Source organism: Patiria miniata, unplaced genomic scaffold, assembly GCF_015706575.1.
Source record: "Patiria miniata isolate m_02_andy unplaced genomic scaffold, ASM1570657v1 HiC_scaffold_4, whole genome shotgun sequence".
Taxonomy (NCBI): domain Eukaryota; kingdom Metazoa; phylum Echinodermata; class Asteroidea; order Valvatida; family Asterinidae; genus Patiria; species Patiria miniata.
In genome coordinates this window covers 9,212,388-9,445,120 of record NW_024037071.1, presented here as the reverse complement: position 1 = coordinate 9,445,120, position 232,733 = coordinate 9,212,388, and the positions used below count along the sequence as shown (strand labels likewise).

The following is a 232,733-nucleotide window of genomic DNA, read 5'->3' as shown; positions in this document are numbered from 1 at the left end:
TTATCTTGGTAGTAAAGTTAGCCAAAACTAATAAGTGGAATGCTAAAGTTCCTTTGTTCTCAAACTACTTTAGAATATATCGGAGAAAGCATCGTGGATTTCCACCCCCTTAATGTCAACACCCCTCCCCCCCCCCTTCATATCACCCCCCCCCCCAACATCCCCGTTTCCTGACAGCTAGATCTGCCCCTGAAGAGAGAGATTTAGCCGTGCCGCCTATACATGTAGTTTGCTAACCACTAGTTGCCAAGAACCACGGGTGGCAAAAAGAAAGTTACAGGCAAGATTATTCCATCTTTGGCGACACGGCCCCGCGGACGGGGAGTGCAGCTCAGTGGGTTCTGCTTTGGGTATTAGCAGGCCAAAAGCCAGCAGAGGTGGGGTTTCATCCCGGCTCACGGCTTTGTTGTTAAGTCACTTAGTCAGTCCCACTGCACGCACGCAGACACCTGGCTGGCCGAGAACAGCAGAAACTCGCACCGGGGCTTTGGCTCGCTGGCCCCGCTAGCCGTTGCCTCCTCCCCGGCGGTGGAAGAAAGGGAGGTCATGAAAGTGTGGAGATGCCTACTTTTGACAGGTTACCACAGACCATCCGTGTGGCTGAATGGCTCGTGCCTGTTTACTTTACTTTGGTACGACAACCAGTGCAAGAAGCGCCTTTGGGGGTTCTCTTCCTTCTTGACCAGCAGTCGAGGGCGGGGTTATTGTACGGGCTTCTTGTCGCCTTGGCTGCAAGGTTTTTCTCCCGGTATACTTTTTCACGGCGAATAACGCGCGTTTATAGGCTTATGGTTGCAGACCGTCAGTAAATCAATTCCCACAGGCAACTTTGATAAATTCCCCACTTCCAAAAAGAAATATGAGGAAAATACCAACAATTTTCACTGATGATCAAGATATACATCAAATTAAAGCTTGATGTAGCCTCTTTTGCATTGTGTTCAATTTATCGGGCGTGTAATGGATGACTTCTTGGAGATTTGTTGTCCTCAAAATAATGATCACCCCCTATAAAAGCAGCTCTGATTTAGAGACGGGAACTTCCATTTTTACAAACCCTCAAGTGCAGGGGCTACAAAAGTCTCCATATTAAAAAGAGAAAACGTTACAGTACACAATCGTGATTTGGCCCACAAGGGCCTATTTACGGTGGCGGATCTAGAGGGGGCGGGGATTGCACCCCTCTCCTCTACCCCGTTCAGCCCAGGCCCGTCGTCAGCCCTGAGCATCGGGGGGGGGGGGGCATAGTACCAACTAGGGGGGGCCCACTACCATAAAAAAAATACAAAAATACATATGTTTGGCTTCTGCCGTGGGGGGGGGGGGGGGAATTGCTCGCCAAGGGGGCCCGGCCCCACCGCCCCCCCCCCCCCCTTCCCTTGGCGACGGGCCTGGTTCAGCCGCTGGTTAATTTATGATACTAGTCAAATGGGGTCAAAAATAATCAATGGAATGCTAAAGTTCATACATTTATTCTTAAATTGCCTTAGAATGCAGGAGAAAGTATCGTAGATTCAACTTCCCCGGGGGCATGTTCCCCGGCCGCCCTCACTCAGCCCCCTCCCCCTTCATATCAAACACCCCGACTATTTTTTGTCAAGGTTATCCGTCTAAAACTATGCATTGGGTTGAGATAATTGTATGATCCCACTTTGTTTTCTAGCCTGAAGGGGACATCGGTACACTCGGCGTTTATCTCAAATCATGCATATAGTAACGAACAAATCGAATACTTTCAGTTTAAAAAGATTTCATTGTTGTTGTACCTGTCCATATATCATTTTGTTCGAAACGCCGAGTGTCGAACACGTCATTTTTGTATCACTGTTGATGAAAAAGTGGCGGGTAATCTCGGCCAGAATTTTCCCAGGTAAGCGACGGGCAACTGACCGTCAAATCAGAAGAGAAATGACCCCTGAGTTCTGTTGTTCCACAACAACATCATCTAAGGCCGATACTTTCATGGCTTCCCTTTGGACGCAAAACTTTCGTTTTGGTCCGGCCCTTTGCACGCAATGTGTGCCAACAAAACCATTGACATCAAAAAGGATTAAACGTTCGAGTGCGCATTACCAAACTTATTTTTTCAACCTGTCACGGTCCGCAGTGGTAAAAGATTAATGGCAAAGCCCTTGATAAGGTATGTGGCAAGCACGGGCTCAAATTTCCTTTGCCAAACCAAAAATTCTCTTCCCACTCGAAATGTTAATTTTCTCGTCTTTTTTATTTCCCGAAAAAAATACCCCATGTTCCTGTTGAAAAATTATCCACGCGAACGTGTTTGATTGTCACGCTAGCGAGATTGGCAGATTGATATTTGTAGGCAATTAACACTTTATGTTGCAATTTTTCTTGATCTTCTATAGCTCAAATTTCTTCAATCTAATTATTTTAAGTCTACATTATATACTGTTTGTCTAAATGTCAGTGTTTTGAACAATAAGATAATTACATTTTTGTATTATTACTTCACGAACACATGCTTTGAAAGTTAATCCCTGTTTTTCTCATTTGATAGTATTTTTCGATGAGTATATGGATAATACTTCTGTTTTTCACAGCAAGACAATATAGGCGGGGGGAGGGGGTTGAGGGGGCGGGGCGCTGAAGAAGTTCGTCACATTTGGACACAATACTTGATCGTTTATATAATGTCTACTTTAATACTTTAACAATTTACCATTTCTCTCCCGTGTTTTATACGCGTGCCTATTTATTACATTTTTGTTTCAGAATACAATTAAAAGATCGAGAAGGGACTATTCAACAGTTCTAAGTGAAAGTGATAGTATCAGTCGAATTTAGCAGCAGTTTGCCAGAGTGTTTCATAGTGCTAAAAAAAAAACGGAGTGTTGGGAATGCGATTGTGGGCCCAAACCTTCGATCTATTCTTGTCCCTCTTTGAGGGGGGGGGGGGGGAGGGGGCACGCCAATTTGTTTGGGGACGCTTTACAAAGAAGCCCCGCCCTCTGAGAGAGGAAAAAAGAAAGTCGGCTTGGTTTGCAAACACATGTTTTGACAAGACGGAAAACATTGCGTGCTAAGGAAAATAGCCAGCGAGGGAATGGCAGTGTTCGCTATTGAAGCCGTTTGACTCTTCTCAAAACATTGTGATATTCTTTTTTTGTTCAGGGGTAACGCACGCGCGAAGTCCATAAGGAAGGGGTTGGGGGAGGGGTTGTTTGGCGTAGCACTAGTAAAAACCTGACAGCGCTAACCTTTGACGAGTTGTACACATCGTGTCCGTCTCAAGAATGTGCGTCGCCAGGATTTTTCTAGGGGGAGGGGGGGGGGGGGCAAAGCACATTTCCCCCCAAACCCTTGTACTTTCTCTAGCATAATTATTCTCAATTTATCATTTTTTCGAGGTTGCCCAATTGCCCACACCACCCCCATTGACACCCCTGCAGATGCCCATTTTGTTGAATGTTAATAGCAAATGTGACTTCTCACATCTTTTTTTTTTCTTTTCCGGGGGAGGGGGCAACCCCTTGCCCCCCCCCCCCCCCCCCCTCGCGACGCCCATGGTCTCAAGGCGGACAGAGCGTGTATGCTTACTGTTTAAATAGGTCGAGTTACTAAACCGGTTACTTCTCAGAACCTAATTAAGGCACAAACAAGATAGATCTCTACACGGTGTTAATACCGCATACCTTAACATCTACATAATTTTCACGTTACCAAAACAAATTACCGCCAGTTTTGACTCAACACTGCGATAATTCTGAGTCGCACGGACTGCGGAAAAGCTTTCATTCTTGTCGAAAAAGTATCGTAGAATGTTTCTTAAAAACTGGTGATTTCTCCAATTGAGAAAAGACCTCTGTGTAACCCTGTTGCTTGAAAGGGTATTCTGGAGGTCGCAGGTTCCAATCCCGTTCAACTCAGCTCTGTTTGTTGAACCTTGCATTTGGAATAGAGAGAATAGAGAGACTATTATTACAGTGACACATACATGTTTGGCTGCTTATTGCTATTAAAAAAAACCTAACCTACCTGTAGCCCCGTCTACTTAATAAGACTTTCAAAATTAATCTGGCATTGCATTGGAAAACCATAATAATTCATTATTCAATGTAAACGACTTATTAGGCCCTAAATACTTCCACTAATTAAAACCACCAGTTCTATTCATCGGCGCGCGACTGTTGCGATTTGTTGGCATTTATTTTTGCCGCCGGGCCCACTCGCCGTAAACACGTACGGTGCAGTCGTCCCCGGGAAAAAAAGCCGACCAATCCAGCCTTCGCACGCAACGGCCTTCTACTAAGCGCTTCGTCCCTAGCGTTCGTTCAACCCGTGTTGAGCCACTTTTGTGCACACGCATAAGTTGCTCCTAGTGATGTCAGGACAGGTATGGTTTGAAATTTAGACTCAATGAAACACCAACTCATTTGTTGTATTGCGCATGTCGTAGTTAAGACAGCGACAGGTGAGAGGGGGAGAGTGAGCGTCCATATGCGGTCAAAGGGACCGGATTTCATAGGAGTTAAAATTGCATATGACACCGGTATAGCTCCTATGCATCACCAGTGCTGTGAAACGTACATAAGGCAAAAAAAAAAGTCTCCGGTTTCTGGTATGGAGCTTGCTCCAAAAGTGGTGCGGCGACGCGGCTTTTTTTTTTTTTTTACCTGTTTTTTTTTTTTTTTTTAGGCTTCAAATGTCGGCTGATGACTGCAAATGGTGCCCGACTAAACTTAGTGCAAATATATGGGAGTCCAGAGAGGCCACATAAAGCTTATTCTCGATCATAACCCCATCTAAAAACACGTTAAAATTGTGCAGCAGCAGGATTCCAGTCAAACCAGTGAGTTTGGCGGTTTTGAGACATCATCTTGTATTGAAAAATTTTTTTTTTTGCATTTTGCCGACGCGCATGGCTACGGCGACGCGCGCGCATACCAGAAACCGGAGACTTTTTTTTTTGGCCTAAGCAAATCGTGTACCCAGACGCGATTCCAGAGTTTTTTTAGACGGTGGCCCACAATCAAAACGGGTGGGGGGGGGGGGGGGGTTGTAGGGCTGTCGTTGCCTTGGCGGGGGTAAAAGGCGCAGAGCCCCTTTTTATTCAAGGGGGCGAAGCCCTCTTGATACTGTCGGGTTGATTCGCCGGTATATATATTTTTTGTATCTTATCAAAAGCAGTTTCAATATTCATAACCACCCACATGCTGTGTGTTTCAACATATTAATACTGCCACTGTTTCAGAAAATAAAACAAAATGTGAGTCTATAGTCCAGCAATCTTCCACGTTCAAAAGTACAGAGAAACCAAGGGCTGCTTCTCACTCTACAAAATGTACAAAACATAATTCTTGAGACGCGCGCAGGATATCTGACCGACTTGTTCATTAGCCTTGCTCAAGTCCCATCACCTTGGCCCAAAAGTTTGAAAAACGATTTCCCCGTGTACGTAAGGCCAATGAATGGGTTAAATCCGGCTCACTATGTAGACCACGTGCATGAAAAACTCCCCCAAGTTCGTCTCATACAATAATCCCATTACGACTAGAATTTTGCCCACTCTAAGACCAGCTTTTAATACGAGGCTTGCCGTGTCTTGTTTCAATTTTACAAACAGTAAGGTTCATTGTGACCACTTGGAGCTCCTCTTCTTTTCCAATTTTGTGGGTTTCAACAATATCAAAATAACTTGTACATGCATTTTACAGTAACTTGCACGGATTCATGAACAAAACAACTTAAACAGACAACAATTAAAAACAAACGTCACTCCGTGATTGCCTTGAGTTTGTACTTGTAGCTGAAACAAACGCGAATCTCTCTCTGTTTTTGTGTCGTCACTGAGTTCTCCCCGAGTTCATCACCATTTTCCTGTACCCTGCCGCTAACCGCCATGCCATTTCGTCGTATACCAATATGCTTAATCGTGGCTCACTTCAACTTCCCCCAAGGGGGGGGGGGGGGGGGGGGGGGGGAGGGGGAGGGGGAGAGAGAGAGAATCTGTTGTACGAGCCACAGGTGATTCAAGTGAGTGCAGCGGTTTTCATTTCTGAAAAAGCTAATTTGTAGAAATTGCAGGTCCAAGTTGTTCATAAAGCGATTGATGTTACGCTCAGATACAAACCACTCCAATTATAGCCGGGGAGGAGGGGGGAGTCAGAATTGATCTCGGTTGTAGATTGCAGCATAGAGCAACGACCCTACGCTTTGTTGCTGAACAATTAGCACCAGTGTACCGACATTGCATTTGTGGAGTGTCATGGCCTAGCGGTTAAGATCACCGGACTCATGCTCTGGTGTTTCAGAGGCAACAGTGGCGTGGGTTCGAGCCCGGGCCCGGACACTTGTGCCCTTGAGCAAGGCACTTAACCATTATTGCTTCGTCCTTCGGATGGGACGTAAAGCCGTAGGTCCCGTGTGTTGTGTAATGCACGTTAAAGAACCCAGTAACACTTATCGCTAAGAGAAGGGGTTTGCCCCAGTGGCTGCAATATGCGCCGCAGCACCTTGTGGGTCTCATATTTCTCATATTGAGGGCCTGCATGGAAAGCAGTGCCCTGCACTGATCGGAGCTACCCTCACTAAAGATTACGTAAATAAAAAATAAATAAATAAAACATAAATTGCGGAACTATATTTTTTCGAATCAAGTTTGGTGCGTTGGACCAGTCAGTCACGATACCGACCATTATTATGCCACCTGACTAGGAGGGAATCTGATGTACGAGCCACATGTGCTTCAAGCGTGCATGCAGCGGTTTTCATTTCTCAAAAAGCTCATTTGTAAAAATTGCAGGTCCGAGTTGTTCATAAAGCGATTGGTGTTACGCTCCGATGCAAAACAATCCAATTATTCAAGCCGTGTGTGGACCCGTGGAAGGAGGAGGGGGAGAGAGAGGGGGGGGGGGGGGGAGTCGTTCGCGGTTGATGTAGATTGCAGGACAGAGCAAGTACCGTGCGCTTTGTTTCTGAACAATTAGCACCAGTATACCGATACTGCGGAACTAACCAACATGTCGGGGAGATGGGCTGTTGTGGTTTTCTTTGCAACAATCAGTGGTAAGCTTTTGTGAACAGAAATGTCTCTTTTATTTATTCATTAAAAAAAACATTTTGTGGCAAGTAAATCAGATGCACTTCTTTGGCAAAGGAGCTCTTTGCAGTAGCGTTAATTTCTGCTTTTGGTATTTTTATTTTTATTTGAGGGGGGAGGCTTGGGAATGTTTGTTGACTTTGCTTTGGTTTGTTTTATTTTGGTTTTTGGTTTCTCTTATTTTGGTTTGGGATTTTAGTTTGTGGTTTTCCATTTTTGGTTTGGCCGCTTTGCTGCTGATGTTGCTTCTGGTTTTTTTTTTAAGGTTTACAGTGTAATACATGACTTGTGTATGTATTTATTTTCTGCCAATATCCAAAGTTCTAGTATTCATGGACGGTGTGGAGGCCAAACCTAAGGTTTGCTATATTGGCCGTCTGCCAATGCCGGACTTGCAGAATCCGGACATTTACCAGTGGATCAAACATTTCAAGGACTTCGTAAGGGCACGATGTCCAAGGTCATGTGATGTTGTTGCAACAGGTAAGCCCATGTGATTCATTTTAGGGGTGAAAAGATGATTTCATGATGCATTATTGCGTATTGAGGTTTTGCATCCACGTGACCTTATCACGTGAGCGGTGAAAGATTCGCTTGATCGATTCCCTACAATACATGTACATTGCATTATGATTAATTGCATTGTCATTGTCATGTCTTGTCTTGTTTTGTTTGTCTTGTCTTGTCTTGTTTTGTTTTGTTTTGTTTTGTTTTGTTTTGTTTTGTTTTGTTGTTTTGTTTTGTTTTGTCTTGTCTTGTCTTGTCTTGTCTTGTCTTGTCTTGTCTTGTCTCTTGTCTTGTCTTGTCTTGTCTTGTCTCTTGTCTTGTCTTGACTTGTCTTGTTTTGTTTCATTTTGTTTAGTCTTATCCTGTCTTGTTTTGTTTCTTTGTTTGTTGGTTTGTTGGGTGTTTGTTTGTGGTTTTGCTGTTGTTGCTGTTGTTGTTGTTGTTGTTGTTGTTGTTGTTGTTGTTGTTGTTGTTGTTGTTGTTGTTGTAAGTTTTGTTTTGGTTTGTTTGTCTGTTTTCCCCAGTCTTGTATAATCTGCAGTTGTTAGGTTTTTACGCCAGCTATTCTTGCCTTTGAGAAAACTGTGGTCAGGGGAAAGAAAAAAAAGAGGCACGAAGTCATATTGTTGTTAATTTAATGCGTTGGGGGCATGTCCCTGCCCACCCTCGAAAAAATGATAAATCTGGAAAATGCTGGGAATTATAGGGATTTGGGGGAAACAATGTACTTTGTCCCCCTCTGGAAATAAATCCTGGCAATGCCCATGATCGGGACCGTCTGCATATAGGGTAAAAAAATGAATCTGATTCCAGTCTTTATTTTACTTTGACCCGAGGTGGTTGTCTGAATCCTCGTCGTTTGGGTTTAGAAGACGGTAGCATTCCGGATGAGCGCATTCGGTCATCAGATGATGGGGATCGGAGTCCGAGTGCTGCACACGGACGACTGAATGGTCCGTCGTATTGGAGACCACGCTTGTGAGTGTTAAAGTTGAGTGTTTAGTGTGACGTTGTTGCAGTAATGGATTCCGTGAACATAAGCCTACCACCTCACTCCGGCCTAGAGAGGGCAGGGAGAGAGATGGGGGAGACCACTGGGAGGGAATCAAACACATTATCGCCATGCAGCTTTTTTGTTTCTTTATAAAATGTGCTGTCTGCACAAGGGCGGATCCAGAACACAATTTTTTGGGGGGACCACAATTTTTTTTTGTGTCTCCCAAAAAGTGGGTCAAAAAATTACGGCGTGGGGTTCGGGGCCCGCTTAAGGGCCCCGAATTTCTTTTGGATTCTCGATGCTCTGTGGTGCGATCTGAGGCAATTTCTGACCACTTTAGCCAATGTTTTTTTTAGGAAAAGACGGTGGTGTACTCATTGCCTGCCTTTATTGCGACGTCGCATAAAAAAACCCAATTGGTTTCGGTTTTTTTTTTGGGGGGGGGGGGGGCATGGCCCCCTTTGCCCCCCCCCCCCGGATCCGCCCTTGTGTCTGCATAGAGCCAGAATTCTCTTGTTGGATTGTAGAATGATCTCACCATACAACCACCCGTTACCACTGTACAGGGAGTTGTGTACATTATACGAGCAGAAGCACAAACCCGTTTTTGTTTAATGACTGAACATCTTGTTCTTGCAGTCCTTATGGCAGTTGGATCGAGGTAGATCTGGTCCAAACTACCAGAGTGTCTGGCGTCATCACACAAGGTATTCAACTGCAGTTTAGTACATGGCTTGTGAGGGAGTTTAAGGTGTCATACAACCCTACACCTTTGTCATCTAGCTACGAGTACGTCAGGGATGACAACGGGGATATCACGGTATGTAACAACACCACTTAGTCAACAGTGCTGACTTTATTTCCAACCTCGTTTCCAGTAGTAAGCCCTGGATAGGAAACTTTCTTCCTGTATCCTAAATTCGATACCGCAATTGGCTAGTAATGGATTTATATCGTGTACTTGGTGTTGTTACTTCCAACGTTCAAAATGTGTTTTCACGATCATTGTAATTATATCTTTCCTTTCCAATTTGCTCGTATTAATATGAAATGTAATACTGCATATTTGCGGGACAAGATTGTAACATTTTAACTTCGAAAACAATCGTGTGTTCGTAACTCCGGCGCAACGGCGAATTGATTCTGTTTTTACCCCAAAGTCACGCACGATGCTAGCAACATGAGCAATGCTGCAAACCGGGGAAATATCAAACGGATATCACTCAGAAAGGATATTTAAACATGCATAGGCCTTCCCCGTGCTCTCCCAAAATCGATATTTGTTTTCCTCCCGACCGATTTTCTAATTTGCATGTTTTGTTGTGACGAAAAATTACTTTATCCCAATTTTGGGCGTATGCAACCCTCTGAAAAAAAATGGCGTTCATTTTGCGCACAAAATGAACCCGTCCTGCGAGAGCCAAATTATTGTCTGCCAGCCAATAATTCGAATTTTGTGAAGAAATAATTCAATAGGGCCCAACTAAACGTCGGTGGAATTTCTTTTCGTTCGATGTCTCATTCAAAAATGAATACATTTTATATTGCTAGGAAAATAGCAATTGGAAAAACAAATCTATTTTCGAGGTGAAACTGGAAACCAGCGCGGGAAATGCATCTCCCCCCCTAAAAAAAGGAGAAAATCACCCCATTATAGCACACTGCACACCCCTACTTTCTGGTTGCGTTTGTCAGGTGTTTGATGGCGGTGATATCCACCATGCTTCTACCCCACACACCAATTTCTTCAACCAGTCGGTCATGGCGTCTGTTGTCCGCATTGAGATACAGCGTTGGATCGTATCAGTCGGTTTCCGGTTCGAGGTGATTCAGTGCCCTCAGTGAACAACTATGTCGTGATGAAATTATGTAGATTTGTGTAAAACATTAGAACCAATCAATTTTCAAAATTTATTTTCATCACAACAGGTATTTCTCGAGTTATTGTGGCCACAACGAGTGTAATTATTTTGATCAACAATGAAAGTTGACTTCAGTTGGGATTGCATTTTTCGCACTTAACACACAACATTGTTTTGCGTATATTATTTCCATTGTTCGACAATTTCTCTTGACATTCAACAGGCGTGTGTTATATATCATGTCAAATTACCAAATGTAATTTCAGTTTGATGCATGAGGTATTTCTGGAGTTATTGTTTGGACAACAAAAATGTTGTATTTGTTTCATTTATTATATTTCCTGATGGAAGTTGACTTCAATTGGGATTGCATTTTTCACGCCTAAAACACTACATTGTGTTGCTTATATTATTTCTATTGTTCGGTGATTTGTCTTGACATTCAACAGGCTTGTGTTATATATCATGCCAAATCATCAAATGTAATTTCAGTGCGATACATGAGGTATTTCCAGAGTTATTGTTGGAAAACGAGTATCTTGCGATTAATTCGCCTTGTATTTTCGCGCTTAACACGCTTCATTGTTCTGATTATTATTTTAGGCCAAATAAAAAAAAACATGTTTAGCGTCCCCGTCCGCTTCCTTTTTGGAGGCCGCCTCCTTTATTTCTTTTTTTTTTAACACGAAAAAGTGATAAATTTTAAACAGTGACATCATTCTGGCCTCTTTGTCTGTTGCATCTAGCCCATAAGCTGGTATGTCATTCGTGAGTCCAAGTGGCGGCCATTTAATAAAAAATACTGGCGGCCATCTTGAAAAGGGCCCGGTCGGGCGGCCATCTTGGTACCATTTCTCTCGATATTCGACAGTGTGTTAGGAATCGTGGCAAATAACTAGATGAAATTTGAATTTGTTACGACGACTATTCCTCCGTCCTCGAGTTATCATCCGAAAACCCAGCACGATATTACATTCCATGAAAGTTGACTTTGATTCGGGTTGCGTTTTTCGCGCATAAAACACTACATTGTTTCGGTTAGATTTTTTTGTTAATTGACAACTTCTCCCAATTTTTAGGACAATTGTGTACACATCACACTAGATGAATAAAAAAAAATGCGATTCAATGTAAACAGTGTATATTACGGTATTGTCATGGAAACCAAGTGTGTTGTTATTGTGTGAAGTGAAAGTTGAAATAAATTCGCCTTGTATTTGTCGCGCTTAATACGCTACAATGTTTTGCTTATATTATTTTAATTATGCAATCATTTCTCTCGATATTCGAAACACTTCTGTTAGATATCATGGCCAATAACTAGGTGGAATTTCAATTTATTACAACGAGTGTTCCTTGAGTTATCGGCCGAAAGCCGAGTAGGCCTACAATGTTTTTTATTCCACGAATGTTGCATTTGATTCGGGTTGCGTTTTTTGCGCTTGAAACACTTCATTGTTTCGGTTATATTATTTTGTTACTTGACGACTTCTCCCAATTTTCAAGACAACTGTATTACACATCATTCTTAACTAATGTAATATTACGATTCGATGTAAGAAGTATTTTTTAAGTTATTGTCTGGAAACCAAGTATGTTGTTTTTGTATCATGAAAGTTGAAATAAATTCGCCTTGTATTTTTTGCGCTTAACACGCTACATTGGTTTGCTAATACCATTTTAATTATGCAATCATTTCTCTCGATATTCGAAAGACTTGTGTTAAACATCACGACCAATAATAGATGGAATTTCAAATTATTACAATGAGTATTCTTTGAGTTATCGGCCGAAAAACGAGTACGATATTTTCAATCCATGAAAGTTGACTTTGATTCGGGTTGCGTTTATCGGGCATGAAACACTACATTGTTTCGGTTCTATTATAGGCCTACTTGTTATTTGACCACGACTTCCAATTGTCAAGACAATTGTGTTACACATCATACTAAATGAAAACAAAACATTACGATTCAATGTAAGAGGTATTTTTTAGGTAATTGTCTCGAAACCAAGTGTGTTGTTTTTGTGTCATTACAGTTGAAAAAATCGCCTTGCATTTTTCGCGCTTAACACGCTATATTGTTTTGCTTATATAATTTTGCAATCATTTCCCTCGTTATTCGAAAGACTCGTGTTAGATATCATGGCTAATGACTGAATAGAATTCCAATTTATTCGGCTAGTATTCCTTGAGTTATCGGCCGAAAACCGAGTACAATGTTTTCAATCCATGAAAGTTGACTTTGATTCGGGTTGCGTTTTTCGCGCACGAAACACTACATTGTTTCGGTTCTATTATATTTGTTATTTAACGTTTTCTTCCAATTGTCAAGACAATTGTGTTTAATCGATTTGAGGCAAATGGAATTGAACCTTCAAATAATTTATCACCGCTGGACCGTTGACAAGGCTGGTTGGAAGGTTAGCAGTTCCAGGTCACTCATCTTGGTTAAAAATAAAAGGTTAACCCCTTTTATTTTTTTTCAATTTTGGCCAAAAAAATGAAATTCCTTGAAAGTTGCTGGAAAGATGCCTTAGGTAACCCTGAACACATTCCAAATCGATTTGGGAGCAGATGTGCCTTTGAAAAAGAAAACTTGGCAAATAATTGGGATAAAACAGTCAAAATTATTGTTTATTTACATATATTTCCTTCCAAAAATTGGATGATTTTACCGAAATCTGCCAAAATTTAGGTGTTTGAATATTGATCCATACTCCACACGTCTCCAAAGGAATTTCTGCGTTGTTTTGAGAAAAGTCAATTTTTGGCCAAATTTGGATAAAAATGTAAGGCTAAGGCCACAAAAAAAAGTCTCCGGTTTCTGGTATGGAGCTTGTCCAAAAAGTGGTGCGGCGACGCGGCTTTTTTTTTTTTTTTTTACCTGACTTTTTTGCTTCAAATGTCGACTGATGACTGCAAATGGTGCCCGACTAAACTTAGTGCAAATATATGGGAGTCCAGAGAGGCCACATAAAGCTTATTCTCGATCATAACCCCATCTAAAAACACGTTAAAATTGTGCAGCAGCAGGATTCCAGTCAAACCAGTGAGTTTGGCGGTTTTGAGACATCATCTTTCATTGAAAAAAAACCTTTTTCATTTTGCCGACGCGCATGGCTACGGCGACGCGCGCGCATACCAGAAACCGGAGACTTTTTTTTTTGGCCTAACCCCTTGTATTTTTTTTCAATTTTGGCAAAAAAATGAAATTCCTTGAAACTTATTTTATTAAAAATTATTTTTTATTTGAAGTATTTCCTTGCAAAAATTGGATGATTTTCACCGGTATTTGCCAAAATTGGGTGTTTGAATATTGATCCATGCTCCACGCGTCTCCTGAGGAATTTCTGCGTTGTTTGCAGAAAAGTCAGTTTTTGGCCAAATTTGGTTAAAATGTAAGGCTAACCCCTTGTATTTGTTTTCAATTTTGGCCCAAAAAATGAAATTCCTTGAAAGTTGCTGGAAAGACGCCTAAGGTAACCCTGAACACATTCCAATTCGATTTGGGAACAGATGTGCCTTTTAAAAAGAAAATTTGGCTAAAAATTGTGGTAAAACAGTCAACATTTTTGTTTATTTACATGTATTTCGCTTTAAAAATTGGATGATTTTTACTGAAATCTGCCAAACTTTGGGTGTTTGAATATTGATCCATGCTCCACACGTCTCCAGAGGAATTTCTGCGTTGTTTTGAGAAAAGTCAATTTTCGGCCAAATTTGGATAAAAATGTAAGGCTAACCCCTTGTATTTTTTTCAGTTTTGGCCAAAAAATGAAATTCCTTGAAACTTGCTGGAAAGATGCCTTAGGTAACCCTGAACACATTCCAATTCGATTTGGGAACAGATGTGCCTTTGAAAAAGAAAATGTGGCCGGAAATTGGGGTAAAAACAGTCAAGATTATTGTTTATTTACACGTATTTCCTTCCAATAATTGGATGATTTTTACCAATATCTGCCAAAATTTGGGTGTTTGAATATTGATCCATGCTCCACACGTCTCCAGAGGAATTTCTGCGTTGTTTTGAGAAAAGTGAATTTTTGGCCAAATTTGGATAAAAATGTAAGGCTAACCCCTTGTATTTTTTTCAATTTTGGCCAAAAAAATGAAGTTCCTTAACACTTGCTGGAAAGATGCCTTAGGTAACTCTGAACACATGGGAGCAGATGTGCCTTTTAAAAAGAAAATTTGGCCAAAAATTGGCGTAAAACAGTCAAAATTATGTTTTATTTGAAGTATTTCCTTCCAAAAATTGGATGATTTTTACCCAAATCTGCCAAAATTTGGGTGTTTGAATATTGATCCATGCTCCACACGTCTCCAGAGGAATTTCTGCGTTGTTTTGAGAAAAGTGAATTTTTGGCCAAATTTAAACCCCTTGTATTTTTTTCCAATTTTGGCCAAAATATTTAAATTCCTTGAAACCTGCTGGAAAGATGCCTAAGGTAACCCTGAACACATTCCTATTCGATTTGGGAACAAATGTGCCTTTGAAAAAGAGTCGCCCCTAGAGGTACTGATGACCACACAAACATACATACTTCTAGGGGCGAGTCGCCCCTAGAGGTACTGATGACCACACAAACATACATACTTCTAGGGGCGACTCGCCCCTAGAGGTACTGATGACCACACAAACATACTTCTAGGGGCGACTCGCCCCTAGAGGTACTGATGACCACACAAACATACATACTTCTAGGGGCGACTCGCCCCTAGAGGTACTGATGACCACACAAACATACATACTTCTAGGGGCGAGTCGCCCCTAGAGGTACTGATGACCACACAAACATACATACTTCTAGGGGCGACTCGCCCCTAGAGGTACTGATGACCACACAAACATACATACTTCTAGGGGCGACTCGCCCCTAGAGGTACTGATGACCACACAAACATACATACTTCTAGGGGCGACTCGCCCCTAGAGGTACTGATGACCACACAAACATACATACTTCTAGGGGCGACTCGCCCCTAGAGGTATATACCTCCAGGGCGACATTAGTGCAATAATGGTCGCCTCTCAAGGTACTGATGGCGACACAAACATGCATATGCGACAGCTTCATGGCGACCCTAAATCTTGTCCCTCTAAGGTATTCTGATAATAATGAAGTTAGACCATGGAATCGTACTGACAAAATAATAGACAATCGCACACTTGTCATCCCGTATTTTAAGAAATATTAAAACTCTTTTATTTGATCACTTTGTCCATACAACGGACACATTAAGCATAATATAATCATAAAAATTAGAACGTAACTTTATTCCCAAAGTTTTTGTCTTTCACACAAAGCGTAACTGATTGTACAGTGTCACCTTATTACACAACTTATTCGGATGATGGTTCGGCGACATAATATTATACTAAAAGACAAAGAAAGTGATATTTATATTCTATTCTGTACATTTTTTTTACAAACCCTTAAGCTGTATATAAACTATTATTTAAAATTTTGGCGGGACGGTTAAAAAAAGTTCGTGTCGGAATAGTTCATTCTCAAATGAAGGGTATTAATCAAAACGATCTTTTAGGTCGTTTCTTTCTCTAAGAATAAAAGCAACCCACTTAATGATCCATTCGTGGAGAACAATGGAAACTAATTACATAAAATGGTAACAGTATTTTTTTTTGTCAAATAATTAAGCCTCGTACGAAACAATCTTTATTATACGTGTAATGAAAATACACATCGGACGGAGTACAAAAGATACAATATTTTGCAATTCTTATAATTTCACAATATAGTCCCTGGTCGGTTCCAGGCTAACTTCTGATACGTCTACTTTTAACGTCACTGGCAGAAACAAAAACAAATAATTAAGGTTATTAAAAAAATAAAATAATACATCTTTCTTGGTGTTGGGCAGACCAAAAAGGGTTATTTTAAGCCAAAGTAAAAAGCCAATTATAATTTTTTTAAAAGGGTTCTTTTACAATGATACCATCAAATGTTTCGTTAGAGTATACTTCACTAAAACTTTTTAAAACCACGCCCGTGAAAACAACTGACGTTGCTGTTATCTTGGATATCATATACGGATTCTGTTATTAATTATTAACCAAGTTATTAGATAGCTTAGTTTAAGCAACCCAATCGATTTTCATCAGAATTATACATTTTGATTTTATACTTTTAATAATTAAATTTAATTGTACATTTACTACCATTCGTTTTGAAGGACTGAACATACTTTGTTTTACAGAGCTACAGCTCTGCAATGTTTTTCCATGCATATCCGTACACCTTTAAACTGTTCTAATGTTTTTGTCATTTAACAGTAAAATTTTCCAGTCAACATTTCATTGAAGCAAGTTTTCAATCCCTCGGTTCTAAGTAATGTGTAATCTGTCCCACGATCGTTTTACATTAAACGAATTTTATTTTAATAAAAATAAAATTCTTAAGGTTTTAATCAACACAACGTGCGTGTAGTCAAGATGCTAAAATGTCTACAGTTAAAATTTATTGAAAAAAAAAACATCAAGCGAGTGTTTAATTTGTGCAAGGCAAAACAAAATTAACTACAATTCACTCTTGTCAATCAATTAGTAGGCAAAGTCTAGACACGATGATGTCACAATGACGTCATCGGTTGGTATCCTGTTCCCATCACCATTTTCAATTCAAATACTCATGGTTTACGTTTAAAGATAAGTTTTAAAAAAACATATGCGTCATAAAAATACTCCATGCTACGTAATTAAAAAACGGCGTAAGCAATTTTACTATTTAATACACAATGCCGGTCAAATATTTCGAAGAACTAGCCTAATCGTTGAAAAGTTTGTCAGAGTTTAATAGCCAATTGGCCAAAGAGCAGACGATAAAAACTATTTAAAATATTGTTAGCATACTTCTAGTCTATTTGGGTAGAGGAAAAATATATATAAATACACATTCTTATTGCTTTTATTAGATTGTACAAACTTATTAATAATACGTTCACATTTATTATTTACATCTTCAATGAAATTGCCCTTTCACCTTTATTAGCAAATCGTTAACTATTCTGACAAACTTTCCGACGATCTGTTTCCTCGATAAAAAATTCTAACATTCTAATTCTATGGTTAGTATTCTACGAGTATTCCAATGAAGCGGTGCAAAAGGGTGTAACTCTGTATACCTCATCGAAGATGTGGACACAAATGAAGGGAAACGCGGGAGAAAATAAAGGAGAAAACCGCGAAAGGGTGCACTGTGATTTCGAAGTTTCAAAAATCGTGTGACAGTGTGGTACGAATTTTACGTCCTTCGAGAACAGACTAAAATCGAACAAATAGAACTTATTGACGTAAGTGTATAAGTCAAGTCATAGTTATTGACGTCTAGCTAGCAGAAAGCTGTCTTAATTTTGTTTGTGGATTTTGTTGATATTGACTGGAAACACCGCTTGGTTGGTAATTTGTCAAACACATTATTAGATGGCAAGCAAACATTCAAATATATCATGCCTGGTTCTTTTTTTCTATTTTTCGAGACGCAGACAGAAGGTCAGTTTTCGCAACATCACTGCTGCTTATTTTAGGATTAAATCAATTTTGTTCGCTGTTAGTATACGGTTATACGGTACCTCTCTTTCTAAAATAAAAAGTGTTGTTAGTGCTACCTATGAACTCGGCACAATAGCATTGGTATGCGTCGTCGATATACTTCATTAATAATTCACGTGGGAGAGAAGGGCCAGCTTATAGGGTTGCGTGCTGGGCATGCTGTGCGTGCTACCGTGCTGGGCTATACTCGCCGGCCGAAACGTACATGCACGCGCATGCGCAACGTGGACAACAGTATACACCCGCAAAATGGGGGCATGGTTCAAAAATTTCGCACATGCGCAGTTTTGCAAGGAGGTATACCCGGCACGGCAGCAAACTGAACACACGTTAGGGGTCGTCATATAGAAAACACTGCCATATGTAAAGGAAAATAATTGACGAGAAATAGTCTACAGTACATTCACCGCATGGGTGTGTGCAGTGCAGAGGGCTAGGGAAGCCATATTTTACAGTAAGATATATCGGAGATTAACCTCATATTTACAAAACTGATTTTAAAAAATCAAGAGTGTTAATCGGTACCTGAGACAGGGCACAGTACATTGTTTAAGTTCATCACACGTACAGAAACAGAAACATAATGATCGTTACAACGGAAACATGAGCCTGTATCTGTATACTGGCCGGGGACTTTTCCTTGCAGTATCTATAGAAATCTTCTGCAGACTGGCAGAAAACTTTAAAGTGGCGGTACAGAAAAAAAATATATATAAAAATAAGCAATCTTATAAAGCAAGCATTACCTTAATAATATATAGAATGGACGGAATTTACAGACTGCATCTTGAATAACATGCCCCCTCGCAACTGCTTTAACTGCAGAGTAACTCCCACTAATACTGTTCGTCGAAAAAAAAATCGGTAAATACAATTTTGACCCGTTTTTATTAGTTGTTTTTTTACATTCATATATCCTCCCATGTGACGGACTGGGCAGTGTATTCCTTCGATTGCACAATTCATTCCTAACTTGCGTGGTATGTAAACGCGCTTTGTGATGCGTTTTCCGTTCCTTTTCTTCGACCAACACATCAGCAAACTCTGTCAGGAAAACAGTCGTAGCCAGCTACCGATGCACACGCTACAAAGTTCACACTTGACATGTGCACACATTGTTAGAACTTGTACTTTGACTAAAAGAGGCCCCAGCTTACGCCACTTTAGCCGGGAAGATGTTGCCCAGAAACTTCGCCTAGAATAGGTCGTATTGAAAAGTTCTTCTTGAAAAAATGACAAGAGGAAAGGTCAAGCAGAAATGTCTACACGCGTAAAGAAGGCATTTTGCCAGCAACGCCAAGTACGCGCACATACCACGCAAGTGCAGTGGGCCACACCATACTGATACCATCCGGATGTTTGTATGTGTATTACCAGACGTCACAGATATTGTTCCAATGCTGGTTCCATTGCTGGGCCGGCCCCACTCTGTTGACCACCGTGTTGGCGCTGGGATTGTAGGTCTCGTTCTCCCAGAAGGTGTTCCCTTTGAAGAAGAAGACCTTGCGACTGTGGATGGAGTAGTAGGCCGCATCTATGTCACCAGGAAGCCCACCGCTAGAGTACCGGTAGGGGTAGGCCGAGCTGATGGTCATGGGGTAGTTGTTAAGACAACAGCCGTCTTCTTGCCTGTCGTAAGCATACACCTGTGACGCAAACAAAATGCACTTGAGTTGAAAGAGGTCGAGATGAAATAATTCTATGCCAGAAGTTGAAGTTGATGAAAAGGTCGAAAGCACACCCTTATCTTGGTTTTACCATCAACAAACAACAAAAATATTCTATGACTATAACCATGCCCATGCCCATAACCAAATCATAACCATAACCCCAGTAACCATAACCGCAACTGTAACCATAAGCATAACCATAGCAATAACAACAACAAAGGCATAACCATAACCATAACCATTACCATGGCCATAACCGTAAGCATACCCATAACCATCACCATCATCATAACCAAAACCACACCCGTAACTATATTCCTCACTATCACATCACCACAACCACAACCACAACTACATACATCGTAAACACCCCATCGTACTTGCCCATAGTTACTTGGACCTAACATGTCCTTTCATAGTCTTTCTACTTAGTATGTACTTTGGCAGTTAAACATGTGAGCTCGTCCTTTTTTTACCTGGTTTCCCTTGAAGAAGTAGACGTTGCTGTCCCTTTTGTCAAAGTAGGCCGTGTCGATGTTGTCCGGGATACGAGGGAAGCCGGTCTTGGCTGGCCAACCCTCGGAGATCAGCCGGCCGATGCTACCGTCAGAGTTGGTCATCACTGCACGGGTGGAGTGGTTGATCTGGTAGTATTTGTTACCTACAATAGAAGGACAATTTTGTAGATGGTTAACCAGCCTGCCACATTAACAATTGGTGGTTGATATTAACCGCATCGTGCGGATCTTACCCCTCCACAGTGAACAAGTAAGAGGGTCGAAGGGCATGCTTAGGTGAGTGGCTCACCCGAGTTGCTACAGTGGCATTGCCCCAGGGACAAATTTCATGGATCTCTTGAATTTAAAATAGTGCTGAGCAATATTATGCGTTCAGAAGAAATCAGAAAGAGAGCTAGTTCATACCACTGTTCATCTCTAGACATTATGGTTTGAAGCCTGTTTTATTTGGGCTTTACGAAATTCTATGCCGCATGCGCACCTCTATAAAAGTGCTCCTGGCTCTCGTGTGTGTTTAGGTCACAAACGATACTTTTACAGGATGTATCAAATAATGTAATTAAAATAAGTACATGTACATGTATGTTAAAACTTTGATAATGAGCACTGCATCTGAAAGGGTAATTGGCAAGCTTTTTAATGATATCTTACTTGCACCCCAGCAATCATAAAATGACTGAGCACCACTGACATCGAAACATAAGCGAAGAACCATCTTTCTCCAAGCAGACCAGCTTGGCAAATCATGGTTTACTCTCTGTCTTGAAATCTGTGGTTCTCAGTCACCATTGACTGCAGGCGTGAGGTATTAATGGAAAGCTGATAAACCCCCCTTTAAGAAACAACTGCACCGACAGTGGTCAAGTTCATAATTTTAACACACCTCTAGCTCATTATTATTGGATCGCCTATTTTTTGATTTACCATATGCCCAAGCACGTACCTTTAAAGAAATACAGATTGTCAACGGAGCTGCCTCTTGGCAGGATCTGGAGGGCGGCATCGATGTTGGTCGGCACGTTGGAGGCCCACATGTCGTGCACGGTCCGGGGGTCACCGATCTTGACCCGGTCGTTGGTGTTCTCGTAGACCCACAGCGCGTCGTCACGGAAGAAAAGGGAGTTGTACCTTTTCTTGTTGCCCACGGTGCGCACCCAGTCTAAGATGGTGTTAAATGAACCCGAACAAGTACCTGCGTGCAGATTGGAGGTTGAAGTTGAATACGGAATTTGTCTTGGCACGAACTAACCCAAGACTACTCCGAACTGATCTTTTGTTGACGGCTTAATGTCCTAAATAAAAAAGACTTTATTCACGAGTCGGCCATATTAAATTGAAATCGAGGTAAACTCACATAGGGATGTGCGTGAATTGGTTTTGTTTTGCTGAAAGAACGCACACCTTTTTTGTGATCCGTGGACAGAACTTTAAAACGGTAGTTGTGTTTAAATTTCCGTAACTTGAAAAGTACATTAGTGATTTGAATGATTCTTGTACTGAAAGAAAGATTCTGAATTGGGCTTTCATATCCTAGATTTTGAAAGTGCCACAAGCAGAACTTCACTAAAACAATAGTCCCGACATTTGGGTTTCGTTTTTTACTCACCCTCTATTGTCAGTAGTTTGTACTGTAAATTATGGATAGGTCGTCAATACGTTTTGTGTTTGAACGGAAAAGGAGACAAAATTATATTACTCTTTTATAATGTGATTCTGTCTAATTGCCTTTACCAAGTGATTAAACAAAACCTTATATTTTTTAAACTTGTATTACTCAACATGCCTTCCACCAGCTTTTTACAAAGATTCGAGGTACCTGTTTAATTAATACAAAACATTTAAAGCACACCGGTAATCGAACACATCCCAGGACGTTTATATCATTACTTTTCGTGCACTGTCTGACAACTATATATTTAAGACAACCATTTACAGGTACACAATTTGTATTATACAAATATAACTACATGTATTGTATTTGGTGTTTCCAGATACCGATCATGATCAATTCTCAACCTAGGTTTGACTGCACACATCCTGGTGCAGGCGGCAACGTTTCTAATTAAAAATGCTCGCTTAACATTTCAACTGTACGTGAAATAAAAATCCTGCTAAAGGTGGTAAAATCCCGTACTTACCGTGAATGGTTTGAGCGCTGGACAGGCTCTCACTGTCGATCGACACACGAAAGTTGGAGTCGGAGGAGTCGAAGGGCACATAGATCGGGTACATGATGGACTCGGTGGAGTCACTGTGGGACAGGCCCAGCACGTGGCCGATCTCATGTACCGCTACTTTGATCAGGTTCTTTCCTTGAAGCGAGTTGTAGGTCCACTGGACGTCGTCGTTGAAGTGAATAGCCTGGTGGGTGGCGGTCCGCGTGGTGCGCGCCAACTCGCCGGTGGCAAACTCAAAGGAGAAGTGACTACTCGTGACTGCAGAAAAAAGTTCGAGACAAGAAGTATACTTCGTTGAACGAGCTGCTTTGTTTTATGGTGGTACACTACACGCATCTATACGAACATTTTCTTTTCAGCTTGATGACTGGCTGCAAAGCCTTCCAGATATGCAAAATCTGACCATCAAAAGAGATGCTGTGCCTCATGCAGTGTTAAAATTATGTCCAACTGAACATAGCGTTCGAAATTTTTGCGTTTTGTTTGAATTATGTAACCTGCTTAAGTATTGTGTCGGGAATGACCTCTTTTAGATCGAGAAAGCGGCTTCATAAGCACATGGACCGCTACACGTAATTGTAATTAAGTAAGGTCTATGTTTTCTGTTGACTGGAACATCGTGCTACTTACGTGAATTCAAGAAGGTAATCTGTATATTAACTTGGAGGACGTCTCCGTTCGGCATCTCAACAAAAGTCACCGGTAGTACCTCAGCCCACCTGCGAAAAGCCTCGTTGAACTGGCTCCTCAACTCGTCCAACGAGAAAATCTGAGGCAAATAGTCGCTGTCGATCTTCCAGCTGATTTGCTGCTGAGAAGCAATGCCGGTACTACTGGTGTTGCTGCCAAAGTCATAGTAAGAGAGCCTCTTGGTCCGTACCTTCGCTTCCTGAACTGGGACGCCGCTGACACTCCTCTTGCTGCGAGCGAGATCAGATTTGCTTAAAAGTGGCGTCGTCGCTGTCGTGAGTGTCGTGGTGGCAGAAGCTGCACGGGTAGTCGTTGTCCCCAAGTCCTCGACCTTGGCTGTCACCAAGTCGGTGATAATTTCCGTCACGATTTCTGTTGTCTTATGGGTGCTTTTCACTTGATCGCTTCCAGATGCACCTGCTTCGCCGATGTTGGCCTTCGGTCGTAGTGTTTGCCGAAGCAAGTCGGACACGGAGATTGGTTCCGAGGACTTTGAGACCTGGCCGGTCAGCGTGCCCTGAGTCCTGGCTGCCACTTTGGCGACCGGTGAAGAAACCGTCGATCGCCCGCCGGTGACAGATGCCAGCGATTTGCTCCGGAGCGTCCCGCCCAGTGCTCCACTACCATTGCCGATGGTTGTCCTCGAGGTGCTGCTTTTACTGCCGGTAGCCACGTCCAGTTTTCCCTTTATGTCCAAGTTGGCTTGTGCCGACTTCGTCGGTGAAATCTTCGTCGGTACCGTCTTGGTGTCAAACTTGCTCGCGTAGTCGGGCACGCCACAGCGTGGCTGCTGCATGAAGCGCAGGGTCTCCTCGTCGATAGAACCCGTCACCGACAACTTGTACCTCCGCTGAAAATTTTCGATAGCCTGCTCGAACTTGGTCCGTTCCTCCTGGGCCAGTGTGCCGTTCTTGTCAACCGTCTTACTAAGTGCCTTCTCCGCGGACTCCACCGTGTCGGCGCTCTCGGTAGCACCGGGAGCCGGCGTGACAGACTTGATGTCCAGCCACGGTGTCTTGGATCGATCCGTGAACTCCCACTTGTCCTTAGATGGATTGTAGGTCGGCATGTAGCCATAATTCTGGAGAAATTTCTGCATTCAAAAAGCATATGCATATAAAGATCTGATTATAAAGAACTGAACAAAAGGACGTAATTTTCACCCACAAGCTACAAAAAGAACCCTTAAATTGGAGCACTTTTTTTTTTAAAGAAGGGGAAAATGTACAAAAAAATGAAGCGCAAACAATCCAAATAGCTCTAAATATGCAGCTCTTGCGCAACCAGCATTTGAAAAAAGGTTTATACAAAACATCAAACGAAATTATTAGCAAGTAAACGCAAGAGTCAGGTCTCGCACATTGTTTTGTCAATTTGTTACAGATTTGTGTTAAATAAAATTTAACATCAGTTAATGAAATATCAAATGCGATTAGGGCATGCACATCACGAACAATCGAACTTTCTTTCGATGGCTCTGTACAGGAAGCATTAATGTGTGTAATTCTGAACTATTTTTTTCGTCCAAAATATCATTGCCATAATGTCAGTTTGGTAACCGCATGTTTCTGCATGAATTTATCTGTGAGAGCAAACTAGCTTTCTCTAAGGAGCCAGCTATCCAACATGGCAGATGTACGACACTGTTGTGATTAGCGCTGCAATTCCATAAATCCGATCTACAAACGCATTTTCTGTGCGATACTAATAAGGCAACTGTTGGATGAGCATTTGGGTATTTTGCACGCACGTGTCCAAGTTTACAATGAAGTGCCAGCCCCGGAAAGGGAGCAATATGTCGCCAGGTGAACGGTATGTGTATAATGTTTGGGAAATGATTACAAACGTGTACTTGGTGGCAGTTTGTGTTTACACGCGTTGTGTGATGGGCAGCTGAATAAAGGACCGTGAAGTCAGGCAGCGTGTTGGGCAAACATTGACGGGAGAAACCCCTTCCGGTCTTTGATTTGGTCGATTCAAGGAGACGTCTTGCCTTGTTGGCTCATTGTCCGAGGTTTTCCCTTCAATGACAGCGAGGGTAAAGCCCTAGTCGAGGGCGATTGTGAACAACTGGACCACAAGCTGAACCGTGATTAGGGGAGTCATTATCGAGAGCTAACCAAGCGTTGGGGGACCTATAGCAACATAAGTTTTCTTCTTCACTTGTCAATCTTGGGTAGGCCTATGCAGTCTTTGGAGGTGAACTCGGCGCTGAATGATTCTTGCTTCGCGCTAAACTCGTGCATGCACACATCTAAACTGAGCACTACCAGTGTTCATTCCTGAGTCTGACGAAATTTTGTGTGCAAAGATCAACAAATCATGGGTCTGTATTGTCGTGAAAAAAATTCTCAATATTAACCAACTTTGCGGGCACGCAAATAACTTGCATCCCATGAAAACACGTGTAGACGCAAGATCTCAACCGTTGAAATGTGGAGTGCAAATCACATATCAATTTGCGCTCTGATCATAATTATTGCCATTAACATCACTGACACCAGAGGCACAACAACAATGAAGTTGGTGTCGATGACAATTAAGTAGTTTCAACGACATTTTTATGAAAACAATTGTAGTTTTTTAAACTGTCTATGTAAACGATTTCAGAAAGGTGAATATTAACGTTAATTGCATTTTACAAACAAAACTAAAAATGGAATAATTGTACATCTGTGTGCGTGAAAAAAGGTGCAACTGTCACGTGATAGTTGAAAACAAAGACTTAGTTAAAGGGTCTCAATCTTTCTTTTTTTCACCCAGAAACAAGGATTTTTTTTTAACCATCATGCTATGAGCACACCCGAGTTTAACATCGATGTATATAGTTTTAAGCAAATGCACTCATACCTTGACATCGAGGTCTTGGACGGATGCCGTTGGCAGACTGCTCTGTAACTCCGTGGCTTCGTCGGGTTCCAGGAGTTCCGTGGCCGGGGAAGACGCTGCGATAGACGGCGGCTCGGCCGAGGAAGAAGCCGCTCGCACTGTGGGCGGCGCGGGCGTAGATGGTACGGGCGTAGATGGTACGGACGTAGATGGTACGGACGTAGATGGTACCGGCGTTGAAGGCACTTGGGTAGAAGGTACCGGCGTAGACGGTAGCTGCGTTGACGGTACCGGCGTAGACGATACCGACTTCGACGGTACCGGCGAAGAAGGTACCGGCGTAGAAGGTACCGACGTAGAGGGTAGCCGCGTTGACGGTACCGGCGTAGAAGGTAGCGACGTTGACGGTACTGGTGTGGACCTCGCCAAACCGAAACAGCCCAGCAACACCAACACCGTACAGACGGCCGGAACTTTACTCCTCCTGCTCTCGTGCATGCTTGCCGATATCAAATGCTTTGGGACTCTTGGTGATGTTAGCAAACAACTTAGTTATTCCCCAAACAAGGAGTACAGCTGACGTGATGATTCAATTTACCTTCACACAAAAAAACGCACCGAAGTTGGTATGATACTTTGCAGTAGTTGATACGGTAACGGTGAAGCAGTGAAAGACGACTAAAATGAGGTGCAAATTCTCATCAACCAAAAAACGTTCTTTGATTCTTCAAATGGCCACTTCAGAATTTCTCGAAGAGGTGTCCTCACCTACAGTCAATTTCGAAAGACCAACTGTTGGGTATCCTTTACTATCTTCCCTGTTACCTCCTCCACCGAGACGATGATCTCTTAACTGGGTACTTCTTTTTCTCAGTCTGAGGATGTCTCTGGGTCTCTTCTCGTTTCTAAGCGTATCACTTGATCCTGCAGAGGAGATGTAAGGGGAATGAAATTCTTGATCAGTCACCTAGCTCTCTCCTACTTTGCATTCGTCGGGGTTTTTAAAAAAAGTTAGCGCACGCACAAACAATCCTCAAACAGTAATCTGTTATTGATTCACTCGAATAGAGACCGTGCAGTTGCGAGCTACGCGAAAGAACTGCACTCGAGGAGTTGACTTCGGATTCTGAACCAAAACAGAGAATGGCAGTGTGTATATACCAAGGGCACTCGAGACATTCCCCTCCAAAGCTTATCGCGCTATTCACCCGGGATTTTTTTTCGCAAACTGACCCATCAGCGCAGTGTTGGCCCGGGCATAGCGTGACGTTTGAGAAAAGATGGTAATTATCTCGTGAATGACACACCGCGAAACGAGGGACACGTGGGAAACGCCTCCGAGAACAAGATGATTGGTCTGAGCATGCGCAGAGGATCCTAAGACCAGCTTCAGGTGAAATCAGGTGGCGATCGGTGCGGCCTCGGCCGATCCAAAACAGAAAGTGAGTGATTTCAGGTAGCGTGAATGAGTCGGCAAATTAAAAACGCCACAGGGGGACACAAACGGGGCTAAAAAGAACTCAAGACACGAGAATCATCGCGTGAGTGCAAACACAAATAAAAATAAATAAACACTTGGCTAATTAGCGGCCAAATTATTAATGACCGATGACAGGGCCGTAGATTGAAGCACGAAATCTCGGGAGGGAACGCCGGATACTGTAGGACAGAGAAAGGCATTGGCACCGTTGAAGCCCTAAAGACGCTTTTACCGGTGGAAAGGGAGTACAGCTTCTGTGTCTGATCTTTCTTTCAAAGGGGGCATAGGATGGCAGTATGATGGGCATGTCAATCATAAGGACACCCACTGGCTAGTATTCGGTGTTTTTATATACGGCTCCTGAATACAAGTCAGTTAAAATCAGCTTGACCAGGCCATAGAGGAGGCACTATACCAAACTGTAACGGCAGGTCATGCCTTTTTGACGGCACTAAAAATAGTCAGGATATACGAAGCCGCTACCATGATCCAAAAGATTACATCCACAAATACAACAACACACTTATTATTAATATAATTAAGATAAACATTTGTAGCAACACTTTAAATCAAAAACCCAACGTGGGTAAATTTACGTTATCGAATTTTTTTTTGTGGTGTTGAAATTTACTCTCAACATTCAATTTGTATGTCTTGTTCCAACCAAAAACCCCTTTCCCATATTTGTTGGACGTCTGCAACTCTCTGGAAAAAAAATAGTGTTTTTGTTTTGTTTTTGGCGTACAAACGTTCGCTTTGCGATGAGACTGGCTTCCAGTCCGAGTAATATCTATATTGATTTTGGGGCGGGAACCAGCCTACCCCACGAGAACGTAATTATTGTCTGGCAGCCAATAACTCGAAATTGAAAAAAAATAATAATTAAATAACTAAACATGGGCCCACTTTTTTGCGGTGGATGTCTCATTCAAACGAGAAAAACCTTTGTATTACCAGAAAATTAGCAAGTTAGAAGAGGAATATGTTTTTTCTTTTACTGAACTTAGCATGGGGAACGCATCTTTAAAGAAAACGACGACAGAAAAATAACTCTTGCAATTTCGTCCAGACTACACAAACTACGTGCTACTTGTCGTTAAGGGCAAAAGCATTTAAGCTTGTTGGTTGCAAGGGCAAAAGCATTTAAGCGTGTTGGTTGCCATTCACGGAATAGAAAACAGAAATCAGATATTTCAATATTTTTATAAGGTGACGAAAGGATAACTTTAACATACTTATACACACATAAAGTACTTTTTTAATTGATTCTTTGGCTACTAGTGTTCAATAGGTATTTCGAAATAGACAAAATATAACGTTAAGCCTGATCAAGTACACTCAAGTTGTACTTCTCTTGCGCAAGACACCAATAAAATGAACACGTGCAAGGAAGCCCAGAAAATGTTGGACGACGGAATGTCACCGGTCATGAGGAAACTATGTTAAAGCAGATTAACACACAACAAACAGCATTCATTTTTTACTCCCTTCGCAACGCAATGTTTTGGTGGGATAAAATCAAACAAATTGAAGCGTCCTCCATTGATACAAAAAATGACATCATCGTCACACTATCTCTGTGGAGATCTGCTGAGTAATTTTAGCCATGGCGATTTGTGACCTACATTTTATAAAAAGGCCTCCCCCAAATGACATCATCGTCACACTATCTCTGTGGAGATCTGCTGAGTAATTTTAGCCATGGCGATTGGTGACCTACATTCTACAAAAAGGCCTCCCCAGTTGTGTTTCCTCTGTTTACGCCAGTTCAACAAACAAGACATCTGTTACGACAATGTCTTCTTAATGTTGTTTCGAAACAATTTACCTCTGTACGCCTAATGCCATCACTGTTGCACAGCCGGAATAAACTTTTTCAAACAATATTTAGGTTGGTTTAAACTACGTTCAGTCAATAATTTGGTGTGTGTGGATTTTAAGGTTGACAAAAAGGTGGTTATGGGTGGAAATGCTATGACCTCTTCAAAGTTTTGAAATTCCAGACGTATCATATAATGAGCGCCAACTTCAAATACACTCCACGTGACGTATCCAAGTAAATCACTTCTCTATTTTCCCCCTCCATGGTCACACATGCCAATGTTGGTTGTTACAGCCATCCCAAGTATGCTAAGTCGCAACGCAAGCACTCGGATCGGACTAATATATCGTCACAAGTTCCGTCCCACAATACACAGTTTGTCAACAAGTCAATCCACAAAGGTGGCCAAACAGTGTGCCGGGCCATATAACAGTCCCCCGTCCCCCGTTGTTTGCTCGACTTAGAGCAAGACAGGTACATATTTGGGGGGTTTACTGCAAATAGAGAAGGGGATATTATTTGAGTGAGTCCAGGCATATATAGATATGACACAGGTGGTATTTAGAGGGCCGTGCCAGCGCGTGCCGTAAAAACAAGATACAACCGGAACTGGTCCACTCGAACTGACCCTCGACATTCTTTGGACTGTTTTGTATGATGATATCCTCGCATAATCTCAGATTCTCTAACTGTCACTGTCTGAAAGTGGGTTCATCCATCCCACGCGGCCTTGGTTACAAATATCCTATTTTTGCCATGCATGTTTGTTATTTTTTGCAACTGCTGTCATACTTGTAGCGCATGCTTTCTATATCTGCAAAAGGGCCCGTTTACGCATCTATCGAATCCCATATTCGTCCTGTAGGGATGGATTGAGGCGGGGAGTTCTAACATGGGCAACAGGCGTTGGCTGGGCTACGGAGTCACTGGTCTGAAACGCGATCGATTATTCACACTAACTCGTTAACACCACCAACACCCTGATGGCCCGATTTAGCTCACAGCTCGCAGTACTGACACAAAATTGTTGTTTAACTGTGAACAATCCTCGATGTATCATTTTGTCTGGTCAGAATTTTGAATGGCCATGGATGCGAATGGCTTCGAGTTTTTTTTTTAACTTGATATTTCTGTGCAAGCGGGGAAATTATCGACACTTGATTATAGCCGCGCATGTGTTTTTCACATTGGTGACGATCTCACCGTTGCAATCTACGCTTCAACTAAAATGAACATGTAAAAAAAAAAAACATCTTGGGAGTTGGGAGACGCTTGCATGTACATCATGTGACGTGGCAAAATACGAAAGAGTGTTCCGTGAAGAACCATCATGAGGTGTTCTTGTTGAAAAAATAATTTCACACAGAGTCCGCAAACCTTTCCCAAGTTACCAGTTTAAATCTGATTGAAATTAACATTTGGTTATGTTCGGTCTGAGGCTGTTCTCCATCATAAAATGTTATTCACCCCCCAAAAAGGAAATGTCATTTTCTGTCTAACTCCAAGAAATAGCGGGTGTGTAAGCTCACGGACCGAACTCTTTGCCTACCGAACACCCGGCTCTAGCTTTTACCTATACTTGTACTTTAGCAGGGTTGCGTGACAAGGGTCCAGATCCTTGCCTCACCTCGATTAATAATTCAGAGCTAAGCCCCCAAGACGCCAATGCGATGGGCTTTGAAGGGCCGGCAAAATATCGACTCATTTGGGGCCTCTAATCATCTAAATACACACAAGCCCAAAAGGATTAGACAAAAAACCTAAATTCCACCAAAACAATGAGACAAAAGGGTAAACTTCGAAATCTGACGAGGGTGACGCACAATTTGCAAGGAGTGACGTTTTCGAGAAATTAATGGCATGGAATATTATTCGAATTCTTTAAAATATGCATCGTCACCATATAGGTCATTGTAAACTATTGATCTGTACGCTTCCCTAGTTACCAAATTCGAAATCGAATGCAAGGACATACTACATTGCGCCTGAGTGATAGCTAGATTAACGTGCCCGATCACATTCTATAGCAATTAGGGGAACCGGTAGCGGGGATGCGGCTACAGTTTTGGTTACAAAGTTTTTGCGGCAAAACAAACACGCTGGTGCTTTTGTCAAGGCAACAATGCCACGTTTTCTTGATGTTGCCCGACCCTCAGTTCGTCTCAAGCTCCCCGGAAAATCGCGAGGTCCTTGCCAGCGCGAGTACCGGACACAAAAGCCAATCAACCGACGGAAGCCGGGCACAAAAAGCCCCCGGTTCGTTATTGCTTTGGACTCGCAAGAGGGCCTATACGTTGTGTCGGACCATTTTGCGTAGTCACTACCTAGCTAAATGGATTAGGAACATAAACATCGGTGATTGTTTTGAAATAATTTCTGCCACATTACAGATTAAGGACACCCGTACCAAAACAATCAGCTATACAACGAAATTATTTGCCCATAAAATAGGAAAAATGTGGTTCTTCTGCATCATTCAGCTTCACAAACTAAGAGACGTGTTTGATTTCAAATTGTTTTATTTCCATTGAGAACCGTCGGTGCTTCCATCAACAAATCACCCTTTGGCTACGTATCCAATACGATTACATAATAATCTTTTTTATGAAATCAGTTCAAGCGTAATCATGAGAAAACTTACCACAACTATTTCCCCGAAAGGCCTTTCGTCGTAAAGAAAAATATTACGGAGTGAGTTAGCTAGCAGAAATGACAAGAGAGAAGTTGGTACGTCAACTACGGAGCGGCACGGGAGCATGAGAGACGTTCACTTGGCTCAAGACTCCAGCAAGTAGTGTGCGTGCAAAGGTCTCGTGTTTGAGATTTTAAGCCCCAAAAGAGATCGATCTTACGCCACAAAGCTAAAACATCGACGCATGCTCCAACAAAGGGGATTAGAGCTGCTTTTTCCCCTTGCATTGACGTTCGTTAGTTAAAATTGCACACAACAGTTCGCCCTATGCCACAGGCCCTTATTATAGACTTGTTCCATTGGACATCGCGAGAGGACTGTCAAGATTAAACTTTCATTTTGTGTTTGGTGTTTATTTCCATCCGCTACTTATTCGCTAAGATGTGATTGCCAAATCAAATACCGGCGGCCTGTGTCAATATTGAACTTTCGCATTAAATCTAGAAAATTGTCCGGTAACCAAAATAGTAACTTTTTGTTTGCATGACAGTCATAACTCTATTGGGAAACTTGTAAGGGTTTTCAGAAGAATGTCGTCGGGATCCAGAGTTGGTATGGTGGTTGGGCATGGCCGTATCGTTTGAGGCCCGAGAATTACTTACCGAATCCGATCACAACAACAACTTTCCCGCCCAGACCAAACAACTTCGGCGACCCGCAGATTTTCTTTTTGGGTCATTCCACAAATATTTGTGGTCAGAAAGGTAGCGGCTTGAAAACAGAAACCGAACAATGGCGAGGCTGCTTTGAGATCGATGTTTCGCCTATCTGGCTACTGTGATACGCAATCGCAGGCAGGCTGCAGCCCAGTAAATAGGCCACAGATCCGTCCGCCGAGCTCATGAATCAAAGTTAAACATTCAAATTATTCTATATTAGAGAGTTCTGAGAGCCATTGAATTAGGGGAGTGAAGACATATTGGCACTGTACCTCTATAGCCTGGACTTGGGGCTTCCAATTCTGAGCATTTCGGATGCAATTGGATCCGAAAGTGGCGCTATTTCGGCCATGTTATGGAGGGATCCTTTTTCAAAATGGCTACTTTTCCAGTTGGAAAATATCATTCGTTTTAGGGGTGGTCTTCTTTGGCTGAGAATTTCTCAAAAAGTCATCGGTCAACCCACCAAAAATTGAGAGGAAAATGAAAGACGATGTTGATCATCATTTTTCTGTGCAGCCTGAACACTTGTGAGAGTTTGAGGGGTTTTTTTAAAAAGAAATTTGAAGAATGGGGATTTATCATTGGTGTCTATGTGACTTATTGACTGGGCAGCACCCCGCAAAGCAAGACTGTTAGCGGTACACAGTCATGTTGCGAGAATGTTTCATTTGGTTCTTCATAACCTTTTCCAAGGCTGTCAAGTCTTGTGGTAAGGATCTCGCAATCAAAGTGGGTCAACATGAGAAGTTGTTCAACACACTTCGCATGGTGACGACTGGAGCCTACAATTAACCAGTGATTTTGCGGTTACACCAAAATGTCAAGTGACTATCTCTTGGGTGCAAAAGGCAAACTTTAACCACACAACTTTGTGTAGACCTACACCTTCTTACACGTATATACGTCTATTAACACCAACCTAAAAATGGTCATCAATTTGGTGCTTTAATTCGCAGTGTAACATTTCGCATTGAGTGTCTAAGTGAGCAAGCACTTACCGTAATCACCTCTCAATAATTTTAACCAAGACCTGCTAAGTATCGGGAAGAGGATTTAGCCCCCTTTCCACAGGATCAAGCCAGTCGGTAATCGCATTGGAAGGGGATTATCCTAATCGTTTCTAATTGCTGGGCAGACATGTTCTTAAGGCCGACTCATAAACAGCTAAAATGACACGTTCATGCCAGTTTTTTGGCACTCTTGGCGAGTGGCCTTTTCTGAAGCTGACATCTGATGTGAAAGAAATTAAGATTGTCCGAAAATAGACTGGCGAAACATATATGCGTCGTTATCAATGAAAGAAAACAGGCACAAGCTCAAATACAATACAATAAGCAGCTGCATAGCCTGATCTCCAAGTTTGAGAAACCGTAAACATGCTGTGTTTAGAGTACATAAAGTACCACATGTGACGATTACTATTCCCGCATGTTCCGACGAAATGTAGATTTCATCTAATTACCCAATTAAATGGAGAACAGTCGAACTTGCGCCCACATGATTAAAGCTATAATCAGCTGGATGGAAGATCGATTTTTTTCAGTCAAATAATATGACAACACTTTGGCAACGAGTGTGTCGAGATCTCTGTTAACTGTGAAACTCTCGAACTCTCGTAACACTCGCTATAAATAACTTCGAACTCTCGTAACTCTCGCTATAAATAACTTCTATCTCGTGACGTATATTGGTCACATTGGAAGAGAAGAAAGAGCCTTCATTCTAATTTAGAAATCGATGCTATATTTTAATCCATCATTCTTGTCTCACGTGACACTTCTTGCACCCTCAATTCACTGGAGGACAAAAGGGATTGGATCCTACTTAAAAAAAGAAAGGGAAAAAAAAGAACAATCGTTGAGGCCGAACAGTTTTACTCGACAATTGGGTCAGATATAACAATTACACTTTTGAGAATGACATCTAGCCATAAGCATGAACACAATTGATGAACAAATTGTTGCAAATGTTCATGATAATTTTATGTTCAGTTAATACTATAGACCAAGTATACTCGACGAGAGCACAACTAACAAAATAGCAAACGCGAAATTTAAATCGCAACGAAGCAGACATCACAATCTTTATTTTCGTTTTTCTCTTTCGGTTTTGTCAAACTTTTTTTTTTGCAAGATGGTGTCTGCATCAATTAATTTTGGCATGACAAGTTTTGTTGGGTCACTTATCCTTGATGTTACCTTGACGACTGTTTTTTTCTTTTATCGTTGGACATTATACAAGGACAACGACATCGACAAGTCTACTTTTCAATGCCCCATACAGAAACAAGCCCGAAATACACTGCGCTAGACGATACTGGTATGTAAGCTATGCCTATATAACTGACTTTATTGACAATTTCAAAAGAGGCAAATATTGTTAAATACCCGAATACGACAGTTGACGATTGTGGATTATTTTGTTAGAAGACAGTAGACGAGATGAAAAGGTTTATTTAGCGAGTCAAGCGTGCGTTTCTCCTTTCACGGAATGTTAACGGCACGGTCACAAGAACTGCGCGGTGCGGATCTCTCCACTATAGCAAGCAGGAGGTCGTGGGTTCCAGTCCAACCCGAGTAATCAAATGAATTCTTCTTTTTTGTCGCAAACTCTCGGGCAACACTGAATGTACAGTGCTCGTAAAATAACGTCGTTAAAGGGCAAAACCCAATTTTAAAGCACACTGTCTTTTGTTGCCATTGAAGCATGCAGATATCACCGTATCGTTCTTTGGTAAGAACGAGACATCAATAATGACAGTCGTAATGTATCTCTTGTTTTCTCGGTGGATCGCTCTATTTTTATTGAATGATTTAAACCGTGACTCGATTAAAATCCCGACCCAAGTTCTGCAGCGCTTTCATGATTAACGCGACGGCAGAGCCTGCTATGAGGATACAACACAGAGTTAAATTTGGGGAGTTTAAAGGAGGTTCTTCGTACCCACTGACCGTCGGCACGTTTTAACTTGTCCGTTTCGTTGTTACGTCGTATAGGTCCGTGCCCGGTCTGTTGGTCGTGATTGTTGTCTATCTGTCCGTCTGTCCATCATCTTTATCGCGAGCTACGTATGTGTGTACAGTGCGCAGCCGTTCATCCACTCCGGTGGGCTAGGAACATGGCGCCTCATTATACCGGCTTGGGTAAGCCCTTTACATCATGTGACAATGAATTAAGGTCAGTGCCCATCTTCGACATACCATATCGAGTTTCCACCACCAACTGCCAAAAAAACTTTCCCCATAACTCTTTCCCCCATACCCAAGGTCTTGTTGTGAATGTATCAATGCCAACTCAAGCTAAGTTATGATAGAATTTTTCTTCCGATTATTTTTTTTCTGCATTACTTTATTCTTCCTCTAGGGTGCTGACTGACTTGCACGATGCTGCACCCGCTAGGCCACAGCTGCACACAGCAGCGACGCGCTCCTTGGAATTTGATACACACGAAGATATTATTTAAGCATCTCTCGATTTTTGAGGTCAAAATGAGACCAGAGATCACTGAGTTATCTGGAGGATTAAGAAGCAGGGCAGAAGCCGTGAATCCCTCCCAATGAAAATACAAGAACGAGGGCGGGATCGATATCGATTGGCCAGGGGGAGTGGATTAACCTTTGACCTTTTGAGTTGAAGAATAAACAACAACTTAGCCTCCAAACTACATGTGGTGCGATATGGTACTTTTTAAGAAGCGCACGGGTTTTGGGCAACTTTAGTAGAATTAGGATTAAAGCAACAAATAGTTCTCATTTCAGGGTAGAAAATTCAATATGACCCGCATGTTCTATATTGCTTGAATTCGAAGGTTTTCATTATAACACATGAATCTTTGGGGCGATTAAAAAAAATTACAAAAATAAAGATTTGTTGGGAATTGTGTGGAGTTATATCGACTTTAAATGCTTTCTGGATAGTGTAGAGCTGTGATTCTCGCTTCTATGCAAGACAAAATATGGATCACTTTTTCCAATGAACCCTAGTTACCAACAACTCGTATAATAAATGTACATCTTGCGTCGATGGAATTAACTAATAGTTCAATGACTACGATTATGGTTGTTGAAAAGTTACATGTACATGTAATAGGCCTATAGGTTTTCCGGGTATTTAAAATATTTTTCTCTCCAACTCTAACATTCAATTTCGTCCGAGAAAAATTTCACACGCTTTTAACAAAACCAATTCAGTCATTTACCGTTCGCTCATTGTTTGAATTTGCTTGAACTGAATTTGAAATTGTCTGACAAAAGACGATATTAAACATTGGAAGTGCACTAAATCGATGTTGATGGACGAATTTGAATATTTGAAACGGTGAATTCGAATGATAAAAGGTTTACAATAGCCGGGAAAACCTATCATACACCAGCTTTTCCTATTATATTTACATTTTTAAGTTATTATTTAATTCTTTTGTTAACACTTCTACACGCGTCCTTATATATTAGTCTGCAATAAGTTGGGACTTGGGAGCGACGCATTATTAAAGTATTATCAAGCGCCACGCCCATTATTAAGCATTTAATGAAAACAGCACCACCTTAACACCAGATGGCCATTTCCTAATCGATCCTCTTATAAGAAAATTATCGACGCCGATGCTCAACACTGTGGAGATTAAAATGGAACACTTTCAGGATTACGAGACCTATGTAGGTCCAGTAAAAGTACTGTATTATCCACAGCAAAGAAAAGGCAAACGCTGGTGCGTTTATGTTGGCCAGCGGAAATAGCGCCTACGATGGTGCTTCCGCACAACCTTTGAAATCACTGAGTAGGCCCTATCAACTACGCAGACCCTTATTATTTATATATTTTCTGGTAATGAAACCAAGGATTCTTCAAAAGCACCCTTGGCACTGTAACTCACAAGCCTGAAGAAACCTGTAGAGAGAAGACAATGAGAAGACATGACAGCTTTATAGAGGTGGGAGGAAAACCCTAGAAAGATATTCTGGGGAAAACCAACGGAATCAGGTGTAGGGACTGAAAACCCAATCCACATGTGGACCAGGGCAGGAATCGAACCTGGGCCACAGAGGTGGAAGACGGGGAAAGAACCGCTACGCTAGCCTGACTCCACTTGAAGTGTTATCCAATTGATTCAATACATCATACGGTGCTCTATTAAGATATTTTTGTTTCAGTTTGCGGATGCCTAGCCCGTTCGCACATACCCCCTATAGGCTCCAAATTTCAACTGCACTCTTAAACGTTCCTGGTCGGATTGACCCAAAATCCGGGTTCGATTGTGCCTGGCACTAAGCAGGGTCAAAATTGATACTTTTCCAGGTCAAATTCGACACTTATCTGACACATTTTCCAGGTCATTTTGACCTGGAAACCTTGGCAAAAGTGTCATTTTTACCCGGAAATGTGTCAATTTTTACCCTGATTAGTGTCAGGCACAATTACCAGAAACCTTTTAGAGTGTGTCTAATTTTAAAATAGAAAAAAAATACATTAACTTGAGCGCAAACATAAACTCAACTTTTCTGAAGTCAAATGACGACTTTGGAGGGACACCATTAATTTACTATAGGAGCAGGATTGTTCTGTTTCCCTGTTGGATATAATTATACTTTTATAGTGTATATACGGATCGTTCGTACGTTTCTGGAAAGTTAAAACGGATCTCTAATACTTGTAGGGTTACACAACCATTTTCAATGGAAATAACAAAGCAGGCCTCCCTGGTACACTCAGAAATTACGTCACATTGCGTGTGAAGTCTATGGCCCAGGGTCTAATTTTGTAATGCTACATTTGCCAAAACTTTCAATTAACGTCGACCGAAAGGAAAACTTTGGATATGATAGCTCCTTTGATCGGTTGAACAAACTCCACTCTGGCGATGCCGGCTTCATTATAAAAGGACCACTCATTAACGGTGGCTGGTCACCAAAATACAGTCTCAGTTCAGTGTGGGCCAACAATACGGCACCTGGATTCGTGCGGGCGATTTACCGGTCATCAGCCGCCGGACACCACGCATGAATAAGTGGGCCCAAGTCGGGGAGTGAATTGTGTTTGCCAGTCGTCCCTTTACAAAAACGCTAATCAGACTGGTTCAGCACGGAGGCCGGACCTATTAGACGGGGAAAAAAAACCGAAAAGTGGGGACATGTCTATGGGCCCCTATAACACTTTAGTTTGATCATTCGGCATGAGGTTAACATTGCGTTGAAACAAATACAGAACCGGTCACGGGATTTATTTCTTTGGCAGGCACCCCACCCCCCTCCACCCCCGTAGTTTTGCCACTGATTGTTGGGAAGAAACGGGTCCGAGCCCCCAGGTGCCCGTTTAAAATTGGAATTGCACAAACACAACATATCGGTTGCCTTCAGTGCCCCCTTGAAAAAAATGGCGCACCCCTGGTGCACCCCAGGTGCCCCCTAGAAGTTTAACCCTATAGTTACGCCGCTGCCAACCATATTTAAATATCCATTTGGCTCGATGATTCCAATGCACGTTAATGCAAAGCAACTATATAAAGCCATTTCCTTGCTTCACGCATAAACTTAGAAAAATGGTTACATATTTTGTTTTACATTCAAATTCCAAACTTCGGCTAAATACTGTTTCTTATACATCCGCAAGCCATCGATCTGTTGTGACTCAAAAGCACGGGTGGTCTTGTACTCATTTAACGAGTTAATGGGGATGTAGGTCTTAACCAAAAGATGGCCCAGCTCCTCGTCAAGAGAAGCCCCGCAAGAGAACGGTTACTCGCCCGCTGAAATTGCTCTCTCGCACGCGGACCCAGACCGTTCGATTCGGATGTTATTTACACGAGAGATCGAGCACTGCCTGAAAATGACCCTCCCTGTACCAACACTATTTACGGGGATGGCCATCTCTGCATGACTTTGGCCCTTTGTATAATTATAGTAAGCACTCTCTTTTACACGCAGTGCCCTGTCAGCCCGAAGCGAGGCAGTCCTTTTCTATAGTCTTAATCTGACTTGTCACGCTATAACTCTTCCAATGTCACACCTACGCCCATAAAATGTGACACAACAAACCTTGAATTTACGTATTGCCGGGGAAAATCCTTGCAATTTGGTTCACCAACAAAAGTTTGTATTTTGGTAACATGTAACCACGGATTAACTTCTCTCATTTTTGATACATGTTTAGGAGGCTAGGCCTTTTGTCTGGAAAGATTGTCAGTTTTCATTATCATTTAGAGCTGCCAGCTCGTGAGAAGAACTTGGCTAAAAGAACACGGGGCATCGAGGCTGCCCCAACCGAAAGACCAATACAATTATTGACAGAAACCTCGCGTGCAAGAAGATTAGATGGGCCCAGTCATGCAACACATATGCTTGGGACTCGCTCAATTCCGTCTCCCTGCCGGCCATCGCGTTTCAACAATTCCAGCGCATTAGGCCAATTGTTGAAACAAGAACTGCGCCGTGTTTGGCGAGCTTAGTGAATCGCTGCAATTAAGTTGAGGTCTCTTGCCGGTCCGCGAAATTAGAGAGCCGGAGTTAATCGTTGGGTAAACAGTGCCACTTTATATACATGTACATAAGTTTCTTCCCTTCTTTTCTAAAAAAAGAAAGAAAGAGAGAAAAAAAGAAGTAGCCAGGGCATGAGCCCGTCAAGGGAATCGACCGTGAAACACACCCGAGAGACCGGGGGAAAGATTGGAAATTACCGGTGGGACAGAGGAGCATTACACGCCCCTGAGCGGAGTTTGGCCCATTGTGGCCACGGAGACTTGGCGGTGCCAGGCCGGGGGCGCCCGTGTATAGGAATCCGTAAGGATTGCATCACACTTCGAGAGTATAGGGATTGAGGGAGGTACTACGTGTACAAAAAAAAAACATGTCCTACTTTTCATCCTAAGTCACTATGTTGTTTACCAATGGAATTAAACCAAAATTTCAGATCATGTTAACAAGGCATGACACATTTTATGGAGCGAGTTTCATCAGCTTTGTGCAAGAGGGTGAGATTTAAACTCCATACGAATAAAATACTCATTTTCAGAATCTGCCACTTTCGACTTGGCGTTCTCCAATGTCGATATGCAGCGCTGGAGACGGTGGCGGAAGGCGAGTGCTGCGGCCGAAAGCTTATGCGAAATCAGGATCACTCCTGATGTCATTGCACGCCTCCTCGATCGTTTGGCCCAACACACGGTCGAGGAGGTGTGCAATGACATCTGGAGTGATCCTGCATTCGTTCAGAAGCTTTCGGCGTTTAAATCTCACCCCCTTGCACAAAGCAGATGAAACTCGCTCTATAAAATGTGTCATCCCTTGTTTTATATGATCTGAAATAAAAGGAGTATAGGACATGCTTTTGTTTTAGTATGTCCATGTCGTGATTACCTAAATAGTAGTCGTACAGGCTTAAAGTTTACTCAAGGTAAAAATTCGAGACTCATAACCCCCTTACATGAAGAGAAATATTAACGACAGAGACAATTCAGATTAGGCATTTACCATCCAACTTGTGGAGGATAATAGAAAGAGCAAGGAGACTGATTTGAATCGCTGCCATTATAACGGTCCGGCCTACCCGACCTCAGTGGCGCGCTCAAACGGAAGGGGGGGGGGTTCAAGTGAGATGGGGTCCAGTCAACCCCCCAGCCCACCCCTACCTTTCGAATTTACCACGGACAGTCGGCTACTGAAGTCCCAAAAGTCAAATCCTGACTGCGCTACTACGTGCCAATATTTCAATAACGGAAGAGGGTAAATAGTGTGGTACAAGGCTTTTTTTCTATCTGTACAATTATACCCTATAGTCATTTCTAAATTCCGATATTTGCGGATTATCTGCAACTTTCGTCTTCGTAATTCACATGAACCTGCGTAAATGCTTGCACTCAGAAAGTGATTATTAATATTATTATGTAGCCTATACACACAATATTGACAACCATGTTACTGCATATTATTTGGGGGAAATTATAATAAAGACTTTGGAGGGAAATAAATGACCATTTCAGATTCGCGGTAATTTTCTCATTGCCCATGTCACGCCAAATGTTTGCTGTACTGATCAGGTCAGACATATTCACGGAGTAACGGAGTATATCGAGTGATGTTTCACGTTTTGTTTATTGTGGACAGCAGAGGGCAGCATTCATGGAACCAGCAGGAGCTAGGCAGTGATCATTGTCAGATGTAGGCCGACCTATGCTCTAGTTAAATGATGCCCAAGACCATTCAAATGAATGTTTTGGCATTTATTTTTATATTAAAAGACGAAAAAGCCTGGGTTTTTTTTTACTTTCGATTTCACTAAATTTCCAGTCCTTTGCAAATTTATCCGAAACGGATATACACCAAGGGCAACTCAAGAATTCTGTAAAAAAAAAACTAAAAAACGCACAAAGGTATTATTGAAAACCAGGGTGCGCCAGAATTCACGGTCACCCGCATCAACCTCTAAGCCCGTGACCGACTTTCATGAACTTGAACTTAACCCAAAAAATTAATTTTCAAATAAAAAAATAAATCAATGAATGAAAAAAAATACGGGTGTTGATATCCCACTGAAGACAATCGTGATTGTTATTGAGCTCGATAGGCCACGAAGTGAACATTCCAGCTCTCTTTACTCAAATTTTAATCCGGTGGATTATTATTTACTTCTCTTTTTTTTAATGGCAAAATATGTCATGACGACCCCATTTCCCCGGCGTGGCTTAAGACCGCGGATTTCCTCTGGTTTTACGGGGCCTGACCCACATACTCAACCTCTGGTCCAAATTTCAAAGGCCTTCGCGATTTCTGTTTTCTTGAGGAGCGACAAGCTAACACTCCAAACTTCCCCCAAATTGTTGAGGAGGAATTTGTGGTTTTAAAAAGTGGATCAACATGACTTAAATCAAGGGTTCTGACGTGTTATTTTCAAGTTTCGTTTTGCCATTTTCAAGGGTGTTTTGGTGCCTTTTTGGTTTTTATGCTAATGCGAATTGCCATACTCATGAGCAAAAGTGTGATGCCATTTCAGGCAGAAACGTGAATGTTACATCTATTTCAGCACCCGCAAAAGTTGCCAGAATTTTGGATATATTGCTGGTGTAAATGTTCCTTTCTTTGATGATTCGTTGTTGTGTCAGCACATGGCAGTGTGCCAATGAGCAAATTTTCCTCGCAAATGTTTTCAATGAGTACACTTTTGGGTTCACAATATGAACAGAAAACGCCTAAACTGAACGCAGTCTTCCTGAAATGACATCGCAGCAACAGCGCCCTCAGTTGTCTGGAAAAGCATGGACAATTTGTTAATGTTTAAAGAAGTGCATGCACTTTTCAACAAAATTAACCACATAGGAATGTCATAATAGCTTTCATACATTTAAGAGGAGTAGAAAGTTGCAACAAGTGTGTTCGTAAAAAAAATTCACCACAAGCTTAACGCAATTGATTTTTCAGTATATAGCGGGAGCAACCACCCCAACCCCTAACAAAAATTGCAACCTACAAAAAAAACTTCAAATATTTTCAAATGCACACGGCAAATTGTAAGTATAACCGCAGAAGTATTAGAAATGAAAGGATGTAAAGCACTTCTTATTATATTTGCTAAGAGTCTGTTTGTGTATATAGGCTTTAGCCCGTGTTAAAGTGAGCTACCGGTATGTGATCCATGATGAAAGACGGGCTATAGCGGGAAGCAATGCCATATCTAAGCCGCCGATGACAGACCGCCAAGTTCACCCTGATCCCTGTTTATTGCTCGCAGCGCACTTTGGGTAAATCCCGCGGGAAAATTCTCTTATAGAAGTTTTTGGGTTTTTGTGTGTAAATTTATGACTATTCGTATGAAAAGATAACAGAGACTGGGAACCTGTATGATATCTGCTCCGGAAAATTTGCCATAATATTTTATAAATTTTTTAAGGGTTGGTACAGGGAATAGCTGAGACAATTTTCTTACATCTCTTAAAGAATAGGAAAGAATACAAAGTTAGTTACATATTGGATCATTAATGTATACGTAGCCTTTGCGAGGGCCATCATCTGCGACTGTATCTGGGATAGTATGGGGCTTCTTTCCGACAGTGTTGTAATTAATTCATCACAAGTCAATCACAAGTCGTCACAAGTCATCGAAAGTCAATCACAAGCCAATCACGAGTTTGCTCTTCATGATATTTTGTCCGCTTCCCGTGATAATAACACCACTCAAAATCCAAAAAAGAATGCTCAACACCTAATCTATTGAAGCTTCAGCTCAGTGGATACAGTTTTCGACAAAACAGTGATAAACCATGTCCAACCTTTTGATGACGAAACACGATTTCGTCAACAGAACTCTTCATTCCACAAAGCAGTCAATTTACTGACAGGTCGAAATCACCCATATATATCTTTCTTAATTTCTTCTAAATGGCAGCAAGCCAGACGGAATAATGTCACGGGGTGTTTAGTACCAGTACAATGATTAATCCTTGAGGTCTTTTTGATAATAATGCGGTAGTTTTGGGATATTATGCAAATTATCATTCAATGCCTTTAAAGTTAACCAGTTGATAATGTGGGGTTTCCAAAACCTCGGTTTTGTTCCGGCAGTGGCTCTCATCCCAACTCGATGGAAAGGACAAAAACTGTAACACACGGACCTGAATTGAGCCTGGGTCCCCGAAGTCAGGGGTACTTCCTTGGTTTCGAAAACTCGCTTAAGTTTGGCAGGCGATGAGAGAATGCAGAAACCCCACGGGTCCGGTTTGTCACGAGAGGGCTTTATCGCCTAATACGCACGCCACCAGGGACCAGGGGAATCACAACTCGCCCTGTTGATGAGTGCCGACACATTATATACAAGAGACCCTGACAGAAGGGCTGGGGTACACGATGATAGATCATTGAGGGGGAATCATTGAGATCACTGAGGAGGAAGGGATGAAACGAAAACATCGTAAAATGAAACAGCAGCAAACAAAATGGAAACTGTAATGAATATTGTTTGGCATGTCATTATGTCCTATAGACCTCATGGGTAGCGGCCATCGTGCTGAGAAAGTATTTAAATATAAATGATGTGTCATCTCACTAGTGCTGAACATCATACCTGTAGTTACAGGTAATAGCCTATTATTGGTTTGTAAAAAAAAAGTTAAATTTGATTTTGAGTCTGTTTCGTGGTTACTTTAAGGGTCCACGTAACAGTTGTTACAGCTGAAACTTGTCCTCGCTTTTACGAAGTTAACCATTATTTAATGTGCTTGTCCTACTTGAGTACATCGTGTAAATGGGGACGTTGATGAGAATCCCTCTTCTTTGATCAAGAACGTGTAAACATATTGAGGACGTCACCAATGATGAATTTGTATTCTAAAAAAATTACAGCTGCCTGCTGCCAAAAATAGTCTGAGGATGAGGCGTTCACCAACGTCTGATACATCCTAACATGCACATTTTATGCGACCCCGCGCGCCGGCCAATCGGAGTCGAATTTAGAAATTATGACGTTATTTCGATCAGAAATGTTGACTTAAAGCTGTTAATTGGTCAATTTGGCTGCTGGCAATGTTTTCGTAATACAACAACGGATAACCAAAGACCCGATAGAAGACGCCCGCTGAATGGTTAGAATCTCGAGGTCAAGACGCAGTCTTGTTTTGCATAATTAATCGCCGAATCTGCGCAAATATCATGGGGATATGGACTACCAAAATGTATATAATTATAAACACCAGAGAGCTTACGATGGGACTCTTCGGTTGACACCACAATACAAACAAGGCTGTGTTTGTGCTATAGGGAATTTATCTCTTTTTTAAGTACGTAGTTAAGTATCTGCTACTTTTGTAGCATTTTTTTTTCCAAATTACCCCAAATCTTATAACAACGTGATGAAGTTTGAACTCAGCGGCTACTATAGTAAAGACAGTTTGAGAAAACAGTAGAAACGTATACGCACAATTCTTAGGGGAATTCCGTAGCTATAACGCACAGAAAAAGGTATACCCGCGGGCATACTTTTTAAAACCAGCTTTATAATGATTGTTTTCTTCAGAATGACACCATTTCAGGCGGAATAATTTAAAGATTGTTTTATACCGTCCCTATCTTCACTTTGGGTAAGGTTTTTCTCACCGTCGGTAGGTCTGCATGTTTCCGGGTAACTATTCAACGTGTTCGTACGTGCCTTTAATGCCGATGTTTCAACTCATGTTGTGAAAAACCTCGGTATCAAGTCAACGGAGAACGTGATTTACTCACATAGAGCATTATTGCGTCGCCTGATGATGAAAAGTGCGCTCAGTAATTTGTCTGCTTCACACGCACGTACGCTTCTTCCGTATTCGCTTGTCACCACGGGTATACGTCACCACAATATTTACCGGACCTTCCGAGTAGTGAAAAGTTCTTGAGTCATAGCTGTCACCAAAACGGCGTGGTGTGGCACGGATATAATATACACAAGCAATGTTTTTTTTTCTGCGACCCAGTTATCTCTTAGGGTTCACTGTGTTAACCGACACTTGATTTACTCCGTTGCTGCTTTTACCTCCTTTTAGAACCCATAATTTCTGCAACCAAAATAAAGGAAGTTAGTTTTTTATACAACCCCCCCCCCCAAAAAAAAAACACCCAAAAAATTGACTCTGTCCGGTTTCAGGGTTAGCTTCAGCTTCAATTTCTTTTTAGGTCCGTTTATTTGGGAGTTTCTCCTTTTAATATAGGTCCTCTTTCTGCTAGATGCTGGAGAATCGCATTTGTTAATGCGAAGATGGTTGTGTACGGAAGTGCATTCGGTTATTTTAATCAGTCAATTTATCTGGCAACTGAAGACAGAATCGAATGGAAACAAAACCGTTCTTTCAACACAGGGTCATACAGACAGTTATCGGGGGCGCATTAACAAGCCCAACGGATCCCTAGTCTGGTTCCCTGGCCCGAGGATCACCTGACGTCTCTTAATAGATCAAAGAGAACAGATTCGTCAGAATGCTAAAATTAACCAGACCAAAATATGCATATTGGATAGGCCTATGCATATTATGGTGACGTACCCGCGGTGACAAGCGAATACGGAAGAAGCGTGCGTGTGAAGCAGACAAGTTACCAGTTGATCCAAACCTTTTTGAAACAACTTAACAGATCCAAAAAGCATTTGAATAGAGCATGCGCAGTCGAAGTACTTACTCACGTGAGCGAAATGGTCCAATAGAAATCGCATATAACTTGGTATCCATGTTTTTGGACGAAGCTCTTGCTGCAGTGTTCGACATAACATGAGTCTCGATAGCAAACAAAATGGCTTGCTTCTCGTTATAGTTCGTACTCCCAAATTCAATGACGATTTTTTTTTAGCTCTTCAAAAGAATTACTGCCACGCGATGTGTTATTGGGTGTACAAAACGCCCTCAACGGTCCATGCACAAGTTATAGGTGGCGCCGTTTAGAATTACAATTTACCCAAACAAATCTAACCTGCAAAGTTATCAACAACAAATACAATTTGAAAATTGCAAAAACCGCAATGAAATACTCTAAAGGCTCCTCTGGTAAAACGATGATTAACAGTGATCCATCAAACATGAATTGTTTCTTTTTTTTGGTCAAACAGTTACGAGCGCGCTAAAGGTAATTAATAGTCCTGATAATAAATAATGTTTTCCCGCGTAATTTGCAACTTGTTGTCGACTTATTATAAACACAGAACAGGCGAGGAGGTCGGGGTGAACTTAAGGGATGATGCCGGAGAAATTTCCGAGTCACGTCACGCAAGAGGCCTGTTTACGAATGTAGACGTCAGATGCCCTGTAAGCATGTCTGTACTCAGGGGCTGTAAGCCTCGGGATTTGATGTGGCAGCTCCCCTAATACTCAGGGTCAATTGGTTTGGCCCGTCAGATGTGTACTAGCTGATAAATCCACCGTTGAAAAGCTGTTCATTTCTTTTAAACAATTTCGCATCACTAGATTTTGTTCTTCCTTTTTTTTAATCTTAAATCATTGATCTATCCGATTTCGTTTTATTTAAGAGTCTTTCTTTCTAAAGAAATCTTGCGCATTTGTTTTCTAATTTGCATGCAATTTTTGTTTTAGTTTACGACCTTTTAATTTGATGTCATTTCCGTTTATAGAGAAAGGGTTTTTCGAAAAAAATCAATAGCTGAGAAAACTAACCACTGCTTATACAGACGTTCAACCGGTTTGAATGAGAGCGACAGTGCGGCACTGTCACGACTACAGTTTTTTTTAAAAGACACAAATCGTCAATTTCAACTATCGTCAACCGAGGACAATACGCTCAATTCGCAATCGACAACTGAGGGTAAAGTGTGCAGTTTTGGGATATTTTATCACAAATAATGGTAGATAAGTACAGGTATTGGAAGAAACGAAGTTGCTTAAGGTTCGTCAGGATAGCAGTTTTGTCCAACACAATTCTTACACTGAATCTCACCGAAAACTGTTTTCTGTTATGGCTAACAACATGATAATCGATTTTTTTTGGCCGAAAGCAGCTACATGTATTTATCCCAAGTTCGACGTCATTGTCATTATCAATTAAACTGGACGCCTGAAAAACCCCTTGTTGACAAAAATACCATGAACTTTATAGAACTAAATATATGCACCTAATGAATTTCAAACATGGATGTCAAGAATCCTTCATTTCCAAGTTAAAATGAATAGGCCACTTATTATACTGATCGAAAACGAGTCGAAAGTGGAAAATGTCATCTCAAAATAAACAGATTCTTACAATAATATTAAGCACAAGTTAAATATAACTAAGTCAATATTTCCCCAAACCAAATGTTTCACATTCAACAAATTACAAATATTATCAAAGTCGAGTAAATACAGTTAAATGTGCATGAAATAGTACAAACATACCTTGGTATGACTGTGATTCAAATGAAGAACTCCATCACATCTTCATCCCAAGGTGCCAGTTGATCGTTTCCTCTATTACTCGTCAAACCGTCCAACCACAATCTGGTCGATTCTCTTCAAACGGGCGCGTATAAATACTAAGCGGGGCTGACGTCGCCGGCTGTCGGGGCACGACCACGCACCTGTGGGCTGACGGGGGCGCCGCGGATGCTGGGCATCTTCACCTGTCTGGCGAAAAGAGAGACACCCAAAAAATTGTGACTTTCAAGAAGTCTGCTTGTAAACAGCTGAGGATCAGTCTCGGCAAGTACTTTAAGCTCATTGATGATCGGGACTAGGCCTAACCCTCGCCCGAAGGAGCCTGGAATATACAGCTATAGCCCCGGGGGCCACGTCAACTAAATACCAAAATCTAAAGCTTGTTGAGAGAAAAAAATAAGGGAGAGGTAGATTGGGAGAAGAAAAAAAAATTATATCCTTATCAATCTGGATTGGAGACTACGAGTGGCACCTTGCTAGCTTGGGCCAGGCCGCTCCCTTCATGCCTCCACGCACGATAAGCCGAGCAGTGGACATACCCCAGGCTAGATATTATATCACAAAGTGTATACAAAGTTCAGCGTGACAGGTCAAGAAGTGAGATGTTGGACGGCCGAGTCGGAAGTCCACTGACGGATGGGGCTCATTACCTTCTTTTTTTCCCGGTGAATTCCAGCTTTGAGAGCGCTGACAGAAAGACGCGAGGAAAATATCCCGCTGCAAGTGCAAAGCACGCTATATCCGTGCACACGACAACAATGAAGACATGCGGGGGGGGGGATTTAAAGGGGCGCATTATTTTCAAAATTCACGACACTGCACTCATCCCGTAAGGCCAGAGCGGAATTTCCCACTGCGCATGCGCACACCAAGATCTGACATATTTTTGCAAACCAATTAAGGATTTATCAAAGTGCACAGACACTGTACGGAAGCCTTAAGCAACCTGTTAGGAGAAGATGAAGAAGACAAGTTCAGCGTTAGAGGTGGGAGGAAATCCCCGGAAGGACAGTCCGTTGAAAAACCACAGAATCAAGTAGGGACTGAAAACGCAATCCGCATGTCGTGGATTCGAACCCAGGTCATTTGCAGAGGTAGTCTAAGGAATATCCAAGGGGCTAAGATGTGCCAGCATATTCGGCGATTAAAACCCTTCTGTTGTCTGAACAGTCACAGAGAATAAAAAAAATCAATACTCTTCCCTGCCATGCCTTTTACACAGGCTAGTCATCAACAGTCAGTTCGTATTTCAAGCAAGCACTACTCTGTGACTAGTCAAGTTCAGTCAACAGACAAAAGCAGACAAGTGGTAGGCACAGCTGGCTTATCAGTCTCCTACGGTCAAAGCATAGCTGTGTAAAGTTACGTAAACAGTCACAGCCTGTCAATCCTGCTTTAGGTATCCTAGACACTCTTAACTGTTGAAAACGGTCACTTGATTGATTTTGACTGAAAGACAACTTGGCCCAGAATGTATGTTTGCATAGGAGGGATTTATGCAAAACAAGACTGCGTCTTGACCGCGAGATTCTGACCATTCGGGTATTCCGTAAATTTCTGATCGAAATGACGACACGTACAGTCTCTAAAGACCATCCCGATTGGCTGGCGCGCGGGGTCGCATAAAATGTACATGCTATCAAACGTTCGACCCGTGGCTCTGCCCACGTGAATGTCTGATCCTCAGACTAATATAGAGGTGGAGGGTAAAAGAAAGTACCACTCTGCCAACCTGGCTTGGTTTGCATACCAATACGTCAGAATCCTGTTCGACTTCTTTTTCTTCAATCGTCCGTCCTAAACAAGACTAAGAAGCTTGCATCACAATGTTCTTTTCTGAAAGCTTTGATCTGGAACGTTCCACGCAAAATTTCGCCGAGTGTGAGACCTACAACTTGAAGACCCACAGCACTTTACACTGACGAGAATTGACAACCGCAGTGATTAAAAAACTGCACTGCCCTTTGATCTCTGATGGACATAATTTGGAATCAAACCTGACAACATCATATGTCAGTGTTGTCGTCAAGTAAGACAAGCACAAGCCAGAGAATCCAACCAGATTACAGCTCCTGTCTGCGTCTGGGTTTCCTCAAGCTCAATGGTCCTGTAGTCACAAAAGAACCTCACCAACGAAACCCGTCGCGAAGCGCTACCACAAGCTTCGGTTAAGACACCTCCAGAAAAAGAGAGAAATGTCTCAATTTTCTTGAAAGAAACCACAATCAAAGGCGTGGCAGACCAGTTTATTAATCTCTGACATTTTTGGGCTATGGCAAAGTCTCCCAATTTTGATTTCGCCTCAAAGGTTCTCCCTGTTGTAAAAATATGCGCTGTCAGGACACGTGTGTTGAGTGTCATTCTCTTCCACACACTACAAGAATGTAGGTGGGTGCGGTGCACCAAGAAAGGGAGTTGGCCTGTGCTTGTCACTTGTCAGTTGTGCTTGCCATATATGTTCGCATGATGTCATCAACTACGGAGCTATTAAATAGCTAATAGTTTTACGCATCAACATGTCACTTCGAATTTCGAAATAGTTTCACAAATAACTTTGGCAAAAAAATTGCAAAAAAAAAACACGTGCAATATCAGTGACGTCAATTTACGCCATTGTAAAGCTTGGTCTTCTAAAACTTTCCCTGGCCGTCTTCAATCTAAAATTGTCCATTAACCTTTTCCTTTGCACCTTAGCGCAACAAACAACATGGATTGTTAATGTATGGACGTCACCGCTGTACCGTGTGAACTTAAAGCTCCCGTGTCGGAAACAACATACTTGCCACCGTGTTTTTGACACACGCCCACGCGGGCGTTCGCCTCGTAAACGCCGTCCATCCTCAGCCAGGTTTTCCCGCTGACGATGCTAGCTATAAAGACGCGAAAACCTTCTGACAAGATCGTAGCTGCTTAATTATAGTAAACATTCAACAGGCCTATCTGTCTATTACGGTATGTTTATTATTCCAATCCACGGGTCCTGGCTATATACGTGTACCGTCCCCCCAAAAAGAGAAGAAAAACAGAATTCCCACGTTTCCCTCCGTGCACTTGACGAGATATCAAAATAAACGTGAGATATTTGGAGAATTTACGTTATTTGCGATCATGGTCACTGGCCACACAGCCATGCGGCACGTAACTTATACAGCTCTCATCAAACTGCGGGGACTCGTAAATAACTGCAAGCTTTGTTTAAGTTTGCTCAGGTACGAATGAATCATCGCGCTATCTCTCACGCCATAACCTGTGACGTTGCTTTTGTGATCGCAGGTTTTTACAGGTGAATAAAATGTCAAATTCTGGCGTAAATTGTTCCCAGAATCCTGGCCGAAGTTGCTCAAGTCTGAAGGAAAAACAAACACCAAGTGACTTACTGAAAAAAACGTTAATATCACGACTAAAGCTGTTGAATTTGACTAAATTTACTTACATTATAACATACAGTCATTTTAGGGTCAAAATTGCCTTTCCATTCTTTACAACTTTGGCGTAATAATATTGCTTAGGCCGGGCCACAGTTAGTTTGAGGATCACACATTCACGTGGGTAATACCATTGTTGAACGTCTTATGCGACCGTGCGTGAATGGAAAAATCATCGCTTCGCATAATACGAGGTATGGGATAATACGAGGATTTGTTGATAGTCTACTTGAGCTCGTATATAACAGTGTTCGACTGTATAACTCTTCCTACAATTTAATCCCAAAGCTAATAAGGGCGCTTCCTCTTGAAGCGCTATAGCAGGCTTCTAGCAAAGTGCGTTTACACTTAATTAAAATTCAACGAGTATGATTGCAATATTTTTTTTAAAGTTTCATTTAAATGGTATGCCTCTTCCAGTACTAACACTTCTTATGTGATGCTCAGTATCGGATGGCTCGGCGACTGACCCAGCTAGTTTATTCCACTTATTTAGATTCGCCAACTTTGATGACGAAACAATTAACTGAAGATTGTCGCGATAGTACGAGTAGAGAAATGCAACAGTGTTGAACATTTCGGTAGAAAACTTTTAAGAACTGCATGTTGTACAAGGCCAGGCAAAGTCTTTTGCGCATGCTCTAAAAAGCGCAGCAGTTGGAAACTAAGATGAGCAGGTAGATCCCTTGAATGTATACAATGCAGGACTGCTGGCGAGTTTATCACTGTCCTGTGCCCTGAAAAAAAGTTCGGGCGAGGACCGTAATGGGTGACATGTGACGTAATTTACGCCTGCGCACTAATAGCAACGTGCGATCGCCTCTTGTCGAAATGCTGGTAAAAGTCATCACGAACTGGAACCGGGTCTAAATAGTCGACTAGAGCAGTCCAATCATCCTGCGTTCGAAGGAAGCTAGTCGAACTATTATTTAACTATATACAGTTCGCGCCCAAGCCTGCCCTACTGTCCACAGCGAACCACGTGGCAAATCAATCTGCGCGCCAAAAAAGAACAAGATAAATCCTGCAGCCAGATTCACACCGGAACGGCATGGGAGCGTGCCGGTGACTCGAACAAAAACAAACGGGGAGAGGTCCGCGGGGACCTCGGCCGACGAGTGACGGGCGTGATGATAGACATTGGAGTTGACATGACGGACAGCAGAGGGCGCGACTGGTAACGCTCGAGACATACTATTGGTGGAGTGGGAGGGGCTTCGAAGACAGCAAGCATGCATGTCACCGACGGTACGAATTTGTCGAAGCATTTGCAGTGACGGCAACAGGCATGGTCGTAATAGCAAAAGTTGGAAACAACATGGGGCAATATAATTCCCTGTTCAAAACTATATACACTTATACAGATTTATCGGAGTGCGCAGGTCAGGTATTTATCGAATTGCATTCTGGGACAGTTTGCGCTAACGACGAAGGACTTCGTAAGGCACAACCTGTCCCATAATGCATAGTAACACATACCTTCATCGCACATTTCCGGTCTGGCGGCTCTCACGGCTGTTTCAAAATGGGATGCGTTTGAATGATTCACCGAGACATGCGCCATCATGGGATCCGTTTTTTATGGGTACAAACTTCAGATCACCCTGTAGTGCTACATTCTTGTCATTCATAAGCAACACGCTCAATGGTTCAGTTCCCAATATATCTTTCAAGAAAGTCGTCAAACCTTCCGCTTAAGCGCTCTTTCCGATTATGGGATCTTTATCACAATCCCAGCGCCTTACCGTGCCGACTTGAAAAGGCTGAACCCGGGCCATGTATGCATCAATCTTACTATAAGTGCATCGAACCCGGAGTGCGTTGATGGAACTACATGTACATGCAGTTGCAGTTATCAACGTGCCGTCATGCTGGGACCGACTCGTTGTCTGAACAAGGCTATATTCTTCCATTTTAGAGATACAAGAAACATAAAGAGTCTGTAAACTACGCAGCCTACCTCTGATCCAGGTCAGAGTCAACCCTGCATCCAGGTGAGATTTGACCCGCCAATGCTCTGGGTTAAAAAAGAACAACTTTTTCGAGTCAAATTGAAACTTTTCCGGGTCAAACGACCCGAAAAAGTTAGTGAGAGAATGTCATTTTGACCCGGACAAGACATCGTCGGGTCAACTCGACCTAGATTTCGGTTGGAATCAGACCCAGAATCCGATCTTGTAAACGCGTGTAAAAATCGTAAAAAGTTAAAAAGGCCTGGAGTTACGCTCCCATGCAGCTAAATCTTTCGCAAAGAAAAGTTTCCTCTAACGAGGGGTGAAGGATTGAAACATCGGCCCCTCGAAATTTTAGGGTTCGAAAATTTGGCAGTCAGTTGCTGAGATGTTACTGAGACAAACAAAGTATTAGTGTTTGTGGTGTGACTGCGCACATTTTCCGAGAGACACATCGCATGAAGAAGTGTGCTTCCTATCTGTCTTGGTATTTCGTTTCCGGGCTATCGCGATAGTTCAAGTCCATCGGGTTCATGTCACACCCTTTGGTATTCCGGTCATTATTATCACCAACAAAATTACCCGACCCTGGAAAAGATATGCGAGTAAGCAGAACGGTTCTCATTTTCGATGATAAAAGGTCGATAACGTAAAAACAATTTTCCTTTGCTATATTTATAATTGTCCAAAGAATGCGAGCCTACATTTCTGAAATAGCATTTGTTAGACGGGCCTCTAATTCGAGAAGTGTGCATGTTTGTGGGAAATAAAGATAAATCCTGGTGTATTGTTTTGTTCAGTCAGTTCAGTTTTAAACCGTTATTTTTGTCATCTATCACTGCCAACACTCAAAATATAACAAATAAAATAAACCAAAAAAAACACACTTTTAAAAATCTCGGGTCAAATCGGGGTCAGTTTTGACCCGATAATTTCCCGGAGTCAAACTGGCACTTCTGTTGTGAGACACTTGTCTTGGCCATTTTGACCAGGAAAAGTGTCGTTTGACACGAGCAACTGTCATTTTGAGACAGAAGTGTGTCAGGTCAAATCGGACCCAGATTCAGGGAAAGTACGTTTAATGCAAATAAAGCATGGCGTATCTTGGGGTTTATTCTTATAGCTGCAGATGTGCAATGATGATGTTCTTTCGGCAATTTATTTAGGCCTTTATAAAGCCCCAGACAAGTAACACTATGCTCGATGGAAAATTTTGCTTGATAATACAGCGGAGTTTGTTTAATAATGCCTAATTCTAAAAGTTGTGTTATAAGCGATTCGGATCATAATACGCGAAGGCAATATCATTTTTGAAAAATAAAAATGCTATTATGTTTTCGAAGTGGAAAAACATTGCAGAGGGAAATGCTCAAACTAATACTGAGCATAGCAGAAAACGTTTTGAACCATGACCGGGTGAAGTGAATTGCATTCATTAAGCTGCATGTCAAATCCAAGAAGCTGGGGTATAATAATAATCATCAATAAATATTATAAAAAACCTTGAAAAGCTTTAAAGGATTCCTCGTTAATTCGAAGAAACTGTTCAATAATGTTGCCAAAAGCAGTCACTCAAAAGGCTGCATTTTATTTTTGAAAGGCATAAAAGTATTAGTGCTTTCTGTATAAATGCTTGTACGAAAACGTTAATGTGCTCATTGGGCTACACAGAACCAAAAGAAAACCATAGTCACAGCTATAAGCGTGGTGCCGAGTGTGGCGAGTCAAAATTAGTCGACTTAATAATGAGGGATTTTTTTCACCCTGGCGAGACTTTTCCAGAAAAATGGGAAGTCACTTCGTCACTTCCCGGAATTAGGGCGGTTCCCTTTGGGCTTAGGCTACTTCTAAACCGGGAAAACACATTTCCTAAACAGAAGAGAAATTCATGTAGCAATTCAATGTCTTACTAGGCAATGGAGAATGGACTATACAAAGCACCGCGGAAGAGAGGAACATTTGAAGACAAATTTAAATTCTCAGAGTTTAACGCAAACAAAATTAAGACGTAAGTGAAAGGCAAGTGTACAACAACTAACTTTCACGTTGAGGTTTTTGTTTTGTTTTTATAAAAAAGAGCGAGTCTTCCCTTCATGTATAGACCTTATGCGTTAAGGCAGAGTCAGAGGACAATGGTTTTGTAAACCTTTTGTGCGTTCAGCGTTAATAGATTCAAATAATTGCTCTGAGACACCCACAACGAGGTCTATTTTAAGTCCAGAAAAAAGCTCTTCAAATTTTGAACAGGTTGGTTCGAAACCGCTCCCACTGAGAATCCCAAATCTTTGTTTCCCCCTTGACAACTGTTGCAAGGTGGAAGTTTCGAGAGGTACAATCGGGTAAGAAAAGAATCACGTGTGCCACGTCCATTTTAAAAGATACCCCCTCCCATTTGCCTCTTTAAGGTCCACCCATCCACTCGCCCATTGACCCAGCACTAAAGCGATCCGAACTAAAGCTCTGACAGGTTTGACCGTTCCTTCCTCCATGGTTTGACAGGCAGTGTAAATATGTCATGCGTGAAAGAACTAGCGCAATCTCCAGCCAGGTAAACCCATATCGTCCATGCTTATAGAAAACCTGAACCTTGAAGAAATTGATTATACCTGTTCCCCATGGCATATTCAACTCAATTCAATGATTATGCAAAAGTCAAACAATATCAGTATTTCTCGTACTTCTTCAATGAACAATCGACAACACCAGATTCATTGTCACATAAAAATTAAACGCTTTGAATAAAAAAGCAATGCCCAATGCAATACGTATAAAAAGATTATACTCACCCTTTTGTAGAATGTTGATGTCTAGGCCTAACTAATCAGCACATTCGTAGAGGAGATATCATCCAAAAGAAACAATAAAGTTTAGTCCAAGCTTCTCAAACGACGAATTAACGAAAGAAGTCCGAAGAAATCACCGTGTACCTCCCGAAGTCATAATGAGCAAGAAGCGGAAACGCTGAGCCTTTTTATACCCATGCCCCTGCCCGGCCGAAAGCGTAACTGCGGGAAGCGGCACACGCCTAGTTACCCGCGATTGTCACTCACACGTCAAAGAAAGACCCGTCAAAACACCTCACTAGACACTATGGGCCCTGGCTGGCTAAAGGCACACGCAACATCACCCATCGTTGTGTAGGCGTTAAACATTCCGGGTTTTATCGGAGGATTCGGTAAACAGTAAGTTACATCCGGCTTGGAAGTGATTTAACCATTGAACTTGAGGGCTTCTATTCTTCGTAGTAGTAAGCTATCAGCAGAGAGAGTGATTGGTGGTCGGGTATTGGTGGGCAACCACTGCTGCCCAGTGGGTAGGAATACACGCTATTATAATCTTCCCTGGAGCCGCGGGTACCAGCGGCTGTTGGTAGGAAGTGACACGTGATGGCTGGCATGATTGGCAGACTGACGGGTACAGTGCTGTGGGTGGCGTGAACGCGGGACGTCTCGCAAAGCTGTCAATAAACAGCTTGCTGAGAGAAGAGTATAGACGTCATCGGGACCAAAAAATAAGATCGTCAGAATGAACATGATTCTTAACCACCACTCAAATCTTGCATTAGAAGAGGTCTCATAGACGTTGCAGCACTTTACTTTCCATCTGTGATTGATGTAACGGCGATATTGAACTTGATAACATTAAACGGCCGACATACGCAATGTGTAGAAGTATACACAAATGTCCAAACTGTTATCGTTAACACTTCAAGTCCAAACCACTCTCACACACACCAAAAAAAATATGCGAAGAACGGGTCTCAAGATTTCATCCTTATACCGAACGGTGTGCTTAAAACCTCTACATCAAGTCTTTTACTGACGCGTATTATGAAGCAATGTCCACCTCCCCCGCGGGTTTGATATGACAGCGGCCCAACCCGTGTTTTTCAAGCCCTAAGTACTCGATCAACGGGAGTTCCTACGGTTCCTTGTCACTCGTCTGGCACGGAGCCCATTGAGTGCTGTACGGAGAATGGAAGGCCTAGGCCTGGCCAGGTCTTTTCAGTATCCGTGGAGCCGAAGGCAGTAAACACAATTAGTAAACTCTCCAAAAATAAGTGACTTAAGGAAAATGTTAAAGTATAATTACCAGTTTTAATTCCCCAAGTTGTACTAGTTTATAATATAGAAAATTCATTATATTTTCAATAATTAAAGTGAAACCGAGGATTTTTCAAAATCGCTGGCGGCACTGTAGCTCACAGTGACGAAGAAACAATTGTGAAGAGAAGACAATGTACCAGGCTGACTGCCCTACTAACCGACTCCACTGAAATATAATTTTTTTCGCGCTAGGACCAACTTTAATTTACTTGCCTTGTTTATACTTAAAAAATATATCTAACCATTATCTTTTGCCAAAAAACAAATTCTACTAGAAATGCACTGGACAAAATTAATTGAAATGAAAAATGCTTCAAAATATCCGATACATCTTCTCTTGAAGAGTTCATCAAATCTGTATTTCTACAGCTGATATTTTCATATATATCTTCTTGAAAGATTAAAGATTCCACTTTACTTTCGCCGACAAAAAAAATTAAAAGTCTGCAATTTTGTTTCACCGACTCTGAAGCTGCAATGTGCCGATGTTATACCGCCCCAGCTGATCTCATGTTGCGCTTTGTTTACCCCGTTTACCAGCATGAGGTTCGGCAACGCTAGTTTAACAACTCCATCAAACGACTCATAATTATCACCCAATGTGCCAGTGGAATTAGCGAGCCGACACGGGGGGGGGGGGGTCGATGGAGGGTGGGGGTAATTAAACAAGAAGGAGACGAGGCTGTTGAGTTGGCGTTACTTGACGTTAATGGCTTCAGGCTGTCAATCATATTGATAGACCATGCATTCCGCGAACGTTTATGGCTAATTTTATGGAGGATTTTGCCAAGTCGGGGCTTTGTTCAGATTCCGGCTTCCTCTCTTTCTATGGAATTATTCCGAAGCTTTTGATCTCAAGCCAAGTGGAGACAACCAGACAATCTAGACTTTGGCTTTAGAAAGAGGATATTTTTGAAGCAGAATATTGAGCTAAAGTCTCCGAATAAAATATCCGAATAAAACAAGATAATGAACTGATTAATGTTATAATTTTCTTATGCATATATGACAATGGAACATTTTATTACCGTGACAACTAAGAACATTCATTCAGCTGAGGCTTGCGAATGTAAGGTGTCGTTTAATTGGTCTAGAAACAAGGAAACGATTATGAATGAAATCGATTATAGGAAAACGGGAATTCGATAACGAGAAATCGATAGACCAAATTTACTCGTCAAACTAAGCGAAGCTCAACATGGAACTTCAACAAAATCGAAAGCAAAGAAACACATTACGAGAACTGGATCTTGCTCTGCGCATAGGGCCTACAGCTAAATGATTTTTGAAATTTTATTTTCGGTTTCGGAGATTAGTATTATGTTATAGCAATTATTATGAGCCGTGTTAAAAAAGAAATCTCCCTGTGCGGTGCAACCGCGTGTTTGTACGGTGTTAACCCTGACTTAAACTTGGCCGAGTTTGGCTCCACAATTGCGCACGTCCCTCGTGACAGCCCCGGTGGCCCCGCGGGCAGTTTGCACTAGCAAAGCCCCCGACGACAGGCGAATTATATATGCGAACATTTTAATCAAAACCAAATCTAGAAATTTGTTTGATAGGGTAATCCTGGGACACCTTCAGCTATTGATTTTGTAAAGCATACTGTTTATAAAAAAAAAACGACTCCGTTTTCTTTCTCCTTACCAAATTCAAGCAGAGGGTTTTTTTTGAATGAGTTTGACAGGAAAGCGAGGGGCGGGGTCTGTTGTCAAATGATAGGGAGGGGTGTTCAGATATCGAAGATGTTGTAAGTCCATTTGGATTGATTCTACCTATTTTACTGACCATTTTCGACCATTTTTTAAAACCACCTTCAAATTCAATGATTGTTGTTTTCTTCCAAACGATACCATATATCAGGCGGAATAATGTTACAGGGTAATTACAGTGCCAGTCCTTTCTTCACTTTGAGCAAGATATTCGGGTACTTACCAACGGTTCCCGTGCGCCTTTAAGTTGACACTTTTACAGGCCTACATAAATGTTTAATAGTCCCATGAATAACAAGACCCAAGAAGACTCCACAAACCCTCTTACACGTGTAATGACTAGTTAGACATTTTGATATTTAACACCCCCCAAAAAACACACCAGTTGTTTGATCTAAAATCAAAATATTCCCAAGGTTCAAGAATAGTTTGACCTGCATGTGTTTTATAGCTCCACAGTTTGACTTAAAATCCGACTGTCCAAATATCAGTTTCCTAACTGTATAACTTGAATACATTTTATACAACTTGATATTACTCGAATCTACATAAGCTTGTTTGCGATACATGGGCAAAATTGCTCAGCATCAATCCAATGCACAGAAACATCAATCAAAGAACCATCAACAGAAATGATGGAGGGTTTCATACGACGGTTTGGCCTTGCAGGACCAATTATAAACATGTTAGTAAGGCCCCTGTAAAAACTTTTCCTGAGGGGATTTTCTGTGGTGAGACACGATGTGTGGGTTCTCAAGGGTACCTAGCCGGTATACCGACCACAAACACGGTAGAGGGTCCACCAACGTAGCGCGACGAAGGAGACCGGTTTCTGGGGAAAACGCTCGGGCAGGGCCCTTCAGCTAGCGGAGACGAGGAAGGGTCACACACGGTCATCGGGAAACAGAAAACTGACAGAATTCAATACAGATGAAATTATGTAGGATTTTTGGCCCACCGGAGAAGCAATAAGAACAGGCTAAGTTCTCTTAATTGTACATTTCTGAGTTAACAACACAAGGCAGGCTTGGTATAGAGCTGGATCCAAAGCGCACAAAAAAAGGTTCACAATCGATTCAGAATGGCTATTCACTGGATATCTTTTAATGCATCTGGTCTCTACAAGATGGGCCGGTTTTGCTAATTCATTGACATGTCGGGGTAATCATATAGGATGACACTGCCCGGCTTACAAGTGACAGACAGTCAGTCAGTGAGTCAGTCAGTGAAACAGGTGCAATGAGGACATCAGGTTTGCCCTCTGGGACCAGTGAAAAGTAATGCACTGGTTATGTTATTGACCAAGGATTTCAGTGATGCATGGAAGCAGCAGCGAAGTGAAGGGCAGCGAAAGCATAGAAGTGCAAGAAAGCCTTCGGAGTTTGCAACTGGAATCCAAATCCACATGGCGGACATGGCGGCCTAGATGGGATTCGAACCCCGGCCATAGTAAAAGGGTGAGAAAAATACAAACTGTGCCAACCTGACCCAAATCTCATCCATCACACGTTTACCGGTACCACCGAAAGCAGGACAGTTTCATGGACATCGAAATGTTGGTGTACCGCGATTATCGAAACGAAGCATGGATGACGCCACATTAAAGCATCATTTACCAGTTTTCGGTTTTCAACGATATCTGCTCGATCGTTTTTGAAATTGAAATCTGATTCCAGCTCGACGCCTCCATCAGGCTTTGCTCTTGTCTTAGTTGCGCCTCATCACTATGCACATACCATATATACCTTCCTCCATAGCACGCGTAACATCATGATACTCGTTTTAGGGAGAAAACAACAAAATTTTATACATGTGAAATAATAATTACATGTATAAGTTGACCGTTAGGTGTCTGAAATTGACGCAGTTTCAACATGATCTGTACATTATATACTTGTTGTATGCACTGCCAACTGAACTTCAGTTACAGGAACAGCTACTTGATGTACAAACGCAATATACACACCTTATTCACGAAGAAGCCATTTTGATCGTGTTCCCCGAATGTATTTTATAAATTGTAAACTGTTGAATGGGATGGTGCCAGACTATTTATGCGTTTCAAGCCTCACTTTCATTTTTGTTGAAATGTTGCTTAAATATTAGGGTATGTTTAATCACAAATTGTAAATTATTCATCAGGGCAGACTTGTATTAATTTGTAATTTACTTTACTTCATTGCTTTCATTTCTATTCGCAAACTCCAATTAAAGTCATCTTACTCCGAATAAAGACATCTTACTATCATGCAGTAAAATAGACATGAAGTCACCCAAGCAAACTGTTTTCTTATCGCAGATGAGCGCAATTAGAAGGAATAATACCACTGCGGACATAATTAAACCACCAATTACTAGTGTGATCTAAACTAAATACAAATCACTGATATACATAAACTAAGAAATAATCATGACGGCGACGAAAACAAATGTTTATCTCATGGGGTAATACACACGACGTCTCACACACAATGTTTTCACTGGTCCCGAGTAGAGGGTCATCCTAGTGTCCTCTTCGTATCTATCACACTGACTGACTGACTGACTGACTGACTGTCACTTGTGAGTCGAGCAGTGCTATCATATAGGATTACCCCGTAACGTCAATAAACGGGCTAAATCCGGCCCATTGTGTAGACAAGATGCATGAAAAAAACTTCCAGTCAATGGCCATTCTGAATCAGTTAAATAGATGTGTGTGGGATCAGACCAGGTTTGCTGGACTTGCATAATTATCTTTTTTTTTATATATATCGAATCAATCGATACATGCGCAATTGGAAGAATAACACAAATTGCTGTTATAAAAAAGAAACTAGTTAGTTTGATACAATCCTCGAATTACTGAGAAGAAACCCCAAACATTTGACGTAAAGAGAACACCTCAGACATTATCATGGAAGCGACGAAAATTATGTTGATGTGGCAGAATAACTAAGAAGATGTTTTTGTTCCGAAGTTGGCCCTGTAATGGGCGCAGCAAGACACGACCCATTTTTCTCCCAGTTCAAAATACCCGAGGCCCGGTGACGGTGTACCAACAACCAGTCGACAGAGGACAAAGTTAGGCTTTGGATCCTGTTTACTCCCAAAATTGTACCCCGTGGCAAATAAAAACTTCCCCTCTGTAAATACGTGCACAGTTTGAAAGGACATCGAACGGAAAATCACTACTGCCAAAGTGTTTTCAATTTAAAAATGGATTTAAATGATGGATGAGTTCCCAACCTTAATGTATTTATGCCTCCACCCGAATTCTGAACAGGCAAATTGGATAGAAATCTGGAAGAGAAAATAAATCGCTCCTTGAAAAGGGATATTAAGTCGTAATCATGGGGCGACATTTTAGAACTTGACTTTTGTATTGTATGGCTGCAGCATTCTTGAATTTCTTCGGACTTGTCAATATGAAAAGCTTGCTGAATATGAATTGCCTTGGATTGACTTTGAAGTCACCGATGACACAATATTGCCAAAAATGTCGCAATGTGAAAAATACACTCATTGTGGCACTTGGTAATTACGAAAGTGTACACTTCAAGTACCGGGTCAGAGTTGACCAGGAACTTAGGGGCATACTTGATCTAAAATGACCTCTTTCTAGGCCATACAGACACTTCTCCGGATCATTTTCCGGGGTTATTTGACTCAGAAACCTTTGCAAATGGACATACATTTTGACACAGAAAAGTGTCATTGTTTGACCTGAAAAGTATCGGGTCAAATCATTCCCAGATTCTGTGTCAAATCTGACCCGGTGTCAAATGAAAATCGGACTCCTGTGAAATGTGGACTCCTTTACCCTATTATTGGTTAAACCCTCTCACGTGACCGGTCACTCTCCTGTTGTATTCACTTAGGCATGCGCAATACTACAAATGAGTCCGTATTTCATAGAGGCCTATATTCACGCTACACCGGGACTTTTATGTGTTACTTTCAAAACCAATCCACAGATAAGCAGTTCCATAACACTTGAGTGTCAAAATAAAGAAACCTAGTAAAAATGATTCATTGTAAGTCACATTTGAATGTCTGATCAATATGCCGGATGTATACTGGACAGATCGACCAATTATGCTAAACGTGACTTTTTCATGATCTAAAAAAGACAGATAGGCCTACGTGTTAGAAATGAGTTAAGGTACAGCGGTTGTTCATTCTCGCCAACAGTAGAAACACCCTTAAATGGTGGAGCAGTGGCATGAGTAACAGTGTTTCGGTTTTACGTCTTTGAACTTGAAAATTCTCCGGACTTTAAAAACAAAATTAGCCCCAGGAGTCCAGCCAATATTTCTTATGGCCAACAGGCTTAAAGTTACAGATAAACACACACTGCACGTACAATCCTGTAGAGAAATTATCAGGAATAGGAGGGGGAAGAATGAGAGAAAAGTCCACAACATTATCTCGTTAGGATTAGATTGTGGAGAATTCACCAACAACACTGGTCGAGTTACACTCGGCGCGGTACTACCATCGGCTAGGGTTGCACGCGGCCGAGAGACGACCAGCGGTGGCTGATAGGATGCGACAGAAATGGGGCACAAGTGGACCGCCGAAGTCACATCAACCTAGATCTGTGGCGGTTGGTCGTTTTATTCCCCTCCCGCCTGGCATCTGGGAGCCCGGGCAGCTCGTCAGCGGAGCGAGGGGGCGGCATTGGCGGGGACGTATTCGGGTCGAGGAATTGGGCTAGGCCAGCAAGGGGTCCCGGAGTGGTCCGAGTTAGCAACTCGGCGGGAAGGTGGACTACGATTTCAAGACAAACAGATCGGATGAAACCGAAATCCTGCTCCTCGTGTGCACGCTATTAGAAGACGATATAGCTCGCGTGCTGATGCCAGAAAATTGTATCGACCACCGCTATAAGAAATCTTGAAGGAACAATATTGGGAAGGGTTGACGTGCTGGAATTCAGCGCCCGGCCTTCCGACCAAAGAATCTTGGCAGTTATGAAATTGTTACAAGAGTGTCTATGCAAGAACTACATGATAAATCAGAAATTCTGAGTCAGCAAAACCTGAAACTGATGATGAAATACTGAGGGAATCGCAAATGACGAACCTATTCGTCTCTTCAATTATCATTTTCCAAGTCGGGGTATTCTCTACAAATTCACTGCAAATTGACTGTTCCTCTGCAAAATGTGGACAGGAAGGCTTCATTGTTGTCCGGTTGTTTCAAAATGCTATATCTATTAAATGCTCGGGTCACCATGTGGACATACAATGTGTTTTGTGCATACGGCCATGATGTCCCAGATTCGACCCGATTCAAATCTGGGTTTAGACCATGGTTAGACTAGGCATGATACTTTTCTGGGTCAAACATTTCGAGTCCGATTGAAACCGTGTTCTGGGTCGAAGTGACATTTTAGTCACGTAGAAATGACACTTTTCTGTCAACTGGTCCGGAAAAGTAACTCAGGAAAATGTCATTTTGACCCAGAAAGGTGTCCGGTATCTGGGTCGAAGTTTGACCCAACTTCACCCTGTGATATCTATACAGTGTGTACATTGATTGGACAGGTGTTTCGCTGATAAAGGTACCACACAGAATTAAAACATCGCAGTTTTTGTAAAGTATGTATCACTTTTTGGTATTTCAAACACTGGGAACACTATACCTTATTCACCAGGAAGCCATTTTCGATCGTGTTCCCTGAATCTATTTTACCAATTGTAAACTGTTGAATGGGGGGTTGCCAGACTATTTTATGATTGGTGTGCGCTCCAAGCCTCACTTTTTAAGTTAATGTGACTTAAAACAATAGGGTATTTTTTAAATTATTCTTCAGAACAGAATGGTATTATTTTGTGATTAACATTATTTAATTGCTTTCATTTCTACTCGCAAATTCCAAAAACGGAAGACTTTACCTCGCTTTCAATTTAATATGGCCGACTTGTGAATAAAGTCCATAGGGCCCAAATTGAATCACATGCATTTTAGATCACGTGTGCATTTATAAGAATAGAGATTGTGTCGGTTCAATAAACTACAACATCAACTATACGTTTCATTTAGCTCTGGAAAACGTGATGTGAGTTTAAGCAGAAGCTACGCCGAGTTTATTGATATGACAACTTTTCGAAAAGAAATAATGACCCAACGCGTGGCAGCAATGTGGTAGGAAACACATCAGAGGTCGAGTGAGGCCTATAAGAGTATCAGGTCCTTACATGCTTACGAAACTCTGCAACAAAAATTGGTTTTGGTCAACTGTTGTTATTGGCCGCCAACTGAGAGGAACCGACGGATGAAATGCAAGAAATAGGCCACATTAGTTACAAGGGGCAACCCGTGCGACGTTTTTTTCTCTTTTGCATCACGCTGCACCATGTCGGTAATAGCATGCCAAGACCTAGATCCAACACCCAGCACACGCTGGGGGGCGTCCTCGTTCTATTCCTCCGAACTAATCACATTGGCCTCGCGGGATGACCCAAGTAAACTATACCATCACTGTTGCTTCTTTTTTTTGGATTGGTGTACTTGATATCTCCTGACGACGGTATCCGTTTTATACAAGGGAGTGGGGTGGGAATGGAAGGGATTTTGTTTTTGGTACAGAAAAGAATGCTTGAAGCTGCTGTCTGTGATGTGCTTATGTAATTTAATATTTAAACGATATAAAATGACCCCCCCCCTAAAAAAGGAAGGAAAAGGGAAACTATGTTTCGATAAAATCCACTATTTGCCAACTTGGAAATCGTGAAACCAAACCAAGTTCTGGCATAAACGCATCCAATCAATCAAAAACATATTATACCTCAATAAAAAAAAATGCAATAAAAAAGGTTGTTGCCCGAAATTCCATTGCCTTCGGCGTCAAATTTTTAAAAGGTGTCTTTTATCATTCGCTAGACCAAGCCTAGCCAGAAAAAAAATACTTTTAAGTTTTAAAAACAGTCCTATTACAGAAAAGAAAAGAGATGTTTTGGTAAACTTTTGATGCACCTGGCAAGAAACACGCAAAGGCACATGCACCTGGCCCGCACGGTTACCAATTTCTAGTTTTGTGTCTGACCCATTTATGTTTTTGCACGTAGGCCCTATTGTGCAGCACATATCAACAACCAAGAAAGACACGCAAAGTCTCAACCCCTTTTTTCACATTTGCTTGCGATTGCTCATTTGCCGCTGGCGGCAGCATGATAATACATGGATCTTGAATTATTCACAATACGGCGTGGTAGCAAAATGCTCTTCACTATTTGTTGACGTCGGGGGACCAAGCTTCCCGGCCCTTTGACCCCGTTAATATTGACCATTGAGCTAGGCACTAGAAGTTGTCACGCAAGGCCCGAGAAAAGCTCACGAGGTGAGAGAAAGGCAAAAAAAATGCAGGTATTTTATGGAAAGACCAACGCCCAATGGAACACTCTACCATTTCACGTTGTTTCTTTGCCGGTACTGAAAGTAGTATTGAATTCATAGTATTGAAAGTGTAGAGAAGCCAATGAACGCCAACCCTTTATTTTCTGTTTAGGAAAAGGGGGAACTTTGAAAATCGTCGAAAATTTAATGGTGCAAGAAATAGCTATGAGAACACATATTATGGAGCTTCATAATTCATATTGTTCTTATTGAGACGTGAACATTCTAGTGGCCGAGAATTTAAACATATTATTGGAATTCATAGTATTGAAAGTGTAGGGAAGTCCAGTGAACGACGACCCTTTATTTTCTGTTTAGGAAAAAAAACCTCGCCCGTTTAGCAAACTAACTTTGGGTCCCATAAGGGGTGGTTAGGGTAGCTATAGACCTCCAAACCTCTCGGCTGACAAAAAGTGTATTATTTTCCTAAACTGGAGAAAATAACGTCGCCACTCAATATAGCAAATCTTGATTCACGGTCTTTGGTCTTTGAAGGGCAAAACCTACTTTGGTCTTTGGTCTCTTTACGCGTTGACTACAACTTATCATCCACCCTCTTAACATCCCCAGCCATCCCTTTGGATCCTCCACTGTTCTTAATTCAAGTCTTCGTGCCTACTTTTCCCCCAAAAGGCTGAGTTACATTGAGACCACGACGAACTTTCAGCCAAATTCAAGGGGTATAGGGAGAAATGAAATGAAATAGTGAGCCCCGTTATTTCCTGTTGGAGAGGTGGACGGACACTGTCACAGATCGTCAAAGGAAGACAATACAATGTCTCCAAAAAGTTTGATTTGAGTATATGTCGACTGAAGTGGTATGGGCACATTTTACGATCATCAGGACTTGCTAAGACGATCCTGCAAGGCACTGTACAAGGAGGAAGAAAGAAAGGCAGACAAAGAAAGAGGTGGGAGGACAACATCTCGGAGTGGACAGGCCGGACGCTGAGTGACTCCCTGCGAATGTCTAAGGATCGAGATTGATGGAAGAAGCCTGTTGTTAAGTCTTCAAGGGGTGCCCGCACGGTCAGAAGACTACAGGATGGGTAACAGGTAACATGTATCTCTACTTATGTACCCGTAGTTTGTCAGCCAATTTTTGTTGTTTGTCCAGTAGCGGATGGGGGGGGGGGGGGGGGGGGTTGCAACCCCCCCCCCCCCTTTTCCTAAATTCATTCTCAAATTGCCTTAGTGGAGGAGGGGACATGCCAACCATATACAAGTAGCACGCCTTCACTCAACTCCCCCCCCCCCCCTCCGTCTCCATGTGTTTCCTGAAAGCTACAGATCCAACCCCGTTTTTCGTCCCTCTTTCACCAGGTTGAGTGATATTTCGGCTTCAGATGCCAAGTCAACGTGGTGCAGGTCTCAAACTTTTCTCTCGCAATCGCAATTCTTTGAAACCTGGTTCTAAACACGTACCTTTTCCTGACATGCCATTTTGCAATAAATAGCAGGTCTCTTTATCATGTATTCACACAATCGGCCATTCACCTGCGCAGGTATTGAAGTCGGTATACAGACGTGTTTTTGTGCGTGTCCGACAAACCGTGAAACGTTAAAACGTTTGTTTCCCCCACACTCTGGCGAGGCAAACACTGGCAACGCCAATAAGTCAAACACGAGCGTGTGTAGAGGTTACAAGTTTAGACAGCCCATGTCATAATGCAGACACGCTTGCATTTGGTGCGCTGAACTGAATGGGGACTTCATGACTGTGTGTTGCGTTACACCACCTGAGCAAGACTGTACCCGTGGACTGCCGAGTCGAGGTGGACCCGTCAGAGGACAATAACCTGGCCTTTCGTGTCCAGCAAGAACGAGAAAGTGTCTCCACTTTTCGGCAAAGATAGTCAACTGGGCAGCCACCCCTATATCTAAATCGTTATATCCTGGTCAATTAGGCATAGAGGTGGCATTGAATTTGCCCTAAAAATTTAAAGGCACGTTTGGGAACATTGGTAAAATTACCCGGAAACAGACCTATCTCGATTTAGTGAGAAAAATCTTGTTCGAATCGAAGATAGGGATGGCACCAATACCTCGAGAAATCCTTCCGCCTGAAAGGGTATCGTTTAGAATAAAACAATTATTGATGGTGGTTTTAAAAAGTGTGCCTGCTGGCACACATTTTTACGAGCGTTAGGAAAAATGGAAATGATACTACGTACCTTTTAAATACGATTTATTCAACTAAGGAAAGTTTCACCAACATCGTGCTCACGCATGATGAATTCTTAATGAATCCTTACCATTACATTTAGGATTTTTTTCCCTATCTTTCCAAAGCATTTGCTTAAATGGAGCGCCAGAGATTTTCCCCGCATGCCAAAACCTTCAGTATGATGAAAACTCCAACCCCCCCCCCCCCCCCCCCGCTTACGCACAAATTACAGGACCATATGCAAAATAAGAAAATCAACTTACCATTAACACAATTCATCGTTGATCATCAGCAAAACTCTTCTGATTAAAAATACCAAATGTGATATGGACGTAGGCCTCCTTTATTTCACGCCGGCCAAGTTCCGACTAAAAAAGGTTAGATACCAAACAGATTCGGCCGCTGATATGTCCAGTTGATTGATGCAGAGATCATATACATCAATTAGCAACAAAGTTACAAGCGAGGCTTCGAACTATCAATGAAGTTCACAAGCGGACGACCAACTCGTGCAACATCCATCAACTTTTTGTGACGTTTCAAATTGCAATGATGTTACGGGGATACCAACCAAACAGTCAAACATGATGGTCACTTCGCATCCACGCCACACAAGTCGTTGCCCGTCGCGTCGTGATCGAAGGCCGTCTTGTGTTGTGCGGCCTCTTTTCACAAATTCGGCGAGCTAGTGGTGTGTACGTACACGTCAAAAGACACCCTGTTTTCTGAATTAACCACCTGTGCTTCTAAATAGTCACTGCGCGGCTTCCAAACACCTGTACCCCTGTGGGTCGGCCTTACGTGTCTAGAATCACACGGAGAATATTGCTGTTGTCTGAGTAGGCCGGGTTACTCCAAACAGAATCAAGATGATCGCCGTACATAAAGTTCACTGTCACCGATGCATGACTCTGGAGAAATCTACCAATAGCGTCTCTGTTGACTTTCCCTTCACGTACAGTGCTCTATCGATATTCCATTTCCAAACTTTGTATTTCGCGGAAATGATTCCTTCTGAATCGTACATCTGATCTTGTCGATGTGGTATCATGTCACCCGGACTAAGTGCGCAGTATTGTACGAGGATATTTTCCACGATATCTCACACTCGTCATGAAGAGTAATACATCCATGTGCAATAAAAAAGTGTCTTTACCATCAACCACTTTCTCTTTTCGTCCTGTAACGTTATACGGTTGTATTTTCGCCGAAATACATTCAAACACGTCCACAGGTTTCCGGCCTCCATCAAAAGCTACACTAGCTATTTGGGATTTGCAACTCTTTAGGGGCGGCTTTTTGTGTATACATTCCAAGTCAACTCAAAACCACACTTTTTACCTCGGAACAAAAAGCTTACAACTGGCAAACTTCGTGGTTTTTGTCAACACAATGAAAGGCTCTTTGGATAGCAGGGAGTGCACAATAGCGGCCAAAATATTATGCTGCCCCGACACGACACAGTACCGAGGCGATGGCGGTGGTGATGTTTGGTGCGATTTGAGTTGTATTGTAACCTTCTAGGCCACAGCAGCAAAGGTACCGCTGTTTCGCAGTATTTTTAATACAAAACCAGGTCCTAAAAATACTTGGTTATTTGGGCCTTGTCTAAAGCCCATTACAAATGTATGCAAATTTTTTGAGGTGGGCGGATCCAAGATTTTCTAAAAGGGGTGGCTGGAATATCGAAGACTCGGATTTTCCAAAAGGGGGATTGGGTAGATAAGGTGTTTCAGTCACGCAGAGACCAAATCCCTCAAGAAATTTGCAACATAATAATGAAATTATTCAAGAAACTTAAGGAAATATGAAATGTCTCCTTATGTAAATAATTAACATTGGTCAGTCGAGGAAGGGTGGTCAGCCATCCCAACCACCACCTGGGATCCGCCCTTGGGTGGGTGGGTGGGTGGGGGCTTGTTTTGAAGATGCACATTCGTGTTTTGCAGTGACTGGTATATTTCATGATCACAGAAAAGTGAGAAAGGTGTTATCAATAAAGCAACTTCCCAACACGACCCCTCCCTCCCCTACCATGGTCTACAACGAAAGGGATGGACAACTGATAACCGGGGGAGGAGGGGGAGGGGGAGGTGTGGCGCGAGGAGGGGGTTTCAGGTTGGTGCATCGGTTGGCTTTCCTCACCTTGCACCTCCAATGACCCGAGTTCACATCCAACCCAGACCTACATGTGGATTGGGGTTCGCAGTCTAAACTCGATTTTTTTGGCTACTACACTGTACATGGCTTTTTAATTCCATCTTTTTTCTTGTATTAACCATGCATATACTCCACTCTATAATAAAAGGCAAGGCAGTGAGATACATGTAGCTGTAAGCCTATCAATTAAACATGGTACAATAATAATTTGAAGCAAATAATACTAGATATTGGCAGACATAACAAATAACACAGTCCTTCATTCACCCATCCAATAAGTACATGTACCAGTATTCCAACGACATCCCCGAATTTCTTTTTTGACAGTTTGTAACTTTGCAACAAACCAACAGTGGCATTGATTGAACTCCCCTTTTTCAATTCCTTGAATGAGAAGCAAGTTCAACAGTCAGAAGTACTGATGTTGCTGTGGAGGTGAAGTGAACTTTCCGCATTGACTGTGAAACTTTATTACCATATAGCTGTTTCCACTGCACGGTCCACTGACCACCAACAGAAGAACCGCCAAATGATAGGGCCTAAGCGCGGTAGGCGAGCGCTACATGCCGAGAGCAGTTCTGTCAAATTTTCGTGGTGAAGTCACAGGAGTACATTGTAGTTTTCGTACTTGATAACGAGTGGGAAAATGGTGTATGGGCAGTTCAACGCTTAAGTGAATATGGCTGAAAAGAGGAACATTTATGAAATCTTCAGAACTACAAGCATCACAACCCCGAACGTGGTATCTAATTAAAGGGGACGACAAGACCTCTCATTTGAGCGGTGTGCCAGTGAGATTGAATATGGTAATGTGAAGAAAAAAAAACCCAAAACACACCACACTTTTTGGGCTATAGTTATGGATTTTAGGTAGTAATTTTGGCCTCATGTTTTTACATGTAAAATGCAAGTGTTATGGTGATTTTTGTTTTGTTTTAAGGCAGACAGAAAGGTTCATATTCTATGACAGAAGAGCTGGAAGGTCTATTCTTCGAAGCAAATCAGGTACATAAATGGGAAACTTTAGGGTGCATTAAAAAATAAAAAAAATAAAATTCAGAGAAGGGATAAAAACCAGAAAATGAGTAAATTTAATGTAACAATCAAATTTGAATGTCAATTTCAGTTGTCAAATGAACATATAGCAATTGAGATACATTTACATATGTATAGTAATATTTGCGGAATTCAGACCAAAAAATAACATAAATGTGGCCTTTTATGTGAAATCACTCTTTCCCTACCTCTTTTGGAAATTTTAATTTCCCCCCCAAAACAATGACATACCAGCTACAATTTCATTGCAACAATACTAAGCTTCATAGGTTTGTTTATTTAGTGTCTTTAATAAAATAAGAAAAACATCAAAATTTGGGTCAGATTGTTGATTTTTTTGTTCATATGCAAGATGCATCCCCTTTTAATGAAAAAGTTGTGACACAAACAAAAGTTTAAGATTTGACATGTAAATATTATCCACCCCCGTTCACTATACTGGATGGAAACAAAACCACACCAAGATTGCCCTTTACAGCATTTGGGTGAGCTGTCAAAATGGCAAAAAGAAAACTGACATTATCTGAATCAGTTTTTTTTTGCACAAAGCCCCCACTTTTTAATGTCATGGCCCCGCCCATAAAAGGGTCAGAAAAAATGGCATGAAGTGCTTTTAAACTTGATTCTGAGAGTTTGAAAGATTGTACCCAAAAATGCATATGGAGCCCCCGAAGCACACTGACTAATCTACTGATTCCATTTGTGCTAGGGCTGCAGGTGTTGATAATCAACTGACTACAGGGACTACAATTTACAGTAATACTTTTACAATTGTAGCTCATTATTTCAGTATAATATTACTTAATATCTCTTCCTACAGTCTTATAAAAGGCCTGATATCTGCAGTCGTGCCAACACCACAACTACAGGGCACAGATGCATGTTCAGCAACTTGACAGTGACTACAATTTACGGTAATACTTTTACAATTGTAGCTCATTATTTCAGTATAATATTACTTAATATCTCTTCCTACAGTCTTATAAAAGGCCTGATATCTGCAGTCGTGCCAACACCACAACTACAGGGCACAGATGCATGTTCAGCGACTTGAATCTGAAATGGCTGTATACGTGTAAGTTCTGACTGTTCAGTCAAGAAGTAGTACACACTGCGAGGCACCAATATTCTTTTTGTAGTAACAGTTGGGCAAAACAGTTATACCGGTTCTGTCCTAAAAAAAACAACGTTCTGGAAGAACTTGATACACTGAGACTTCTCCACGGATCAGGTCTTTGAAGAGCATCTAGAAGCGTCTTGTCTTGGTCATGACACCTTGTCTCTCAGTTCGAGAATGGTCTTCAGCAGTGTCTCTGGGTTTGGCTTTGTCGCCGTTGCTGCCACTGTGTACCCCTGCTCCTCCATTGCTGCAGTTGTTGTCGGACCGATAGATATGAACTGTAACGGCAGATAAACAGAATAAGAATCAATATTAAAGATTGGTTTGTAAACTCTCACCATCCCAGATCAGTAGCAGATCTAGAGGCAGCACTGTTGCCAGCTCCGGGCATTAGTTGGGGGGGGGGGGGGACACAGTACAAACTAGGGGGCGCACCACAAGAAAAAAAACACTCATAATTTTTATGCTTATGATTTTTTGCCGATGGGGGGGGGGGGGGGGGGTGGTAGTTGCTCGTCAGGGGGGCCTGGGCCCCCCTTGGAGACGGACCTGTCTAATGCTATGAAACAAGTAAAATGGGGCCAACAAATAAATGCAATGCTAAAATTCCTAAAATTCCTTTCAAATTGCCTTAGAATGAACCAGAAAGCATCATAGATTTCAAAATTTCCCGGGAGCAAGACCCAGGACACCCCTTTGGCATGCCTTCACTCACCCCCCCTTCATATCACCCCCCCCTTCATATCCAGATCGGCCCCTGCAGATCCTTCAGGTATATTCAGTTTTTCCATAAACTGTCCAGAATCTGTGAAAGATCCCTGACTGTAATGCAACCAAATACATGGTACATGTAGCACATTCTTTGAAATCTCACTTTTAAGGGGAAAACAGGCGTAGAAGCTGATTCCTTCAAATGTTAACAGTAATGTCTATCCAGTTACCAATGACCATACGTGAATTGACTTGTGATCTACATGTATATGTGACTAGACTTGTGGTGAACTTATCAACACTGCTGCCTCCAGAGCCTGGCTGAAGTTTTTTTTGGGCTGGAACTGTAGTATACTTCTCATTTAAGACTCCATTCTCAAGCCTATAACTTGGGGCCCAACACTCTCACAAATCCATTAACTTGTCCCTTACAAATTGAACACTGATTGCATGGTGATAACTCATGATGAAAGGGGTCGGGGCTGGGTAAGGCACGAGATTTAAAGCATAAAAAAAAGGCAACTTTGAAAAGTCAAAAACTCTTTTGAGCTTTGCTTGAGGTCTCGTGCGCCTGACACGAACAGAGCCTCTATTGAAGTGTGAGCCAGTGGCACTTTTTAGAAGTGATTAACCGTAAGCATCTAACAGTTGTATCCCAGTCACTGAATAGGAGGATTTATACACTAGCAATGAATATATTTTGGTTGGTAATCAATCTATTGCGTAGAAAAAATAAAACTCTTACATATCTGAGTGGCGAAAAGGGTTAGATTTACGGAAAGCAAATTTCATTCAAATGTCCAGATGAATCGCCATCATTATAAATTACAGTCACTGGGGCATGGGTAGGCTTGTTATTAGCACACACACATCTATACACAATGACAATATAATTGACAAAGGGTAGTTGAGAACCACTGCTATTTTGTGGGTACAAATCATGATAATTGCATTCCAACGAAATGACAGTACCAAACAAGTAAAGCTCATCAAAAGAGGTCCTTTTTTTAGCTTTGTCAGAACCAGGGCGGGGTGAAGTTTGGCACTTATAGGGAGGTCATCACGCCCCACAGAATATTTGCCAGGATTTGGTCCGGCCCGGGGCGCCCCAAATATTTGGACGGATAATCTCTTAATGAAATGCCGAGTCAAAGTGGAGGTAAGCGGCAAGCAGCTTTGGAGCGCAGTAACCTGCACAGTCTATTTTCTTGTATGCTTTCGGTTCTGGCGCTTGTGTGGAATCAGAGAAGTATTTCCAATACTAGTGGAGAGTGCTTCTTGCTTTAGCGAGGAGTTATGCACAGGGTCGGGGCTAGAGAGAATCCTCTAAAAACTCGGCATTCTCTTCCGATTGTTTTGTTACGAATTCCTTTGCGTGTCGACTCCAAATACAAAATATGGACCACAAAAAGTTTGCGACATGTACCCTAAGGTAAAACAGGTGATATGGAGAGGCCTTTACAACCCAGCCTCACCGAAACCCTCGCATATGCACGCTATTATTGCTAACGAACAAATGACTACAAGAATGCCCTCTCTTTTGATGGGTATTCTGTGCGGCCTTAGGATATGTTTCGTTCCAAGCAAACACCTTATTTTATTGGAAATACTCACGCCACCTTTAATTGTTGGGTGGCTTAGGCCTACACTGCCACGCAAAAGGAATACAAAAATGAATAATCACCCCTTGCCTTTTTTTCGATTCAAGAATTCCACCCATTCTGCACGTGCCACCCGACACCTTGCTCGAACACTGGCTGAATTCGCCACCGATTGTCGGCTAATCTTTTCAACCGGCAAAGTTCATTGACTAGATTACTGGCGAACAAATTTCCCTCTTCACAAAAGTGGGTAAGACGATACGCCGAGTTGCGTGCCAGCAAATGTGCAAACTTGAATGAAAAACACGGGTTTAAGTTCCGGGAGAATAAAAGCAGGCCCTGTGCGCTTCACAGGGGTGAAAAGTTAACTCCAACATTCACCATTCACAACTTTGGGCTGGCGGTTACAGCAGATTCACTTGGAGGGAATAAGTAAACCTGTGATCACCCTGTTATACTTCTAAATTGTACATCTGTACAGATGTACCATTCCTGTGAAATTGTATAGATTTGTTACACAGAACTTACATCTATGCAAATTTTAGTTCATTTCAATTAGTTTACCATTCAAATGTACAAATAATGTCATACATGGAAGTCATTGTACATGTAACTACACTGTACTTCTTCCATACACATGAATTATCTCATATGACATGTATCTCTTTAAGCTTGTTTAAAACAAAACCATACAAGTAATCAACACAAGGTACTCAAATAGTTCCGACTGTATTTGTGATGGTACATGTACATGTACATGTACATGAATAAGTACCCAACCACAACACTGTTTTACACTGCACTGGCTACTCGATTTTTTCCCAATACAATTTCTTTGCTAAAAATTGTGGTTAGTTTGAACCAAAAAAAGCTAATAAAGATTTTGGAAAATGGGGGTGGGTGAAGTTTTTGAGAGAAAAACAAGAGAAGAAAATATCAAAGAAAAAGAAAAAAAACCTCCCACTTTAATTTTGGCCTTGAATTTGTACCAAATGGGCAAAAAAAATGAGTAAACTACAATGCAATTGTATTAATAAAACAACTTCTGGCATATCAAACCAGCTACTTCTTCGATCAGCAAAGAGTGTAAGTAAGCCTAGGTCACTGTCCTTCAATCACTAGGTCACTATCCTTCAAATGTTAAGTGTCCAGATGTATTTCTCTGTTTTATTATTTGCTTAATCTCTTGTTTAAGTAGTTGGGATCTGTGTTTAGCAAAACCTGGAGAAAAGGGTGTGTCAAATGGGCACTCCTTTTCAATGAAATGGAGGTATCGTACTTGCCATACTTGGATCACTCAAAAGTGAGTTATGACTGGGTGATTGTTGAATGTCTAGACATTCACTTCAAAGGGTACATTTCAAGGAAACATACAACTTTAGCTACCCCCTGATCATAAACACATAACAAAAAAAAGGAAAGAGTGGACTTTTCCCACTTAAAATACATAAGCTGTAAGCAAATCAGCACCAGGAAGGGGGAGGGAGAGGGGCACAATGCGCACCCTCTCTGCCCTTAGAAGACCAAAAAACCTTATCCTGATGGGGTTAACCCCACCCCATCCCCTTCAACTGAACACAGCAACACAGGAGTGAAACTTGGGCCCATAATATCCAATGCCTATTTATTTATGTATGCATGCTTCATACAATCTATAGAAATTGGTTCATGTTTTGTACATCTCCCCCCCCCCCTTATTTCATATAGAATCACCTATGGTCATACCACAACAGCCAGTTATAAACAGCATACACTATAACCAGGGCAAAGTGCAAAGTTGGGATTAAGAATAAAACAACTTTGAATTGAAATGTTACTTAATTGTTCTGTATGCAGGCTTTGCTAGAATAAAAGGAATCTTATATGTGATGGGATCAAGCTAAATGACTCGTTTGTCGGGAACTTTCATTTGGAGATTCAGGCCAAAGTAGGGCCACTTCATCACATCACTTCATCACATCTCTTGGTGTACCGACTTCTATAATTTTTGAACTAAAGATGGTATCAGCATGCAGTTTTCACAGCAGTAATGCTGAGATTGTGCTCTTCTTAAATCTGTAAAAAAAAATTGACCAGGGTCGACAGACGACTCATTTAGTTTGATCCCATCACATATGTTTTCAAATTCTGCATTGAAAATACAACTCCGATAACAGTTTGCCTTTTCTAAAAGCTTTGTTTACTTTTGCAATTGAAGTGAATGGAATTCCAAGAGATCATAAAATGCTTGGGGAGTGTATACAAGAACTGGCGGGAAAAGTATCGCATGCCAAAGATCATAATAAAAGATGAGACGCTTACATGCAAAGGCCATCCTGGGTCGCAGGGAATATTGACATCAAATTAAGGAGTGTGTATTCATGCCACAGCCCCGCTGAATGACTTATGGGAGGAACTACACACAACACGACACTCTTAGGAGGTTAACCACTTGCCGCTCGTATTATTTTTAGCAGAAAAACACCATTTTTGAATATGAGAAGATAATATTAAAGTCAAACACCACAAATACTGACTCTTGAGAGTCATTTGCACAATACAGGCACGCAACTGGGAATTTAGAAAAAACGAGGAGATTCCAAACAACACAAGACTTTGTACAGTGTTTTTCAATTTGTAATGGCATTCATGAGAAGTAAAAAACGAGGAAATCAGCGGATCCGAGGAAAAGTTGCATGCTTGACAATATGTGTACGATACTTCTCACCATAACTTCATACCAGTATTCTACAATACTCTGAGGCCCCGCCCCGTTTATTTGTACACAAAATTAAAGCCCTTCTTCAGAGGGTTTCAAGATACCCAAAATCGGAATAAAAGTAGTTTTTTTTGTTAAAACAAAACATACAAATTGAAAAAATCATTAGGAGAAAAAAATCCATGTTTGAAGAGCATGGGTATGCATCTCACTAATTTTTTACAATTATTCAAATGTTTGGCAACATGGCCAGCCATAGTTTGCTAAACTTCAGTTCAGAAAACTACAACTGTCCTTTAGCAAGAGTACACCATGTACATTGCTCGAATACATTATTTGGGCTGAACGCCATTTCTCAAGATTTTGCTGGTGTTAAATTCATCTTCTAAGGAGAAAACACGGAGAAATTTTTTTACCCTCCTCCCATGCACAATTTTCCGCATACTTAGGATTGATGGGCCGGCTGAATGACAAGCATTTCAATCGCCCCCTTGCATGGGACCGTTTAGTTTGCCTGACACCGTCAGGCGATTATTACAACCCCGTAAAACGAGCACCTGTGTTTACCAAGCTACCGCAGGTGTGCTAGTCAACTGCGGCCATCATTAACCATTAATACATCAATGCCAAACTACGGCAGCAGTACCAGGCAATGACGAAGAGCTAATACCTGCCTAGCTCGGTATGGACTCCCGGCGATTGCCACTTGGGCCAAAACCACAATGTCGTCAAAATTCTTCGCATTCAGGTATAAAAAAGAAACAGTGTGCAAAAACTGACCTCTACATGTACATGTGCAGGATTTAAGAGCAATATAAAATATGTAAATTACATGTGGAAAATCGAGCTTAAAGATTATTACTGCATTTTGTTGTCTCATTTTTTTTGCAGGAAAACTTGGACTATTTGTAGCCTAGCATGAATACGATTTGAAACTTTGCATGGCGGTAGTGTAAACTAGTGGGGGAAGTGAGGGTGGAATAATCTCTTTTGAGAAGATGTGTGGATCTTTTCAGAAGTTTGTGCATTGCAAAGTGGTTCTCAGGACCGGTTCTTTTCAGAACCACACATCTTCTCAAAAGAGATTCTTCCACGTGGTGTTACCGCAAAACCCTCACTTGTTTAGCCTAGCATGGTTCACAAGTTAACTACATGTGGAGGATTTGTGGTGATATACTAGAAATATCTCTCCTGAGTTGATGAAAAAGGGGGGGGGGGGGGCTCTGAGGAGAACTGGCGCGTGATCAACTTGACGTTTCGATCAGTAGGCTCTGATCATCTTTTAAACAAAAAATCTTGCCACTATACCGGTAGCTCCCTTTCACTGGTTCCTTCAGCACAAAATATCTCTCACTCAACTTGTGCACTATGTCTGCATGCTAGCAACCAATACGATGGGTATCAATAGCCAAAATAAAAATGGATTTCCAGACACAGCTTTGATAACACAGGCCAGTTTCGTACAGTTGCTCAACAAAGACATCTGCTTCAGTACAGTGCAGAGCCTATAACCGCATCCAAAATATGTATGCCGCTATGGCTTGGAGTTACATGTACATGCCTATGGAAGAGAGAGAAGCCTTCTGGCCGTAGCCAAGTACTTCGGACACAGCCTATATACCTCATCGTTTCATGGAGTCAGTTTCATACAGTTGAAAGCTAAGCATGTGATATTTACTGGTCCTTTAGCAATATGCACAAGTTACATGCACCTGGAAATGCCATGCTTTTGTACATGTACATTCCATACTGGTTCTCAGACTTTTGCAATACCTGGCACTAATTTTTTTCTGGCTAAGTTGATCCTTTAAGTTTGGATATATAGTTCTGGATAAAACGGTGCCCCATATTTAAAGGTACCGGATATACAACATTTGCAAACATCAAAAAACAAAACTACCAGAAATACAACAAATGAACCTTACTTGACTGTAAATAATAGTCTCAAGCATCCTGTAAAATTATGGCATCATGGCACCTTGTGTGCTGTCATTTTTAAGAAAAGTAGAATTTTGGTATAAAAAAAAGTCAGTTTCTTTCCAACGATGGCTGGCTGACCATCGTTGGAAAGAAACTGACTTTTTTTTCAAATTCTGCCCCCAATTTACCAAATTTAGTCAGTCCACATTTTGTTTGCAAGCGGTTAAACATCCATGAAGGAGTGCAAGCCAGCTAGTCTGGTTCCCTGACCTGACAATTCCCCAACGTCTACTATTACAATTTTTTTTTTTTTAAATGGCTCCTTTTCGTCTCAAGTAAGGTCAGGGAACCAGACTACAAGGACAGCATTTTTTTCTTGGTTTTTCCAGCATCTATGAACACAAAACTTCTACGCAGGTCAATGTACCAACATCTGCTATCAAATACTAACCCCCAAATCCATCCATTTCTGAAAATTACAGCACAAGCAAATGTTGTATACATGTACCAGGTGTTACCTTTAAAACTCACCTGTATTCTTATTTCAGAACTGAAAAAAGGGGGCAAAATGTTTATTATTTATTTATTTATTAGATAATTTCTCAGGCAAAATGCAAGACAATGTTGTTATCGCTGCGCTCCCAAGTTTAGCATTGACCTTTTTTTTTAACAGTTGTGACATTATTTCGAGTATATTTTGTAGCTAGGTGATGATTATAAGTCTGGGTACACCTTTTTTTCCTTCTTTGCTTGTGTCAAGGACTTTTGCCAAGGCTTGGCAATAATCTCACCCAGGGACTGAGTGATGGAGGCAGTTTAGCCAAAATAAGCAAACCGTTTCTTATTGTTGTTGTCAGCGTTCAATTTATGGCCTTCAATTAACAGTTTGGGCCTCATTAATTCATAGTTTATGAATTCCAGCCAAGGGGAAAGCCTGAATTCCCGTAACGGGCTTGTACAGGTGTGTGCTGTTTGTAAACATCCAGGGTCGCTTTGGAGATAAACGAGTCTGCTTCTAACCAGCAGGTGACCTCAGCTGCGATCTCGGTTGGAGAATGTCAGGAAACAAAATTCCAAAGAACGGATTGATCGGCCTGGGCGTAAAAGCTTTTTTAATGTACATGTAGTTATAGCTATGTTTTCTGTTTTTCTTTTTGCAGCAAGCTGGACACATCTCCCATTTCCATGGTACTTTCTACAAGTAACTCCCACCTGACAGACATTCATTGAGGGGGAGTGTGGCCTAGTGGTTAGGGTTTGTGGCTCACGATCAGGGGGTCAGGGGTTCGAATCCAGCTGCTGGCCATATGTTGTGTCCTTGGGCAAGCCACTTCATCCCCACTTGCCTCTCTCCACCCAGGAGTATAAATGGGTACCGGCATTAGCTGGGGAGTTTGGAACTTGCTAGATTAAGCCTAACCTTACCAAATCCTCTAAAATCCTCCTTGAGTAAGTGGTAGACTTTGATGGACTGAGGCTATATGGCAAAACTGTGTGGCTCATTTTGAAGGATGCACTGTGTCAAGGTCTTGGGCTGGACCTTGTATTGTAATGCTCGGCCGTGCAAAAATTTAACCCTACATCATACTTGAAATCCTGCACACTACTCCAGGATGTCACTGGCTCGATCTACCTCAACATATTGACGGTGATTGCTCGAGGATTTTGCAGGACTGAGGCAGTGGTCACCCCTCCAAGGACCACATTCAAGAAATACTGGATGATTTTGGAGGATTGAGGCTGTATGCAATTTTTACATGGAGGCAGCTGGAGGATTTTGCAGGATTGAGACTGCATCCTATCAAAAAATGCCTAAGGAATTTGATTCCCTTTTGGACAACACAAACAGAGAATGAACATTTAGGTTCGTAGACTTGAAGCAAACTGATTTCATAAAATATCTACAAAAGATAGAATGGTGATTGTCCCTTGGAAATACTTCCTCCAACCACTCAGGTGAAAGTACTGTGCAGACGAAGAACTGGGAAGTTTTTTCAAGACCAGTAGTATGAGAAAAATCCCATTCATCTGCAACCACCCTCCAACACCAAAATATAAAGAAAAAAACAATCCTGTCAGTTTTGACACTCATGTAATTTTTTTTTCAACTACCGAATTCCCGGCGCAAATCATTTCCTCAACATGGTCCCCTGACACCAGGGGATAAATATTTACCTTCCTACAATCAATTCTGCCCCGCAAGAAAATATGGAGGCTAAAAAACCCACCGGCCGGACAAGGGGATGTCAGGAGTTAAGTAAACTAGCAAGGACTGGGCATAAACAGGGCCCCAGAGATTAAGGGCTGTGTTGACGGGCTGGAGTGCAATTCACATTTGTCAGGTTTTTTTGTATGTATTTGTGGCTTATTGTGGGGCGATCTCTCGCCATGTTTGCACATCTTGAGGTTTTTTGACGCGGCGACAAATATGGCCAGTGCCCAGGCAAAACATTTGTGTCAATGCACAGATGTGACTTCCAGCTTCTTAACTGAATGATAATAATGACATTTGTATGATTAACACTTATAATTTATTTCACATTTTTACCCCCATCATCAGCAGGCATATATTTTTTTCTGGAATGAACATCAAATACCTAGGTGCCATCCATTGGAAGAGTTTAGTTCCAAAATACGATATAGCCTTTGGAAAAAAAGTTACACGGTTAGGAAAACTTATGGAAAAGATAAAAGAAAAATAAATTTGGGGCTAATCGTCCTTACTCACAGCGTAAACTGAATTGGGAAGGACGCAGTTACAACGTGGACGAGCCGCAGGCATGTAGAACATTAACAGTATTCCCCTTATTGTATTCTTAATTAATATAATAAATAATAATGTTTGTTATGTATTAAATATGCACCCATTCCATGACAGCACATCACTGAAGTATCGCTTGCATGCCATTATATATGTCCGTACATATCCATCAAAAGCGTCAATCAGTGGGGGACCCCACTTTTTAAAGTGGGGGGATATCATATCGTTTGTACCCCCCCCCCCCACTTTTTTGTTCCCGCATAAAATTGTAGCCTACTATAAGATTCTACAGCTCAGAATAGCTGATTCAATGACTCTAAACACGAAAATGATGTTTAAAAGATGATCTTTTGCTCAAAAAATTTCCTCAGATCGCACCACAGAGCGTCTAGAATCCAAAATTTTTCTGGGCCCTTAAGCGGGCACCGAACCCCACGCCGTTAGGGCTTCGCGCTCACATTAATACTCATCAAGGTTTGTCCCCTCCGCTTTTGAGAAGCGATTGACAACCTTTGATATCCATGAACTCGTGACTCGAACTCAGACTCAAAGCAAAGGACTCGAGACTCAGTCTTGGACTCGGCCTAAGCGACTCGAGACTCCGACTCAACCCAAGTGACTCGACTACAACACTGCTATGATATCGGTGCAATTGAACAATGAGAGACTTACTCTGATGTCGGCAGTATTCAGTCTCTTGAGGACATCAGCTGAAAAGCTGACACCAGAAGGACTGAAGAAGACAATGGCATTGGGTACAGCCTGTGGACGATGAACAAAAATGAAGTCAGTAAAGATTGGGAATACTCACACTAAAAATGCACAATATAGCTTCCGAATATCATATTATTTTACTCCAGTGAACAATTTGTTGTGGCGTGAAAAATATCTGTGAGATAAATAGATTTGTACGGAATATTATATTAGCAAAGACCTGATAATCTGTGAGATAAATAGCGTTATACCGAAATATTCGAATATTTGATCATCAAACAAATATCCCAACAGAATTTTTTTATACAAATATTGACAAAATCGATCGATGATGAAAAACGTCTAAGTTGTGTGGTTTTATTGTTTGTCAAATGCCACACTTTTGTTGAAAGCCATTATCGCGTATGATTTGAGAGCGTCCATGAGGAATATTAGCTCAAATTTCTTCTTTAAAATCAGTCAAATATCAGCCACTGCTACCTGTTCTTTGTATTATTTTAGTCAGCTTTGGTCAATTTTTGACAAGCGCAGGTGCCCGCTATTAAAATCCCTATTGGCTGCCAGTTCTGGCTGGAGCATGCTTACCTTGATCAGTGCATTTCGAAATTGAACATTCAAATATTCAATTACATGTAAGTCCAAGTTGTAATAAGCGAATGCTAACTTATAAAAAAAAAATGCACAGCATAAATTATTCCGTCCCCCAAGAAAAAATTAGAAACTCCAAAATCAAACAATTTTCTTTTGTAGCTAAAGCAATCCAACAAGAAAAGCAGTCCAAATTAATATAAAATAGAGTATTGATAAAAAGTATTACTAAACATACCGTTTCAAAGTATCTTTCCACATTGCCTTCCAATGTTGGACTGCTTATCGTCTGATACACAGTGTCCACCTCATAGCTGATACCTGTAATGCAAAGAGCAAGCCAGAGGATAGTCTCAAAATGATTTCATTTAGTACGGCAAATTGGGGATGGGATTGTTCATTTGAAGATAAAAGCATGGAAGTTGGCACACAATCAGAGTACTTCATGACTATGAGAAAGATATTTGGCTGTGGCGCCATTGCAGATTTGTCCTTTGAAAAAATATAGGTAGAATAACAAGCAATGGCAGCCATTTTTAAAATTGTGAAAATTTTTGTTATTCTACCGGTACCTATATTTTTGCAAAGTTCAAATCTGCGATGGCCTTATAGCTAAAATGTTTCTCTTGGGCATGTTTCTTACTGTGTGCCAACTTTCATGCTTTTATCCTCAAATAAGCAATTCTATTATATTTTGCACCAATCTGCCTAACTATTTGCCAAACTAAAGATGAATTCTTTGCTTAACTCACACTCAGTCAAAGTACTCTTTGCCAAACCAAATCAATAAATACAATGCACAATAAAATGGTGCTTGCAGTTGTGCAAGCACCATGTTCCTTTTCACCATGTTCCTGTTACGCTCACAAATCATAGCTATGGAGAGTCAAGTGCATTTCAAACTATTTTCTAACAAAACTGGAAATGTTTCTGAGTCCAAGATTCATGTCTTTTCAACATTTCTGCAAAGACTGACCTTCATTCAGATAATATATGGTGAAAAAAGCGGCATTCTTTCCAAAAACGTGGACCCCAAATTTATAGAATGACCTCTAAAAGTATGAACCTGAAATGCTGCAGAAATACGGGCGATTCACAATAGTGCACCTCCAAGAGTTTGCAACGCGTTGGCCAATCACTATGCGCGAAATCAGTCGACCTTTTCCAAACGCGCATTGGGTCGACAGATTTTGCGCATTGTGATTGGCCAACGCGTTGCAAACTCTTGGAGGCGCACTATTGTGAATCGCCCGTATTGCCAAATACCTGCTTGATTCAGGCCCTTTGTGAGTTCTTCTCTCGCCAGTTCCCCACGAGGTATAAGCAGAGGCTTGCTACCTGGAGTTATACCTGAAAAAAATAATTACAATATCTTGATACATGATTAATTGATTCTGTATTACCCGGTACACACATTCAGAAATTCAGTGACTTTAATTTAATATCCTGAACAATGCTTTCAGAACACAGGAAAATACAATGTGAATCAAAGTAAATGTAAAGAAGACATATGGATGTAGACCTAATTTTGTATGGGTGAAGGCCCAATTTTTTTTAAAGGAAATTTGGAAATTTCCCTAATAGTTATATAAATACGACAATGTAAAATAATGCAAAGGTACATGTATACCAAATGGTTTTTGAAATAAAAAAGTAATGGTTTCTTCCTTTTTTTTTTTTTACATACCTTGCTTCCCATGTTTAGCAACTGCACTACATTGTATTGGTGTTTATTCACTGAAAATCCATAAAAACCATTGAGTGCTCGGGCAGTGTTGGCGCTGACAGGGAGGTAATAGGCACGGCAGTCAAGGGTACTACAGTGACTAATGAGTTTGCCAAGTAATACCAAATGTAGCTAAAAATAAGAATTCATTGTACCTTCTTTGATGACTTTGACTAGATTGACGGCGCTACCAGCATCCTCACCCAATGCAGTCAACCCTAAATCTCTGGCAGCTGAAGCAGTGGCCGTCCCCACGGTGTAAGTGGGTAGAGCTGCCCAATCCTTCTGTAATGTTCTCTGCCATTCTGCACACACAATAGAAATAATAATTAAATGTACATAGGATCACTTGCTTTTTGTGCAATTTGTTTTCATTTGAAGCAACAAATTGCTAAAAATCGTAAGTAGGGTGCACATCAACTAACCCATTGAATTTCAAGTCAGTGGATACTACACATTTTTAGTAAACAGAGAAAATGTTTTGGGTTTGTTACTGAATTCCGTTGCTAACACACGCAAAAAGTGTGCCACTTTCAAGATTAGTTTGCTCCCAAACAATACCATTTCAGGCGGAATAATTTCACAGATTGTTTAATACCAGTCCTTTCTTTAGTTTGTGCAAGGTTTCTGTCATTAATTCAGTAGGTACTTTCCGGGTAATTGTGAATGATCCTACATGGCATTAATTAGTGTGAGCATTACACAGTTCAAATATCCATGGTTTTGCTCATAGGACAACAGCATTATTATCCCTGATTACTGGGTGCTTAAAAAAAGAGAGAGAAAAAAAAGCTTCCCAGGGTGTGTACATGTATATCATCTTGGTTCTTGTATTTCAGCCCAAACTATTGAATCAAAGGCATTAACCATCCCCACCTTCATGGTGAAGTTTTGCCAGAAAAATATTGCAAAATCTCCTAGATGCAAACATACACACTGTGCAAAGTTGTCCTTTAGGAATCCAAATCAGTCAAGTGACTGTTTTTATCAGTTAAAAACTCCTACCCTACATAAAGCAGGATTGACTGGCTGTGACTGTTTATGTAACTTGATACAGCTATGCTTTGACTGTCCGCCGGTGATTGATAAGCCAGCTGTGCCTACCACTTGCCTGATTTTGTCTGTTGAGTGTTGACTGAATTTGAGTGGTCACAGTGCTTGCTTGAAATATGATCTGACTGTTAGTGACTAGCCTGTGTAAAATGCATGGCAGGGAAAGAGGATTGATTTTTTGACTGTCTGTGACTGTTCAGACAGCAGGAGGGTTACTATTTCACTTAATCCGTCTACATTCAGCAACATCGAACTGCAAGCCATTATTGTCAGGAACATTTCTGAACCCTCCAATATCCACTACCGAACAGAAATCCAAGATCACATTCTTTTCAGTACTGCGTTCTTTTTGTTTGAGTACAAGTGGCTCGCTTCTATATCCAAAATCATTCACAATCTTCTGGGTTTATCTAAAATATCTTCATAAAATTACCACAAGAGTTGGTGGTTCACCTTCAAGGCTAGAGAACCGACTGACACATTTCTCCACCGCCTGGACAGTTCTGGCACTGGAGAACACAAGCCCAGAATACTTCTCTGGATGGGTGATGTGAGCGTAGAGCTCTTCAAGGTTGAGGAAGTCAAAGCTGAGAGGTGAGATGGACGTGGCATCTATGCCTCCTTCTGCAAATATCTAGAAATTTGAACATAAAATATGAATACTGAAGTTGAACAAAGAAATTGACCGGTGCGGGGGTCGAACCAACGAACAATTTACCATGTCCCTACCAACAGAGGTATAAACAAGATACTAGATAAGATCTTGTGATATGGATACATCAAATAAAACCCATGGGAAACCAAACCTTATAAATTTGAGCATGAGCTGACACAAGCAGGAGTCGAACCACTGAACTCTAGAATGCTGTATTGGTGCTCTGGCAATGCAAACCACCTTACAATTTTGTAAAGCTGCCTCCAGCTACACCAAATAAATCCCAAAAGAAAGTTCCGGACGTCTATAAATTGCTCCATATTGTCTGAGGCAAAGTGAGGGAACCAGACTACAAGAACAACATTATTTTCCTGGTTTTTCCAAGCATCTGTGAACGCACAACTTGAAACATGTCAGTGTAACAATATTTGCTATAAAATACTAACCCCCAAATCCATTTCTAACAATTACACCAAAAGCAAATGTTGTATACTACCTTTAATTTAATGTAAGCTACTAACATACTTTTTGCTCTGTAAATTGTCTTTGAGTGTTGTTAGTGTTCCATTGTTTTGCTAACTGCCCCTTGAACTTGTCCTCATGTGCTACACGTGTAAACAAAAATTCACAAGTATCTTCTACTTTTACATATCATTTTTTTACAAATCAAAAATGAATTTCAAGAACCTTGGTTAGTGTTTTTTTCACTGCAACTTAACAAGTACTTTTGACAGCCCAGAAATCTTCCTCATGTTTGCACACCTGGCTAGTAAATTAAAAAAAAAAAAAAACGGATAAAACCCCAAATATCGAGCTCTGCCGAAGATGAATAGCCAAACCTCGGAGCCAATCAATCAAACTGCTTATTTGTTTGACCTATTAAATTAACCTGATTTAAACACAAACATAAATCCAAGTAAATAAGCAGCTTGACGAATGCTTGTTAAATAAACTCGGCAAATTTATGCCTCCGCTGGAAGAGGGCTGGTGAAATACATGTATCCAATGGTAATTTATCATCCAAATTCCGCTCGCAGTCGCACAAGAGAAGAAAAAAAAAAGTCACTTAAATCCGTCACGGTAAATTACTCTTACACAAGAGACCCTCATGGGTGACCTACTTCACAGCAAAGCACTGATTTTCATTCATGGTGACTTTCTACTGGAATGCCTCACCAAGTCCCCCCCCCCCCTTCCGTGTGGTAAAACCAACACAGATCGGAAACGCTCTATTTATATACAAAAAATAAAAAACACCAGAAGATCTCGGAGCACTTAGAAGAAATAGTTACTGGCCTGAAGCCCACGCACCGGATATGCACTCCTTCATCTGGTGTAGCCAATAAATATATTTATCTTCACCTGAGGATGGATGGCATGTGCAACGTCTTCCGTGACATGCACGTGACCTACTTCTTGCCTACAGCTCTACATAGAAACTTGGAGCTATTTATTCAACTCTGCGCACTATCTGGAATGGCCAGTTAAAGCTGCCGTCTGGCCATGTTCAGTTTTGCTTTGACTGGACGTATAATTTTGGAACATTGGTTAGAGAGTGATTTTTTTTCTGTGTTTTTTTCCCTGTAAAACTGTGCCTGCGATGCAGGTACCTGAATAAGAACATAGAGCTTTGCTTAAAGTGTGTTGTTTTTTTCATCCAATGTTTCATTCGAGGTAAATAACTTTTGTATTTGCTACAAAAAAATAGTTATTTATAAAAATAATCCATTCTTTTCAGGGTAAAACTTGAAAAAAAAGCATGGACAGTACATGTATGAAACAAAAAAGGACTTCCTTAGAAACTTTTCTCAAAAATAAATGTGTGTAAGGCAACCTTATCTAGAATTTTCTTTTTGAATTTTAGAGCATTTTCTAGAATTTTACTTGAGGGCAATTCCACACCAAAGTGGACATGACACCAAAAAATTCAAATACATGTGACTTAAACAAATTTGGCATCAAATGAAAGCTAGAAGTCTATATTTTCAAGATTTGAAGTTGGAATTTTATTTTTTATACATTTCAGTACCAAAAAATAGGATTATGTAATAATCCTGTTTTAATCCTAAAAATAGGATTAATAGTGATATGAAAGTATTCTACCAAAACACACACAAAAATATGTACTAATGCCATCAGTTTCTGTCATGAGAAAGTATTGGTCTTGAAAAACCGACTAAAACTTGTTTTTAACATTTTGCGTAATTTGCTTCGCTTCAGTGACTTCAAATATTTCAGCCTTCGAAAATGTCCTTCCGTTACCGAAAATATACATATTTTTAATTTATTTTTAAAACTTGCAGTATGAATGCATTGAAAGTTATTGTGCAAAGCAAGTTTAGGTAGGCCTTCAATATGACATTATAACTGACACTGCTTTTCTTCTCGTTTTTTAATTACAATTAATTAAATCACATCCTTCCGTTACCAAATTGGTAACGGAAGGACGGTAACGGAAGGACAAACCGTATTTTTATCAAATGTTACGACATTTGCGCTCATGTTTGAAAAATGAAAATCACTGCAAATACGTGCATGTATAATGAGCATTGAAAGGACATTCATGTGACCAACCTTCACAAAAGCGGGATAAGCAGGGCAAGGTGTTTATTACAAAGGAAGGCACAGGCATGTACAACATGTACAATGTACATGTACATATATGCTGATGTACCAGTACTTGTACATGTATGGAGTTGTTGCAGAAAATCAAATCATAAAGTTGCTGCCATCAGCATTCATGGACAATAGAGAAAGATACGAATTCTGTGAAGCCATTCCAGAAGCAAATTAAGTCAAAAATGAGATGGCAGAAAGTACCGGTACTTTGGGGCACTTTCATTCAATTTACATGTGTAAGACATGTGAGGTGCAATCTTTGACAAATTATGCCCAAGTTAACAATTTCAGTTTGGATGTTTAAAAATTAATTGTTACTACTCTAAATCATTGTAATTTGATTTCAAACATTGATTTTACAGTTCAATTAAAAGCAACACCTAACTGAAGCCATCAGTTCTACCGGTAGATGTTTTTACCTTAAATGTACATGTAGGCTGGTCGGCCCCCCCCCCCCACCCTTTAGGTAAACCACTGAACCTACCGGTATTATTATTAAAAGTTGTTAGTGAACATGTAACCAATATACTCAAGAGTTGAAATACTGTGTATTTAAACTTTTAAGGATTGAGGTGATGGGTTTGAAGTCCATTTCTGTAGTTGTCTTGTGTTCGTGAATTATGTGTTTTGGGTTGTTTTCGTTTTTCTTTTGTTATCATTAATTAGCAGGCTTCTATCTTTATCTCAATAGTTTCTTGGGTATAATTATTTATGCCAGGTCTGCATATTGTTGATTTCACATTCAGTTATACATTTCAGTAATTTGTTTCACTTGTATAATTAGTGTAAATTCACATTTTGTTCATGCTGTAATTGAGTAAACCTTTTGTCCTTCCGTTACCGTCCTTCCGTTACCAAATCATAATCTGCTTAAAACGTTGTAATTATATTACCGAAACACTTAAAGTCAAATGAAAGGCGGTATAGTATAGATAAAGCTTCAGGGATTCCATTTCTTACCTTTAAAATATAATTGCCCCATAAAATTCACAGAGTTTACGCAAAACGCGAGTAAGTTGAAAAACCCTTGTCCGTTTTACCGTCCTTCCGTTACCGACCTCATTAATATTCATTATTCAAAAACGGGAGGCATTCTTTCCCCCTCAAAAGTGTGGAAAATGAAAGTAGCATTATAGCAATACAATTGTGACATTTGTTTGCTGTAACTATGAACAGTGTCTGTGATACACACATTTGAAATTTTGTTTAATGAGTGAAAACGTCCTTCCGTTACCGTGGAATTGCCCTTGAGTAAGGGCTAAACTGGGTGAAAGAGTTTTGTATAGACTGCACATTTTGTTTATAATGTGGAAAACATAATTTTTTTATAAAACCAAAATCCAAAGCTTTGTTTTTAAAAAGGTTTAAAAAACCAAAACAACCCCCCCCCCAAAAAAAAACGGGGGGCAAAGGACCTGCAATAATAGTCCCTCAATTAAGAAAAAGTCAATAGATGTCATCTTCAAATGAATGTGGAGCATACCAGACCAAGACAAGCTCAACTAGCACTGCCCTTAAATTCATTACAGAAATGACACAAATGCCCCCAAGAATTAGTCTTCATCAGCTTACATCAAGTAATTGAGTGTTCTATTTAAATATCACCTGCAGCCAGCCAAATATTTCAGAGTGGTGTCAACAATATTTTTAGCTAGAAAATGCATGCCCTACGGGATTCATAAATTTTTCATACTTTGAACTGGACAAGGAGGTCTTGTTATATATAATCTTTTATTTCAAGATGTAACTTAACGAAGGAACAACGTACAAAGAATGGAAGGTTTGCAGTAACAACCATGTGAATAATATCTCTTTTGAGTTGTGTGGTTTTGAGAACCAGTTGTGTTTTTACTCGACGTTACCAACAATGTGCTCGGTTCGTCATCGGGAAACTGCTGGACTCTTGCTAGTGTAGTTGTTTAAGTAGTGGATGCTTGGAACAATGTAAGAACATGGCCAAACGCACTAGGTCTCCTTTATGAGATTAAACCGATGCTCATAGTGTGTTCTGATACAAATCATTTTAAAGGTGTTGGATTGATTTTTCTTATAAACCAATTCAGAATACCATAGAAACACTACGAAACTACTGTGTGAAAGATTTATGAAATAACTATTTAGAAACTTGCTGAAAGCTTCCCTGCAAGCTCGCAACAAGCTAACAGCAAGCTTGCAGGGCAAGCATGTCAGCTAGATTTCTGGCAAGCCCACATGTACCAATGAGCTTGCAAGCTTGCTGCGAGCCTTAGATTTCATAAATGTTCATAAGAACTTTTAAATAATAGATTTTGATGGATTTGTGAAGTGAATAAAGATCCTAAGGGTGTTAGGTTAATCCTAGGTGATATTAGATTTTCAGAATTCTGCAACAGCATAATCAGTGATGAATCTACGAGAGGGTGTAGGAGGTTTACACCCCAACACCCCCCCTACACCAGGTGGGAAAACAAAAAATAATCCATAAAGTCTGTAAAATATGCCCCAGAATGCAAGCATGGCACAAGTTGGCAACAAGCATGCTTGTAAACAACATCAATGGGACTTCATATTCAGGAGATGCGAATCAGACCTAACGCAATTTTAGACTTCAGTCACTCATCACAGGGTTGAAGCTTGATTAACCCCAACTCCCTAGGCCTTTTTGCTAGGATGTAGCCTCAATCCTGCAAAATCCTCCAACTGGCCTCATGGAAAAATAGCATATAGCCTCAATCCTGCAAATTCCTCCATTATTTCTTGAATATGGCCCATGGAGGGATGACCACTGCCTGAATCCTGCAAAATCCTCCGGCTATGTCTGTCAATAGGCTGAGGCAGAGGCAGTGACATCCTGGAGCAGTGCGGAGGATGTCAAGTATAATCAAGGACTAAATTTATGCACGGCTGAGCATAAACAACACAAGGTCCAGCCCAAGACCTTGACACAGTGCGTACTCCGAAATCAGCAACCCACTTTTGCCATTATACATGTACAAAAATGTAACCTCAATCTTGCAAATTCCTCCAATTTGCAAAAAGGATTTTGGAGGATTCAGGGCGGTTAGGGTTAAAAAGGCAGAGAATCTGAAGGGAAAAGTCAACATGAAATTGTATCTTTTGAAAGTAAGTGAACAGTTGTAGTGATGGCCCAGACTGGTAGCTCACATTAATAATGACAGCTCTAGGCAGCTGGGCTTTACAGCATGCCTAAAAAAAATGTAGCAGTCAAACAACATTCTTTTCTGAGGAAACTAAATCATTTTGGGGGGTAAAAAAAAAAAAAAAAAAATTACCATAAATGATGTGTTTCTTACCCATGACAGGATTTTTGTTCTGTGTGATTCGGACTTTGATTCGAAGCTTGTAAAGACTGTCAAAATCTGTTTGGGCCACTTTTCAGATTATCTGGTATCTAATGAAAGGCATTCACCTTCTCGGTATGTGAATGCCTTTCATTAGATACCAGATAATCTGAAAAGTGGCCCAACTTGAAATTCAAGTCCTTTCATTTTAATGAACTGTATCTCTGCACTGGGTGTCCAAATGAGATGGGATAAAGACCATTGTGTACTATATCTTCAAACTCTATAGACAAGTTTTGCAAAAAGGGAGTGCTAGTATTTTTTAATATTTATGGATTGACTGCTACATTTTTATTGGCACACGCCGTACACTATTAAAATGTTGAACAGCAACGGATGTGCAAAGTTCTGTCATTCCGATGGAACATCGGGGCTAGGTAACAAAGCGCCCTCTATTGTGGTTACACCTCTATGTTCCAACACCCCTATGTTCCGACACCCCTATGTTCCAACACCCCTATGTTCCGACTGCCCATATTCCTATTCCTAACCCTAACCCTAACCGGGAGTAACACAATCTTGTGTGCGGGTTGTCGGAACATAGGGGTGTCGGAACATAGGGGTGTTGGAACATAGAGCAGTCGCCCTCTATTGTTCCCCACAGATAGCTTACCTGTTGATATGGGTCATGCTCATTGTCTTCTCTGGGAGCTCGTAACAGCAAAACTCTTCTTATCAAGTCCATTATATTAGGTCTATTTCAGAAAAAAAAAACCAATAGCATAACTTTCTTTGGCTAAATGTAAACTTGCACAAAACAGTGGACAGGTTCCTCTGTGATACTCAGGAATAGACATGTTGGGCAGTTGTGTAGTTACGGGCCCCTTTCCTATAATTTACGCCTGTTCTAGACGCTGAGCTACTGCCATGTGCGGAACTCAGTTGATTTGACTTTTTGAATTCGGCATAGCGATGGCACGGTAATAGCACAGCGATAGCACGGCTTTTAGAACCATTTGGCTTGGGGAATTGAGTTCGGCATGGCAACGCCCTCTAGGGTGACACCGACAGGGCTGCCGACTATCGCCATTACGAATGGCAGTGGCATGGCACTGTTCTAAACACCATGTCATTGCCGCGTAAAAGTCAACTCAATTCGAAGTTGGGGCAAAAGACACAGAGAGTGAAATTGGCGCAAATATTACAAAATCAGGCCTACATTAGACTGGAAATGGGAACCAGTTCACGGTTATTGTTAACACAATTTTAACACAAGTTCGATTATTTACAAGATGGCAAGAAACTTTGTTGCTTTGAAAAGTACTACGCACAACAATCTAGATTTGGAAAAGAATGTTGCATCCTGACGTCACTTCAGCAGTTGTGTACAAAGTCTATGGAGAGTCAAGAAAAGAAGTAATTTTTCCTAACAAAATTGGAAATGTTTCTTAGTCCTAGATTCATTTCTTTTCAACATTTTTGCAATGACTGATCTTAACTGAGATGAAATATAAAGAAAAAAGTGGCGTCCGTCTGCACAATTTTTTCCAAAAGGATATGTAATGAATGTATACCGCCTTACCGGTAATAATCTCTGTTAATAATTTATACCGCCCTCTATTGATGGAATAAAATGGGCCAAGTGCACAGCATGATCTTGGGAAATAATTTTGCAACCTGACGTCACTTCAGTGGTTGTGTACAAATTCTATGGAGAGTCAAGAAAATTGTCTAAATATTCCTAACAAAATTGGAAATGTTTCTCACACTCACAGTCCCAGATTCATGTCTTATCATCATTTTTGCAATGACTTAAAAAAAAAAAAGATGATTGAGATGACATATGAAGAAAAAAGTGGCGTCAGGTTGCAACATTTTGCCCAAAAAATTAACTACATGTACATCACTTATTTGATAAACAAAACCACGCACACATCTCCCCTCCGTCCTCCCTTCTTGACCACTTCCGGTTTTGCACATAGTATCCAACTGTTCCAGCCAGCTGACTGCAATAACATCGACACGCAACAGCCGTCGTTCGATGTTGGGAGCTTTCACAATAATTGTTTTTCCCATGCAGTGACAAAGTAATCTAAACTATTTTCATGCAATAGATATATTTTCCAAATTAAATTCATATTAATTGTTTTATAATCATAGTTCAAATTGAAGAAATGGGCGTATATTACTTGAACTTTGTAATACATTTTAGAAAGCTATCTGAACGAGCCTGTGAAAATTCAACATGGCGACTTACAGTAAGAAAAGGCGTGTTGAAGGAAATCTGGATGAAAAAGAAGAGATTCCTGATAAAAAAGAGGACAGCGACTCAAGTTTAGATGATGACGAAGAAGGATATGAAGATGATTCACCTCATGAGGAAATAAATGAGGTGATTAAATGTTTTTCTTATTACTTTTGCACGAAGAAACGAATGATTTGCCCAGATTCCGGACAGGTTCACTTTATCGGCGATCGTGCTGGTTTCGTGCTGCTGTAGTGTGTAGCAGCTGGGGTCCTACTATTACTAAAATGCGTTCTTTTTTCTGTTAATAGTTTTCAACTTCTCTGTACTTTTATGTGTTTAATCGATTCCTTATTTTTTATATGTCGATTTCATGTTCTTCTTTTGTAATTAAATTAGTGTTTTTGGAGGATTTTGTTTTAAAAGGGAAGTCCTAAGTAAAGACCAACCAAGATTAAGAACCATTCAGAATGATAGTCTGGTTCCAGCAGCCAAAAATCCTGATGTTGAAAACTATTGGGTTGGGGAACCAGACAACAGACACCACTTGGCCTGTACTAATACTATATATTCAGCACATTACAAATTCAAACAAACCACCAGTTTAAAAGTTAGCTGTTCTCCTGTATGGATGTACTATGTGACATATCTGGTGAATGTGGACTCAAAATTAAACCTTTTATTAACTTTTTGACATTCGCTTGGATGACAAACAAGCAATGCAGTTTATGCACAAACTTATGGGGGCAGTGAACTGGTCAAACTTTTCAGTTTCAGTTTTTCTTAAGTCTTTTTCAAAAATTACTTGATCATCAGAACTTCACCTAATTAATGCACAGAAAATTTGTAAATAAAATTCTTTTGTTTGGTAAACTTTATATTAGGAAAAAAGTAGAAATTGTTCTCGAAATGTTTGTCAAGGTACCAGTCATCAGGCCCTGAGGAATGATTGTGATTGGAAAGAGCTTATATACAATGTAATCTTTGTTCTCGTTGGCCAATATTGGGAGGAACACAGTTGAGACATGAAACTGGTATCTAAAAAGGATTCCCCAAAAGTGTCTTCATTCTGATAAGCTTTATAATTATATTGTGATTCTTAATATAAGTATATTTCAAATTACCGATGCAGTAATGTGTGAACAGATGATTACTTAAAGGGAATGTACATCATTGGCTTTTGCTGTAATTTTCGGAAATGAACTATTTGAGGGGTTAGTATAATAGATCAAATATTGTTACACTGACATTTTTGAAGTTTTGTGTTCGAAAAGGTTGGAAAAACCAAGAAAAACAAAAATGTTCAAGTAGTCTGGTTCCCTGACTCCACAAAAGATAAAATGGATCAATTTATAGATGATGGAAAATTGCAAGGCAAGGGAACCAGTCTTAGCTGGCCTGCACCCGTTCATGAACATGTAACCAATAGCAAACAAAATTTGGACTGAAAAAAAAAGGTAAATTTGGAGCAGTGGTTGAAAAATAGTTAGGTTTTTCCAACGCTGGTCGGCCGACCACCGTTGGAAATGTATACAAAAATACCATTTTCTCGAAAATGACTTCACACCAGGTGCCATAATTTTACAAGATGCTTCAGACAGTCCTTTACCAACATCCTAGTAAGGTATTTCGTAAAAACTTGGTAGTTTTATTTTTCAATGTTTGCAAATGTTGTATATTCCCTTTAACTCTGGATATAGTTTGGAGGAACAAATGAAAGTTTTAACCAGTTCACAGGCCCAGGCCATAGGTTTGTGCACAAGTTGTCTGGTTTAATTTGTTTTTCATTCATGCCCAAGGTGCACTTCAATTTCAAAATGGTTTGTTAACCAAAGTGTGTGAGAAATCTGCACCCAATTTGATAAAACTCATCTTAAAGGGAATATACATCATTTGCTTTTGCTGTAATTTTCAGAAATGGATGGAATTGGGGGGTTGGAAATATATAGCAAATATAGTTACACTGACTTTTTTTGAGGTTTTGGGTTCGAAAATGCTATAAAAACCAAGAAAAACAATCATTTTCCTGTAGTCTGGTTCCCTGACTCCATATAAGAAGAAACAGAGCAGTTTACATACATTGGGGAATTGTAAGGTCAGGGAACCAGTCTAGCTGGCTTGTACCCGTTCATAGGTGTGTAATCGATTGCAAACAAGTGCGATGGTCAATTGGGGCCAGTATTTGAAAAAAATCCAGTTTTTTCCAACGCTGGTCGGCCGACCAGCGTTGGAAATTGATACAAAAATACCACTTTTCTTGAAAATGACAGTATACCAGGTGCCATGATTTTACAGGATGCTTTACACTGTCATTCACTAACACTCCAGCAAGGTATTTCAAAATGATTTGGTAGTTTTATTTTTTGATGTTTGCAAATGTTGTATTTTCCCTTTAACTTACAATGTTTGTTTTTTGTCTTATTTGTTCTATTTCCATACAGGAGGTTCAGGTTGAGTTTGAAGCTCTGCCACCACAGGATGATGACTTCCACGGGATTAAAATATTACTACAACAGGTAACATTAATCACGTAACTGGCATCATGCAGTTTGACATCTTGTTTAATTAACCCTCCTGTTGTTCTCGTTCAGTCACAGACAGTCAAAAAGTTCTTCAACTTCCCCTGCCAATCATTTTGTATACAGACTAGTAAAAAAAACAGTCAGATCACATTTGTGTAAACACTAGTGTCACTGTCCAATTCCGTCGACAGACAAAAGAGGTACCTGGTAGGTACAGCTGGTATATCAATTACCTCCTGTCAAACTGAGCATTTGCTGTATCAAATTCACAAGGGATTTCTTAACTGTTAAACCCAGTCACTTGATTGATTTTGACTGGCTGAATTTTTCAGACAGAGAGGGAGGGTTATGTGTGAAATCCAGTCAATTCCAGTCTTGAGAAAAGAATCCTCTAGATATTTTTTTTCCATTCGCAGCTTTTTTTGAAGAGCAAAGTCAATATTTCAGAGCTGTCCAACCTGGTCTTGTCGCAGAATCACGTGGGAAGTGTCTTAAAGGTACGTACTGAGCTCATGAAAACCAGATATTCTGATACTAGGAATGGCTTTTGTAGACAAAGATGAACACTCAATATCTAATTTAAACTCATGTGAAGGTCCTATGAGAAAAGTTCCAACGTAAGACAAATATTTTAAACATCTTTAATTTACACTGATACACAGTTACATTTCAAATTGAAGCTGCAGTAACTTTGTCAGTATCACCTGTGATTTCTCAAAATTACAGCATGGCACCATCTTTCTTTTTATTTGTTTGTTTTTTGTTTTTAATTCCTATTTCTTCTAATTTCTTTGGTTGAGCACAAAATATTAATTGACCTAAGACCTAATGAGGTCACGCTTTGTTTACTTGTGCGCTTTCCTATGATCTCATAGTGAAGCACACATGTAAACAAATGGTGATGTCATTAGGTCTGAGGTCAATTTATCTGCTGCTGATCAATCACCTTATATTTTGTGTTTTGTGTTTTTGTTAAAATGACACTTTAATTACAGCAAAGTGAAGCTCAGCTGGCAGAAGAAAGCGATTCCAGTGACGATGATGACAATGAGGACCATGTATATGGTATCATTACGGTTATCAACATCTCTGACAAGAGGGTAAATCTTTTATTCATAAATACCTGAGACAGTTAACCTATCCCTATTGGTCAAGAGCCCATCATGTGGGTGGTTTTAAACTTCCATTTAAAGCTACAGTCCATCATTTGTAATTTGTGCATTTTGTTCGTTTGAAGCAACAAAAGAGTTCAAAATCTAATGAAGGATACTGAGCAACTAACCTGATGAAGTTTCAGCTAAGCTTCAGCTGTACATTCCGAGAAAAACAGCATTCTAAGATCTCAATTTCAAATCAAAAGTTACTGAATCATGTTTTGAATTGTTTTGAATTGCAGCTATACGCGATGTCGCGCACTGATCCGACGAATTACAACAACCGCGCGCGCGTGTGCGTCGTTCCAATACTTGTGCGCGCTGCGCTGAATAACAAAACGAACTACTAATTTAAATTTTCCTACGGTGCTTCTTAAGAATCACTGTTGGAAATGCCTTCTTTCGTTGATTATTTCAAAATGACAGCTTCCCAGAAAGAATAATTTCACAGGGAGTTTAGTTCCCTTACTATCTTTCAACCAAGTTTGTTTTTCAACAATAATTACGCCAGTTACTTTTCGGATGGCTGCAAATGATGGACTATAGCTTTAAACACTGCTCATTGTTTAAACAGCAATGTTTAAAACTAGTCACGAGCACCTGTGCTCTGCGCCACATGCATGCAGTATGTACCAGGGGCTCTGCCGGCTTGAGAGCCACTGATTTGTTTTCAATACAAGGAGATGTCGAGCACACTGCAATGCACCGCACGCACCATTGAAAAGTCCCGAACATGGAGTAAAATGGCAGAACAAAACTTGTGGGAAGTTTGTCAACTTTTCAACTGTTTATGGTTTTTGACCGATAAGGTCTTTATGAATGAGGTTCCGTCGGCTTTGCCTCCGGAACTAGCATGACCAGCTAGTCAACTTCCAATTGACCTATCGCGGTAGACTTGCGTTAGAATCGCGTCAACGCAGTTTGTGAAATATTGTCCAATTACATGATATACAAATGGACGCGGAACGTGATACATCTGAGACAAACAAAACTTAGCGTACACAAATTCCATAGGGTTGTCTAAGGGGCGTGGCTAACTCGCAAACGGCGATAGGTCAGTACTGAGGGGAGCTAAAATGGACTATTTTGCAGACAAATAGACCACAAGCAGTGTTGGGTTTACAGACCCAAACTATGAGCCAGTGGCCCCTTTCCCTGCCCGAATGGAATTGATTAGGTAAAATAAAATTCGTCTTTACAACAACTATCAAATATTGTTGATGTTTCCTTTTCAAAAGAATGAAAGCTGCATAAAAGACGTACAGAGCCTTCTAGAGGAGAAGTGTTCCAAGTGCGCACCGGCTGCAGACCAGGAGCAATTTGTGCGGACCCTCAACGATCCTACGCACAGTGTGGGACTGATGCTCAACGAGAGATTTGTCAACATTCCGCCCCAGTTGGCGCCTCCCTTGCACAAAAGCCTGCAGTAAGTCTCCGTTGACTTTTGGTATCGCACAATGTTGTATTTTACAAGTGCATTAAGGCGACCTGGAAAGCAAACTTGTAAACAGAGTATTCTCACAGCATGGCCAACCTTTCCGTCAATACTCTTTGGCAGTTCTTGGAGTGTACTGTGGTTCACCCCCAAAGTACAGTGGCAGATATTGGAGGGCTGTGCAAAAAACATGGGCCAGTCACTTTTTTAAAACACTGAAGTGAATTGGAGATCAGGGAAGAGCAGGGGTTAAAAGACGATAGTTATAAATTAACTGGTGTTTTCACAAACCCATCCCCCTCAACAACAACAAAATTTAACAGAAATGGCCTATGGAAGAGGTTTAGAGTATAAGATACTTACTGTTACTTGAATAGCATGCGCATAAACATACACAGTAGAACACAGGTTTAGTCCACACTGCTGTTTCCTACAATTTTGCTACAGTGGACATACCCATTAGGTCCCAAATTATATTGCCATATTCGTTGATAACATTAAATACTGGAAGTCAGGTTTATTCATTTTTATTTTAATGGAAGATGTTCATCATACATAGTGTTACCTACACTCGTTCATTACTCCACACTTCTGTATTCTTTGTCTACATGATAACCTAATAGATTGTTGTACAACTATGGTTTTGGAACTCAAAATTGGTCAAAATGGCACTTCTTAACTTGTCATTTGAATTAAACAGTGAGACGTTTTCACCTAAACACTTACCAGTATTTTCATGTATTATATTCCCAGGAAAGACCTGCAGCTGGCATCCAGGAAGAATCCCAAGTTCAAATTTGACTACTTCCTTCTCATCTGCAAGAGCTACAGGGAAGACGGCAACAGTCAGCCGGCCAAGAGCAAAAAGAAGAAGAAAACGGGGGGCAACACCGTGCCCGAGAATGAGCTGCTGTTTTCTAATGCTGAAGATGAATATTTCCACAAGGTAAGGTGTAAAATTACCTTTATAGGATACCCATTAAACTGCATGTACATGTATCCTTAGTTCAAGGTTCAAATGATATATCCCCTCGTAAGCCTGTAAAACCTAAAACTTTCCCTGTCTAGGGGTAAGCGACATGTTTTATGTCCTACCCCATAGACATATTTGCTAAGAGCCATCGTTAATTCTCAAATTCGGTAAACCAATTGCTCATACTTTGTACCTCAGTTTCAAAAGGAGGGTTAATATCCAACTTAATAGATATAAAGAGTCAGAATGCAACAGGCATACCGTCCATGTGAACTCTGACACAGGTTCAACTCAGTTTAAATGCTTTCAAATATTACAACTTACAAGGAGCCATTTAATTGTTTTAAAGTTGAACAAAGACATTGACTGTAGCACAGTTTAAACTGCGACCTCCGGATTGCCGTTCCGGTGCTCTACCAACTGAGCTATCCAGCCCTATGTTGGCGGTTCCCTATTCTTATTTTAAAGGTAAACAAAGAAATTGACTGGAGCAGGGCTTTACCCTGTAGCGCCCCTTGAACAAAGGCATTGAAAAAATGGGGAAACCGCGAACATACGTCTTGCTCGCTCAGTTGGTAGAGCACCAGAACGGCAATCCCGAGGTCACAGGTTCAAATCCCACTCCAGTCAATTTCTGCGTATAAACTTTAAAATCAATTTATATGCTCATGCACACAGAGATGCAGTATATTTCACCTGTATGCCCACTTGAGAACTAGGCAAATAAGACTACAGGTATAACATGTTTGTTCTCTTTTTTATCTTCTCCAGGCTGCCCTGCTGTCCTTTGAGTACCCAGTCTCGGCGGAGAGCGACTCGGCCCTTGGAGGGACCTGGTCCTTTGACGACATCGAGTACAAAACCTACAGGACTGTCATGATTGTTCCTGCATCCAACATGCCGGACATCCTCTCCCAGATTGAGGAAAATCTATCAGTATGAGGCCCTTTCCACTTGCAAAAAACCCTATCATGCTTGAAATTCATATATGAATGCCAGAATTATGAAAAATACGCAAGGAATCTCCCCGCTTTCTTCAAATTCCACAATGTGTAGGAAACCAATGACATTATTGTTTGTAATTGTACAATAGTAGCTGGGCTTAATCCTGCAAAATCCATCGAGTTTTGCTGCATTATTGATGATTAAGGGATGTGTTTAAAACTGGCAAAGAATATATTTATTCCCATTCATCAGTACTTTTCGGTCAAACAGTCAAAAATTTACAATTTTTTCAACGATTTTGTTCAACAGTTTTGCCTCCTGTTTTGTGAATACCTCTCTGGCCATGTCTATGGTTTGTGCCTCGCACGCTTAGTGCTATAAATCTCCTTTTATGAAGATCGGGACACATACTGCACGACGTGGTGCAGGAATTAAGTGTTATCAGCTCTGTGACAGGCTCTTGACCAATAGGAATGTTTAGGTTTTTAGGAATATTGATTAAAACCTGAATTGATGATGAAACATCTAAATGGCCTTGCACTTCAATGAATTATCTAAAGGGCCTTGCCGTCTTCAATCCCCGGGTTGGACCTGGGTCCAACACAGACATTTCAGGAACCCCTTTCACACTAGCAAGAGGCCAACACGGCTTCTGCATGTGTTTGGTGACCGGTGCTCTACACGGTAAAAGCCTAAATCTGGTCGGGACCAGGGTCGGGACCAGGGTCGGGACCAGGGTCGGGACCAGGGTCGGGACCAGGGTCGGGACCAGGGTCGGGACCAGGGTCGGGACCAGGGTCGGGACCAGGGTCGGGACCAGGGTCGGGACCAGGGTCGGGACCAGGGTCGGGACCAGGGTCGGGACCAGGGTCGGGACCAGGGTCGGGACCAGGGTCGGGACCAGGGTCGGGACCAGGGTCGGGACCAGGGTCGGGACCAGGGTCGGGACCAGGGTCGGGACCAGGGTCGGGACCAGGGTCGGGACCAGGGTCGGGACCAGGGTCGGGACCAGGGTCGGGACCAGGGTCGGGACCAGGGTTGGGACCAGGGTTGAGAGGTTCTACCCGGGAGAAAATGTAAAATCTACAGCCGACCCATTGTAAGTGTGAATGGTATGCCTTGCCTACCTGTGTTCCACATATGGTGAACCCGTGTTGATGTCAACACAGGGAGACAATATTTGTGTAAAGGCCTTAATGCTTGTCACTAAACATGCACATTAGTGTACACCATTACATAATTCATTGCATTTTGCTCTGTATAATATGTTTACACGGCATTGTAACATTTTATAGTGTGGAAATGGCAACATGGAAATAAATGTTTCTACTACAGTGAACATGAACATTAACATTTATTGTTCAAAACCTGCCAAGTATACAAAAGCTTTTGAATGAACTTTGTTCAAGTCTCTTTACATATGCTACGTACCCTGCAATTCTTAAATTGGCGGGTGATTATAGGAAACGGATATCGGAAACATAGAACTCACCAAAGTAATACCATACATACATCAAAGTGGACAACTTTCACTGTTAAACTACATGTGTATCTGGTTTATTTTACCAAGACAACAGAAAGGAACACGTTATTTAAAGTATGTACAATAACGACAATAGAAAGCAAACTATTGCGTTTTTTTTTATTTTCAAGCTGGGGACAAAAAAACAAACACTTCTTGCAATTCTAATGAAAGGACACAATTCCAAGCTTGAAAATCATTCTCACCAACATGTACATTGTATCATGTTTACAAATGTAAGCGGAGGCTTGGGTTGGAAAAATACCCCGTTTTAGCCTTCATCAAACTAACGCAGAGTTGTAAATTCACCAAGAATGTTGCAACAACAAGCAGCCGTCTACGTACATTTTAACCTTTCGCCTCTTTTTTTTTTTTTTTTTTTTAAATAACTAAGAATTATACATTGGTTTGTCTTTTGGTTACAAAACACAAAAAAAGTTTCTTTTTCTTGAATATATGTACTACTACATTGTACTGAATTCAATATTCTTAAATACCCTCCCAAACACAAATGACACTGACTCGAAGACCCTCAAAAAATGCATTCGTATTTACAAAGACATTTTTTTATATAAAAGAGACAACAATTGGTCAACTTGTTTGTCTGCATAATTATATAACTTTCTTACACAAGCAAAACACAGAACTGCTGAAATGTATGTTAAGTTAAACAAGGTACAACTTGTATTTTAGTCAGAGTATATATGACAAGCATGATTTTTAACACCAACTGTAGTTACTGTGAAAAGTTCAATAAACTTGTGAATTATTCAGCAAGGGACCAAGTAGTCGGCAACTGTGACCATGATGAACCTGAGAAAGCATTTCTCGTAACATTCTGCAGTTTCAGCCTTGGTGCGTATTATGCATTAAAGGCAGAGAGGACAATTTGCAGCTATCCACAAAGTAACCGACCAAATTATTGTTCAAAAGCTTACTTGGTTTAAAGATAGTAATGACACTAAAATCCCTGTTAAATTATTCCTTGTGGCATGATGTCACTTTGAAGAAAACATACAAGGTCATTTCCAAAGATGTGTCATGTGACACATTTTTGAAAGTTTTTTGGTAGTTCACGACAAATCTGTGAATGGGTGCAGCGTTGACACGACACACACACGCGCTCAGTTACTATTATTTGTCGATTCAGTGTGTGACATCACATAACTACAATCGCCTGAAAGAGAACCATATCCCGAATGCTAATTTCGGGACTGTTTCACGAGAGGGCGCAATTCAAAATATGACTTGGCAACTTTTGAATTGAAATCGCGATCCAGAATATCATGTTTTCTCAAAATACACAGAGCTAAAACTTCATCAGGTTAGTTGTAAAGCACCCGCCCTTAGATTTTGAGTACTTTTGTTGCTTCAAGTGAAACAAATACACAAATTCCAGAAAAAAAACCAACCGGACTATAAACCTGTACTGAATTGAGCGGTGCGTTTCAAACATAAAAGAGTACGCCTATAGGAATATTTTATCAGCTGAAATTTAACAGTTGAATTATAAATAGACAGTATAGTTTACAGAACTGTTTGCATTCAGTTCATTTTGTTGTGCGAAACAGCTGTCTAGTCATACAAAACCAATAAAAACACTTTAAACATATTTGGAGTACACATTTCTTTCTCCACGACTGTCTTAAAATGTGAGCTGCTTTGTGAAAAAGAGCCAAGGTGTTTCTGAGATAATGAAAACACTAATATTGATGGGATATTTTTGGTTTACTTTGTAAAAACAGCTTTTTTCTTTAACTTGCTTATGACGTACCTTACATGTGTGCTACTATTTCAATTGTCAGATTCAAGAAGTTCATTCGTTTGTCAGGACGCTAAAGAAGGAGGGTAACATGCATCGGATCTTAGTAAGGAATTTGGGGTCACCTGGATTGTTTTCTGCAATAGGAATATTCCAAACTTTCAGGGAAAGCAAATGTATCAAGCATTCACACCTGAAGAAGCAAACGTCAAACTTCTGTCAAACGTGATGTTTTTTCAATTAAGTATTCAACTAATTTTTACTTCATATGACTCATTTCCATAAAGCAGGTCACATGCCACATTTGAGAGCATTACTATCTCTTGTCTGTACAATGCTAGGCATTATTGATGGGCTTCCAGTTTGGCGATGATGCGTTCCAGAACGCGTTTGGCTTCACACTGTGGAAAGTTGGCCATGTCGTAGTACTGGCGGGCAATGCGGATCAACCTGAAAAAGAACATGGCGGTATGAAACATGTTTTTGTAAAAAACAGTTTCGTCAAGGGGATTTTTAATTTGTGAGGACTTGTGATAGACTTGACTTCAACACCAGAGAAATTGTTTGGGCTTTTCAGAATCAAGTTTAAAGAGGATTTTCTCATGGTCTCACCAGTCTGGTTTGATGTCGGTCACGGTGCGAATGTAGTTCTTGGTGGTCAGCACAAACTCGTTGTACAGCACCCACTCCGGTTTGTGGTCCAGACACGTGGACGGGTGCAGCTGGACAATCTGGTTGTCCTTGACGGTCAAGTAGTGGCCGGTCCGCTCCAAGTGGGCCACCTGGTAAGAGAACGACAAGTAGGTAAGACCTCTGCACCTGAATATGCTAAGTTTGTGCTTCGAATACCGTTTCAACTCATCAAAGGGTTCTTTGTCCTAACCAAGTTTCAAGGCACTGAGTACACAGTAGAAGGTAATTAACCCTAACCCCCTAGACATTTAGGATGCAACCTCAATCCTTCACAATCCTGTACAATCCTCCAACGGCCTCCACGTAAAAATTGCATACAGTCTCAATCCTCCAAAATCATCTGTTATTTCTTGAATGTGGTACTTGGAAGGGGTGACCACTGCCTCAATCCTGCAAAACCTTCCAGCAATTACCGTCAATATGTTGAGGCAGAGCCGGTGACATCCTGGAGCAGTGCTGAGGATTTCGAGTATACACTCCCTCCTGAGGACGGACAGAGCACACTGTCCGAAATGTCGAGTTCTACACTCAATCAACCGGTTCTTTTCAGAACCACACTTCTTCCAAGAAGAGATTACTTTCCACATGGTGTTCTCGCAATCTTTTTACTTTATACTCTAGGCCTAAATTTATGCACGCCTGAGCATTAACAACACAAGGTCCGGCCTAAGACCTTGACACAGTGCATCCTCCAAAATCAGCAACACGTTTTTGCCATCAATTTGGCAAAGAGGATTTTGGAGGATTTGGGAAGGTTAGGGTTAACACGAGTACTTTCACTGTATTACATTGAGTTTAATATTCATCGATGAATCCATTCAACTGTAGAGTGTATGGGTGGAGTAAATAGGCAGGGCGTTTTGGAGTGATACAGCGTCTTAAAACTGGCATAGAGCAGTGAGCAGAATATTTATTAAAACCTACCTGCATGAAGAATCCCGAGACGAGAGCCTTGCATCCTCCAAAATCAGCAACACGTTTTTGCCATCAATTTGGCAAAGAGGATTTTGGAGGATTTGGGAAGGTTAGGGTTAACACGAGTACTTTCACTGTATTACATTGAGTTTAATATTCATCGATGAATCCATTCAACTGTAGAGTGTATGGGTGGAGTAAATAGGCAGGGCGTTTTGGAGTGATACAGCGTCTTAAAACTGGCATAGAGCAGTGAGCAGAATATTTATTAAAACCTACCTGCATGAAGAATCCCGAGACGAGAGCCTTGCGGATGTTGATGTAGTAGTCCTTGCTGTTGAAGTCGGTGCTGCTGCGCTTGAGGGCAAACCGGTCCATGATGCGGGCCAGCTGCTGCCTGACGTTGTCGGCCGACTTGAGGGACCGACTCTGGATGAAGTTGTCGTAGCACCACTGCACATCCTCGTTGTCTGTTAACGACACGGGAGAAACAACATATGGTTCAAAAATAGGAATTACCAATGCTTTAGTTTGTTTCACTTAGTAAAAAAAATGATGTTGTATCTAATAATTGGGCTTATCTACTTATAGACCATATGTTTACAAAATTAAATGTTGTGGTCACGTGATGCCATATTTCAGCAAATGGTCCTCTTCTGCACTGCTTGTAAATCTCTTGAAATACACTCAACCAAAAAAGAAAGTTCCCCCCCCCCCTTAATACTTGTCCGTCTAACTCAAAGACTACTGGGCACATCTTGCTCAAATTACGGCTAATCAGTACAGAAATTCCTTAGCAATCCAGCCATACTCTTTGTTTGGCCCAAAACAGTGATAATGTGTACAAAATTATGCAATTTATGACAAATGGTACCGAAGAAAAGGTTGCACTTCTGTATACGTGCAAGGTGAGTGTGAACCACAACTTGCATGTATACAAAAGTGCAACTTTTTTCGGTATCGTTTGTCATAAACTGCATAAATTTGTACACATTATCACTGTTTGGGGCCAAATAGAGAGTATGGCTGGATTGCTAAGGAATTTCTGTATCGATTAGTCGTTATTTGAGTGAGAGGTGCTCAGTAGCTTTTGAGTTACACAAAAAGTATTGGAAGGGGAGGGACTTTCTTTTTTGGTTGAGTGTATGACTGGTTTATAAGTGTTGACATCTACTGTTTAGTGTGGGCCACATAACATTCATAAGATGCTGAAATGTTTGGGTTGCCCGGCGGTTGCCTGCTGGCATGAAATCACAGGGCACATGGTCCGTACCATGGTCTTTTACTAGCAAATGCAAAACCCACAGAATTAAAACACAGAAACAGATTTCGGTAAGAACTGGTGTACACAGTTGTACAAGAGCTAATCTCCTTTTGCTCCTTAAAATAATTCAAAAATTTAAGGTCAATTAAGAAACAAATGTATATTGGTAATTCTTTGTTGGATTGTGAACAACACTCGTCTGACAAGCTGCACCTTCAAGTGAGAACAGTTAAAATGTTCCACGCTAACACATCGCAACAAAAATCTGGAGAGTTTATACTTACTCTGCTTGAAGGCGTGGTAGACATTCAGCATGGTCAGGTGATCGCCGTCGATGTGGGCAAATCGCATCTTGGCTTCATCGGCTGCCTTCTTGGCCTCGTTGGGTCGCAGAAAACACTGTGGGACTAAATTAATGTTGGGTGGTGGCCGCCAAAAAACGACCGTCCATTCCCATGTTTAGTACAAGCGAGCCAAAAACACGCGGCCATGACTACACAGGCACGGTTTGAAAAAAAAATCTAAATTTATACTGTTGCACTACTTACCAATAGGAACCAGCTAAAAAGTTAAAGGGGCTGTTTCGATAGATTTTTGGGATAAAACGATGCCCTAAAATGTTCGAAACCTGTCCATTTTGGACTGGGTTGGAATAGGTCATTTGATAAGGACAAGCTGATAGGAACTCCCAAAACATCTAACGAAATGAAACACGAAAACGGCTCAGAAAAATGAAACAAGTTTGAAATAATTTTCAGCTGTCTCATTCTGAGTTCCAAATACCAGTGTACTTATAATACAAGTCTTGCCTGAGCGTATGTGTCGTTATTTGAATAATGGACCGATTCCGTTAAGCACCACTCCATGGTGTTTTGGCCAATCACAGCCGAAGCTATGCAACCAAATGCCCTACAAAAGTCTCGCATGCACGCATCTTACGTATTACATGCACGGCTGGAACATAAAGCGTAGCACTGGGGATTGGTACCAATTAGGGGTGCGCTTCTGTGGTTAATTTTGGAATCGGGTCCCCATTGCCGTAACTAATCGGGTACTCGCAGAACCATAATTACTAATAAAAAGCGAGGTTTTCTCCACTGCATGCAAATCACACAGCGGTACAAAACTGCATCTCCGAACCTAAAATGTACAATCCCAAGCTTTCAAAATCCCAACTGGACTCAAAAAGTAAAATTCAGTATTCCTCAGACGCAAAAGCATCAGCAGCTGATCAATAAACAGTTGTATTTTCCTTCACAAGGGTTTTGTGAGAATACGTTAAGAAGCTTTCAGGTATTAAAAACCAAAAAAGTGAAACTGGGTACCTGCCACTTTTGGTCAGGTTATCGGGTACTGCAGTATCCATCCCAACACCAGCACCAAAGGTGCAAGAAAAAAGCCACAAACGCGCAACTTTGAGCCATTCTGAAGCAAAAAAGACCGGGTCTGAAGCAACAAAGACCGGGTCTGAATTCTGGAGAACCAAGACCCCGAGGGTTTCGCATGCCGCGTCATCCCCTCTGCATTACCTGATAGCATAGCCGTGATGGACAGGATCTCGTTGGAGCAGCTGTTGTCGGCGCTAGCGATGACCATCTTGCCCAGCTGGGGGTCCAAGGGAAACTCGGCCATCATGGAGCCCAGCTCTGTCAGGTCGCCGTTGTCGTCCAGCGATCCCAGGTAGTTCAGCAGCTCCAGGGCTCTCATTAGAGTTTCAGGGGCTGAGGGGAGAAAAAGACCAACAATAACATCCATTGCTAGATTGAGGAAATATTGTTGACAAATTGACTTAAATCCCTTTTTTATTTGATTTTATTTGGGGGAGGGTGGGGGGGGGGATATTACCAGAATCAAACCCAGTGGCATCAAGGTAAGGATGAAATAATAATATTCAATATTAATGTCTGTCTGACAAGAGGCTGTCTCAGGGTGGGGAAAATTCATAATAGAGGCTTTGACCAAAAATAGACATAAGTGTTGGAGAATTTTTCTTAACCCTAACCCCCAAAGGGCTGTTTGGGGGTCACGTACCAAATACCACAGAATACTACATGTGCTTCGCACACTTGTATGGAAAGTAATTCATACTACAGGTTACTCCTCAGTAGTATTTTGTAGCATTGGGGCGGTTAGGGTTAAAGGGTGGGTAAGTAAGAATGTTTAATGTGCAGTGTAGTTCGTACTGCAGTCCAGCATGCAGTGTAGCTCATTTTAAGTATGGCATTGCTCATTTTTGGGGTTGCACAAAGTTTTCCAGCATGTTGCACCATTTTTGCGGTGAGGGTGATATGAGTGGGGTAGGGAGTGGGGTAGGGAGGTGTGGAACAGGGGTGAGGAAAATGGGATAAGGTAGAGGGGATGGTAAGAGGGAAGGGGATGGTGGGGTGCGATTGGGGGTGGAGGTGGGGTGCGATTGGGGGTGGAGGTGGAGGTGGGGTGCAATTGGGGGTGAAGGTGGGGGTGCAGTTGGGGGTGAAGTTGGGGGTGCGGTTGGGGGTGAGGGTAGAGGTGGGGTAGGGGTGGGTGTGGGGATGGGGGTAGGAGTGGGGGTAGTGGTAGAAGTGGGGGTAGGGGTGGGGTGGGGTTGGGGTGGGGTTGGGGTAGGGGTTTGGGATGGGGATGGGGAGAGAGAAATTGGGTTGGGGTGGGGGTACGGGGATGAGGTGAAGGGAAGGGGCTTTCTTACCTGGAGGGTCCATGAAGTCAAAGTGCACCAAGTCGTCAATGCCAAGTTTCTTCAGCTGCAGCACTACCGTGCCAAGGTTAGACCGTAGGATCTCTGGGTAGGTATTGTCTTGCATTTCCAACTGGTAAGCCTTCTCTGTGTACAGACGGAAACACTTGCCGGGTTTGGTACGCCCGGCACGGCCAGCCCGCTGCTGGGAACTGGCCTTGCTGATGGGGGAGACCAGGAGAGACTCGACCCTGATGCGAGGATTGTACACCTGAATAATTAAAAACAATGTTGACATATGTATGAATGATTGATTTTTTATACCAGATTACGACAGGCGGGAAACAAATGGGGCTGGTACGGACACTGTGATTACCTCCTCAATGGTTACATAAAGTGCGACAGACACTTGGCTGTTGCATTTAAGGCAAACATGCAAAGGTGCCTGTGCAAAGGTGCCAAGGGTCTGTAAACACTCAGGTGATAAAGTAGGTTTGCATATTCTGCACCATGCGTCCATGTACCGATGTGCATCCGCAGTGTGTCCCACACCATATCGCCCACTGTGATTACCTCCTCAATGGTTACATAGAGTGGGACAGACACTTTACAGACACTCATGAGTGGCCAGACAACGATGTTACAGTAGTCCCAACCCAAAAGGCAGTTGGTTGGGGCTGTCCCAGCTGTAGTTGGGACTGTCCCAGCTGTAGTTGGGACTGTCCCAACTGTAGGACTGTTCTAACTGTAGGACTGTCCCAACTGTAGGACTGTTCTAACTGTAGGACTGTGCCAACTGTAGGACTGTCCCAACTGTAGGACTGTCCCAACTGTAGGACTGTCTCAACTGCAGGACTGTCCCAACTGTAGGACTGTCCCAACTGTAAGATTGTTCCAACTGTAGGACTGTCCCAACTGTAGGATTGTTCTAACTGTAGGACTGTGCCAACTGTAGGACTGTCCCAACTGTAGGACTGTCTCAACTGTAGGACTGTCCCAACTGTAGGACTGTCCAAACTGTAGGACTGTCCCAACTGTAGGACTTTACCAACTGTAAGACTATCCCAACTGTAGGACTGTCCCAACTGTAGGATTGTTCTAACTGTAGGACTGTGCCAACTGTAGGACTGTCCCAACTGTAGGACTGTCCCAACTGTAGGACTGTCCCAACTGTAGGACTGTGCCAACTGTAGGACTGTCCCAACTGTAGGACTGTCCAAACTGTAGGGCTGTCCCAACTGTAGGACTGTCTCAACTGTAGGACTGTCCCAACTGTAGGACTGTGCAAACTGTAGGACTGTCCCAACTGTAGGACTGTCCCAACTGTAGGACTGTCTCAACTGTAGGACTGTCCCAACTGTAGGACTTTACCAACTGTAAGACTGTCCCAACTGTAGGACTGTCCCAACTGTAGGACTGTGCCAACTGTATGACTGTCCCAACTGTAGGACTGTCTCAACTGTAGGACTGTCCCAACTGTAGGACTGTCCCAACTGTAGGACTGTCCTAACTGTAGGATTGTTCTAACTGTAGGACTGTCCCAACTGTAGGACTGTCCCAACTGTAGGACTGTCCCAACTGTAGGACTGTCCCAACTGTAGGACTGTCCCAACTGTAGGACTGTCCCAACTGCAGGACTGTCCCAACTGCAGGACTGTCCCAACTGCAGGACTGTCCCAACTGTAGGACTGTCCCAACTGTAGGACTGTCCCAACTGTAGGACTGTCCCAACTGTAGGACTGTCCCAACTGTAGGACTGTCCCAACTACAGCTGGAACGTTCCTAACTATAGTTGGGACAGGCCCGACTATAGTTGGGACAGGCCTGTAGTTGGGGCATAAAAAGTGCAATCTACTGCTCCTATTGAGAGTCCATTATGTACACCAACCTTCTGTTTGGCAAAGCCCGGATCAATCACAAACACCACACCGTCTATCGTGAGAGAGGTCTCAGCAATGTTGGTGGAGACGACCACCTTGCGGCCGATGGCTCCGTTGGCCTTGTTGGGCGGGGCCGGATCAAAGATTCTCTGCTGGAGGGCTGGGGGCAGGGTGGAGTACAGTGGGATGGTCTTGACATCGCCTACGTCAGCTCCCAGGATGTCAACCTCTCGTTTTATCCGCTTACAGGCTTCCTCGATTTCCTTGTCGTTAAGAAAAATTGATATAATTTATAATAATAAAAATAATAATTGTTTTATTTATTTTGAGAACACTGTCAAAACTAATGAAACTGAAAATTACAAAAGTTAAAGCCTACATGTAAGAGAAACAATAGTAAAACCTTATGCGAATGCCTTTTTAAAAAGAAAATCTTAAGCTTGGTCTTAAAAACTGAAAGAGACTGAACCTCAAGTGTCAGCTACTTCCATAAGCTGGCAGCGGCTTGTGCAAATGCATGGTCCCCCATTGTTTTTTGCAGTCTCCCAGATGGACAATCTAACAGCAACCTCCCATTAGACAGTAGGGAATAGTTGGAATGGACTTTACCTTTCAACATATATAATGTATCTGGGAGCAAGATCATGAAGAGCCTTCAACCTAACTATCCGGGGATTTTTCTCTAGGATGCAACCTCAATCCTCCAAAATCCTCTGTTATATCTTGACTGTGGTCCTTGGAGGGGTGACCACTGCCTCAATCCTGCCTCAATCCTCCAGCAATCACTGTCAATGTGTCAATAAGATCTTACCTCCTGTCCGGTCAAGAAGAGCAAGATGTCCCCGTCTATGTCCTCCCCAACGTGGATCTGAACCACGGTGCGTATGGCCGCCTCCAGGTAGTCCCTCTCTGGCTCTGGGGTGTAGAAGATCTCCACGGGGTGGGTGCGACCGGGGACCGTCATGAGAGGAGCGTGGTCAAAGTAATCCTACAGAGGGCCAAACACAATGGATGGAGTACAATAATAAGAATGCTGAGCTTGAGTTGTTGTTAATTTGGGAGTGCTTTACTTCAAGCCTGATACATTCTTGATAGGAACAAAGAAGTATTCTCAGTGAGCTTCAAGCTTCCTATGCCGAAGAATCGTCGTCGCGTCATTAGCATGGTTGCAATTATTTTGTGTCGAGATGCTGCTTGCTCCTTGAGAATCACACGGTTTCTCAGTTTTGTGATCTGAGCGTTACTTCTCTGCTTGATGTGATTTGCTCGATATTGACAGTTCACTTGGGGCGCAAGCAAATTGCAGGTCGACCTGGGGCCGCCCTTAGAGGCTAATGCTCTTTTTTTTCATAATCAGTTTGAATTACCTGAAACTTGCCGGCGTCCAGCGTGGCGCTCATGACCACCACCTTGAGATCCGATCGCTGCTTCTCCACCTCCTTGAGCAGACCCATCAGGATGTCCGTGGCTAAGGTGCGCTCGTGGGCCTCGTCGAGCAGGATGACCCCGTAGCGCTCCAGTAAGGGATCTGTCATGGCCTCACGTAGTAACATACCATCGGTCATGTATCTGGAGACGAGGGGAAAATTCTACTGCTAAACTGGGGACGCAAGTGGGCTCGGACAGTTTTTGTAGAAAATATATAGTGTACAGGAAAAGTAGACGGTGCTTGAAGTGTTATCTAAAATTTCAAAATAAGCAGGAATTTGTATCGTTGCAGTACTTTCATGACTGGGTACAGCTAGCTTTGGGAAATCAGATCAAAAAATAGAGGCTAGTTTTACTGTTCCAAGTTTGAGCAAGTTTGAGCACTCAATATTTGTTTTCTAACACTGCATGGGTCTAGGGTAGTAGGATCAGACTAGAGCTAGCGGTCGATATTCATAAATTTCAGAAAAATGACAAAATTCAACTTGCGCCAAATTTTACCAAGGTTATGACACATTTTACAAAGGTTACGCAGTGTGTTTAGGGCATGGAGAAACGTAAACAATTAAAAAATGGATGATTTTGCCCACTTATCTGTACCGCTCATCATAACCTAGGGTCACAAGGGGCAGGTAAGAACCTGGGCCGAATTTCATGGCGCCGCCAAGCACACAATTTTCTGCTAACAGAGCCCCCATCTGCTAAGCAGTAAGCACAGCAAGAGGCATGCTTACCTCAGAGAAAAAAGTTGCTTAAACTTAGTGAGGTAACAATGTAAATCTTCATGTGTGCGCAACCGTAAGCACATCCGTGCCATGAAATAGTGCTTAAGGTTAGTGACATTTTCTGCTATAGTTAGCACAACTTTTTCTGCTTACTGTTAAGCAACACCATGTACTTGTCCCCAGGCTTCATACTTAAGCATTGTCTGGACTTCATCAATTTTGGATAAACTTTGACACATCCAAGGTACTGAATGCCGCAAGAGAACGGCTACTTACTTGAGCATGGTCTTGGAGCTGGTGCAGTCTTCAAACCGTATACTGTAGCCCACCTCTTGGCCCAAGACCAGGTCCATCTCGTCAGAGACGCGCTGGGCCACGCTCATGGCAGCCACTCGCCTGGGCTGGGTACAGGCTACTGCCTTCTTGCTGGACATGGCAAACTTGGAGCGGACGTACTCCACACACCACTGGGGAATCTGGGATTTCACAAAATAGGTTTAATGTATTGATCATCAATATGGATTTTAGAAATTGTACTCCCAGTAACATTCTATTCATAAATACCTGAGACAGTTAACCAATTCCTACTGTTCAAGAGCGGGTGGTTTTAAACCACTGATAAAACACCGGCTGGTTTTAAAGGGAATATACAACATTTGCAAACATCGAAAAATAAAATTACCAAGTTTTTACGAAATACCTTAATAGGATGTTGGTAAATGACAGTCTAAAGCATCCTGTAAAATTATGGCACCTGGTATACTGTCATTTTCAAGAAAAGTGGTATTTTTGTATCAATTTCCAACGCTGATCGGCCGATCAGCGTTGGAAACAACTGGCTTTTTTTCAAATACTGGCCCCAATTGACCATTGCACTTGTTTGCAATCGATTACAAATCTATGAACGGGTACGAGCCAGCTAGACTGGTTCCCTGACCTTACAATTCCCTAATGTATGTAAACTGCTCTGTTTCTTCTTATATGGAGTCAGGGAACCAGACTACAGGAAAATGATCGTTTTTCTTGGTTTTTATAGCATTTTCGAACCCAAAACCTCCAAAAAGTCAGTGTAACTATATTTGCTTTATATTTCCAACCCACCAATTCCATCCATTTCTGAAAATTACAGCAAAAGCAAATGATGTATATTCCCTTTAAACTCAATTCCTACGTTCTGCGCCACATTGTGCGTGTGCCAATGTCCATATGAAGAGATTTTTAGCACTATGCACGCAGGACACTAATAACAGACATGGCCAGAGGGTTGCTTCACAAAATATGAAGTAAATTGTTGATTTAAGCTGTTGAACATAATTGTTGAACAAATTTGTGAATTTTTTGATTCATTTTTACTTTTTGAACGAAAGGTATTAATCTAATTGATGAATGGGAAAATAAAAATGTGCTTGGCCGGTTTGAAACAAGTACGTTTGCCCCTAGCCAGTTTTAAACATTCTTGTTTCAAACCGGCTAAGCACATAATTTATTCCCTTAGTGTAGACTCCACTTTGTTATATTGTGTGCTTGGATACTGTAATTTCATTGGTCTAAGACGGCCACGTGTCTGGACAATTAAAATGCATGTCAGTCACACACTGAGGGTGATATCACACTTCGTTCATTGTGCTCGTTGCGCGCACGAGTGGAACCTGCCGGCGCGATATAGCTTTGTGTAATGAGAACTGCAATGTAAAACACTAAGTCTCATGTCTGGCAGGACATCAAAACCTTCAGCTATCGAAGGTTACTTTTGTTACTTTGCAAAGGGGCAATTCCACGGTAACGGAAGGACGTTTTCACTCATTAAACAAAATTTCAAATGTGTGTATCACAGACACTGTTCATAGTTACAGCAAACAAATGTCACATTTGTATTGCTATAATGCTACTTTCATTTTCCACACTTTTGGGGGGCATAAATACCTCCCGTTTATGAATTATGAATATTAATGAGGTCGGTAACGGAAGGACGGTAAAACAGACAAGGGTTTTCCAACTTACTCGCGTTTTGCAAATACTCTGTGAATTTTATGGGGCAATTATATTTTAAAGGTAGGAAATGGAATCCCTGGAGCTTTATCTATACTATACTACCTTTCATTTGACTTTAAGTGTTTCGGTTATATAATTACAACGTTTTAAGCAGATTATAATTTGGTAACGGAAGGACGGTAACGGAAGGACAAAAGGTTTACTCAATTATAGCATGAACAAAATGTGAATTTACACTAATTATACAAGTGAAACAAATTGCTTAAATGTGTAACTGAATGTGAAATCAACAATATGCAGACCTGGCATAAATAATTATACCCAAGAAACTATTGAGATAAAGATAGAAGCCTGCTAATTAATGATAACAAAAGAAAAACGAAAACAACCCAAAACACATAATTCACGAACACAGGACTACTACAGAAATAGACTTCAAACCCATCACCTCAATCCTTAAAAGTTTAAATACACAGTATTTGAACACTTGAGTATATTGGTTACATGTTTTCCAACAACTTTTAATAATACCGGTAGGTTCAAAGGTTAACCTAAAGGGTGGGGGGGGGGGGGGGGGGGACCAGCCTACATGTACATTTAAGGTAAAAACATCTACCGGTAGAACTGATGGCTTCAGTTAGGTGTTACTTTTATTTGAACTCTAAAATCAATGTTTGAAATCAAATTACAATGATTTAGAGTAGTAACAATTAATTTATAAACATCCAAACTGAAGTTGTTAACTTGGGCATAATTTGTCAAAGACTGCACCTAACATGTCTTACACATGTAATTTGAATGAAAGTGCCCCAAAGTACCGGTACTTTCTGCCATCTCATTTTTGACTTAATTTGCTTCTGGAATGGCTTCACAGAATTTGTATCTTTCTCTTTTGTCCATGAATGCTGATGGCAGCAACTTTATGATTTGATTTTCTGCAACAACTCCATACATGTACAAGTACTGGTACATTGGCATATATGTACATGTACATTGTACATGTTGTACATGCCTGTGCCTTCCTTTGTAATAAACACCTTGCCCTGCTTATCCCGCTTTTGTGAAGGTGGGTCACATGAATGTCCTTTCAATGCTCATTATACATGCATGTATTTGCAGTGATTTTCATTTTTCAAACATGAGCGCAAATGTCGTAACATTTGATAAAAATACGATATGTCCTTCCGTTACCGTCCTTCCGTTACCAATTTGGTAACGGAAGGACGTGATTTAATTAATTGTAATTAAAAAACGAGAAGTACAGCAGTGTCAGTTATAATGTCATATTGAAGGCCTACCTAAACTTGCTTTGCACAATAACTTTCAATGCATTCATACTGCAAGTTTTAAAAATAAATTAAAAATATGTATTTTTTCGGTAACGGAAAGACATTTTCGAAGGCTGAAATATTAGAAGTCACTGAAGCGAAACAAATTACGCAAAATGTTAAAAACAAGTTTTAGTCGGTTTTTCAAGACCAATACTTTCTCATGACAGAAACTGATGGCATTAGTACATATTTTTGTGTGTCTATTGGTAAAATACTTTCATATCACTATTAATCACATTTTTAGGATTAAAACAGGATTATTACATAATCCTAGTTTTTGGTACCGAAATGTATAAAAAATAAAATTCCGACTTCAAATCTTGAAAATATAGACTTTTAGCTTTCATTTGATGCCAAATTTGTTTAAGTCACATGTATTTGAATTTTTTGGTGTCATGTCCACTTTGGTGTGGAATTGCCCAAAGGTTACTTTTGTTACTTTGCAAAGGTTACTTTGCAGTGATTTATTTTATATTCTGATTTATTTTTAGTTACAACCATATATCTCTTTATGTTATTGACACCAAACAAAACAATTGTTGTCTGCTGTGATGTGGAATATACCATTTTTAACCCCCTCGGTGCGCATAGCACCCTTGGCGAACCCTTCAGGTGTTAAAAACATCATATCTTACATCACAGCAGTCAACAATTGTTAAATGGCACTTTGTCGCCATTCAAGAGATATTGAGTGGGAGGGACACACTGTGTTTGTGCATGTAAGGTACAAACTACACGTTTCTTAGTATATTCTGAATGAACTCAAGCCTATAGCGTCAGTGCACGAGCATGTTGGCAATGCGTTCGAGGATCCCTACCAGTGGGTCCCTACCAACTTTCTCTTTGTAACCATGTGCAGCCCCGACTGATTCGTAAAATGCATGTGTAACTCATGGGTAACCCAGGCGATAGTCCACTACGCATACGTTTTTACCCTGTGCGTCAATCCTCGCGTGCGCGCTTGGTAAACAGCAAAACTAGCGGCCGACACAGCATGGTTAATGGACCGGTGAGAGTTCGGCTCTCGCTCATGAATATGTACGAGGTATACTAATACTTGTTATTACCTGTGTGGTCTTGCCAGAGCCAGTTTCGCCCACGAGTACCATGACTTTGTACTTGTCCAGCATCTCCATGAACTTGGTCTTGTATTCCCAAACGGGCAGCGTGCGTCGCTTGGCCAGGATCGTATGGTATCGCATGGAGTAAGGCGTCATGTTGTACGGGTTGATACCTAGATTGTTTTGTCTGTAATGGTAGCATAGAAAGAACATCATGCTAGTGCTCAGTCATGTGTCTATTTTCAGGAGGTCAAGATCTATTCTCAAAAGGAAAGAGTCTATTTTTAAAATGGGCATGTTCTAACCATAACCCTCTTTAATCTTCCACAATCCTCCTGCCGGTCTTGGATGATTTGAGAGGATTGAGGATGAAAGGCAAAGATGTAGAGGTTGCAAAGATTTTTGTAGAGGATGCATTACATCAAGCCAGTAGGCCGTATCCTGCATTGGTTATGTTCAGCCATGCATAAATCAGCCCTGTGTTTTTCTCGTACTTCATCCGCACTGCTTCTAAACGCCAGTGGCACTGCCTCAAACCATAGCAGTAATTGGCAGAGGATTTTGGAGGATTGAGGCAGTGGTCACCCTCCACAGACTTAATTCAAGAAATAACAGATGATTTTGGAGGATTGAGGCTGAATCCATTTTTTTCTTTGTGGCAATTGGAGGATTTTGCAGGATTGAGGTTGCATCCTAGCCGGAGGGCCTAAGGGGGGGGGGGATTAGGGCTAATGGTGGAAAAATCAGAGATTTCAAAATCCTGTTATCCTAGTTTTTTTTCACACTGCATAATACTAGTACAGTACTCACTCCAACAGAATCCATCAAAACATGCAGTTGGATTTTGAAGGGTTGGGGATGGTTGGGGTTAATGTTTGACAGTTTGAACAGAAACAAATTTTCATTGAAATCAAAGAACTGGTTTTGCTTGATTTTGGGATTAACTAGATGTTAGTGTACAATGAGCCCAATCTCTTTACACAGAGCCTGACGCTCAGATTTTGTTGAATTTCCAGAAGAAGTGCCCATGCATGTGGGTTACTGATGGATATCTGTTCGTTAACACTAATAGTTAAAAACGAACTCAGGTAAAAGGCTCAAACAAAGCAGAATAACCATGCACAGACCCATCTGAATTGACAATACCTGGAATATTGGTTAATAGCGACAGGAGCAGACGTGACTGCCCCAGAGCCTGACGATGAAGACCTGCTACGATCATCTCGATCTCGATCCTTGTCACGATCTCTTTCCCTGTGTCAAGATAACAAAAAAAAGGACAAGAATCTCTAAATCAACGTTAGCCTCCAAGCGTAAGCAAATAAGACAATGACATTAAAATATTTATGTAGGCTAGCCTATGTACCACAAACCATTCACTTTGGTGGTTGTGTATAAATTAGGTGTGGAGAATCTCAAATTTTTCCTCTCGTTTGAAAGACGGCAAGCAACATCAAGTTTGCGATAGTTTTCCCTTGTAGTGACAGTTGTACATACTTGAATGTGCAAGGGGAAATATATATCACGTGGTATAATTTAACTGATCACACACATGATTTATAATATGCATGCTCACATTTAAAATTTACATCTATAGCATTGTCTAGGGGCCCACAGGCTAGTTTGCAAATAAATATTATGCAATCAACAGGGGGTGCATTCAATAGTGCAATACGCATGCCAGTATTGGGAATCCCTGTATACCTTCACCGTAAACAATGGTTGAATGAAGGTATGCGGGAATGGCATGCCATACGTATTGCACGGAGGAATCCTCCGTGTCCCCGTGATTGAACGTGCCCCTGTTTGTCTGGTCTTGTTTAAATGAGTTACAAAATACAAATTACAATAATTGAGGTCATCATGTATAGGGAATACAAATGATGGTACAACTATAGAATGCAGGGCCACTTTACTCTACATCCGCGCCTCCGTACGGCTGCGTGGAGGCGTGGAGCCGCAGTCGACCTACTAGTACCTCCGAAAATCGATCGTGGAGTCGTGGAGCCACAGTCGATATCTCCTAGAATTGCGCCCTCTATCGGTGCGCGTCTCTGCGACTCCGCGACTGCACTCCAGTGCCCCGCGTCTCCGCGACTCCACGACTCCGCGCCTCCGCCACTCCAGACAGTGCCATGCCCCGTCGCCCTCCTCCCTTCCTAATTTGCAAGCCCATTTAAAATGGATACGGATGCTTCGTTCTCAAAAAAATTCCGCCGAGAATTGCGCCCTCTATCGGCGCGAGTCTCCGCGACTCCGCGCCTCCGCCACTCCAGTGCCCCGCGTCTACGCGACTCCACGCCTCCGCCACTCCAGACAGTGTCCCGTCGCCCTCCTCCCTTCCTAATTTGCGAGCCCATTTAAAATGGATACGGATGCTTCGTTCTCAAAAAAATTCCGCCGAGAATTGCGCCCTCTATCGGCGCGAGTCTCCGCGACTCCGCGCCTCCGCCACTCCAGTGCCCCGCGTCTCCGCGACTCCACGCCTCCGCCACTCCAGACAGTGCCCCGTCGCCCTCCTCCCTTTCTTATTTGCGAGCCCATTTAAAATGGATACGGATGCTTCGTTCTCAAAAAAAATCCGCCGAGAATTGCGCCCTCTATCGGCGCGAGTCTCTGCGACTCCGCGCCTCCGCCACTCCAGTGCCCCGCGTCTCTGCGACTCCGCGACTCCGCGCCTCCGCCACTCCGATCCGTACCGTGCCCCAACACATTTACAAGCACGCCCGCCGGGGGCCCGTCCGATCCTTCATGAGAAGCTTAGAAGACAAGTGCATTCGGTGTACTTAGCACTTTTTGCAGGTTTGCATATCTATTATAGTCGTGTTCCCTAACGTGGCGCACTTCGAAGCTTACCCAACTTTCCTCGTGTAGTGTTGCCAAACCTCTTTGTTGATAAACCTCAAATTCATGCAGTGAAATACTGGTACTTTTACCTTTTTAATGCTTGCTATTTAACCTCTGTGAACAATTTCGGTTTCATAAAATTTAATCCGAAATGCAAAAACGGTCGCGTCCGGAAATTGGGCACAAATTGGCGGAGTGTTCCCTAACGTGGCGCACTTGAATAAATCTCAGAAAATTCCAAATTAACATTTAAGAATTTCTGTAAACTTGATAAATTCTGATAAATCATTATTATCTTTACTTACAAACCCAGCCAGATGTTTGTCAGAAAATTATTTTCTTATTTTTCGGGGCATTTTCAAAGGGTTCACTTTGCACTTGAAAATAAAATCGGAAAATCACGCCAAAATAATTTTTTCTTTTAACTTTGTAACGGGTGAATAAACTCGCAATTTATGAACGGGAGTGTTTAGAACTTGATGAAATTTCACTTTCTGTGAAATTTCAGTTAAAACTTTTGCTCTAGCTAGGCGCTACAGGCGAAAAATCAAAGTGCGCCACGTTAGGGGCCGCGCCACGTTAGGGTACATCAACAATATTACTATACTCCTATCCATCCACGCCTCCAAGCAAAATAAAAACCTTGCTCCGGCGTGGCCCTGCATTCTATAGTTGCTCCCAAATGATAAAAGTGGTGTCAGGATACTGCATTTACATGTAGGGGCCTACTCTAATAAAACGTAAACTATTTAGAACTCCCCCCCCCCCTTCTTAACTCCTCCCCTGTCACTGTCGAACATGTGAATGTTACATGCATGGCCGGTCCAGGCCATCACGATGATCACCATGTTCACCATAACACCGCAGAAATTGAAATAAAGAAATGTTCTTTATCATCACCTGTACTCCTTCTTTGAAGAATATGAGTCATTGATGTCCAATCGTCGTTTTGACATACTTGAAACACTGAACTGTTGGGTCACAACCGCGAAAAACGATATTTAATGGTCAAGTCTATTCGGAATCGTCAGATCGGCGAAAAGCGGACCGTCAATATCTGTTACCGTAGTTTAAGAATGTCTGTTTTTATTTCTGTTGAAAATCATTTATGTTTAGACACACAAACCAATTTTTATATCATGAATATAACATATAATGTATATTTAATGACTTTGGTTTAGTAATTGTTCAAGTCTTAGCCAATTTGTCAGAAATATAGTGCAAAATACAATGCAATTTGGGTGTTTTGGGAAAGAGGTATATTTAAATTAGCTGGAACTCCCGGATGAACATGTGCTCATGGGAGATTCAACATGGCGGCCTCCACGAGCGCAGATATGAACGACTTGCGCTTTCATGAAATGGGCTTAGATGACAGGATTTTAAAGGTAAACCGTTTTCAAAATATAAAAACTTGATGACTTCGTATTGGTTTTACTCCTTCGTTTGCCCTGATGACAACAGTTTCTGTTGATCCGTTGTAATACAAGAGTTTCTGCATCTCTGTGGGATTGTCATGTCGCCCCAATTCAGAAGCGTTTATAAAGGGGCGATTTTTCACACCTAACATAACATTAACAACAGTGCATTCGCATTTACCACGTGGCTAGGCTATGCATAGTCTGAGTATCACCCGTTATCCACGGAGCCAGGTCTCCTGTATTAAGTCTACGTCATTTCATTCCGAAATCAGGACTAACTTATTGTGATTATTGGTCAATTTCGATGCCGCATTTTTGTAATAGTACACAAGTCACAACCTGTACAAAAATGCTACATCCTGGGCGTGATGTATACGCATGCAGAGAGCTCGAATTACGCGCGTATAGATGGCGCCTGCTGAGTGATTGGTCAGTTTCTCGAGGTCAAACACAGTCAAGTTGCATAATTATTCGCCGAATCTGTTTACGTAAAATAGACCATGGTCGGCTTCGCCAGGGCCAGGGTCTATTAGTATTACATAAACGAGGCTACCCCACTCCAAAAATTAAAGAAAGAAGGCAAGAATGTTATGTCTTGTTCGGCAAAATATGGCAATAAAAAGTTTGAGGTTGGCAATTTGGCACAAAATCCAGATAGGTCGGCATGGTCGGGCCTAGTCCGAAAATTTGGGACTCTCAGTACTGTGTATGAGAGTCCCTAACATACACAATTTTCAAAGCAGGCCCTATCATTGCAGGATTTATAATCCCATAGCGTTGCAGGATACCCAAAACAGGATAAAGTACATAGCCGTGTTTTTATTCCTCCATGCATGGAGCAAGGAACAGATGTAGCTACATATACATGTAAGCCATGTAGCCGACCCAGGGTATAAACGTTGGACTTTTAACATTTTTTAACACCACCCATTAATAACCTTTCTTGGCTGTGGGGTATTTTTTAAGGGAAAGTTAAGTCTGAAAACCATTCACTGAAAAAGAATGTGGGGAAAGTTTGTGGGTTTTTTCAGCTTTGAAATATAGAATGTTCTACAACTTTATTTTGGGGTTGAAGTACACTGAAGTTGGTGAGCAGTATATGGGAAAAACTAAAACAGATAGTCTTAAATCTATTTTCCATGTAATTCCCACAGGAAATTTGGAGAACTGTTTGTCTCATTGTCTCTTTTTTTCCTCTTTCTAATTCTGCAGGCCATAGCCAAGCTTGGCTGGTCTAAGCCCACCCTCATCCAAGAACGAGCCATACCCCTGGCCCTGGAAGGCAAAGATTTGCTTGCAAGAGCACGGACAGGCTCAGGAAAGACGGCGGCCTATGCCATACCTCTTGTCCAGAGAATACTGTCAAGTAAACAGGTAAATTGATTTTCAAATCTGTTTCGAAAATCTGACAAAGAAACATGCATGTCAACACATGCCACTCGGTCAACATTTGGCATTAACAATATTTTTCTCTTACAATTCTGTGTTTTCAACTCTGTAAAGTCCATCCTCTATTAATTAGTGTTCGGATTCTTTCTAGGTTACTTCAAGCATTGTGTTTTGTGATATCAATAAAAAAAAAAATTTGCTATCTTTAATTAGTAATCTCCCTTTATAACTACAGTTAAATTGTTTATGACAGAAAAGAAGAATTTCAAGTTTGGTTTCTCTTGTCTTTTATTCTATAGACAGCCAGGGAGCAGGCTGTACGAGCTGTGGTCATGGTACCCTCCAGAGAGCTTTGCAGTCAGGCATATAAGAACATCTTGGTGAGTCGGTTCATGGGACTTCATCAGTCATGCATTTTTTGTTGTCAGTAAGCTTCCTGAATTCTCCAAAATCCTCAAGTGTGCCAAAACCCAAGGGGCGTCACGGCCAATGTAAAGTGTGTTCTACCCCCTAGACCTTTTATCACGATGCATACCTCAATCCTTCAGAATACCCCAACTGCCTCCGTGTAAATATTGGATTCAGCCTCAATCCTTTTGAGTCTGTTCAGCAAAAGGGTGAGAACTGCCTAAATCTTTCAAAATCCTCCAACAATTACTGTGATACATTGAGGCAGTGAGGATGATATCTAGTATAATCTAGGCATACTTTATTCATGGCTAGGCATAAACAACACAAGGTACAGCTTTAGACCTTGACAGCACATCATCAAAAATCCACTGGCAATAAACTGGTATACAGCCTCAATCCTCCAACACTGCCTGGTTGATTTTAGAGGATTCTGGTTGATTTTCAAGAATGTTGCAGGGTATTAGGGTTTACGCTATTTACAACATTTCAAAAGTCTTTCAATGCCGACTTATGTTTGTGGTTTGTTGTGATTAAAACATTTTTTTCAGTTATAACCCCTTGAGTGCCTGAACTTTCAAACAGGAATTCTCAAATTTCCATTGAAGCTTTTCACTTCATTTCTTTTTTTGTATAATTGTGTTCCCTTTTTATTTGAAGTGGTATTTGTGCCTTGTTTTGTAGATAATTTGTCAACCATATTGACACATTATTGTCATTTTATTTTGTCCCTCCCAGGAGTTGACGAGTTGCTGTTCCAGAGAGGTCAAGTGTGCAGATGTATCAGTACAAGTAGACTTGGCTGCTCAAAGGTTGGTTCTTGAAACCTCCTTGAAATCTATACATGTGTATATCTTGGGCACCATTGGTAGATCTGGGCTACCGCCCAATTGTGCTGTGCCATTGCTCAGTCGATCACGCTGTGCTATCGGCAATTGTACCACTATCAGTTGATCGCACTGCCATCGGTCGATCACCTTTTCTTTCTAAATTACTGCTCTGTAGAATTGTTCCTCAAAGGAAAATAAAGTAAATGTATGAGATTTTGACTGATTGCTCCAACGCATTTCAAACCGTTGACTAGTTTGGGTTCGACCGAGAATATACAAATTATGGTTACCATATTTCTAACTCAAACTTGCCCCACATTGTATACTATTTCAGGCCCCTCCTCATGGAGAAGCCAGACATCATCGTGGGTACCCCGAGCCGCCTCTTAGCCCACCTCCAGGCCCAGAACCTCACCCTGGTGGACAGCTTAGAGGTCCTAGTCATCGACGAAGCTGATCTCATCTTCTCCTTCGGCTACGAGGCGGACCTCAAGGCTCTCCTGCCCTTCCTGCCCAAGATCTACCAAGCCTTTCTCATGTCGGCCACTCTGAGCGACGAAGTGGTGGCCTTGAAAAAGTTGGTGCTTCACAATCCTGTAAGTTCGCAGAGGAATAATTGGGTTTTTTTAATGGAAATCACCCATTACAAGGCTAAAAGCTACTGATAGGTAACAGTACGGTACGTTCTAATCTTCGGATGCGACGTAAAGCCGTAGGTCCCATGTGTTGTGTAATGCACATTAAAAACCCAGTAACACTTAATTGATAAGAGAAGGGGTTTGCCCCGGTGTTTCTGGCAGTGGCTGTAATATGTGCCGCAGCACATGGTAAACCCTTATGAGGTGCTAAATAATGGGTCTCATATTTCTCATAAACTTCATGTACCTGTCTTTAATAATAGACATAATTTCCAGCGCCTTCAGTACCTAATTGTTGGTAGATACGTGCGCTATATAAGACTCCGGTATAATAATAATAAATAATAATAATCAAATCTAATCACTTGACATGTGGAACACATAATCCCATTCAATCGTTTGTGCAACATCTGTACCTAGTTTCCAATTGATGATCAGTCGGGTAATCCACTCTCATCAAGTCTCCAGTTATACTCACACAAGGAAGTTTCTGGATGTTTTAATCTACAAGGTAAAAGGTACAAGGTGCAAGGAATTTTTTCCTTCCAAGACCCAAAGTCCATCAAAGGGTCTTTAAAAAATGTCTCCAACTTTCTCCCTTCTCTCAGATAACACTAAAACTGGAGGAATCCCAGTTGCCAGACATGGACCAGCTGACCCAGTACCACGTCAAATGCGGAGAGGAAGACAAATTTCTGCTCCTGTACACGTTACTCAAGCTGCGGTTGGTCAGGGGAAAGACCATCATCTTCGTCAACGACATTGATAAATCCTACAGGTAGGGAGTAGTTTTTGACTTTGTTTTGACCCTGTCACAGCTGAAGGGAACGGAAAAGATTCTGTGTTCGTCTGTCCCATCAGAGAATTTTGTGAAATTTTGAATGTTAAGAAAGACATCCAAGATTAGTACGTTTGCAAAGTTTGAATCCAGTTGCACAAATTGTTTCGTAATTATCACGTTTTATACTTCACACTATTATCCGTGTACGGGCACTTTTTCCTGTGAATTGTCAATTGAAAAAAGTTAACATTTAACACTTCAGATAGGAATCAACATACTCAAGTTTTGTAAATAGGGGTGTCAAAATGTGTGCAATACATCATCTGAAAACTCAAGAAAGTTTAGCATAAAATTAATTGAAATGGTATTGGAGTCTGCAAACAACCAAATCTTGCATACCACTTGATAGTTTATTGCCAAAAGGTTCACTAATTCTGCTTTAGTTCCTCTGAAATTTTTAAATTCAACCCTCTTAGTGGGAGGTTAATTTTCAGAGCAATATGTAACATCTTTTAAGAACAGTTTCAGGCAGTGAAGCGTGACTGAATCCGCTTGCTTGCCCTGAGCTTAACCTTACAAAAGAATTGTGCAGGGATATGGAGTGTTATCCATACTCTGCAGAATAATACCTTAGAAGAAGTTGAAGTTTGGTTGCTAACTCTGTGGGCAAAAGTGGTTTTGCTAAACTTGAAGGGTTGGGCAGTGCAGAAGACTAGGAGGGTTAAAAAGAGTGAAAACTCTCTGTTACTTTTTCTTAAACTGCTCCAATCCTGCATCTCATTCCGGCCATCACAACCTAAAAGAAAGCCCAATTCTGCTGCCTTTACTTTTTAGATTGAAGTTGTTTCTGGAGCAATTCTCGATCCCTGGCTGCGTGCTCAACTCTGAACTGCCAGTCAACTCCAGATGTCACATAGTGGAGCAGTTCAACACCGGTCTGTATGACATCATAGTTGCGTCAGACGAAAGCTCACTGGGCACGGGCAAGCAAGGAGGCAAGCGGAAAAAGTGAGTTTGGAACTTAGTAGATTGTAGAGTGAACTTAGTAGATTAATCAGATTTATTTATTCAGTAAGTATTTGCAAGTTGCACTTGTATTTATGAGGTTGTTCAAAGCTTCTTGATTTCTTTTGTGTTTTGTTAAGTAATATTGGAGAAGTTTACTTCACTTAATATCTTTAAAACGTTTTGTGGGTGTAAGACAATTTGCTGTTTTTGCCTTTGCCGTATTTCAGAAATTGACTTATTTGGTGATTTTGTTTATGTAGGTCATATGTGGGTGTTTCATGTGATTTAGAACACGTAGCATTATCATAAACGAAATTCTTAAATACGGACTCACGATATTACAATTTATAGATAAATATTTACATACATTTTGCATAAATATACACAGAATATTTGTGCACGTTCTGTGCACTGTGCATACATTTGTGCATACATTTGTGTAACTTGCACAAACATTTGATGTCTTTTTAGATCGAAATCCAAAAAGGGTAAGAGCAGAGAATACGGCGTTTCACGAGGGATCGATTTCCAGAACGTGGCCAACATCATCAACTTTGACTTTCCGCCGACCATCAAGTCATACATCCACAGGGTTGGCAGGTGAGTGTAGGCTGTGCATTGGGTAAACTGACCTTGGAACTAACAGGACTAGCTGCTACAATGGGCCTTGAAGCAACTAAGCCACCATCTTGGGTCCCCAAAAATTTCTGCCGTGGAGGTTTTTCTATTTAATTTCAAACAACCATTCCCCAAATAATCGATAATTCTTTGGATGGTGGCCAGTCCTAGGACTAGGATTAATTAAATCTGAAATGCTGGTCAGAAAATACAATTCCTGTTCACCACCTTAACTCTGCAAAAGAAGTCCTATACCAACGTCCCGTAAAAACAAAATTGCATTTCCTGTGTATGCATCATGGGTGTCCCAAGATGGCAGACGGTTGCTTCAATGCGTGGGCATTGTCAGCCAGTCCGGTTAGTGTAAAGGTCAGTGATTGGATATGTGTACCAACTAGGCCCTCTAGTGTTGAAACTCCAAAGATGGAGTCCAGTGAGGGCAGTTTGGAACTGTAGTTTAATTGTCATGGAAAAGATCAGTGTGTTTCATTGACTTGTATATTGGTGAAAAGTACGCATTTGTACTCTTCTTTTTTCCCTTCACTACGGGTACGTTTGTTGAGCACTTTCTACCAGGTTTTTTTTTAATTTTAGGAAAAACACTAGGCAGAAGACAAAGCCATATGCTATGTTATTGTCGAGTCAATCACAAGTCACAACCTATTCAAAAGAACAATGACAAAGGCATTCCTTTGTTGTTGCGCATCGCCTGTCATTGTCTGAATTGATTTGATATTTACTTTTGACCGGACTTGTGATAGACTGTATTACCACACTGGCCATTTGAGGTGTCGGCTACAATGAGAAAAAGAAATGGGTAATCGTCAATTTTCTCTATTTTTTTGTACCCCAGGACTGCTCGTGGTGATACAAAAGGAACAGCTTTGTCTCTCGTCAACGATACTGAGACGGAAATATTAGAAGATATTGAAAAATATCTTGTTAAAGGTAAAAACATTTCATTATTGGCGACTTAAAGGGCATGTACATCATTGGCTTTTGCTGTAATTTTCAGAAATGAACTATTTGAGGGGTTAGTATAATAGATCAAAGATTGTTACACTGACATTTTTGAAGTTTTGTGTTCGAAAAGGTTGGAAAAACCAAGAAAAACAAAAATGTTCAAGTAGTCTGGTTCCCTGACTCCACAAAAGATAAAATGGATCAATTTATAGATGATGGAAAATTGTAAGGCAAGGGAACCAGTCTAGCTGGCCTGCACCCGTTCATGAACATGTAATCAATAGCAAACAAAATTTGGACTGGAAAAAATGGTAAATTTGGAGCAGTAGTTGAAAAATAGTTAGGTTTTTCCAACGCTGGTCAGCCGACCACCGTTGGAAATGTATACAAAAATACCATTTTCTTGAAAATGACTTCACACCAGGTGCCATAATTTGACAAGATGCTTGAGACTGTCATTTACCAACATCCTAGTAAGGTATTTCGTAAAAACTTGGTAGTTTTATTTTTTGATGTTTGCAAATGTTGTATATTCCCTTTAAGAAATACATCTCACTCAACTATTATAATCTGTGAACTTTTAGTGGCATGGGAAATCAAGAATAAACATTCTACAGGATGTGCTATAAAACAAAATCTTTTTAATTTGGAATTCTGTCATTGTTATTTTGTTATCTATGTCAATATTTATCCTTCCTTTTAGGAATAAATATGTAGGCTTACTAATCATCCGAAAATAGTTGGTAGTAATTATTTTTAGTAATATCTAGTGCCCCTTGAACAAAGACATTGATTAAATGTGAAATTGCCAACATAGGACTGGATAGCTCAGTTGGTAGAGCACTGGAACGGCAATCCGGAGGTGGCAGGTTCAAACCCGGCTCCAGTCAATTTCTTTGTTAAACTTATTATAATGCACTTAGTCAATTGAAAGTTAGTAATATCTGGTAATTAAATATATAGTCCTTGAAAAGCAGCCGTGGCACTCTGCATGTAGATCACAGTTCTAGAGAAACCAGTAAAGAGAAAACAATGAAGAAGTGTCCATTTTCAGAGGTGGGAGGAAATATCCTGATAAATATTCTTTAGATAACCCAGTGAAATCAGGGACTAAACACCCAGTCTAACCTGGACGGGATTTGAACTCCGGCCATAGAGGCAAGTAAAGTACCACTGCGTCAGCCTTGCCCCTCGTTGTGTGCCATGATGTAGCTGTATAATAGTGTGGTCCTAAGACATGCCAGTAAATTTGTCCTTTTCTCACCCAAAATCTTTCTGATCGTGCAGAGGATGGCACTTCGCTCATCCGTCCCTACCAATTCAAGATGGTTGAGATCGAGGGCTTCCGCTACCGCTGCAAGGACGCCATGCGGGCGGTGACGCGGGTCGCGATCCGGGAAGCCCGCGTCAAGGAGATCAAACACGAGATCTTCCAGTCGAAGACGCTCAAGACGTACTTTGATGACAACCCGCGAGACATCCAGCTGCTCCGCCATGACAAGGTTCTACACCCGGCTAAAGTGCATTCGGACCTCAGAAACGTTCCAGAGTACCTAGGTGAGAGGGTGTGCCTGCAACACTGGTTAAGATGGGCTTCGTGCAGCAGTCGTTAAGGATGTTGTTCATTGATTTGATTATAAAATCTTAATTAATATTGATTGTTAATTGAAATAATGTGTTGCATATATAGGGCTGTATCAAAAGGTCTCAAAACGCTTCACAAGTGTGTTATCTTTCCACAAGATCATTTTTGTTCAGTAGTTTTAACATCAACGCAGACTTTCCTCTACTGTCATGGGTGCTCATTTATACTCCTGGATCAGGAGAGACAGTTGTTGCAAAGTGTCTTGCCCAAGAACACAAACGTCATTTTCCCCGTTTGGGTTTGAACTCCTTTACCACTGAGTATTAGTTGGACAAATGCTATTTTGTTTGCTGCAAGACCAAAGCCTGCGTTTGTACACAAGAGGTAAATTTGCTTCAAGGAAATTTTCTTACATATTTCCCATCTTATTTCAATATTTGGATGTATTCAATTGTGTGTTAAATTATTCCATTACTCAAGTGCCCAAGACGTTAAAAGCCAGCACATCAGGAGCTTCTTTCAAAGGTCCTACTACAAGGAAACGGAAGCACAGGGGCCCGAGGGAGTCCAGATTTGCCAAGAAAAAGGTGAGGAACTGAAAATCAAATGGTGGCCTTCCAATTGGTATTGCCAGTCACATTTCAAATTATACTGAGAGTAACAGTCTTGAAACATGAGATGGTCATAGAGGTACTTGATCATGATGTTTCCATGATTTAAGAACTTCCGTGAGAAATATTAGCCCTAATTTTCCTCTTGATAATCAGTCAAATATCAGCTAGTCATATATGGATATATGCACAGTCCCACAATTCAGGATTTTCTGTTGTTTGTGCACCAATTTCAACGATCAAAAATACAATACATGTAGATGGCTTCCTTAATGGACACGAGCAAATGTGGCTCTGGATATTATATTTATTGAAAATTTGTGTGTATTTAGGCCACACAAAAAGGAGTTAAGCAAAATTAGCAAGGCATTCAGTCAAGTAATAATAATCGTTTCCTGCTGGTGATGGCCACTCTGCCAAGGGGATTAAATGTTGAGATAAGAGAGAGCTGAAATCCTGGTACGGGCTTGGGCAAAAACCCAACTATACGGGCTCGGGCCAAAACCCGAATGTAAGCTCTGTACTCGGGTTTTCTCCTAAAAGAGGGTTTCACGGCATGCTCCCCAGCTAATCCCGCTACCAATACTCCTGGGTGGAGAGAGGCAAGGCGGAGGTGAAGTTGCTTGCCCAAGGACTCGACATGTGGCCAGCTGCTGGATTCAAACCCCTGACCCTCTGATCATGAGTCACAAACCCTAACCACTAGGCAACAGTTTTACAGTCACCTTTACGAAGCCATATGAATAACATTTCTTTACAGAGGAGAAACGCGGCCGATCCTTTGAAGAGCTTCAAGTTCAAGAAATCATGAACGTCCTGAAAATCAAACATCGCTGCTCAAGCACGATCGACACTTTCAACAAAGTTGGACCTGCCAGCAATACATCAGCATCTTCATCAACCTGCAGTGCAGCAGGGCCCAAGTTTATGGGGCTACTTTACAGTTGTGCTTACTATAGCAGAAAATTGGGCTAACCTTATAAGCACTATTTCATTTGCAAAAGGCTGCGCGCGCATGGTGATTTCTATTGTTTCGTCACTAATTTAAGTAATTTTTTCCTCCGAGGTAAGCATGCCTTTTGTTTGCTTACTGTTTACGGTCTCCGTGAAATAGATGGAGGCTCTGTTAGTAGAAAATCGTGTTGCATTAAGGAATTCATCAAAATTATAAAATCATATATGTCAGATGTAACAAGGACAGGAAAAAAGTGGACCCCAAATTTACAGAATGACCCAAAAACTTATCGTTAACCCTAACCCCCTAGAGTGATTTACTAGGAATCTTCCTCACTCCTGCAAATTCCAACACCACATGGTAAACTGTGCACAGAAACTGTTGGACTCTTGATTATTGGTGGTATGCCTAACCCCAAGTGAAGCATAATCAATTTACTAGTGCAGTAATCACTCTAACAGATTCCAACAAACCCTGGGGTTGGAGTTTGACTGGATGGGGACTAAGGGTTAAGGAGTGTCGACAGGGATATTTGTTTGTTGTAAAGGGAAGGAGGATAGACAGATTTTTCAACCACATTTACATGTTTATGCATCCAGGCAGGATCATGTTGTTTTTTTCCAATATTTCTTGTGCATCATTACAAGTCAATAAATGATATTTAACACTAAAAAATGAAGTCCTTGTTTCTTTGGTCTGAAGTTGTTTATCTGGACCGTGTTGTGAGTAGGCCTGGGCAAGTAATGGATTTTTCTACTCGAGTACTCGCAGAGAAATTACTCGCGAGTAGTCAATTATTCTCAAGTAGTAATAACCGAATTCCCATAAAAGCAGAAAAATGACATACATGTATGCATTAGTGTGACGTGAAGTAACTTACAAGTGTAGCGGTACTGCCTCGGACGACTGCCCCGGCGAGTAGCGGCGAACGGCCTAGCCTCTACGGTCGGGTACGCAGATCCGTTTCGGCGGAGATTTACCGCCAGGCCCGCAGCAGACTACCAAAGGATCACCCTTACACGCTCTCTCGCTCACACAACCCAAGCGGACTAACTAGGGGGACTGGGTAAGGATGGGGACCTGACACCAGATATGTCTTTCGGAAGATTATTTTATTCGCCTACCCAGGCGCCTCGCCTACGTGATCTTTTATTCAATCACTTCCCTTACAAACTCAGAGATTACATAATTATCTGGATTATAATGCAGGAATCATTAATTAGCTACACTCACACAAAGTATGAGGCTCCCTCCGCTGCGACTATAGGTGATTGGTGATTGGTTAATTGTGGGAGATTAGAATAGTGCAACTTTTCCTGAGACCGCGCTCGGGTTCCGGCCACAGCAGAAAGAGGGCGAAGCTGAGCGCATGGCCGCTTATATACACTGGCGCTAATTGGCTGGTGCCCCCATAAACCTGGGTGAGTGCACGCGCACCCCGCCGGCTACCAGTAGAGAACTAAGTGCGCCCTCCATAAAATGCATTGCGCTACACAGGCGCCTTCCAAGTTTCGGTCAGTCCCTGACCTCAAAACTGATTACTTAAATAAAAGCAATGCATAATCTCTAAATCAAATTATTCCCAAAAGTCTGCTGCACTTTACAGAGATAATCCTAGTGACACCTACACGACTATCGCCTTAGAACATTGGTAGGTGATTCTCCTCAACAAGTTTAAACTTCTTAAATAAACTTTGGCATCCTTATAAACTGAACTTAAAGAACAAGGTTACAACTCTGAGATAAACTTTAACATCTTTATAAATTGAACAAGCTTAAAACTGTTATATAAACCTTAACAGCATCATAAATCTAACAACTTCAAAACTCTTATATAAACCTTAACGAGAACTTTGAGGCACAAAACTTAGGTGCAACATTTATATAAAAGATATAGCCAACATGACTTTAGGTTTAACGAAAGGCGCAAATATCTCTTCTATTTGCCCGCCTAAAGTTCAATGTTCATGTTCATCTTAGCGAACTCCTGCCAGGAAATTCACATTGAAGACCCGCTCGGTCTGGTCCTTGGTCACCAGCATTCCTTCTTGGTAAACACTGCGCGTCTCCGTTTCCGTTATCTTGGTGATGTTTCCAATCATGCTCCTCTCGAGCTCCTCGTTAATCATCGGGGGTCCGGCGCCTATGATACCAGCGTCCTCATTCCTCATCAGCCGGCAGATCCTTGTAGGTTGTTTGTCGTCATCAGCTCCTGAGCTCACAATGGGAGCCGGGGGCCTTAGGAATACTACGTCGTAGTGGCGCGCACGGCGTTCGTGCACGGTTTGGGTTGTGCCAGTTATGATTTCTGTGTGCCCACCTTCAGTGATCCTCACGGAAAGCCCCGACAGCAAATAGCTAACCCGCAACTCCCTAGGTGAATTGCCATCTTCCTGCCTCCCCGTGGAAGACTCATCCGACGACATCGCCTGTTGTTCGGCGCCTTGCTGCCTCATCTCCCTCATCATACTTAGGGGTTTTCCTCCTGCAGGCGTCGGACGTACGTTGCTCACAGGAGCCTCGTCAATGTCCCATGACATTGACATAGGTGACAAAGCTATCTCCGCTGCCTCCTCTAGTGGTGATCCTACGAGTTGCTCTGCCGACTCGATCTCCACCATCGCATCTACCTCTGGAAGGTTACCGGATGCCTCTCCGCCCACCTTTGATGGCTGTGCCCTCGGCGCCCTCGCGGCCTCTGCTACCCCACGCGACTCAGGTCCTCCTATACCCTGCCGCTGCGGTGGCCCTGCCGATTTTGGAAGACTTCTCTTCGCCTCCGCGCCTTTAGGTAGAGCTTTCTCATCCTCAGGTGCCTTGGACACAGTACAGGGCACTGCATCACTTCTTCTTTGCTTCTTGGTAGGCTGCTCTTCTGGAGGAGCCTTACTTCCATGCCGCTTGCCTGTGGCTCCTTCCGGCTTCCTCTTCCTCTCAGGGGAAGCTCGCCTTGTCACCTTTACATCGACACGGTCACGGCTCCCCGGAGTCTCCATGCGCCTTGGCTCACCTTCACCTCGACTCCTGTCTCGCCTGCTGGACTCGTGCGCTTCACTCTTGATGTTTGTCACCTCATCAACATGTTCCGGGTGGCAATCACGATAGTGTGCTTTGAGATTGTCTCGCCTGTTGTTTCTGTGGGAACACCTACGGCACGAGAAAACCTGTTTCTCTCCATGTTCGCCTGCCAGATGTCCCTCCAGACTTCTTTTGTGCAGCTGCAGACCGCATTTTGGACACTCCGTCTTCTCCCCATCAGAATCGCTACGAGGTGTACTCTTCTCCTCCATGTTTTTCCCATTTCTCCTTGCTGACTGTTTCTTGGGCTGCTGCGGTGGCGCCTTCCAAGCCTTGGCAGTGGATTTTAACTTCGCACAGACACTACATTGTCTAACTGTCAACTCCTCTTTGGCCTTAAGCACCCTGCTATTTGATGTGTCCTCCATCTGCGCCTCTCTTATCTCCGTGCAAGTGATGGTAGGCGAAATGGTCACACTCCTCACTTCACCTACAGGTGTCGTCAGCGTTGGCGCTTCTGCCTGTTCATCGCTTTGTGGCTTACGTGACAAGCCGTCTGTGCACTTGATCGTCTCCCCGTTTAATTTCAGCTTTAGCGTCCGGAAGTCTAGGGTGCCCTGAGTTTGAAGCAGGAAATCCATTCCTAATATTCCTTGAATTTCACCCGTGTTGCCGAAGACTACATTAGTTGAGCAAGTTGTTCTGCCAACATGAATCTCTACCCATGCGCTACCGAGTGTTTCCATCCTACTCCCATCGGCGTTCCTTACTCCTGCGCCTAAGGTTGTAAGTCTTGGTCTTTGGTCCCTGGAAATGTTGAAATAAAGTTGAGACGACAACACAGTGTGTGTTGCCCCTGTGTCAACAAGAAGTTTTACTCTGACCCCTCTCACAATAGCCGGCACAAATAGGCCATTGCCCGCTGTTTTACTTGCACTTGTTGAGGTTTCTTTGTCGCCTTCGATATTCTCGCCTAAATTCTCTCCGGCGCCTTCTGGCCCTGCTGTTCCGCCTGCGTTCCCACGGGCCTCTGGGGCAGCTGCTGGTCGTTTCCCGACCTTCATTTTCTTCTCTGCTCTGGGTTGTTTGCAACTCCTTGCAAAATGACCTTTTCGTTTGCACTTGAAGCAAACGTCCTCTGGGGTTGGTTTTCGCCTCTGGTAGGCGACACGCGAACGATCGCTCCTCTCTTGAGGCCGGAGGGTGTCAAGTCGCTGGGTCATCTTCTCCAGCCACTCCCTCACCTCGCGCTGATTTTTCTCAGCCGACTCTTTCATCTCCCGCTTGACTTCTGACAGGGGGTACTCGGCATCGCCCTCTACTACTCGGGCGTACTTGGGCCGCTGTTCCTCTATCTTAAGGAACCCTTCAATGTTTAGTGCAGCTCTGATAGCCTCGTCCAGTGATGACGGTCTTGCTCGAAAGATCCCTTCCCGGATAGCCTGTTCCTCCACCGCATCAGAGAAGTGCCCCCTGGCTAGGCGATCACGCCCCTCCTCTGACAATTCCGGGTAGGCGAGTGAAGCCAACTGCCTTATCGCCTGTCCCAATTCCTGCAGCGTCTCTTTAGGTTTTTGTCGCCTATGCCGCAGCTCCGCTAGGTGGTTTTCCGCAAGCTCTCCTGGTCCAAACCGCTTCTCCAACAGCCCAACCAACTCAGTGTAAGTCACTTGACTACCGCCTGCTGCTAGATTTCCTAACACCTTGACCGCATCACCCTGCAGGCTCGCCGCCAAAAACACTCTCGCCTGCCGATCACTCCAATTGTTCGCCAATTTGCAGGCCTCAAAATGCTGCTTGTAATTTCGCCACGGGGTCTTCCCGCTGAATCTGTCGGGGATGATGTTCGGACGTCTGGTAGGAACATCCACCTCACTTTTCACCTCAACTTCTCCTTTGTTTTCGACCTCCTTTCCTTGAAGGTCAGGGGAGTTTTCGCCCTCCCTCTGGCTTGCGTCTTTCTCAGACTGCAACGGAACTCCTCCTTGGGTCCCCGGCTGCCGGCATGCGGTCGAATGACCAGTAGGCGTCAACTCCGTTAGACTGCCCTCCTCGCCGCAGCTTGTCAACTCGTCCACCGTCCGCGACGGGACGCCTATCGTAGACACTGGTGTAGGCGCTGGTGCAACGGGATTATAAAATCTCGTTCTGGGTTTGGGGGTAGGCCTTGGTGATGGCACTGGTGTAGGGGTGTCTGTGAATGTGAAAAGTTCACGGCTGCCGAACTGGGTCGTCATCGACGTGCTGGGCGTCTTATCTTCCCTCCGCTGTGCTGCCTCTGACTTGGCCTCACTTTGGCGAAGCTGCAATCTTAACAGGCGATTCTGCGCCAGCAGCAACTCCTTTATCTCTGTCAGATCGCTGTTCTCGGCAAGGGATTGTTGTAACTCGTCCTCGCCCTTCTGCACGTCCATACCCAGCAACATCAGCTCGTCCTCCACGGATATCTCGTCGGCGGCCATGTCGGTTAATAGTGGTAGTTGTAGATTGTTGGGGTGATGATTCCTAACTAGGTGATGTCACAGGCGTAGGTGATTTTTAGCAGTGAAGCAACGGCGCCTATCCCACTTCTGACACCAATTTGTAGCGGTACTGCCTCGGACGACTGCCCCGGCGAGTAGCGGCGAACGGCCTAGCCTCTACGGTACGCAGATCCGTTTCGGCGGAGATTTACCGCCAGGCCCGCAGCAGACTACCAAAGGATCACCCTTACACGCTCTCTCGCTCACACAACCCAAGCGGACTAACTAGGGGGACTGGGTAAGGATGGGGACCTGACACCAGATATGTCTTTCGGAAGATTATTTTATTCGCCTACCCAGGCGCCTCGCCTACGTGATCTTTTATTCAATCACTTCCCTTACAAACTCAGAGATTACATAATTATCTGGATTATAATGCAGGAATCATTAATTAGCTACACTCACACAAAGTATGAGGCTCCCTCCGCTGCGACTATAGGTGATTGGTGATTGGTTAATTGTGGGAGATTAGAATAGTGCAACTTTTCCTGAGACCGCGCTCGGGTTCCGGCCACAGCAGAAAGAGGGCGAAGCTGAGCGCATGGCCGCTTATATACACTGGCGCTAATTGGCTGGTGCCCCCATAAACCTGGGTGAGTGCACGCGCACCCCGCCGGCTACCAGTAGAGAACTAAGTGCGCCCTCCATAAAATGCATTGCGCTACACAAGTAAATAGCGTGCAAGTCGCACTACATTCTTCAGCACTGAGATATCCTTACTGTGTGACTTATGGCAATTTTGTTTTTGGACGAATGAAATCCTAGGGAGAGAGAGGTGGAGGGAGAGATTCCCTGTTTGCAGGGGACGTATTAAGCCTTGAACCCTAAACCCTAACTTGCTACTCGTAAGTACCTGTTTCTACAAGGGCCAGGACGAGTATTCGAGTAGGTGAAACACCATGAGTAGAATGAGTAGCATAAACTACTCGCAAGTAATCGAGTTACTCGCCCAGTGGTAGTTGTGAGACCACTAAGGAACTTGGGCGACAAACACTCACACAAATGTTGGAAAAGATAAGACGATCACTGATGCATTTTCTCATGTTCTATCGCTTCTCAAGACTTTTAATGACAGCATAATGATAACCTCTCAGTTGCACTTTTTTTATACAGCCAAATCTGATGAGGGAGAGTGGGTGGGGCATAAAAACAGGAATCGTGGGGGGGGGGGAGGGGTGAACGGTTGAAGAGGAGGGACAAAGGCGAAATTGAGAACAACAGAAGGAACAAATAGAAGAAAATTTAAAAAAGAAGGAAAATCAATGTTTAATACACTTTGACAAAACACCAAGTTGAGCTTTATAACAGCGGTTATTTGTGGGAGCTGCAATCAACTCTATTTTTTTTGTTTTTCATCTACCATGTTGATGAGTAAAAAAAAATGCTTCTGACAAACTTTGATCGTTTTCCTAACGAGTGAAAGATGAAATCTCCTGTGTTATAGGAGCTGACCAAATAGCTTGTGTTCAAATAATGAACATCCTGTTTTGCGATTAATATTGAAAATTGCCTACCTTCACATTTTTTTTAACATTTCCTAAAAGTGACATTGAACATGGGATTGAAATTGTAAGGTTCATGTACAGTAGTGGATTTGTGAGGATTTAGGAAAATTCCTAGCAGAAATGTATCAGGAATTTGGCTTAAATCTAAAGAAAAATTGACGACATTGCAAGACAAAAATCTGTGTCAACTTTGTTGAAAATTGTTTTCCAGCACCAGCGGATCATGCCCTTTGACAAATTTGCCTTTCAAAATCTACATGTTAAATGTAAAATTAAATGAAAACAGGACTGGCAACTGGATATCTTTTAATTTGTACATTAAAAGACGCCTCTTATTTCACAGATAATTCAGAACATCGTCAATCTCTCCAAAGCAAAAAAAGCCCTCAAAATTTCCAAACTTTGACAAATAGCTAGACCTTGTGACAAACTTTAAATCTTTTCAACTGTTGCAATGAAAATAACTCCTTCGATTATATTTTTTTCGTTTTTTTTAATAAAAGGAATCAATTGACATCACAATGCATTTGTTTTTTTGACAAGTACCATTATGGGCAACATATGACCATTTGTTGTCCAAACGACGAACTGACAACTTGACAAGTCTTAGGCACTAAATATTATTACAACAATTTTGGACATTATGAACGTTTGACCTTTGAACCGTAATGCCGATTTTTATTAACAGCTCTTTATAATAAATGAGAAACGACCAATAAATGCACAACATGAGGTGCGAAAACCCTGTTGCTAAGAAAATCCAGAAGGTGAAATAATATTGCAGTCACTAGTGTTTCAGATCATGTCAAAATCTATGACACTGTCAAAATAATGTCAAAAACTATGACACTGTCAAAATCATGTCAAAAACTATGACACTATCTGCTTTATCCAATAATGTCCGCATTTGAAACCGGAAAAAGATTGTGGTTAAACACAACTGGTTTTAAACAGAGTTTCCAAGTCTCAATATTAAAAAAAACCACATTCATCTTTCAACATCTTTTGTTTTTACAATTCACAGATTGTAATTGGTTGTCGGCAATGACACAATTCATCATTTATTGCGAAACTTTAAAAGAATTTAACCAGTTCACGTCACGCAAAGGTTTTGAAGTATTCGGAATGGATGACTGATAAATATGCAACGAGCGTGGCCGGAAATATCTGTCTGCGACCCACTCGCAGCGAGCGAGGCCGGAAATATCAGGGTGTGCTACCCGCAGATGACAATCCCGCGCCTGGGTCCAGTCAATGTCAAAATAATCCTGGCGTGAAATGGTTAACAGTGACAAAATCATTGAGGTTTTGCGCTTCAAGAAAGTAACTCCTAATTGCAAACGTATTATGATTTGTTGAGTCGGCAAGCTGCTTTTTTGAGTAGCAACAGTTTATAAGAGAAAGCCTGCAACACACACGACTGAGACTTAAAAATGCAAGGAAAGCATGTCTGCCTCTTTAATGCGCCAGTTGTGACGTCAGTTAGAGCAGAAATTCAGAATGGTCAGAATCTGGAGCTCGAGATAGCGATGCAGTGTTGTTTTGCCTATACTGCACGCATACACGCTTGCCGTGCAAGTGTCTATCCCTAAGCTTCGCCTCCCCCTCCAAATAAAAATTTAAAAAATAATAATACTAATAACAATAATACAAATTTCAACTCCCATCTGGTTCGTAAGAGTGACGTCACTTTAACTTAAAGATATAGTCCATCATTTGTAATTTGTGCATTTTGTTCGTTTGAAGCAACAAAAGAGTTCAAAATCTAATGAAGGATACTGAACACCTAACCTGATGAAGTTTCAGCTCAGCTTCAGCTGTACATTCCGAGAAAAACAGCATTCTAGGATCTCAATTTCAAATCAAAAGTTACTGAATTATGTTTTGAATTGTTTTGAATTGCAGCTATACGCGACGTCGCGCACTGATCCGACGAATTATAGCAACCGCGCGCGCGTGTGCGTCGTGCCAATGCTTGCGCGCGCTTCGCCGAATAACAAAACGAACTACTAATTTAAATTTTCCTACGGTGCGTCTTAAGACGCACCGTTGGAAAGGCATTCTTTCGTTGATTACTTCAAAATGATAGCTTGCCAGAAAGATTAATTTCACAGGGAGTTTAGTCCACTTACTATCTTTCAACCAAGTATGTTTTTCAACAATAATACGCCAGTTACTTTTTCGGATGGCTGCAAATGATGGACAATAGCTTTAACTGTGCATACTGCACATGGTGTAGCACTGGAACCAATGGAACCCGGAAGTAGTGCAATGTTGCATGTTTCGTGAATGGGCGAGAGTGATCAGTGGTGCGTGTGTGTGTATGATGCAGTCACCGGATAGCAGGTGAGCCCGACTGCACCTGCAATGCAATTACACTGATTGGAAATAAGTTAAGCATTTTGTTTTTTGCCAATTATAAAAAAAAAAGTTGGCAGATTTCAAGTCTCCCTGTGAAAAAACTAAGGGCTTTTAAAACATTTATAAATTATATTTGAACACCTGTTATTGACATACTCCTTTGATTATGGCTGCAAATTTTTTGGGGAAGCAACTGAAAACAAAACGCAACGGAATTCATGGGAGGGCCTTTACGTTTCACAAAGAACTGTGGCGCTGAATTGTGCAAAAGAGACGTTACCACAAAGTACATGTATAAATGACATAGCCAATATTTGAACGAACATCACTTTTTTTCATGTAAAGTTTTAAGGCTGGACAATTGAAACACTATGGACTTTTACTCTGTTTTACATAACTTCATTTTTTTTGTTAAAAAGAAACACTGCACAGCGTGCAAAGCAAGACTGTCCTTGTTTGTTGTTTTGCTTTAAAAGTATTATAAACACTGACACATTATTCCAAAAGGCAATATGTGCAACACTAAATTTAAGAAACACCCCTGCACAACACATGCAGACAGAAACAGTTCAAATTTGGGTAAATTCTGGAACTAGCAGTTTTTCGTGTGTGTGTGTGTATTTTTAATATATATATATAATTTACACAGATAAATTTGTTGGTATACACAAGCTAATCTATGAGAGAAATCCTTGATTTTTTTCCTACGTCCCCCCTTTGTTTGGGTTGCTGCTATGCCGGCCCCTCCCGTTCTCTTAAATTCAAAGAATCTAGCTTCAGTAACGTTTCGGGGGGTTCGAATTCGCTGGTGCCGCCTATAGCACCCTCTATGACGGGTTCGTTGTCCTCGGGTTCCGAGTCCGCGTCGCCGTAGTCGTCATTCAGGGTGGAGAGGATGAGATCTTGGAGGAAGAAGCTCCGGTCTGCGTTTTCTACCTCTAGCGTTTGTTGTTCGGTCTCTGATAGGACTGGCTCTTGTATTCTACAGGGGAAATGGATATTGAGATGGTCATCTTGATTAGATGCACTTTCTTGCAAAGTCCACTTCTAAGTTGACTGAGCCATCTTGTCATGCTTGTTGGGATCAATCATGCCAATGTACCATTTAGTTGAATCAGGCATTTTTAACAACAAAAAATGTTGTCAATATGTTGGAACGAGGGGAAAGGGCAACTCTTTGAGATAAATTAAGTTCGCACAGTAGGTCGTCGCTGTAATGAACACCATCATACCCAACATAACAAGCAGCCCATTTTGGCCCCGACAAACTAGTTCCTGATCTCCTGTACTACAGGAACCAGACTACTGCGCAAGAACTGGACTATTGTTGGGCTGCAAATCATTCAAGATTTACAAAGTAATTATTCAATTACAAAACAAGGGCTTATTTGTTTTCTTCAGTTGATGTTTTATTCGTTGTTGTGTCAGTGCAATGGCAGTAAGCCAATGAGCAAAGTTCTCTCACATGTTTTTAATGGGCACATTTTTGGGTTCACAATTGGAACATAAAACCCCTAAACTGAACAGTGTCTTCCTTAAATGACATCACAACAACAGCCCCCTCAGTTGTCCTGAAAAGCATGAAATATTTTGAATGTCTAAAGAAGTGCACTTTACAATAAAATTAACCTAAAAGGGTTGTCAAATAGTTTTCATACAATTCAGAGGAAAATGTTGCACAGAATATGTTCCTAAGAAAATTTCATTGCATGAACACATTAACTTTAACCATCCTCAATCCTCCAAAGTCCTCTGTCCGATTTTGGAGGATTCTGGAGGATTGAGGCTGAATGCAACATACAATTTTGGAGGATTGTGGAGAACTGAGGGCACATGGACATTCATTGTCAGTTGATTTTGGAGGATTGAGGCTAACTGGTGTTTGAAGAAGAGGAGGATTTTGGAGGATTGCGGCTGAATGCATTTTTGAGAGGCAGGGCTGTTGGAGGCTTTTGAAGGATTGAGGCAGTGGGTATCCCTCATTTGAACATAAGTGCAAAATCTTGGAGGATTTTGAAGGATTGAAGATAATTCATAGCAAAAAGGGCCTAGGGGTTTAGGGTTAAAGCAACGATACTACTGTGACCAGTGTGCTGACCTGGATAAGAGAAATTGGGAGTCTTTTTGTGATGCCGAGGAGACGGTTGCACTTTCGGCTCCGCCTAATGAAGACAATGAGGCGCCGTGGCCCGGATTACTGTTACTGGATGCTGCGGCTGCTGCAGACGCTGCTGCTGCGGCAGTCGCTTGCCGCCTTGGTACTGCTAACCTTTCAACCTAAGCACCGGAAATAAAGGGAAAAATCAAAGAAATGTAAGTAAATAATGATGTAAAATGTGGACAGAATTAGATGATATATCTGTCAAGGAATTCAACTATACAGTTGAGCATTTCCATCGCTTTGAAAAGAAGTGTCATGTCCGTGACACTGGCAATTAATACAATGATATCTAATTCTGAGAAATGATCCAAAACTCCTCGTCTGTTATCTCCTTGATTTGAAAAATACATTTTCAGGTTTATGCAGTGAGCTCTTAAAAGCTCTGTCACAGACATGCCATATTCCACGCTGGAATTGCCCAGTTGTAACTAACTTTAGGTTCAAGCTGGTATGAGACAAATGCAATGAGACATCACGATGATATCGTCATTTGACTCGAAGTAATTAAAATGAAAACAATACAAGATTTTTCTGTTTAGTCTACTTGCAAAGTTTGAAATCTTAAATCAAGACTGACTTGAAATTTTAATTTTTGGATATTTTGTTCATACTTTCTTCATTTTTGTGTTTACAAATAAGACTTGTAAACAGAAAAACGTAGAAAGACCATATGCTCTGTTTAAGCACAAGCACATGGTGATTGTACATACCTGCTGCCTTGCTGTGCCTTGCTGGCTCTGCTGCTGTTGCTGTTGTCTCTCTAGCTGCAGCTGCATGATTTGTAGCTGCTGCAGCTGTGAGGCTGTGGAGGAGTGACCCGCTACGCGCCGTGTTCCTGATAGCTGAGACAGCAATTCTGCAAATATAAAAATGTTAGAAACGGACTTGTTCAACACGTGTGTATTAATTTTGGCAACATAACGATAGCACTGACAAAGTCTTTAACCAATTCTTCAAAACTTATCATTTGAAGATGAAAAAAAAAAGGAATTTAGTCCCCAAATTTGAAAATGAGATACAGTTTTGACCTAGTAAATTGAGACAAACTTAAGATGAGTTTGGGACAAAAACAAAAGGCTCTTTATATTTATGTCCTTCTAAAATATCCCTGAAAATACAACTCTTTTTCTGCATAATTCCTTTTTGTATTCCCACATGACTTAGTGTGTAAGCAAAATTACTGAGAACCTCAAATATTGTTAAGTGCATTAAGTTCAGGTACTATCGTCTGGATATGTTATTATCCTCATCCAAGATGTTTAGCTTATTTAAAACGTTGCCCAGCTATGCCAAGTTTCTTGAAAAAGACCGTAACTTTATTGCGCAGCTGCGCAGTAAATTTGTCTGTCGCATAGCGCAAGTCACGCACTATTTCATGAAATTGGCTGCAGGGCTTAAGTCAATTTCTGAATTTCCATTTTTTCCCCATTATTTTGTTTGACGTGCACGGAGTTTGAATCAAATCCATTTTTGAGGAAATGTTATCGCCTGGCGCCCAGACTCAACTGCAACACTTTCCAGTGCCCCGTCACTCACCGGCAATGGGATCCATGGTCTCCCTACTACTGGGTGAGCTGGAGCTCTGGCCCGACGACAGGCCGCTGCCGCCGCTGAAGTGCATGTTGGGTCTCCTCGTCCGCTGGCCAATACCGCGACCAGGGTGGAACATTCTACGAAGGTGTCTGACATTACCTGTCTCATCGTGGAGGGCAACTTGACAGTTAAGGAAACAGACATGGATTTGAAAGGGTCACAAACATGAGGAATTCAAAATCTGAGTAGAGTTTCCACAGATGTTCAATTTTAAACCGTGAGCATGAAATGGGCATGTCGTCAATTCCGTACTCAGAACCGACTCTTCTGAAACGTAGAGTTGGATTTTCAGTTTAACCCTCCTGATGTCTGAACGGTCACAGACGATCAAACGATCAAGTCCGTTCCACTTTCATGCCTTACACAGGCAATTTATAAGCTAGTCACCAACAGTCGGATCATACTTCTGGTGAGTAAAGCCCGCTGCACACCGTTTCCATTTTAGCGGTTCAACGGATCAAAGGTACGGTTCTTTTCACCGTTGAGGAGACCGCAACGTTACTGCCACACATGCCCGATTCAGTCCTATAATCGGTCACATGATGACCAGTCACATGATGACCAGTCAGGTGATGACAAAATGGCAGCTGTCAATTCTGAATCATGTCAGAAATCAGAGCGCTGCCCGCACACCTTTCTGGTGACATCGGATCTAATGAAATCGGATGCGGAAATATCAGACATGTTTGATTTCATCCGGTCGCCCCCTGTGCAGTCAGATCGGTCCAATTTTTCAGCGCACACCTCTCGGATCTCTATGTCTGATAGCCCGATGATCCGGTAAACCAGTAAAATCGGAAAAGTGTGCAGCAGGCTTAAGCACAGTGACTACTACAGGTACATGTAGTCAAATTCTTTCAACAGACCAAAACAGATAACTGGTTGGCATGGGAGGCTTATCAATCGCCTACAGTCGATGCACAGCTGTATCATGTTACATAAACAGTCACAGACAGGGAGAACTCAACTGTTCAAAAAGGTCACTTGCAGTGTTGGAGGTCTCGAGGCCGGCCTCGGCCTCGAGGCCGGCCTCGAGGCCGATTTTCATGGCCTCGGCCTCGGCCTTGGCCTCGGAGGTGCAATGCCTCGGCCTTGGCCTCGGAGCCTTCCGGCCTCGGCGAATTGGTCGAGGCCGGCTCGAGGCCGCCTATTTTGATGTGTTTTCTATTCTAATTAATTTTATTTGTTTACCGTATCAAACCCTCCAGATTCTGCCGCAGTGGGTTCCGTGAAACGAACGCATACAATGTATACGCACGAATGAACTGGAAATGGTTGCATTATACGTACTCACGTACGTAGCATCTTCGCCTAGCCTGCGCTTCGGCTTTCCAAGTGCGTGCAAGCATTATAACTGTTACCGCGTGCCAGACTACATAAGTCTAGCACCATTCCCATTTGCGTACAATAACATGTGGTAGTAGACTAGTCTGATCGCAGTGTTGTACAACATTTTCTCGTTTCGCCTCTGTACCCCGACCTTTAAAAATAATTTGCGGCAAGGTGCGGCAAGCTTAATCATTTCTTTTTATAGGCCACTGTTTCAGTAAAAGTCTGAACTTTCTGGGTACGATCGTGTGTAGAAGTCCGTACCATTTTTTCCCCATAAAGATATGATAAAAACAATTACGATTTATCAAGTAGATTTTATTTTTAAACGGCAATTTCAATGAAAGTTCCGGCTCACACGGTAATGTGTGGCGCAAATGGTCAATATGGAAAGCGCGATTTCAGAATTCGTTTTTCCATCCAAATGAATGCAAAGTTCTGAATGAATGTTTTAATAATAGGAGTCAGTATTCCTCGTGGTACCAGGATACGTTTTTGTATTTTTAGAGCCATGTTGATACTTATTACATGCATAAGCACGGTTTGAAATTGACTAATTTTGCGTGGTTACAGATATAAGGCCAAAACCTCTGGAATCCCTACCTCTTGCCATGATCTTAAAATTCTTCGAAGCCATTGGATTCAAATCGGATGATCCGAGAATTCATGGTCACTTTGATGAACTGAGTGAGTGATATCATGCACGCATGTTCCGTGTTACTTGGAGCGGGATTGGCCATTGCCAGACTTTGTCTGGTACCGCGGTATTAACGGTGATAATGCGTGGACACTTATCCGTTGTACGAGCTGGATTGGAACTATGCTTTGCCCGTGCGTAACGGCGGGCCATCTGGCATTGTCTGGTCGCATCGCGGTGTTTGCTCGGGCGCGCGCCTGGACAGTGCGAAAGTCGGGGGGGGGGGGGGTCGTAACTTTTTGGTAATAAGTGGTAAAAACCTGACTCAAAAATCAAGTTGTTGTTTATTTAATGGGGATTCCTATGATATTAAGCATTTTGATAGGTTTTTAAAATAAGATTTATAAGACATGCTAAAAGTAACCGATGTAAATCTTACAGAATAGAAACTCAAAGTTGGCCATTTAAATTGTTGTATCTCCAAAGGGCAAACACCTATGAGACTGATTCAAACGCCATTGATTTGTTGTGTAATTTGCTTTCAGTGATACAAAACTTGAGATTTCTTTCTTTAAAAAATTTAATTCGCCGGACTCCCTACAAGAGGAAACCCATTGCAAGCTGTAAATTTGTAAGCCAGGCACTCCAAAACTCAGTGAATTCAACTGAAAAGATGTTAAAACTCCAACATAATCTTAGCCTTGTTTTAGTGATTTATATTTTATTACGTGTTTTGATAGCTGGCCTCGGCCTCGGCCTTGGCCTCGGAGGCGGTGGCCTCGGCCTTGGCCTTGGCCTCGCGGTTGTGGCCTCGGCCTTGGCCTTGGCCTCGGAGGTTGTGGCCTCGGCCTTGGCCTCGGAGGTTGTGGCCTCGACTACAACACTGGTCACTTGATTGATTTTGACTACTGGGATGGCTTTGTGGAATTTGCCAGCCAGAGAGGGAACAATAACTTATTAATTAAATCAACAGGAGTGGCAAAATTGTTGATGATAATGAAAATTAACAATAACAAAAAGGATATCAGATCTCTAGGGGATCTGTGTTCCAATGTTAGATGAGCGGCAAAGTCATCTGTAACATGGTTGGGATCTCCGCCTATCGACGCTGCACAGACTGGACACACCTTCACAGAGAAAGAGTAAAAAAAAAAGGAGTACATGACAATCCCTGCTATCAAAGGGTGCACAGGAGATTCAAAACACTCATCAAAGATCAAAAGATGACTTTGAATTTGATAAAAACATTGCATCTTTGGCAACAATGAAATCCTTCATGTTGTGAAAAGGGCTTCCAAGTGGGTTTGGAATCATTTGCCTGGCTATCAGTCATCATGGCAAGACCTCAGTTGAATGCTCAAGGGCAAATGATTCCAATCCCAAACCACATCAGCCTGGGTTTTTTTTCTTCACAATACGCAGGATTTTACACAGATTACATAAAACAGCACTGAAATTGATTAAGGCAAGGAACCTGGTCACAGTGCCCAAAAATGTTGTTGTGAACAATTGACAATTGTGCAGTGATGCGTGACTGAAATTAAATGAAACTCGTAGGGGTTGAGGCCAAGGCTTAGGAGTATCAGCACAACCAAACCTTTTCAAAAGTGACCACATGATTTTGTGGTTATTTTAAAAACAGTCAGACGGACACTTTTTTTTTGACATTCTGTATTATTAAACCGTAAAGTCACTGTATAGCTAGGAAGTGTCTTGCAGTGACAGCAGTGTTCAACCTCTACGAGGTTACTTGTGCACAGTGCGCATGTATCAGTCCAAGGTGAAATTGGCTGATGTGTGAATACCTGTAGCCGTGACACAGCCCATCACTCACTGTAAGCTCACTACAAGTTCAAAGTGCAGATTCTGACCACAGGCAAGGTATTTTATCTTAAGCGCCTCCTTTGTGGCATGGCCTATGCAGGGGAGCGTCATGAGGATTTGGTGTTGTAAACTCGAACTTAAACTTACCACTTCTAGTGAGGAGTCCGAGTGTTCGGACGTGACGTGCTCTTGTAGTGTGGACTCCGTAAAGCCCATTTTGCCACAATATGGGCAAGTGAAGGACTGTGGCTGCTCTAGTGTGATTGCCTCCCCTCCATAGTATAAATCTGTTGGAGAATTACGGTAAACAGAATCAGGTCTCAACTTCTGTATGATATAAATCATGAATTTAAAATACAGTATTATTAAGACTTCTGGACCTGGGGTTTCGCCTGCTGTTGTGCATTGGCTTGTTGATTTTTTAAAGGAATGCAAACACAGGGTCAAATACACACAAGTATTTTCTGACTGGCAAACACTATCTGATGGAATGCCACAGGGGACATAACTGGTTCCAGTGATTTGTTTGGCTTGTATTAACAGTGCAGTTGACCCAGCTAACAGCAAATGCTGGAAATACGTTGATGACCTTCACCCTTGGTGAAAATAGATCCTCCGTCAGTGAAAGCAAAATCCAAACAGATTTGAAAAGTCTGAGTACTTGGGCCTGTAACAATGGGCTGACATTAAACCCTGTAAAAGTGTCAAGCTTTACAAACGTACTTTGGCAAGAGAAATCCGCCAGATGTGCGGTATATCCAACTCTCAACAAGAACTTGTTACAAGGGCTAAACTCTTGGGAGTTATCTTCCAACAAAATTTGAAATGGGATGCCCATGTATATGAAATGGTCTCTAAAGCTAATAAGAAATTATTTATGGTCAGAAAACTTAAGAAATTAAGGAAATGTATAGAAAATTTTAGGTATGATCTTCCAGCAAACTTGAATCCTCAATCCTGATCGGTCGATCCATGGCAACAACAGAGTGATATGTGGCCTGTTCTGTCAAAATCTGGGCATAAGGTCGAAAATGATATTTTTACATACTGTTAACATATGTTCTTTTTCCTTTTAATAGGTGGTTTAATTTTTGAAACCGGTCATTCCTGGGCAGAGTTATGCTATTTTGAAGTTCATTGTGTCGAAAAGTAGAAAACGGAGAAAATGGCCACGAACGTCACAAAACAGTTATTTCTTTAACTGATATACATTATCAAAATCATCAAAAATAGTATATGTAGAGTTCAAATTAGGGTTTCAAACTTTTATAATATATTTTAGACATTTATATTTTAGACATGTTCAGGATTACAAATATGCAAAAATTTGAAAATCGATAAAAATGACCCCCACAGCGTTTTTTGGCCCTATCTCAATTTCAACCTCTGCCCAGAAGCGTCTGCTTTTTGACAGAACAGGTCACATATTATCCACTACAGCACGGTCTATGCTGCACTTGGCCTATAAGGCTATTTTAAGATGTGCGCTATTCCTGCTGCACGCACATGTAATAGGATAACTTCTGGAAAGTTCCAAAAGCTTGCGCTTTCCATCTTTACTCTACATCAAGTTTGCTTGAAGATAAATTTCCTATCCCACTAGTACTCGTAGTGCGTCTTCGTTCCATATATGCCAATCGGCCTTCGGGCCTGTGGCATATGGGACACTGACGCACTTTAGGCAGATTTGGAAGAATTACTTGGAATATTGAAGAAAATTGATGTGTATGTTTTCCTTACCAAAATCTGAACGTGTTAGAATGCACTGCATGGGGTGTTCCGCTGTGTGGCGTGTGGTGGTGGCGCCGTTCTCATAGCACACCGCGCACAGGTCGTAGTCGTAGCAAATAAGACACTTGTATCGGCGCCCCCTGAAGTTACCCTTTAGGCAGGAATCGCAACTGACAGCTGGCGAGGGAAAATGAGAGACAAGTACAGTCAAGAGTTTATTTAAAAGAATTCTGGAAGATTTTATTTTCATAAACAACCATAGAAAGGAACAGAAAACATGAGAAGACAACAAAGAATACTTGTTACGTAAATGCTTGGCACAACCTGTTTTCAAGACTCATTTTTATGATGGCTCTGTGTAGAACAGGGCCAGCCAGAAAACTGTGTTAGATGCCCTCCATTGCACAAAAATTTTACCTCCATAAATCTTGAACTAAGAGGTCGTGCAATTTGTCCATACCCCTGAACATTTACGGTTGGGATATGATAATAAATTATTTCCAAACATTCCATGTATACACACATCCTGCTAGTTTGAGTATCATCTGTTTGAAGGAGCCCATAAACTCTGCAACAAACGTTGTATCCTCAAGCCTAACCTTCCCTAATCCTCCAAAATCCTCTTTGCAAAATGGAGGATTTTGAAGGATTGAGGTTATATGGCAAAATGTGTGGCTGATTTTGGAGGATGCACTGTGTCAGGGTCTTATGTAGGCCGGATCTTGTGTAGATTATGCTCAACCATGCATACATTAGGCCTAGATTAATACCGGTACTTCAAATCCTCCGCACTGCTCCAGGATGTCACTGGCTCTGCCTCAACATACTGACAGTGATTGCTGGAGGATTTTGCAGGATTGAGGCAGTGGTCACCCCTCCAAGGAACACATTCAAGAATTAACGGATGGTTGTGGAGGACTGAGGCTGTATGCTATTTTTACACATAGGCAGTTGGAGGATTTTGAAGGATTGAGGTTGCATCCTAGCAAAAATGCTTAGGGAGTTAGGGTAAAATGCAAAATTTGTAACATATGACCCCGCACCAGCCAATCGGAGCTGACTTTTGAAAGTGTGACACAATCTTGGACAGGACAGTGTCAAAAGCTGCTGATTGGTCAACAGCTGCCAACTATCCCTATTGCAACATGGCGGCCTACGCAGAGCGACTACAGGTGAAAGATTCAGTTTTGAACTCTCTCCACACATTAATGTCAGTGTGGCCTGACAGAGGCACAGCAAACTGCAATTTTTGCTGTTTTAACAAACGCAGTTGTTCAGCTCCCTACTGGTTACAGGAAAAGTTATCAGCTGGTTTGACCTGTAAATTATGTCATTGGTTTGCCAAAAGCACGATGAGAGATACCTGCTGTTGGGCCAAAATCTGGGGGCTGAATCTGCACACAAGTGTGCAGATCTATGCTTGCTGGGCAAGCATCAACGTACGTACATATGTGTAGACTACAGTACCCATATACGCCTTTACACTGTACACAGAAACTCAAGTCAATCAACATCTAGCAACTGATGCACTCTAACTGGTACTTGTTACACACTGCACTATTCTTACACATACACGTAGATTCCCACTGATCCTACCCAATCTACAACTTAACCTCCTAACCCCCCACTAGGTATTTTTGCATCCTGGGGAACTGTCTCCAAAAATCCACAATCCTGCACCATGTGATGAACAAAGGCACAGTCTTTGTACAAAATACAACATAACAAGGACACTAGGAGTGTGCTTCTGAACCGGGTACCCGAGTACGACCGCAGAGGTCAGAAATCGACGATAAATTTTCTCTTCGGTACATGACTTGGATCGTGTGATTTCGAATATTTTGATCGTACGCTGCAGTCGTATATTCGTTTTCCTAGTTTCAGATAGCAAACATCATTCAGGCTGCTTTCCGCTCAACTGATCCACAAATTCAAGAGAAATTGGTTACCTTGAGTGATGGAGAAAATAATGATCCCACATAACCCCCATACTCAAGTCTCTTCACTGGCTCCCCATCACCGATCGGCAATCGCATTGCCTTCAAGGTTCTCCTTCATGTATTCCATTCCATTGTACCAGCCAGCTAGAAATCTCCATTAATGAGAACTGCACCAATTGACTGTCCCTCATACCAATCACTCGTGGGGTCAACGGTCTTCGCTCATGCTGCCTCGGAACTTTGGAACAATCTCCCACTTGAACTACGCCAAATGAAATCCCTGTCTACATTTGTACATTCAAATCTAACCTCAAACCCCTCTTTTTTTTTTACGTTGTTTTTGTAATTAATTTTTTTTTGTATTTTATGTGCCATGAGCATTATGCCTGGTGGATACTGGCACTTTACCAACTGTTCATTGGCTTTTTCGCAATTTTGCGAAAAAGCCTTTGTTTTTGTTCTGATTTTGTTTTTTCCTTTCTTCTTTTTGTTTCACGCAAAATTCCCATAGACTTTGTACACGATTTTAGTACATGTACACGCCACTTTTGGCATTGCACTTTGTCATACATCATTCAAATTAAGCATTTACCAGTATGCATTGTCCTTATGGCAAAGTTGTGTCCCGAAGAGTGACGTCATGATTACGTCATCAGGGGTCACGTGACGTCATCACAAACGTGCATATTTTGAAGTCCTATATCTACAGAACTGTAAGTCCGATTGGGTTGAAACTTGGTGTGTGGGTAGACCGGTATGTGTTATAGAAAAAAATGAGGTGACGTCATGGTGACATCATTGTGCGATTTTATATGACTTTTTGCATTTTTGGACCTTCAAGCCCTATCTCATGAACGCAACTTGCTAAATTCAAAATTCTTTTTGTATTTGGTTTGTTAGGTAATAGTATGCAAAAAATTTTGAAAAATGTGTGACGTCATCATGACGTCATCAAAAATGCGATTTTTAAAACACATAAGAGAAGGTCCGATTGTCATGAAATTTGGTGGGTAGGTAGATAATGGTACTGGTATGCAAAATCCGATGTGACGTTACGATGACGTCATCTGCTGATTTTTTATGATTTTTTTAATATTGAAAATTGTATTCTGCTTCCAAACTTGTACACTTCCTTTCATCGGATTGATTTCAAACTTGGTACAATGAAAAAAATATTACTCATAAATAAGCATAATGCGAAAAAGCCCTATGTTCTGTTGCAAACAGACACAGAACCTCTAGTTATTATTATTATTATTATTAGATTTCCAAATTTAAGCTCTTTTAATTTTGACTTTGTGACGTCAAAAGTACCGATGCCACTTTTCCTAGTTCCGGATTGGTTAAATCAGTTCCGAATCGATCAAAAACTGCTTCGCGCGATAAACAAAATCACACGAGAAAATACATTTTTCAGCCAGAACCACCCCGAATCAAGCACATTTTCTGATAAGGTATTATTTAATTTTTCGAAAAACAGTTCATTCAAGAGAATTCCAGCAATTATTTAAACGAGAATTAGTGTTAATGATTTTGAAACTTTTGTCTGCAGCACGACGACAAAAACATGCATGGACCGAAAACCTTTGACCTATCACAGAATACGTCACATAAAAATTGATTAACCCGCGTATAGTTGGGTCCTACGTGCACGCGCGATCCGGAACTTGGCAAAATGAGGTCAAAGGACGATATTTATACCGCTATTTCTATAAGGACGGCGCGTTAAAAAAAAATTAAAACGGCACACCGTGTACAGTGAATGGCTTCCCCAATCGCCAATCAGTAGACTTGTCTCAGTGTTTTTTGTTCTCCTTTCTGGGGAGGGGCAGGGTCTTAAGAAATCAACCTGCAGGCATATACCTTAACTCCCTAGGGGGTATGAAAAATCGTATTGAAATTGGAGGATGCACGACTGTTAGGGCTATTCAACTTGAACGTTACAGGAAAAATATCAGACTTTATTTATGAAAATAAAAGTTGAGATCATTATATTATACAAAACCATTTCCGGCACACCGCGATAATAGGGAGTCCACCTCCGTTCGCACACTCCGAGCTAGACCCGTGAACGTGGCGTTGTATACAACGCCACGTTCTTGTTTCATTTCGAACCTGGCGAAATCGATCCGACATACATAATTCCGTATGGGTGTTGAGTACTCACCTAGAAATCTAAATTTGCCCGTCCGATTGTTTCGGTTGTGTAATTTCGACGAAATTTGCCCATCAGTAAAGACCCATACGAACGTGTAGAAATTAGATTTTAACCTGACCCTGACAAATAACTCCGGACGCGTCTGAGTCGCTTGGACAGATTGACGGCTGTTTCATGTCGCAACCACGAAACCCCCCCCCCCCCCGCAGCGCAGACGATTGGCTGCTCGGCTCATCTCGTGTACAGTACGTGTGTGCACACACACGCGGGCGCACGTGCGACCGCGTGCAGTGCGGTGAGAGAGGAAAGGACTTGAAACTTGTCTAAAACGATGTCTGTTTTAGCTGCGACAGTAAACAGCCGTCGAATCATACGAAAATAAAACGCAATGCGCATGCGTCAGTTGGGAGAAAATGGCAGCTAGCAGTAGCGGACGGACTTCATGAACCGGGGCCAGAATTTTCCTCAATTTTCGTCAAATGCAAGTTTTGACGTACAAATAGAATTCAAGACAGCTTCATATGTGAGTACTTATTACATGGGCAAAATAACGTCCAGTGTGTGTAACGTAGGGAGTCAGAAGGACACGTTCGCCAGGTTCGAAATGACATAAGAACGTGGCGTAGTTTACAAGCCACGTTCACGGGTCTAACTCCGAGCATGTCTATTTTCACAGGCATCTTACATGGAATAAACGAAACCACTCCACCGTCGGATTTGTTTATTTGAAAGAGTACAACACAAAAGACAAGACAAGAAACGGGATAAGTACCGCCACATGACCGCGATAATACAGAGTCCCATCCTTCAACTTACAACATGACTTAAGTTACAACTTATACAAGCAGGTTAATCGATTTCATGTTCAGATGTTACGTTACTCATGTACGTGTTCTGTGCATGATGGGTCAAACAAGTCAAAGGTTTTCGGTCCGTGTGTGTTCGTGCCGTCGACATGGCCGTAACGCTGCAGACAAAAGTTTCAAAATCATGTACATTCATTCTCTCTTTAAAATTTGCTGGAATTATCTTGCATGCCTATCTCTTGAATGACCCATCGCGCAACGCGATCGACCAATCGCGCCCAACATTGTAATTTGTAGGCCTAGCCTACATATGTCAGACATGTACATTGTACATTGGGTACATTGACATGTGCAACAAAAATCCTCAGTCATTATCATGTGATACTTACAGTCATGTCGAGACATCGTAGAGATCCAGTACGGCCCCTCAGAGGCCTTGAATGCTTCAACAATCTACAGAAGAGTATATGCAACCATATGACTGTCTAAATGTTCCCTTTTTATGTAATAAATTAATAATTTTCGCTATCTTCCGGAAGGGAATTCCATACTCCACACAGATTTTCGTGCACAGTTCACGGGTGCTAAATGTGACGTCATGTTCTCGCTAATTGCGAGATTTCTCGTCATCATCAAAAATATTATTTACCGATATCGTACTAATTAAATAATTGTAATACTTGTAAAAATATTTCAAATTTGCTAAATATTGATTTCATATAACAAATTGTAGTTTGAACTGTCTTGATTCGAAACTTTCATATTTTGGACAACGCCTTCCCCGTGCCAAAAACGAGAACGAGACTTTGCAAACATGGCGGCCACGACAGCGAATCGTGTTCTCGTTTACGGTGGAAAAGGGGCGTTAGGCACAGCTGTCGTCAACCATTTTAAATCAAAAGGATGGGTAAGGAGAGTTGAGATATGTATATTTCGCATGAAGAATGAACAAAAACCGTTTTTGCTGAAATTACAGGTTAAAACTGCTTCCATTTCAACTCAAAATTACTTTTCTGTTGTCTCAATGAGGACCGTCAAGTGAGGGCGCTATTTTATAGCCAATTCGACATCTCGTGTGGACGTGAGCAATGCCCATGACTGACAAATGGCTGAACAATGCAATTTTTGCATAAGGCCACCACAAAAAAAAAAATACTTCTGCTTTCGGTTATGTATAACAGCTCAAAATTACTACAATTTTCATTTCTTCAGCCTTGAAAAAAAAGAACTTTGCACCTAAAATAGGCCCTATCACTGTAAAAATTCTTGGTGGTGGTTATGATTTAAATTCGTGATTTCTTAAAACTGGAAAAACCCTGACAATTAGTGTCACGGGACAACGTAAAAACAAATGGGAAAAATCAGAAATTTGGCAAAACAATCACTTGTTTTTCCCCATCTCAAATATGTTATAAATGTGTGGATATTGTCAGCTAAAGAAACAACTTGATAAAAGACTATGTAGGCCCTACCTGAATATTCATATGTTTTATGAATATTCATCAGGTGCCATGTACAGACAACGATGTCATTGGATTATAAAAAAAAGGATTATCCGACGTCACGAAACTGTTTACGTGTGCTGGTATTTACATGTAAATACTAAGTACGCATGCGCGTAAATTAGTCAGACGGCCTGCACGTACGTGTCTTTTGTGTGTATGGTTTTGTTCACAAAATTGAAAGCACTGATGGGAGCTCCGTCTTTTTTTTTTCATTACCTCCCCCCCCCCCAAAAAAAAATACTTCCAGGATGATGTAGGCCCTAAGTAACATCATGAACGTTGCTGTCATTTATTTCAACTTAAGGATGAACAAAGAAATTGACTGGAGCAGGGTTTGAACCTGTGACCTCCAGATTTCCATTCCGGTGCTCTGCCAACTGAGCTATCCAACCCTACATGTATGTTGGCGGTCCCTCATTTTGTCAATGTCTTTGTTCAAGGGTTACTTTAATTTTTTTAGCTTTTCACTTATTGTCGTTTGTTGTACACATTTTACATGAGACATTGATCAAAACTCCGCCCCCGTTTGTTATGGACTAATTACTTTACAAATTTAGAATTACGTATTGTGGCCCGACTATAATTCAGTTCTCCCCCCCCCCCCCCCCATTCATCTGATTCAATAACGTTGGGACTAGGAACCAGTTTATTATAAAAAATGGGGGTTTTGGGGGCAAATTAAAAGACCTGCATTGAGTTTTTTCAGTGATGGTTAAAAAAAAAAGGAAAGAAGTGTACTGTCCCACATAGTGTACTCATACTTGTACAAGCCTTTTCTTACTCGTTTTTTTACCAAATTGTACTTCAATCAATCAACTTGTTGAAGAAAATTTGGTATGTTCCCCAAATTGTTCTTTTCCTGATGACTAACTCTCCTAGTGGGAAATCAGTATTCAGAGTAGAGCCCTTTGAAACACTGCAGGTCAGCTTCAGGTGAAGGGATATAAGCGTTAAAGTAACTGTCACACAGAGTCATTGCACACACAAAAATTGCACTGCGGAGAGCAGTGAGGCGTGACCGTATCCACCTGCTTGCCCCAAAGCTTAACCACACAAAATAATTGTGCAGGGATTTGAAGTGTTATCCATACTCTACAGAAGATTACCTCAAAGGAATTTGAAGTGTGGGTGCTGGCTCTAGTGGTAAAAGTGGTTTTGAAAAACTGAAATGTTGTGAAGTGCAGAAGACTAGGAGGGTTATAATGTTACTCCATTCAAAATCATTTGTTTCCCCCTGCTTTCTCTGCCTTGTCAGTGGGTGTGCTCCATGGACCTTTTCCCCAACGAGGATGCCCAGGTGAATCTCATCGTGGACCCGGCCCAGTCCTGGACAGAACAGGAGACCTCCATCATGGGCAGAGTGGAGGAGACGTTGTCTGGGGAGAAGCTCGATGCTATCCTGTGTGTGGCTGGCGGCTGGGCCGGCGGCAATGCTGCATCCAAAGGTTTGCAGATCCAACAGTAGTCTTTTAGCACAGTGTACATTAACCCATTAGTCGGTGTACTCAAAACCGTCCTTCCTGTTACTCCGTACACAGCCCCATAGTGTCCAGGATTGTATCATTTTATGGATCCGTCACGAATAGAGAGCAAGGTTCCTCTACAATTAGACAGTTTTTGCTTTTATTGTCCGTAATGTATTCACATTCTTTTTTTAATTTGTGGTTAATCTTGCCAGCTCTGGTAAAGAGCAGTGATCTGATGTGCAAACAGAGTGTCTGGACATCGGTCATATCCGCCGGGCTGGCCGCTAAATTTCTCAAAGATGGGGGCCTGCTGCAGCTGACGGGGGCAAAGGCTGCCCTGGATGGGGGTACACCAGGTAAGACTGACACCCCCCCCCCCCCTCACCAACCCCCACCTCCTCACCAACCCCCACCTCCTCACCAACCCCCAAGCTTTCCTCTTCAAAGACTTCAATGGTAATTTACAACCTTGTGTTATTACACTTTCAAATACTGCACTCGTAGGTTTAACATAATTCTCCTGTTGCTAGTCCCCATGTCATTCATTACTAATGTAGTCAATACATTGAGGGATATAAGACCGCTCAATGTTTGCAAAACATAATGGCAAGGTCCTCCAGAAGCTGGTTTTTGCTGGTACCTACACTTTAGGCTCGGGTATAGCATAAAAAGCGCGAGCCTAGGTTTGGAATGAGGGCATAAATTATAACTTGAGGGTAACACTTGATTTACTTAATTAGCTCTGTATCTAATTATCGACTATTCAACTTTGGTGAGATGAATCGTCTGCAAAATTGTTCTTTTTTTTCTTTCCAGGAATGCTTGGCTATGGGATGGCTAAAGCAGCCGTGCACCAGTTTGTGCGTGGTTTGGGAATGTCTGGGAGCGGGTTACCAGCCAACTCCACGGCTCTGGCCATTTGCCCGTAAGAACCTGCCGAGTGGCGCACATTTCTTTATCAGTGCAATCAAAGCTTTCTTCAAAACTAACTCCTTAGGAATTTTTGTTAACAGACCCCTTCCCGATTCCTCTAAAATCTACCACTGCAATTGCACTGTCTATTTACTTTAATACAACTAAGTAGGGGTACTTAATTCCTTGTGAAGTTGTTGTGGCTGGGACGACCTTCCTTAATGCCCCAAAATCCTTCACTGGTTTTTGGATTGTAAATGCTCACATATGTCACTTGACTTTAAAAGTTATAAAAAAAACAATGCTTTAGACACAAGTGCTACCCGTCCAACTTTAAGCTGAAAAATCAAAAGCAAAAAAAAGTGTAGACATATTACGGTATTTGTAGTCACATGGATTTTTCTCAACAGTTATTTTTTTGTTACAGCAATAAAAGCAGAACACTTTGGAAGGTGACCATCTGAAGGGAAAGACCTAATTGTCTATAAGAAGCCAGTTTAATGTACATTGTATGATGCATTGTGGCCAAGAATTTGTTGATGTAACTTTCCACTGCAAATAAGTAATGCTGTCACATTGAGTTCTGTTCATACAGCCTTTTAATAAATCCTACAAATTGTCCTTACTTTGTAAAGTGTTGTTTTTGTCTTGAATCGACCAATTCACCTTCAACTTTTATATTGTCTCTGAAAATCAGAAAAAGGCATCATGCAAAGATGGAAGTACAAAGCCTTTTTTTTATAACGCTTTCATTTTATCATGACCTTTTGTGCCCTGATTTGCTTGATTTTGATTCGTGTAAACTGCACAAATTCTGCCATTTCAATAAGTCTCAAGGTTTTTCAAAATGTGGTTGTTGTTTTAATCTGTATTTGTAGGATAACACTGGACACACCCATGAATCGCAAGGGTATGCCCAATGCAGACTTTTCAGCATGGACGCCACTGGACTTTGTTGCCTCGTAAGTATATTTAAGTTGTATTTAAACAAAATAATTGGGTTTCAGCTGTCACTCCAGAAAAGTTTGGTAGGTCGTCAGGCGCAGTTAGCAATCCAATTAATTTGGTACCAACGTTTTTTGGCTTGTGCGTTGTGGCCTCCTTCTGCTGGAAAAGGCAATACAAGTGTGGACAATTCAGCCCAAATTTCCATAGACCATTTTTACGGATACCGCCATCCTTGTGATCATGTGGTAAACTTTAAGGGGCATTTCAATAATACAGCCAAATACGTCCCATCATGCATTGAAGCTATTCCTCATCATTGGACATATTTTCAACAAAATGCCCCCAGAGGTGACCGCGTAATCACAAACATGGCGGTATCTGTGAAACGTGTCTGTTGCTCACGCAACACTTGGGTACATTCCTTTGGTGAAAAGTTTAAGCCTGCCGTCGATCGGTGGAACAGACGCGCACTTGCAGCTTTTGAAACCTTTTGAAGCTTTTTTTTTTTTTTAAGGAAAATGCGAGCGTTTTTCAAAGGTTGACTTCAGTTTTGTGAAAACTAAAAGGCCAATCAGCATGTAGCAGCCAGCTCAGATAGTATACATGTAGAGGTCAGTAACTGAAACAAATAATTTGTTTGTTTGTTTTACCACAGATTGTTGTTTGACTGGTCAGTGGGGAACCAGCCAAGGCCAGCCACTGGAAGCCTGGTGCAGCTCATTACCAAAGACAGCAAGACGGAACTGGTCACCGTCTGAAAGTCAAGCTGGATGCAGCTTGTCTTGACATCGCCTCGTCTGAGATTGGAAAGAAGGTGCATCATGGGATATTTCTTTTTATTACTTTCTTCATTTTTTTTTCTTGTTTATTCCGGTATACCCATGATCATGTGCTTGCGAGTGGAATCAATATGCAGATCATTCTCAAAATTATTTCCACTTCATAAAGAGTAAAGTTTGGAAATCGACATCATGCACTGCAAAAGAAAGAGGCATGAATTTTATTGCAAAAATGAGAAGCGACCATTATATGTTTGATATCTGAACAAATATGGGGTTTGTAATAGTTTAAGATTTAAGATTAAGACACAAAAATGGTGTCTCGATAAATTTTAAGACGAAAAGCTTCAACCAAAAATGTATTCACATTTTTTTATATTTTTTAAGTTTCCCGGTGTGTGAATTTTTGATGTTGTAAACCAGCTCGCGCCGGGATTATTTTGACAAGAACGGAACGAGGCGCGGGATTAATTTTCACTCGATCACCCTCGGGCAGCACACTCATGTATGTATTTCCGGCCTCGCTCTCTGCAGGCGGGTCGCTGACAGATATTTCCGGCCTCGCTCCCTGCGTGTTTATCCGTCATCAGTTCCGAATACCACAAAACCTTTGCGTGTATACACGTCATCCGGCGCAAACTGGTTAAGTTTTAAGAATGACCAGTTACTTGCACTTGTCATTAAAAACTGATTGTACCTTTATAATCACCAAAACAGCTGACCATATTAAAATATTAGTTCCTTTTCCTTGCCATTTTTTCATCCCAAGTATGAATCAAAACTGTATTTTTTTTCAAGCTACACGTATTCGAGGTTTTCGGAGTTGCTTAAACCCTAAACAATCCCCATCCAGTCAAACTCCAACACCAGGGTTTTTTGGAATCGGTTGGAGTGAGTACTGATGATTATGCTTTACACGAGGTTTGGCTTACCACCATGATCAGAGTCCAACAGTTTGGGTGTAGAGTTTACCATACATGGTATTGGAATACAAGGGGGTTACGGTTAATGTAATTTGGAGAAAGTATCAAATTATGAGAGGGAAAGTGCCCCTAATTTATTCCTAAAGAAATATCACGTGCTGATGGGGGATTTGAAGAAAGACAAAAAATGTCAAACTTGTCGGTTTTAGTATTTGCTCATTATTTTTTCAGTATTTTTCAATCTTGGGTCTATTGTCTTATTTTGTTTTGTCTTGCCTTAGGATTGAGCATTAAGAAGCTCATTTTCCTTATTTTTGTTCAATTTCATATCTTTTGTGATGTATACTCATTTCTTTTTAAAATGGAGTGGTTTTTAAACATTATACCATGAGTTGTATGATTTACGTATGTCAGGTTCTTTTTATTAGTGTAGTGTAAAAAAGGATTTTTTTTGTTCTTCTAATTTGGTTGTTATATCCGACAATTGATAATAAAGCCCGTGTCCGTCATGATTTTTGGAATAGAAAAGACATTATTTGGATTTAAATTGACGGTTTTTTTTAAATTGACAGTTTTTTTAATGGTTTATTTTTTTCTGACAATTCGATTGAAAGTAATTGAAAAAAATTATCAAAAAACTTTGGGAAAGAACGTAGTATCCAGACGCCACGTCTTTGGTTGTGTACAAAGTCTATGGAGAATTGAGTGCATTTTCAAAGTATTTTCGAACCAAAATGGAAATGTTTCTCAGTCCCAGATTCATGTCTTTTCAAAAAATTTGGAATGACTGACCTTCGTTGAGATAATATTTGAAAAAAAGTGGCATCAGCATGCACCATTCTTTCCACACTTTGTTCTGCCAGCTGAGAAAGTTAAACTAATTCACAGCAAAGCTGTAGGATTTTTTTTGTTGAGAAATCAGCATTTTTTTTCCTGTCCTTTTCATGTAACTATCCTGTGTTACCTCCAAGCAGCTGAGGTCATTGCACTTTGAACTGCAATAAATCCCACCAAACATGACATTGTATGACCCTGTGTCTGAGTCTGACTTTTTAAAAAAAATTAATTGTTACTTTTTTAGGGTTTTGTTCAGTTTATGGAACCTAATGGAATGAAAACCAAATATACAAAAAAAAACATGAATCTATGGTTATTGTATTGAGATTGAACGCTTGAACAAAATTTGAACCAAATCATTTAATTTTTTTTAAGCCTTTGTGGTTTTTATTCACAAAAAAATCTTTAACTATGCAAATGGCATTTTTAGCACAAAAAATGTACATGTACACGCACAAGTACATGTACACGAAGACAGTTAAACAAGTTTACAGGTAATGCTATCTTACATGAATTGTTCATTCAAACATTTGTTTCATCTTTTTGCTATTTCCTGGCTCCAAGTAAATTTCAGAAATTACAAACGCTACATTTGACAGAATTGTAAATTTGTTGATAACAACTCGTGTACAGTTAGTGGGCGTATTTAAACCCTCCCAAGCAGGTTATTATTAATGTTAACGTTGAAAAATATCCGGGTATACATGTCAAACAACATGAACAAATGATGAACCGCGTTTACAGAGTAAATGAGGAACTTTACAAATGAATCTCTCAGGGACCCAAGATCCAGTTTGCTCGAGACACTGCAAATGGTTTTACACAAATTTCCTGCTTCCTACCAACTTGCATTACATTTTACTGGTGATTTAAATATTCGAGAGGCAAGAGATGTTTCCAATTTTTTTTTTACATATTTTACATATACGGAAGTTGTGATGTCTTTGGACGTTTATCTAAAAAAAACCACGTTTTTAAGCTTGTCATCTTTGAAACAAATTTTGCTGGATCACTGTCGTAACATCTGACCTTGAGTTTCCCAGTAAGAAGATTTTTCCCTATTGTGACATCAAATATCCCATAAAATTTGAACAAGAATTGGATAAAACTTTTTTTTTCAATGTGAAATAGCAAATGATTGTATTTGTTCCAATAAATACAGAGAAAATAGTTTTTAAAAGCAACTGAAACACTTATGAATACCAAGCAAGGAATATGAAACGAACCTGAACGGAGCTTTGATAAAACAACTGCATAAAAACTTTGTAAATACAGAACACTTTTTAATGCGATGAATTTTTTTATGGCGTGTCGCACTGACAGAACAAGCATCAAATTTTGCGATTACAAAAGAATTTTAAAACCCATGATCTCCGATGACGAATACTGTATTTTGAATTCCCAATTTAAAAAAAAAAAAAAACATTCTGGGACTTGCAATTTATTTGCACTTAATATTTGGTATCAATGGTTCCGACAAAAATAGAACTTTATAAAAAAAACATGTCCAATATATGAGTGATGAATACCTTTAAAGGTATTCTGGAAAACAACGATCTTAACGAACAACAGAGAGCGCTTTGTGACCACTGTCATTGATCTCCATTAGTAAGACTGGATAGGACACGCGTATACTTGCGCCCAGTGAAGATTCGGAAAACGCAAACGAACAGCTGGGTAGTACATTGCGGGTTTAACGTTAGCGACTGCGCATGCGTGACGTGCGCGTGCTGCATGGTCTGTGTGTGACAAACGCATGTCAAACTTTCCAACCCTCACCGATGACTGCACGTGCATGCGCAAGATGGAGGGAGCCGAGTCCTATCCAGTCTTATTAATGGAGATCAATGACCACTGTGCGTACTGGTTTGCGTGCATATGGTGCAAAGTACACACAACTATTTTATTCTGAATGTGCGCAAAGCCATAGCGTCTTCGCGTGAGCGTCCGGCGACATCAGCAATTTGTTTCAATGTCTCTCCAAGTGGTCTCCCCCAACTCTCCCTTTCTTACCATTGAGGGGGTACTTGTGCACGGAGCCTTTACCATACACATCCACATTTGGAAGATCCAGTCGGACCAAATTTAAAATATTTTACCAGTCCTTGAAATTTGTGAAGTTGGTTCGTGTTGTTCCTTTTTCTTTAACTTATTAAAAACTAGTGGAAGTAGTTACCACTTCTATTTCTATAAATTACAAAAATCAGTACAACTAGTACATTGGTCATTATTACGATTCAAACTATGATACAATTCAATGCAATTAAATATATAAAGAGCCTAATCATACATGTATACATGTCATAAATATGTATACAAAAGTCATTTTGAAAAAAATGTAATACTTACATGTACCATGATTTTAGTACAGATTTTTCTTTAATTACTGATCAATGATTTAATCTGAATACATGTACTGACGCAACATACACAAGAATGCAACACAGAGTACAATTGACAACTCTTTGTCGCCCAAATGTTTACGCCTTTTAAAAGATTCCTTTTTAAAGTTGAACTAAGAAGTTGACTGGAGCGGGGTTTGAACCTGCGACCTCCTGATTACCTTTCCAGTGCTCTACCAACTGAGCTAACCAGCCCTATGTTGGCGGTTCCCCATTTTGTCGATGTCTTTGTTCAAGGGGCGCTAGTCAGAAGCCATAAACCTGTATACATTTAATGTCAACATGTTGACCTGTTTCATAATTTTAGTACAGATTTCATTCCCCTTTTGATTTCAAGTACATTTTGTATTTTGTTCCGTTTTGTTTCTTTTCATTTCAAGAGCCCACCAGAAATATTTCAATATCTGGAAGAAAAAATAGTCTCTTTTGGTTAAAAGACGTGCGTGCATAAAAACACATCTTGTACTGTGAACTGTGAATACATACACTGTGAATACACACTATAGAAAAGACCATCCGATACATTAAAAACTTTGACAGACAATAATTTGAATGGCTATTTACAATGTCCAATAAAAGCACTGCATTATGTACAAGTAGACATTCCTAAGGGCTGTTTGTAGAAAAACGATAATTTAAGTACAATAAACAGTTGAAAAAAAACTCCAAATAGTTGAGGCCTTTCTTTTTTTATGTGGACCAAGAAACTGTGAAAAGTTAAAAAAAAAAATAAAGAAAATAAACATCTCTTTGACAAAAGAAGCATCCCTGAAGTATATGTATAACAAACTAACTGAATACAAAAAAAACCGATATGGATTTCAGAAGGGGCCCCAAAAATATTACTACATGTATGTCTCATACATATTCATGATCGAGAGCCGACTTCTCACTGGTCCATTCACCATCACATGTTTGCCTGTAGTTTTGCTGCTTACCAAGCTCGCATCCGAGGATTTGCGCACAGTGTAAATATGCATGCGTGCATAGTAGACTGTCGCAACCACACGCTAGACTCCATACGCTGTAGGAAGCAATCATGGAACTACCATGCACGGGGGTATCTTTATGTCGCCCTACATGCCCTAGCAACATACTAGCGACATAAAGATACCCTAGCGACATAAAGATGGTGGCACGCGCACAGTAACACTTTGCCAAGACAATATTTTGGGGAGTACGAGGTATAGTAAAACAAATAATACCATAAGAATTTAGCAAGAGAGTACAACATTGTTGTGATGAGGAAAAAGAAGAACAGGACGACTACTTCACGGTGTTTATGTCCTTGGGCAAGACACTTAACTACAATTGCCTCTCTCCACCAGTATGAATGGTTACCTGTGAGGGTAGAGGACCGATTGTGCGCTGAAATCGGCTGCCCCGTGGTCCCGTGGCCCGATGAACGGGGTAATAATTGTACAGCGCTTTGAGATTGTTGATACGATGGAAAGCGCTATTTACAGGTAAGCATTACAATTATTATTATTTTATTACTATATTTTGTGCATTCAACACTAGGGGAAATCTGGCAGTTTGCTGGACGGAGAAATCTACATCATTTTACAAGTCATGGTTTGAAATAGTGTGTGGTGAAGAGTACAATTGTCTCCAAATATATTCTCATGCCAAAAATGCGCTGTGTTAACCACATGTCTTCCTATTCAACTGAAACAGATGTTCCAAATAATGGCTTGGGCCAAACACCCTGTTTTGTAAAAAAAAAAAAAAAAAAAAAGATTTATCTGCAAATACAATGAAAAATCAGTGCAAGGGAATATTACAGCCACCCAAATTATTTTAATAGCATGAATAGGCAACCCTTTCAGTGAAATTTCGGTCGAAACCTTGTCAGAGTGAGCTGGGATGACAAAGAGTCTATTGTGGGACGATTTAATCTTAAAGAGGGAACTCACTGCATTCCTGATGTGGCTCGATGAAGTTCCAGTTGGTAGAGAGCAGTACTGACTATTCTATTATTACTATCAACAGTTATGTTAAAGTGCATATAACAAGCAATTTTAAAAAGTTGAAAGATATGTTAAGGCTTCTTCACACTACTGCTATACACTAGTTTCTCTCTTGTCCGAGCCGTCCTTGTCCGAGCCGTCCTTGTCACTTTGCCCAGTTTGGCTCAGGGAGTCCATTTCTACGGCCGCTCCATCGAACACCGGCACCTCCTCAATGTCTTTGTTCTCGAGTGGTCCCTCGGCGACCTGACTGTCCAATGGTTTGGCAGCGGTCACTTCATCGTAGCTTGGCGGCTCCGACACAGAGGGACGGTTTTCCAGCAATGGTACTTCCTCCCTCTGGAGGGCATTTTCCTCCATTTCTTTGCTGCTTTTGGCAGCCTTGTTCTTGCCGGAGGACCGGCGTGAGTCCTCGCGCGAGGATCGCCGTTTGAGCACCGCCCCCTCTTGTCGGTCCAAGGGCATGACGTGGGGGGCATGTTGAGAATTGGCAGGCAGGTTCTTGCTGATGCTGGTGTTGCTGTTGTGAGCTGCTACCACAGGCAAGCTCTTTGGATGCAATTTGTGTAACTCGGGTGCTTTTCCCATCGGCCACGGGGGTCTTGCTGGTTGCACGGCCGCAGAGCCAGAGGGCATGCTATGCATACTACTCACGCTGACAGCTTGCGGCTGGAGTCCGATGCAGTTTGTGGCCACTTGGGGCACTCGGGCCATGACTGAACCACTCGACACACTGTCTGCGTAGCCCGTCGGTTGTAAAGCATTGCTGACTTCCGGCCCTGCCCCCGCATCTGACGTGTCCCTCGCGATCTGCGAATACCGCGAGTGCTTATACCCCTTGGGTCGAGTCCGCCCCTTGTGGTGGTACCTGTGCGCGTACCCGTTCCCCCGGACTTTCTCGTACATGTGCGGCCGGGTGACCGTGTCCTGCGTACTGCTGTCGATGGAGGCGTCCGTGCCCGTGTTGGTGTGTGAGGGAACGTAGTTGCACTTGGAGGTCTTGCGTGAGCCCGACTTCAGCGAGTGGTTGGATTGGTTGGTGTTGGCCGACCGGTTGGTGGCATTGGAATCCACGCTGCTTGCCGACTGGCAGCGCTGGACCACATGGCCGTTGCCAGGCGGGATGACCTGCGACCCTGCCTGCGAGCCTGGGTGCGAGCTGGACAGCGCGACTGCGTACGCATTCCGTGATTTGGTACAACCGCACGTCCGCCTCCAATTATACATGACATCTCCCCGCAGAATACAGTTGTACAGGAAGATGAACAAGCCAAGCAAAGCGATAGCCGCACCGTACAAATAACTGAACAGCATGGCGAGAAAGCCCTTCTGCGTGATGGCCATAGCAGCAAGTGTCCAGGTAGCCATGAAACCAAACAGGAGAACTACGGAAGCCTGGAGTTGCCTAAGGTTGGTATACTCCCCATCAAGAATACTGGACACATTAGACAACCCCGTCCTGTGTGTCACCACTGACTCGCTGTCCACGTTAATCTGCGGGTCCGGCTCCGTGCTCGGTCGGCTTGCCTTGGACTCCTCAGAGGGTTTGCAGCCTACTCGCACCGCGATGACCACGAACATGATGCAGGTGACTAGAACAAAGAGGCCGGCCACTCCAAAGCATGCGGCCAGGCTGATGTTGAAGTCCATCCAACAACTGTGACAAGAAAAAGAGAAAGAATCACACAGTTCAGCTGGAATTAAACAAACACAGGGGAGGCTAATCACTTGCCAAACTGAGTACACTCAGCTCTTCATTTTACAGTTTTACATCCTGATGAATATGTGGGTGAAAACGATGACAGTTTCTTTAGATTTTCATTAAGTAAGCTTTGTTTAAGGGCATGTACAGGATGCTCGCAGCAAAGCAAAATTACATGTGCACAGGCAACTTTTTGACAAGTGATGCCCTCGCTTCTCAACTTACAGCTTTATTGCCAGTCAGTCAATGGACACAACTTGGACACACGGCACACAAAACGCACAAACATGTACGCCAAACTGGAGAAAACCATTCCCTTCTGGATCATTGCCAAATTCCCTGTGTATTCCATTTTATTTTTGTAATAATTTAATTTCAGATTTGCTTACATTTGTTCTCCGCCGTAGTTGCCGATATTTGCCGCGGCTGCCGCTGTGATGCCCACGACGATCATCGGAATACCTGCCGGGTCAAAACAGCATTGAAATCAGGTCAAGATAACATCAGCTACTCATGCAAATGAGTAATAGCCTTTGGCTTGGGAAGACACCAAATTAAACATCAATAGGAGAACATGTCCATTGTAATGGGTTTTCTTTTTGTAATATTATTCACTACCCTTTCCTCAAATTTGATTAGTCAAAGATTCTTGCCCACGGGAGCTCAGCATAAAAGCTTTTTCGGATGTCTGTGCCCCGAGTCCAAACGATGACTCAGTGTATTCTAAACAAAGGTAATGAGTAATGGCCCTGATAAAAATGACAAAACAAACGGCTTTGTTTTCATAGTTATCATAGCAAGAGATGAACGGTATAAATCTAGAGTCTGCTTTCTTTTTACCTGTCCTGTCCCTGTTACATGTACATCTGACATTTACAATTCTGATGCACTGCATGACAGTGCATCTTCAAGCCAAAAAAACAGAAACTGAAAGAAACATTGGTGCAACATAATCTTTGAAAATCTTACCCCATCCCACGAAGTAGAATCGGAGGATGGGCCGTGGGGGTGGGGGTGCCTCCCCGGGGGGTAAGGTACGTTCCTTCCTTGTCAGTCCCTTGTACAGGTTCCGCACCCCGATGCCGATCCACAGCAAGCAACAGATGCTGAAGTAGTGGATCCCAATGCCCACGATGCGGCAGAGTACCGGCGGGTCGGTGCGGTTGATGCCGCCAGCGAAGAACATGACCAGGTTCAGGAAGCCGAAGCACATGTTCATCAGGGAGTGGCGACACTTGCGCTTGAGTCGGATGTTACTGTCAATAACAAAAAATATAATATTTTTGTGATGGATTAGAAAAGATGAATTTATTCGACATGCATTGTTTACAAATATACATGAAAGTTGCATCCTGATATACACCAGATTAAAAAATTCAGAAAGACATTAAAGGGAATATACAACATTTGCAAACATCGAAAAACTAGAACGGCGAAGCCGCCATGGCTCGCTGTCCAAGGCAGGAAGGGAGGCTGAAGGTAGGGTTGGGGATGGGCATGATGGAAGGGGATCAGGATTCTTGTTGATGTGCCTAGGTGTAGGGGTCAGTTTTTAAATGTCAACATAAAAAGTCAACAGATTACCTAATAAATACATGTGTATATACGGTAGGTTAGCCGTCACTGTATTATGGGGGAGTTTTCCATTGTTAGGGTAATTAGGACCCAGTTGTGGATTTTTGCAGCCCCAACAGTGTCTTCTGCTCCCCATACTTGTATTACCATGGGAAAACTCTTGTGTAGTCACCACAAATGCAGAACAAGAATGGGCATACATGTACATGTAGACACAGCACCATCACCACCTCCCCCAAACCTTACCCCATCCCAAAACCTTACCCCATCCCCAACCCGCCCCTCCCCCTTTCCCACCCAACCCCCTACCCACACCCATTCCATCCTCCCCTAATCATCCCCACCCTATCACCTACACATCCCAACCCCACCCAAACTCCAATCCCTATCTCCTTCCCCCTCCCCTGACCCGTTCCCTCCCCTACCCCAACCCCCTACACCCACCTACCCTATCTTCCCCTATCTGTCCTTACCCACCCCTACACATCCCCACCCTAACCCTTACTCGAATTCCAATATCCCGCCCACCCCATTCCCCCACCCATACATCCCCACCTGACCCCATGCAACCCCTACTCTGATCCCTATATACTGCCCCCTCCCCTTATCCAACCCCTACAACAACCCATCCCTACACATCCCCAACCCAACCCCTACTCCGATCCTATATCCCGCCCCCTGCCCAACCCCCTCCTAACCCAACCCCTACATCCATGCCCATCCTCTCCCTACCTATCTCTCCCTACCTGTTCCCACCCCACCCCTACAACTCCCCACCCCACCCAAACCCAGTATTCCAACCCCTCTCCCCACCCCACCCCACCCCACCCCAACCCAACCCGCCCCGCCCCACCCATCCTAGCTTCCCTACTCATCCTACTCACACAAACCCTAACTCCAACCCTATCCCCCACCCCACCCCACCCTCCCCTACCCCATCCTTACTCCAACCCCATAAACTAAAAGATCAAACCAGAAGCTCATGCACATCCCCAAAATGCATAGTGTACATGTACATGTTATACCGGTATACACACATGTACATGTTATACCAGTATACATGTACATGTAACAATTAAAAACTTTAACATTTCCTTGAATTAAAGTTCCTCAATAAAATCATCAAATTTACTGCAATGATATGAACCTAACTGAAGTTATAGGCCTAGAGACGATACCTGACAACTGCATTTAATTTTTTTCCCCAAGTTAACTAGAACCAAAAACTTGAACATTTTTATCTGAACGCGGACGGCCGGACGGACGGACGGACGGGCGGCCGTACCTCCCAGATGGACTTCCGGGGTACCTCCATTGTTGTCCCATTGTCCCTATTTCTAAAGATTTCAGTTGCGGGGTACCCTTTTTCTAAAGATTTCACTTGCGGGGTACCTAGAACAAAGGACAGGTACCCCACAAGTGGTCCCGGTCAGAACGGCCCGACGGACGGACGGCCGCCCGCCCGGACAGACGGACGGAAATTGGTATTACATAGGCTCGCATCTGCTTCGCAGCTCGCCAATAAAACTACCAAGTTTTAACGAAATACCTTACTAGAATGTTGGTAAATGACAGTCTAAAGCATCCTGTAAAATTATGGCACCTGGTGTCGAGTCATTTTCAAGAAAATTGTATTTTTGTATACATTTCCAACGGTGGTCGGCTGACCACCGTCGGAAAAACCTAACTATTTTTCAACTACTGCTCCAAATTAACAATTTTTTTTCAGTCCAAATTTTGTTTGCTATTGGTTACATGTTCATGAACGGGTGCAGGCTAGCTAGATTGGTTCCCTTACGTTACAATTTTCCGACATCTATAAATTGATCCATTTTATCTTTAGTGGAGTCAGGGAACCAGACTACTTAAACAGTTTTGTTTTTCTTGGTTTATCAAGCATTTTCGAACGCATAACTTCAAACATGTCAGTTAAACAATATTTGATCTATTATACTAACCCCTCAAATAGTTCATTTCTGAAAATTACAGCAAAAGCCAATGATGTACATTCCCTTTAAACATTCAAAAGTACTGATTTCAAACTACATGCTACATGTATATTAAAAACTCCATAGAACTACATGTACATATATGTGGTAAAACACATGCAGAACACCTAATTGTTATAAAAAAAAAAAGAAGTCATATTAGTTTGAACAAGAAGTTACAACTTGTCTCCCTGAAAAGAATATTTTAAACCATTACGACTTTCATTTCTTTATTTTTTCTGAAAAACATCCACAAATCCATAAATTGGGCGGGTGTACAAAGAGTGTCACGTGGGGCAGTTTGGGGCTGTACAGGGACCGGGGTTATGTTAAAGAGGTTGTGGAATGCTCGAAAACATTTCCGTCATTGTTTGGGTATATGTAGCCTAAGGTGTGATGAAATAAAAACGACTATTGTTTCTGTCATGAAATGAGTACAAAGGGTACTTTTGAGAGCTATTTTTCAGGTCCTGTTTCGACCCGAGCGTGCAATTTGTGTAAAAGTCGTCGTTGCGGGCAGCAAACAAAACACAGTAAATCGTGACGTAATAAACAGGACTCGTTTATGCTTCTCTGCATCGGGAGTCCTGTTTATTACGTCACGATTTACTGTGTTTTGTTTGCTGCCCACAACGACGACTTTTACACAAATTGCACGTTCGGGTCAAAACAGCTCTCAAAAGTACCTTTTGTACTCATTTTATGACAGAAACAATAGTCGTTTATATTTCATCACACCTTAGGCTACATATACCCGAAGAATGACGGAAATGTCTTCGAGCATTCCACAACCTCTTTAATAAAAAATCAACTTCTATACAAAATTCTATGGCTGGTCGTAATGCAAACGTCTATGGACATGATGGAAGCTTCTATAGTCTACAAGAAGTGGCTGCAGCCGCTTCCATAGGCGGGTGTGTACATTTTAAGCCGTAGCCAAAATAATTCGGACATGGCTTACCTGTTGAAGCAGATGTAGCTGACCATTGTCATGAAGACAAAGACCACAAAGATGAGACTGCCTATGTAGATGGCGGGATGCAGCAGGTCAATACCGGAAGCGGAGTTAATCATACCGGGGGAAGTCACATCCTGGATGGAGGGAAGAAATATTTCAACATGAAAGACTTTTGGTTTAAGAAATTATTGACTTCATTGTCTTCTCTCCATGTTTGTTGAGGCTTGCAGGCTACAGTGCCATGGAAACGTTTGAGCTGTCCTTAGTTTCATAACCATAAACAATAATAATAATTATGGCATTTATGTAGCGCAAATTCTATAAACAAATGTTCCGGTGTGCTTTACAAGGTAAATAAAATCAAATTTATAAAAGGCCTAAACTAATACAATATTAAATATTAAATTAATGGAAATGATGCGCAATACAATTAAAAATGCAAAAATAAAAGTAGTCAACAAAATTTAGGATAACGCTGAAACAAGTGAAAACTCTCACAATGGAAAAAACGTAAAAACAAAGATTAATCGAAAACCAAACACAATACCCATACTACTTATAACCGAGAAAAGTACCTTAGAGAGACAATTGTGCCCCAAACAAAAACAAAACAAAACAAAACAAATCCCACAACCCCATTTCTAAATGCTGTTTTATGCCCAAACCTTTCCAACAATACTATTCTAGCCCTAGAGAATCGTTGTAAGCAGTTTTTGACGATAATCTTCCTTCTAGAAATGCAAGTTACAGCATTAAGGAGACATTAATGTGTCTCCCTAGGGTACTGTTTGTGTTTGTAACCATAAAATACCATCCCTCTGTTATCATGTGCTGACCCCATTCCCTTTTTAACCCCAACCAACAACCCCATCCGGAATTTGTACGCCCTCTCGTTACTCACCATGAGTAGGGCAAAGTTGGTCAGATGATTGCAATGCACTGTGGTCGTGTTGCCGCTCTGCTTCATGATGGTACATCCGTGGCTCCTCCATGCTCCCTTGGAAACTACACAGGTAAACACGAGATGAGAAATGATCAATAAAATGCCTACCTTGCCCAGTTTCACTATTCTTAAAGATGAACTTCCCTCTCAAAAAATTGAGTTGCTTTTTAAACACAAACAGATCCACCCTGCGAGTAGACTGGTTCCTAGTTCCGACAATATCAATCCTGATAAGGCGGCAGGAACCATTATTGTCGGGCTGCAAATAATTGAAATTTGTAATAAAAAGATTCCATGACTAAACATGGTCCGACTTTTTCATTCAAAGTCTCAATCGAAAGTGAAAAACTGTTTTATTGCTAGAAAAAAATAACAATGCATATGTACATGTAAGGAATAAATCTATTTTCCATGGTGAAACTCATAAACAGCAATGACAGTACATCTTTAATTGACCACACTTTTCTCAGTGCATAACCCTGTATGAGACAAATGCTGTGCCTTTTTTTCAAATTTGTCAGTTTGAAACATAACAACCCGAATAAACTGGTATTTTTTTTTCTTTTTTTAAGTTCTCTACATGAGCTGCATTATTGTTTAAGAACAGAAAGTTGAAAAAGCTGGTGACTGGATGCTCAAGATTTGAAGCCAATCATATTCAATGTGCATACTCGGTCTCACTAAAGCAGGGTCGTGAATTTTTTTTTTCTGATTCTTTTTTTCCCCCATTATAAAATTATGTCTGTGAAGTGTCAAAGTGTACAATTCCATGACACAATATTCCATCAGACAGACAGTGGATACTCAATTGATTTTCAATGAAATGTCTACCTTTACCTTTATAAAAATAATTGTCCTAGTGCTGTAATGTCATTGGAATTTATTTAGTCTCAGTCTCAAGGACAGATCAGTGCCAGTTAAAATAACACAAAAAAAGTAACTGGATCAGCTTCATTCAGCGCCGTGAAACAGATGTGAATCACGGAGTACGGTACTCACGTAGGTCAAAATCCCAGTATCCAGGGACTGGGTCGCGACCCTTGCCTGGCGTTCTGAAGTTGAGGATGATGGGGCTGCTGATATTGCGAACGCTGGAACCAGCTGTAAGGGGACAAAAGGCAAGAACAATTATGCAACTGATACAAATTTGTGCGTTTTTCGGGGTTGGCTTTGAAAACAAGGAATTTAATTCAATGAAAATGAACAGCTAAAACCCTGGTCAATTAGGCCAATTCACCCAAATACATGTACAACACTGCACATAGTGCAACAATTGTACATTCTTGGCATTTTTGTACAAATATTGGATATTTGAACCCCGTGTAAAGTAGTGGTGTTTACGCCCTGCAGTACTAGAGTCCTTCAAACCACACAAAACCTAGTGCTTAAAAACGTAAACAGAAAGATATCTATTTATGCCCAAAAAGCTGCAATTTTACCCTAATTTAATAGATCTGTATACTTGGAAGATGATGGTGATAAAGAAAAACAGTGATTATGAAGAGACAAAAAAACCAAGAAATATAATTAAACAATTGTAATCTCTGTCAGTGTTGTATTTTTAGTCCATCACAAGTCCTTTCATGAAGCAAGTCCCAAGTAACTGGATGAACAATGACAAATGAGTGCATGTGTTACAGTTCATGTGAATAGCTAGTGACTTGACAATCTGCCTTAAAAAAATATTCCCAAAATAAAAACAGCTCTAAAGTAAAATAAACCATTCAGCTCACATGGCCACTATTATGGCAACCATTTCCCAGCAGTCATCAAGATCTTGTCAACTGTGACAGTATGCAGACAACCCACAAGCAAATATAACCAACTCAGCATCTTTCTCATGTTATTTTGCCCGCATTAAACAGTAAATGTCAAGAATTTCGAGCCACCTATATTTTCAGAGCAGGACAGTATTGCTGAAAGTCAGCATCACGTGACCACACAACATCAAATTTTGTATTTAAACAGGGGTGCGATAATGTCATTGCAAAATATCCTGTCAACGTGACGGCTTTCTGTATGCTAATTCTACTGTTTGTTTCTAATTTAAAATTCTTTCTTTTTTTTTTACTTACTGGAGATGTAGAAAATGAAAAAATGTTAGTTACAATAGAATGTCAATTGCGTGAGTCGGCCATTTTGGACAACCTAGCAAATGACCCAGGAAAACTGTTAGCCTTTGTCACTAACATTTGTCAATCTTGGTGACAAACATTCAGTCCCCCACTTGAGCAAAATTCATGGAGCTATATAGCACAGAGTAACGCTTAGCAAATGTATGTGCTATGCGAAAATCAGCAGAGGACCAGTCACAAGCAGTTAGCATAGCATGGCATTTTGGCTGGTGACCCGTTTTTGCTAAGCAGATATTTTCTCTGCTTAGCAAATTTCCTTGCTTAATAGCTTCATGGAAATCTCCTCACGGTCCATACTCACCAATCTTACTGGATATGACCTGGCTGGTCACCCGCCTCCTTCCCCGGTCCTCCGCTGTGGCAGAGGAGTTGGTGACGCTCGGGAAGAGCCGGCTGTTCTTGTAGACGAAAAACTGGAGCTTGAAGTAGTCCTCCATCACCTTGGTAACCACGGAACCGGGGAGTTGAATGGAGGCTTCCACCATCTGTAAGAAGGACAGTTCAGTGTCACATTGTCACTAAGTAAGATGCACACTAAATTGAATCAATTTATTACCACATTCAATGCTATGATTGAAATTTAGAGAATTTAGCAATTAAGTAATTTTCTCTTTCATCTTTCATTATGAATGTGTTAGTCTTGAAGATGTGTACACCCTGTAGTTTAAAATTACCTAGAGCTTTAACCTAAAATTGGCCAGTGGCAATCCGTCAACGGATAGCTTTACATTAAGAACACAATTTGGGATAATTCATGTACATGAATTTCATTACTGCTTCCCAACACTTAAAAAATGAAATGTCTGTCCATGTTATGAACGTTAAATCTTGAAGTTCATCCTCTGTAATTTCTCGAAACCTGAGAAATTTACCAAACTTGTTGGTGGGCAATGTTCTTACTAGGATATTGCATGTAGAAAGAGGGAAAACATGACAGATTGCTTCATGTATCAACTCCTGTCCATGGTTCCCTCTACATGTCACACTTTTGTAACCGTTAGTGTGGAAGGACCCAAATATCATTCACAAATACTAGATTGCATAAACTGCTCTCCATTTTTTTTTTTTAATATGTAAATTCAAATGATCCCATCATTCATGAAACAGAGTGTATTTTATTTAAAAGATCTCATATATGCTTCATTAATGTTGTTCACATATCCCCAAGCCCTAGGGTTGCAGCATGTTTATTAGTCTAGCCGTCTGCTTCTCGTTCCTCCAAAATTTTTCAACTCCGCATAAATTTTTCAAAATTGTCAGACAGTCCTGCCTCAAAATGCATTCATCCTCAATCCTCCAAAATCCTCCTCATCCCAAAACTTTGCACTCGTGTTTAAATGAAGGATAACCAACGCCAAATCCTTCAAAATCATCAGACAGTCCTGCCTCAAAATGCATTCATCCTCAACCCTCCAAAATCCTCTTGTGCTTCATTCACCATTCATCCTCAATCCTCCAAAATCCTCATGTGCTTCAATCACCATTCATCCTCAATCCTCCAGAATCCTCATTTGATTCAATCACCATTCATCCTCAATCCTCTAGAATCCTCCAAAACCGCCAGGAGGATTTTGGAGGAGTGAGGTGGGTTAGGGTTAATGTATTTTAATTCTTGTAGTTGTCATATTTTTATGATGGCCCACTGAAAATCATCCTTGGGGTGTCATGGCTACCATCGATAAAAAAGATTATATTTGCAAATAGAACTATTGGGGGACACCATAGCGTCAGATACCACTGGGGGACATGTGGAATTAGGGAGACATTCAAATGACTCCCTAAAGCCTCAGCTCCTATTTAGAGGTACATTTTATCGTCGCAAATACCGGTAGGCTAGATTGCTTGCTTGCGATCTAAATAGTAAAATATACCAAAATTCGTTGGGGTAGGATAAGGAAAAAATTGGGGTTAGGAGTCATTAAAGTCAGAAATTATTTGTGCACAAGTTTATGGGATTGTCTCCCTAAGGTACCAGTACCGTCTTCAGTTATTATTATTAATATTTATCATTATTATTATTATTTTTCAGGTTACTATTCTTATTTAGGCATTTCCTTACCGCTTTGGACTGTTTCAGTCGCACGCTGGTGGCGTTCGTATTTCCCATGAAGCACCTGAAGTCTTGAAGCCCCGCCTCCTGCGGATCTGTCGGATTTGGTGTCGTAAACGAGGCACAGGCCATGCCGGAGAACGTGTCCGTGTCAAAGTTGAAGACTTCCATGGCGATGTTGGCCGCCTTGTGATTGAAGACCTGGCCACGGTCGCGGGGAACCTCCTCGGCAAGCCTCTCCAGGGACTGTATGATCCTTCCAAAGTAAACAATTCAAAATCAAAATCAGAAGCTGCTAAGCACATTATTATCTGCAAAAACTTGTGTGATAAACACTGCCCGAATTCAGGGTTGTGTACATTGGAAGAATCTGAATGCTAACAACAGTAACAGCCCGTTATTAAGCACTCCGAGCTCATAGGCTTTGTTTAGTATTTTGGTGCCGATGCTGTGCATAAAAATGCAGAGAATTTGTGGAAGCGGAACCACAAAACTTACCCAAATATTAAAGCAAATCAGGGTGCCCAGGATATTAAATAACAAAAACATGTAGATATAAACATCATTTTGGATTCAACCCTCATCTTGGGATTGGCAAATTCACTGTGCCCAAGACCACAAGTACTTGTGCCCCATCACAACAGACACATACAAGAGGTATACTGACATTTAACATCACTGCTGTCATGTGCCCATGGAGAAGAAAAACGGTCTTACATGTACATGTACAAGTTTTAAACCATAAGTGTATGTAGAAATCAGTGAGCATGTGCAGTGTCCCTCAGACTACACCTCTCGCGAGTAGGACATAAAGTGCTATCTACCATTGATGTACAGAGTTCATAATCCCCCCCCCCCCCCTTCACTCTCACAGAACTTTTCCAGGAGAAACTTGGGGCTTTCCATGACCAATTCCTGCGCAGTTTTAGCATCTTAGAAGCCTGTATACAGTCATAACACAGAAGCAAGGGACGCCGTGCCCCTTCAGCCTTTCAGTTTGACACAAGTCCGCCTTCATGTAGCACCACAAACGCAACACATTGGTGCACTGAAGATACAACATGTAAAGAGCATATGCATGGATAAAGAGGAAGTATAGTAAACTGGAATACAGCCATAGCATATGGGATGTCCAGGATTCCATGACTTTTCCGTGACTATTTTTCTTGGACTATCAACTTTCCATGACTCAAAATTTCATGGCTTTCCATGGTAGCTTTGGAGTTTTTTCAAGGATTTTTCCATGACTGGGGAAAGTTGGAACCCTGGACATTAAATCCCACCCCACCCCCAACTCACTTGCTACAAGACTGTTCGTCCGTGTAGGACTGGCTCTCCTTCAGAACGTCTGGGCTGACTTCCATCAGGTTGCTGGCTATGTCAATCATTACCCGGCCCAACTGCATAGACAAACAAACAGAAAAAGAACATAATAGACAAAGGTCAGCCCGAATGCTGCAGACTGTGTAAGGAAAAAATGTTAATCATTCTAAATCTTATTGCACCGTCTTTATTTCCCCCTGCTCAATGTTTTCACAAACACGACGAGAAAGTGGTTTGACGGATGAGCAGTTAAAATCGTATTTAAAGCAGTGAATGTGATCCTACATGGATATCATTTTGTTTGAATGCCTGTTGTTGGAATTTTTTGGGCTCTAAAGTGTTAAATGAAAGAGAAAGTAAACAAAAATAAACATGTTTCATGGTACATGTACCACTGGGTATTTTTATGCAAGCTTGTTACATTATAAAAAGCAAATAAGCAAATTATTGAGGAAAAAAAAATTTAAAAGGAGAACAATTTACAATTGAAATGTTTTTTGTTTGGGAAAAAAAGGAACCCATTTTTAATAAGAAAATGCATTTTTGTAAATGTTACTTTTGCAATTGGAAGATGAAAAACAACAAATGAAGCCAAATTCTCAAATGCTCAAATTCACCAATTTCTCAATTGGTCATTTTTCATCTTGGCTGGTTTCAAGAAAGATATCGTAAAACCTCCATTACACAATTTTAAAGACCTACTGTAATTGAATAACGGTGAAGTTCTCAAGTACTAGCAATCTTATCTAGAATCATAAAAACAACGAATAAATATTTGGCACCCAAATGCACAAAATATATGGTCAAAATGGGTTTTGCTGTTAGATGCGACGAATAAATCAAATGGCACGAATGGCCAAGTCATGGGGAAAGATAAAGGTTTATGATTAAGAATGAAAAATGGGAGGAATTCTAGAGCTTGCAAGTTCAAGAGGGTCCCCGCAAATCGAGCAGCGAGGAGTGAGTGATAAATGTGAATTTTGACGGGTCATCTAAACAAGTGAGGAATTTGCCTGTGTGGATTGAGCAATGGGACATTCCCCCATACCTAGTGTTTTGTGCACAGAACATCATGTGTTTAAATGCAATAGGGTCCATGCAATGTAATTTTTTGTTATGCCATGTCGTTGAAAATGCACCTTTGTATCCCAATTTCATATTTTAAATTTTCATTTGTCATTTTCAAGGGGACCGTATTTTGGTGCCTTTTTCTTTTTTATGCTAATGCAAATTTCCATATTCATGAGCAAAAGTGTGATGTCATTTCAGGCTGAAATCTCAATGTGACGGTTATTTCAGCATCAAAAAGTTGCCAGAATTTTTGATATTTTCTGTTCCTTGGTGATTCGTTGTTCAGTGCATGGCGGTGATAAGCAAACTTTTCTCACAGATGTTTTCAATGAGCAAATTTTGGAGTTGACAATTTGAACAGAAAATCCCTAAACTGAACAGTGTTTTCCTGAAATGACATCACAGCAACAGCACCCTCAGTTGTCCTTAAAAAAAAGCTGTACCTTAAAGAGACATCCCCATAGAGTTGTGCACAAAAAAATCTATACTTTAATTAAAGGGAATATACAACATTTGCTTTTGCTGTAATTTTCTGAAATGGATGGATTTGGGGGATAAGTATTTTATAGCAAACATTGTTACGCTAACTTGAAGTTTTTTTCCTCGTAGATGCTGGAAAAACCAAGAAAAACAATCATGTTCCTGTAGTCTGGTTCCCTGACCTCATTTAAGAAGAAACAGAACAATTTATAGACGTCAGGGAACCAGTCTAGCTGGCTTGTACTCGTTCAAACATTGTAGGTGTGTAATCAATTGCAAACAAAATGCAGACTAACCAAATATGGTAAATTGGGGGCAGTATTTGAAAAAGCAAGTTTTTTTCCAACGCTGGTCGGCCGACCAGTGTTGGAAATTGATACAAAAATACCACTTTTCTTGAAAATGACAGCACACCAGGTGCCATTATTTTACAGGATGCTTTAGACTGTCCTTCACTAAAACAGTCCAGTAAGGTATTTCATAATAAATTGTTAGTTTTGTTTTTTGATGTTTGTAAATGTTGTATATTCCCTTTAAATGACCCTTGCCCTAACCTAACCTAACCGAACCCATACCATCATCAAACTTTGCAAATTTAGGCTTTGCATCACAAGGAATTGATTTAGTTTATTTGCGATAATAACATTTTGCCTAGAAATAGAAATAATGTCTCCCTAATTAAAATAAGGGGCTCAGTCTCGAATGCATAAATTCAACATGCATGACATGATTAACACTTTAATGCGTAAAGCATACCAATAGTTGTGCTCCTCCCCAAAAAAGGAAAATGAGTGATACATGTAAATTGGATTTTGTTTCGGGGGGGGGGGGGGGGGGACTGTGTTTTTTAACTGATGGTTAGCATTTAATCACACTATAAAACAACCAAAAAAACAAAGACACTGACAAATCTACAAAATATTCTTCAAGATTGAATGTAGGCATTTTTTTTTTAAAGCAAACGACACAAAATTTTAAGGCTGAAATTGTCTTAAGAAAAAAGTTAAAGTTCTGAAATACACACATAAATGCACATACAGGTATACCAGCCTAAGTATCAACCTTCCTTGACTAAATTCAATGAGGGTTTACAATTCAATCAAAGTAAAAACATATTTCAATTCTAAAATATTCCAATTATTATACATACTTTGGTCTCGCATTATAATCCAATATACACATGTATCTCTGTGTTAAATGCCTTGATCATGATGACCGGCCAATAAATCTCCCTATATTCAGATATTTTGATTAGGCACAGCAAACTGTTAAGACCATCCCTGCATTTCTTTACTCTCTAATTGTACAGAGGCCTTGAACCAACACCTCAAGGCAAAAGCAAAAGAAAAAGCACTAGTGCATTTGCGGTCAGTGTCCTCATATGATCCTCTCTCATAGGACTGTCACAGTGTCAGGGAACTGGCAATGCTCCCAGAAGGGCGGGACAAGTTACAACCCCCTTAATCACACTGCTATGGCTATCAAGGCTGCGTGGGCCGCATGTAATCAATTTTAGAGGGGGGGGGGGATGTTGAATGGGCAAATACCCATGCAAGTACCGGGTATGGTACACGGACATTTACAGTACATGCAAATAAATTGGCTGAGTGGTGCTGCCAATGAACTTAAAAAGTATCATGCTTGTCTGTATGGTAAATGCTGATCAATATGTGCAAAGTTGTAAATGTAATACTGTATTACATGTAGTTGCAATTATTCACATTATATCTTAGAAAATATTGAACTGCCATATATATGTACACATGTACAATGTTTGTACATGTTCACTGTACAAAATGTACATTTCAGGTAAATGCACAAGTTTACAGTACAAAACCGTAGGCAAATATCTACTTGTACATGAACATGTATTTAAGATAATATGTACATATGTACAAGGTACATGTAATGTCCAGCCACAAATTTCCTCCTCTGAAAATCATTTTTTGAAATAAATTATAAAGGTTTATGGCTTCTGACTAGTGCCCTTTCAACAAAGACATCATTTGACAAAAGTGGGAACCGCCAACACAGGGCTGGATAGCTCAGTTGGTAGAGTGCTGGAACGGTAAATCCAGAGGTCGCAGGTTCAAACTCCGCTGCAGTCAATTTCTTTATTAATAACGAACAAATCTTAACAATGAATAACTTTATAAAGGGCTGCGCTGACAAATAAACAAAATATTTCATCAATAAGTAGCTATAACAAGCATACATGTGCGTGTATGTACCGGTACATTTACAATGTACACTTATTTTCCAGAGACAATGAACACTGACGTGGAAATAAGAGGATTGTCGGTTTCAATTAAACCAAAGCACAAGCATGCATGATGCACGACAACACACTTGGATATTAATGAGCAATGTACCGGTACATCTTGTGTGCCCCACAATGTCTAAAGGACCGATATTTAATTTGTCTTCCCTCTAACACAAGATGTTACGGTACTTGCGATAAACAGAGGAATCAACTATGCGTAGGACTTGCGAATGCAAAATCAGTTCACAATGCAACACAAACATTTCTGTGGAACACATACATGTACCGTAGTACCGGTATGCCATGATCACGAAAAAAAAATAGGCCCCCCCCCAAAAAAAAAAATTGTTTTTGCACACCGAGCTCCACCATAGTATTTTTACAGTCAATCTTTTTTCCACGTATTGTGAAAACATTTCAATTATAGAATTTCACCTTTTTTATTACTTTTTGAAAATTCCAGTACAGAATTGAAATTGAAAAGAAATACCAAATATTTCAAATGAATAATTACGAGAGGAAATGGTACGGAACCACTTAGTCTAATAACAACAGTCCCAGAGTACAGGGTCACGGGCATCCAATATGAGAATTCACCCTACACAATACAAATACTCCCAGTGTTATCAAATTGCCATAGCTCTAGGCATAATCCCTGACAAAAGGGTGAGCCGCAACCCTGGGGTCACCTCATGGGACACAAATCCCCCACCCCTTAAAACAGGCAGAAAAGGGTCCACAACTCAGTTATTTTTAGGTCACACAGAAAAAAGGTTAAACTCGGCCACAGAATATAGATGCCTTAGGGGTGTGGGGAGGGGGGGGGGGGGGACTCGGTTAAAAAGCTTAGTTCTATATCCCCAAGGGATTATTAGCTGAAGAATGTAGAAGGGTTAATGTTGCAGGCTGTGGGCTCATTTAAGCAGATGGTTTCCAAGTTTAGCCCCGGCACTGTGTGTTGAGGGGGAGCGCTGGATGAAATGCCAAATGGCAGCCAAGTGCCAAAGGATTGCTGAGAGTGATTTACAAAATTAACTGCATGGAGGTCAGTTCCCGTGGGAGTTTTTGCCCAGTTGTGCTTTGAAGAAACAGTGAAATCCCGGGCACATGTGTACAAGTGTGTAAAGCAGCAGTGAACTTTACGTAGACCTTGAAATATTTTTGGTAGTAAATTTGTGAGAAAGACTTTTGGCGAATACATTGCCAGCTGGGGTCTGCTCTACAACAAGTGTTGTACATGCAGATGAATTTATTAAAGATGTACTGACCATGTTTTTATTTTTTAGCTTATTTCCAAAAACAAAAAAAATCGGTTTTACCCTTTATTTACATGTACTGTAGTGCTCAAAAACACCCTGCCTATTACTCCCTGGAGGTACATGTACAAAATACCCATAGTATGGACCCGCCTACTAATTGATAAATTGCTACTTTGCTGGCAATACATAATTCATTCACTTTTGAGTAAGCCACTGACAAAATCGGCCCAAGTTGAGTTCTGGAATAATTACTTTACAACGTTCTATATGCAAGTACTGTACATGTACATTGTATACATGTATAATGCAGTTTTCATGGGGTAGACTGGTTCCTGCCTCCCTCCTGTATCAGGACAGCTAATGTAGGCACCGGGAACCAGCTTACTTTTTTTTCCTTAATAAAATAAAACCTACCATTTATAAATTTGTTGGGAGGGAAAAAATTGAATTTGTTGAAGAGCATGCATATGCTCTTCCCACAGCGCATGTAAGTCTTAAACTGCTGTCTGTGTCATCTCATATGGGTAAGGTTCTAGCAGTTTGGCTCTGCTAAGGTCATATTCCAGGTGATTTACTACCCGTACTTGCAATGAAATGAGATGGCTTTTGATTTTGGCAATGAACTACGTTATGCACTGCTAAGTTGTGCGCCACATTTCCGTCCACAGCCTTGAAATGTCTCAATGTAATTGCTGTCAGTTTTAATGAGCGGACCACAGACATTTGACTTTAACGAGTCAACTTATAGAAATGTTGATGATTGACATACCAGTGCATACCCATAATGTACAAATCAAGTACAATTTCTTTGCCACCAGGTATAATTATTTAATTTAAAAAAAATAACTTTTTCGTAATACTGCAATTAGGCAGATGCCATTACAATAACTAAGCCCAAAACTATAACTGTTTAAAGCAAACAAACTATATATAGTTTAAAGCACAATTTTCAAACTATTTCAGGCTTGCGTAATTTCAGGAATAGCCAGAAAATTTGCCAAAATTGTTCGACTTTCTGAAGATAAAAGGTGTCAAAACTTAATTCTAGTGCAAATAGTCCCCCTCTCAAACAGGCCTGCCTGATACCTTGGGTACCTGTGGAGGGCCGTGAAGTGATGGTCACGGTGTTCCTGGGCAAGACGTTTTACTACAATAGCCTCTACCTGTGAGGCAGAGACCAGATTGAGCTGATCTCAAGCTACTGCAGAAAAACCGATCTCTTGGCCTGATGAACAGGGATAAAAACTGTAAAGCGCTACATGAGCACCCCAATTTTATCATTATCTACTCACCTCTTTGTTTCTCAGCGTGCTGAACTTCTCCAACGTTTGAGCAATGAAGACAATGTCCATCTTATCTCTGATTGCTGACGGGTCTGATGTGCTGCTCTCTATCTCTCTGCCAATGGGTAGGGCCATGGTTGAGTTGCCGTAACTCATCTAAACACGTACGCAATGCAAACCAGAGAAGTACGGTAACACAATCAGTCTTCCAAATTACAACCATCCACTAACTCTGTGCACAAGTACCAGTGTAGCGTGAATACCCGAATTTTGGGCAGCTACGATCAAGACAGTTGTCATTTCTTTTGCTGGACGTCACACCTTGATAGTGTATTTCTTATTTTGGCAAAGCAAATGTTTTCAAAGCTTAACAAAGTTCTAAATTCAGCAGTTCCATGAATTATGCCCCAGGTTAAAGACCTGCAATAGTTTGTATTGCCCGGATAGGCATGAGTATATCTTTTGTACGTTCATGTAACATAGTTAAAATAACACAAAAATACACCCTCTGAGATACTTGCAAGGCATAAGGTCTAACCGTTCTACTGTTTAAACGGTAACAGACAGTCACAAATCCCCGCCCCTTCCCCTGCCATGCCCTCGGTAGGCTAGTTACCAACAATCAGATCATATTTCAAGCAAGCACTATGAATAGTCAAATTCAGTCAACAGACAAAAGCAGGAAACTACACAGCTGTCTTAAATGTATCAGTCACCTACACTCAAAGCAAAGCTGCGTCAAGTTACATAAACAGTCACAGCCAGTCAATCCTGCTTTATGTAGGCTAGGAGCTTTTAACTGTTGAAAACAGTCACTTGATTGATTTTGACTGAAAGGACAACTTGGCACAGAATGTATGTTTGCATAGGAGGGTTAATATGTTTTAAGCAAAGATCGGCTGCAAACGAGTCACAAGCCCCTCCCTCACAAGATTTCAGCGGGTGACCTGTTTTCACTGAGCACAATTTCTGGGCTAAGTTAGCTCTTTGAAATTTCCCTCCCAGACTCTCACGCTTACCAGGGAGGCCGACTCAAGGCGTCGCGTCAGCTCATTAGCATATTCGCACCGGCTGGTATCCTGGTACGCCCAGACTCCGTTCAGGTTGCACTTCCTGGTCGCCACGGCTGGGGTGGGGGAGCCCATGTGACTGGTCCCCGCACCGTGGGGGCAGGCGATGGTCTCGCCGATGCCGGAGATGGTCCGCGGCCAGTTGAAAGTTCCTGGAGATCGAGCCAAATGATGATGCGTTTATAAAAAGGGGATACAAGTGTGATTGATTAGTAAACATGGGGTTTAATAACTTGTTAGGGGCCTACCGGTAGCTGCCAAAGGAATGGGTTGTTATGGCAACTAGGACCCCAAACTGGTGTTAAACATCATGTTAACAACGTACTGCTCCTTCACACTGTTAACCTGATTCATTTAGCCTTTTCGATCTAAAGCTTCAATGAAGTTGAAAAAAATTACAAACTTCCTACGATATTGTTCTATCATTTTGCTTCATATCCAGGCCACTTCTATGGTGCACATCGCATGCACAGTATGCTCAATATCATTAATGGCTTTTCAATTGGGTGTTTTAGCTTAGATTTATAACAACGTGCTACAGTCAGAAGGCACAGCCGTAATGGGTCATTCGGTAAACTTAAGGTCCAAAGTGTGACATTTCTGCTGTCCCTGAAGCTTGTGATTTGCCATTCAAGTATCATTACAAATGACTTCAAATGATGTTTTATTTGTTGAGAGGGAAGTTTGCTTTATATCTCTAGCCAATCTACGAGTAAAAGGGTAACTCAAGGTTTAACCTGTGGTACGTACTCCGTAAAACCCTGGAAAAGCATCCAGGTAAACCCCAAATTACTGCCTGTTTAATTTCGCATTCTCTCCAGAAGTGCACCCAGAATTTATTAAGTCATACGGTGCAAGTCAGATGTTACACGTGTGCATGGACAAAGGGCCCGTATACCAAAATGCCTGTTTCTTTATAGTCTCCATATTGAAAAGGTCAATAAAATCTCGCAGATAATCAAAGTCGGGGGGAAATGCTTTGAATGGATATATTGAAGCAAACAATGCCAATTGCATCGGTAATAAAGATTTTGACATACTGTTTTGCTTTATTAATTTATAAAAATTTCGGAGGGAAAAATCAACTACATGTACATGTACCGGGGTATATGTCTCGTTACCCCACCCGCAAAAAAAATATCCTTTTCAAGCTGTAACATAATAAACAGATATAAACCATTGCTTGCAACTAAACTGCTGTGTACTAAACTCCAGATGTTTGGGACTGACGAGACGTGTTAACTTTTATGCTGTCAATGGCAGCAAAGCCAGGGAAAAAGTCATTTAATATACATGTAGATCAAATCCATTAAAATAAAATTTTAATGCATGATTAAAGCATAACCATAATAATGATAATATTGGCTTCTTGTGTAGCGCTCATGTCTGTCACAAAGTGACACTCCTGGCGCTCCAATATTACCCTGGCTTTAGCACGGCTGCTATTACGACACTCGAGCACATGAAACATTATTGAAATTTCAATAAAATCCGGGGAGAATTGGAGAAAAAATGCACGTGTTTACAAAAAAATGTATTATGTACATGCATGTATGCATACCGTCCCTTATACTGCAATCAAAATGGAATTCCAATGGCCTTTGCAGTTCCAGCTATTAACATCTGAACTCAGCAATGCCTAAACTGTGTGTCACGGGAGGGGGAAAATGAATTTGCCAAACATATGAACCCTGGGAGAGTTGCCTAGTTATGCGGTTGAACTTCAAATATATTGGGTAATAATTCATATTCAAGGTAATGGTGACCTGCAGAGCAGACTGCAGTAAAAGGCTTTTTGATGCCTGGCCTGCGATACAGATCTAAACAAGCATTGGAGCACTCTGATTTCATAAACAGATGGCGCATCAGGCCGAGATGTGAGTCGGTTTACATGTCAACAAGAAACAGCATACATGTATATTCCCAAAACCCGTTCAAATGATCATGCACTAGAGTTACACGTAAAGCATGTGTCATGACAAAGTTCAGCCAGGCTTCGGTTAAACTCTTCCAAGATGAATCTACGAGAACGGGCAGGACGGCAAGTATTCCCATGTCATCATTACTGCATCAGGTCTTTGAATACAGCAGCTAACCTTAAAGCCCCTGAGGCAATGCACGCAGGTTGGCGTACTTTTCTTCTCACCTGCGATGCCCCATTAGGAACTGGATGCAGATATCTGAGCGCCAGCACTAGATGAGGCACAGCTAGAGTTAATTAACGGGCATACCACAGGGGTTTCAGTCTAGTTATTTTGTCATCAGATGCCGAGAAGTGGGAATATTTTTTACTAGATTATCTTTCAGTCTGCCGGACAGTAACGGGAGTACAAAAAAAACACTTTATATCCCAGATAGTTTTCAACCGTTAATTTTTTTTTATGACTGCTGGCATCTTATTCACACTTGTCAGCTAATTGAAACGGACAGAGGAATTGCAATGAAACAAAGACACTAACTTTTTATTTTAACAAATAGTTTTGGTTTCAAAGGACGGCTCTTGTTTTAAGACTTCTGGCATGTTATTCACACTTGTTGTCGGCTAACTGAATGCGACAAGGTTATCGTAAATTAATTTAGAACAGAGATAACTGGCCTGTTACTCCCTGAACCGCCTGAAACTGCAAAGCACTCTATGCTTTTATGGATTCATCAGGAATTGAATACAATGTAATACAATGTTGCAAAGGTGCTAATGGGTTAAAGACTTCTGGCCGGTCATTAATACCGGCACTTGGCAATCGCATTCTGGCATGAAACAAAGATATTTTGTTTAATAATCTGACATCTGGTGTGCCGACTGCAGGCTTGTGTTCAGGCAGTCGGGAAAGGAATCACTTTACCTCGGTTGTCTTGCGTGACCGTCGCCGGGCAGTACTTGGTGTCGTTGTTGTCCAGGATGATGACGGTGACGTGCTTGTTCTTGTTGCCCCGCGAGGTGGTAACCCGGCACTCGATGTCCCACACACTGGTGCTGTCCATCTGGATCTTGTAGAGCAGCAGCGTGCTGCGGATGCGCGCCTGGTCCCGCAGCACGGCCGTGGTGATGTTGATGCCCTCCGTCAGGTTGGTCTGGATCGGTCGGCCGTTCTTGAACCACTGGATGCGCTCGTTGGCGCCCTCTAGATACGTGGCCTGGCACTCGATGGGGATGGTGTCGCCCTTGAAGACGACCTGGCTGTTTTCTGGCTCCAGTTCGAACATGGGGAGTTCTAACGGCCAGTCTGCAAACAAACCAATCAGGAGTGTTGTAGTCCAGTCCATCACAAGTCTGGTCGCACGTCAATCACAAGTCGGTTTATAACAAGTCTGGTCACTTTTAACAGCAGATGAACAACAACAAAGGAATGCCTTTGTCACCACAGTTCATTTAAATAGCTTGTCGTGACTTGTGATTGACTTACTGTTTGTGGAATTCCGTCCGAGAATGAATGTCTTTTTTGTGAGTCAGAACATAATAAAATAAAGTCTAGTGCTTTTGCAATGATAAGGTACATGTAGCTAAAGTTTATAAATTGGAAAGTTTATAAATTGGGAGTACATATACCGGGTAAATGGGGGGAAAAAGGTGAAATAATATGGATCGGATGCTTCAAAATAAAAAAGGGATTTTGAAGGATCATGCAGACCCGGTCATTTTTGCTGTAACATCAACATTTCACATTAAACCCAGTCGGTGACAAAGATTTTACGCCACTGCCAGAGACTCACCACAGTGCAATTCCTTTCTCTTGAGTTGCCTGACTTTTTCCCCCCGCATGGACTGGGGGAAGGCGCACGTCGTTGTGTCGGCTACGCGCACTTTGTTGTCCTTCATCCATCGCACGATCCACTTGAGTTGGCAATCGCAGACCAGATAGTCCGAGGCAAAGTCGCTGCCATAGGAAAAAAGGAGGAAGGAAACATTCTAAATGTACAATGTAACCAAGAAGATAAGTGACTTTCTCAATACATTTTTTTTTTCTTTTCTTTTTTTGGCTTCATAAGTATACATGCAAAGCTAAATAAAAAGTTTAATGTTGATATGTGACCAATGTCTTGTAATACAATACCTTAATCCCCTCCCCCTCCAAATAAAAAAAATGTCACATGTGGGAATTTCGAATTTAAACTAGTAACAATCCATTAGCAATACAAAAGGGGGGATGTGCGGGTAATTGCAGCACAGCATTCAAATAAACTTACAGGTAAACTATTTCTTGAACCCTGTCGAAAGTTGCAGCTGCAATGGTGGAAATCTGGTTGAATGAGATATTCCTGCAAATAGAAAACAAGATGCATCTCAGAACAGTACTGTTATTTTGACCTTTCAATGGAGTAGTTCTGAATGACTGCAATACTGCAATCCTTTTATGCAATCAATCTTAACATCAAATTTCATGTACCGATTTGGAATCTTCAGAATAATTTGGTTTAACTAATGCCTCAGGGGCTGATTTTACGAAACTATTCTTATCTTGCGACTCATCTTATGACTTATGACAAGTCCTCGCTTTAAGATCGATCCTACGACTGATTTCACTTAACCCATCTTAAGCAAGATGCATCAAAACTACCAATATGATGGCTGTTTCATGTTTGATGGCTGTTTTGTTGACGAAACAGTCGTTGAAAAAAACCTGTTCAAAACTAACTTCCCACACGCAAAGAACACGAACGTTTGCCAGAAAAATTACTCTACTCAATAACTTTCACACACAAGGTAGTTCCACACAACATACGATAGAGTCATTCTTACTCCCTGTTTCATTACGCTATTTTTAAAAAGTCGACTAGGTGTTGGCGTATAATTAAATTTTGTAAATAAGCTATTTTTATTAAAACTACCCACGTATCAGAAATCTTTTCAAATCTGTTTCTACAGCGGTTTTCCACCTCAAAGCTATAACTCTATGCCGACACTTGTCTTAAACGGCACTGATTTCCAGACAATATACAAATTAATGCATGCATTTTCGATCTTAAGTTAAGACGAATTCAGACGCGTTGCTGGGGAATTAGGATGTACTGAATGCATCTTCAGTTTGGTGAAATAAGACCTAGGACGAGTCACGAGATAACATGAGTTACCCTTCCTAAGACGCATCTTAGCCTTTTGTGAAATCGGTCCCTGGATCATCACTCTAACACAGGCGTGTGTTCTGCAGGTACTCATTCCCTGCAAGCAACTGTTGGATTCTCTAGGATTCACTCTTGACTTCAGAAGTCAGATACATGTGTAGTAGGGGTTCTCTTGAAACTTGATCAAAATTTTACAAACTATGCATTGCATCAATTCCTTAATTTTTTAGAAGATGTACACGATGTAGCACTCACAAGTCTTCTAGACTACCCAGGCCCACAAACATGCTGTTGTTGACGCTCCCAAGTCGATTTCTGGACAGGTCCCTGGAAGTCAAAAAGATAAAAATGCACACAAACTGAGAAAAAGAAATCCTGGATTTTGCAAGACATCTCCTACCAGAAGTCATTTTGGAAGAGTGTTTAAAATAAGCAAATAGAGCAGCAAAAGTAATATTCATGAAGATAATGTCATTTTTTTTGGGGGGGGGGGGGGGAGGTAGGGTGGCGCCTTCATTTTCCATGTATATACCGGTATGTAGCACATTCTGTACCGGTAGTTGAGGAAATTCCCAATTTTTCTGGTACCGGGCAAGTGTTGGGGAACGCCATACTTTGGTATGCCTGATTACAACAAAAACCCTAAAATTAAAAACTAAGGCCAAATTTTGTACTGCTTTTAAAAGTTTTAAGACCACTAAATACATCCTCATAAACTCCAGGATGCATATTTCATGTACACTATACATACTAACAAATGTATTATAAAATTCAAATTTTTATAAATATTTCATAAATTTGTGCCAACCGAAGCCACAAAATAGAAAAACCCACACAGCTACCGGTAGGGCAGGCAGCAATCAATAGGCAATTTCCCCCTGTGGAGTTGGCACAATAACATCCAGGCAGTCGGTTTGAGTTATTCAGATCAGACCCTCCTGATCTCTCCCTGGGCCAGGCTGCCTCTGACTGAAAGATGGAGTGGTTTATACAACACTTCTGGATAAACACATCCGACAGACTGGCTCCCACAGCAAAAACATCCCGGTGCACACATGCACACAAAGAAAGTCGGACATGTGTCTAAAGCCTCTGTACTGTGACGTACATGTACATTTTTGGTGTCTAAGAAACTACATGTATTTGTAACAAAAACATGCAATTACATGTATACTGGTATACATGCAAAGTAAAGATGCTGCATATGTGTACACATATATGTAACTGTATGTATTCATTAATTAAGGAATTACTACAAATTTGAATAATAATTCCATGTAGAAATTTGAACAAAATTTACACGTACCGGTATGTACGTGTGTGTTTAATTAATGTACCGGTATGTTATTCAACATATTTGGTTTGTTTTTTCCAACAAATTTTTAATAAAGTAGTTTTCTTTCAACAGAAATAGCTCCTGTACTTTTATCAGTTTTAAATTTTCAACCCTCTGAAAATACTGTTTTATTTTTTTTTCCTGCACCCATAACGCACAGAGGATACCCCTGAATTCTTGTCCCGCTGGCTGCAAACAATTCAAAACAAATTAAGTAAATATTCCATTACTAAACGTCAACATCAATGTCTTTTGTTCCTACTGTAAGTTACTTTGTCATTAGCAATGAAATTTTTTTTGGAGAAATGTGTGTACAAAATGAATACATTATCACGTGGCACTTGAATTTGTTTTTTAAAATCATAAAATGTTCATTGAGTTTGGAACAAAAGACCATCAATGAGGTGCTCAATCTTGAAGAAATTTAATTTTGTTCATGAATGGTTAATAATACTCGGGCTTATAAATTATTTTGAGAATTTTTCTGAAACAGAAGACAGTCCCCTTACACACACCACAAAATCCTGTTCCTTAGAGATACCGTATAAACAGTCGGCCATGAACCCTACACACAAATCCTCATACATACATGTACCGGTACACGATATGTATACGTATGCAACGCATTCCTCCGCAGATACCCAACGCACTGGAATGTGACCGACCAATGAATGACGTCCTGTGTTTCTTTAATTCTATTCTTAAGACATCCACGCTCATTGCAGTGATATTGGATTCCAAAAATAAACGACAGCCGCTAAACAATGAGCTGAATTGGCAATAATCAAATTAATTATAGACATGCCGCACACCGCTGGAGGCCCATTGAATGATTGCAATTTCCTGTGCAAGAGCATCCAAACACACACTGATATATGCATTGTACATGTGTACAAATGTACATCAATTAAGCATGTCGGTGAGACCATGGACATGATGGAGGAAGGAACATGGTGAGACCATGATGTACATGTAACTCCAACAGGGTTCCAACCGTCTTGGAAAAATCCTGGAATTTAAAGCTACATATGGACAAGTCATGGAATTGTGTTATTTTACAAGGAGTCATGGAAAGTTGCATGATACTCCAAGGACAAAAACCACGTAGAAAAGTCTACATGTAGTACAGTTGAAGTGGTGTTCAGAGCTTTGTAGTACCATGTATGCTAGGAATAAGAGGGTGGCACTGACAGGATGCCTTACTGGTACATGTATGTAACTTTAACATGGAAAATGGGAGGATCAGATGGCTGTGAGGGGAGGTGGAGGCCATCTTGTTGATGGTAATGCACATGGCATCTAAACATATATTTTCAGTGAGATGACTGGCCAGTGTATTGTTCATAGGTTCATCCAAGTGTGATGCCAAAACAGTGTTTGAAATGATCCATGTCTGTTCCATGGCCTCCCCCCCCCCCCCCCGATTATTCACTTTCCATGTCTCCTTTAAAAAAAAAAAGGGAAAAAAAAGAGGGAAAAAAAGAGGGAAAAAAAGCAAAATTCCATGTATTGTTCATGATTTTCCATGATTGCTTAATTAATAAATTCCAGATTTTTCCCATGACTCTGTGAAGTCGGAACCCCTGTAATGTGGCTAGGGAAAACAAACGTGCATGCGAAAAAGTGAAACTTATGCAATCACACTCACTTCTCTCTCTCTCCCCCTCTCTCAGGCTGGCCGTGTCCAAATCACTTGGCTACAGCTTAAAATTTACACACACACCTATGGAAGCAGCTGCAGCCACTTCCTATAGACCTTATTTCCAGCCGTATCCAAGTAATTCAGATGCGGCCTACATGTATCTCTCTCTCTCGGTCAAAGAGCATCCTCTCTAGCTCATCGCAAAGCCAATCATGTCACAAACACTAACAAGGGATTGGACAATAACAAGACCGTCAAAACTTACAGCTTCTCAAGTTGGTCCAAGCCATCAAAGCTTTTCGGCTCGATGTAGGAGATGCGGTTCCCGCTTAAGTTCCTGTGGAGAAGAAAAAGGAAGAAAATTGAAAAAGAAGTGCTTGGAAACTAGTGCCCGGTAGTATACCGGTACATCTAGATCACTGCTACAAAGGTTGCAGAGGCACATACCGCTACAGTATGTGTATGTTACACGTAAATGTTCCACATATATGCAAAAAAGAGAAATTGTTAGAAAATTTTTTGAAACAGAATAGGAGGATTAAAAATTCAGTACATTGGCAAACATACATACACAAGGGCGGATCCAGAACACAATTTTTTTTGGGGGGGGCCCAAAAAAATTTTGGTCCCCCCAAAAAGTGGGTCAAAAAAATTACGGCGTGGGGTTCGGGGCCCGCTTAAGGACCCCGAAAAAAATTTGGATTCTAGATGCTCTGTGGTGCGAACTGAGGCAATTTCTGACCACTTTAACCAATGTTTTTTGAGGAAAAGATGGTGGTGTACTCATTGCCTGCCTTTATTACGATGTCACATAAAAAAATTTAAAAATTGGTTTCGTTTTGTACATAATGTACTGTATACAACTTACAAACTTGTTCAGTAAAACTACATGGTACATGAACTGGTATAACATGTATATATTCCACTTTAAAAATGAACAATTGGTTGCAAAAGGACGCACTGTACATGTAAATCAAGCTTTATTTGTGCATCTCGAGCAACTTGGACAAGTTTGTGGATATTTTCCCCTTATTTTTTAAAGCTGTGTATAAATATCATATAAAGTGTCTACTATGACAATTTATTGACGAGTCCGCAACCTAAATATGTTTAGCTGGTCCCCTGACCAGTAGCCACTCTTTATTTACTTAGCATTCCCCGGTAATCAGGTAAAAAGTCATGCTTGATTTGTGTCATCCTCGGTAAACCGGTGGCAAGAAAAGGACGGACTGTGGACCATGTACATTTTTGAAGTGTGTCAACATACCACTCAAGGCAAGTTCAGAATGAAAGACACTTTTGGGTTGGCCCCATACACGAAATATAAGAAAAACCACCCACTGTCAGTCTGGGGTTAACATATTGTGCATTATGTGTACACGCACTGCTTGCGGATCGGCAGAAGCCTTGTGTCAATAAAAAATCACAGCAGTCGGTCAAACTACCGGTGGAGTGATCATATTAAAAAAATGAAAAATTGGGTTCATGCCATGAACAGATTTATTCACCAAGTGGGGTGACGAGGACTGTGCAGATGTACATGTACATGGACATTGTACTATACAATGTACATGTACATGTACATTTAACATGTTACATACATGTACATGTACAAGTGTGCATGCATGTGATGTAAGATGCAGATACCGGTAGCAGTACATGCAAGATGTACGTAAACATGTGCATGAAAATGGACATGTACAAAATGTTTGTGCATGTACATGTACATTGTAAGTGCTACTGAAGCTGCCTCCTGTCTTGAGGCAAGTACCTGGTAAATGCCCATACTGTACATGGACAGTTAGCCGCACACTTCTCCCCCCCCCCCAAAAAAATGGACAGTTCTGCACCCCCAAGGTATGGGTATGGGGATTAAAAAAGGGCACACCGGTAGTTCCAATTTACATGTACTGGCACAGAGTATTATTTGTAGATGTTATGAAGTGTATTTATTTAATGAACATTTATGAAAATCTGTTTTCCCCGCATGAAGCATTCAGCACAGAATGACAAACAAATACCTGCTGAATTACAGAACTTATTTCAGAGTATCTCGTATCTTTGCATTGATGCGGAACCTACCCAAACAATTAAACTCATGAACAAAAAATACCAGAGCTTACACTTGAAGTCCATGCAATTCTGTTAAATCGCAGGATTTGGTTCACCCTGCCAACGACAAAGGAGAAATCTCACGATATCAAATTTCCTCTTCCAATCCTGCCTAATCTGGAATTGCTTTTTCCTACGTTCTGTCACGGTCAGCGATTGCCAATAACTGGAATGTGTGAACGGCTCCCCGGGTTTTTCTTTTTTCTTCCGGCGCGCTCCCTTTTGTCCGATTGTTGCCTCTGTGCACCCAATTACAGGGCTCTACCAACACCCATAAAATCAACAGTTTTGTTCCCGAACAATCGCGGAGACTCACGGTTTTTGTGTGGCTGCAAGGTTGGGTGGTTTCCAGGGGGGGGGGGGGGGCCTTTTAACGTGGGCTTTGAAACCAGTGGTTCTACATGTATGAACTACATGTAAATTGAAATACGTGCCATGACTTACTTGTACCAATGATTAGGTACATGTTTGGCTATTGTATGTCAGTTTGTGCATTAGTCATGGCTGTAACTTTCTGTAACTTAACAAATGTAGAACACATACCAGGTAACAGCACATGCCTGAATTATACCGGGGTACTTGAAGTAAATACAGGTACAAATGTACAAGTGGAGACTAGAGTGTGACCCTTTTCCCTGTCCCTTATGTAAACATTGGAGCTTTGTAATTTGCCATTCAAGTATCATTAAGAAGGACATCAAACATTTGTTTCATTTCATTTGCTGGGATAAGTAGTTTGCTATTCATAATAACTCTTGCAGGATGACTGCATTTAAAAGATAATATTATAGGCCTATGCATCCAGAATTATAAAGTCATAGATGTGAGGGACTGGAAAAAAGTGGACCCCAAATTATAGAATGTAGATTCTCTGTTCAAACTGATGTCTTTATGTGAAGCTTCTGGTACCCGGCCAGTACCTTTCTTAAAGGTACAACATTTGCTTTTGCTGTAAGTTCCAGAAATGGATTATTTGGGGGTTAGTACATGTATGTATTTTAAAGCAAATATTGTTTCACTAACCAGTTAAAAGTTTTGTGTTCATTGTACATGTACTGTAGATGCTGGACAAACCAAGAGGAAAAAGCTGTTCTTGCACCCATTCACGCATGTGTATTGATTGCAGACAAAATGTTGACTAACTAAATTTGGTAAATGGGGGGTAATATGTGACCCGCTCTGCAAAAATGAGTCTGATGTCGCATAGCTTGAATTCCAGCTTTCACCACTTTCAAATGGAAACAGTGAAAATTTGCTCAAAATTTGGATTTTTGTTTTTGTTTTATTTTGATTGTTTAATAGTTTTAGTTCAGATATCTTACACAGAAATTTAAATGTTGTAAGAAAAAGACTAACAAATTTATGATTTTTGGTGATTTTCTTGGTTAGTTACAGTGTATTTGTAATTTTTAAACCCTTTTTTCTTCATTGAGACATTTCTTGCTTTGCAAAAACTTGACAGAATTAAAAAAGGCACAACAGTGCAACCAAACGTCCTAGAGAGGCCCATGATATACCAAATGAAAGCTTATTTCATTCCCATTTTATTAATGTAGTTAACTCAAAATGTCAGTTTTGCCACAACAGACTCATTTTTGTGGAGCGGGTCACATATATGAAAAAAGGCTGGGTTTTTTGATGGAATGATTTCTTAGGAAGATTGTACTGGCACCATCCTTATGGAGAACAAGTTTTCAGATTGAAACTAATCCATTTTGATTTCATTGAAAATTCCACTTTTCTTGAAAATGACAACACACCAGGTGCCACAATTTTCAATGGATGCTTGAGATTACTAATTCACACCGGTAGTGGTACAGTCAAGTAAGGTACATGTACCAGTATTTCCTAATACCCAGTACATGTACCGGTAGGTAATTTGGTAATTTTGTTTTTTTGATGTTTGCGAAAGCAGTAGGCCTACATGTATACCTTTAAACTTTATTTTCCATCTCAGTCCTTCTGTTTTGAGGCGTGCGATCACACCCCCACGCCATCACATGCCTAAATGCTTCCTGAGAAGTGCAAATAATCACACGCCTGAATCCCTCAGCACCGCACACCTCGGCATACATTTACGGCATAATTATACTTCATAATTTGTGAAAAATAAAGTACGTCGGTGAAGAGAATATGGCTTTATTGTAAACCAAGATGAATATTTTGAAAAACAATACCAGATTGTTCAGTCCAAGCTTGGACCACAGAATCGCACGCCTAGAAAAATCACACGTCTAGAAAAATCACACGTCTAGAAAAATCAGTTTGCTTGTCTTAAAAATTAGGGCGGCCTGACGTTGCGATCTTAAAGGGAAAATACAACATTTGCAAACATCAAAAAATAAAACTACCAAATCATTTTGAAATACCTTGCTGGACTGTTAGTGAATGACAGTATAAAGCATCCTGTAAAATCATGGCACCAGGTATACTGTCATTTACAAGAAAAGTGGTATTTTTTTATCAATTTCCAACGCTGATCGGCTGATCGGCTGATCAGCGTTGGAAAAAAAACTGGCTTTTTTTCAAATACTGGCCCTGGTGACCATCGCATGTTTGCAATCGATTACACACCTATGAACGGGTACAAGCCAGCTAGACTGGTTCCCTGACCTTACAATTCCCCAATGTATGTAACTTCTACTCTGTTTCTTCTTAAATGGAGTCAGGGAACTGGACTACAGGAAAATGATTGTTTTTCTTGGTTTTTATAGCATTTTCGAACCCACAACCTCAAAAAAAGTCAGTGTAACTATATTTGCTGTATATTTCCAACCCCCCAATTCCATCCATTTCTGAAAATTACAGCAAAAGCAAATGATGTACGTACATGTATATTCCCTTTAACAAGGTCTTCTTCTTCTTCAGATATTTTTTTTTCTTGGGTAATGTATTCAAAACAAAATTAGCAGCATTTCACATTTAACAAAACATCACGTAAAGTCGTAAAAACCAGACCGACGTCCGCCAGACATGGCACCGTGAGAAAGATATTGTCTACGGCCTACAGGGTTCTCAACAACTCTATGTGACTACAGGCGCATGGTCCCAGTCAAACGACCCCTCATAGTAATAATAACAACATTGAGATATTTCCATATTTTATTTTAAACCCTGACATTTTGCATTTTTATCTTCAGCTTTGTTTCAGTTTAAAAATGAAGTAGCCATTTTCAAAATTACAAAAACATCAAATAAAACATGATTCAGACTAAGAAGAATTGAGCAAAGAGTTTGATGGTGAAGTACTTTTTGTTAATAATAAAAGTGTTTAGTTTTTAGGGCATATTTGGTTTATCATGGTCCATTTGAGAACCTGTGACTCACTCTTTAGGGAGGGGGCTCCTGTTTAAGTACACAGAATTCATGATACCTTTATGTATTTTGTACACCCTGGTACCGTCTGGACTATTCTAAAAATGGAACATTATATAAACTTACACGTCGGCAGCGAATGTACAAGGTCAGAAGCGGTAGGCTACAATACAATTTGCATAACTATAATTTCAATTGCAATTATTCTGATTGGTTGGCAATTCTTGGCAGACAAAAGCCCACCGAACTTCGTCCAGTTTAGCGACGTATTTTCATTTACAACTCATGTGACATTGATACAGTAGAGGATCGGACTTCGAGTACAGTAACAAATAGCCATTGAAGTGCCAAAGAAGGAAAGAATACCAGCATTTCTGAAAGACACAAAATCTAGAACTAAAATCGCCCAAGATGTACCGGTACAAGCAAAAGCAAGACAAATTGGAAGAGGAGATCAGAAAGAAACCAGAGTCTGTTCCACCACCCAAAGATATGGGCGGAGTGAGTATCAAATCTAAATATTGATACTAGAAATAGAGAAAAGTACTCAGTTGCTGCAAGATTTGTTAAATTCAGTTATTTCGCTATGAGGAAAATCACAAAGTGGACTTTTAATTAATGGTGTAATTATAAACGAATTTGTAACATTCACCGTCCTCTTGATTAATACAAGAAATCCTAATTTGCTGACGGTAATATTCATAAAGATGTTATTTTTCCCCTAAAGAAAACCCTCCTAAATGTTCTTGTTTTCAAAGAACCAATGGCTGTGCGAACTTTGCGGAAAGGTGTGTGCAGCTGAAATCGCACTTCGGAGTCACTACAAGCACAGGCATGGAGTCGAGTGGTAAAGAGAGAATCTAAAACTTGGCGAAGATCTGAGGTATGAACATGCAATTTACAGCCGAATCAAATAGTGCGTCCATGTGACTTATTCTACAAAAATGTATACAGTGATCAGTATTACCATGGCAAATTAGCAAACCCATTTAGCAACTTTACTATATTGTGTTACATTGCGGTTATTCACTGAAAACAAATCGTAAACACATGGAGTGCTCATGAGGTTTCGGGAGCTATGGGCAGGGAGTTTTCGGGCCCTACAGTGACTGATGGGTTGGCAGATTTTCTGTTATCAACAGAAAACAAACGTTTTTTGATTTGTACAAACTCAACTGTTCTCAATGCCAGTTTGGAATCAATGCTAAGTTTGGTATGTACATTTCTCCTATATTTCCTGCAGGTTTTTTCTGTGGCTTCGGAGTGAGCCTGGCATGACTACCACATCCGCTTCCCTGACTGACTTGCAGACAAGCTAATGATTTCCTCTTTGAAAAGTTATCAATTCAAAAGTAGATTCTTCTCCGTATAATTTGAATAAAAAATAATCCTTAGATTTTTTGCTTGGATAATTGCTATGCATGATTTTTGATAGCAAGATGTCGCCGATATGATCAGAACTTTTCTTAACAGCTCTATCTTACTTTATAATGATTATCTTACAATTTCATCTTGAAATCATGATCAGTTTTTTTGGATTTGGATGAAGCTAAGATAAATTACACCAACAAGTAGTGTTAATTACGTAAACAGAACAAAATATTCAGAACAAAGTTAGCAGCCTCACATGTTTATTAAAGCAAGTACGGTTACTCGTAAAAGCAGGCGGACTTCCGCCAGAAATGGCACCGTGGAAAGCTAGTCGTTTACGGCTTTCAGGGTTCTCAACAACTCTATGTGACTACAGGCGCATGGTCCCAGTCAAACGACCCCTCATACATGTAGTAATAATAACAACATTGAGATATTTCCATATTTTATTTTAAACCCTGACATCTTGCATTTTCATCTTCAGCTGTGTTTCAGTTTAAAAATGATAATGTAATGAAGTAGCCATTTTCAAAATTACAAAAACATCAAATAAAACACGATTCAGACTGAGAAGAATTGCGCAAAGTGTTTGATGAAGAAGTACTTTTTGTTAATAATAAATGCTTTTAGTTTTTAGGGCATATTTGGTTTCTCATGGTCCATTTGAGAACCCGTGACTCACTCTTTAGGGGGGGGGGGGGGCTCCTGTTTAAGTACACAGAATTCATGATACCTTTATGTATTTTGTACACCCTGGTACCGTCTGGACTATTCTAAAAATGGACCATTATATAAACTTACACGTCGGCAGCGAATGTACAAGGTCAGAAGCGGTACAATACAATTTGCATACATGTAACTATAATTTCAATTGCAACTATTCTGATTGGTTGGCAATTCTTGGCAGACAAAAGCCCACCGAACCTCGTCAAATTTAGCGACGTATTTTCGTTTACAACTCATGTGACATTGATACAGTAGAGGATTGGACTTCGATGAGTACAGTAACAAATAGCCATTGAAGTGCCAAAGAAGGAAAGAATACCAGCATTTCTGAAAGACACAAAATCTAGAACTAAAATCGCCCAAGATGAACAAGCCAAAGCAAGACAAATGGGACGATAAGATCAGAAAGAAACCACCGTCTATTCCACCACCCAAAGATGATGGCGGAGTGAGTATCACATCTAAATATTGATACTAGAAATAGTGAAAAGTACTCAGTTGCTGCAAGATTTGTTAAATTTAGTTATTTCGCTATGAGGAAAATCAACAAAGTGGACTTTTAATTAATGGTGTAATTATAAACGAATTTGTAACATTCACTGTCCTCTTGATTAATACAAGAAATCCTAATTTGCTGACGGTAATATTCATAAAGATGTTATTTTTCCCCTAAAGAAAACCCTCCTTAATTTTCTTGTTTTCAAAGAACCAATGGACGTGCCAACTTTGCGGAAAGGTGTGTTCAGCTGAAATTGCACTTCGGAGTCACTACAAGCACAAGCACGGAGTCGAGTGGTAAAGAGAGAATCTAAAACTTGGCGAAGATCTGAGGTATGAACATGCAATTTACAGCCGAATCAAATAGTGTGTCCATGTGACTTATTCTACCAAAATGTATACAGTGATCAGTATTACCATGGCAAATTAGCAAACCCATTTAGCAACTTTACTATATTGTGTCACATTGCGGTTATTCACTGAAAACAAATCGTAAAAACATGGAGTGCTCATGAGGTTTCGGGAGCTATGGGCAGGGAGTTTTCGGGCCCTACAGTGACTGATGGGTTGGCAGATTTTCTGTTATCAACAGAAAACAAACGTTTTCCGATTCGTACAAACTCAACTGTTCTCAATGCCTGTTTGGAATCAATGCTAAGTTTTGAATGTACATTTCTCCCATATTTCCTGCAGGTTTTTTCTGCGGCTTCAGAGTGAGCCTGGCATGACTACCACATCCGCTTCCCTGACTGACTTGCAGACAAGCTAATTATTTCCTCTTTAAAAAGTTATCAATTCAAAAGTAGATTCTTCTCCGGATAATTTGAATAAAATATAATCCTTAGATTTTTTGCTCGGATAATTGTTCTGCATGATTTTTGATAGCAAGATGTCGCCGATATGATCAGAACTTTTCTTAACAGCTCTATCTTACTTTATAATAATTATCTTACAATTTCATCTTGAAATCATGATCAGTTTTTTTGGATGAAGCTAAGATAAATTACACTGACAAGAAGTGTTAATTAAACAGAAAAATATATTCAGAACAAAGTTAGCAGCCTCACATGTTTATCAAAGCAAGTACGGTTAATACTAGTAAAAGCAGGCGGACTTCCGCCAGAAATGGCACCTAGGAAAGCTAGTTGTTTACGGCTTACAGGGTTCTCAACAACTCTATGTGACTACAGGCGCATGGTCCCAGTCAAACGACCCCTCATAGTAATAATAACAACATTGAGATATTTCCATATTATTTTAAACCCTGACATCTTGCATTTTCATCTTCAGCTGTGTTTCAGTTTAAAAATGATAATATAATGAAGTAGCCATTTTCAAAATTACAAAAACATGAAATAAAACATGATTCAGACTCTGGAAGAAGAATGTGGGAAAAGTGTTTGAAAGTGAAGTACTTTTTGTAAATAAATGTTTTTAGTTTTTAGGGCATATTTGGTTTCTCATGGTCCATTTGAGAACCCGTGACTCACTCTTTCTAATGGCAGAGCACTGCAAATTCTGTCGCTTAGAGAGGTTATTCGTACCGGTATGTATTTGCAGTATTCCTGAAAAGGAAAGTACATAGGCCTACCGGTACCTGCATGACCTGTACATTATACCGGTACATACAAAATGTACACTCTATTAGTTTTCCTGGACAGACAGAGTGCACTGAGCAAAAAGTTTGGAAAAACATTCTCACAACTTGTTCTTTTTTACAGTTAAGAGACTGTAGTCAAATACATGTAGTGTCTTCATCCATGCTCTCATTCCATCAAAAGCTTAAAATCATCTACCGGTATTAAAGTTCAAATTCTTTTCTGTTTTCTTCTCGACGAAAAGCCAGGTTTTTATCACTCCCCTTAAAATCAAACCAGTCGCATGGATTTCTCAGGGTGTTCGGTCGTCCCCGACACCGCTGCAGGACACATCTCCTTCGACGGAGACAAATTGGAAATTTGGATTCTTGTCTTGTGTCACGCTCCGTTTCTCCCCGTTCCAATCTTCCTCCCCCAGTGACCACAAAAAAAAAAGTATCCAGATCTAATTATTTACACTGCGCCACAAGTAAATGTTCGGATGCATTAATGTGCGCCGGGAGGGAATCTGCTATGGCGCAGTTAATCAATGTGACAGGGGATGTCAGGCGGGCTCTTATATTTCATTTTACACGCTTTGCTATCTGGGTCATTCCATGCCAACTCAACAAATGTTGCACACCATCACCTCTTGGATTTTTTTCTTTTTTGGTGTACTGAAAGATACTTAGGAGAAATGCAAATTCTAAAAATTTGGGGTCTCTACGACTTTTCGTTCTTGCGCAACAGCATTTTGAAATTTGAGGTGGGCGGGGCCAAAAGTGCGTCGCGTCACGAAATTCAATGTTTAAAGGGCCATATATTTAAAACTATACCCCCCAGACATTTCAAACTTGGTAATCTGGGCTATTTTTTGCTGTAGATTTCAAATATTTAAACAGAAAGAAAGTAGCTTGTTTCATTTTTAAGTTAAAGGGGCCCCAAAATGGCCCAAAACTCATCTGGACCAATGTTCGGGGGGGTGTAAGTCAAAAATTGAAAATATTTTTTTCACCAATTTTTTTGCCTGTAATAGCCCCCAAGTGAAACTACTTTCATGTAAAATCTTACACTTATATTAACTTCATTGAATGAGATATAGCCCTTGCAAAAAGCAAATTGTTTATTTTTACGATAACTTGACCCCCCAAAAACCAACGTCAGACATTCCGCCCCAAATTTTGCTTCACATATGTTTGAGGTTGGTCCTTAGTGAAGTCCTCTGAAAAGTTTTATGTTGGTGTCTAAATGTCTTCAGTGGATAGCTGGGCTTTATAATGAGTCTATATCTTACGATGCTGGTTCCGTAACATACAACTAAGTACACGTACATTGTACAATGTACCAAGAATAACAGCAGTCGGTACATAAAGAATAAGTTGGGTATGAAACTTAGCTTACATTTGTACATGTAGACTTTTGATCAGTTGATATAATTGTTTACAGTTTCACAGGTGAAATTATGCATTCCTTGTGATGTAGTTTTGATGAAGTTGAATGAGTTGCATGATGGTTGGCTCACTAAGTTTGTATTGCCTTCCACCGCTATGTAGAAGTTCTGGTGTTGGTACGCAACACAACACGTCAACAAATGGAATGTTACATTTATCCTCTCTTTGTGGCCAATAGAGAGTATTTGTTGATTCCGTCCTGTACATGAAGCGGACATACACATCCTCATGAAGTTGTGATACATCTTCTACAATAGCAATGTGCCAAACATCATCATAGACCACACAAACATATTTTCCTGGGTTGAGGTCAGCTGCTACAATTGGTGCATGATGAGTTTCCTGCATGAACTAGGTTCCCCTTATCCATAATGAAAACTAAGATCAATCAGGTTAAAACCATAGACCCTTTACTCAAACTGAATCACTTCTCTTTGGTTCAGGTTAGTGCTATACTATGCTGTGCAAGTAAGAACTGGTTAATGTATACATGTACATGACATGCATGCTGTGTGATGAGCACATGGAAAGAATAAGACTCTCAAGTCATTTAACCTAATTTGCCTATAATGCACACATAGGTCTACAAGCAACTGTTTATTGAGCAGGAAATGGGTAGTCTTGACCCAAGTCTATCAACAGTCTATCAACAGGGATTTTGTTGTGCTGGTTCCGTAAAATACAAGTACATGTACTTGTATGTTACGGAACCTGCAGCATCGTAAGATATAGACTCTTTATAAAGCCCAGCTATCCACTGAAGACATTTAGACACCAACATGAAACTTTTCAGAGGACTTCACTAAGGACCAACCTCAAACATATGTGAAGCAAAATTTGGTGCGGAATGTCTGACGTTGGTTTTTGGGGGGGTCAAGTTATCGTAAAAATAAACAATTTGCTTTTTGCAAGGGCTATATCTCATTCAATGAAGTTAATATAAGTGTAAGATTTTACATGAAAGTAGTTTCAATTGGGGGCTATTACAGGCAAAAAAATTGGTGAAAAAAATATTTTCAATTTTTGACTTACACTCCCCCAAACATTGGTCCAGATGGGTTTTGGGCCATTTTGGGGCCCCTCTAACTTAAAAATGAAACAAGCTACTTTCTTTCTGTTTAAATATTTGAAATCTACAGCAAAAAATAGCCCAGATTACCAAGTTTGAAATGTCTGGGGGGTATAGTTTTAAATATATGGCCCTTTAAACATTGAATTTCGTGACGCGACGCACTTTTGGCCCCGCCCACCTCAAATTTCAAAATGCTGTTGCGCAAGAACAAAAAGTCGTAGAGACCCCAAATTTTCAGAATTTGCATTTCTCCTAAGTATCTTTCAGTACACCAAAAAAGAAAAAAATCCAAGAGGTGATGGTGTGCAACATTTGTTGAGTTGGCATGGAATGACCCATCTTATCTTACTTTGAAATCTGGTCTGGATTTACATCACATTAAGACATAGGGGGCCTATATCATGAACAATGTTATCATTTCGTATGTTATATTGTATGCATTAGTACGAAAACAAACACCATTTTTTTTTTTTAATAGGCATTTAAATACAAAAGAAAAATGAAGTTAATCCCAATTAGACTGAAGTACAAATGTATTCAACTGTTTGAATTACCGGTAACAAGAAAAAAAAGAACATTACTTTTTTCTTCATTTGTATCTTACATAATGTACAATCTTCCATATTTTTTTTTTTTAGCAATGGGCTCCAGTTACATGTACATGTATGTACTTGTTTGCCAATATTCGTGTACAAAATGTGTATAGTGTACTGTACAAATCCATAAAATAATGGGCAGAGTGTTTGAAGCACCCCCAAAATACCAATTTCTTTTGTTCTACCGGTATATATACCGCACATGTTGCATTTAAACACCTTTTTCAACCCTGGAATTCTTTTAAAATCTTGAAATCAGGAAATATCCTGACAAAATATCCTGACAACCAATCCTAAAATCAGGAAAAATCCTGGCAAGTGTCACTCCTGCATAATAATCAGTACACTAGTGCAGCCGGTTACCTTGTGGTAGCATATTTTGCCCAAGTGCACGTCCAGTGTGTTGTACATGTTTGTAGATCCAAGATGAAATCGATCCTGAACATTGAGCGTGTTCATGACCTGTTTAGTGCCCTTACGCTCCTCTTTATATCCCAAAATATTGTTTGTGTACTGGCATTATGGGTTTTATAGCGGCTCAGTGTATGTAGCAGCTCAGTCATAATTCATTGAGAGCAATTCACCTGTTTTTTGGGGTTTTTTTTTACAGTCCCCAAGCGGACCGGTTTCATCCGTTTGGGGCAAGTGCTGGACGATCTAATTTACAGCCCGTAAAAATTACGCCCAGGAAAACCGCACGGTTGGCCAACGGGGGAGAATGTTGTTTGATTGCCCCGTGATGAAGTGTGAAATGAGGCAAGGCAAGACTGCTACTGGGGTGGGGAATGCCACGAGCAAAAATTGGGCCGTCTTTCTCAAGGGATAACAATTTTCGTCTGGAACTCGAAGTTGGATGTTGTGGGATTTCTTTTTTCATCAACTTTGCTTTTGTAAAATCCAGGACACAGTTTCCACATTGTTAAATCAATTCCACCGGTACGCTTACTGTCATCACAGAAAATAACACTTGTTAATATCAAAATAATACCATTTTGGACCTTTTGAATGTAATTAATCAATTTCAAGATTTGGAAATTTTTAAAATGGGATGTTGTAATGAACAATGAAGGTTTTTTCATAAGTTTAAGAGGAATCTGTCGACTTTGCAATGTGTGTTTACGGTACCCCCCCCCTCCCCCCCCCCCCCAAAAAAAGAACCCCTCTAGCTACATGTACTACTGCACATGGAATTCATCAATTCAATGTACACGTAGGGTAATTTTTCCTACAATTATGTTTCATTTGGTTAAATACTGTACCGATTTAAAACAACATTTAAAGTTTTATCATTGAAGTTGATGCAAGTGAAACAAGATTTTGTTTCCTGTGAGATACATGTATACACGTACATGTACATGTAGTTCTCGGAGACGTTGAGATTTTTTCAGGTGTAACTTGCAAATACAGTGACTATCAAATCCACTTGGCATTCACAATTTAATAACTCCACACACTCCAACCCAACCAGAGGTTCACGTGAACTTCAACCAAGTAAAAGCAATCATAAACATTTGCACGCATGCATGCCCGCCAGACAAAAAAAAAAAATCCTTTCACACAAGCTGCAGAAAGAAGGGGCCGGCCATAAAAGAAGAATAAAAAAAAAACCAGCCAGAAAAAGCCGCTTTTGATAACACACCTGAAAGGCACAATTAAGAGCGAATTCTCGGGGTGTGAAATCTGAGTTGAAGTGACAGCCGTTGAGCAAACACAGAAAGGTAAGCAAACTGGGGAAAAAATAAGAGGGGGACTATGGGAAGCTAATCACCCAGACCGGCATTTTGTCATGAAATTTGGCTGGAAATTTGAAGGGGGTCCAATGGCAGCATGCCAATCACCCTGCTGCAATATCAGCGATATTACCACAAGAACGGATGGTCGATTTGCACTGAACAAACTTTTTACTGGGAGAGGGAGTTTTTTAACAGTATTTCATTTTCACACACATGATGTATAAATTTATTAACATTGTGGAACAGGACAAACAGACTTTTTTGATTCACAGGTACAATGTACATGTTAATGATCTGGTGGTCCAAATGCACGATTTTGAGGAGGAAAAACCTGAAATGACTAAAAACTTGGCTTTTAGAAAGAAAATTTAAAAGGCTCGATTGTGGATCATTCCACTCACAACTTCAATTTCATTTAATCTTTGGGCTACATTTGTATGTACAGGTAACTTGTATTTCTCAGACAAACTATGTAAAATGTTGTTTCATTTTAGCTTTATCTATACGTGGTGTACAAATGTACTTTTTCAATAAAAATTTGAGTGAAAATTTACTTACAACTGAAGAAGCGAAGACAGCCCAGAAAAGGCGTTCTGACGTAACGATGTGATCTGGTTGTTACTCAGATCCCTGGAAAGAGAAGGAAATAAATAAACCAAACATTATTTACACCTGTAAGATCTCTGTTGCTGTATGCCATGTAAAATACCTCTGTCAATATACATGTATATCAGAATTAACAACAAAATTCACTCTAGTCTAATTCAATCACAAGAGCATCATGGGTGGAAATTCTTAAATTCCTTCCTTTTAATTTCAGGCAACAAAATGTATGTGTTTATGTATGAAATGTTCTAGATTTTAGTACATAAAAATAAAATTACTTATTTCTAGTAGGCTTGCAAAAACTTATAAAAATAAGAAGCCCTCAATAAAATGTGCAATAGAATTTCAATACATCGTACAGTACGTACAATATGAGTGCAATATGGTTTGCAAATATTTTTTTGGGGGGGGGGAGATTTTCAGCATCAAGTGCTCAGTATGTAATAACATTGCGGTATTTCCTTAATTCCTCCATGATGTAGGCCTACATGTTCATAATCTGTCAAGAACAACATGCACAAAAGACTATACTCTGACCCTTAACCATTCAGAGCTCACAGATGCGGAGGGGAGAGCTATCAAGCTGGACATTATTTATCAAGCTCCTTGTTTATGCAGTCAGTGCTTAGGGCGCTGTAGGTGCGAATGTTGACACAAGCTGGGGGATGGTATCCCACACTGCACTGCACAACACTCATAGCCAAGCAGCGCCAAGCAAACCTGGGGTTGCAAACCAACAAATCGGCTCCATTCCTTTGTGCATTGGGTATCACCACCGCAGGGCTTGGGTGAAATTGGCTTTGTCTAGCACATGGGAACCAAAAAATCTTTAAACAGCCCTCTTGCAAGATTTGCACTATTAACTAAACTACAGAACTTTGTGTGTGTGCACTGCACATGGCCAAAGTTCTACATCTAATGCTGTAGAGTCAATATTTGTTTTACAGGACTATGCTGGCAAATAAGCACAGTTCGAAACACACATGTGTCAAGTTTTAAGCACACATGTACATTGTACAACATTTAACATGGACCATGTACTGGTAAATGTGTTTTGTCCAGAATGGTAAATTTTCTATTGTAAACAGAGCAAGGAAACTTGATCTTTTATCATACGTACATGTACCTGTACAAGACACCTTGAGATAAACACCATATTTTTTTTTTTTTTGGGCACACAAATCACATTATATATAATTACATGGGCTCCGTGCAGCATGCGCAAACGAGAGAGCCCAGTGGGCAGAAGACACCGAATACTTTGTGCACTGGTTTGCGCACGTACCCAGTATGTACCGGTTGTATACATGTACATGGGTCATTCCATGAAGTTGGGTACACAATCAATGCATCAGTGACAGTGGTCCAGTGAAAACAAAGTGCTGTTATTTGTTTTTTTGACAAATTAATCACATTTTTTATCGATCCCGATTTATTGAGGATGAATGGGCGAACAAGAAAAAAAATTTTTTTGGGACCTCCAATTGGTCGAAACCCAAACTACGTCACCAAAATATCATGGTATCCATGTTTATTTTAAGAATATTTTGTGACATGAAACATACTCGGTCTTCAATGTACGATTCTGTGTTCCCAAGAGTATATTTTAAATAATGTTTTGCAAATAAAGTTGAACCAATAGACCGTTTACGATTCCCTGATTGTTATTTATTCCATGCGTCTTGCATTTCTGAAGTATCGATCACGGAAGTCTCAGCGCCCATCGTAACATTTCGTGTCAGCAATGTTGCGAGGTGAAACCGAAATTTACCGACATATTGTAAAATGTCAGAGTCATTTAGAAGACCCAAATAACGATTTCCACGAGAAACAGTAGCATTCCATTCGTATCCAACCAGAAATCATGAAAAAAACTACACGATTTTTAAAAAACAACCGTGGTTACTCACTGGTAGTTGACTTCGCATCCACTAAAAAACGTGACGACGTGATAATTAAATGCGATCGCGCGTGCGCCCTCTATAGATTTTCTGGATGAACGTCTTGCGATCAAAGTACCCGGATGCAACCCTTGCTTTGTTGCAAGAAGAAACCCGCGTGCTTTCGGCAACTTTTCCATCGTGGGTGCCAATAGTTTTGGTGTCATTTTTTTACGGTGTGATGTCAGTTACGAGGTATACCACATTCGGGGAGGACAAACAAGGGTTAGATTACAGATTTATCAACACGGTGCCTGGTAATCCCGAAGAACTACTCCCTGTGTATGCTGAAACATGAATAACATCTCAAACAATTGTTGCAGTATAGTTGACACGCTAAAACCTGCACTTCAGCTACGGAATGGATACGAAACAAAATGGTAACCGCGTGACGACGTGATATTCCATTTCCGTGATTTGGCATAAAACATGTTCATGCACGGTCAAACGGCCTCCAAATTACTAGATATGCCACCTGAAGTACAAGTAGACATCGATGATTAAGATGGTTGTACTTAAGTTTACTTACGATCCGGAAGAAAAGTGAAATTTTCCATTCATTTCGGAGAGCTCCCCTCGCGATCTTGAACACGTTAAATTTCCGATCGTGTTTAATGTTTGAACGACGCGATTTCTTCTACATGCCCAGCGTACATTCGATGGTCCCCGTATCCCGAGTGCGATTCCGTTACCGAGCGCGCGCGATGCATCGATTATGATAATGAGTAGACTGGATCACGTTTGTAAACACATGTGCATTTCAAACGATAATAGGGAGTCGGGAACTAGCGCAGCTTTTATGGCGGGTACCAGTTCAAGCTGGTTCCCGATTCCCTTTTACAGTTCAAAATGCACATGTATGTGTTTACAAACGTGACTCATTATCATAATCGTGCATCGCGCGCGCTCGGTAACGGAATCGCACACGGGATACGGGGACCATTGAATGTACACTGGGCATGTAGAAGAAATCGCGTCGTTCAAACATTAAACACGATCGGAAATTTAACGTGTTCAAGATCGCGAGGGGAGCTCTCCGAAATGAACGGAAAATTTCACTTTTCTTCCGGATCGTAAGTAAACTTAAGTACAACCATCTTAATCATCGATGTCTACTTGTACTTCAGGTGGCATATCTAGTAATTTGGAGGCCGTTTTGAAGGTGAAATCTGATGTTTTTTGTTGGAAAATGTTGGTTTGGGACAGTGACAGGATGATGTTGTCCAGGTCGCGGTATTAGCTTGGACCCCACTATCGCCAGACCATGTCCAAAATGTTAAAAAAGGCGATAAGTTGGGTCCAAGTTACTCGGACTAGAAGAGGCTAAGCTTTCACAAATGACGCTAAATATGTGTCCCGAAACCCTAACTGAAATTGCACATCGTAATGGAAATATCACGACGTGGTTTCCATGCGACGGTGTGGTACGATTTTGTGTTTTGGCCTGTGCTTTTGCCTGCGTTGGATGGTCAACGTCTGATCTATTAAAAATGGGGTCCTTTTCATTTATCTGTTTGAAGGGGGTTCGAAAGTTGGTGATTTTTACTGAAGTTAGTCTAAAATAAGAGGGGAAGTGTCAACATTGATTGGTCACAGGCCAGGATACCGCCAGACCATTCCATTCTCATAATGGGGGTGGAGCATCATGTGATTTTCTTTTTCTGGTTTGAATTAAGATATTTCAACATTTTTTTCAAACAAAAGAAACAAAACACATAAGAATGAATAGTACAAAACTAAAAAATAATCTTCCCCTAAGAAATTAATTCATAATTTGCATTGATTTAGGCTTCAGCATGTTCAGTAAATTCATCCATTTGGGAATGGTTAATCCAAGGAACAATGCATCCAACAACACTGTTATGTAATGGGTACTAGAGGGTGGGAATGGAGTGGGGAAGGGGAGGGTAGAGTGGGGAGGGGGGGGGTTGGGGTAGGGGAGGGTAGGGACGGGATACGGGAAGGATGGGGACGGCAAAATGGTTTAGGCATCACATCTTGAGATGTAATCAGAACGTTCGATAATTTGGCATCCATGTTACATGTGAAACCCAACCCTGTCCAATAATGGGAGTCTCGAAGCTAAACTCTCTCACATCTTTAGCGGATGTTTCAAATTTGTTCATTTTTAATTAATATACCGGTAAATGAAGTTTTACTCATTTTTTTATCAAGTTTAAAGTTTATTACCTGATTAAGACTGAATTGTTTGTGATGGACTTATGATGGACTTGCAGGGACTTGTGATGGACTCGACTACAACACTGTTATGTAATGGGTACTAGAAGGATGGGAATGGAGTGGGGGAGGGTGGGGTGGGGTAGAGGAGGGTAGGGACGGGATACGGGAAGGATGGGGACCGCAAAATAGTTTAGGCATCACATCTTGAGATGTAATCGGAACTTTCGATAATTTGGCATCCATGTTACATGTGAAACCCAACCCTGTCCAATATGTTATGGGTACTAGAAGGGTGGGAATGGAGTGGGGGAGGGTGGGGTGGGGTAGGGGAGGGTAGGGACGGGATACGGGAAGGATGGGGACGGCAAAATGGTTTAGGCATCACATCTTGAGATGTAATCAGAACGTTCAATAATTTGGCATCCATGTTACATGTGAAACCCAACCCTGTCCAATATGGGAGTCTCAAAGCTAAACACACTCACATCTTCAGCTGATGTTTCAAATTTGTTCATTTTTAACTAATATAAATGAAGCTTTACTCATTTTTTATCAAGTTTAAAGCTTATTACCTTATAATCCATATATCAGTTTCACGTGTAACAGGACACCAATATTTTGGTGTCATTGTTACATGTGAAACCACAAAATTATTTTGCATGGATACTGTCTTGTGTAAAAGAAATGGTAACATGGCAAAATAAGTTGAACGTGTGGGTTTGCTTCCTTGTGTTTTACACGTTTGGTGTAGACAAACATTTTTGGAACAGACAATACAAGAAAAAATATGTATGAAGGGCCAAATTTATATAATTTGCCCATTTCATGTGAGTGAACAACAGCTGATTTCAATAATCTCATAACGATTAGCCAAAAAATGTATGAATTTAATTAATGTACTTATCAAGCCCTTTTAAATACATTCTATACTTGGAGCATATCAATTCTATAAAATAACAATGGGAAAGGTGATTCCTCATGTTTGGTGTCCATGTTACATGTGAAACTTGCTTTGCATCTGTTAATAAACAACACTGTTAAAAATAAAACGTTTGACAAGATGTCTCAAAATGGTTTATTATTTTAGACACTACATATATGTCAGCACCTAAAAAAGTTATTTTAGTGCTCTTCACATTATTTTGAAAAACTCACCCTCATGTCACACATTCTGTACCCAACTTTGTGGAATTACCCACATGTATGTAGCCTCAAGTACGCATGACTGATTAAATGTGCACAAAGCCACAGCGTCTCTTGCGTGAGCATCAGGAATGGGCGTCGATCTTACCGTACTGGTACGTGTATGTCAAGTTTGCTTGAAGATAAATTTCGGTATTATTTTGTGAAACACAGAATAATGTAGTGCGTCTGTGTCCCAAAATGTAGTGCGTCACATACACATACGTGTACATACCACTTGCCTATCCTCGTGGCATGTAGGACAACTGACGCACTACAGGTACATATTGTACATGTACAATGTACATTGCAAGTTCCATTCCCGCTCGTGGGATAACTACGGGTAGTATTGTTATAGTGTGTGCTTGGAATTACTGTAATGTCAATGGTCTAGACGCGGCCACGTGTCTGGTCTATGAAAACGCATGTCACATACAGGTATTCACTGTAACATGGAGATCAGTCATGGTGATATCGCACTGCGTTCATTGTGTGCAACGCGCGTATGGAACCTGCCGGCTAGCTTCACGCAAAGAGAACTGCAACGTCAACCGCTCAGTCTCATGTCCGACATACTGGTAAAACTTTCAGTTATCAAAGGTTACATCGCAGTGGTTCAATTTATTTCTCACACAGTAAGTTACCGTACAACCATTTATCTTTTTTGACTTATTGGCACGATTTTTTGCAAAAAAACAACTGTTGGCTGCTGTGATACATGGATCTGCCCTCTTCAACCCCCTCGGGGCGCATACATGTAGCTATGCGCCCCTGCAGGGGTGTTAAAGACATCATATTCCACATTCAGTCAACAATTGTTAAATAGTGTGCTTAACTTCAATGCCACACTGCATGTTCCAACTTCCACCCGTGCGTGTCATATGCGTACATGTACCGGTACACGCACGCATGTCAGACTTTTCAGCACGCATGTCGGACTTCTGTGCACGCATGCATGCATGTCAGACATCAATAACAGCTGTCAATGGTCAGACCCATCATGGGGAGTCGTTTACTGGAACGGTCTATTGTGTAGTGTAGCTACATACATGTACGTGTGCATGTGTACTGTGTAGCTACGTACACGTTTGGTAATTAATGTACCAGTACCGGTGCCTACTAAATGGTAATGTGTAATCTGATACCGGTATCTTCTAACTTCCAAGCTGCAAGTACATTTTATTTTTTTATAGGAGCACTCCAGAGTTGGGAACAAGTGTGAACAACCCTTAAATGGGCTACCGTGCGAAAGAAAAATAGTTCCAGCAGCCTACAGAGCTTGACAGGTGATACAGCCATCATGCGATAAAGTTACTGGTAAAAAAACACCATCAAGGCATCAATCTCAAGTATACAATTTCCTTCATTTCACGGGCGGCCGGCCTCCACCACACACCTCACATTTCACCTGATCACGTTTCAGAAAGATCCCGTTTCGGAGATAAAAAATTCTCAGGCCACATTTATGAAGGCGCAAGGTGTGGGTGAGGCTTTTGTGGAATGGGTCGGGATGCAAGCGTGGAAAAAATACCCTTGGGTGTAGAAGGGTTTTAACATTGTTAAGGTGCATGGCTACTGAGTACGAGGATCTGCTCTCATTTTTGGTGAACATGATTCCAACAAATAAAGTAATCAAACCAAATGAAAATGCAGTGTACATATCATGTAAAAGATCATTGTACATGTACCCAACAATTTCAATGGCATCCTGAAATTGTGTGAGAGAAAGATAAAAAAACGGATATATGTAGGGCCTATCGTCAAATGGATTTGTCACACTTGGGCCAGCTTATTTTTTGTCTACAAGTTTGCATATATATCTTACCCTCTGGCATAGGGTCCAAGATACCAGTACATTGTACCGGTACCCCAGTACATGTACAATGTACAGTGTACTTGGTAGGGGTTTGAATACGGTCAGCCTCGACTCCATGGGCGTGTGCGCGTTCCTTACACTAACCCCTGGCCGTGATGATGACGTAAATGACGCTGATATTCACAGTGTACTGCGCGTGCATTTCAAATATTGCACGCCGGGCGCGCCCATAATGCGCTCGCGTGCTTTGCACGTAAGCGTCACGTACAAATAAAAAAATTGTTATTCAAAAGTCGCGATGCCTGTACGATACGGATTATGGCAGCCTCGTTTTTTGCTTAAAAAAAAACCCTGTATCTTCGGTTGTAAAGGGACGAAAGGGGTTCGTACATTTAATACAATCTTTGCTAAATAACGCAACGTCCAAACGTTTTGTTCGAAAGGATTGATTCTTCAAAATCACAACTTTTAACATTTTAAAGATGGCGTCGGCACGTAAAACGGATAAACTGCAGCCTAACTATAATGTGCCATTTTTTGACACATTTAAATTACACAATTCCAGGGGTTAAGATCGCGCAAGGCGTGATGGGAAACAACATGGCGCAGCGCGATCGTACCCATGGGGAACGAGGTTGGAATACGGTACATGTACCGTTACTACATGTGTACTGGTACCGGTAGGTGTCCAAATTGGCTAAATAAATATAAAGTTCTTTATGCACTCATATGCACCCCGTTTGCACATATTGTACACGTACATTACTTTTAGGCCTGCGTACAAGTGGGGTTTGTGCATTTTGCAGTGAGACTCTTGAATGTGACAGCAAGTCTGCAACTTTGGTGTCAAAACCTTTAATCAGCAATGATAGCTGACAGTGACACACTCATTCCAGATATAACCAAGTGTGCAAATGACGTTATCAAATTTCAAGAGGTTTCCTAATGTGGTGGAACGAGAAAAAAATAATATTATCAGAGTATTTATATTGAACAGCTGATCAAGTGTACAGGTGCACAATCGATAGGGGTTTAATTAATTACGATTAGCAGACAGAAGCAGCAGAACTCGATTCATTGCAGAATATTTACTCTACGAGTCTGTTTATCGCTATACATGCGCCAAAGATCTCTGTGATACCACGAGCATTCTACCAAAAATGCAGCTGTACTGAGACACAGGTTAATCAAATTTGTTAATTAATGAGAATGATTGTCTTCTAAAGCGCCACGTAGCATCATTTGCAATTATCCAGAAAAGTACCTGCCGATTTAATTGATGGCAGGAACCTTGCTCAAAAAAGATGGTATACCGTAACCCAGTGAAATTACAAAATGTATACTGCCTGAAATGGTATCGTTTGGAAGAACAAACATGTACAGACCTGTACAACATCGAAGATGGTTTCAAAATTTACATGCATTAGCAACAGAATATTCATGAGTACAAAAACTTATGTATACAATGTGTACACTTTCTATGTTTTCTCAAAATGTAGCATCCACTTCAACACACTACATGTACATGTACAGTACATAGTTGAACAATGCACCCTTCTCAAGATTTTGAGCAATATTGTTGCTTCAAAAGAAACAAACAATTACAAAAAGCACACAATACCATCCCTGCATGCCCATGCGCAAAATGAAGGTCTTATGGGCACACAAAAAGCACAATTTGTTACATTTATTTGCGTATTCCTTGATGTACCATCTGGTTTACTGCAATGCATACAATATGAATTTTAACGGCGTAGTTCATCAAATGGTTGAAATTACAAGGAGCTTTGATAATAAATTTCACTATATGAAATAATAACTTCCAAGCTGAAGTTACATACATGTATGTGTACAAAGTCTCGCCATCTATAGTAGGCCTATACTGTACATTTGCTCTCATCACTGCCTGTAAAATTCATACAGACATGTGCAAATTATGCAAGTTTGCACAACTGTTCACATCTTGGCAACCTGAAGAAAATGTAAATATTTCGGGAGGCCAAATTGAAAATTCCACACGGATGAGCGGATGATCCCTTATCTCTGCAACCGGGAATAGGGCTCCCTGCGTCAACAGAGAAAATGTTCCGACAATTAAACATGGCCAGCACGGATGGCCGATAATGTGTTTGAAGTTCAAGCGATAAAAAATACTCCCAAAATCTGCAAAGTATAGCCCCAAGGAATGGCCATTACTGTAAGTGGGGGCATTCTATGGTACATAATCTACCGGTAGTGTTCATATTTATGTACCAGAAATGAGCACAGACACTGGACCAGCTCGTACATTGTAGGAGTTTCAGCTGATCTGCCGCTTTACTTAGGACAGCAAAGATGTTTGGATGAACAACAGTGTGCGGTACAATTAGAAGGGAGACTCTGTGTGCATGTAACTTCAAATTCCGCAAGGATGTTTGAATGATTTTGCAGGATTGAGAAAGGTTGAGTGTCCAGCCATCATGACTTTACGAGGGACTACCGGTAGATGCTCACTAACAATTTTTTACCATTTACTGTAGCCCCTGTACTGCCCCAAACTGCCCTGCCTGTGTTACTCCTCAATCCCCATACTGCCTCAAACTGCCCCAGCACTGGTTTTATTGCTTGAAGGAGAAGTAAATTTTATGTGGTATACTAAACCCTAACTCCAAAGGCATTTTTGTTAGGAACCTCAGTCCTGCCAAATCCTCCAACTGCCCCCTTAATATGTAAAGATAGCATGTATGGTACAGCCTCAATCCTGCGTGGTCCTTGGAAGGGTGACCACTGCCTCAATCCTACAAAATCCTCTGGCAATCACTGTCAATATATTGAGGCAGAGCCAGTGACACACTGGAGCAATGCGGAAGATTTCAAGTATAATATTGTAGGCCTAAATTTATGCATGGCTGGGAATAAACAAGGTCTGGCCTAAGACCTTGACACAATGCATCCTCTGATATCGGCTACACACTTTTTCCATTAGCCTCAATCCTGCAAAATCCTTCATTTTGCAACGTAGAGCATTTTGGAGGATTTGGAAAGGTTAGGGTTAAAGGGTTATCATTGTGCCATGCGATTCCTCAGGGATGCCAATGGGTTTTAACCCCAAGGCTGGAAAAATTTGACACATCGGATCGCAATCCACCATACCGATACATACATGGTACCGGTACTTGCAAAATGCAGTGAGTGGACTATCAAACATTGCACAACAATTTCTTCCTATTGGCTGAACGACGACATACCGTAAGTGATTGTTTTTGTTTTGTTTTTCTAGGTACGGAACACAAGGATTTATTTTTCTATCCTTTGAAGGAATGGAATGCCTGACTTTTTGTACAAAAAAAATTGATATACGGTAGCTGAAAAACTGGCATCCCTGGGTTCCGGCACAGCGGCAAATGTTGGATGATTCAGGAAGGTTTCTGGCTAAAAATGTGGGTATTTTGTAATAAGTACAATGTACATGTACCGGTACCTTCCCCTAAACTTGTTTGGTTGATGCACAAAAAGGACAAGTACTCCTCAGTCCTAGCATTTCAAAATGTCACCAGCATTTTAATAAAACCACCGTTTTATTAAAATGCCACTGCTGACAAGTAAAACTGGCAGCCTGAACACTGGAGCGGAACAGGGGCTGTTGATTTGACGGCAATTTATCACTGCAAGACAAATTTGCTCAAAATGTCTTGCCCTCTTCCCTTACCATCTATAGTGGCATGTTTAAGTGCCTGGGCCATTCACGTGAGTCACACTGCCTTGGTTGGGCTTCAAGGTTGAAATTGCAGTTATTGGTGATTCACTGGTATTATTAAGATGTGTGTAAAGACAGGTTGGAGTGATGGGGATCTCTCTAGAATGCAGAGGATGGCAATTTAATGGACAATGAATTTTGGGCTGGGAGAGCATCTGCCTAGATGCTTTAATGCAGTGATGAGACTGCTGTGCAGTGTTCGATAAGGTTTGTTTGTGTGAGTGTTTGGGACACTCTTGAAGGGTCCATGAAGTGCATTTTACACTGGAGCATGTAAACAATGTATTTGAAGCAAATATCCATTCCCCTGAAATGTACAAAAACTATCGGAGACATCCCTTTTGGTATTTTTTTTTTTTTTTGCGAAGTGCGCTTTCTTGAACATTTAAAACGTTTCCATTTAGTGGCAATGCTCTGACCATTTACAAAATGTATACTGGAGGGTGTAAAATGTACAGTGTGTATAGTATCTACATGTACATGTACATGTACATGTACCATACACAGTGTACGGTGTACAGGCCTACAGTACTTCTCAGTTTCTCCAGTGATGTTGAGTACATTCTTTGTGTGATACCCAGTACACCTACAATGTGCTTTGTTAGGATCCTCTTGAAATATCTGGAGTGAGAAAGTACCGGTATGCATTAACATGTGTACATGTCACATTCTCTTCAAGTACTGCATACCGGTACCTGTAGGCATAGGCCCATACATTACATACTACCAACCGGTATGTGCATCAATTGGTGTAAATGCTGGCCACGTATTAAAATGGCTGAACCTTGAGTAAAAAACAAAATTCAGAATTCAGAATTTTAAATTGGAAAGGGGGTTAAGAAACCACTCCCCATCTTTGGGTCTTAATTAGCCCGGATGAAATTCTGGAATTAACGATTCTCGACGGCAAGGTGGCACGCTGGCAGTGGCACAGACAGAGAGACCAAGTTGGGCACTGGATCACGAGCAGCACTCAGTGACTCAGCTTCGGCCCCCAAGGCTATAGAAGGCGAGAAGAGGCGTGGTCCAGTCTCTTATTAAGAGGCCAGTGTGGCGGGGAAAAAAAAACAAGATGAAAAAAATGAAATTATGAGAATGACACAGGTGCTGGATCACAATGCATTCAAGTGATCTGTTTACTTTTTGTGTTTAGTTTAATTATGTCCGTCATGCACATTTGTGAGGCATTCTGCAAAATGAGATGGAACTGGGTAGTGGGTACAGGCTGTATAGCAGAGAAAATTGGAGAGAAAAAACTTAACGGGGGGGGGGGCGCTATTTGTTTCATTCTTTTTCTTTTACATTTTTTAACATGTCGATATATTCTTACGCAAACTTTAAACAGCTATAACTTGTCAACAGAATATCTGATTGGAGTGCGACAAATAGTATTTTAAGGGAAATTTTATTATCTTTCCTAATACCCACAAATCTTCATTTCATCCTCTTGCCCAGTTTTGTTTCATTTTGCCAGAACGCATCACATTTGTATGAACTTGAGTGCAATGTCGTGTATGTGTGCATGTATGTTACACAATACCCATTTCCAAGATTTCCCCAGTATTTTCAAGATTGTGTGAGATTTTGCAGAATACAGAATATGTACTGTACATACTGTACATGTACCGGTATGTACTGTAGCAGAACCGCTACCCAAAAAAAACCCTTCAATCTGCAAGTCGTCCAGGTCTCTAGCTTTACCAATGTGTACCGGTACATGCCACTCACAGACCAATACAAAGCCCACAATGCATGACAGACCTGTACATTAAACACTTTAGCACTAGAAGTCTGCATTGTGGCTCAAAACTTCTTTTTCATGGAGGATCTTCGCTTCAGCGTCCTTCAATGGATCACAAGGGAGGATAAAGCCTAGCTGAGGCGGGAGTTTTTCTTTCTCCAGACAACAAATAGTGTCAACTGTCCCACTGTCCCCAAAATCAATCCTCTCTGATAATGGAAGAATTCAAGGCACAGTATCCTGCACACAGAGAACTTTCAATGAGAATTTGACGCATATACACAAGCATTAGTAAGGTGTCTAGATCTGAAAGGAAACCTTTTCGACAGGCACTGCATATGTGCAGTGCACAAATACATACACACTACCACTACCATACCGTACCGGTACATCACAATTGTTCACATGTGTCCTGTGATGATCACTGGAACTTACACAATTTATGAAATTACCCCGCAACATGTTGGATTTTATTTGAAAACACAAGAGTAGATTTAAAACTTCCTAACAAAGTGTCCAAATGGTAAACATTTCTAAAAGACCCTGAAAAAGCAGAACTTCCTTAATGTTCACTCATTTATCCTGAAATTGAAATGAATACATGAATCTTCAACAGCACTGTTTTCAGATCAATAATGTCCGTGTCTCTATTTTTTGGCCGAATACATCTGGTAACAGTACTGTGTGCACAGCTGTACTGGCCAGCAATTGCAGCAATTCTGCAAACTTGTACATGTTACATGTATATACCCGGTACATGATATGCTGTCAAACATTCAAACTCAAATGATGTACTTACAAATGTACTGTGTCCCCTGGAACGGTCGATGGATCAATGGGCACTGTCAGTCCCCGCCCACTGCAGACCACCTCCCTACGGCTCGACCGCCTACCTTCACGACTGCGCCCCTCTCGACCTCCCTTACGGCTCACCAGACTACAGGTGCAGCTGGAGGGGCAGGCGTCAGCCACCCCAAGTGACCCCAGGGCGGAGATCACAAGCAGGGCAAAGGTCAAAAGGCACAGGGCGTTGGCCGGGCGGAGGCCGTCACGGAACCAGCGGGATGCGGTAGTCATGGCGAGGGTTGAGGATGCTGCCACTGAAATGTATCCATGCAAGGAAGGAGGACCTGGATAGCTGGTGAACCCTAGCTCAATCCAAACTGTTCACACTGAGGAGTAAACCCAAGATCTTGTCACTCGGCCATAACGATGAACTCCAAGACGTCAGTATTTCCAAACACTGGAGGTGGTGACCTGATGGAATATCGCATGAGTCATGCTACTACTGCACTCTTTGTGTTGCACTGTAGACGTAGATCCACAATATGTCAGTGTGGGTAGATCAACTCAAAATGTTGTGATGAAAGCTCTTCAAGCATCATTGCCTACTGCCAAATTTAGCACAGTGCGTGTATGTACAATGTACGCATCCATCCATCAAGCTTCCATTCAATGAAGTGCTCTCACTGCCAAGTTCTTCAGTTCATCTGTTTAGGGCAAAAAAAATAATATATCCGGTAGACTTTTAAAAGTTTATAGTGACCAATTCAGTGATTCTAATGATTGATAATAAACAGTTCTTCCACTGTATAAAATGTAATGTACAGGTATAGTGCAAATACCTGGTCTCTTGAACTTAGGCCAGAATACCAGTACTTAATTTGATTCACATAAATAAATTGTAGGCCCCCTAATGTTTATAATTTATAGCCTTTTCCATCGTATCAACAATCTCAAAGTGCTTTACAATTAGGCCTATTCCCCCGCTCATCAGGCTACGAGACCACGCGGCAGCCGATATCAGCACACATTCGGTCCTCTACCCTCACATGGGTGGAGAGGCAATTCGGGCGATTCACAATGCAGTGCGCCACCAAGAGTTTGCCATGGAGAGTTCATTTTCAAAGTTTTTGGTCGACAAAACACGGCCCATTTGAATGAGTGTCAATAGACAACTTGAGCTAATTCGTTATAGATTGGGGAATACGTTCTGACCGTACAAAAAACCACCACATTGATAACAAGAAAAGAAAGGGCAAACAGATCCTCGGACCATAGGCTAACGAAACTACTGACCGGAAAAACGAACAATTTCAAATGTCCCGCGCTGCGAATTTGTCGACCATCTCCCACAATGCACTTGGAAAATTGCACTCTCCGTGGCAAACTCTTGGTGGCGCACTGCATTGTGAATTACCCGAATTGTGTCCTGCCCAAGGGCACAAACACTACATGTATGTTCCTGGCAGGGTTGGAACCCACGCATCATCGTACATGAGTGAAACACTGTAGCCACTGGACCAAGGCATTCTATTAAGGGGTGATATTTATTGAGTAGTTTCAATGTTTTGTACTGCTTTCAAGGCTGCAAACTTGGATGTTCGCCCCCCCCCCCATTTTTAAGCGACAAAAATAACTATCAGTCTTTCCCAGTGCAGAATGATTTAAAACCTCCAAGAATGCCCCAACAATAAAAAGGGGTCAAGGTCAGAAGGAAAGCTTTATTGGATGCTCGTCAGATTCAATCAATAGTCCTGTCTTGCTTCAGATACTGATGCAAGGTTGATACACTTTGCCCAACATATTCCCAGGCATTCTCAAACTGGAGATGACTTCTGAGGTTTGACTCGTTACTGGGGTGCATTTAACAACATATTGTGATCTCATCTTTAAATTTCTCTTGGGAAAAAAACGATAATTTTAGCACAACCACAACAATGACAGCAAGATATGTGGGTGAAAGATTATGAGAAATCTTTGAAAAACATAACTCCTTTCAGCTTTTCTGAAATAGTCTCTAGTGCATCCATTTTTTAATCCCGGAAAGAAACGTGACAGTGATGTGATTTGAGTGTCATATTAAATCCTCTCAACAAAAAAGGACATTGCCCGAAATGACAATTCACCTAAATTAAAGATGATCTGTCTGTGCCATTTTGAGGTTTACCCCCAAAAACATGTTTTTTTTAATGTGTGTGTATAGCTCTACACAAGTTATTCACTTTTTAATGAGAAATGGAACCACAAAAATGGCAGACATTTTGTTATGGAATAAATTACTTACATGTACAAGAATTTCAAATTCTTCGCGGCCCAAATACATGTAATTAAGTTCTGGCATGGTAGACTGGTTCCCACTCCTACCACCATCAATAATGTAGGGACCAAGAAATAGAATGGCCGGATAATTTTCATAGGTCACTTCAATTTATGGATACAGGTTAATTTTGCAAGGAATCCTACAACAACCATTTTCAAGATTCAAAGCTCTTATTCTTTCAGAGGTTCCCATCTTTAAAGGTACAACATTTGCAAAAATCAAAACTACCAAATTATTATGAAATACCTTACTTGACTGTAAGTGAATAATACATGTAGTCTGTCTCAAACATCCTGTAAAATCATGGCACCTGATGTGCTGTCATTTTCAAGAAAAGTGGAATTTTTGTATCAGTTTCCAACAATGGTCGGCGGAGTGATGGCGGACCATCGTTGGATTTACCAAATCTTTTTGCAATCGGTTACACATCCATGAACGGGTGCAAGCCAGCTAGTCTTGCTCCCTGACCAGATAATTTCCCGCCGTCTACAAATTGATCTGTTTCGTCTGAAGGTGGGTCAGGGAAGCAGACTACGAGAACAGCATTTTTTTCTTGGTTTTTCCAGCATCTATGAACACAAAACTTTAAACAGGTCAGTGTCTACATAACGATAATTGCTATAAAATACTAACCCCAAATCCGTCCATTTCTGAAAATGACAGCAAAAGCAAAAGTTGTACATATTACAGGCACCTTTAAGAGTATGGCCTGAAAAAAATTAAGCTGTCAATGTTCGGTTAATTTCTAAACAGAAACCAGTAGCCTATACAATTTCTATTACAAGCTTGAGACTTTTTGACAAGCTTGAAACAACAGCACCAACATTGGTGTTGACAGATAAAATACAGCATTCCCAGTAAAATTTAAAGGGTTTCAGGTGTTGTTTTATTATGATGATGGCTAAATTAAATGATACCAAGTGCGTATTGTCTTTAGTTTTGTTACTGCAATGAGTGTATGATTTGATATTATCACTGATTAAAACAATAAAACCATTTGGCAAGATACATGTACAATGTAGGGCCTATAGTTCACTTACAAACTATAGGCCTACATACTGTACAATGTATCTGCACAATGCAACTCACTAACGTTTTGGTTGTAGTGGTAGCCATGACATGCCAGTAAAAGGTATACTATGGACACCTAATGTGATGAGAGGCAACATCCTCTCATCTTCTGGTATTCCACTGGTTGCTATATTCCTTACTTCGCACACAAAAATCTGGTTTTCATTTTAAATAGCTTTTCAAATAACATAGAGCCTGATTTCCTGAATTTTGTATTCAGGTTTGTCTGTTTTTTTTCCCAATTTTTTTGTTAATGGGGTTCCAGACAGGTGGTAATAAAAAAGGGTGTTTTTTTCTTGGGTAGGGAGCCAAGAATATAAAGGTCAGTCGGAAATGAGAACCAAAATAATAAAAAGAGTAATGGACCCTCAAAGCTTATTTCACAGGCTCCAAAAATATGTACAAAGTCCTACGTAATGAGGGTTTATGAATGGAATGAACGTTAAATCATACAACCCTGAAATCTGAATGTAGCAAACGGAGCAGCTCTCAGTAAGGTCTGCAGGTATATTCATGGGTGATGCATCATTCTTTCGACAAGTAAATACAGAATAAAAGAATTAATTTAAAATTGACAGGAATAATGGAGCAGGCCTAAAGGGCTATGGTTGCAATTTTCCTGTTGGAAAAAGAAAAGACCATAAAGACAAATAAGAAACACAGACACAGAGGTGATTAAGACTCCATCTGTATGCATGAGATCTTGTACACAATTTAATTGATTGCCCGCAGGTGTAGGGTACTAGTATAATACGCCACGGCCAGCGGGGAACTACGACATGCACAAACCTGTTCATCTACATCAACATTTTAAGACACACAAATGATACTATGTGGACTTTGATTTCATCAAATGCCTTCACAATCTTTAAAATGAAATTGGCATAATTAGAAATTGAATCAATGTTCTTCAAGTTCATGGCTAAGATACAGCGCGCGAGGTACGTCAACATGGTCAAGTCTTCCTCCATGGTCAAACAAGTTATGGGGTACAGGGTGCATCACTCTTCTTCAGTCATAATGCAATGAAGACGACGTCCAACCAGGGCTAGGGGGAAGTCTAGTCCGAGTAACTAGGACTCTACGGATCGCTTTTTTAACATTTGGACATGGTCGCCCGACCATGTCCAAATGTTCAAAAAGCGATCCGTAGAGTCCTAGTTACTCGGCCGACCATGTCCAAATGTTAAAAAAGCGATCCATAGAGTCCTAGTTACTCGGACTAGGGGAAGTCCAGTATTTGAGCCACATTTACCATGTATATGGGGCTAGTGGCGCTGCATACGCAGCGACCGGCGCAAGACTATTGCACTCCATGCTAGAACGTACACACTGTCATGACTGTTGACATGAATCAAAATCATTGAATGCATACAATGACTGAGCTAGGTGAGCACTGAGCATATCGCATGCATGGTGAGTGAACAGAGCCCCAGATTGCAATCAAAAACGAGAACACCTCAACTTGCATTTGGATCTGAAACAAACAGTGTTCTTTTACTCACACTAATCCAATGATGCTTACCATACGACAGTAGGTACTCCAATCACAGAGCAAGGAACAGAATCATCCCAAACACAGTGTGAAAGAAATCTTTATTTTCCAAAATACGACCGTCATTCCACATACATTCCACCACGGAGTATCCTAACGAACACTGTTGTTGTGTGCATGGGCCGTGCGCGCATTGTGTTGTTTACGTACAAGTGTATGCATAAGATACCAGACCGCATGCGCTATGCGTGTGTAGTGTACATGTGGTCAATGAACTGACGTCACGGTGCAGAAAAGCATAGAGAACTTTGATTGGATGCACCATGGAGGAATAAGAACACATTTCTTATTCCTCTCTAAATGCACTAAACATCCGGCGTAAGTAAAGAAAATAGCTAAATATTCCAGGGACTCATAACATACCATCAATTATAAAGGCGAGCCTTTTATCTGACCATGAAACAACTTATTTTGGAGAATATTGTAAAATTTGCTACTTTAATTTTGGAGGATATTGTAGAATTTGCTCAGAATTTAATAATTTTTCCTTAATATTTTTTTTAGATTTTGGGGATTTGCTCAAAATTTCCTTTTTTTTTCGTTTTCCTTAGGAATCCCTCCGAAAGTAAACATTTCCTTAAAATGTGGACATTCCATTGCACTGTGCTGGACGTCGACTACAACGCCCTCTATCGGTTGGGAGAGGTTATGCTTTTTAGATTGAAAAAAAGGCGACGTTCGTCGCGATGGATTTCATACTTTTTTAGTCGAAAAGCTAGCCTATTTGGATTTTATTTCGTTAATGCAAGTGGTCCCTGACAAACAGTGATAATAAAGCTGCCGCTATGTTTCAAGCTAATGCACGCGCATGAGGTACGCTCGGATTTTTTTGGACAGCGCTACCGACGTTCCTAAGACTAGATTTGATTCATGTTGTTGGTACTTGATAGCGACCTATTGACCACCGAAAGGTTTAACTGCAAATGCAGAATGCAGAATGAAATCGTAGTCCCTAGTATACTAGTATATGCCACCCATCTTGTTGGATTAATTGTCTGACATATTTTCCTTTGTCTTTTTATATACATTCGTCCATAATTATATTTTTTTTCTCTAAACGGGAGGCTGGCAGCTCCACAACCAATTTAATGTGATCAGGTAAATAACTACGATAAAAGAGAGACAGTTACAAGATTGAATAATTTAGCAGTAGTGGTGATGGTAGTTGATGATGTGAACGGTCTCCCCCCCCCCCTAAATCAATAGTGGTGACTGAGAAGGGTGCATTTGTACACTTTTAGTTAATATAGTGTTAGAAAAGTAGAGAATACAGCCGGCCGTCACAACGACCTTTATCATGCTGCCACCATTTCAGTCATGTTCCCTGTGTCCAATAATAGACAGAATTATAATGTTTTTGTGCAAAAAGGAACCAGACTATTTTTCCTTCCAGCCTCGCTTTGATTTGAATGGGGAAAAAATTCAAATGGCTGCAACATGATAATGGTCTATCGGGCATGGACCGCATGATGGAGGCATACCGTCGTATGGAGT

At 41.1% G+C, this 232,733-nt stretch overlaps 10 protein-coding genes, 1 long non-coding RNA gene and 1 other non-coding gene across 19 annotated transcripts; 5 read left to right on the top strand and 7 right to left on the bottom strand.

Moving 5' to 3' along the window:
- The first annotated feature begins 6,901 nt into the window (after window positions 1-6,901).
- LOC119739651 (lactadherin-like) lies at window positions 6,902-11,083 on the top strand. Its single transcript, XM_038214662.1, has 5 exons — window positions 6,902-7,026; window positions 7,382-7,543; window positions 8,404-8,545; window positions 9,204-9,384; window positions 10,260-11,083. Exons 1-5 carry the CDS (start codon window positions 6,981-6,983, stop codon window positions 10,407-10,409), a joined length of 681 nt encoding a protein of 226 aa, XP_038070590.1. The 5' UTR covers window positions 6,902-6,980; the 3' UTR covers window positions 10,410-11,083.
- A 4,523-nt stretch (window positions 11,084-15,606) lies between these two features.
- On the bottom strand, window positions 15,607-70,428 carry LOC119739704 (matrix metalloproteinase-21-like). 4 transcript variants are annotated; one of them, XM_038214729.1, is made up of 8 exons: window positions 69,417-70,428; window positions 48,370-48,597; window positions 25,906-26,808; window positions 22,996-24,148; window positions 22,327-22,623; window positions 21,132-21,380; window positions 20,147-20,331; window positions 15,607-19,646 (listed from the first exon to the last, which is right to left on the bottom strand). In XM_038214729.1, exons 3-8 carry the CDS (start codon window positions 26,380-26,382, stop codon window positions 19,371-19,373), a joined length of 2,637 nt encoding a protein of 878 aa, XP_038070657.1. In that variant the 5' UTR covers window positions 26,383-26,808; window positions 48,370-48,597; window positions 69,417-70,428; the 3' UTR covers window positions 15,607-19,370. The 4 variants fall into 4 exon arrangements, with proteins under 4 accessions (XP_038070657.1, XP_038070656.1, XP_038070658.1 ...); XM_038214728.1 differs by lacking the exon at window positions 69,417-70,428 and adding an exon at window positions 56,572-56,883; XM_038214730.1 differs by lacking the exon at window positions 69,417-70,428 and adding an exon at window positions 56,572-56,883 and having other exon boundaries at window positions 48,370-48,593.
- Window positions 70,429-72,381: 1,953 nt separating this feature from the next.
- Window positions 72,382-95,854, bottom strand: LOC119739920 (uroporphyrinogen-III synthase-like). Of its 2 annotated transcripts, none has more exons than XM_038215057.1 (8): window positions 95,749-95,854; window positions 94,490-94,571; window positions 87,715-87,895; window positions 86,364-86,513; window positions 85,749-85,832; window positions 84,721-84,803; window positions 83,853-83,942; window positions 72,382-73,767 (listed from the first exon to the last, which is right to left on the bottom strand). In XM_038215057.1, the coding sequence occupies exons 1-8, from the start codon at window positions 95,832-95,834 to the stop codon at window positions 73,636-73,638; spliced, it is 888 nt and encodes a 295-aa protein (XP_038070985.1). In that variant the 5' UTR covers window positions 95,835-95,854; the 3' UTR covers window positions 72,382-73,635. The 2 variants fall into 2 exon arrangements, with proteins under 2 accessions (XP_038070985.1, XP_038070986.1); XM_038215058.1 differs by having other exon boundaries at window positions 95,719-95,806.
- Window positions 95,855-96,034: 180 nt separating this feature from the next.
- LOC119739999 (BRCA2 and CDKN1A-interacting protein-like) lies at window positions 96,035-103,620 on the top strand. The gene is made up of 7 exons (XM_038215180.1): window positions 96,035-96,208; window positions 98,503-98,577; window positions 99,000-99,080; window positions 99,579-99,683; window positions 100,976-101,163; window positions 101,926-102,118; window positions 102,917-103,620. Exons 1-7 carry the CDS (start codon window positions 96,062-96,064, stop codon window positions 103,085-103,087), a joined length of 960 nt encoding a protein of 319 aa, XP_038071108.1. The 5' UTR covers window positions 96,035-96,061; the 3' UTR covers window positions 103,088-103,620.
- A 162-nt stretch (window positions 103,621-103,782) lies between these two features.
- Window positions 103,783-104,604, bottom strand: LOC119740094 (tetra-peptide repeat homeobox protein 1-like). The gene is made up of 2 exons (XM_038215296.1): window positions 104,583-104,604; window positions 103,783-104,150 (listed from the first exon to the last, which is right to left on the bottom strand). Exons 1-2 carry the CDS (start codon window positions 104,602-104,604, stop codon window positions 103,783-103,785), a joined length of 390 nt encoding a protein of 129 aa, XP_038071224.1.
- A 367-nt stretch (window positions 104,605-104,971) lies between these two features.
- LOC119739997 (putative pre-mRNA-splicing factor ATP-dependent RNA helicase PRP1) lies at window positions 104,972-124,269 on the bottom strand. 2 transcript variants are annotated; one of them, XM_038215178.1, is made up of 14 exons: window positions 124,085-124,269; window positions 121,484-121,591; window positions 120,344-120,524; window positions 116,230-116,429; window positions 115,168-115,369; window positions 114,612-114,788; window positions 113,809-114,063; window positions 111,933-112,191; window positions 110,776-110,967; window positions 109,531-109,653; window positions 108,289-108,452; window positions 107,992-108,018; window positions 106,987-107,156; window positions 104,972-106,824 (listed from the first exon to the last, which is right to left on the bottom strand). In XM_038215178.1, exons 1-14 carry the CDS (start codon window positions 124,138-124,140, stop codon window positions 106,719-106,721), a joined length of 2,220 nt encoding a protein of 739 aa, XP_038071106.1. In that variant the 5' UTR covers window positions 124,141-124,269; the 3' UTR covers window positions 104,972-106,718. The 2 variants fall into 2 exon arrangements, with proteins under 2 accessions (XP_038071106.1, XP_038071105.1); XM_038215177.1 differs by lacking the exon at window positions 107,992-108,018 and having other exon boundaries at window positions 108,262-108,452.
- Window positions 124,270-124,449: 180 nt separating this feature from the next.
- Window positions 124,450-135,070, top strand: LOC119739998 (probable ATP-dependent RNA helicase DDX56). The gene is made up of 12 exons (XM_038215179.1): window positions 124,450-124,572; window positions 125,818-125,979; window positions 126,294-126,374; window positions 127,141-127,214; window positions 127,567-127,828; window positions 128,479-128,648; window positions 129,486-129,659; window positions 130,131-130,259; window positions 131,131-131,225; window positions 132,528-132,797; window positions 133,306-133,412; window positions 134,197-135,070. The coding sequence occupies exons 1-12, from the start codon at window positions 124,498-124,500 to the stop codon at window positions 134,245-134,247; spliced, it is 1,650 nt and encodes a 549-aa protein (XP_038071107.1). The 5' UTR covers window positions 124,450-124,497; the 3' UTR covers window positions 134,248-135,070.
- Window positions 135,071-144,084: 9,014 nt separating this feature from the next.
- Window positions 144,085-158,588, bottom strand: LOC119739928 (E3 ubiquitin-protein ligase KCMF1-like). The gene is made up of 8 exons (XM_038215069.1): window positions 158,366-158,588; window positions 153,082-153,249; window positions 151,489-151,628; window positions 150,543-150,644; window positions 147,495-147,660; window positions 146,669-146,814; window positions 145,896-146,074; window positions 144,085-144,779 (listed from the first exon to the last, which is right to left on the bottom strand). Exons 1-8 carry the CDS (start codon window positions 158,379-158,381, stop codon window positions 144,530-144,532), a joined length of 1,167 nt encoding a protein of 388 aa, XP_038070997.1. The 5' UTR covers window positions 158,382-158,588; the 3' UTR covers window positions 144,085-144,529.
- Window positions 158,589-158,756: 168 nt separating this feature from the next.
- LOC119739929 (dihydropteridine reductase-like) lies at window positions 158,757-164,065 on the top strand. 2 transcript variants are annotated; one of them, XM_038215072.1, is made up of 6 exons: window positions 158,757-158,883; window positions 160,737-160,926; window positions 161,160-161,303; window positions 161,764-161,872; window positions 162,738-162,821; window positions 163,463-164,065. In XM_038215072.1, exons 1-6 carry the CDS (start codon window positions 158,791-158,793, stop codon window positions 163,563-163,565), a joined length of 723 nt encoding a protein of 240 aa, XP_038071000.1. In that variant the 5' UTR covers window positions 158,757-158,790; the 3' UTR covers window positions 163,566-164,065. The 2 variants fall into 2 exon arrangements, with proteins under 2 accessions (XP_038071000.1, XP_038070998.1); XM_038215070.1 differs by having other exon boundaries at window positions 158,758-158,952.
- Trnas-gga lies at window positions 159,801-159,873 on the bottom strand. The gene has a single exon. It is a non-coding gene; the product is annotated as a tRNA-Ser (tRNA).
- A 2,551-nt stretch (window positions 164,066-166,616) lies between the features above and the next one.
- On the bottom strand, window positions 166,617-231,414 carry LOC119739926 (adhesion G protein-coupled receptor A3-like). Of its 2 annotated transcripts, none has more exons than XM_038215068.1 (19): window positions 231,190-231,414; window positions 226,310-227,000; window positions 212,867-212,938; window positions 198,123-198,194; window positions 195,135-195,206; window positions 194,004-194,075; window positions 193,530-193,693; window positions 192,662-193,042; window positions 189,768-189,970; window positions 188,758-188,904; window positions 182,369-182,469; window positions 181,079-181,325; window positions 179,321-179,504; window positions 177,884-177,985; window positions 176,843-176,946; window positions 175,945-176,075; window positions 172,390-172,676; window positions 171,810-171,882; window positions 166,617-171,375 (listed from the first exon to the last, which is right to left on the bottom strand). In XM_038215068.1, the coding sequence occupies exons 2-19, from the start codon at window positions 226,585-226,587 to the stop codon at window positions 169,812-169,814; spliced, it is 4,254 nt and encodes a 1,417-aa protein (XP_038070996.1). In that variant the 5' UTR covers window positions 226,588-227,000; window positions 231,190-231,414; the 3' UTR covers window positions 166,617-169,811. The 2 variants fall into 2 exon arrangements, with proteins under 2 accessions (XP_038070996.1, XP_038070995.1); XM_038215067.1 differs by having other exon boundaries at window positions 231,210-231,414.
- On the top strand, window positions 205,585-207,475 carry LOC119739931. Its single transcript, XR_005272635.1, has 3 exons — window positions 205,585-205,829; window positions 206,088-206,212; window positions 206,573-207,475. It is a non-coding gene; the product is annotated as an uncharacterized LOC119739931 (long non-coding RNA).
- Window positions 231,415-232,733: the final 1,319 nt, after the last annotated feature.

Bases quoted from the DNA above. Each gene is read 5' to 3' on its own strand.
- LOC119739651 (XM_038214662.1), top strand. From the start codon at position 6,981: ATGTCGGGGAGATGGGCTGTTGTGGTTTTCTTTGCAACAATCAGTG. The intron at 7,027-7,381 runs GTAAGCTTTTGT...CAATATCCAAAG, and splicing joins TTTCTTTGCAACAATCAGTG to TTCTAGTATTCATGGACGGT. The intron at 8,546-9,203 runs GTGAGTGTTAAA...TTGTTCTTGCAG, and splicing joins TCGTATTGGAGACCACGCTT to TCCTTATGGCAGTTGGATCG.
- LOC119739704 (XM_038214729.1), bottom strand. From the start codon at position 26,382: ATGCACGAGAGCAGGAGGAGTAAAGTTCCGGCCGTCTGTACGGTGTTG. The intron at 24,149-25,905 runs GTATGAGTGCAT...TTTTGAATGCAG, and splicing joins TCCAAGACCTCGATGTCAAG to AAATTTCTCCAGAATTATGG. The intron at 22,624-22,995 runs GTAAGTAGCACG...TTTTTTCTGCAG, and splicing joins GATTACCTTCTTGAATTCAC to TCACGAGTAGTCACTTCTCC.
- LOC119739920 (XM_038215057.1), bottom strand. From the start codon at position 95,834: ATGTTATTGCAGTCAGCTGGCTGGAACAGTTGGATACTATGTGCAAAA. The intron at 85,833-86,363 runs GTACAATGAATT...TATTTTTTTCAG, and splicing joins AGTCAAAGTCATCAAAGAAG to GTATAACTCCAGGTAGCAAG. The intron at 73,768-83,852 runs GTAAGTCTCTCA...CTGCCGTTACAG, and splicing joins TGAATACTGCCGACATCAGA to TTCATATCTATCGGTCCGAC.
- LOC119739999 (XM_038215180.1), top strand. From the start codon at position 96,062: ATGGCGACTTACAGTAAGAAAAGGCGTGTTGAAGGAAATCTGGATGAA. The intron at 99,081-99,578 runs GTACGTACTGAG...CTTTAATTACAG, and splicing joins ACGTGGGAAGTGTCTTAAAG to CAAAGTGAAGCTCAGCTGGC. The intron at 101,164-101,925 runs GTAAGTCTCCGT...TTATATTCCCAG, and splicing joins CCCTTGCACAAAAGCCTGCA to GAAAGACCTGCAGCTGGCAT.
- LOC119740094 (XM_038215296.1), bottom strand. From the start codon at position 104,604: ATGTATGTATGGTATTACTTTG. The intron at 104,151-104,582 runs GTGAGTTCTATG...TCTCCCGGGTAG, and splicing joins GTATGTATGGTATTACTTTG to AACCTCTCAACCCTGGTCCC.
- LOC119739997 (XM_038215177.1), bottom strand. From the start codon at position 124,140: ATGTCAAAACGACGATTGGACATCAATGACTCATATTCTTCAAAGAAG. The intron at 114,064-114,611 runs GTAAGATCTTAT...CTTAACGACAAG, and splicing joins TCTTCTTGACCGGACAGGAG to GAAATCGAGGAAGCCTGTAA. The intron at 112,192-113,808 runs GTTGGTGTACAT...TTAATTATTCAG, and splicing joins CGGGCTTTGCCAAACAGAAG to GTGTACAATCCTCGCATCAG.
- LOC119739998 (XM_038215179.1), top strand. From the start codon at position 124,498: ATGGCGGCCTCCACGAGCGCAGATATGAACGACTTGCGCTTTCATGAA. The intron at 126,375-127,140 runs GTGAGTCGGTTC...TGTCCCTCCCAG, and splicing joins AGGCATATAAGAACATCTTG to GAGTTGACGAGTTGCTGTTC. The intron at 131,226-132,527 runs GTAAAAACATTT...CTGATCGTGCAG, and splicing joins TGAAAAATATCTTGTTAAAG to AGGATGGCACTTCGCTCATC.
- LOC119739928 (XM_038215069.1), bottom strand. The intron at 150,645-151,488 runs GTAAGTTTAAGT...TTCTCTGTGAAG, and splicing joins CGGACTCCTCACTAGAAGTG to GTGTGTCCAGTCTGTGCAGC. The intron at 147,661-150,542 runs ATATCCTTTTTG...GTTGCCCTCCAC, and splicing joins ACAGATCCCCTAGAGATCTG to GATGAGACAGGTAATGTCAG.
- LOC119739929 (XM_038215070.1), top strand. From the start codon at position 158,791: ATGGCGGCCACGACAGCGAATCGTGTTCTCGTTTACGGTGGAAAAGGG. The intron at 160,927-161,159 runs GTTTGCAGATCC...TAATCTTGCCAG, and splicing joins CGGCAATGCTGCATCCAAAG to CTCTGGTAAAGAGCAGTGAT. The intron at 162,822-163,462 runs GTAAGTATATTT...GTTTTACCACAG, and splicing joins CCACTGGACTTTGTTGCCTC to ATTGTTGTTTGACTGGTCAG.
- LOC119739926 (XM_038215068.1), bottom strand. From the start codon at position 226,587: ATGACTACCGCATCCCGCTGGTTCCGTGACGGCCTCCGCCCGGCCAAC. The intron at 179,505-181,078 runs GTAAGGAAATGC...TCCTTCTTACAG, and splicing joins GACTGAAACAGTCCAAAGCG to ATGGTGGAAGCCTCCATTCA. The intron at 176,076-176,842 runs GTGAGTAACGAG...CCCTCCATCCAG, and splicing joins CCAACTTTGCCCTACTCATG to GATGTGACTTCCCCCGGTAT.